Consider the following 261,901-nt stretch of genomic DNA (forward strand, 5'->3'; position numbering starts at 1 on the left):
GTGGGCACTGGGGTACAGAGCAGATACGGCGAGGCTTTTCCCCCCTGCCGCTTCCTGTGCCTGGAGAACAGGATTCTGCCACATTAGTCATTGCTCATGTTCCTCAGCTGCCAGCAACCCTTGACAGCAGCATCAGTAACAGCCTCTAAAGAAAATTGCATCCATCCCATTTCTTCTAAATTCTTATTTTTACCATATTTGCAGGCTCTGAGCAATTGCTCCAGCTACTTTCCTTTTGACAGCTGGAAGTGTCTGGGTACAGATCAGAGAAGTCATCAAGCAACTCTCACCAAAGGGGCTGAGTATTCCCGTTCTTACGTTTCTTTACCTGATGGTTCAGTAGCTTCACTTTCAGACCCAAGTGAGCTGAGTGCTCCCTACAGACAGGTCGTTCTCATTTGCCACCTCCCCCATTTTAAGGCCTTCAATGTCACATTGTTCTTTATTGCAAAACTCGTGACATTTTCGCAAAGTTTCACTGCAGTATCATTCCAAGAAAAGCTGAAAAAATACCTCCCTTTCATGAGATCTTGCCCTGTGCTTTAGCCACTTCTACTCCTCTGCAAGGCACTTCCTTCACCACAATTTTAAAATCTCAGAGCAGGTCTCCTTCTCAACCCACCCCAGTGCTTCCTGTGGAGCAAGATCCACACTCAGCGTCGTATTATCTCAGCTTGATCTTGCACTTCAGTATCAGCCAGAAATAACTCCAGAAACTGCCTGAGACTTCTAACCTTGTGAGAAAGTATCTCACAGCCTGGGTCTTGGCATGCTGGTGTAGTTTAGAAATTCCCTTTCATGCCAAGCAAATGCTGGAGGCTGGATTTTTCCCAGTTGCATTTTGGCAAAGCCAAAACCAGCTTGTAAGCATCAGCAGCAGGATACACAGCCCCATGCAGGGATGTAGGAGACCATCAAGCAGCCTGGGCAAGAGGCTGCTCCCCACACTGCAGCCCAGATAAGGATGCATCTTCTGGCTTTTAAAAGCACAAAGAAGTTAGCAATGCTCCCAGACAGGACAGGTGTTCCCCACAAGCCAGCATCCTTTGCTGGTCAGTAGGAATCCTGGCAGTAATTCAGCTGTGGTTAATTAGGAGAAAACATTAGGATAACTCCTTTGCTCCTGTATACTTTGTTCTCTGCATGATGGTTGTGCACCAGCACCCACCAGGGAAATTTCAGTGCCAATGATTATCTTTGGATGAATCAGAGGTAGAAAGAAAAACTCAGTCCCCGTTCCCACAGCAAAGAGAGCCCACCTCTGGGAGTGGCCAAATCTATCTGGGCTTCCCAGACAGCTCCTGGAGCTCACTCTCTGTAGATCTCTCTGATGGAGACCTCTAAGGTTACATGGAAAAGTTACCACCCTAAATCCCAGAAATTTTAAGGCCAGGCTTTTATGCCTCCTTGGATTTTGAAGTTTTCCACTGACTTGCCAGATCTCTTCAGCTTGCAAAATCCCAGGATGTGAGGTTCTCCTGAAGAACCTGCAAATGGGGGTACAGCCAGCCCCGTCCCCACAGTGTCCCCACAATGCTGACTCCACATCCCTTGAAACCAGGAGGCATTTTTGGGAAGATGTGTGTGGAAGCTCTGCCCCAGCAGTGGCCACTGTGGCCTCTACCACAAGACCTGAGAAGATCCCACAAGGGCAAGGTGAAGGGGCTCTCATGGCTGCAGCCCCATGTGACCACCACCCCTCATTCAGACATCACAAATTCCTGCTGGAGCACCCTCTTGTCAGCCACATCAGCTCCCAGTGTTGGCCAGTCAGTGACACCTGTAAGAAGTGTTTAGCAGAGGCCTGCTGGCAAAATATCACCCCTCCCAACACACATGGGAGCAATTACTTCAGGTTTTTAGTCTGTTTTAAGTAGTCCTCATATTGTCCATAAATTTCATTAGCTGGATTTATGTAGTCACTAAACTGCAGTATTATAGGCACAGCAGGAAATTATTTGCTGTTCTGGTGAAAATGAGTATTTCCTAGTTTTGTCAATGCAGGGAATTACATTATCAGGGAAATAATAACCAGCTGAACTGAAGGAGGGTTTGATTCATGGTAATTACTGATTATATGCAGATTACTTTATGGCTTTAATCCTTTGGTCTCCCACTGTTTGCTTGCAAAACCTTTAAAAAAAAAAAAGGCAGCGAGTATATGAGAGCCTTGTTTGTAAGGCAAATTACAGAACCTAATTTGTTGATTACATGAAAGGAAGCAGAGCTCTGCACAGACCAGGACAGCAGTGGGAAGAAGCCAGCAGAGAGCTGTGCTTGCATCCATCCTCAGCTGCAGCCACTTCTGTGCTGCCTTTCAGCACCCATTTCAGGTTCCCAAGATTGCACCTTAACCTGTGCTTGGGGCTGGTTTCACTGGGGCAACAGCAGGGCTGGAGCTGGTCTGTGCCCTTTGTCTTTCACCCCTGCTCATCAGCTGGAGACAAGGGGATGCATCAATTCATTTGTGCTCAATGCACTTGAAAACATTTCTTCCAATTCAGTGCAACAACCAGGCCCTTGCAAACCTTCAGTTTTAACTAGCACTATATTTTAAGGCATCAGAAGCTGGTGAGGAAACTGCTGCTTTTGACAGAAAGCTATCCAAAAATAGAGCAGAGCATCACCACTGCTTCTCAGACACTCCTGCTTTTCCAAAACAGCTTTCCTCTTACTTCCTACAGCAAACCTTCAGCAGACTTGCAATCCCCAGGGATGAAACTAGCCTTTTGATCTCATATATTATTCTTAGCATTGCTGGAGCAAAATTTCAGACCATGTTCTCACTGCAATGGAGAGATGGGGAGCGAGACCCTGCTCCCACTGCCTCTGGCTGCCTCCCTGACTGGGAAGCTTCTTCACTCCCATTGTGCCCAGGGCAGCATGCTGATTGCATACTGCATTTATTCTTAATATACGTAGCTACGCCCTCTCAAGTGAAAAGCAAGTGCTGGGGTTTGCATCAAAAAATATCCTCCTGTGTCAGAGCAGGCTCAGAAGCATGGCTGGCTGCTCCACAGTGTCGGGGTGCATTTGTCTGCAGCCGCTTCAGCACAAGTGCCAGCTGAGATCTTTCAGCTGCCAGCACTTTAGTTAACAGATGAAAGGGAGAAAGAGGGAAAGCACTGTAATTGCCAGCCCAAAAGACAGCACTCTGTGTCAGGCAGGCCTGCCTGCACCCCTGGGGGTGTCAGTGCGGAGGGGCAGGGGTGAGTAGCAGCTGTTGAATCCATCAAGATTGGATGGCCCTTGCAGCTCTTGTGAGCTCTGTCCTCCTCATGACACGGTGCAGGACCAAATCCAGGCTCTGGGATAAAGGGTTGGCACCACCAACATCCCTTTGGGAGCCTCCAGAACAGCATCCTGTCCCCTTGGTCAGTACCAGCCATGACGGCTCCCTCGGCCCAAATATGGGGCAGTACTGTTACTGCATAGAGTAACAGAACCAGAGTGGGTAGGGTTGGAAGAAACCTTAGAGATCATCCAATCCCTCTGACATGGCAGGGACACCTTCCACTAGACCAGACTGCTCAAGGTCCCATCCAACCTGACCTTGAGCACTGCCAGGGATGGAGCGCCCACAGTGGAGCAATCCTTTGGGCAGTCTGTTCCAGTGTCTCACCACCCCCACAGTGGAGAATTTCTCCCTTATATCTAGTCTACTCTCTTTCATTGTAAAGCCTTAAAAGCCTTTTAGCCTTTGAACTAAATCCACATAACCATTGTCCCTGAGTCTACATTATCCCCCTTCAGTAAAGTGTCCCTTTCTGAATGCAAAAGTGCATCCTTGGCTGTTTCCAAGTGTCCCAGTGGATGAAGCATCCTGACTCTGTGCCCCTCTGTGTTCTGCAAAGCAGACCCCCACTGAAGGGACAGTGTCTTCAGAAGCGGTCCCCATTCCTGCCATAATATCCACAGGTGTATTTCAGCCTCTATGTTTTGGGCAGCTGGATGCACCAGTAGACTTTGATCTGCCTGTGCAGCATGGCCACCCTTTGGAATGCTGAACTTTCCCTTCTCCCTTTGCAGGTCACAGGTCTTTAGAAGAAAGATACATGCCCCTTTATGCTGACCAGTAAGAGCTATTCATCACCACATTTGCCCTCTCATTTATCTTATTTCAGTGCAAGAACAATAATTAAATTGTAATTATAATGAAAGAAATACTATTTAAAGTGAAATATTTTCCTTTTGACTGTTTGCTATGAAAAAGCTGCTTCTTCCTCTGCTGTTTCACTAACACCCACGATCAGATAATATTTGATGAACCCCCACAAATTAGGATGCAGCTGACGTCTCGGTTTTGCTCTGTTTGTGCCTGGAGACGGTGTGTGCGGTTTTGCTTTATCACCGAGCTGTCTGCCCCAGGGCTAACCACAAACCCCTTCAGGCCGTGCTGAGAACCGCCTGGATGTCGGCGTTCCAGCGCACGGAAGAAGCCCCCGGATTCCTGCCGGGAGGAGCGGACCGCGGGGATGCGCATCGGGAGGTGGCAGCATTTCACCGCAGCGCCGAGCCCGGCCGGGGGGAGAACAGCCCCTTGGCTCAGCCACGGTGCCCTGCTCGAGAGAAAATCAGCAGGTTTTAATCCTTTTGGCATATTTTCCAAGTATGCCATACTTTCCATTTGCTGCTTGTTGCTTTTGGGGGTCCCAGCTGTCGGTTTTTCTGGGTCTGGATTGAAGGCACTTGAGACGGTGGTTCATGTTCGGACTCAGGTGTTGATTTTTTCTTATCAGTAAAACAGTCTCACAACTGTGAGTTCGGCAGCTTTTCATTAGAAAGCACAAAATGGCCAACAATCTCTTGTTACAAGGTCTTTTAAGACTAAACTAGCCAATAAACAGCTGACACCTAGATTATTTTCCCTTTTAACCCAATAACTGATCCCAAAGAGCCAGCAGTGCGGACTTTTCTGCCCAGTTACAGAGCGCCACCCAAACCCATGAAGAAGAAGGAAGAAGAAGAAACCCAGGATGACACCCTGTGCCCTCCATCTTGCTTTCATCCACAACATACTAAAAATCCCAAAACCGAAATTTCTCACCAAGTGATACACCTACACTACTCTCCATAATCTATTTCACACTTTTGTGGATTCTAGTCTATCTTGAAGTCAAGGAAACTTTCTCCATGAATGTGGGTCAAAGTCTGTGCTCTCCTGGGGGTCAGGGCACCCCAGAGCAGACAGAGAAATATTCCCAGTGTCCTGAGTTTCCACAGTTGCTTTTATAGCTCTCCTCTTTTCTCTCGTTTTGTTTCCCCCCTCTCCCTGTCCCCCACCCCCCGAATTCCTTCTTTATTTCCTTATTCTAAGAGACGGAAGGAGTTAAAAGAGGCAGCAAAAAGGCAGCAAACCACCTGCAGCACCCTGAGCCACATCCCAGGGTCCCAGGTTGCTTGTCACCCCAGTCCTAGCGAGAACGGCCATCAGAGGGAAGCACTCCCAGGTCACCCGTGTCACCCATGGGAAGTTCACGGCACGACCGGGGCCTCCACCTGCTCAAGGGCATGGTGATACCTCGGGAGTCCCCCCAGCCTCCTGCTCACCGGGGAAAAAGTCCCGCAGAAGCCCTGGGAGAGCCCCCAGAGTGATTGAGCAATCCTCCTCCTCTGGGCACCGCGGGAGGAGGGATGGCACTGCTGCCGCCCGGGGAGCAGCTCCGCACCACGAGGGCCACGGAGCGCGGGGGTCTCCCCTGGGGAGGGACCTGCACTGGGCTCAGCACATCAGCCAGACCCACACCCACCCCTCTGTGCCCCCGGAGGGCCGAGGCAGGGGTGACAGCCCCACAGAGGATGGAGGCAGGGGTGACAACCCCACAAACCTCATCTCCTCAACCAATAGGAAGGCCATAAACCACAGGAAAACAGTAAAGCATGTATCTGGGCTGGTTCTTCAGGGGCTTTGTAGCCCCTCCCTTTAGAGCAGGCAGCAATGCCTGTCTGCTCCTCCCTGATGCAGAGCTGTTGCTGCTCCGGGTGATTTTATCAACCAGCCTATGTCCTGTCAGCTGCACAAAGTGCTCATAAACACCAAAGTACCTCCTTGCTCTCTATGTGCCACGTTTGGGCTCCTGCAGACCACAGATCAATTCAGATCCAAGGGAGTTTGAGAGCTCTCTTGAAAAGAAAAAACACCCAGATGACTTTGGATAAACCCCGAGTTCAGTTTTCCAAAAGAATACAGTCCTTCAGAGCCCAGGCAGTCACTTGGAGTGTGTGTGTAATTTCTGCCAGTGGGACATAGCTGGTTCCACAATATATCCCGTTGTTTGCAGAAAGTTCCTGTAACACCTTCCTTCACAGCAGCCAGCCCAATGCAGGAGCATCCCTGGGCTGCAGCAATCCCCTCCCAATGCACCCCCAGATTTTGGGGGAGCCTGCACAGAAGGGCTCTTTCCACACCTGGGAAGAAGAAGAGGAAGGCAGGGATGATACTAAAACCTCTATATCTCATGTTCACAGCACAAGTCCTGACCTCCATCCAAGGAAAGCTGCTTGTCCATGGAGAATGGCTCACAGAGTTGCTTCTCGGTGTGGAGCCAGCAGAACAAGCATTTCACTAAAAGAAATCAGTGAATCTGTACAACGTGGGGTGGTTTGTGCCTGTCCTGCTCCTCTCAGTGACCCTGGACAAGTGGAGCAGGGCTGAGCTGCGGCATGAGCCAGCACAGCTTCAGCCAAGGGGCCGGACTGCTCAGAAATAGACGTGGTTGGCAAGGCAAACAGCCCCCTGAGTCACTTTAAATGAAGTGACTGATCCCCCTCTCATAAAGGTTTTTGTGCAAACAGTGGGGCTGCACCTTTTTTAGTGACCAGATATAGAGGTGTCGGTGCCTGTGATTTTGGCAGCTTGCTCAAGAGCAGATTTTCCTTTTGCAGGCTGCATTGGATGATGCCAATGATGTTAGCCAAACTATTAGTTTTCTTTTGGCTAGTTATCTGAAGATTAGAGTCTTCCTATTGCTGATAACTGCACCTATTGCTGTGTCACATACCTTCCTAACAGGCAGATTTTTTAATTGTACATAAAGAAAATGCTGTAATGTCTCCCCTTCTCCTCAGGGCAAAATTGACACGAAGAACCAATTATAATATGATATTAACTCTTATTCCAGTCACATGGCTGTGCTAAATGTCTGCATTAACCTGATGTTCACACAAAAGCAAATGCTCTGAGAGGATATCAAGAAGGGTAACATTTTATTTGGCAGTGGATCCCACACGTCTCCTATGTGTTTTGCTACAACCATTTTAAAGGTGGTTACCAGCACCCTGGGTGTGCTCAGTGGAGAGAATAGAGACAGAGTGTTACACGTGTGCACTGCCAAAAATGAAAGATCAATGGGTAGTGAACTTGCTCTGTAACACAGATTTTTGAAGCCATATATAGGTTTTTAGGCAATAATTACTTAGGGTAGTGAAAGAGTAGGTTTCTGCACAAGGTGATCATGGCACTGTACAGATTTGTGGATGTTGGACAGTATCTGGGCTCTGATCCTTATTCTGTCCTGTCAGCATCCCTGAGTGAGTCCAGAAAACTGAATTCTTGTCTTTTTTTTTTTTTTTCTTTTTATCTAACCAAGTTTGTCTAATTGAACCTCGGCAGCATGATTGCCTGAACAGATTACTTCCCCCAGGTTTTGTACATGGTTCTTTCTACAAAGAGACTGTAACGTAGATAAATGTCCACTGCTGCCACCAAGCCTATAACTTTGACAAAGGCAGCTATTGATTTTGTCTGATGTCATCTGTCCCATATGAACACACGCAGCTTCTCAGTCATCAGCTTATCTGCTATATTATTTCTTATTGATTCCCTTATTTGCTTTTATTTACCAGCTGTAGAAGTTGGTGGAGTTGTTTGGCAATTATGAGGAGTGACTTTCAAGAAGACACTTTGCTTTACTCCAGCTTTCTCAGCAAAACTTGGCTAGAGTTTGTCTGAGGGATGGCACTATTTTCTGCTACTTTCCATAGGTTCCCTGAGCAGCCTGAGCAGGACAGAAACTGATTGAACCTTAAGAACCTTCCTATCCTGACCTTTCTGTCAAAGCCATAAGGTCTGTCCTCTGAGGTTGCAGACACTGACCTATGCACAAATGCATGTGCACACCCACCTTAGTTCTGCTGTCAGACACCTCTAATTCTGTCAGTCACCATTAATTATAATGTCTGTGTCCTAATGGCATGGATGAAAATTTAGCCCCGTTAGTTTACCCACATTTTTATGACTCAGTTTGCAGTCTCCATAGTGCTACAGGGCACATACTGCAGACATGAGGGCCTCAAGGAGATTTTCTTCCATTCCTTGATATTTTGGGTAACACCAACCCCTGCTCACTGCAGACCTTGCACTCTGCCTGGTGAGCAGCTGCTCACACCACAAAAATGAGAAGGGCTCAGATCTGGGGCTGGTAGTCTGGTATTAGGATCTTGCAGTGGTTCAGTAACCCTTCCCTCACATTGTTTGTAGGTAACTTGGAATAAAGAACATTTCCATAAAAAAAGCTTTACCTGAGACATTTTTCCTAGACTGTTATTTTTTTGCCATCAGTTTCCAAACTCAGCTTTAGCTAAGAGGAAAGATGATTTATTCCATAATATTTTTGCATGGTATCTCGATGAAATAGAAGGCTTTGACTAATACCTGCAGGTACAGATGTCCTCAGACTCCAGTTATTTCTCTTTAATCAGCTGGGAGCAGTAATTACAGGAAGTGTACCAAAGCACCTCCTGTGGTGAGGGATGATTTGTAGCACTCATTCCTGGCAATGGGCTTGCACGCAAGTCCAATGAAAGAAAAGCTGATTTAAAAAGATGTGTGTATACACACATACACAGGCAACCTCAGAGCTGCTTGATTCAGTGCTTGATTAATAAGATGCTAACACTGTGCAGGAAACATTTTGGGGGAATGCCTGCCATGTTTATTTATAATAAATTCCGCTTTCTTTGGGTTCCATTCTGCTGTCTTGACATTGTGTGAATTGGAAAGTAATCACAAAGTCTGGGTGAAAGAGAAGGCAGAGAACTGTGGCATTTGCAGCACCTGACTACTGCTACTCAAGCTATAAATTAAAGAAGTACACGTGGCTGTAACAAACTAGAATAGCTCGGGTAGAGACTGCACAGGTTTACTCTCCCTGTCACTCTCTCTGGAGACAGGATCATTCTCTCTGTGCCGTTCCAGGTGGATCTCTGCAACTCACTTTGGGAGATTTCCAGTGAGGAAGAAATAACCTCCCTACCCAAATCATTCCAGTGCTCCTTTGTTTCTGGCCGTTTTCCAGTGTCAAACCTGACTCTTCCTTGCTGCCATTTAATCTCATCATTCACTGTTCTACAAACCATGGATTTTAGATGCACGAGATTTCTTCTCTTTTTTGCAGCAGCTTTCACACACTGGAGGAGTTCCTCTGACCCCTCACAAGTGGTGAGGAGAAGCTGTAGACCAAGCTCAGTTCATGATACTCCTCTGTGTGTTTCCTACATGACTGTTCACTCCTCATCTGGATTTCCACTGCTGATTTCCCGCTGGCTTGCTGTGCTTGCCTCTAACAAAATGTCTTTAGTTTTTTTTTTTCCAGAATCTCTTTCAGACTTGATAAGTTCATCTTGAATACCAAGTCAATCCTTTGGGATAACTGCAGCCCCTCCCTGATGTCTGACAGCTGCCCACTGAGTAAGTATTGTCCCTGCTCCATCACCCAAGTAATTAATGAGAAAATTGAATCACACTTCGGGTGAGACACCTGTGACTCAGTACAGCCTCCCTCTCTGGCAGCACGCCCCCAGTGAGCACTTCCACAGCTCCCCCTTCTCCCAAGGGGCTTTACACAGAAGTTTCACCCAAATGAAGGTCTCCTCCCTCGCTTTTGAGAGGTTGCACAGAGGAAGAGGACGTTGTGTCAGCTTTCTTCCTTCACCGTAGCTGTGAGAGATATTTTCACAAAGCAGCTGTCATATTTGTGGAAAGAAAAATAAACACAAACAAGGCACAAACGATAATAAGGCTCCCAGGCTCTGCAGATCCCTCAGTCATGCCGCCTCTTTCAGCTTCAGGTAAGACCTTAGCAATTAAAGCCAGAAAGAATAAGATAAACCATAGAGGGTTTTGCTCTCTCTACAAAGAAACATTTTCAAAAGTTAGAAACCTCTGCCGTTGGGTCACGGCATAAAGCTTTCTTGCAGAAAGACAACAGCTCTGTGATGGATGGAGTGTGCAAGCAGCCCTTGGGAAGCACAGCTCGATGGGAAAGCAGCAGAGCAACAGCTCTTCCCCCGCCTGCGCTGGGGTGAAGCGGGGGAACGGACCTGGCTCAGCGCAGCACAGCACAGCGAGCACATCGCAGCCAATCGATGGCCCCAAGAGCTGCAGCAGCCGAGAAATTGCTGCCATGGATTTATATAGGGTTATACATTTTAAAGGGAGGCCGCCTGAGAGCAATCTTAAGAGCAGGAACAGCCTCTATGTGGTAGCAAAGAGAGGTGATACCAGGACAGACAAAGTTATAAACATCATATTAAGGCGTTTGGGAATGGAGCAAAAGGCAAGATGATGTAAAAGCTGCCTTAGGTTGTTTAAAAGATATTTTTATTGCCTGTGGATGATATGTTCAAGGACATAAATGTGTATTTCTCAGTCTCAGTTTGTGATTAAAAATGCCAGTTAACTCCAGACCATGTCTGGAGCCTGTCTAAGAGGCAGCAAAGCAGAGTGGGGAGGAAGGTTTCCAAGCAGCCAGCACCATCGCTTGCCCCAGACTTGGGGTTTGTGTGACACAGCTAGGAGAGAAAAGACACCCCCTTCCCTGAGGGAGTCACAGAGGGCCTTGTGGTGGAGCTGGCAGCTGCAGATCCCTGGAGCTTTGTTGCCCTCCCCACCTTGCCTATTTTGATCTCTGCCCTCTGCTTTCTGCTCTCAGGTGTGGCCAGGCTTGCGTGTCCATATCAAATGGGAGGCACCGCCAGAAGCCAGATGAGGTCACCTGCTGCAGGGTGAGTGTTTACCTCCACCAAAAGGTCTGATTGACCTCTCTGATATGTGTAAAAGCAGCTGTGGGGTGTTTTTAGGCCAATTTAAGTGTGCCTGCATATTGGCTGTGCTCTGTCAGTGGGACTATGTTGCTACACCCACATTTACCTGTCCTGGTCCTACCCTGGGGTGATGAAAAAATGAACCACAGGGCATTGCCCTGCCTATTGCACTCCAAAGACAGGACTTGAAGATATCCTTCAGGAAGGCCAACAGCAGGACAGGCCCCTCAGAATTATCCTGGCCATAAAACAGCACATAGTGGTGAGGCAGTCTAAGCCTTCAGTGCTCACTCTGAAGCCCTTAGGAGTGTAATAATTCACTGGGCATCCTGAAAAATACCACTCCCTGTTGTGTCTTTTCACCTCTAGTGGCAAGTGACTTTCAAAAAGCAGGGAATAAACTCCACCAGTCATTTACAGGTGTTTCTAAGGAGCACTGTGAGACAAGGGAGTTGCAGCTCTGGCAGATGCAGTCGTTTTTCTTGCCTCTCTGCCAGACTGGCCCACAGATCTTTATTATTTCCCCAGATGCAGCAAAAGTGGCACAGAAGTAACACTGCTCCCCTTGGAGCAGTCCCCTCTGAGGGAGAGGACTTGTAGAAAGAAAAATAAATAAATAAAATAAATAAAATCCACCCAGCTCCTCGCTTGTGGAACCCCTCTGAGGGAAGCAGCAGCAATGCCATCTGAAAAGAAAAGGAAGGGGAGACCTGTTTGAGGAAAGGCAGCTCATGCCAAGAGCAGGAAACATACCATTGTCACAGGGCCTTCAGGGAAGAGAGAGGGAAAGGTCACCTTCGGGGAAGAAAGGAATGTGAAGGGAGTGTCAGGGGAAGAAGACAGATAAATAGGAATAACATATGGATGTTGTCAAAATGGGAAGAGAAGGCAGGCATCCTACCTGTGCATTGTAAGCAGATACCTTTTCCAGAAGGAAAAATACTTTTCCCATGTTCTTTGGTAGCTCTCAGGCAATTTCACTGCTACCTCATCTTCCCATATCATCATTTTCTGCCCTGCAAAAGAGGAGGATAACAAAGCACAGGTTCCACTGGTGTCCAGCTGTCACCTATGACTACACAGAGCAGTATCAGGCACCTTCCCTGACTTGCTCTATCCTGTGGTGGGCTGTACCCATGAGAGGCTGGGAGCCCCCTCAGCACTGAGTGCTACCAACACACCCCTTGGTTTGTGGCAGGGATAAAATGGGAAGGGGTGTCAGGGGGCTTGTGCCCTGCTCAGCACTGGCTGAGGCATTGGGGAATCACTGGAGAGGTGGGAACAGCCATGTAGCTTGGCAGACAAGTGGGCTAAGTGAATGGTTGGGCAGCAAACCTGTTCTGCTCTCTGCATTGTAGAGAAGCTGGACTGACGTGGCCAGGTCAAGTACCAGACACATCCAAAGTGTTTCTGTCTGCTCAGATAAAGTAACAAGTGCTCACTTCAGACCAAGCATGGCAGGATGGGAGGGTGCTGTTAGGAAGCTTTTATGGGTCTGACCAATACTATAAACACTATTTTTTTGGTGAAAGGTTCGAGTTTTACTGGCAATGAAGGCAGAGACAGAGCCTTTTCCAACTTCTAAAAATGTCTTATGAATGACGAAGGTGGCCTGGTTGACACAATAGGAGCTGTGTGCTGCTAACGTAGCCGTGGGTTCCAGCAGATGAGATAGCAGCAGGGTATTTACCTCAGCGTGGCTGGGAGAGCTGTGGGGCTCTGCAGAGCCTTTATTCCCTCAAACACATCTCATGTGGAACTAACGCTGTGACAGCAAATACAGCAAAGAGCTCTGATCTTCCCAATTTCATTCAAAATAAAAATAATGCAATTAGCTGTTCTTGTTCATGAATAGGCAGTATCTGATTACTCTTAGAGCCCACTGTTCCAGTGTTACAAGTGAGGCCTCATACAATGGGCTGCTCTGCAAATGTCTGTCTCCCACGTGATGGGAGACAGCCATGGGGCGGCTGAGATCCCTGGGATGAAGGAGTCCACCTTCAGCCACGTCCAAGTGAGGGAGCCACTCAAAGTCTTGGGTTTATTCTTGGGGCACAGATCACGCTCCATACCCAAACTTTGCCTGCAAAAGGTTTTCTGATGTGTTCATTTCAGCAGCATGATTCAATACAATGTATTATTTTCTTTGAGACATTTGTAGAGCAGAAAGAGCAGAAAGAGGGAAGCCTTAACTTATTTGTTTCCCATTTTCCTCATTTGTGACTGCAAAATGAAGTTTAAAACAAAATATACCTCTGCTTGGGAAAATCAGATAAACTCTTTAGGAAAACCCAACTTCCTACTTACTAACAAAAATTGGCCACAGTATAAAAAGTCAGACCAATATTGGAATGTAGCATGATCCCTATATTAACTGACACATTTATTTTCCATCAGACCAGATTTCTTTCGACAGCATCATAATATTACCTAGACATACTTCTTTCTATAAAAAGCAGCAACAACTAGGAGTGACAGATTATATCTGTCTTCAGGTATACAATCACATTATCTCTCTGTGATGCAAAGGTGCTGATTAAAAAAAATGATTCAGTCATTCAAGGAGTGTCATAGATCTAATTACATTTCATAGGAAACTAAGCCTTTATTTAGATAATCTACCACTTGTAGAATATTTCCAGAACCACTCCTTCTGCCTTGGTTTTATATATAATTATTACTATGCATGCCAAATTCTGGGTGGTGGTAAAATGAGCGCTGATCCACACAAAGTATGCCTTATCTCAAAAAGGACAGAAGGTTCAAGCTCAATTTTCAAAACTCTTTTCCAGTTCTTTCCTGAAAAATCTCAGTCTTTCAATTAAACTACAAAATGAAACAACTGCATAGCAAGAAGGTTGCTTGGAGAAAATCTTGTCTGGAAAAACAACATGGTTTTAAACTAGTCAGGAGCTAGAGAGTGAGTAGCATGAAAAAAAAAAAAAGAACCTAAACTTCAAAATATTCCCCCAGTTCAGTCAATTTGCCTCCTCCCAACCCCATCCATCTCCTGTGCCTGAAGCATAGCATGCAGTTTGTCCCTGCCAGAGAAGCAAGTGTGCCCAACAGTGCTGATCAACCCCTATTGTACAGAAACACCCCCATCTGCCAGCGTCCCTGCTCAGCCCTTTCCCTGCTGGTGTGAATTAAGTGTGTGGAAGTGTTAGACAGCACAGAGACAGAAAACCCGGATAATTCTTATCCTATGTGGTATTCCTGTGCTTTCCTAGCAAATGAAGCCATGTGGAAAACACAGGTGTACAGACACCTCCATCCCCACCAAGTGTAGTGGGAAAAGGCAGCTTCCAGGCTGCTGGTGTTGTGTTGCTTGGGCAAAGTGTTCTGTGGACGTGCTGCTGCCTGGCTCTACAAGCACAGAGGATGAAGGCAGAGCAGCTGTTTGATTTGGTATTTGCATGTCCACTCAGCAAGCAAGACTGCTGACAGGTCCACCTTTAGGAGTATGGGTGCTTAAATCCTCTTCCTAATTCTTATCCTAAGCATCTTACTCTCACTTTAAAGTGCTGACACATCCTTAAAAAATGTGCTATTGTATGGATATAACTCCAGTCTTGCACAGGTGGAGAGAGAGCCCGTGCCACAGAGGAAAGCACAAGGGACAGTGCAAAGATGTTCTACCCCAGCATCTTGTGTCAGGGGCACAGAGGGCAGTAGGGGATGGAAAAGATGTTGTCTTGTAGGTGACTGCCAAGTCTGGGTTTGGAGCTTGAAGTTTAATTGTGTTCAAAAGCAGGACAAAAGTTGGATCTGGACTACGTTTCTCCCTTCACTGGCTGAATGGTTGCTTGGGCAGTTCAAGAGATCTGCCTGCACTCACAGTTTTCAGTTTAAGAGGTCTTTTCAGTTTAAGAGGATTGAGGATAACCCAAACATTGCTGCAGTGAAGATTTTTGGTCTTTTGTCTTGTGCGTGGCCTCACAGCTGGCAGATGTACTCAAGGTACCTGCTGCAGATGCTGCTCCCATGCCATGAGTCACACTTGTATCTGGTCAGGGAAAGTGTGCAGTGAAGCACTACACACTTTCCCTGACCAGATACAAGCACATTCATCTTTTCTTTTGTTCTCTATCTCCCACCACTTGTATCGTGATGCCAACAAAGTAAACTCATTTAAAAAAAGATTGAGAATCTGCTCTTCACTGTGAGGCTTTGCTGCAACACGTGGAGCCTTCACAGAGACCTGACCATTGTTTCACCTCTGGCTGCCCTCTGTCCTTTCTTTGCAGCAGACAGAGCTGACACGAGCAGACCTGCCTCCGCTGAACCGGCTGCCACCTCTACTGTCAGCACTGAGTCAGCGCTTCTGCCGCTCTCCAGCTGCCCCAGCGGCAGCTGGGTTATTTCCAGGACACTGGAGTTACTGCCCTCAATAAACGGAACTGCCACTGGGGGAATGCTGTCCCTGGGAGAGCTTTCTCTAGTCAGAAGAAAGAGCTTAAGCATCAAGAGGGCAGGGAAAGGCATTGTGGTTTTCTACCCAGGGGATTTTTGTGAGGCACTCCTGAGCAAAAGGAAGCAGCCTGGGAGCTGCTTTCTGTGAGCTTTCAAGGGAGGAGCTCACTCGAGGAGGATCAGGAGATGGGGAGACACCTCACAACACAGACTGTCCCCCAAACAAGCAAACCCAGCTAGCATTAAGGTGAGATCCAGATGTGCTCATCCTCCACACAGAGCTGAATCTCACCGGCTTGGTCACTCCTTCCAAGTCACACATCTCATCATAAAGCAGTAAGAAAGAGAAAACATTTTTGTTTGTTTCCCTTTGTCCTTTATTCTTCTTAATAATGACTGCTACAACAGCTAGCCGAAATGCTGAGGAGCAGCTGCAATATCAGAAATTATTTTTACCTCATTATAGAAAATTATCCTTTTCAAAGAGAGAGAGGCAGAATGGAGATTAGAGGTTCTAGTGCTTCGTCAGGGTTACTTAGTACCTGTGGATCATTACATTGATAAAAATATGCACAGACTCACTTTTCAGGTTCAAAAGTGTTTTGTCCTTTTGTTTGCTTAGCTAAATAAAGAGGGTTTGTTTGACCTGTGATTTTGAATCCAGCTGGCTTTTTAATATACAGTGACTCATACAAAGCAGCCTGCAGAGTCAGTCTCTTTTCCACTGTTTTACTGCGGATTTAGGCAGAAGCCCTACAGAAAATCAAGCAGTGTGTGGGGCTTTCAGCCCCTAGGGGCTCCCAACCAGGTCTTCCTCACCAGAGCTGTGCTCTTCGTTCTGTAATTGCTCCTGCTGAAACAAGGGAGCTCATCACAGTGAGAGGCATTTCAAGCAAGCCAAATAAATGGGATTTGGTCTTGAAAGGCATTGCAAGTCCAGTATGATTTTCAAGGTTGGTAATGAACCATTAGTTTCTAATGAAGATTGGAGCTGAGGCCCATCTCAAAATGGTAACTATTTTTGTTAAGAGATACTGCCATTATCTTGGCTGAAGTGCAATAGAACATCACTGGTTTCAGTGGGAACATGCTGGGAGCTCTTTAGACCAAATCTGCCATTATTGTACCTAGATCAGAATAAGGCAAAGCTTTTTAAGAGTGGTAAAGCAGGAAAACTCATTTCCATTTCCAGAAAAGACTACAAAGAATACACCACAACCAAACACTGGGCCTAATGCTTGCACCTCACTCAGTGTGTGCTTTCTCTCCTCGTAGACTGCACCATTGACATGAGAACATAAAAAACTTTGAGCCCCTGGGCCTGTAGGGACAAGGAAATAGTAATTGTAATTGCCATTGCAGTCCTGGTCTCCATGGATATTTGGAAATAGCAGATGAGATGCAGTCCTCCTTGAGCAGACACATGGGTGTCCCCTGGGCTGGCTTCCCATTGGGGATATGGGGGAGTCACAGCCCTGCCCTGACCAGTGACTGGAAATGGGGCTCCAGGAATTTTTGTCTCCCCAAATAATTTCATTATTAAGGTCAAAGTGCCATCATCTGATAACAGGAGGAGTTTGTGGGTCCAGATACTGCAAATGTAACACCGTTTTCTCAAATAAATGTCTGCTGTTTCAAGAAAAAGCTCAGAAAGGGAAATACAGGTGTCATGTTATGCACAACTCCTGGACTTCCTCCATCATCTGAAATGGGATGTTGTTTGGGGAGAGAAGAGATTAGGTGGCCTCCTTTACGTTGTTCCACTCAGGTGTTCCTGCAGATCTGGATTCACTTTGAAAATGAAAGCTGTTTCACTTTGAAATTTTACTACAAGTGGGTTGATATCAACTCCACTGTCAGGGATAACCAAAATGTATCAAAATAATCTCTCCTCTTTTACCTTAGTTTTTCTTAGAAATTATGAGTCAGCATATCTTTGTGAATGTGGCATATAGAAAAAACTCTTGCATCTCTATTGCCTCAGGAAAATGAATGTCTAAGATCACTGTAATCTGAATTTTCTTCCTGGAAGAGAAGAATGCTTGGGGAAACACTTTGAAAGTGTCACATTTTTAACAGGAGGGATTCAGCTTTATTTTTTAGACACAGTGAATCATTGGGGAAAGTGGTAACTGAAAATGTGATCATATAACAGGTAAAAAAGGAACAAAGTCTCATTTAAAGCAATATGAACAAAAATTGGAAGAGTAATTCACCTAAGTCGTTTACACTCCTCAATTAAGTGGTTTATCACTCAAGTGGGATTCTATTCAGTTATTCTATTCAGTTAAGTTCTTTATCTATTTTTTATACAGAATGTCACTGTGCAATGAATTAATGGTGAAAATCCTCCCATGCCAGACAGGGCTAAAGGAGGGAGGTTACATTACAGGTGACCTGTGGCAGATTCTGCCCCACTAAGGACTAAAAGGATAAGAAGTTTCTCCTAGGGATTTTAGAGCCAATGCTGGTCTTCAGAGCCTCTACAAGGCTTCCAGAAGCTTGCCCAGGTCTTACACAAAATCTCACACCTGGGTGCAGGGTCAGTGCCAGGGTGTGAGGATCTGCACTCAGCAACCTTCTCCCATGGTTTTGTTCCAGTCAACACAGGAATGACAAAGATTTATGGGGCTAAAGTGTAGCAGGTGGCACATGTTCTAGTTTTAACAGAAAGCTTTGCCACATTTGGCTGAGTTTCTGCAGGGTGAGGTCAGAGCACAGTGAGGATGCTCCAGCCAGCAGTTTGATCCCTGGCTTTGCAAGGGGAAGGGAGCTTGAGCACTCTGTGTGCCACCCAGCCACAGGCCCTTTTATTTGCTGGCTTAGACACAGCATATGAGATGTGGCCTTAAAAAGGGGTAAAAACTTCTTTTTTACCAACAACTTGAGAGGTCTTAATTTGAGCAGTATTTTGACCTATAATAAAATCTAGTTTGAATTATATTTGCAACACCTCTGCAACAGTTCCCTGAAGAACTGCATGCCTGAAGGTAGTCATCAATTACAATGTCAGATTTGTGATTATTAGAATTGATAAAAATAGTGGAGCTAGCAGCCTGGAATACCAATTTTTCTTTTAAATGAAATATCTTTGTGTTATCAGTGAAATGATGCTGGGTTTCATAATACTTGCACATAATACAGCATTACTGATTCACAGCCTCTCTGAGGCTTGTTGGATCCTTGTGGACCCAACTGCTCCAACAGGCAGAAGTTTGATCCATTGCCAGTTATAAACTGGGAAAAGCACTAGTCCAAACTTCATATATGGTACCATGCATATATAAGGAATCTGTTTCAGCACTTAAACACAAACAGAAACATAGTGATAAACTATAACATAACCAAGATGTAAGTGTAGCATAATTATAAGTAAATGAACAGCAACACAGCTCCTGAAATCTGCTGCAGGTGCTGTTGCTCTGAATAAATCAGTCACTGGTGGATTTGAACCCGAGTGAAAGAGTGTTCCAAACTGTGAACAACATTGACCTCTGATGGACTCTCTGAAGCCACCAAGCCACGGGATTGTCAGAAGACTGTATACTGCTCTGAGACAGGCAGACAGCAAAGATGCACTTAAATGATTTTCCTACAGCATGCAGTCCAAGAACAAGGAGGCAGAGAAACAATTCAGATTCCCCTCAGAACTGTGGATGATAAAGAAAGTCCATATATTGTGGGATTTTACAGGCTTTCAAGAAAGAATACTGTGCCTTTTTTTTCCTTTTCCTTTTTTCCCTTTTGGCATTAGACTAAAACAGGAAAGAAGAACCCAGCTTAGAGAATGCTTTTCCCCACAGTCTAATAATTTTTAAATGGGTCATTATTGTAAAGGGCTAATTTATAACTTGAAAATTAAAGCCACTGGGAACCTGGTGAATAACTGTAACAAGCAGCCTATTTGACTAGGCTATTTGTTTCCTTGGTTGTTGGAAGTAAAAAAAAAAAAAAAATAGAGTTTGTGCTCTCTGTTACTCTTTTCCAGACTAAAGAAGAGAACAAACAAACAAGCAGGAAGGTGCCTTTCTTGGTCCAGTATTTCATCTCCATAGTGAATGATGATCTCTTTAGGCAGAATTACACAGGGAGCCTTAAAAGTAAACAAAGGGACTTTGCTCAACTGGAAAATTTGCCATCTCTCTTCTTTCTAAATGCATCTAAACACACAGGTTATATTACATTTTAAATATTTTTATTTGTATACAAAATGTTATAATTTATCAATGTTGTGCAGCAAAGTCTAGATAGACACACACATCACATACAGACATCCCCACCCCCTTCCCTCCCCCAGCACACACACTTAGAAATACGACACGAACACAACTTTCTTTCTCTCTGCCCTTCAGAAAGGCAACACTGTTTTGGCAGGTCAGCAGCTAGAAATAAGGTGCTATAGTCAAGCAGTACCGGAATGTCTTCACTTTACAAATGTAATGTGCAAATCTATATACAACCACATTGTTGGTTTTTTTTTCAGGGAAACCGAAACTCCGTACCCTGAACCACTCTCCGAGATACAAATATGTATAAAGTGCTAATACTTAAGCATGTTTCCAACGACTTCACGACGTAGTTTGAAGTTTAGAACAGGCACTGTAATAGTTCACTGGGTAGATTGTCACTGGGTGCAGCTTGACAGAGAAAAGTCACTCAGACATCGCTGGGGGACCGGGAGCGAAAGGACACTTTAGCCTGAAAGCAGCCACAGAAGAGCACCCACATGGACCTCTGGATTTCCTGGTTTCTGTAGGCATAAATGATGGGGTTGATCATGGAGTTGTAGGTAGCAGGCAGGAGCGTGGCGTACGTGTACACAGAAGGGTAGTCAGGATCCCCCACCACACAGTAGATGGCAAAAGGCAGCCAGCTGGCTCCGAAGGTCCCAAGGATGATAGCCAGGGTAGAGACTCCTTTTTTGGTGGTGACATAGTGCGAGGCAGTCAGAAAGTGCTGCTGGAGAGCTATCTGGTGGGCATGCCTGCAGACGATCTTGCAGATCTCGATGTAGAGATGGAGCATGATGAGGAAAATGAGAAAGAAAGAGGCAGACAGCAGCGTCACGTTACTCTTGGTCAAGGGTCTGACGACGCTGCAGGAGGTGCGGTCGTGGAGGCAGTTCCAGCCCAGGACGGGCAGCAGCCCCAGGCAGAGGGAAACCCCCCAGGCACCCGCCAGCATGGTGTGAATGCAGAGCACCGTCCTCTCCGAGTAGTAGGTGAGGGCATTGTAGAGGGAGAGGTAGCGATCGACCGTGATGGCCAGCAAGCTACTCACGGAGGCGGCGAAGGAGGCGACGAGGAAGCCCACCGTCAGCAGGCTGACCGTCTCCGAGGGAATCACGTACTGGAAAACGAAGTTGAGGATGAGGCCGAGGCCGGCCAGGAGGTCAGCCGTGGCCAGGCTGCCCACCAGCACGAACATGGGGGTGCGCAGGGCGGGCGAGTAGCAGATGATGGCAACAACCAGGGCGTTCTCGCAGGCGATGGCGGTGCCGGACACGCAGAGCATCACATCCCAGGGGTTGAGGGCGGCGGGCGCGGGGGGTCGCGACGAGAGCTCCAGCGAGGAGTTGCCGCCGCCGGCGGGCAGCCGCGGGGCCGCCGCTCCGCTCTCGTTCAGGGCTGCCGCCGCCTCCATGGCCGCCGGGGCTGTGCGGGGACCGCGGCGGTGCGGCGACGGGGCGCGGGCAGCTGGGGCGGCGGAGGGGTGGCGGAGGGGCGGCGGGGCGCGCATGCCGGGCGGCGGCACCGCGCCCGCCCTGTCTGTGGTGCTGAAGGCGCAGAAGTTTCCCGCCGGCCCGGCCGCCCCCGCGCCCCGCCCCGCGCTCACGTCAGGGGCGGGCCGGGCCCGGCAGGGGCAGCCCCGGCCGCGGGGAGGGGGCGGCGGGGGCGCCGTGCTGCCCAGGCAGTGGGAGCAGCACCGGCCCGCTCTGCCCGCCCGGCTCCGGGGCACTGGGGGTTTGGTCTTGGGCACCGGGAGGGAGAAGTGGGCACACACACGCACACACACACACACACACACACGGAGCCGGTTCTCCCGCTACTCTTCCCCGCGCTCCGCGGCCGGTTCTCCCTCGGTGGGTACCGTCCGTGCAGCGCTTGCTGTAAGAGCTCCGAGCCCAGCGGGAGCTCCGCGCTCCGGCGGGTGGAAGTGTGCCCGAGTAGCGCTCGAAACAGCTGTGAAAAAGCCCGTTCCACAGCTGCGCTCTCTGAACAGTGTTTGCTCGGGGGCTAACAGTCTGTTCGCCACCGAAAGCATCCGCGCCGTTTTCTGAGCTCCCCAAAATGATAAGGTCAAACCACAAAAGACTCAATCCCACGGGTATAACAGATATCAGCTCTCTCCTTGTCCCACCCTTTTTGTGTCTCGCAACCAAGCAGCAGCCAGCACTTTTCCTCTCTGAAGCATGAACAGATGAAGCAGAATCACAGAATCACGAGGGTTGGAGGGGATCTCTGGAGAGCCCGCAGTGCAACCCCGCTGCCAAGGCAGGGTCAGTACGGAGCCCGTGACACAGGAATGTGTCCACGTGGGTTTTGGATGTCTCCAGAGAGGAAGACTCCACAGCCTCCCCGGGCAGCCTGTTTCAGTGGTCTGCCACCCTCCATGCAAAGAAGTTCTTTCTCAGGTTGAGGAAGAATTTCTTGCATTTTATTGTGCAGCCATTGCTCCTCATCCTGCCACTAGGCACCACCAAAAAGAGCCTGGCACCATCCTCATGACACCTTCCTTTAAAATATTTATACATATTGATATGGTCAAAGGATAATATTATTGTGCTCAGTGCTGGCAAAACTAGTATCAAACAAATGTGGGCAGTGGGTAGCTTCCCTCTGCAGCAACTCAGGTTTCCCAGGGGACAGCCAAAAGGTGTCCCCACCTCAGTCTGGGACACTGCGTTCGTTCTGTGACTGACAATCAAAAGAATGTGGAAATAAAATAACCTCTCAGTTATGAGAACAGCATGTAAACCATCTAGACACAATTTTGAAAAATACATTAGAAGAAAATGTGTTTACTGTCTTGAACAGTCCAAACAAAGGAAGCATGCAGGCTGTGCCACAGTAAAAGGTGGGCACATTCAAAAAGAATTAGTGTCAGCACTCATTATATCCACTCCTGTCAATATCCTCCTGCAGGCTAAACACTATCATCAAGACAAGCTGTGGACACTCTGTACCTCTGTAAAGAACTGAAGCCATTGCTCCCCAGAAATTCTGAAACACAGATCTCAGAAAAGCTTAATTTGGAAGGGACCAGTGGAGTTCAGGTCTGGGGCATCTCTCCTGTCCCACCACCTGCTCAGAGCAGGGACAGCATCAGCTGTGCAAAGAATTTCCTCAGGGTCTCATTCAGTCAAGTCTGATTATCCCCAAGGAAGAAGACTGTACAGCCTCTCTGGGCAACCTGCAGCTCTGCTTCACCCTCAGCTGTAAAGATTTTTCCTTTTTATTTAGTAATTGCCTTCACTACCACTTGTCTCCACGATCCCTGTGGGGTGTCCTGCCATCTTTTTGTATGTTTTCCCTTCCCCATCCAGGCATTACAACAGCATTAGTAACTGCAGTAAAACCAGTTTCAGGCAGAGTTAAAAAGGGTTTGCAAGTCTCCTCAACTCAAACACTTGGTCGAGTACCCCTGCTGTAGTTTAGAACTTAGCAGTTACCCTAAACTCTCTGCCAGCTGCAGAACAGGTATGGCCAATGTAAACTTGGATTAAGATTAATATTGAAATCACAAGAATCCCCATGTGGAAAGAGCTGCTCCAGAGCAAGGCAACAGAAGGCAAGGTAAAATATGAGGTAAAGTAAAATTCTGTATTTGCCCAGAGGAAATCCTCCAGTCTACCTCTCGAACAGAGGTGGTTAATTTCAACATTAATTAAAATGACTGCGACAGAATAAATTATTCCAAACATCTTTCAGAATTGATTAAAAATGCTGCCATTCAAACTCAGCAAGTCAGGTTTGCAAACATGAACCAGCTGGGGTCCAGTATGAAGCTGTAAGATCTGCAGTAATTTTATGGCATCTATAAAGCAGAAAGAGAAATGTAATTTATCTGGTTTTCAGTAATGAGATGTGGTGTGGAAAGTCTTGGTTTGGGGTCAATTTGTCACATCTTGGAGCAACCTATTACCACTGGGAAACAAGTTTGTGGCAGGTCTTGGCTACAATAGTATGTATAGAACAGTGATTCTTTTTATGTTATGGATTTTAAACAGTTTTCCTTAACTGAAAACATTAAGAGCCCATGCTGCCAGGCAGAAGTAATTTCATGCATGGTGGAACCTTGTGAGAGTGCTAGGATCTCAGAGTGAGATGTAGGAAGAGTTTTTATCCTGAGAGTGGACAAGTCTCACACCCCTTGCCTTTAGTCACATATTTCACTATGAGAAAGAGTTGCTCAACCACTGTAGTGTGTCTCTGAATGGGAGATGCACATGGTCCAGCTTGTCTTTGCTCCTTGTGTCAGGTTTTTTCTGAGTTCCTTCAGCTCTTTAGTTCCCTCATTTCCCTGGACTTTTACCCTTTCAAGAGAAGGGTGCTCTTGCAGTCCTTGTCAGGTTCTTACAGAGCCCAGGGAGCAGTGCTGTGCATCTTCCTCATCTCCCTCATGTTGCCAAGTATCAGTTGGCAGGGTTAGGGACCAATTCCATGCTTTTTAATATGGTTACACCTCCTTGAGAGCTGTTGGTATTTCCAGAGATGTCATTAAAGGCCTTTTATCTTCTTAGTAGAGATTCTTGCATCAGTCATTCCAACAAAAGGTGAGCCATCTGGATTGCTCTTAATTTTAACTGGTTGTGGGTAAAAAAGAGGATTCAAAGAGTAGATACAAAGCTGGTGCCTAAAAGCCACCGTTTCCCACATTTCCCACAGCACCATAAGGAGCAGCAGAGAGAAAAGTCTGGTCAGACCTTTTGCATTGTCATCAAGATGTTTTCATCTTACCCTCCTAGCTGAGGCTGGATCTGCAGATCTCACAGGAGAATAAAAATATAAAAAGCTATATTCCAGCAGTGCATACCTAAGCATCGTGTATGATATAACTCAGTAATTATCTTAGCGAGTTTCTGAAAATTAGGCGGCAACAAAATAAAAAAGTTGCTGAAACAAAGCTTTTAAAAACCTCTCTGCTTGAATTCTCCATCTGTTCTGAGAGCTGAGCAGTATTGTTTTATAATTTTAATATGTGATTACTTAATTTCAGTTAACTATGGATTATTTTGCTAGCTGTTATTTTTAATGATTAATAAGTAGGCTGAGTAAATGTTAAGTATTATTAAATGTGCTTTACATAGCAAGAGTTGGAACCAACAAAAATTTCTCGTCAAAATTTATCTTTCCAATAACACGCTGAAAATATTGAAGAGACATTTTTCTTCTGAGAAACATAAAGAAGCGTTAAAATAAAGGCGGGAGGAGGGGGAGAGAGGGGGGATAACGCAGATGGTGAGCTAACCAGCACTGGCATTTCAGAGATGTCTATGCAGCTGGTGTGAAAAGATGTTTTAAGCCCTTAGCAATCCATTTAGGCACTTCAAGTTTATAATTTTCCTGACTTGGTGAACTCAGCTGAGTCACCTGGTGACACCAATTTCTAGATTTTTACTAATGATACCCTCTGCTTGATCCTTCATATTTGGGTAGGTGTCCACCTGCAAACATGCCACATTGCAAAACCTGCTGGTGACATAAACCTCAGAGGGGTTCAAACACCATTTAGGATTTCAATGTCATCCTTCACAGTCCTGTTTCTCCATCACACGTCGTGTCTCCCACATGGACCTTGACTGTTCTTGATGGAGCACTCGTGGTGCTACCACTCCTTTATGAAAAGTTTCCAGCTGCTTGGCTGCTGTGCGCCTCATAAAAAAACATTCCCGAAAAGAGCCTGCATGTCTGTAAAATCTGTTTCACTTGCAGAAAAGGCTACATGGGTCTGCATAAACGCAAGCAAACAACCATCACGCTTTTTCTAGCACATGCTTGGGTTGAAAATCCTGGTTTACTCTGCTACATTTACAAGGCTGCATTTCTCCAATGGATTTTATGGGTGCTTTTAAAAATGATGCTGCATCTTATGTGGTCTCTGAATCACTAGCAGAAAGTACAGGGGCAAACTTCATATAAGCAGGTGAAAATCTGCTTTCAATAATGCAACAAATACCAGTCATCAGGAAGGGACTCAGGCTGAACCTTAGGTTGAAATTTTGGTTTTGAGGTAGAATTCCCACCCAACCTCCCCTGGCCCTGCCCCACTCACAGTTATCAGTGGCTGCTGGTTGTGCCCTTGGCTGACAGTGGCAAGGTTCCAGACTTTGATTCCTCCTCCTTCTCCCAGCCCACCACAGACAGGATGAGTTTTGGATGCAGCTTTGACCTCTTAAGCTTAGTCAGACAGAGACGCCTTTTCTGAGTGCTCACCACCCAGAGCTGTTTATTTTTCGAGAAGCTTTTTTGAAAGCTTGAGCTTTCATATCATCCTTTAGAAAGGGCACAGGTACTGTGAGAGCTATCAACACATGTGTAGCAATCTCCACATCTATCAGCCCACTGCCAGCAGCCAGCCAGGCTGAGGCAGAGGACCTGGCTTAGCTTCCAAAGGAGGAACTTAGGCCAGCAACTTTGGATGTGGAAAGAGCTGCACGTGGTTTTGTATGCTAACTGCTTACCCTTACTGGAACAGTTAGCCTCTGGTCCACTCTATTTATTTCTAGAGATTAGTGATGAATCAGCTGAAGCTAAATACACATATTTTGCAACCTTTCCTTCCTTGCCCTGCTTGTTCTGTTGATGGAAAGAAAGCAGCAGCAACAAAGGTCATTCATCACTTGATGTGTCATCAAGCGCAACGAAACAAGGTCTTTTATTGTTCTTTTTCTTTTAAACTTTTTCAAAACCTTTTTGCCAAAGTTTTTGAAAGGCTTCAAACTGGCCTTTAAATTGCACATCTAAGAGAGGGAGTCCAGAGTTCACCTAACAAATGTTGTTTTGCAGCTTTGTAAAAAGAAACTGTAAATTTATTTCGCTAAAATAACTAAAAACACTGGTTGTTCCATGTGATCCTCTGAGTTGATGAACAGTGGCTACACAGAAGGGTGTAGATAGATATTTTTTCATTAAAGTTAATAGTGAATTCGAGAACAATTTTTCCCGATGTTAGAATGCCAGCTAAAAATAAATTTCATTGTGGAAAAAGCACTATGCCCATCTTCCTCTCTGAAATAGCTTTATTAGAAATTGCAAGGAGACAGCCCCATCATCACCCCTGGGTAATTTCCCTGCCTGCAGCTCAGATGTGGCTCTGTGGAACAATAGGGGAACAAAATGGGAAAAGATCTATTTCTAAGCCAGGAATCCCAGTACTGAGGATCTGTTGAGCAGGTAGAGCTCAGAATAGGGTCTAAGTGGAAAATAGAATAAGCCTAACCATGGGTCTGACCAGAGGGATAGGCTGAGATAGCAGTTCCGCACTTCTGCCCAAGAAGGATCTGCTCTAGAATGCTTTCCCAAAAATTGGTACTCATGTCTTTGTTTGTAGAGACCCAAGCAGGGCATTTTTATAAGATCTAGGAGAAAACATTTGCCCAAACACAGCCCCTTAGATACTCATGTAATGACTGAACAAGTCCCTGTGGAAATGGTAGGGGAAGTCTGATTCTCTGCCCCACATCTCCCACAGGAATGAATGATGCCCCACCTACAATTTGTGCCAATGCCATATCAAGCAGCCACTGCATGTAATACAGGAACATTGGTTTGGAGGCAGGAGCAAATCTCCAGCTTCATTCACCTTGTGAGGCTGTAGGCTTTCTTTCCTGGGCTCACTCTGGTACATCTCCACACAGCTTCAGTACAAAATGAACTGTACTCAAGCTATCCCCTGCAGCCGGTTTTCCAATTTGCCCTCAAAAAAAAAAAAAAAAAAAAAAACAACCCTTAAAATTGTCCTTAAAATTTCAATGATGGAGTTGGTCTGATCTCCATAGGCAATTTCTTCTAGGGCTCAACTAATTTCCCTAAATTACAAGGTGGAAGCCAAGAAACACTGGGTGGCCTTGAGTCACTAAACTACAAGAAATCCCAGGCATCTGAGAAGATTGCATCCTAAAAAGGCATAGTAAAACAGGTGGGATCTGTTCTGTTAATGGCAGGAAAGTGGGCAAAGAGCTGCTGCTTTCAGCATTCTTCAGAGAGGAAGGCTGTACCTTCAGCAGTGGGGCATGTTATGGGGAGAAAGCTAAGTCCCTGCCTGCCAGTGGGAATGCTGTCCTGGGGTGCTTGGCCTGCAAATTTGAAATCACAGGTACAAATCCATACATCCCAGCCAAATATATTATATATCAAATTAGATATTACCCAGAGACACTAATAACTCAGGTGTAAACCAATAGCATCTACATATGTATACCCTTGTTATTTTAAAGTTTTGTTCTTTACATATTTTATATGAGTCTTCCAGATACAAATATAGTTTCATATTTCTTTACTTATCAGCTTGGCAAACCTTAGAGAAGACATTTCCTCTAAGAGAACAAATTAAAGCAAGTCTGAAACAAGCCAGTTACTGCTCAACAGCCTGGGTGCCTGCCAGCAAGAAACAAATTGATGAATATTTAGCTGTGTCAGTAACAGAGGATTGCAAATTCTCAGGAAACTATTTTTGTAGGTTTTTTTTCCCCCTGGTGATGTCAGCTTTACAATAGTAAAACCAAAGGTAGAGCTGGCAAGGCTGAAGTTTTTAGCATTGCAGGGTGCTTACAGGGCAGAGCATAGGGGCAGGGATGATTACATCTCCCAAGGCTGGGAAAAATCCACAGACAAAGAAATATATCCAACTTGCTCTCCTCCTCCTCTTCCCATAGGGGAACCCATGCTCAGCTTGGCAGCACCAAATGCAGGGACCCAGTGGTGTGATGTCCATGGCTCTGGAGTCTTCCATAAAAATGCTCATGCTGATGTAGATCACAGATGATAGTTTTCCAGGCAGAAGGATGATTGTTTCACCTCTGTAATTCCTGCATAAGGGCCTGCTTCTTGACATGAGCACTAGAAGGACCTTCTAATATGTCAGGTTTCTCTCTATTATTTCCAAAAAGGCTTGTGTGATAGAAATATGGATTTGAAATACAGTGCTAGGATATGGAGAGCTTTAAATTCAAAATTATGGGTTGGGTCACTAGCTGGAAGTAAATGAAGAAACGAGGGTTTTTGAAGAGCTGAAGGTAGCAATGTGCTCTGCGTAGGGAGGGAAAGAGCAAAGCCCAAGCTGAGCGTCAGTATTTACACTGTTGATATATTAGTGGCATCCACTTTTTATCTAATCAAGAAAGTGTGTATATTTGCCATGGAAAATAAAAATGTATTGCTCCCTTCTATGGCCACAAACACTGCATCATGGTGTGCAGTGGCTGAGCTCTGCCTTCGTTTCCTCTTCTTGGGAATACTGGAGTAGGGGTCACTGTCCCTAGGAGACTGCTCCTCTCATGAACATCTGTATTTGGAAAAGGAGAAAATGCAGCAAATGTTACTTGCCACCATTAATACAGGCTCTCAGTGTCTTAAAATAGCAAGAAGACCTTTTTTAATCCAGAAATGCTATATTCAGCTGGAGATAATTTGATGGTAAATTACACTCTGACAAAGAAGAGTTAATCACTGACCTCAAAATTAGCTGTTGCCTAGGTACCCCTGGTCAGGCTGTGTTGACATTTATGTTGTGCAAACAGAATGCAGTACCAAGCACTCAGATGTATATTCAGGGCTTTAAAAGTGGCCAGTTTTCCAAAGTGTGATGTGGTGCCTGAGGCTGTGAGTTTAATGGTGGAAATGTTGATGCCAACTGGATATCATTCAGATCATTCTATGGGAGCTCCTGCAGATGCATTTTCAGAAACATTGGTAAAACTCAAAAAAAAAAAAAAAAACCAAACAAAAAACCCAACAAACAACTAAACTAAAAGCCCAAACCCAAAAAGAACCCTCTACAGCATGTTTTGTTGGGGGGAAGCCATCCTGGTTAAAAAAAGATGTGCAGATAGCTTTAGCAGCTAAGAATCATGCACTGGAAACCTAAGTAATGTCATTAGCATGGCTTCTCAGAAGGCTTCTCAGAAGACACACCACTCTAGATAAATTTCTTTCCCTCTGTTATGGGATCAGACACCTCTATGGGATGGAACCAACACCTCTGTGCAGAAAAATACACTTGGATTTCTCCAAAGTGTGTGATTTGGTACTGTGTGACACTAGGAACTTCTGTGACGTGGCATTAACAAGGCGTACGGGGTCAAAAACAGACTGGCTGTCAGATTGCAGCAAGTGGCTGTCGAGGGAAACAAAGCTTGTGCCTTCACTGACATCTCTTAACTATTATCACTGTTGTTGTTGCTATTTTCTAGTAACCTGGCAGGCAGTGGTGGTGGTCCAAGCAGAGGGTTCCTCACCACCAGGCCTTTGGTACCGTGACACCTTTGGAATCCTGCCCATTGGCTTTGTGCCCCATTGCCGTCCAGTGAGGGGACTCCGATTTGAAAGCACAGCCAGTTCAAGAGAAAACCCTGCCTGTCATGGGGGAGTGTGATTTTGGGATACTTGGCTGCCCTGCAAGCCTTTGCTCCTCGGGTGGGTCTGATTTTTCTCCCTCAGGCCAATGGATCACTGGGAGGTGTTGAAGGAGCCAATGCCCAGATGCTCAGCACTGCCTGCTCCTGCCACCCTGCCAGCCCAATGCTCATCTCCTTGGGAACCAGCCCCAGGCATCAGGCACAGGCTGCTGTGCCAGGTGGGGCTTGCTGATATTAGGTGTGAAGATTGGCTCATTTGCGAGCTGGGAAAAATCGACAGTTCCTAATTTGCACTTCCCAGCCTCAGGAGCTCCAGCCAAATTTTTTCGCAGTCTGCTTTAGGAAAAAACCCCAAAGTTTTAGAGGATAAATCCAAAGGTCTGCTCTGATATTAGCCATAACACCTACTTCTGCTGCACACTCCTCAGTCAATGGTGTGTGTTCCCTTAGCAACAGGAGGAATTAATTTAATGACATTATTAGGCTTTATTTACATGCATGCACACACACCTGCGTGCCATGCATACAGAGAGAAAGAGAATGAGAGAGTCCTGCTCTTCAGGAAGATCCCCATGAGAAGTCAATCCACTATGTGACGTCCAGAGTGATTGCAAGATCCTGATTTTTCACTTTACAGGCACAAACCCAAAAACTGACTGACCAGCCAAAAAAAAAATTCAGCAGCACAGCCCCACAACAACAGGGTCCAACCTCATAGCAGTGATACAGCTGGGAGTGGGAATGCTACCAGGGGAGGCTGGAAGACCCCTCTTTTGTTCTCCACCCCTCAGAGCCACCTCTCACCAGGCAGGTGATACCAGAAGGGAGGCAGAGCCCCTCTCCCTGTGTTCTCCCTGCAGAGGAGTGGATTTGTGGCAACATTTCTGTCCCATCCACGTTTCCTTTGCACTGTGGGAGGATGCTGCACGCTGAACTTCATGTGTTTTGCCTGCTTCATCCCAGACCCAGGGGCTTTTGGGCAACCTCTGTATCATCAAACATGAGTCAGTGATTTCCGTAAGCCCTGAAGCTCTTCTTGTTTATTGACCTTCTGCTATTTGCAGTTACACATTAGCCAAATAAACTTCAGAGAGAGCATCACTCCTCTTTGCATTTCAAAACACTGGCACTTTACATTAAGGTATCTCACAAAAATCTATTAATTGAGGGAAAGGACAACACCATTTATGCTCAAATACCATTCTCAAATGTTTAGTAACTTTGGTATTTAAACTAAGTATTTCAGAAAACCTTGTTGTGAATTCCTCATGGGAGTCAAAGGATGTAAAAATCCAGTTACTTCGTAAGAGCTCTCCAAAAATTATGCTTGCTATCTTTTTGACATTTAAAATGCTAATATGTCTTTTGTTGTGTTTATTATCTAAAGGCATAGAAATATTTATTTTCAAATGCCCAAAGGGTTAGGGTTATCTCTAGTTAAAGATATTTTGTAGATCATCAAGATCAGACAACACTCTAAATTAATTTGGATTCTCAAGGTGAAAAAAAAATTAATCTTTGTCAATTTATTTGAAAGTATCCAATGTAACTTAAGAGAGGAGACAGTTCTGTGTTCCCACACATCCCCATGGCATGACCAGCAGCTGCCTTTCTCTGTGAGTGGGGGAAGATTCCAGGTCTGGGTTGAAAAAGACAGGAAGCTGATTTCCAGGGAAGCATCACTTAGTGGATTTGTAATGACTTTTTGCTGGTTTTGAGTTTGCATGCAGTGTCAAAAGTAAGCACAAGCCCTTTTTTTATGCACTGATAACCTTCTAATGGTGTTTTCTTTGTCGGTTGTATCTCACCTTCCTCTAACAATACTCACTGTTAAGCCACAATTTTGTTACTCTAACCAGCAAGCAATCTAATTGATCTAATCTGTGAGATCTAATTGTGAGGATACCTGCCTCTAGTATGGGCCTGGACATTATCAGTGTGGCCAGTCCAGTGAGGCTCTCCTGGGTTGCATTAGATGCCTCCATTTCTAATACACAACTTCATTTTTATTCCTTTCCTGGGCAGCACCATGGGCTTTTAAAAAATGCTGGAAGTGAACAGCTGGGTGACTGTAGAGGATAGTTGATGAGCAAGGGGAGGAATGTGATGCAAAGGTGCCTGGCACAGAAAACCTTCTGTTTGCTGGGGCCTTGGCTTTTTACCCCATTGGACTCTCCAAATGCAGGAGCTGCTTCTCAACAGCCTATTGCAGATGGACAACCAGTGCACCCCTGGGCAGGGATTTAGTCCTTCCCTCATAACCCTCATTGCCCCTATTCTTATCAGAGGAGTGAAAGAGTGACAGGAGGCACTGGTTCTCCCCCACCACCCCACTGTGGTGACAGGGGAACCTGTGCTGTGCTGCCCCTGCACTTTCAAGGCATTGCCTGAAATTGTGGCATGGGGATAACTTGATTTCCACCTGGGCAGTAGATGTCAAGAGACAGCAAACCTCCATACATTCTCTCCCACTGCCTGCTCCCAGCCCTCCCCTGGCTCCTTTGTGCCATCAAGTTCCCACAGATCACACTTCAGCCATTTGCAAAGCTCGGCAGAGCATCAAGATATGAAAGTTTTGCTGCTTAAGAAATCAAAGTTATTTCAGATCATATTGTGGGGAAGGAAGCAGAGATGTGGAATTTGTTTGGACACTGAAGGAACTTCATAAAATAACTCTGTTGTACCAGGGGCCACCACCTTAATTACACTGTGAAGTTGTGGACTCCAAACTTCTAAACCACTTATGGTTTTAAAACTTCAAGGCCCAGATTGCAGACTCAGAAGGGTTCACAAACTATTTGCTTGTTCTGGGTGAGTGGAAAAAATGGCCTTATGTATATATTTAAACACAGAAGCAGGCACAAACTCATCAGGTTTGCAGGTCAGCACCATGGATGCCACCCATCCAAGCAGCTTCACAGAGGTACCAGAGGTGGAACAGAGCTTTTGGGTCGTGGCTATCCCAGGGCAGGTTTTTCAGTGGGTTTTAGTCCTGCTGCATGACATGGTCAGAGTAGTGCAGCACTGGCTGCACCAGGAGGGGAGCTGCAAATCCTCACTCCAGAGCACGTGTGTAAAACCAGCCTGACCCAGCTATGGCTGCAACACCCTCATCTCCTGAGGGCAGGGAGTCAAGATACTGAGGCAGAAAAGAAGGAACCCTCTTCATCAAAGCAGTGGATATAAATTTGCCTTTGTTTTGGTCGCTTCCCCCACCTGCTGTTATGCTTTTTGTCCTGTCTAAATTGAGATTTCATACTTGAATTCATCCATGCTCCAAAAATATCCAGATACAGAGTGAAAGGCACTGGGTGAGTCACCAAAAATCCAAGCTAAAGAATTCAGGAATGCATTTTAATTACTGTTAGCATTAATTTAATGCTAAATGCAATGCCTTTCATTACACAGTCATTTATTTTTAGCACCAAAAAACACAAAATACTCTTTTGGAGTACTTGACTGCTAGCATATACAAAATTCAAAAGGAAGATTGAACTGCAACCAACATGATATAGTTTATGATATTATCAATTCCTAAATATGTTTGAGTCTCACAAAGTCACAGGCAGGCCACCTGAAAAACCCAGAAAATTAAGTTGCTGAACATCAAGAATTGAGGACATCAGTACTCAGAAATAAACTCAGTTCCTGGTGAATATGAGGCAGCATACTGTGAAAAGGCAAAGCTGCTGAGTTTTAAAAAGCTGTTTGCAGGTCACTTTTAAAAAACAGCTCTGGTCATGCCTATTTCCAAAAAAATCTTCTTTTGAACCTGATGGCTTAGCAAATAATCATCTCATATCAAATATCCCTTTCAATGCCTTATTGCTGGAACATGCAGTGCTGATATGGCTCAATATAAGCACTTAAATAAAGGCTATTTTTTCCAAGTCCATGATATTAAAAAAAAAAAAAGCATCAATATGGCAGCTGAGTTCAATAGGGCAGCTGAGTTCAAAAGATGCTGAGTAGACTTATTAAAGTCTGATCCTGGACATCTTTTCCCTTCTATTAGATAGGTGCAAGCCTGTTAGTCCCTCCCTGCTGTAACAGGGCTGACAGCACCTCCCTCAACAGCCCTTCAGTGGCAACCCTGCCTCATTTCCAGGGATGCCAGTGCCCCCCCTTCTCTTACAGTGCCAGGGCAGTGCTTTAAGAACTGGGCTTCAAAATCAATTCACACAGTCAGCTTGGAAAAATATCAGTCTTTTGTGGTCTAGTCCATCACTTCAATGCAGGTAAAATTTTGATCAGTTGCTTGATACTCTGTTAAGAAATAAAAAATAAGGAGAAGCCTTGTCATATTGTCCTTTCATCTATTTGCTGCAGTCAGCAGCAGCTGCAGAAGTTTTTCTTTGATGCTTCCATCCTTTGAAGCTCACACTGCACACTGTGCATTGCATTAAGTGCCTTTGAGGTCTGCACCTGGCAGTGCTCCTGCCTCTTTATGTGGAAAATCACCCCCAGAAATACATGCATGGTGTTCAGGGAACCCAACCCATGCCAAATGCAGCTGTTGTGTGGCCTGGACATTTCTTCTAATGGTCAAAATAGTCAAATTCCCTTCTTCCATTTGAACAGGATTTGAAGCAGTATATGAAGAAAAGGATATACTCACTGGCCTGGCCATCAGGACCATGGTGTGGATCTTTGGAGTTCAGATGGATTTTGGCCTTCTCTGTAGTCATCTTCAAGTTACTTTCAGTCAGTTTGTGAGCATGTACACTGATTTCAGTCATGGCCCCCGTCTGCTGGATTTAGGTCAAGGAGCAGCCTATTATACTGAAATCAGTATAATTGCTAGGACATGAAGGTGGTCAGAGGAGCATAAAGGAGACTGGAGTCCCCCTTTAAGGTGTTCCCATTGCTGGTTTGGTTTCCTTCTCTCCCCTCTCTTGAATATTTTAAAATACTTGTGACTGAAGGACATAGCTGAGTTCTTTCTGTGCCTTGCAGGAAAGGCAGAAGAGGGAGAGAGCTCAGCTCAGGAGGCTGCCAAGTGCTCTGGCCTCCCATCAACAGAGCACTTAAGGGCATTCTCGTTTGTAGATATTTAGGCAGCACCATTGACAGAAATATCCATAGTACAGAGCCCTCAGGATCCAAATCAAGGCTACATGACACGAGGGAGATCTTAAAATGGCTTTTCTTTCCTTTTCCAGCAATGATGCAGGACTCGCCCAAATGAACAAACAGAACTCTCCCATTGAAAGGCTGCCCATCTGGCTCCTCTCCTAAAGTGCTAGGGCAAACAAAGGTTTATCTAGTTTGGATTATAATTATATAAACACATTAAAAAACTTATTCTATTACAGCATAGTGTATTGTAGTACAGCATAAATACAATATCTAATATGTGTATGATATCATATATCTAATATATATATAAAGGGTGGACGCTGTCTTCCTCCTGGCAGACAGTAACACATGTTGAAGGAGCAACATGAAAACAACAGCAACTCTTGAATTTCTTGCTGTCCTGCCATAAAAAATTTCAGCCCAAAGAGTGAAATTCAGCAAAGGCATAGCAACCAAAATCAGGATTCTGGAAATGGTCAGGGAAGAATAATGGATGTCCCTGCCACCTACAATGCTGCTGAGAAGACAGCTGGAAACACAACCACAGCCTCAGATTCATGTTCCTCTGAGTGTTTCATAAATCTGCACAATCCTGGGATACATTTCAGAGGAAGATGCACAGGGACTGTGACAGGTTCTATGCTCTGGTAATTTAATGCCTATGTGCACTGTGTACAATGGATGATGGATAAAGTGTCACAGATTCTGCAGGATAAATACTCTAAAATAAGCACATTTTCAGCTCAAAATAAGTGAAAAGTAAGCCAAACCACTTCAAATTCAAACCAAATGCAGGTCAGTATTTTCCTATTGTGTAATCTTAAAAATAGATGCAATTTCTGTCATTAAGTCTTGATGATTCATCCTTAACCTGGGCTACTTCTCCTGGGTTCTACTGACATTTCCCCCATAGTGGTGGGTTGACTCTGCCTGGACACCAGTTGCCCACCAAAGGCCACTCCATCACCCCCCTCCTAAGGTGGACAGGGGAGAGAGAATATAGCAAAGAGCTCATGAGTTAAGGACAGGGACACTTCAGTGTGCCTCAGAAAAATCTGCCTTCCCCAGCAGCACATCCCATCGAGGCCAGCACTGCTTGAAAGGGAGATAGAGAACAGCAGGGAGATGTTGGGACAAAAGAGTGTAAATATGTGAGTGAAAGCAAGGGAGTTGTTAACACTAGGCAGATGAGAAGAAGCCATGGCCGTGGACCACCTGAACAGACTCTCAAAATTACAGTCTGAAAGTCAACAAAATTGTCAATTGTCAATTGAGGGAGAAGATGAGGCTTTCTTTCACCCTGCCATGAAAGGTAGTGCCCACAGACACAGCACCAGGACTCTGGGTAATTGCTTTTGCTTCCTTCTGGTTCCCACATGGACTTTCTTCTCTGCCTACATCCCCACCTAGGAATGGAGGCTTTGGTGTCTAGCCACTGTACTCTGCCAGATGAGCACAGAAAATAAATAATTTTCAGATGGCAAGGTAGGAAGAGAAGAAGAACAAAGTGGGAAAGGCAAAGTGCACAGAAAGCAATGACTGGAGAGCTGTGAGTTTGGCCAGGGAAGAGGCCACTTCTTCTAAAAATACTTTTCTGATGGAAATTGATTTTATTGGTTGCATTTCCTAGGAAACTAAGTAAATGAAAGATAGGCTTTGTAATGTATTATTTCAGTTATTCTTGCCTAATATAGGTTGAAAACAATACTTTTACTGCCAGCAAAAGACATCTATAGTCTGCAGAATTTTCATGGTGTCACTGGAATGATGCCCCTGGTTAAACTGTAACCTTGCTGCTGTTAAATGTGGTGCTGCTGTACAACGTGAGGAAAATACTGTGCATATACACTATGGCCTAATTCTACCCACGTATCACAGGTTTTAGAACATTTTTATGCTTAAGTTTTAGAAATGTTTTTACATTTTAAGCCCAATGCTTTTCCCACTGTATTCAAAGCAGTATTCCCACAAAGCTCCATGTGAGAAAGACTTGCTTCTAGATATCAGTATCCTTACAAGTGAGTTTTTCCTGATGAGACAGAGACCAAGCTATGTCTGCACTTTCCTTCTGCTATCGGGTTTCCAGAGTTAAAACTCCATCATAGCCTTTGTAGCTGCAACCTCCCTTTGTGTTGGTGTCCTTTGAAATGAAGAATGTTCTGCCCAGCCTGAAGAGAGAGCAACCAACAGTTTTTAGGCACGTTAAAGCAAGTAGCAAGTCTCCAAACCCCCCTGGAGGTTATTGGAAGACTATCTGAAAGGGAGACCATGGAGCGTAGCATTCCAGTATAAACTACAAAGCAGAGGAGGGAAAGGGGAATGAGGGAGTGAAGAAGGGAGCATGAGTGTGAGGAAGCTTAACAACCATGTTGGCAAGAAGCAGACTGTCAGCAAAGAGGATGTTTACACTCTTGGAGTCAGGATTCAAAGAGCAAGTGGCTGGCATGAGTCTGCACTACAGCTCCTTGAGGCAGGGTAAGGCTGAGAATACAGAACACCAGGAGCAGTTCTCAGCATAGATGAGAACTGGAAACTTCCTGCTCATGCTCCTGCTCATGCAGTTGATGAGTTACAAACAGGACAATGTGCAAAATGACCCTAAGCTGAGTGCAAATGAATGTTCTAAAATCACAGCACTGAAAGGCATTGGCAATTCTTTTTTTTAGTCAGTAACAAAAAAGGAACTGAGAAATAGAGAAATATTAATTACATACAAATATCAAAGCCATTAATTTCCTTATAGGGGTGTTGTGATTGCTCCATAATTAGAAGCTGAAAAACATGTTATACTTATGAGGAGAGCAACTGTATCCTTCCCTGAGTTACAGCACTTACACTGACGATAAATATTTTTCAGGGGATTTACAGACTGAGCTAATAACCAGCTCAATGTAAACAGTTCCTTTGAAAAAATTCATACTGTACCAAACACTTTCTAACACTGACAGTGCTTTAATGATATTTTTATTTTACACTGGAAAACTTATGCTGTAACAGAAAATAAAACAGTTCAGCTTCAGGGAATTCTGTGGGAAAAGTGATGCTCTTTCAAAATGCCTCCCCTTTCCTGCTGTGACCAAACACAAGCTGGCCCATCTCTGTTGCCTGTCCCTGTGTGCTGACACACAGCTGTGCAGAGATGCTCAGCCTGGAACACGCTCCTATCCTTGAGAATACAGGCGGGGTCTGGGAATGTTTCCCTGTCTGCAGCTCCCTGCGTGAGCACGGCGGTGAAGAGCTGTTGGAGATTTCAGGGGACAACAGGAGAGAACCGAGACAATTGTGAGAGGCAAGCCTTTGATAAAGGCGGGGGGAAAGAGACGCTTTGTGCTTATGTCTCCTCAGGGTTTTTCTGAATAGCCGCTCCTCTTATAAGGAAGTGATGAAGTGGCCCTAGAAGGGTATTTTGGGATTGCACCCTCAGCACTTGGACCTTGCTGCAGTTTCAGTCAGTGACAAACTGTTGAAAGCATGGAAAGGATTTTAGCTGCCTTTATGAACTGCAACCTCTATTTATACAAGCACAGCTAATAGCCAAATCTCTGAAAATGAAAAAAAAAAAAAAAAAAAAGAAGGAAAATATCAGGGGATATAATCAGAGACATCTAGTCCTGAATCAGCCCAAACGCAGAGTCCATAAAAAACAATGAAGTCACAAACTAACACCTAGAAGAAGAATTAGCAGGAAACACATCCTTGACTAAACTTTTCAACTTCACATTTGCAACTGTAGACCTGGAAGGTGAAGAGATGTTTTGTGATTGCTCAGAGCAGGAATTGTGACCCTGTGGTCAGACCCATACTACCGAAGATGTGCAGAAGGATCAGTAAAATCAACAATGGCAACAATATACAGATTGAAAACAGGCAAAACCCCATGTATCTAAGTTTTAAGAAAAAAAAAATCTAAAGGGGACATCTGCAAAAACAGCTAACTAATGCAGTATTTGTGCTACCACTGTATGCTCTGCATTTAATAAGTGGGAGATTAAAACAGACCAACAGATTCAGTGATCTGGGGTCTTAGTACTGAACATCCAAAGACTTAATACTGAACATCCAAAAGCAGAATACATGAGGTAGATGAGGGCCAGGTAGTATTCATATGGCAGATGAGTGAAGATTCCAAATTGTGACCAATTACTTCTGACCAAAAAGGCAGGTAACTCATCTTCAGGTGAATGACACTTTCCTGAGCTTCAGGCAGAGTAAAGCTCTCTCAGAAACTTCCCCATATGGCTTTTGCTCAGCAGGCTGCAGTGCAAACACTATCCAAAACCAGGATTTGAAAGGAAAGCATTTATTGAGTGGGAAGTGGATAATTCTGTGGAGTCCCTAATGGTGTAAATGTTACTGGAGAAGACATTCCACAACATAATGCTCGTCAGAGATTCAAGCCAAGGCAGCAGATGGAGAACATGCTGTCAGCAGGCAGAGGAGAAGCAGAGTTAAGCTTTGTGAGTCCCAGGGGAGTTGAGGAGAGCTGGTCCCTGCATGAGGCTCCTGACATAGGCAGAGAGGTCACCATGACCCATCAGCAATGGAGACAGACAAAATCCTCTTTTGTTCAAAGCCAGTGATGATTGACAAGCTTCTCTAACCCTGAGCAGCCTGTTCTCTGGCCTGGCTGGTGAGTCAGAAGTCCTGTCTACCCCTGACAACACACGGTAGCCCTGAGGTGGCACACACATCTTATTTTAGAGAAGCACTATACCAGAGGAGTACCTAGCTGTGTCTGGAGTAGATGAGACAGAGGCTAAAGCCATCGAATCCTTTTGTAAGGGACCCTATAATGTAGCTGTTTACTTATCTCACAGCTCTGCCAGGTTTTATAAAGGCTACTAAGGGGCACATCTAATTTTCGTTTTTTAAGTGCAGGTGTTTTGGCTAAGCCATTTGCGTATGTACCTCCAAGGAGGCACAATAGGGAGGAATAAACTCCTGCAGAGTGGTAACTTCTTGTCCCCCAGGAGAGGTGGTCTGAGTGGAAGGCCTCCTCTCTGTTTATAGCCTTCCTGGCTTTGATGCCACTGCCACCAGGTAAGGGGGAATTCAATCAGATGGTGCTACAAACCAACCTACACCTCCAGGGAGCTACTCCATAGGTTCAGTGCAACACTTAGCAGGACCTGCCTGCTAGGTCTAAATCTGATCCCTTACGTGGTGTGTCCAGGACACAGCCCCCTCTCCTACGACCCCCCAGAAGTGGAAAGTAGTGAGATGAGACTGAAGCCTTGGGGGAAGCCCTGTGTGCACGACTTGGTGACAACAGCATGTCCTGAGAACACTGCACAGGGCCAGCTGGGGACACTCGTTAATGAGAATCCCGGTGCACAGAGAATGAGAAATGTGACCTTTGGAAATTCAAATCAGGCTTGGCACATGTGTCTTCCAAATGACTGCTGTGATTCCCGTCAGGGCTCATGTGGATATGGGGTATGTCTCAATGGCAGGCTCGCCGCTTGTTTTCCACGTGCTGTGACCCAGCCTCCTCCCTGCCACAGCAGCACAAGCCCCCTGCTCCACGTGTCCCTGGGCATGTTGGGCTGTGCTCACACACTGAGCTGGGCTCTGCGACTCCGGGAGCTCCGGCTCTGCACCCTCACCCTGCCCACCCGGCCGGCAACGTGAGAGCGAGCGCTCTGCCTGTGCCCAGGTGTGTGCACAGCTCTTCTGCACTTCCTAGCAACTAAATTGCAGCCTCGCTGCCAATCTACTCTTCCCTGTGCATCAGCTTGCTTATTCAAATATACCTCACTGGCGTCCAACCCTCTCTTTTCACCCAAACGGCCCCAGCTCTTCCCTTGTCTGCCCTTTTCCTTTCCCCTTGCCTCACTGAGATACATTTCAGCTCTTGCTCACTCCTGGTATCAAGCCCACTGTAAAAGACTGTGATTTATGTGCAAAGAAGGGAGACCAGAAGGACAAATACCTAAAAACCTCCTGTAGGACTTACTGCAGAAAGATTATCAGAGCATCTGGGGAAAAGGATTTTCTATCAGGTAACTGGTCTCTTTCTTAAAATCCTGGCTCTCTTAGGAAAGGTTTTATTGAGTGATCCCTCTCTGGCTAAGAAGGGAGTTCATGAGCCTACAAAACACCTTTGCAAGCTGTGGAGGAGAAAAATTTAAAAATCCCTCAAAATGTAGTGTAGAACCTTAAACCCAGCACAAGGTTTCATAGCTTAGACTTGTGAGCATCTGAGTCAATTATCCAATAGCCTGATCTGGGGAAAACCCAGGAAGAGGGTGGCACAGGGTATTTAATTTTATTGTGGGAGAAGTTATTATGGAAGTTCTGGCCTGTGGAGAATGTCTCCATGCAAGGTTTAAGTTTGATTGAGAGTCAAAATCCTACCACTTTCTTTAGTTTCTCCTTTTATTTTCTCCTCTTTACATAATCCACATTGTATTTCCAGGGAAGCAGGTAGAAAATCAAACATGTTAAGAAAAGTTACATTGTCTCATTGATGGCAACTCGGAACACATCAGTAATAAAACATGCAAGACAGTGTACTACAACTACAGAGTTTTGCTTCAAGAAGTGAAAACTCCAAAAGGAGGAGATGGAGGATATAGTGGGAAAACTACAAGCTGTGGCACAGTCACATGTGAGAAAATCTGAACCACAGATGCTGAAAAAAATCAAACACACTACCAAAAATCAGAAGAAAAAGAAGGGAAATAAACAAAAGATAACATCTATGGCAAAAATAAAAAAAAAAAAAACCCCAAAAAAACTACCTGAGCTGTCAGGGAATACAAAATAACAGACCTATTAATCTCTCTGGAAATGAGGGGTGGCTATTGCAATGACTGAAAACCACACTGGGCTTTAGTGCTGGCAGCACAACTCACCTAGAATGGGGAAATGCAAATGGTGCATCAGAAATGGCTCATACCATGTTGTTGGCTGTCCTACCCTGACTACACTATCTCTCTAAGCTACAAAGATGAATGTATTTCAAAAAAAGGAATATAAATGTTCTAGTCAAACGTTGGGTCATGTAAAGAGCATGTCTTTCTGGCGAAGCAATACATAAGTTATTATGTAACCAAACATTATTTAATATATTATACTAAACATAATTTTTCATGCCTTTTCTCAGCACTCTCTTGCTTGGTTCCAGTGGACAGATCAGCAGCTGTAATGTTTTGTTTTGTAGCAGGTAGATTAAGGAACTCCACAAGGGGACTACTGATTAGCAATTTTTGCAAGGGCTGTAATTTCAATGTATGATTTTTTATTATTAATATTTTGTAACTTTACGCACTAGTTTCATATTACTTCTGAATCACCACCAAAAGTGACAACTTTAATTAGGTTTTTAAATATAGAGGGAGGTATCTGGAAGCCAAGCACATTGTATTTCTCCCTATCAGCCTCTAGGCAATCACTTGGATTGAAACTACACCAGCAAATAGAACACTCCTGTGTACATACCTCAATTTTACCCTCAGTGAACTGGACTTGTTTATGTAATTACTGATAGGGTAAAACCACTATGGAGAATGAAATTATCTCCTGAGTGAAGTTGGTATTTCCTCAGACTGTAAAATACGACTATTTGACAGGACATATGCTTTGGAGTTTATACAAGTGAAGTCTGTAAAAGCCAAGAGAACCTTCCTGGATGATGCAGAAAAATCTCAGAAAGCCAGTAACATAACAAAGAGCTGCCACAAACATCACCCTAGAATTATAGCCAGCTCTTTTGCTTCTTCCTCCTGGCAGCTGTGTGATCAATGAAAGGTCCTGTTTCAGGACCACAGATGAGTCCCTATGGAAAATGAGAGGAAGAGAACAAAAAGTCAGTGGGTTTTGCAAGTGGACACAGGACTCACAAAGAGGGGAAACTACCAATGAAAATTGTGGAAAAGAACTGCTCCTGCAGTCACAGCACAAAGCTTAAGCTATTGGATTGGCATCAAAATCCATTGGCACAGAAGTGGCACATAAATTACCACATCAGTCCTAATTTGATATCTGTGTTTCCTGATTCCACAGGAAAAGAACCAAAAGTCATTATTTTCCAGGTGTACATCTTGGGATGGTATTGCAATGTAACCTTTAAACACACTGAAACAAACTAAACATATCATGGAGGAAAAATCAACATATTCCTCAAATATTTCTTTTGTCCATATGGTTTAAAAGTGAAGAAGAACACCATGTTACTCTTCAGAGCCAACACAGCCCACTCTTTTCATGTTTATTCTTATTTTGCACACTTTTTCTTCTGCTTCTGAAAGGGAAAATATCTCAATTCTATTGAGAACTTCTAACACTCTTGCAAACTGAACCTTATTATCACAAGAATGGGATAAAGTAGGTGGATGCAGAGGCGGCACCTTGGGAGTCCTTTATCCAGCTGAACTTGTTAGATGGGTGATTGAGTGCATTTCTATTTTAAATAATCATTTTTATGTGCATTAGGCAGCAAGTCCACTCAGACTGTTGAGTTTACTCAGGGCTAAGCTGGGAGTCTTGCTTTGTGCATTGGACTCTTTTTTCTTTAAACAATCCCATTGAAAATGGACATTGGCACTTGGAAGCATTCTGAACAGCTGCTAAGAGTACATTGATGGTAGATCACACAAGCCATCACTGAGGTGTCATTCAGCTCTCAGAACCAATATCCTTTAATCCTCTTCTTTGGGGAGTGTCTCGATTGCTGAGGGCTGAACATATTTTCTCCTAGAGCTGCAGAATCATTACTATCCCTAAATTTTCCAACAGCATCATTGGTTGCTGAAAAGTGAGTTTCATCTTCTGAGTTATCTGTGGGTAAGTGGTGCACTTTCAATGGTAACTTTTATGAATTACCAGTATCTATCAACAACAAAAGTAAGGTCTGTGATAGTCTAGAAAACATTCCTTGCAATAGTTTAAGTGCAGTAAGGAAAGTGTGCATGTGTCTCACTAAGAGATGAACTCCAGCTCTACTTTTTTTCAAAGCAAGCATTTATTCCTTCGAATTATTTTCATATTGGGCAAAAGAATTCAGTATATTTTATTTTTCCAGAGGAAAAAAACATTGACAATTGCAATGAAGTATTATCTAAAGTGACAATTCATTCTTGCATCTCCTAAAACACAACCATTTGGCTCAAAACAAGTAACAAAAGAGAATGGACACTAAAATGCTCTGGTAACTCAAGGTACCATGCTCTCATTTACTGCATGCAGATCGTTCCCTGAGACACACAAACTTGTATCACAAGAAACCTTTTTTCCCTTTACCCATGGCATCTTTTCTTAAATTGAATTACTGACAGAGGTGCAACTTACTGCATAAAATATTCAAAGATATGCAAACATGTTTGCAGCAAGCAGCCACAAATCTACAGTAGCTGCCTGAAAAGCAATTTACTGTGAACACAAACATGTTCTCTACATCTGTTACATGCAGTTGGCTGCATCCCTAAAGCAGTTATTCTGCTTTTCCAGAAAATTCTGAAACATGGTCTGTACAAGCCTGTGGAACAAAATGTTCTGTCAAGAATGCTGCTGATACTGTCAGTATTCTTCAAGGCAAAGGGCTACAAAGTATTGGGAATTTTAGCTTGCAATTACAAATAGCATGCTTCCTCCCTTCTTTTTTATTTTAATTTGAAAAATGTTTCACTCACAAGCCCAAAAGAACCTATTTAGCCATCTGCTGCCTCTTTACCTCTTACCCAGCACGGGACATGATGTTCAGTCTTGCCTAACCCAACTTCTGCTTCCTCTTGCATGATCTCCCTAGCTGAGCTGGTCACTCACCAGCACCACTTTCCCTGGAGGCTCCGGGCTTGAACCCAAAGGCATCTCACAGGAGCACAAACACAGGGATGGGGAAGGGTATGCTTCAAAAGGATAATGCCTGTCATAAATGACAGGATGGTTTGGCACTCTCCAGGTGTCCAAACCCAATAATGTGAAGAGCATTCCCTCATTTGCTGATGCAATCATTATGGGGTTCTCCTCAGACTTGTACTAGAAACCTGTGATAATTAGTCACAAGCCATCTTCACCCTGCAGCACGTGACACAGATTCTGTAGCTACCAGCACCAGTGACATTAATTTTGACAAGTATTAGGGTTACAAAGTTTAATGGTGTTGATGCAAATCTTGATTTTGACATAAGCCACATATTTTTCACTTTTGCTTAAGAAAGCAGAAAATGGCAAGCAGTCATTCTAGCACTTACTTTGCTAAAAACCTCAAGAAATATCAGAAAATGTTCTGCTGTAAAAGAAGACTGCTTTCTGTCAGGGAAGAAAGAGGAAGAAAACTATTCTCTTCTAATTCTTGTATACAAATCACTTCAGTTTTATTAGCAAACCTAACGATGTAAGAAATTATTATAAAAAAGCTAAAGATGCCATATTTTCTTTGCCACAAATTGCTACATACTCTACAGTGACTCTGGGTGCTCTGATTATTCACTTAGTGTCTTAGGACTCACTTTCAGCTAAAAAGCTGTTAAATAACCTTTTAAATCAGATATTAACCCACCTTTTCCCCTAAAGCACAATACAATAAATGTATAACAGTAAAGAACAATAAATAGAAAAGTTAGTAACAAATTCATTACTGCAAAAGAACAAAACTAGATTTCCTTCTAAAATTATTTTTGTGACTTATCAGTCCAGTGGATTTGGCAGGAGAATCCGGCTTGGATTTACATGTATCTGTTCCGAATGTACTCTCTGTACATGAGGAAGTCATCTCTTCCCAGGGGCTGCATGTTTCCTCTTCCAGCCTGAATATGTGCTTGGAAAATCTCTATTGATTTCCTATCAACTCTTGGAGGCTGGACTTCGTAAATATTGTCTTGAGAAAAGGAGGAGATGGGTATTCTGGAAAAAAACAAACATGCAGAATATTTGGAGCTTTAGGCAAAAATTTTCCACAGAGAGAGAGGTGTATTTATTTTCCTTGAAATATACAGAAGAGTCAATGAGAGGGCAAGTTCCCAGTAGATAATTCATTTACCTACATTTTTATCCCTACTGCAGACCTGGTAAGACCCAGCTTTCCAAGTAGGGTAATTAGGTAAGTTGTCATTAATCCCATTACAGAATACTTTCTCACTTCCCTTTGCCCTGCCCTCATTTCTTCATCCTTCCTCAGATCTGCTACGGTCAGTAAGTACCCCAGCTAAAGTAGATCTGTGCCATGCATTATAGCAGACAAAAGAAAGACTTCATTGAGCTTCCACTTAGTAGCAAATATAACAAGTGATTATACTCTGAGCCAACACTGAGAAAGGATTAATTAGGTAAGAAATTTCTATTTAATTATCAGGAAGCAGACAATTTATTATAAGCAACAGCACTCAGATATTTTATGAAAATATTTTTAAAATCTTCTTCATCCAACAAATAACATATTTGAATCTTAACAGACACATATTTTTGTGCTCAGAGCTTCTCAGGTAAAAAAGTAAAGTGGCAATTTACTGTCAAAGCTCACTATTTCATAAAGCAAACATCAACCAGCCCAAATGCAATGAAGATTCAGATATTAGCATCGTTGCCATATTCTACAGAAGCCACAGTCATGACTCACTACCTGTGTGCTTTTTCAGGAGACAAGAAAGTTATTTTTATGCATAGAATCTCTTCTTTTGAAGGTGAAAAAACAAGTAAGAACTAGAACACTTAAGCAAAGGGAAAGCCCTTCTATAAATAAAATGCCCTAATAAACTCCTACTTGCATTATGGGCACAAACTTATGTTTGACACTGTTTCTAAATGAGGATCTCCATTAAAATCGTCAAAAAACTCTTGCTTCCTCATTTTGCAGCCTTTTATTTTAGTAAAATATATTGTATTTTGAATGTTTCATCACGTGACAGTTCATTAGTCTTAAAAGATTACTGCAGCATGTCATGTAGGACATACTGTGCCTATATTCCAGTACAACTGGGATATGGTATATAAAGCAAAAAGGTTTCCAGATTAAAGTAATATTTTCAATTTTATATTTCAACTTTGCATAGCCATACATTCATTTGATTACTCTTTGATTGCAATGACAGAATTACTTATACAAGTATACTGTTGAACTTGAGACAATAAAATCACTGGTCCCCCACAGAGTTTGGCTGCATACTCTAAAACATAATTTTTTTTTCTCAACAATGTGATAGTTTCTTCTCATTATCACTTCTAATTTATTTAAAGTGAGTGTTTTCAGAACTGGTAAAAAACCTTAGTCTACATGCTTTAAAAGTAGATTGTTTTTCAAAGCATCCATAGTTTCTGCAGTACTTACTCAACCTGTGTAAAGCATCCAAGCTGAGACTCTAGCAATGGCATTTGACACTAGCACACTGTACTAACTTATCAATGTCACTATCTAACAGCAAAGGTGTCACTTAATAAATATAACTGGTCTGTCTGGTCCACTAGCAAGTGGGCAATTACGTAAAATGCAAAACAGAGCAATTACACTAAACTGATGCCTTCTCTATTTATTGACTGGTTTCTAAAGATATGACATTTCTGAAGCACTAATGACTAAAAAATCCTTTCCTTAGGTACAATGGAAGCTGGGCAGCAAAGTGCATTTAATTTTGAACATTTAATAGCCAAATCTCAATTTTCCTCCTACTGGCATCAACATGATAAAAATATATTGAAAGAACCACATGTTCATGAGTGCCAGCTTTGATTAATAACCCTGTATTAAGCTGTAACTATTTGTAGAGTGCTTATATTATCCAGTTATTTAATTAAAAGTTATTTCTCTAACATATTCATGTAAAAATCTATTTTACTTAATAAGTTTAATATCTTACAATAGTCATGAAGGAGGGCACAATATTTATGACTTGGCTATCAGGTTTCCCTAGAGACCTGTAGCTTTATGGCTTTTATGGTGAAAATTATGTAGACAGGAACATTAGCTTTATGTCATGAAGGACAGCACCCTTGACACGCAAATTTCAATTATTTTCATCCCACTTACGAGCAGGCTTCCTGGTGTTATGGTTTCACCAAGAGTATCACTGTCTCTACAGTAAAAGATATGCTTAAAACCTTCAGTTATAATGAGGATGTTCCATACTTCCAAGGAAAAGTTCATGGTGATGTAGATTAGCTCTCAGACATATAGCAGTCACCAGAAAGCCACTGCATTTGTTTCAACACTGCATTTGTTCTCCTCAAGTCTCTGAAGTACATCTAAAAAGTAATCAAAATCTATTTTTTCACCTTGTTTGAACCCCAAGCAAATACCCATGAAGATGATCAGAGGGCTAGAGTACCTCTCCTACGAAGACAGGCTGACAGAGTTGGGGTTGTTCAGCATAGAGATGAGGAGGCTCCAGGGAGACCTTATAGCACCTTCCAGTGCCTAAAGGGGGCTGCAAGAGAGCTGCAGAGGGACTTTTTTAAAGGGCACGAAGAGATGAGCCAAGGGGAAATGGCTTTAAACTGAGAGAAGACAGGTTTAACTTAGGCAGTAAGAGGAAATCCTTCACTGGAACAGGTCACCCAGAGAAGTTGTGTTTGCCCCATCCTTGGCAGTGTTCAAAGCCAGGCTGGATGGGGCTTTGAGCAACCTGGTCTAGTGGAAAGTGTCCCTGCCTATGGCAGGGGGTTGGAGAACTGGATGGTCTTTAAGAATCCTTCCCACCCAAAGCATTCTGTGACCTGACCTGAAGCACAGCTTGGACCCTGATGTATGCACCTGCCACTCTTTGGTAGGAGGATGTTTAAGCAGGCCCACACTCTTGTGCTACAGGGAATCAAAACACTCAATTCCATTTTCAGGAGGGAATAAAGTTTCTTGTACTCCTAGATAAATGTATGAAGTACATTTGAAAAGGTTTTGAGAATGCATTTTTACAACAGTATTATTTATATCGTACCAGAATGAATACTAGGGAATTAGGAACAGGTGCACTGTGTCAGCCAACAGTAATTACACTAGAGTACTTAAGAGTCTGCCTTCACACACATGATAAAGGGGTGTGCTAAAAGTAGTCCAGCTCTGTTTAGCTCTATTTAGCTCTAAGTAAAATTCCATCATTGTTTCTTTCATGGGATTTCTAAGAACAAAAAGAAGAACTACCACATCCTCCACTCAACTTCAGTATTATTTCACTGCATCACTTTGGTCTCTGCTCAAGTCCCTATTTTTTATTTCTAGTCTATACTTAACAGTTTCTAAATTCAAGACAGAGCCTTCTCTTCAATATTTATACAGTTCATTTTTGAATTCAGAAATAGCACAGCAGCAACATTATAAAAATAAGAAATATTTCTTCTTTTGTAATGGCTTCATGTATTTAATAAAAATGGTTAAGCATTTAAAATTGTGAAATGTGGGGTTATTAAAAGAGATTTTTCTTGAGAGTGTGGAAAAGACAACTAATATAAACTTAAATTTTATCTCACTGCTGATATGAACCCAAAGTTTTAGACTGAGTACCTAATTTTACTATGAAAAGAACTAGGGTTTGATTGCATTTGTATCATACATGAAGCAACCACTTGAGAATTAAATTTGTCAGATTTTTTTTTGCAATTTAAAAGGCATCTAATATCAAATTAATAAAAGTTAGTATAATTTTTAAATTTCTTCAAGAGCTCCTTGAGAAATAAGAGCAGCTGTGCCTCTGCTGCTCTTACTGAAAACCCTCCCTCTCTCCCTAATCTTGAGTACACTTTTGTTCTTTCTATTATATTTCTCAAAATTTAGTATTCTCCAAGGAAATTCCTGATTTGGAGCAGCAATTCAAACTCAGTAAGAGAAAGCTTCCTTGTTTCACAGTTGAACAACATGCCTTTTAAGAATGGCTACATCTGTGACTTTAACTAAAAGAACAGTCTGTCACCATTCTAACAGTATTTAAACACTTTTAAAAAGTTACAGAACAAAACCCAAAGAAAATTTTTAAGCAGTCTAGGGATATACTGTAATAAAAAAGAAATCACCAACTCCAAGATATTCTATTTCCTGTCTCATCTGCACAGAGGAACATGTTTGATAGAACTGGCAAGGAGAGATGATCTACATGACTTCGAGAGAAGGAGTGACAGGAGTCATGGATTTGTGTGCCCTATGACTTTTACACTTCTACTATTCAGAAATACATGGAAATTACACTTGGGAAAAGAGAAAAATTAACATCTAACTATCCCAAAGCCACCAGAATTCTGTGCAGAGACTTTCTTTAATGTGTTCATTTTACAGCAGCTCATCATTAGGAAAAAAAAAATTACATTTAAAGGGGTAAGAAAGGAATGATTATCTCCTACACTGTCTTACATGCTGGAAGATTTTGCAATTATGAAAAAGATATTGCCTTAATTCATAGCAAAATTATTCTTCTTACAAATGATTTTCTTAATAAACACATCCATTTAAAACATTCAGGCTTGCTCTCTCATATTGAAAAACAGTTTTACAGTTTGCCAATCTAATTTGCTACTTTAATACCCATTATGCATGTTTTATTATAAAACTACAGGCTCATTTACCTACAAATGAGGTATCATCACTTTAAATGTAGGTAATACCAAGTGACTAAACACTGCCATTAGACAGTATTGTCTCATACACAGCATTACATCAGTTTCATGTCATTCTTCCTCAGCCCAGTTGAGACTCACCCAGTCTCTCTCCCTACGTAGGTATAAATGCTGTGTTTAAGGTTTCCTCACTTCACCAGCACAGAGGAGTGAACAAAGGGCAGTGCAGGAAACAAAGCTGAGGCTTCTGTAAACCAGTGGATTGCAGAAAAGCTCTTGCAGTTCCAAGAAGTGGCTGTGCTGTTGGATAAAGGATCATGTACCCCAGGGACAGAAGTAAATTAAATTCTGCCTTGCCTTGGTGAAACTTTAAGCTGCCTACACTACAGCCTTGCCTTGGTGAAACTTTAAGATACCTACACTACGGGAAGATATCAGCTGGGAAGGTAGTACTTGATCATCTAAATTTTAAGACCTGGTTCAACATTAGTATGACATTTGGATAATACCATGACCCTTTTTATACACCACTACTAAGAAGATTTAAATGCAACTTGAATGTTTTCTAGTGGAGAGTAAGCAAGAAAAAAATTGCCCTCAAAACTCAGTATATTCAGCACTTTCTGTTAATTCAGGATTGCTAAGACTTTTAAATAGAAACCCCTTGATACTACAAAAGCTAAAAAGGAAAACAAAAAACAAGACTCTCCAAAAGAACACAAACAAAAATCAAACCCCCAAAAAACTCAAACCCTCAAAAAACCAAAAACCAGTTCTTCATGCTATGCATTGAAACCCCTTATGCAGTAAGGAAAATGGAAGTGTGAGTCTGAAGCAATTTAACATCAAATTTACCTGATCACTTTTCATATCTAATGACAAAAGCAAAACCAGGCTAGATGGAAAAAGGAAAAGAATACTTACAAATTTATGACCTTATCCAAGGGGCGTTTTGAACAAAATTGCTGGCTGCCCTTGTCTTGTTTATGCTGACTCTGTCCCAGCTGAACAAACCTGTGAAAAGCAGTAGATTGAAGAATAAATCAAAGAAATAAAAGAACTATCCCCCAAAAATCATCAAACAAGGAAAATGACACTAAGAAATGAGATTTTGAGTCATACTATGTAAGTCATTGATCATGATGTACTTCTCTGGTGAACAAAAGAGATTTTTAAAAGTTCAGAGAGGGTGCATGCATGAACTCAGAACCTCCTTTGAAATAAAATTTGCTTATCAACTGGTGTCACTTGGTATGTCACAGGAAGAAGCAGGCCTCCCCTAAGAAATAGGCAGCCCTCTGCAGTCAACTTCCTATGTCTTTCTCAAAGCAATCAGTCAGAGGAATAGCCTATGGAAAAATCAGCAAAAGACACAAAGCCTCTCAAGTTTCAGATTTAAGTCAGTCCTCTGCTGAATTCAATCTAGTTAATTAATCTGAAATGCTATTAGTCCAGATCCCTTATTTAAAACCACAAACTTTTGGAACAATTTCTCCATCTCCAAATATTTGCTGGAAGACACTGCCAATAGAAAAATACTGTCTTTTTTTTTTTTTTTTTTCTTGGCAACGAAGTGGAACAAAATCTTCTGAAAAGTAGTTTATCACTAATCTTAGTCACTCAGAATAGGAGGAAAAGTCAGACAGTTTCAAATGTAAATATATGTAGCTATCTTGCACTCAGTTTGTTCACTCTCCAACACAGCTGTGACACTGAAAAGACAAGAAAATGTCAGTTGTGATTTACTAGTTTAATTTTCTGAGGCAGAGAGTTTTTCTTAACAGTGAGCTTCCATTTAGCTTAAGAAGTCTTACTGATCTACTTCAGGAATATTTACTACATTTTAACAAGCAACTACTACCAGTGCAAAACCAATAACATGAAAGAGTGTACAGAAGACAAAGGAACAACAGGTACCTAAGAAACTTATTGCAGCTTTTCTTTCTGCTCCATTCAGATTCTATACTGTAGAAACAAATGCCTCAGAGACAGCAACATCACTTTGACTGTTAAAGGAATAAATACTTACATCATTAAATAAGAGAATTTTAAGTGCAAATCAAGATAATTAAGATCTTCTACTGCAAGAGCCTACTATTAAAACCAACTTTAAAAAAACCACCAAAGGCAAACCAACTGCATAAGTATTTTAATTAATTGCTTCAAATTATTCAATATTTTAAAAGTTACAAGACCTAAATGCACACAAGCAAGTTTCCTGACATCAGGAAGATACCACACACAGCTGATCTGCAGCATACCACCTCAAATTATTGGAGGGACTTCCTGTCCCTTCCTAATTGAACTAATCTGGGTTTCTGTGATTTCTGTTTTGATGAGAATTATCTCAGCCATCAGCAAAAACAGGCTGAATAGATCCAAATTACTTTAAATTTGCATTTGCAAATAGGCTTAATACAAATCAGTTGACATAAAGCAACTTAACCTGAATTACTTTGAATCTGTGAGACCCTAATCCTCATAATAAAAAAATATGTAACATGTCCAGTGATGTCACATGAAGTCAGGATCTTACATCCCCATTTCCCTTATTACAGTAACAGAAAAAGGCTTGATGTGAGAACTGTCACCATACTGTGAAAGAAATTGCTGCTATTTTCAAGTGATGTACATTTTGCAAAGTATAGATTTTACTGACATCCTTTATTATATAAATCAGCACACCAGACCAGAAATAGCACCATGCCTTGGTAGCTGAAAGAGATAAAGAATTTTTAATTTTTTCTATTTTTAAAACCTGCATTGCTCAAAGGAAATGAAATAAATGCAAGGTTTGTTTTATTTTTTTCTTAAAAAGGATATAAATAGGGAGCTTCAAAGCCTCCAAGGGGTTTACAGTTTTACATTAACAACAGATTGAACATTAGTCCAGCCTGAAGAAATTATAAAATTGGAAGTAGCTGCAATTCCAGATGTTAACACAGAGTTGTTCATCTGCACAGAGAGACTCACAGTAGATACCAGCTTACACTGGGCCATTTTCTGAACCACAAAAACTACCTGCTGTATCAAAGGACAGTTGTCAAATTTGCATCCATCTTCTAGGGTTAAAATAAAGAAGAAACAAAGGTAGAGGCATAGATGAAGGTAAAAATTTCAGATATAACGAGAAACATCCTCCTTAACCCTATTCAAATGTAGGATCTTCAAATGACTCAGCTTGTAGGAAATTGGTAGAAATGGGAATTTCAAAGATCAAAAGAGTGCAAGAGAAATAGCTACACCTAAAGAGAAAGTATGAGAAAAATAATTTTAAATATAAAGAAAAAATGCTTTGAGTGGATTAAGGAACTAAGTCAGGAAGAAACACCATGTATTACCGCTTTAGATATCACAGTGAATTAAAATTTCCCTTAAAAATTGAAAAGGTTTCAAATATAACGAGGTAGCTACTGCTATTACACATTAGAAAATAAAAACAAATGCACACAAGGCCATGTTAATTCATGTCTCACAAGTATTCACTTCAATACATACACAGTGCTTTCCTGAGATGAAATGTAGATTTCTTATATGGCATCGCGTTAAATAAAAAGACAACTTTTATTGGTTTTTTTTGCATTCTTACAGAAAGCTATTTCACTATGACTGATTTGAACTGGAGTAATTCAACACTTGAAAAATGCAAACCCCACAGATTACAAAGCTTACAACCATGGAACCATTCTTGGTTCCACTCTTGGTTCCATTGAGAAGTAAATTCTGTGGAATTTACTTATCAGTGGAATATGGAATTCCTATGAATTTACTTATGAATTTCTAGGATTATATTAAGTGACAGGTATTTCTTTTGAAGCATCTTTCATTTGATGTAAGCTCCAAATTTTGCTTTCAGAGACATCTGCAGAGCTTCCACTGAAATCAGAATTGACACAGACAGCTGAAAACAGTTTGATTTTGAAAGAGTTAGCATATATAGGCAAATTTCTCATTTAAGTAAGTTTAATCAAAGGCAGCACTTTGACAAACTGCACTTAACTAGCTCAAATTATCCTTTACCAATTACCACTGGAAATTTTTCTCACCTTGCATATATTGCAAGATCATCTTCTGAAAGGATATCTGAAAGATTGACTCCATACACATCTTTTGTTGCTTGCACTACATTCTGTAATATAAGAAAGATTCAGACTAAGAATACTGTAACAATACCCAAAGAAAGATTGCTCTTAAAAAAGAACTTCCTTACAAGCCAAAATATCATTTCAGAAGTGCAGACAAAAACAAACAGGTTTCTCACATCCACAGCAATCATAGCTTATACATATTTTTTAAAGAAAATTATTTATTAAAAATATTAATCAACGCATTTATTCAACAAGTAAAGAATTCTTGAAAGACATCATCAGCTAAAACAACATATTAGGAGACTAAATTATATTAATAGAACATAATAGTGTAGTTATTAAATTCTGTTCTGTATTGAAACTTAATATAGAATAAAACATACTCGTTCAGAACATGCTCCCACATTTGCTTTCACATTTTCTGCTGTCAATTCTGCAATAATTAGAAACCTCAGGTTGAACAGAACTATTTTTATTTTATACATTATGCAATCATGTCAGTCAACTACAACAAGGAATCAGTGCATATGCAATAGCTCACTAACTGTGTCTACTGATTCAGTGCTAAACTGAGGGGAGTTTTCTGACAAGACACGTGAGTCAAATATAAAGACAATTTTCTCTTAGTTCAAAATGATTCAAAGTCAAAGAACTTCAGAAAGGTATGTGCTGACCATAAAAATAAATGCATTTTTTTTTTACTTCTCAGAGACGTGAACAGAAAGGTACCAGCTTTTTGAGTTCCCCAGATAACAAGGAATTGCATGAATTAACAATGTAAATTATGACTAAAATTCAATGCATGAAAAGGTGCTAATCAGTTGGAATATATTTCTTCATATCATTACTAAAAAGTCAGAATAGCTCACCCAATTTTTAAGCCATTGAAATTCAATATTTCAAATCACACTTTGTGTTTACATGCACCTTTCATTTAGGCATCCTAAAAATCTAAAAAAGGTATCTTAGGTCTGAGTGCCTAAATGTGTTCAAAACAGAGGGAAAAAATGATGTGAGATAAATTATGCAATAGTAGGAATCAAGAATAAAATTTCAACTTGGATTTTTGCTAAAAAAAACTAGAAACAATCTGATTTGCTGGAGAAGAGGTACTCTGTTAATCAGAGAAAATGGAAAACTTTTAGATAAAATAACTTGTATAAATACAAATAAATAAATGTCCTTGTACTGGCTTTGGAAGAAGACACTATTGCACTATTGAAGGCTGAAAATCTATTATCTGAGAACACCCAACTCTAGGCTAAAATCTGAACAGAATCAAAATTTGAATCGAGGCAAAAAAAAAAAAAAAGGCAGTGTAATTGTCTGTTGCCTATCAGGCACTACATTTTATGCTAAGGTCATAAATACTCAATTTTCTTCAGAAGTGATAACATGCACAATCCTATAACCATTTAAATTAGCTGTGGCTTTAAAAAAAACCCACCCTGTCAGACAACATAAGTATTTATAAGTATTTTCCAAATTTCTATGGTATACATTAGCATAACCTTTTGCTAAGATACTTTCAATGGTATCCAAAATGGATATCTACAAAAAAGAATTTGAAGAACTATTACATGAACTAATAAAATAGACAATTCCATAATCCTTTATACAACTCAGTATTTTCATTAAATTAGCACCCAAGGGATTCCAACAAAATGGGTGTTATGCTAGCAAAAAAAGATTAATAGCCCACAACTGCAAATATACATTCTTTCCACCTGACTGGGCAAATGCAATTTATTTCACAAATGCAATTTTATTCATTGCCATTATCTGCAGCCTTAGTAGAAGTAATAGCATAGGACCTGTGTGGTAACATTATCATGCACATTTTTGAAGTTAGTTAATTTTTTTTTTTTTAATGCCAGACCACATAATTATGGGACAGCAATTTCAAAGTGTTCACATAAATCAGGTTGAAATTTAGACAGAATGAACATTAATTTACAGTTAATCGACCTAAGCAAGTGGCATTGTCCAAAAGGAATTGCCTTGTAATTCCAAGAGGTGGTTCTCAGGACCTCAGTTCATACTACATGTCTTTCAGGGGGGGTTGCTCCAGATTAATTCCCATGGACTAAATATTGATTAAGTATGTAGATCAAGTACATTCCTGGAGAAAAGGAATCATGTGCATGCTCCAAGGCCACCTAATGATGTGTGCCAGAGCACAGTAACAGACAATAATCAGATGTGCACTACTGCTCTGAATTAACACACCAATACAGGTGCATCTTAAACTATTTAATGACCTGAATACCTTCCAAATGCCATAGGTTTCTGACAGTAGTTTTCTTTTTTTAAATGTTATTTTCCTTTGTGTTTCACTATTACAAGACAAGAAGAACAGAAAAGGTTAACAAATAGTTGTGCTGCAGTTATGCTAATATCTACATTAAAAAATTACACTGGAGACCTTTGTCACTAAATTTCTCAGTGCTCTACTTCTGACTGTTTTATAATGCTTTTTTAAGAGAATGTGAATTTTAAGCTTTCTCGCCTAACACAGTAATTTCTTACCTCTGTGATTTTTGTATTGTCTCCTGTATCAGTCACCTTTACTGGAGTTGAACGTTGAGAAACAGCACCTTCATCTTCTTTATCTGTCCCAGAATCATCTTCAGAACTACTTGACACTGCTTCCTCACTTGGGGGTGGAGGAGCACTAGCAGCTGTTTTGCGCTGCAGCACAGTTTCATCTCTATTATTTTTGTTCCTATTAGGAAAGGCGGTGTGTATTTATGAAATCAGTAAGATATTAGCAATGAATATTTAAAATTCCTAATCTTAGTTACAATCTTTCCAGGGAAATAAGTTTTAACTTCTGGGGCAACTTTTTACTCATCTTTTAAAATCCCTGACTGATTTGTCTTCAATCTCTTTGTATTCCAGAGGATTTAAAGAAAGCCCAAAGGATTCTGTCAGCTTTTCTCCACCAATTCTCTGATTCTTTACTTAAATCCCTCCCCACAACTGAATAAATAAAAAGGAATAAAAATTATTTGAGACATAACATCTTTAGTTTTGATCTTGGAAAAAGTTTCACTTTCTGATTAATAACAATGTCCACTCCAATAGTTTCCTTAACCTTGGTTCCAAATCTTAATGGTAATGTCCCTTTTTTTCCTTTATTCTCCATACCTCTCCCCTCAATTTGATTCTTTAATCAGCAACATTTCTTGATACAGTATGTATCTCACTCAAGAAATTCTAGTGATTATAAAGAAGTGCCTTATTTATAAGAAGCCTTCAAGATACAGCATCTCTGTGTAAGCAGGCTAACACTGGATTTAACTGTATGCACTCTGAAAGGTGCACATTACTTTGCCCATCAAAAATCATATCAGACTTATGTGCTCTGCATCCTCTCCTACTGGCCACAGAAGAGTATGTAGTTACAACTTCCTCTGAGACACTGTCACAATCTTTCAGGGAAGGCAGTTAATGAATAGACATTAACTAATGGATAGATAGTTTATAGACAAATCCCTGGAAATAGGGAAGGAACATCTCTTCCTTGCTGAAGTGACTGTTCCATGTATCACTGGCAGACAGCGTGTCTCATTCTAAAGGAAGACAGCACCATGCTAAAGGCTGGGAAAAGAGCTCATAGATTGATGCAAATGCTATTTGGAGATGCAGGTCTAGTGCCCTTCATCAGCATCACTTGAGCCCTAGTGGAGCACACCATGACTGTTACAGATGCTGCCTCTTGAAGTGAAACTCACATAGCAGTTTAACCCTGTACTGAATTAGCTACACTTCATATGATCAAGGAACATGTATAAACAAGTAAAGAGTCCTTCAAAGGTTCTGATCTGAGAGCATACCCCACCCTCAAGGACATTATTATATCAGAAAAAATATTAGAGCTGGAACAAATGCCTTGGGGAAAATAGCACCATGGGTGAATTTGATTTCTGACTCAGCAGAACCTGACATTTTCTGGACTGAAATTTACAGAAAGTTGTGAAGACATAAGCATTCTTTTTAGGGAAAACAAAGGGATTTTTCCCTACTTTTCTAGATGAGGTGAAGGTCACAAGAAAAACAGTTCTTTCTGAAAGCTGAGAAATGGAGCAAGTAGCCAAACTTGTAAGAGTGTTATCCTCACCCCACTCCCAGCACGTACCCAGCCAAGATCTAAGCATCCTTGTGACCTGAACACCTACAGACAAAAAGAGACCACCAAATTTCCCTCAGAAATGTCTTAGATTAAAAGATGATGACAAATGAGCAAGGCAAAGGTACCGCCTTTTGCTAGGCTAAATATGGGTGAGTTGCAGGAGTGAAGCCATGTTTTACCCCATGACACAGTCAGTGAAGCGGAAGTCTTATACATTATACACAGGGAGTCCTGGAATGCGGTTTTGATGGAGCTGATTCTCTGTCCCACATCAACCCCTAAAAATCACAGCAAAGAGCTTGAAGAGAAGTGCCTGAGAAAATTATATAATGGTCAACTATTTAATGGAGTACCTGGAGACAAATTAGTCCAAAATCTGACATTCTACCAAAGTGGAAGAATAAAGCTTATCCTCAAAATACTCATAAACTCAAATTCTTAGCAGAGACAAACTGTGTAACATTGAACAGTCTTCCTGTTTATTCCCAGGGAATCAGTAGCATGAAATGAGGTTCTACTGGTGATAAGCATACTCTACTCTCAACATTTATTGACAATGAGACCCTCAGGACAAGAGCACATGAGAGTCAAATGTTCTAGTGTTTAACAAAACAGCAAGTTTTCAGAGGAACTTATAATGCTGTGACAGCACAGTAACTACTGACAAAAGGTTTCCTTAATATGAACTACCAAAGAGAGAATGAATTCAGGAAGATTCTGCACAGCCCTTGTGGGACACAGCAGTGGAACAAAGAGAGTAACAAAGCAGGTCCAGGATGCAAAAGCAGCTAAATGAAGCATTGCATTTGTCCCAGCAACTGTTGCTGGATTGTTTTATATAATTCTATCAATAAATATTTAAATAACATATTTTATCAAAGACTATGCTGAAATTGGCATTTATTGCTGTTTCAGAATATGCACTATTTATGAAAAATTAATCATTTTTTTAAAGACAACAAGAAAATATGCACCACTGTCAACTCCAATCGAGAATAGAGTTGATACTATGATGAAGAGATGATCAAATTTTAATAACTTCTGTATATTATTGATAAAATCTTTTCCTGAATTTCACTTTGAGGAATCAGAGAAGACAGAAAATATTAAACAAGTCGAATTAAGAATTCCTAGTGTCAAATAAAAATCTCAAATTAGATGTGATTTTCAAAGTGTACAATTTTGCAGTATAACACCAACGAATTTTTTATTTCCCACGTAACATAGAATATTCTTCACATAAGAGTGACATACACATAAGAGTTTATATATTTTCATTACAATTTCACTACTATTAAACCAGAACGAAATTTCTGATTGCAGACTTACCCCAACACGGATTTTCCAGTTTCATCAGGTTTACGAACAGTGAATGGACTTGGATCAATTCCCACATTCTTAGGCATAAAATCTCTGCCAAAAGAGAAAAAGTGTTTATGAACAAAGTGCAACACATAAAATTTTTTAATTTTCTGGAAGAACCACCTCTAACATCTACCTGGGAACTAAAGAATCATCATAAAGATGATGATTCAAGTTCTAACTTTATAATTTCAAGTTGACGTACATATAACCTAGGTATTTAAAAAGCTTTCAGCTGCATTATTTAGTTCCATAAAACATCTGCAAAGATGCTAAAGCATTGTGCTTCATCCCTGTGCTGAAGAGGCCTGATAACTTGGGGCTTCATACATTGTTTTCAAAATGCTGCCAACACACAAATTGGGTCAAACAGCTACATGAAAAATAATCTGCCTGGAAATCTTTAGCCAAACCGTGATTCAGATTATGCTCCGAATAGCCAGCTGACTGCTGCCAACAAAAATTCCCCAAAAATATCTGACCAGCTGTGAGAACCAGATGAACTGAAGAAAACATCTGCAAAACGAGAGCAGAACAATGAGAAAACAATTGTTTTGAAAGTAGCTTCTGTGATCTGAATCAACAGAGAAAAGTTCATCTCTCAGGCATCTTGTGCCCAGACACTAGGTACTCCATAACAAAAAATAATTGGAAATCTAATTGCTACTTTTACAGATTTTTTAAAAGTAACATTTCCATGCAGCATTGTGATTCAGTTTCAAGAACTTTGCTAAATTTGAAATGACACATATTTAACCTAATAAATCAAATGCATATTTAGTTTACACTAAATCAACTTCCATTCAAGGATTTAGAGTCACAAACCATCCCAATATACCGTGTAGAATTGGTCATTGCCAAGCAGAAGGTTTCATCAAAACTGCTCAACTCATAAGGCCTAAAAAACTCATTGTGGATATCAATTTCCTCTTCATATTTGTGGAATTTCTTCACTGTCAACTTGCGTCTGTTTTCAGCACATGTCACTGAGGGGGAAAAAATAAAATCTTTTTACTAGCAATTACTGACTCTTGCAAAAATCTAATCAAACAGTAGCCTGCTCACCTAGCCACCTTACCAGGCAATTTTTTCCTACAGTCATAACCCCTCTGAGACAAGGAAATATGACATGAAGAAGATGCATTGCACATCTTTAATAAATGTGCATTATCAACCACTGTAATTTGATTTCATTTTATGATGACAATTCCTAATAAAACATGCTCCACAGCACCCCAGAGAAATAAGGCACACCAGCTATATTGTGTCAACTGTGACAGGAACAGTATCACCAGCACAGGCTATAAATATATGCTAATAGACAAGAAAAAAAGAAAAAAAAATAATTAAGTATGCCCCAACATGAAGGTCAAGTTTTAGCCACTTTGGTAGCTCTTGCAACCTGCAATTGAAAAATCAAATCTCCTTGGAGGGGGGAGGGGTGGAGAAGTATTTAAGAAATCATTATGGAAACACTCTTTTTTTCAGATTTGGGATCTAAATTAAAAAACATTTGTGACTAAAACTTCTTTTTCAAGATACTCTGCAAGGCAAGGAGTAAATATAGGTCCTACCTTCATCAAAAGGAAGAGGTAAATGTTTTAGCACACCTGTGGTCCACCAGTAAGTATAGCTGTACAGGAAAAACAAAGCACAATTGATACAGGAGATTGGATCTTGTACCCAGCCTATCCATCACCCATCCATACAGTGTCACTTTAGCAAACATTGCTGAATTGGAGGTAGGATTTCAACAGGCCCCTGTCCAACTACTTTGCTCTTAAATCAAGAAATTTAAACACACAAAACTCAATACAGGTATGGACAGAAGAGTGGTTTTCTTTCATTAAAAAATTCATTTCAGGTGCCTACCTCTACAGCACTGAAAATTAATGTATTAATGTTTTTGTACATATCAAAAGTATTTATGTATTTCTCTTGTCCTGGTCCTTGGAGTGTGGGAGGAACGGGGGGAAAGCATCCCCTCCCAGATGTTATTCAGATCCCAAAATTTAGGAAAAATGTATGAAGAAGTGAAGGTCAAGGATAATTAAATCGGATGACTGTCAAAGCAGCTGACTTCTACACAAAGAAATACATTTTGGTGTAACAGCTGCCCTAAGTCTGAGAGCCGTTGGCATATCTAAGAGCAAAATTCAAGCCCTGCTGGAAGCTTATTCAGGATTTCTGTAAAACAACAAAGGAAGTCAAGCAACATTTATAAAACAAAGTACGTTTTAGCTTTCATTCATGTTTACACATTTTTATTGTCTCTTCTCAAATATACTTTAATTTCTTCTCTGATTTATTCTGACAGTTTCTTCTACTTCATTACATGGAATGAAAACACAATTGTCTTCATTGATTTTTATTTCAAATACTTGTGTAGTCACAATACTGCGAGGGCTGTAATCAGCATTAATGTGGTTATCTCCTACTCCTGTCAATGTAGCCATCTGCAGCAGACACAATGGGTGTATTCCCATGGCCAGGGATAGGCTTGTTACTGGGATTTAGGAGATGGTACAGGACAGGCAGGAAAACACACTTCAGTTCCAAGAACTGTGTATTCCTTATTGCCTAAACAATTCCAAGAACTGTGTAGACAATAAGGAATGAGTTATGCCTGATGGCCCTGCCTCATCTTCAAGTACCATGCTAGTAAGCAATTTTCTCCTGTGCCTGCAGAAATGATGCAGACACACCCAGTTTTGTTGCCTGTATAAATGATAAGTAACATTGCAACACAAAGTCTCCTTTTCCATATTCACTGTCCTTTCACATGAATCATTAATTATATAGAAGTAAGATATGAACCTTATTAAATATCTTCCTCCTGATGAGGAAGCAATTACAATATAGGAAAAGCACAGATAGTCAAAGAAATTTCAGTGATAGGAAACATCTTCCTTCTCCTATATCCTTGATTTCATTACAAGTGTCATTATTTCTTTTGCTGCTGTGCCCAAGGAATCTAAAAGAGGCACTACACAGGCAGGGAAAAGCTACACAAAGAACTTGTCAAAATGTTTGGTAGAAACAAAAAATTACTTAGAGGAGTTTTTTTCACATATTTATTTCACCTAGTTATTACAGGAAGGTGTCATTTTATTCACATAATGAAACATCTTGATTGTATATTATAACTGCTCAGAAGAAATTCTGGTTAGAATGAAAGGTAAAAATAATGAACAAGGAAATTAAGAGCACCAATATTTCTTTTTAATAGTCCACCTCATTTGAGAGCAGTATGTGTGACAAATAAGAGATGGCCTGTTTGAACAGAGTAACAGATGAAAGGGAGACAAGAACATTTGCATATTTGCAATATATCAGCTGAATTAATTTTAGACATACAATAATGTTCAAAATGGGTAGTTAAGAAAATTAATATTCCATGTTTAATGTATGCCTGAAATAGCACTTGGTTTTATGGCTCATATAAGCTACCTTTAAGAGAAGCCTCAGGAGACAATACAAGAGGACTGAAATTCAGAAAGAGCCACATTATGTGCCAGCTGCTGTGACAGGCTAACAGAATAAGCAACCAACAGGGACTGATCACACTGGTTAAACACTTGCAGATTTGGCCAGACAAAAATCTAAATGCAGATATTCAGGTCTGCCATTTGTACTAAAGGGCTTTACAGCTCACAAAATGAATAAAGATAAAACCAGCAAAAATCCCAAGAGATTGTTTAGTTGACAAGTTAAGAACTGTCCATTTTGTTAAAATTGATTTTTTTTAAAAGCATAGTATTCACAGTCTTCAAAAAATCATTTCCCTCTCTGAAGCAATTGGATTACTTTAAAATTGTATACTTTATCACTTCTGTATATTACTATGCAACTACGGTGGAATGCAAATACAGAAAAATGGTCTTCAAAAGTGGCTAAACACAGGCTGAAAGGAAGATAGAAAATCATGGGTTTCTTGGTACGCACAGCTGCAGACTAAGCGCAGTACATAGAAAAAAAATGTTATCCTTATCACATAATTTCAAATTCAACCATTAATAAATCTGATTATGAAGAATGCACCTATATATTGCTTAATGAAATTGTAATAAGTGTACTTCAGTAAAACACTGAAGCATTTTACACTGAAGGATAGAATTTCATATGAAATTAAACTTCTTTTTAAGTACCACAGGAAAACAACTGACTGTACACCAACATTCAGCATTTTTTGGTAATCTCTTGAAGGTGTTTTTTTTTAAGCTTTTGTATAAACATAAAAAACAGTAAGTAAGTTTTTGACAGGCTGACCTAATTATTTGATTAACAATGTGTATTTTTTACAATCTATTAGAGCAATACCACATAAAACAAAAAATAAAACAGCAAAATACCTTTGCCTGGTCTGTGACAGACTGAGGGTGTTCTTGTGATGCAAATAAAAATCAGTGGGAAGTTCCCAGAGATGTGGCTTTCCTTCCGCAGGCTTGAACACTCCCAGAAAGAGATTGATAGAATCCTGCCTGTCCGCATCTGTTGGACAAGAAGAACACTTAACACCAGGAGCACTGCACAGCTCAAGTCCATTCAGACACTGCTTCTCTTTGCTCCTCAGAGTGTCTGTGTCCTATGACTGCTGCAGGGCCCTCTGGGCTTCAAGGAGCGCCATGGAACTTCATTTACAGCAGAGCTGCTACACTGCAGGGCCTGTGGGGCTGGTACCAATGCTGCCTCTTCCCTTGGCTTCTCACTCAGGAGCCCAGGCTTGGCACAAGTCAGACCTCACACTGCAACTCTGTCTCCCACGTGTGCATGGATTAAGGTATGTTTGAGGAAATCTGACCCACCTTAGTGAATGTACTGCACTAAATAACTGAAAATAACTGAAAAATGACCTGATGAAATTATACAATATCCATACAACACAAGTTTCCAACAAAACCTACAAATGATGAATTCTTTGGGATTTTCTTGCCAATGCATAGTAAAATGATTAAATTTCACAAACACCTTTTAGTAATTTGGACTTGTTTCCTGTTGGTTTAAATAATCAATTTAGTTTGTCATATTCTAAGCTCCACCAAATTATGACTTGATACGTGTCTCACTTTTTCTCATCTGTACAGCTTAATTAGTAGTAATTATCCTAAGAGTATTGAGGTCAAGAGATGAAAACACTTTCTTATAAGACTAGATTATTTTTAGATTCATGTATTTTGAATGATAGATGAGCAGTAATGTGTGGCTAAGAGATTTATTTAGGAAGCAGTGATAGTAGGCCTCTTTCAACCCTGCTCTGAATCTTATATATGGTATGACCCCAAGCAAATCACTAAAATTTTCTGTGTCTGTTTAAGTCAGGTACATAAAATACACAAGCATTAAAAAAATGTTTCTCAGATCAGAAACACAAGAAAATGCTGATTCATGAACTAGCTAGCCCTCAGATTTTTATTTGCATTTTAAAGGATTAATAGCAACAATAATAAATGCAGTACACCAAATCAGCACCTTGTTCAAAAACTGTTTCCTTTTTCTGTTTTCTTAGAAAACCTAAAAAATAAAATGATCTTTCTTAATGTGCTACATTAACAAGCAAGCTGCTGTCATCTAAACAGGCAGTGTTGGACAATGAACCTTTAAATTTCATTGAAACAAATATTTTAAAAATGCATACTAAAAATGCAAGAAAGTAAATACGACTTTGAATGCTACATCCCAACAATGCCATCTTCAAACACAAGGAATGCATACAGCACCAAAAATATATGCCTCAAATGGGATCAAATATCAAAATCATAAGTAAATTGGGGAAAGTGTGCAGCACCTTTAACAAAATTTCATTCTAAGACTGTATTGACTTCAGTAAAGATTAATGTCTGCTTGTGTACTTTCCTACAAGTTCATTGAGATGACAAGATGGACTTTATTTATTTCTGAATTTTTTCTTCTTTGTGTAACATCTTTTTTAGAACAAATTCTTTTATTACTAGAAGACATGTATATTATGACTGTACTTGCAAGCAGACCACAACTACAAATGTGGACCTAGAACATTGCTCAGGCTTCTACCAAACCATTTCAGTGGCTGGCATAAACAGCTCAGAGATTTGTTCCATCTTCTATGTCACAGTACAGGTGACACTGCAAGTGTGCTACCTTTGACTCAAAAGAATTGATGAAGCCAGACTTTATTGCCAATGCTAACAATAAGAGACCACATCACTGAAATAAACATTCTCCATTTCCCACTTAGTTTGGACAAATATGATAAACAAATTACATTCAGAAAAGTTACTCTGAATGGTACGCTCTCAACATTGTTATATACACAAAAGCAATAATTTCATCCAAAGAAATCAGAGATTACTGAAGTATTTCTAGCCATTGTCCAACTCACTGCTTTAAAGTTCACAGTCTCTAAAAAATTGCAATCTACTAGGAGAAAGGAAAAAAAGGTACTTCCACCCCGGCTATGAAATTTTTGTAAAAAACAGTAATAAAGGACTGACAGAATATTTATAACACAGTAGCACTCAGTGTTTGCCCTTCTCATATGTCTTAGACTGTCCTTTGATCTTTCTTTTAGATGCTTTGCAAAACTTCTAAACACACCAAAGTTTTTTTTTTTATTTTTCATAAGATAAGGCTCAGCATTTTTCAAAGTTTTCCCTTAGCAGTGCTGTCCAGAAGAAAATAGAACACTCAGTGTTCAACTAATGAGTGATACAGGCTAATAAAGGAATAAATTAATATTTTACAGCTTATTTAACTGAAAAAAACTAGTTTTTTAACTTGGCTTTTGAACTTAATTTTGTATTTTCTACCACAGATTTAACAGTTTGTAGCTCCTATTTATACAAAACAATTAGACGCATTACATCTTGCTTTGTTTTGAGCTTTTAGAAACAACACAAGAAATACTCCACATGAAGCCTTCTACCCATGTTTAGATTTCCCAGTTTCCTTATATTTGCTGAAGACGTTCTGTCCAACATTTTAAAACTCTCTAACATCTACCCGCTCCTCTACTGATCTACAAATGTCACTGACAGAGGCAGTGCTACATCTGTACATTTTCTAGATATAGGGCTGCATGCTTCTACATAGGATAAATAAACACACCATCAAATCAGAATGCCCATTTGAGATGTTACTGAATTATTTGGAAATTATAGTACAGAGGAACTCTGTCATAAGCTCATAGTGTAGATTACTGAAACATCATAAGTAAGATGTTTTGTAATCAATGGCTTGAAAGAAAGCACTTAAATTTACCTGAGAAAGCATTACTGTAGTATCTTGAGAGTGTTTGCATAATATCTTTGGAATGCTGAGTCCATGGAGCGATCTTTCTGTAAGTTTTTACTCTGTGGACAAGCTGAGAGCCTCCGTACTGCAGAGAAAGTGTGTCCCCATGATCTTCATATAATTCTTCAAATAATCTGAAGGAAAAGCAAAATGTGTCATCTATGAAACTTCTGAATATAATTTTTTAAGAGAAGATATAATAGAGTCGTTCTGCAAATGCAATACAATTTCTTCAGATAAATACGTGAAAATTTTATTCGGACATAATAATTACTGAGAAGGTTTAGACTTTGAGATTTTCATTACTTTTTATATAAAAGAAGGGGTTCACACAGAGTATGCAGTTCTGTAGATTCAGGAAGATTACCATGTCCTACTACTTAATGGGGAGTAAATAAACAATATATCTTCACTAAACAAGGCATGTTTACTGCAATAAAAGGGACAGAACACATCAATATCTCAAGGCTATATTTTCTTTTAAGTACATCAGGAATGAAGTCAGCATAACCTTCCAAAAAATCTCTGTAGTTACAATAATGATGACTCAAAGATACAAAATGAATAAACATGACTTGTAAGAAAAGTGTATGGCAGTCAGGTAACATTTGCTGGAGCTGGAAAATCTTGATGTAAGCAGAAAGGAAAAAGAATTGGCTATGAATTGACTTGAACAAGGAGAGCCGGCTAAAAAGTCCACTGGCATCAAGAAGCTGACACTATCCAAACTGGGACTAGTTCAAAGAGCAAAAATTAAACAAGCTTCCTATCAGAGACAAAAACAAGACAAAAAGAGGCTATCTTAAGGAGATGGTGCTTAGTCTAAAAGCTAACAGACTGGAAAGTGCTTCTCAGAAAAGGAGACTATGACCTTGCTTGAGCAAGACAATGACAAGGATGATATTTTGCTAAAAAAGACTGGCAGTTCAGTTAAGAGGCAAAAAAACCCCCAAACCAGAACAAAACAAGCCCCAACCCCTCCCCAAAACAAAAAAGCAAACCCAGTCATTAAACCTGTTGGAATGTGTTTCACATCAGTATAGGAAGACAAGTAACTCAGGCATCTACATGTAATACCTGCAGAGCAAAGAATTCCTTGAGGAGTGAAAAGGAAGATAGAAACAAAAAACCATTTTTTTTTTTTTTTAAAGCACCAAAACAAGACAACAAAAGCATTCCCCAAATAAAGTTTCCAACAAAAGGGACAGTGTTGCATATGTAACCTAGCAACCATCTGACTAAAGTTCTCCTGGAAAGGAGCTGGATGAAGAACACTTATCTGAGCAGCAAATCCATTTCTGTAAAAACTTAATAGCTGTCCAGCAAATCTTCTGTCAAGGTCAAGTACAATAATATCAATTAGGAGAAAACATCTGCTAAGTAACTTTAAAAAAACAAAAGAAAACCCCCAAAACAACAAAAAAAAAAACCCCAAAGAAATAACCCCAAACTCACTCGCCTCCACACAAATTGTTCAGAGATCATGACACCATGTATGAGAATCTCATTCGTTTCTTAGAGTTTGGTGGGTTGGTTTGGTTTTTTTGACTAGTAGCTCCAGGAGGCTGCACAGCAACTGGTATTGGCAGCAGGAATTTTTAATTCCCAGAGGTAAAGATGCAGCTCCCAGAAGGTAGGACATGGTGGATCAGAGGCACTTGCTAGCACACCCAGGAAGCCACCAGTGGGTGCTCTCCCTGGCCACCAGGCAGAGGCCAGGAGGCACCTACCTGCACAGTGACCCAACATGCTGCAGGTGAGGTGGTTTCTGCAGCACATACCAGCTCCAGGCAAGTGCTGGAAACTGATGGGGATAAAGAGGAGGAGCTGAAGATATATCCCAAATGAAGGGGACTGAAGCCCAACTACTTGTGGTTTCTGAATACAAGTTAGGTCTCCACGCTCTAAAACTATCAAACATTTAGTTAAAATCAGCAATGAAGCCATAAGTTTCACAGTCACAACAATAGCTTAAAGGAATAAAAGCGCAGCACCTTAAAAACTCCTACATTAATTTCTGAAGCATGTGTACAAGTTAAGCAGCTTTGTTTGCCCTTAAGCCCAAAGCATTTCAATACAAATGCTGGGCTTTCATAAAGAGTTTGAGGATGCTTGTATAAGTACCATTGACACTTGATCTGAAAGAACAATTTTGCTAAAAAACTTTTCTTCAATAAATCAAAAACCATGAAATCTTCCCAAAGAAAAAATAGGAAACAGCAAGGTAAGATGTACTTATATACAATTACCAGTTTGGCATTTTCCATGAAAGTATGCCTTTACTTAAGTTTTCACTCTCAGTCAGCATTTTGCCTCAAGCAATTGAAACAAGTGTAAAAGAATGGGGCAGAGGTTTCTTAAATTTATTTCAAGGGAAAACACATCTCTGTAAGTTTAGGCATATAAAAAGAATGAAGTCAAGCAGTTATAGCATAAGACTGATTAACACACTCTTCCAGAAGACTGAACTTTCAGCATGACAGGATTTTCTCATGACTTCAAGTATGAAAGATGTCTTAAATGCAGACAAATAAACATTAAATCATTCCAGCAGAAATAACTGTATGCTTCTTCTACATGGACATTATTCTCCATAATCTCTTAACTCAAAATTAAAAATTAAAACCATGAGGGACTTTTTAAATCTATCTATCTTACCTTACAGCATCTGTATCAAATTGTAAATTTGGTTTATCAATCAATCCCAATGAATACAATTGGTAGGCCAAAGCACATTTCCCCACCATGAACTGGGCTGTGTTAGTGCGATCTAAGCAGTCCACACAGTTGGTTCGGAGGACTCCAGTCTGGTGAAGCAATCCAAATAAAAGATTTATCTTAATCAACAAATTACTACACTCATGATTATTACTTTTTTGCTACTAGCTAAGTCTTATCAAATCTCAAATTATGTCAAAATTTATCTGCTCTGCTGTTTATCCACCCTCAACAAACATATCCCAGTGATCAGCTAGTACAGGAATGGTCACATGCTCTCTAACTTACAAGAAACACTAAATTATGAGTGGCAAGTCAAATCAACAAATGCTTCTTAAGAACATGCCCTGTGTTCAGAGTATGTAAGCCTAACATTCAGGTATAAATTTGATATTGCATGCTTTGCAGTTTAGTCAGTTCTCTTCTGACCTTAAAGGAAGACATGTCTTTAGTTTTATTTTCCTCTAGTGCTGGAAACTGTAACAATGTACAGAATATTCAGCACTGGTGAAAATGTCAGTAACCCATGTTCATTTGTATGAATATGTTATCAGGGTTAAGTATGTGCTTATTCCTCACTTCTGTAGAACATTTTATGACACAGTTTGCTAAAATGCTGCTGGTTTAACTTTCACTGCACTGGTAACATTACAGATTAAACAGTAATGGAAACTAATTTAAAATACAAGCATTTCGCAGACAAAGTCCAGCAAAGATACAATTCCAACACCACAAGGTTTTGGGGTACCATGCAAGAACTTAAGGTCCTAATTCCCAATTAGATTTCTAGGAATAACAGCCATAAAAATATGTACTATAAATATTAATTTAGTAGCAGTCTCTGAGTCACAAATCAGGCATTTAAGTGAAATGATTCACTGTTCTTTGGGAGTGCTGACCTACATCACTATGAACAAAAAAGCACATTTTAGTACCTGCAAGCGACCAGTGGAAACAACACAACCTCCCAGTTCATTCCACCTGAAAAAGAAACAAAACAGAATGACTTTCAAATGATTTCATAGATCATATCATGTATTGATCTACTCAGTGACAAATAGTTACTTCTGGATTTTCAGTGACTCGAGAGACTTCATCTGCAGCAGTCTAAGCAAATACAGTTTCTATTTTTAAAAAAGTTTTAAATTTTGTATTTATAAAACCATAAAATCCACTGGTTAACAACAGATTCAGTAACATTTAGATGACAATTATCTTATTAGTATGCCTCAAAAGAAGTCATTTAGTAATTTCCAAATTAGACAGTCTTAAAATAACAAATAATTTAATTAACATAGAAATTCCAAACAGCTTTCAAAGGAATAGGTGCTATTCATTATGTATCAAATAAATTATAGGTACTTTTCATCTGGACGCAAGATACTGCAGTAGGAATCAGGTCGATTTACAAAAAATCCAGTCTTCTTCACTACACTTTCTGCAATCACATTCAGTCTGTCAAGGACATTGCAAAGTTTGCTGAGGAAAGGGAAAAAAAAAAGGAGACAGTCAAGATACATTAATACTAAAAAAATCTCACTATATAAAAAGTTTTTCCATAATAAAAATGATTTAAAAACAGGCCCATATCACAGCTTTATTCATTCAACTGTAATTATGCTTATAGTTCACTTGGATTCTACAGGAGAGAAAGACTGACTGTACCTAAGCAATTTTGCTTCTTTTTGATAAAAACGTTATATAAATTAGAAGCAGAAGACATAAAAAACCTAAAACTCCTTGATTTTTACATCACACAGATTTTTTTCTACCAAACTTTCTGTGATTCAAAAATATTAAGGAGGCACAAAAGGATGTATGATCATCCTAAATCACACTTCCTTGTTTTATTTGGAAGTTGTAGTTTTGATCAGTAACATTTGCTTTACGTTCAGTAACATTTGCTAATATGTGCATTTCAGCTACAAGCAGTAGTACAGAAAAGAATTTTTCTACCTTTTAGTGTATTTGGCCATATCCCAGGGTATATATATAATTGCATGCTCTGGGGGTAAGAACTGGTTGAGGTATGTCACAGCAGCAACAAGTTCTTCACTGAGAATCCTTTCGTGCTTTCTTTTTTCACGTTCCTTTACCAAAAAGAAAAGGAATTTAACATCAAAATTTTCATTAACAAACATATATAACCCATACACATATACAGGTATGCATATATAATGGAAATCAAAAGTGGAAGCTGTAACAACAGCAGGCAGTTCTTCATAAACAGTACAATTAAAATAAGAACAGAAAAGATAGAAAAATCTGAATAGTCTAGGTTTTTAACAATCATTTTGTATTAGTAGTAAAAGCCACCTGTTTCAACTGTGCATAATCATTGGCTGAAAATGGTATGCTGTAAGTGTAAAGAAGAAAACGCAGAAATAAAAGTGGCAATGTAGATGAAATGGAGAACCACAAAAGAGAAGCAAAAACACAGAAGGGAAAAATCCCATTCAGTTGTGGAATATAGGAGGACAAAGGGAAATTCCTCTCCATTACTGGCAGGAGATGGCAAACAACAGCTCCCATTCTCCCAGTCTTGCAATAATTTTTGAAAATTAGAACTGTGTTGCCATTTCCTGAATATAACATTTGTTTTCATAGAACCACAGAACGGTTTGGGTTAGAAAGACCTTAAGGTCATCTAGTTCCAACCTTGCTTTAAATGGAACCATATTATTTCAGTAGTTTTTAGTACTAAATTTAGTGATAAATTTATTTGGACTTAAATCTAAAGGGTAATAGCAAACACCTGAAAAGAACAATGAAAGATTACTGTAAGAAATCTCTAAACAAGGGAAATTTTGTTTTTGAAGAGCTGTAGTGGAAGCAAAGTTATGTACTATATCCTGTAGGATGAGATTTATGAAGAAAATATTTTCCTTGTAAGCTAATATTAGTTTAAGAACATAACCAAAATTACGCAGTGACTCTACAGAAAGAAACATTAAAAATGTTAAAGTATTAAAATGTACAGAAAGAAATATTAAAAATCAAACACATAGAACATATCCAAAATATTGTACCTTCACAAGATTCAATATAATAATGGGAGAGCCAAATCTCTGAAGCATTTGGTCAAAGTGAAGAGCAGCAACATGTGCATAAGGATCTGCTTGGTCCACTGAAAAAAACATAAATTGAAGATGATAATAAGTGAGCTGTAGAATTTTCCCTTAATAGTACTCTACACAAAAGATGCATTAATTCTCTGGTAGTAATGACACAGTTAAATACTTTCCCCCCTTTTCATGCAAAAGCTGTTAAAAAAAATATTCCCTTTGCCAAATTGCAGGCAATTTCTTAAATTTTCATAAAATGGTTAAACAGAACAATTATTCTGGCCCCATTAATCTCAGCCCAGACATTTTCAACAGGTTTAATATTTTATCCACAATACTAAGATAAATGTAGCTACCTTCACACACAAAATAATACAAAGAAAGCTCACATCTTCAAACAGAAACATTTCCTATTTAATTTCTGAATGTAAAGTCTAAGATGGAGATTTTTTCCATAATTTTTTACTTTGAATTATGGCTTCACAAAGCACAAGTAAACATACAATTTGCTCATTTCTGCAAATTCAGTTTTCACTCATTCTCTCAGATGTTCCTTTAGGACACAACACTAACCATAATCTATCACAAAGAATAATTTGTACACACGTGTTATGGGTGGCTTAGGCATCATGGTTGAAATATCTTGAGACCAGTACAGAGGGACAGACCCTCGAACCTGAACATAGGAAGAATAACTCCCCGCAGAAAATGACATAACTGAAGCATCATAAAGTATTTGTTCAGTTTCCACTTCATTAGCAACATCTCCCTAAACCAAACAGAAATACACATATGATGTAGACATGACATTCAAAGCTGCATGCAGTACAGAGAATTGATCATTACAAACAGAGCACAATTAAACTGTGAGACACTGAAAAACAGTAGTGAGAACAACACTGAAGATTAAATTCCCATTTGTTCCTAATGAATATTACCATTTTTAAACTTTGTTATTTGGGAAATAACATTATCTCTAAGTGCAAAAAACCAAAACAATTTAGAAGTATTAAATTTATTATTTTAGGAACGCCCACAAAAAATGTAATGATACCTGTGATAATATCATCTAATAGCATAATTTACAGGCAAACCCTTTACAACCCTCCAAACCATTTCAGCTCTTCAGTCAGTCAAGTTTAAGCTTTCATACTGGGGAGGGGCAGGAGGAAACAACCCCTAAAATCATATTTGATTTACCTCACAGTTTGCTCCTCGTTTCAGAAAACGTGTTCCAGCAAATTTGCTTGATCTTCTGGCTATCAGAGTGACATATATAGGGCGGCCATATATTAAAAGTTCTTGAAAGAGAAGTTAAGGTTGACAGGTCACATGCAATTTTTTGTTCACTTACTTTATGCACACAAAAATAAGGTCTATCAAAAGTGTATGAAACTGATAGATCTGATTTACTAAAATCACCTTAACAGTGGTGAGTATCACTTCCAGACTTATTTTGCAACTGGTAGAGAACATTCCCTTCCCAACAATCTGTTTTAAGAACTCTGAAAAGCGAATCTACATTGCAATACATCACCCACTTTTCAGAACCTACATAAGAGAAGCAACATTTCTATTTTATGAAATGACAATGGAGGTAAAATAGATACAAGATACACCTAGCACTGCAAATGCTGCTTTTGTGAATACTGGGATTGAAATTTGGGAGATTAATTTTCAGGTGAAGTATATTAGTTACCCTCTAATTATTTGATTGGAAAAACATACAAATTTACAACCACTTGAGTAACAATAACTGAAAGCCAGAGGCAAATATGCTATGGATGCAGTGGTGGCTTTTTTGCAGTCTTTTTCCATTTTACTAAAACTAAACAGAATCAGAGCCTAGTGTGACTACCATTGCTTCCTCAGTGTTAGGGAGGCACAAGAAAGTGTTAAGAAGATATTTACTCACTCCTGCAGCTACAGGCATAATGCTGGTGGTCAGATCCAGCTTTGATTAAATTGGATCACAAATGAAATAGTGGTATATAAAAACAGATCTAGCTTTTTGTCTGAGGACTAAGCCAATGACCAACAGTCTTACAATCATAAAAAAGCAAAATTAAATTTTGCAGACACCGCTAATGTTAACATCATGATTGTTTTTGCTTCCCCAGAAATTTTAAGCTAACATGATAGTGTTGGTGAATAAAACAGAGTGTCTTTGTAATACACTAAATTCTTAACACATAACCTGACATTTCTTTGGACTTTGATATGCATTTGGACTTTTGCTTCTCCTGCTACAATGTACATAGATCCTTTGAACCATTTAAAATAGTATATAGTCAAGAAAAGAGACTTTCACACGTCCTAGTGCTCTTCACACAGCAGGGCTGAAATTCCATCATCGTCTTCAACAGAAAGACAGTAAATACAAGAATTTCTGTAAATCTCAGTAACTAAAAAATGTTTTAGAGAAGATTAGTAAGAGAGCATCTCTATGGCAATGTCATGGTTTAAACACAGCTGAAACCAGACCAGTCAGCAATTCGGTTCTGCTTAGCTTTTGAGCTCTTTTTCCTCAAACATCTGTGAAAAAATACAGCTGAGCCTAAAAATCCTCTCAAGTTCTTTACTACTAAACCCCACACTTATAAACAGAGCCTCACTGAAAATGTTGTCTACCTGTGTTAGGGTCCTCTCACAATAACTATAATTCTTACTTAGAAAGTCATGAAAATAAAAGCTAAACAATAAGTATAAAATTGAATGGTATTTACATGACAAAGAAAGGATTCAATGTTCAAACTGGGTTTTTTCAAAATTAATAAACCAAAATTCATTACAACAGTAGAAGGATACTTGATTGCCCACAGAATCCATGAATAATATACAGCAGCCAGTCACGATGAACAGCACCTCTTACTGCTTCCAGAAGCTTGGCATTCCACACGTACTTTTTGTAAGGCTTACTGCAAATCCCAAATACACCTAGGAAGTGTTACAGTGAAAATGCATTAGCAATTAAGAAACAAGCACCCCTGCTTTAAAATCCAGGACATTGGATCTTTGTTTTCATTTTCCCTTGACATGCAACTCATGTTTACTTGCATCCTTGAGGTTTGCCGAACACAGATAATTCCAGGCACATGCTGAAATTTTATCCAGCCTTTTATGAGGATTTGCAGTTTTTTTAGAGTTGGAGTCACTGTTGTGATTGAGTGCCTTCATGTAGAAGTTACTGATATACTTCAGTATTGAAAAGACATCTCTACAGAGTAGCATCAAAGGATTTGATAACAAGGAAAATAAAGTTGTGAATTCCAGTTGAATTCCTCCATACAGAAGGACTTCATAAGCTGCTCAATTCTGGTTCACCTCTAACTACCTACTAGGTTCTGGAAGATCATGAACATCAATCCTTTTTCACACCATTCAACACAGCTTTCCTAATTTGCACTAAAACCAAGAAACACAAATTAAAGGACTACAAATTAAAATTCTGTTTCTGATATATCTGGAATCAGAGTCTTCTTCTGTTTCGAATATCAAGACCAAGATGCCAACTGTCATTGAAAAGTGGTAGAGGGAATTGAATGAATCTGAATCTTAGAAGAAAGAGGACAAGAATTCTATAGCCTGTATTTTTTCACACTTTTAAAAAATGAAGTTTCTGACAAGACAAATTATATTGTAGCAGTGTGGATGCCAATTATAGCAGACAACTACAGCAGTCAAATGTTTTGCTGGAGGAATAAGGAGTTCTTCTTACAGATTGCAGGTGAAAATGCAGCTGTTGGACAAACTATTGCCACCTAGACCCAACTTACTCTAAGCCCAGGGAAAACTGATGTAACCAAAATATTTCATGAACGAGTTCAGACAGTCAGCAGAAGCTGGTCACAAGCACTTAGCCAGCAATTTTTCCTCTTTCTTACTACTAGCAGCATTACTTTGGTGAGAATTAATTCTTAAATGACAGGTGGTTATTTGTTACACATATTCTATTATTAGCTGGATGAGTAGCACAGAGTGCTGATGGGGTCAAGGTTAGGGCATCTTAATTTCTGATTGTTTTTACAATGACATAAAAGAGATGATGCCTTTGTAAGGATTCCTGAGGGATCCTCCAGATTAGAGTCTTTGCAGAAGAGGAATTATTGCTCTCTTCATTCCTTATGATCCTTTCTGATATTGTAGTATTTGATAACCAGTTGCTGGTATCTTGATATATATGAGCATGTTACTAACATCTTTTTCTTGGGGGCACAGGGGTTTCATTCAACAGAATAAAATCCAATACTAAGAATTTCAGGAGAAACTTTCTCTCTGTGTGTGCATGAAGAAAAAGGGAGAGAAAATAGTTTTTCTCTCTGGCTGCTCGTCTTTATACTCTTATGAATACATTAGGTCCAAACTGAAGGCTGAACTTTCCAACCGAAATGAGTAATTTTTCTTACATTTCTTGACAGGGGTTACTACAGTAAGATGATGCTAACTTCATACAGTTCCTCTGTTGTCAGTGTTCTCTAATATAAAACAAAAAAAATGTATTGGTACTAAATCAGTTATTGCTTTCCACTTTCCTTGTAACTAATTCCTGTTGAGAAACTCAGAAGTCAGTTGAGTAATCAACTGCTGGAAAATGTCAGCATGCTCAGTCATCTTCCCCAATTGCAATGTAACTTAAAACAATGACTACACTCCTCTAGAAATCACATTGTTCACAGTGAAATGTATTTGGCACTTCACAAAATCTTTATTAACTGACAATTGTTAGGACACTACTGACCAACAACAGAAGACATGAATGTTTCTCAAAAGTAAACCTAAGTGGAACATAGATTAAATGCACTCATGACCAACAACATCAGTTTAATTAGATGTGTTTTCTTACCACTTCCCCCCTGTGTTGAAAGTCCTTCATCTTCAAATATATCAAAACTCTCTTGTCGAGTCTGGGTTGTTTCCGTTTTTAATGTCTCAAGTGGCATTCTCAGGATAGTGAGATTATACTGAAGGGAGTGAGACAGATCATAGCTGTAACTGATAGACAGTTAACATTTATTAATAATTGTAGATGCAGAGGATTTTTCTGAAAGCCCTTACTTTCCATCTGTACTTATATTTAAGACAGTACTATTTTATAGAAAAGACTTCTGAACAAGAAACATAGATTCTGATTCTATAATGGCAAATGATACAAATGATTTCCAAAAGAAGCTTTACAAACACAGAAACTGTTTACAGTTTACAAAACTGAAAAATTGTTTATATTCTTCTTTTAACTGAAAACTAAACACATCTTTTGAACAAAGCATATCAAGAAATGTAATTCACCATGTCCCAAGAAGCATTCCAGAAGTTTTAAAAAAGCTATTCCATCAGAAATATCTATATACATTGACAACCTCATTTTTCTGAGATTTAAGTGCTGCTACTTTCTAACTGCTACCTGAACTCAAAACAGCCAAAAACCTGGTCCACAAAAATGGTATCTGTCCCCAAATTTATGATTGCAGCACAGATGCATGTTAAGGTACTGGCTGCTGAATAAAAAAAAAAAGGGGTTTTTTAAATTAGTTCCATAATAGTTGCAAATTTTCCACCTCCTGTCTCTTCTACTAACACTCTATACTAATTTTTTTAAGCTAAAAAGCTAAAAAAAGCTTTTTAATTTTAAGCTAAATTTTTTAAGCTACTAGGCTTCTTCCATAGGAGAAACCAAAGGTACACTACAGTTAAAATCACAAATACTCATGTACTGCCATTTTAGTCTAAGACAAATCAGTGATTACTGGTCCTCACGTAAGTTCTAGATGTTCATTAAAGATCTAAAGAATTATTTAAACATTAGATATTTAGATTTATATCTAAGGATAACAAAGTGTAACTGATGCATCCACATATTTCCATAATAAGGTCCTGACCCATCTGCTAGGGAAAAAATTTCAGTAATATGCTCTGTTTGCATATAACAAAACCTTTAAACAGTATCCCAGTAAGAGACATGTTCAGGCTGTTTCCCCCACTCTCCCCTTAGACCAAATGTTTTCTTATAATTGATTTCTAATTTTCTTCAGGATTTATATAAAAATCATGCAGAAAAATGTGTTATGCTTTCAGCAAAGAACAATTTAAATAAAGTTGAAAGATTAAAAAATATTCTAAACAATAAGAAAGAATACTAGTATTATCCTATGTTTCTCCTTTTGAAAGTGAAAATCAGACTAAATGTGCAGTTTAAACACAGAGCACAAAAACATTTTATGAAAAAATTATTTTAATGAGAAATAATACATAAACAGTAAATTATCTGCCAGTAGGAAAATTTTCATTATGTCACACAGGATTTGTACCAAAAATATACTTTTGTAAAAGCCATTCATTTACTCATATTCTCTACAAGAAATTTTATATATGCAAACTACATATATATCTTAATTCTACAGTTTCAGCTTGGAGAAAGTAAGTCTTCAGGAAGACCTCTCTATGGCCTTCCAGTACTTTTAGAGGGCTTATAAAAAAGGAGGAAGAGCAACTTTTTACATGGGCAGATGGTGATTAGACAAGGGGGAAGGGTTTTAAGCTAAAACTAGAGAGATTTAGGAGGAAATTCTGTACTATGAGTGCAGTAGGGTTGAAACTGGATGATCTGTAAGGTCAGTTCCAGCCCAAAACATTCTATGATTCACTTTATGATAAATGTGTTCATTAGAGTTGCATAAGAATATTCTCCTTTCCCATCTATGTAAAACCACAGAAAAAGTACAAATTTGTCATCTCTAAGCAAAGGAGGTAGTGGGGGGAAGTTGTATAGAATTAGGGCTGGGAGACAATGCATGGAAGAAAAACTCAGGTTTTACACTGAAAAAAATCTTTCACATGCCAAAGCATGAAACACACATAAAACTTGGGTAGGTTTTATCTTCACAGATCCAGCTGTGAAAGCCTTCATTTTCCAAGAGGAAGCATCTTCTAGACTGATACACCGTTTGGTAATTGCAAGGGGGATGTTTTTGAGTTTTTTTGGTGGTTTTTTTTTTTGTTTGTGTTTGTTTGTTTGTTTGTTTTTGGGGTTTTTTTAAGTCTTCAAGTCTTCTTCCACTACTGCCAGGTTTACCACCACATTTCTCTCATTTTTGTGCTGTCCCAAAATAATAATCACTTGATAGTCGCTGGGACACAGAAATTTGTCTTAAGTACGGCATTCATGAAACAATAAACAAGAGAACTGCAATGCCTAGAAAGCTCTATGAAAGACATACCCCACAGAGGATGTATCTTAAATGAGGACCTATTTCTCCACCTTTGCTCCTGAATCAAGGCAAAGCTTTATTTATGGAAAATGAGATCAATAAAGAATAAATAACAAGACAAGCAATCCCTCTGAAACATAATACTTTTCCAAAGAGAGAGCTTCTGCATAATCTGGCAAGGCTGAACAGTCAGTGGAAACAGTAGTTTCAGTGTCTACTTTTGTTCATGCCATTAATAGTTCTGGTTTTTTTAACCTAATAGAGATTAAATTCCTAGCCAATTGATTAAAGGAGAAAGCAGGTTCAAAATACACAGACGAAAATGGACGAGCAGCATGATTGTGTGTCCAGAATATCAACCTAAACGTCTTGGGTATCAAAAACAAAACCTATAATCTTCTAGCAAGTGTAAGTGCAAATTTTTTTAAAGAAATAGTGACTAATACCTACCTAAAATAGAAGTTGCTAGAAAGGTCCACATTTTGAAAGATTCTCAGATACCTAGCAAAATAATTCAAGTTGGAGGAAAAATTATTATTTTAACAAGACAGACTATAAGATGTCATTCAAAGGATCACAGAAAAGAAATTACACTTAAATACTGAATCTTGCCCCATGTTCCCTTCCTATCTTACTGTAATTGTTTTGACAGGTAATTAGAATGTCAGTACATGGAATAAATAAATCAAATACCCTTTAAAAAAAAACACCAAAAAACAAAACTAATGTCTACTCATATACATACTCTGTTTCTCTACGCAGCTGTAAAGTTGTGATTCTATTTTCCACTTATGCACATCAAATTTTTCAGGACATAAAAAAGAAAACTCTCAAAAATACTACAAAACAAATAAAACTTTTCCATTACTCTCAAATAAATGAACAAGAAAAGAAATATCTAGTAAAATTTGTTGCAGCCTTGCAAATTCCCAGAAGAAACCATTACATTGTCTGTGAATAATACAATGGCAGACACCATAACTATGTAGGTTAGATAACATGGTCTGCTGCACTCTAAGAGGAGAGACTGAGGTCTGGGATCAATCCCATCTTAAAGAAGAAACTTTTTAAATATTTAATACTAGCTTGGTTCTTTACCTGACATCAATTTATCATAAATCATCACTTTTTGACTATTCACACTTAGTACAGACTGTTTACAGTCTACTGATACCAGTTGCCTCCTATTTCATGGAAGCAAAGTCACCCAACCCTGATAAAAACATAAAGGCTTAAACTTCTCTCTTAATAAAAAAGTCCCTGAAAAGAAAAAGCTGTTAAACTTACCAGTGAATCTTTTCACCACCCTTTACAACTGCAACAGTCACAAGATTCTGACAGCACAGAATCATTTAATAATCTATTCAGCACCTCTTGAAGGGCACAAAAGATCTCTTCTGGTGAGATTAACATCATGCAAAAGCTACTAAATAAAGAACAGTGCCCCAAATTGTACAAACCAATATTAGCATTACTTTGCCCTTGCAGGAACAATGCTTATATTTGACACTTGGTGCAGATTTGCTAAACTTAGCTGTGACATGGAGATGTGGATAATAAACTCTAGAAGACTATAACAGCTGTATTTACTCTCCAGGCTAGATGCCATGGAACTTGTAGTCTATTTTCCAACCAACAAGATAAAATGGCTTGAATGACATAGTAATACAAAAAACCCCATGACTGAAGTTCCCAGGTGCAGTTCAACATTGTTTAGAAAATATTCAAGAACACACTAATTACCAGCATTATTTACCTGGCCTCATCTGGATGACTGACTCTTACAGAGTCATTTGGAATGTAGATCATATTTGTATCTTCTATTTTATATATTGCATGACCTCCAATATCTGCCATTTTTCTTCTTTTTGTTATTAACACAATGTAATAGCCTTCTAAAAACCTGACAAAACCTGTTAAAACAGTATTACAATGCTTTTAGTTGCATATTTGTGTTTATTTGATAAAACATATTTAGCAAAACAGTATCAGGATTGTCTCAAGACTTTAAAGAATTTTTAATTTGTTCTGAATGTTATATGCATATACATATATACGTACAGAGTCTTAAAATTCACTCCCATTAATCAATAAAATACATTGTTTTTTCTTATTTCCCCTCCCACTGTGGGTATTTTTAATACTAGGTAGCAGAGTTAGGACACTGAAAATTTGGACTATGTTTCTGTCTACTTAACATACTTATATTTGCTTTTGACAAGTCTCTCATTGTTCAGAGTGAGGCACACTATTTACTTCAGATACTAAAGGTTAATTTTCCAGTGTAAGGAAGAATCCCAGACTCCAATTTTCTTTTCAGGTTCATGTACTCTCTGCTGGGGAAGGACACAGAACAGCAAAAGAAGTTGTGGGTAAAACAACACCTTTCTGCTCTCTCTCCTTAACTGAATTCCTGGAACTGAATTTGACTAGAGCAGCATCTCCCCCAAATCAGCCACTCAGAGTATCAGGGGTACTCCTTTTTTTCCTGTTTCTTCTCTCAGATATCAACACTTGACCCTGCTGAAACACAGAAGGCTATGAAGGTAGAACAGATAGTGTCTGGTTTTATTGCCTATAAAAAGATGGCTTCTGAAGCCTCCATCCTCATTCCCTGCAGGGCATAGCCATGCTTCTTCATGGAGTGCCTCCTTTGGATACTTCTATTATATATGACTGGGAAAAAATGTAACAAACCTTTAAATACAACACAAACATAGAAATTCAAAAGAAAAATAGAAATACATAAAAACCCCTGAACTCAAATGTGGTACAAATACAATATAATACAGTAGTAATATGGTTTAATAAGTAATAAATTACATTAATTAGCTATTGGAGGTAGCTGCTCTGATAGGTTACTGAGAGCTTGAAACTCACTCACTACTGTACTATAAACAAATAAATTAAATTGGGGAGGGAGATGATGATGATGATGATGATGACATGATACAAATGGACCCTCACAATTAATAGTTTTACTTGTATTTACACTCAGTTCTTTTAGCTTTGCAGTACAAAGTAAAGAAGAAGGATGAGGAGAGTACACATTTTCCTCCCTGTCTCTGCTGGAGGCTGCAACGTGATCGAATGAACTGCAGTCTTTTCTTCCACCTTATTAGCCCCCCTTGGAAAAATGCTCTCACCTGAACAAAGACAGGAGGCCCTGCTGACAATAAGAAACAAACCTTCCATTTGAAGCAGACTATCGAATTTCAGTTTGTTAAATAGTAGTCACAGTTCTTCCTGTATCCTCCAGGTACTAAAATCACTTATGTGAACAGTCTCTGTTCTTTGAATTTCACCAGACATTACAGAAAAGTCTGACAAGGAACTGAGCCTTTCTCTCTGGCCTGGTTCCCTCCCTTTAAAAGCAATTTCCACTTTTAAACACTACACAGTAAACCAGAACTCAGTCTATCAGCACCCCCATTCTGAGTGCACTGAATGTACTGCATCTGGTTAATGAAATAACTAGAGGACAGAACAAGGCTGTTCTTTACAATTTTAGGAAAAATAGCCCTGTTCTTCTGACCTGAGCCAGGAGGCAGAAATAAACAACCAGTTGCATTCCTTCAAATTACATGTTTATACGGAAATGGTCTAAATCATGTAATTTGAAAGTATATAATCTGATAAGAGAGTCTGTTACTTCTAAAGAGTCATCTAGAAATACATATACCATATCTGTTAACCAATACATTTGTGCAGCTACAGAAACTCTCCTGTTACGAACAGTATGTATAAACAGGCATACAATTGGGATGCAAAATTTTAACTGACTGCAACCACTTTTCAACCAAATATTTATCACATATTTAGACAGTAAGCACTGATGGCTTATGCAAAAAACCCAAAAACTCAGTGCTGCAAGGCTGTTAGAAGCTCCTTTAGGTTTATCCATATTATGAATACCCTTAAATCAGTAAGAAACATAAACAACATCTGAGGAATTTCTGAAAAGCTGGATGTACTGATGAGTTCCAAAATGCTTCAAAGACAAAAGGAATGAAGAATAAAGTTTGCTTAATTTGCCACTTTGGATTAGAATAGTATTTTATTGTGTTTTGATAGTTATGCAAAATTCAGAAGCATCCTTTAAAGTAACTGCATTCTCCACTTTCTCTGCAGCTTTGGCTTCAGATGTCCAGGTGTATAATGACTCTAATAAACCACAAATATTCTTGAGAGCTGTCACAGCACATATTAACATTTACTTTAGAGACATCAGTCATCTGACCTCAGTATCAGATATTAGGCAGGAAAGCAGTGCCCTTCAGATGAAGTTAGAAGTTATTAAATCCTTGAAGCAATGCTTGAGGATTATGGACAGCTGAGCAACATTTTAAAATTCAGCTGACATACCAGTCAGTTATACTTGTTCAAACATGAAAAAAAAAATATTTAAATATGTCACTGCAAAAAGTTAACCAAACTGAAAAGTAATCTTTCTGAATAGTATGTGATAAAGAAATATAACCTAATAAAGAATGTTGACTTTCATTTTCTTTTTAAAAAGCATTCTGTGAACTCTGGAATTCAGGAGCCAGGTTCCACATGATTTGTATTCAAGATCAGCTGAGCTTGGTAAGATCGTCAACCAAGTTTCTAGAGTTTGGCTACTTCCTAGATCTGTCCCTTACTGACAAAGAAAAGACTGGCTACAGCATAACTTTCACTCCTGTATTGGCCACCTGTTTTCAAAAAATACACAGAAACTTACTTATCTTTGAGCATGAAAAATTTCTAAATCTTCTTTAGTTTCATAAATAAATAAAATCAGGAGAGACAGAAAGATACACAACATGACACAATAAGCCTCACCTCCCAGGAAAACAAAAGTTTTTATAAAATCAATCAAAACACTTACCTACTATACCAAAAGCAGAGACAGCTCGAGATAACCCAGAAGAGCCCTTCTGCCCCATCTTGGTTCTGTTCCCCAGGTCTAAACGACCAAGAAGTTCCCTCACCTCTTGTTGGGTATAAACATGCTTTAAAAGAAAAAGCCACAGAAGTTACTGTTTTGGTAGTTAATTATTATTTCATGTCAGAGAATAAAAAATTTGCTTAATCTGCGAAATATACAATAAACCAAAGGCCTACTCTACATTCTTTATTTCCCATTTCAGTGCTTCCAACAAGTAACTGGTATTATTGGACTGGGACAAAAGCTCAGCAACAAAATACAGAGGCACTTACCTTATCATCAATTATAACCAAATCCTTTGGTTCAGTGCGATCTATTTTCAAAACACGGTATTTGGTTTCTGCAGGATTACTTCCAACCAGAAAATATCTCTACACAAAAGAAAACCAAGAAAATAAGTCAGAATATTATACAAGATAAAGCAACAAAACCCAGTGTAACTTAGGACATCAGCAATGCCATTTACATTTTGCCTAGACTAGATCCACTACTACTAACATCAAATATGCAGTATTACATATGGATTGTTAATGAACTGTTTTAGACACCAGCATCTTAGGAGGTATATTTGTATACAACCAACCTCTACAATTTAAAAGACCTCTTTCTCTCCTTTTTACAAGCAGGAAAGAAAATTTAAAATCAAAGCTTAAACCCTGTTTAGAGAAGATAAACTTTAACTTACACCAGGTACAACCCTACCCCAGCCATTACTGTGTTTTCACTTGCTCTGTAAAATTTAGCAGAAGCTTATACATGAGTTTTACAGTTTTCATGATCTAAAACTTCTGTTGCTATATCGTACACCTTTGTTATTTCTGTCAACTAGTCTTTCCTGATCCATACTAAACACTGCAAAATTGTAAGTACCTCCGTAATGCAAGTTTTCTTCTATTTTTATTTATATTTGCTATTATATTCTTCTCCACAATGATCTTTTACAAAACTGAAATTTTATGATTAACAATACTACTGTTTAAAAAAATTAGATTTAATTCACATTTAAAATATGAAAGAATGACCACAGGTAAACATATAATCTGTCAATTTTTTATGTAAGGAGATCAAACCATAAATTAATTTCTACTTTTAGAGGAATTAACAATAAGCACAGGTTGCAGGACTGACTTGCTAAAAGTAGCTCTCATTTTTTCTAATTCACTTAATCAGTGTGGTGCTATCACAGCAAGGTGGAACTCATTAATTCCTGGTAGGAAAGCATGGCAAATTCATGTGCATCTATGCAGTCAGCCCTTAACTCTAAGAGTCACATGGATTTAAGACGTGGGAAAAGAAATCAATAATTATATTCATACAAACCTCACAATTTCATAATTTATACCAATTAGATGTTAAGAAACATCTTTACTCTCAAAATATTTAAGGTGAAAAAAGAACTTAAAGACCTCTTCAACTTCCTTGAATTCACAAAAGCATATAGATATTCAGTAAGCTCTAAACAGGAAAAAAATTACTTAACTTTAAAAGCCATAAAAGGAAACACCACCAACTTCTGGCTCCACCTTGTACACTAACATTACTGTGGTAACTGAGTGGTAAGTTTTGTTTTTTACTCCCAAATGAGAGTAAGAAGGCCCTCCAAATTCATATACCATCACAACACTCCCTCACTGAAGCCTTTGAGGCAGCGCTTTGGCACAGGAAAGTGTTTGCTACAGGGTTTTTTCCAGCACTGATGTCCTGCAGTGCACAGCCCAGGCTCCCAGTCTGGCCTCCTCAGAGCAGCCTCTGCAGGGGATCCCTTAGTGCCAAGCTCTTGCTTCCCAGGAGGGAAATCACAAGGACAGTGCACGGCACCAAATGGTACAGATCTTCTGCTGCTATCACCCACCATCAGCAAGAAACACCAAACCACCAAGACACACACTTGCTTTGACCATGCCATTAGCCCATCTTTTTCTTTTGCAGCAAAAGTGAATGGGCAGAGGGAAATATACTCATTTGTAATACTCAGATGATAAGTTAGTATGCATTTCAGGAGTGCAGCTTCTTTATTTGTAGAAAACTGTTAGTTAATTAAAGGTAAACAATTTTAAGCATTGCATAATACTGCAATACAGCACAGCGATGCCCCACTATGTCCAGCTCACTAAATGAGTGCAATTTCTTCCCAAAGTGACACCTATGGTTACCAACAAATAATACTGATTAAAAATAGAAGAGCAAAACTCTAAGATGCTTTCCTAATGGCAATTTGGACCATAGAGCACATTTAAAATTGTAACACACATGACACACGGGGAGGGAGGGAGGGAGGGAGGGAGGGAGAGATGGATATAGAGTTGCAAATCCCATTTCTAAGGAAGTTCAGCTGGATACTTCTTCATTATCATGTTAATTAACTAATAAAACAAAGAAGTGCTATGAGGAATGCATCACTCACATCACCTTGGCAGCTGCAACAGAGGGCTGTGCACTGCTACAGGGCCAGCATTAGGTGCTGCTGCTGCTGCTTAGAACAGCAGCAGCAGAGTTAGATTAGATGAGAAGTAATTGTACCTGCAGACCATGGAAGCAACCACCACAATGAATGGTACTTACCAGGCTCTCTGAAGTCATTTAAAGACTAATTTAAGGGGTTTAAGGTGGAGAACCAGGCTGTGTAATGTATTAAGGAAGGTCACTTGAGAGCAGCATCAAACCTGAGCATCAATAGACCTAAAGTAAGGCAGGCAATGAGAAATCTATCTTTAGCAAATGGGCATGTTACCCACTGCATGTCAGAGGATATTGATATTCTTGTGGAAGTAATAAAGGAAACATCTGCAAAAACTTTTGAATTGGGTTAGTGTTCAAAACTAGGAACCCAAAATTAGACCTCTGCTCGGGAAGTTTTCAGGACTCGCTAACAACGCCAGAATTACTTGAAAAATTTGATTGAATATGAGTGGGCCTGATATGCCTACTCATATTCAATCTCCAAGATCTGAAAGAAAAACAAAGATAGCATGAAAACTAATGACTAAAAAAAAAAATACACAAAAAGACACTTCAGCATTAGCTGTTTCTGCTACCTAATTTATGCATCTAATGAATACATAAGTCTGTCTTACTGGATGGCACAGCTCAAATAAAACAGTATCAGTGATATGTGCTGCAATTATATTTCCCATCACATGAATACTAAGAAATTATAAAGAAAAATACCAAATCAACACAACACAGAGCATGCAACAGCAAATAAATTTCTATGGTTGTAATATAATTGTAAAATTAATCAAAGCTAAAATGTGCTGTAGTGTTTACAACTCTTTTGATTAACAGAAATTGTTACAATAAAAAAAAGAGTAAAAGCTACGGAAACCTTTCTGAAGTATTTATCCTTATTACTTCATTCTGTTTATTACTAAGTTGAACTGAATAATTTGAAGCATTTCCCAAGTGTCTCAAACAATTCCACTCCACAGCACAGCCAGTGCATTTAGATAAACAGGCAACTTTGACCAACAAAGTTACTTTTTCCAGAGAACAGAAACGCAGCAGAAACTGCTGGCTCCCTCACCCTGCTCTGGCCAGAGCCCTCCAACCACACCTGAGGTGACCCTTGCTGCTTCCAGGTTTACTGTGCCTCTGGCCTTTGCTGAAATTTGTTAACAAGCACATTTTACCAACTATGGCAACACACCAGGCAGCTACAAGAGCTGGACTGAAGCTTAATTTATTGCACAATTATCACTAAGCAACCACAAGATAGAACAGCATTAGTCATTTCCACCTGGGACTGAGTTTTAACCAAAGCAATCTAATTGAAAGGCTTTACACCATCTTTTATCAATCTTTTGATTCAGCCAAAGCAAGCAAAACAGCTTCTTCTAAAAGGAGTTGAAAAAAAACCAAAAAGACTTACTGAAATTTTTTGGTTTTTAATGGTAGGATAATAGTTTTGAAATCAAACATTCTGCTTACTTATATTTTTTTCTTTTCTTCTTTAAGATTACTTCTTAGAACTCTGAGTCTATTACTATGATTTATTTCTTTGTATCGACTAATTATGATTAAGAAATGCTAGCACAGCAAAAAAATTTTCAATCCTCAGTTAAAAAGCTTCAAAGAGCTTAATCCGCAGGGAAAAAAAGCACAAAAATACACTACAAGTTGAAAAATAGGCAGTGCACTAATACAGCCAAGTTTCAAATCTTCAAATAGCATTAAGAAAACACTTATGATTTTTCACAAAAACCTTGCAAACAATACCTGTTGAGACCATGGATGTGTCTAAAAACATGAAGCCCAGAAGAAGTGGGTTCGCCATGGCCATCTTCCAGATGCTCTCTCACTCCCCCTCCTCAACAGAACAGGCACAGAAAATAAGATGGAAAAGGTGATGGGTCAGGACAGAAAGATTGCCTAACATTTACCATTACAGGCAAAACTGTCTTGACCTGGGGAGAAGGTATGTAATTTACTGACAGTTAAAACGGAATCATAGTATAAATACACCTCAATGTAAAAACTCCACTCTGCTCCTTCTTTGTACAGGACCTAGGGTAATTCTGGAAGTGCCTGTCTTTCATGTCTCATGGAAACTGGCAGAATGACACGAAGAAAGGAGGACATGATAAGGCACAAAGAGAGGTACCTGGAAAAGCAGAGTGGTCTGCATCCCATAATCTGTTGAAACTCTTCAAAAGAAGCTCCTTCAACAGGAGAAATTTTAACAACTTTTGCTGCCAAGCACCACCACCTGGGCATGTAGGAACAGGTACCCATGCTGCATCGTACAAACCACAGAATTTTGTGAATCGCTTTTGTCCCAAGACAACCAATGCTTTTTGGCCCCAAACAGGACTTTTGTCTTGCTAATCCATTGAAGGATACCTCCAGATTCTCCCTTCTAATTCTCAGCTAAATCTATTAATTATCTATCTATACATTTTTCTTTAGACAAATACCTATTTGCTCTTTAGCATCTATTCTGCTGGAATGCTTTCAGAAAAATAAGTAACTGGGTGCCTTTCCAGCACTCACTTCAATAGACTAAAGAAGTCTTGCTGTCCCTTTACTCCTCTCAAGACATTGCTAGCACGTATGTTACCTCACCAGACCTTCAATGGACCTATTCCTGGGTGAATTCTTGTTTCTTAGATGAATATGGACTGTGAATCTACACAATATACCATACAAGATTTTATTCTAGAGATACATTAGTATTTTTCATTAATGACCATATCACAAATAACCACATCTCTCTTCTGCAGAGCTGTAATTCATCAGCAGCTCAACCCTACCTCTCTTTCAGAATAAAACACCCAGATCCTCCTCCTTCTCCTCTACTGCTTCTGAATTTATAAACTCTCAGTAAACTTTCATTGGTGTGTAATCTATTGTAAGGTACATGAACTTTATAGTACACCATTATACTTCAAATTATTTCTTTTATCTACTCCTGAGGATCATCATAATTTCTTGCTTTATTGTGCTCTGATTATCCTAATTATTTACAATACCTTAAAAGACTAATCAGATCTGGTCCCCGTTTTGAGCTAACAACATCAATGAAAATTCTTAAGTACATCACTCCTTAAAACATTACTTGAAAAAAATCATCCCATCAGATGATTCCTCATTCACTCCACACTAATTTATCTACTAATTTCTCTGCTAAGCTTCATCCCTCCATAATAGAGATTTTCCCTGTGGCACTGCATCTCCATAGAGGATTTGATTTAAATACATAAGGCCATCTAATTTTTAGATTAAAATGTGCAATACAACCAGTATTGCACATTTTCTCTAAGTCTAGACAATGTTTTATGTCATTTGCCTGAATTTGCAATTACTTTCCTATATGCAGGACTTCAGAATGGATTAAATATTCCATTTGTCATAGTCCAGTCACAGCACTACCCTTGACTTGAGCAACTTGAAAATATTCAGAGTCATTTCACTGGTTAGTATATTTATTTTTACCTCAACACTGATTGATCCCTTTTTCATAACCTTATTCTTGTTACTCACTTTCTCTTCAACCCTTGTTCAGTACATTCATCCTCAAAGTAAATTTCTACTTTAAACAGAGGATAACATTTATTTAGTTTTTAGGGCCATAACAAACTCAGTTTTAGTAATAAAAATCTGTAATAGAAAGTGCCTATTTTTATTCGTCCTTTGCTACATTAAAATAAATACCTTTTTTTTTTCCATTAAATCATTACCTTTAAATACACCAATTTGTGATCATTTATCCACAAGCCTCCCATCCAGAAGGGTGGATTCATACCAAAACCAAATCTGTATGTGTATCTCTCTCCTGTTGCTCTAGTGATCATATAATGAAACCCAGGACAACATGGAACAAAAGAAATAAAACCCATGCTGCCAGAACTTAGGCAGACATTTGTAGCTACATCTTTCACATCAAGTGAGATGCATCCACCTTTGAACTTTAGTTTTGCTCTGCCTGAATAGCACATATCCTTCAAAACTTGTGTTCTCATCACTGCTATGGCACCATCTACCTGCCCTGTTCATAAATACCCTCAGAGCCCACATACATGAGTAGATCAACCTTCTCTATTTTATAGCCAAAAATCCAGCAGTATGGCAAAACAGTTAAGACAGAAAGTGTCTTCTTGAGTTGCCCAAAATTCCTCCTCTCGTCCCAGTTCCACGCTCTGCTACGCCATATCACCATCACTGCTAGAATGCCAATAGACAGAGAAGAGTCAGCTGAAAGGAGCTGTTTTCTGCTAATGAAACTGTTCCAGAGAGAACACATTTCACTGCCACCTCTAGCTAGAAAATTATGATAGCTAATAGTTACCCAGGAGGCTGTTCACTACTTTCAACATTTTTTGAATGTGTCAGATACCCATCTATATAAATCAGTGCACTTCATAATTCAGTAAAAATTCTATAGCTTTTTCTGGGAAATCATATTCTATATTGAAGTTTCTCCAAATTGACCACAGATTAACTTCAACATTAAACATGCAAGTGCTGGAATTTTTAATACAAAAATCTTCATACTGTTATTATTAGAATAAACAACATTTAAAATAAAACAAATGCCCATAATTTTCTCTGATGAATAAAGGGCAGAAATATCTACAAGTAATTATGCCAGTCACTTTACTTAATAAGCTTGTGCAAGTCATTTGGATATTGTGGAGATGAAGACTGTAAAAGAACCTGACTAGAATAAAATACTATTAATTAAGCCTCATAATATCCTGAAAGATAGGCAAGCGATATGACTTAATAGAGACAACACAAATTGTCTTGTTCAATGTCACATTGCCTCAGGGGAATGATAATTTCCACTGAACTAACCTACAGCTTTCAGGTGGGCTTCATCTGGGGGAAACACAAAAGTTCCATCTTCTCCTGAAGAAGAGAGGAAAATAGCTTTTGTTTTTTATTAGTCATAGAGCTCAAATATCTTTAGTGCCCTCTGGTGTGCATTTCAGTGATCAATACATGTATAAAAGGAAAGATAATTGGCATTGATCTGAATAAAACCTTCAGTTCATCTTTCTGACTACTTCTAAACAAGCTTTCAACTTCTAGGACAAGCAGGAGCTACAGTTAACATCTCCATGGCATTTATTGACCCAAAGCATCAGCTGGAAAGGTAGGTTTCAGCAACTACCCTAAATGTAAACATTAATAGAAAATATAGAATTTTTCTCTCTGTTAATTCAATTGATGTCGTGAATTCAGTTCTCCTCACCTCTTGCAGTCTCTCATTTGACTCCAATAACACTACCAGAGCCTATCCTCTTGGACTTCAATATTATTATTGTATTTTTATCTAAAAAGAAACCCAAACAAAGAAACCCTCTATAAACCATTTCCACTTTTTCCACTTCCTCATCCATTTCATCTCTTCCTGCTTTAACACTGAGAGATTTTACAGGAATAGGCTCCGTGAACACTGTAAACATCATTGTTTCTCCCACTGCTGACAACTTAAATAATTCCTTCTTTGCACTGTAACTGACACAACTCCAAACCCCACATGCTGGATCTAGCAAGTCTATGGCCTTAGGGAAATCAGAAAAGCACCTGAAACTGGAGAAAGCTGTTAATTTTTATATTTGGATGATGCTTATGCTGTACAAGTGTCTGTCACAGCAGGTAACTCCATGATTGTGAGATCTTATGCAAAGGAGATGGCATGAGGGATATCTCAGGGAGAAGTTTGTCAGCAGCACAACATGACACTGAATGAGCTGCAACAGTGACTGATCAAACCAGAAGTTCAATTTTGGGTTCCCCAGTACAAGATAGACATTGATATACCAGAGTGATTCCAGCAGAGAACTCTCCAGATGATCTACGTGACAGAGCACATGGTGTGCTGGTAGAGGTTTGAGAGAACTGGGTTTAGGTTTGTTCAGCCTTCAGAAAGCTTTGGCAGCATCTTGCTGCCATGTAACAGGAAAGTGTAGGTAAGAGAGACTCTTGCAAGTGGTCTTCAGAGGCTGTAAAATCAATATATTTGACGGTATTCAAAACTCAGCTGCACACAACCCTGAGCAAGATACTTGCTGAAGCTGCTTTGAGCAGAGGGCTCGACTTGGTGTTCTCCGTAAGTCCCTTCTAACATCCCTTAGTCCAGGCATTTAGTAAGTGCAGCAATACTTTTCAAATGATCATAACAAAATGATTCCTACTGAATTTTTTCTTTTGAAAAAATCACTAGAATTTGAATATCAAACCACAAAGTGCTTCAATTTGTACTTTTTTAAAGTAAGAACAAAACCTTACTCAGGCAAAAAAAATCCATTTTCATCACTCACAAGAAGTGACTGAAGTAACAGCTTTGAGATGCCCTTGCTCAGCTGAGACATTTCAAACAGCACATGCTCATCCACAAACCATTGCCTTTCACAGCTGATGAAAACCATCTTGCCTCCTGGAGTGATCAGGACTGCTGGATCTGCCCCTCACTGAATTGTGAACAAAGCACAGCATGGACAAACCCATCCATTCAGGCAGAGCTACCACTGGCCAGATGTGGCTCCTGAAATAACAGCGTCAGCTGGAGAGGCCCAGAAAACAGCACATAGCTGACAGAACTCCAAAGCACAATATTTGCCCCGCACACAGCACGGTGTCTCTCAGCAACAGAGAGAAGCAGGCCAGGTATCCACACATGCCAGTCACTAGAAGCCAAATCTCAGCTAAGTGACATGTAGCATGAGTTGTGAGCCAAGAACAACTAAGCTGAGCAATACAGGACTTGATTCAGAAATCATATTTGCCCACTGCCCTACTCACACATAACAAGAATTTAGCTAAAAATAGAACAAAAAATAGCCTTTACCAGCAACAATGAGAAAGATAAATAAGGCAGCTTTCAAAATTCATTTAGGAGTAGGTAAAAAGTAACACTTTGGAATGACTTTCTGGAGTGTAACCTTTATTTTTAAAATTTACTTGTAAAAATAACTCTGCATACTTTAATTTGTCTCTCTTTCATAGGCTATTCAGTGGAGAATTACGACAAAAGCACAAATATGCTTCTGACAGAAGCAAAGCTGGAAGCATCTGTGACATTTTGGGAAGTTTCCAAGGGGCTTCAGTGTATAAATTATCTTTCTGTTATCAGTACAGGTAACATCCGAACTTGAAACTAGACCTAACTTGCATTTAGAGCCATGGTACATAAACCTTTTAAAAACTACCTTAAGTGAAGAAACGAACATACTAAGAAACACAAAGAAATTTGATTGGGAGCTAAGGAATGGTAAACACACGTGGTATTTACACCAAGAATTGGCTTCTGACTCACACTGTGCTCATCACATGGCTAAAGCAGCAATTAACACTCCAACCTCCAACCCACTTTGCCCGTGACAAAAAAGTACTCTGAATAACAAAAATGCCTATAGTTTCTGCAACAGGACGTAAGGAATGCTGAAAATCTTTATGAGCTTACTTCCAGAGGTCAGACTGAAAACTTTGGAAACTGTCACCAGTCATTCAGACAATGAGGACTGAAGTGTGTCATAAACAGCAAGCAGGTCGGTGCAGGTGGTAACTAATTCAGCCATTCTTAATTCAAATATTAATTCCGGACACCTTCAGCTGTTCAGTTTTAACTCTCCCTGGCACGGGGGAGCCCTGTTCTCCTGGCAGTGTGACAGCAGCCAAAGGACACAAAAAGCAGGGGCCCAACCTTCGTTCCCACCGTGGCAGCACCCCCACCGCAGGGCCCTGCGCTGACCTTCCCCTCAGAGGCCACTGCTCTGCTTAAGGCATGAGGCAGAGACACAGCGAAAACAAGAACTTCAAAACCTTCTTTTTCTCAGTTCTTGGGATGCTTTGAGTGTGTGACAAAAAGAAAAAGACCCCAACACCAGAAGAGAAAGGTAAGGCGTAGTTTTTGACAAGCTGCAACCCAGCCCAGGCAGCAGCTCCGCGCAGGGCCGAGCCAACACGCCAGGGGGGTGGGACATCCCCCCGCGCTGTGCGGTGGCCGCAGCCCAGGGAGCTGCGGCGGCGGCGGTGGCGGGGGGGACGCTACTTACAGCCCTGGTCTCGTACAGCACCAGCTTCTGCACGGAGCTGATCAGGGGGGCGGCGGCCGCCACCGGCATGGCGGGGGCTGCCCGGGAACACGCCGGCAACAGCCGGAGCCGGGGGAGGAACACTCCGGGGCTGAGCGGGGAACCACCGCCGGCACCGAGGGAACCCGGAAGTGCCCGCGCGCCAACGCGCAGGCGCGTCCACGGGGGGCCGCGAGAGCGCGCCTGCGTCGCGGAGCCGCGTCACGCGCAGCCTCTCGGCAACGGCGGCCACGGGTGCGGCGGCAGCGGCGGCTGCGGTGGGGCACCGGGGCAGGCGAGGCGGCATCATCGCATCCGCAATCGCTGCTCCCGCCGGGAACCTCTCCCCGCGGGGTGAGCACGGTCAGCACCACGAACAGCTCCGCAGCCCCGCCCACGCCCCTGCGTGGGGCGGGGCCTCTGCCGCTCCCTCCCGCAGGGGGCGGGGCGCGGCCGTTGCCCGGGCAGCGGGGGCGCGCACAACCGGGCTCCCACCAGGACGGGGGCTCCCACCGGGTTATCGTCCTGGGTGTGCGTAGAGCGGGGGTCTGGTTTAATTCTTTGCTTTGATTATGGTGGGTTTTGTCAATTAGGAAGTTGGCCCTTGTGAAGTTTTGTGAGGGAGCGAGACTACTGGGAACGGCAGGTAAAGCTCAGCCGGTGAGTTTCTGTGAGGGGCAATGGGGAGTTGGTTCACATGTGTGGCTTTTTTCTTTTTTTAATATTAAAATGTTTAATGCAAGAGTGTCTGAACATTTGGGTTTGATGTTTCAAGGCAAACTTTTTCAGATTTTCATCCTGAAGTAGATTTTTTTAGCTGAATTTTTAAATTTAGTTTAAAAGTGACAGAGAGTTGTGTTGGGCTGTGCTGGGTTGGGTGGTTGCATATGGGTTTTGCTGGGGTTGTGACACTGAAGTGGCTCTCTAAAGACAGTGGGGTTTTGTTTTGCCTTTTGCAAACAAACTTCAGCAAGCTCCTCAGGTTTTGGCCTCCATTTTTGTTTGAAAGGTCCATGCAAATTTTCCTCCAACTTATCTTAATTAGAAATTTGTTTAGGTTTTAGTTTGTTGTGCAGCACTGGACTTGCTACTGCCTGCATTCCTGGAGGAGCTGGGATTTGTGAAGAGAATGGTGGAAGAGATCAAGAACTGTGATTTAATTCTGCAGAGTGTTATTTGTGTACCTGCCTGTGTGGACACAGAGGGTAGTTCCATTGACCATGAGAGGGCCTTTCTGTGTCTGAAGGACAAAACCAAAGGTCTTTGCAGGCCCATGGCCCATTTCAGGGACCAGAGGGAAGTCACATTTGTGTGGTAATTGGAGCAGGAAAGAAAAATCAACAACTAAAAAAGAGCAACAACCAATATGAGACTCATGAAGAAGTCATCAACAGCTGGTGATCAGGGGTTGTTGCAACAGTCCTTTGTTTTTCATAAGTGGATTTTCTCTCATTTGATGAGTGCATTGTTGGTGTTCTGTAAATGCTTTTTCTTCTTATAAAAGCTTTTTTTTTACAAATCCATTTACCTTGTAATTCACTTCCTTGTAATTTTACACACAAGTATGTACTGTACTTTATAACAAATTCTTTTTTTTCCTTCTAGCCTTAGAAAACACATGGCTTCGCAAGAGGAAAAGCAAGCTCAGTCCTTTACAGACATCTTTGATGAAGATGAAGCTGAAAGATCATTTCTGTTGTCCAAGCCCACTTGCTTCATTGTCTTTGGAAAGCCAGTAAGATGTCTGATAGAAGGGTTTTTGTCAGATATTCTGCTAACAATTTTACTTTTCCTTTCAAAACATTAGTTTACCAGTACCGCCAGAAGGGTTAAATACCTGCTTTTTGGATTTTCCCCACTCTTCAAATCCTGCAGAGGATGGTAAAAATTCTGGTCTCATTTAATGAGACAAATTTTTGCCTTCAGTAAATTGTGGTTAAAAATGCTATTACTGTACTTAAAAGTTACACATTGCTCAAAATGTTTCTTCTCTTTTGACATTGGCAACCGGATTATTTTTATTTTTGTGGTGGCTTAACCCCAGCCATCAATCAAACCCCACACATCCTTTTGCTCACTCACTCACCCTGGTGGGGTGGGACAGAGAATCAGAAGGGCAAAAGGGATAAAATACATGGGTTGACAAAAGCCATGTAGATGAGCAACGCAAAACAAGGAATTAATTCACCACTTCCTAGGGGCGGGCAGATGATCAGCCAATCCCAGAAGCCAGGGCTCCATCATGCTTTATGGTGACTTGGGAAGACAAATGCTATCACTCCAAAAGTACTTCCCTTTCCTTCTCTTTCCCAGCTTTAAATCCTGAGCATGACACCATGTGCTTTGGGATATCCTTGTGTGTCAGTCAGAGTCATCTGTTCCAGCTGTGTTCCCTCCCAGCTTCCATCCACTCTCATTTTCCTAATTTCCTCATTTTCCATACTAGTGGAGCCATATGGAAAGCAGGAAAGGCTTTGTCTCTGTGTAAGCTCTGCTCAGCAGTAACAGAAACATCTCTGTACTACCAACACTTTTTTTCAGCACAAATCCAAAACACAGCCCCACACTAGCTGCTTTGAAGAAAGTTAAATCTACCCCAGCCAAAACCAGAACAATGCTATTAAAATGTTTTATTTTTTAATAAAATTGATAAAATAAAGACATAAATTAGTGTAAAAGAACCTTCAGGTTAATGTACTGACTTACAGACATGCAATGAGATATTACAGATCTTAATATTAAAACTTTGACAAAATTCTATCTGATATATTTGGAAACATTCAAAATCCACCAAGCTGTCCTGATAAAAGGATCTGTACTACCTTCTAACTATAATTCAAGGTCTCTCTTTCTCTCAACTAATTTGTGCCTCCTTAACTTAGAAAAATTTGATGTTTTTAAACCTAAACTTTTCAGATTTCTTTTTTTCCCCCAAATGTGAGTTTGCATTATTGCCTCAGTTTGCTGAAGAGAGTTCTTTTTTATTTTGATATAAGTTTGCCTTATAACATGTTTTATGCACTTGTAAGAGTGCACTCAGCTCAACAGAAACTACAGTGAACTAACTCATCTAGTTTTAAATGAACTTCAAAATTTTAACCGTGCATGAGAAAGGTAACTTTATGTTTCATAGACCAAACCACCATAAAATGTTCATTGGAAAATAGTACAAAAAATTCTCATATTCTCAACCAGTGCCTTCAGTAACACGCTTGACATCAATATAACAAGGTATTGAAATTGTACAGACCTTACCAGGAAAGCAGGGAACTAAATATTTTATTTTTATGGTAATATCTTTTATATATCTGACTGATGTGCAGAGTACCTATCCTATTTAAGATAAATCTTTTAAATTAAAAACATGGTGCCATTAAAGCAAAGCCAAATACATATATTCTCATCACACCTATAAGATGTAAGGTATGAGTACGTTGCAGTGTTTGTTGATGCACTCTTAACTGGGAATGTAATTTATTTGTTGGGTTTTGCTATTTTTTATCACAAAATTTATCAAGGAAAAAAAATTGTCCTGTCAAAACAGGTCTTCTTATATGCCCTTCTGAAAAAAGGGCACCATCCTAAGGGTGGAAGATGGTGAGTTTTGCAAAATCCCATTTAGTTAATCACTCTTGGAAGCCTTATAGCTCTCAGTTTTGTTGGTTTTCCTCTGGATTCATGTAAGTAATAAAGATTTTGCCAGTATCTAACCAGATTTGTGGACTAACAAGGGCAGTTTTTAAGCATTTGTTGTTTTAGTAAAAAAATACTATCCCAGTGTATCCTACTCAGAAAGGGTTGATGGGTTTTCGTCATAATTTGCTTTGAGGCTGAAGATAATACATCTTAGTCCTAAGGAGTTTCTCATAGGAATTTGTGGTCAAATCATAGCTGAGTTTTAGTCAGAGTTACTCAGAAACAAACTGAGAATAATGACTTTGGAGGTAATAAGCTACAAGTAGCAGCATATTAGCAATGCTAGGCAATATGAAGTAGAGGATGGTGTTTAAAAGAGTGTTTTATGTTTGCCCAATGCGTAACTCAGAGGCCCTCATCCCAATGATAGATTTTCATTGTTTTTATCATGTGAAAATATATTCTTCATTGTGTTACATGTTTGGTTTTGTTCTGTCTTTCTTTTAAAAGTGCATTTTTCATTTTAAGGGTTCTGGTAAGAATACGTTAGCCAGCAAACTAGCACAGAGATGGAACTGCATTTTCATAGAAGGTAAACACATGCTATATTTGGAACTTTGCTTTGGCTCCACAATAGCTTTTGGGTTAGAATGCCCTCACTGTTCCCTGTAATTCAAAGGACATGTTTCTGATTGCCGCAGACACTTCTGATACGACCAAGTAATCATTTTACCAGAAATAAAATTGCTGATCACAGTTTTTCATTTATTGAAAGGCTTAGAAAAATCACTGTGGTTTTTTTTTTTTAAATCATAAATTCTATTTCCAATCCTGTAAGGGGCTTCCTGTGACCCTTTTTGTTCACACAGAGGCAACTCATTCAACTCCAAAGAGTACAGACGTTTTCCAGTGCATACCATGAAAAAATAGGAGGCTCTTTCCTTTCTGTTTGTGCAGTGTCCAATACAAGGGGATGTACTCCAGGAAACAGAGTTATTATATTTACAAAATAAGTAAAGTACCTTTACTTCTTTTGAAGATTTAGAATTGTAACATTCTAACATGGTAAAAATCACTTGTAATAAAGTACTTTTTTGACTTAGGTATATATAGAATTTTTATACCATAGTATTGTATAACAAGGAAAAAAATTAATACCTGGTCCAGAACATGGATCAGGCCAAAATCAGAAGGGACTTCAGAAATGTACTTGACCCAGTCCATTCTGTTGGAATGCATTTAAATCAGTACTGACAAATGTTAATCAAATTTGTTTTAAAAAATTTCTAGGCAGTCTTTCTCTGTAACACTCTCTGCTATTAGAAGGTTTTTCTTAGCAACTAATCTAAATCTCAGTTACTGTGCTTTTAAGCCTTATTTCTAATTCAGGAAATTACTCTTTTCTTATTTTGTTCATGATATTTCTTTTAATCTTCTTTTAGCTAGTGAATGCACACATGTGTGTACACACTTATTTTTACTTATGCAAATAATTTTTTTTCATTTTCTACATCAAAAAAGGAAGAAACAAAGAAATTCAGCATACATAAACATGAATAATTTTGTTCAGAAAGGACCTCCAGAGGTGACTGAGTCAAACATTCCTCTCAAAGCAGCGTCAACTAGAAAGAGCAGCTCAGTTCAGTCTGGAATATCTCCAAGGATGGAGACTCTGCCTACTCCCAGAGAAATACTTTGCAATGTTTGACGTCCTTCTTGATGAAAAATTGCTTCCTATTTACCCCATTCAAATTTCTCATGTTCCTATTCGTGTCTGCTGCCTCCTGTCCTAACTGCGCTCTGTGGTGACTGTGGGTCTGTCCTTGTGACCTCCCAATAAGTAGTTTTAGATAGCTGTAAAAGCTGTCTGTTTTCCTCCAGGCTGGACAAGGTCAGTTCTTTTGGCTTCTCCTAGGCTGTTCATTCTTCTGATGGTTTTTGTGTCCTCTGCTGAACTTGCTCTGGAGTATCAACATCTGTCCTGTGCTGGCTTAAAAATAAATCAAGACAGAAAATTATTGAATGGGAAAGATGTTTGCAACCTTTTTAATGACACAATACTTTCTATTCATTTATCCAGTGAATTGGTCAATACTCATAAATAAAACAGGGCCAGGGTGCACACAGATTGCTGATTTTCAGTTGCCTGTATTGTTAATTAGTGCACTCCCTGCCTCAGTTTTGGCCTATGGCAAATATTGTTCTCCCAAAAACCTATCCATAGTATGAAAGGCAGGATGTGCAACCTAGTCATCATTCCTAGTAGGAGCAGTTGAAAAACAGCCACTGTGTTTTGAGAAGAAAGATTAGGGCTGTATAGGATTGGGTCACCTGGCTTCAGGACCTTTCCCTGGCCTGGCTTATTAGTAATATAAATGTAGCTGTAAGAGTAATTGAAAACTTTTATAAAATCTCTTATTATATAATTCATACAGAAGTGTGAAAGACTTCCAGGGTCATTCTAATATGATATCACTGTTTACAGAGACATAGGACAGTCTTTTAATTTGATGGATGCCACTTTTCTTAAAATAGATGATTTTGTGTGTCTAAACAGTTCTTCTTAATCTTGGTTTTTAAATTTAAAAAGTTATAGAGCTCAAATACTCATCTCTGTATTACAAGACTGTAATGCTGATTGAATTTAAATAAGTAGTTCAGATAATCCTGCAAAACTGCTGTTGTGCATTTTTGTGTAGTATATACAGCGTTAAACTGTAGGAAGAGACACCTCAGGTTCTGGATGGGCAAAGTATAATAATGGCCCTAAGTATAATAGCTTTTCATTCAAAATAGTCTGGTTGCTTGGAGCACACATACATCCTCCTTGTGTGTATGTGTCTGTACATATGTATCTGCAGGTACAAGTCTGTTTAGAAAATATTTTGTATTAATTACTTTTCTTATGTTTGATATGCTTCCTTAGCCTCAGAAGTAATTAAAACGAATATTCAACGAAGATCAGAATATGGACTTAAGGTAAAGTTCTAATCTTCTAGTAGGTTTTGTCACATTTTTAAGAAACACTTACTAAAAGACTATGTTTTGCATTTTACCCTAGTGTCAAAAATTGCTTTGTGATGGGCAAAGTATTCCTGAGGAACTGGTGACAAAAATGATTCTGCAAATGATTGAGTCACCAGAAGTTGCTCATTATGGTGAGTATATTTATAGCCTAAACTTCTTAGAATGTGCTACTTATAATTTTACATCCATTTTACATCAAATATAATTCTAGCTTTTTCTCACGCTCTTCAGCTTGTGGAATATCAATAAAATGAAAGTGTGTTTGGGGATTAATTTACTAGTATGGGAGATCAGAAAGTGTCATACTGATCCTGTGTTGTGTTGATTTTGGGAAAATAATTTTCCCAAAATTTTAAGTGTTGATATGACTCTTATTTGACAGTATTATTTGTTAGGATAGGGTTTAAAATACAGATATTTTATTCTTCAATACTTCTGTAACAACAACATAACAATAGTCCATCAGTAAAAACATTTTAAGCATTTTAAACCATGTAAAAGAAGGAAAACAGATTACTGAAAATGCAAAGTATTATGGGCTTTTTTTTTCCTCTTACAGAATTGTTTATTCCCTTTGCATTTTGTCACACAGAGTAGGGTGGATGAGAATAGTAATCCTAGAGGCTATAATTCTTTTATTTGAGGAAAGATTTTGTTAATTGAGGCTGTCAGGACAAGTGCTGCAGATCTTGCTAGTGTCTGAATCTGCTTCCCTGATGAGGAAATAGAAGTACTGCCAAGAGCAAAGGAGGTAAAAAGGAAATGTAGTTTCTTTTTCTTGTTTTGACTTTTATTTGAAATTTCCATTTTAGGAGAGAGACAGGTGTAGCGCCAATGTTAGTTTCTACTGCTCTAAAAACTAGCCTGCTTTTTAAGCTTTCAGTTGCAATGGGTTTTCTTTTCTAGTACATGACTCAACAGTTTTGCAAAATACGCAGTCTTGCCTAGTGAAACCAGGCTTTTGAAACAGTAAAAAAAGAGAAATAGGGAAGAAATTTTTTAAAAAGGACGCAAAAAACTGCATGAAGAGGTAGCAGCAGAAATGCCAGTCTCTTAAAATGTATGGGAGGACTTTGGTAAAGGCATGAAGAGGCTTCTGTGTTATTGGAGTTCCCCTCCTTGAGTCAGTCTGAAGATGTTTGTTTCACAGAGGAGCACAGCGGTCCTGGAGACTGTAAAGACAACTGTTAAGTTGAATAAAGTTTGGTTCTTGTAGCCATGACACTTTCTGTATTACACATGCCCCAAAGTAGCAAGGAATAGAATAACCAACATCCTCAGTATTTTTCCTACCAACTAGAACTGACCTCCAAAACCAATTTTTGTTTTAGTATTTCTAGTAACTTCTTGTTTATCAGCTACTATTTTAATGCATTCTTGGGAAGCTTCAGTAGGTTTTCAGCAGGAACTAATCAGTCAATTCACTTTAAATTATTCATTCAAGATTTTAGAAACTGTTGTATGAAAGATTGGGATTTTTACCTTTGGTGTTTGTAAAATTCAAGTTTTTAAACATTATACACAATAAGTGTGTCTCAAAAGCTTGGTAATCCCCTGGTTACTTTTTAATCTAGTTGATAGTTGTCTTAGGTATACTTAATGACTTTTAGCTTCCTCACAATATTGATTTGGGGGCAAACACTCTCTCCAAGAATGGTTTTCCACGTTACACTTCCATTTCCCTCACATTAGCTGTTGTTATCTGGGATGTGTGGATAAGCAGAGGCTGTGCATGTTCTTCACACCTCACTGTCAGTTAGAATTCTCTAAAGGTATCAACAGTTTAGAATCCAAGATTTTAATTTCCTAGAGGAATAACTATATATTTTGCTATCCCTTGCTTATCTTCTTCTTCTCTTGCATCTTTGGATAGTAGCTTCCATAGAAGTAGGAGTCTTCACTCCTAACACCTCCTGCAAAGACGGCTACCACATTTTTGTGCTGTCCAGACTTGCATTTAAATGTTATCACGCAAAATTTTTAGCATGCACCATTTCTCTAAGGGAATATTCTCATTATTTGGCTAAAAACATCCACCTGATTTTTGTTTAGTCTCTCATCCTGGCCTAATGAATACAGATTTTGTTACTGCACACATACAGCCATCAGCAATTACAGTACTTTCCTAGGAACTTGAAACCACAAGTTCATCTGTGGGGCTGAGCACTGTAATATTAGGAAAACATATTATTACCACTCTTTGTCATGTCGAGGCAACATCTGTTTGCCAAACAGGACTGAGCATTGGGAGTCCTGAGTGAACAGATGCTTGCCAAATGATCCATGTGCATACTGTGTGCATAGTGCCTCTGTTTGAGAGGCAGGAGAGTGGTTCAGACTCCCTTCATTAGAAGGCAGAACATTCAAAGGTTGTGTAAAAAGCTTAGACTCCTAGTTTAATTGCTTTAAATTGTAGAGTGGCTACTCTTTGCAGTGCCTTTTATATGTAGTTGGGTTATTTGGGGAGTTTTTGAGGGTTTTTTTCAGAAAGCTGAACACTCACTTTATTAAAACTATACTATATTACATTACAACTATATTAAAGAGAGATACTATACTATATCATACTTACTATATTCCACAAGTGCAAAGCAACAGGAGAAGCAAGCAGAGATAAAAATTGTTTTCCTTCTATGCTTCTCCAGGAAAAACCTGAGAGAGAGAATTATCTCTCTCTGTTCAGAGAATGTGAATTCCACATCTATAAAGCCTTTTAGTGGCAAAACTGGTCACTGAAAGCTTGTTAATTTTTAGGCACTAAAATGTCTGAGCTAGACACATAAAGCAGGTGGTCTGAGTATAGTTTTTAATTTTGTTTGAGTTAACATATGTTGAGAGTACTCCGTAAAGCTGTAAACAATACACTTTTTTTGTCTGTATTTCATCTGCAGCAGACATGGGTGCAGTTTTTTTAGCAGTGTTGTGTCATGTATGTGGTTTAAAATTGTACCACTACATGTATTGTTTAAAAGAGATGAGTATAAATAGCTCTATAATTGACAGACCCTCTTAAAATATGTTCAATTAAATGTATTTGGCAGGTTATATTCTTACTGGATTTCCTTCTCTCTCGGAGGAATATATGACTGTTCCACAACAAATAGAGAAAATAAGGAATCTAAAATTAAAACCGGATTTCCTGATTAACATTAAGGTAATGTCATCTTCAGTAACTTCCTAGTATTTTTCCTCATTATTAGTATACTCATATGCTATACATGCCAAATATATTTTCCTCTGTATACTTGAGTACATAATTTATTGAGGAATGATAAATTCTTCTCTTCATATTGGAATAGAGTTTCACTGGTTTGTTCCATTATAAACTGTGATGAGGTAATGAACATGTCCTAGAACTTCAGCAGCAGTTACAGTTTTGTACCTCCACCAATTAGAAGATAGAGGTTTTCAAGAAAGGGAAGCTTTGAATTACATGATTATGATGGGATTTTGGACACATGTACATCTGCCACTTGTGTAATGCAGGAAAAAACTTCTCACATATGGATGTTAGAAAGTAGTTAGAAAATAGTTTTATTTTTCAGTCACTAATTGTGAAACTGCTTAATTATTAATTAATCTTGTTTACAAATCTCAATTTCTTCATGAGCAGTGATGTGACATACCAGATATTTTACAAAATGACTCTGATATAACCAGAGAAACATAAACCATTGTTAGTGTGGGATTTAGAGAACTTTCTCAATGTAACCTAAAAGAATGGATTTGCTTGCTATGTCCACATTAGTAAGCAAAACAAGGCAAGAGGATCTCTTCAGACATCGGGCCAGCTGCTTTGGCCAAACACTTCTAAGCTGTTTTGTTAGTCAGAATGGGGTTGCAGTGCCCAAACTGCCCACAGGGAAAGGCCCAAGGCCTGTGCCATTCTCCAGATTGCGCCCAGCTGTTCACTGGGGAGGGTTCTAGCTGGCCCACACTGAACTGTGCCAGACTCCATCTAAAAAAATAACCATATGTATAGTCATGAATACACTTTCAGGCCCTTCCTCTAGCAGCGTTTTATTTATAATCAACTAGGTAAGTTTTGTCTTCTACTTTGAATGGGTTCTGAATAGTAAGCCTCTGGTGGTGTGCTCCATTCTTACTGGGATTTTGATTCTAGTTGGCCATCTATGTGTTTTTCCAGATGCTAAGTCTCTGGGTATGGACCTGCTCTATCACTTTGCAGATTTAACTCAGTGTTTGTTTTAATCCCATACTCTTAAGACTTAATTTGCTTGAACATGCATAATGAAAGTTGGTGAATGCCTACTTCAAACCTTTTTTCTGTTGTCTCAGAAAGATCCTAAAACATCAACAAACATATTTTTTTCCTGCTTTTTGGGCAGATTTGATTATTTCATAAAGTCAGTCTTTGTTTTAATGCTATGTAGTCAGAAATCCCTTTTGTGGAGAATGTGTTGTATAGATTCACGTGCAACAATACAAATAGAAGAGTGATACTAACTAAACCAGAAAGAAAAATTTAATTCTTGACTTCATGTAGTAACGCTATGTCCTTTGAGAAAAGGACTGAAACTAAATACACATTAAAAATCCTTGCCCCAAGGTCAAAGAAATAACTTTGCTTTTGATTTCAGGGAATTGAAACTGTTTTCACAGATATGTCAGAATTGTAACTATTTTCATTAGATCAAAAACAAAGGAGGAAAGGAGATTCTAGATAACTGTGGCAATAATAAAATACTGTAGTATTTCATTACTGCAGTATTTCATTTCAGAATTAGTAGACCAATTTAGAGAAATTTTGTCTCTCCAAGAAAAGGATCTTATAGCAGTACAATAATTAAAATTTCCTTTTAATTTTTCCTTGCTAGTGTCCGGATCATGAGTTATGCCAAAGAATATCAGGACAAAGGCAAAACCCTGATTCAGGGGTGATATATCAGAGGAGCCAGTGGGATCCTAAAGTTACTGACAAGCGTAAGAAAGAGAAAGATCTGGATGAAGAAGAGGAGGAAGAAGAAGAGGAAGAGCAGGATCAAGAAGAAGAAGAAGAAGAAGAAGAAGAAGAAGAAGACGAGGTAAATATTGCTAATTTCTAAGCAGTGCAAAATATTACAGTGTGCTTTAGACAAGGCAGAAAAAATTCTGATCTAAAATATCACTACTATGTTATAAATTTATTTTGCTCAAAATAATTATATTTCTGTCCTGCTTTAAGAGATGTGGGGTAACACTTAAATAGTAGCTTTAAGTGACAGTAAATATTGATCATTGTATAGCTCAGTCTGGGCTCCGTCTTTGACTCAAAATTCACTGATCTGTTTCTTGCCATAAGGTGAAAGTGTATCAGGAGGAGAAGGATGGCTCTACACTGCCTTTTTCTCAATCTATACAAATAAAAAAATTCTTAATTTTTGTTTATTGTAGCAACTTTTTACTAATATTTGCAGGACACTAACTTGTTTTCTGGTTTTGGTGTTACACTACTACAAATGGATTTTCTTTTTTGTCAGAAAGGTATTAGATTTGAATTCAGGTTAAATTTTTATAAAAGGGACCAACGACTTACCAATGCAAGTTCTAGGCACACTGCTCTCCATTAAATAACACTTCATCAGAATAGGATCATGGTCAGCAGTCACTGGACTAATACTCATTGCAATACTCTCCAAATCTACTTTTTTAAAATTTGAGTGAAAACAAAAATTATTTTAATACATTATTTCTGTGTCTTGAAATTTTGTTTTGCAGGCTAGAAAAGGTCCACGTAAGAAATTAGAGCCTTTTCATCAACTAGTGCAGCGGCCTGAAGATTTTCTTGAAAATGCAGAGAAAAGAATTGGAATATACAAGGATATAATACTTCCTCATTTAGAAGTAAGCAAAATAATATAATTATGCATAACAAAAGATTTTTAAAATATCTTGCACTGTTTTCATTGTTTTTTTAGTTTGAGATTTGTTGTATTGAGGTGGTCATGCTACAACATATCCCCAAATTCTGAAATTTATTCTGAAATCAGTGATACAAAGTTATCATCTGTAGGTGTTGTTTCTACTCTGCAGTCAAGATAATCAACTTTGACTTCTAAAAGTGAAACCATACCTGCCACCACAAATGCTTTCTAAATATAGTAAGTGAAGTATTTGAAGACTCCATTGTTTCATCGCCATTACCAGAGTCCATTCCAGAATGCAATACCATAAATAATCTGCATCCATTGTCTTCCACTCCAATAGATTCCTTTTCTCACCTGCTTCATTGCCTGCAGATTTATATACACAGTAATTAGCCCATTAGTTTGTTTTATCACTTACTTAATTTCTGAAGCTATGATATTGTTTTTCCCTGTTGTGTTCAGGAAAGTGGAATTACTCTATGTTGTTTGTTTTGTTTTGTTGGGGTTTTTTTTTTTTGTTTTTTTAAATTTTTTTTATTTTAATCTCTTAGTACAAGCAACTGCAAAATCTTCATGTTTGATGCCCACTTGACAATTACTGTTTATACCTTTCAATTTGCTATTGATTAGTTAAACCTATAGATAAAATTGTGTAAAAGTGGTATAATGGTGTTTGCTAGAGTAACAAACTTGTTACTGCTGTGAAGGGGAAAACAAAAATATATGGTATCTTTAATCATTACACAATCTCATGTGGATTTCTTATAAGTGAGAAATGGAATGGAAAGTTGCTTAGATTAAATTACTTTAGGATGTATACCACACTTCAGCAGTTTCAACACATTCCCACTAGTTGGTAGGGTTCACTTAGGGTTCACTAGTGATGAATATATTGGTGAAGATGCTTAGTGGTCCATTAATACATTAAAAGGACACAGGGTTTTATCAACTGGCCCAGGCAAAGTTTGAGATGATGAAATTGAAATTGAAACAAAAAGCTTATAAGGTGTGCAGTTTGCACTGATTGGAAGATAGGTAGAACGAAATTTGGAGAACACACTTGGATGTCTTGATAAATCGTTGGGATTAAAATGACCTGAAATAAATGTGAAATACTGCAGTGAGGAAGGAAACCTATGGAACAACTGCAACATGTGAAATAATTGGCTAGACCTCAGTACTTCAGACAATCTGCCATCTCTGGGGATTTAGTTAGTCAAAACTAAGTCAATAAATGAAATGCTATTGTTTAAACTCAAATACTATGAATGTACTAGTAAGACTGTAAGACCATTGTATTTAAGAGAAATACAATCTATTATTCTCTCTTTAGAGGAGTATTAGAAAGAATTAATTAGTTATTATCTATTTTGACCAAAAATAGAGCAGATGATTTAATTTACAGTATAGAAGACAGACTAGATGAAATGAGCCAGGAAATGAGCTCTGACCATAAATGTAGTGAAGAGCTGGAACAGATTACCTGCAAAGGTGTAAAGTCACCTTCAATAGGACATTTTAGGCTTGAGGTTAGACCATCATTTGTCAGGAATGGAGTGAGTGTTCTCAGTCCTCAGAGAGGGGCATTAACAACCGACATGGGCTAGTTTTTTAGTCTAAGAGATTATTTATAGTGTGAAAATTTCAAACAAGAAAAGTCAAATATATGGTCCAAATTTTAAAGGAATTGGGAGTCAGGACCAAAATTAAAACATTGGACTCTTGACTGGCATTTCTGAGAAATGTATTAATTGAGATTGTCTTCATTTTCCAGCAAAGAAATTAAAGTGGTTAGACAATTAAAAGTTGAATTCATACACAAAATGTTACTGTATCTTGATATATTTTAGCTCTTTTGCATTTGAGCTAAGATATCTAAGCTATCTTCTGAAGCCATTGTAACTCCAGTTTTGGAATTATCTCTGTATTTATCTGTCATCACATAAAAGTTAGTCTCCAGAAGATTTTATAAACCATTAATACAATGAATCTTGATTTTGCTGGAGTGCCCAGTAGTCCAACCTTTGATATGTATAGGAAGAGAATGAGCCTCAGTGTCATTATCTGGGTAACTATACTCAATTGACTGGCATGTTCTTTATCAGGGATTGTTGGCTTACCAGGATTGTCGGTATCTTATTGAAGTGGATGGAAGTCAGGAACCAGATTGTGTCTTGGAGGTAAGTAAACTATGCACCAGCTAAGTTAACCTCCACTAGAAAATGATTTCTCAATTCTGTGGATTGTTCTCCTGATGGCAAAATTTTAAGTTGTGTTTAAAGCGCATTCATTTACTATTAGAAAACATGATTTTTGAAATACTTGCTTTCCTTCCTCTATTGTAAGATTCACTGCTCTGCCTCCAGGCTAACATATATGTGGCATGAGAATATTTTCAGGCAGGCTACAAACTTTTGTATTATGTCCATCTGGTTTCAGTGCTTTTTCTGATCTGTATTAATGTAAATTATAATGAGAAATTAAAACATTTTTGGTATGATATATTTACAAAACTGGTTTATTTGATACTTGTGTCTAAAATATATTTTGCATAATGGAATATAATTTTTATAAATTTTGAAGTTGTTTTGCAATGTAATAGAAGATCTTTGATTCTTGTAAGAATTCTGCTGAGTGCTTGTGTCTAGATTTTTAGCTTGTAACAGAGCAACTTGTTCTTCCTGTTAAAAACCTACAATGATAAATTTTGAAGATAAATAGTATTATGCTCTGCCTCATAACTAGAAGTTGCTTCAAATCAGAACCTAGAGTATGGGGTTGAAAATTAAGTAGGAGATTGTTTTTGACAAGGTAGGAAGTAAACTTCTCCTGCATTTTCTCCTCTGTTTAAAATAAATTGTATTATTTTAATTCTCTAAGTTAATTATTTCAGTGGATGCTTAACTCTACCAAGAATGGCCCTATAGGAAAAAAAACCAGTCATTTTGCAACATTAGAACATACAATTTCCTCATTTATGATCCATTTGTGAATGTTGCAACACAAAATTTATAGTAAATGTAATCAAGTTATGTTGTGATTCCAAGCATTTTACCTACAAGTAAGGCAAAGGCCTATAATAAAACTAGCCCGAACATGACAGAATTTGCTTTTTATTTCAGGAATATTTGCATTCAATCAATATTACAGTCAGAAAACTCTTCTAATAAACTTAAATATCATCTGATTCTCATTGGTAAATATTTGGTTTAAATACCTTTCATAATAAACTACCCAAAATTTGTATTGCTTCTGAATGTGCCTAATCTGATTTCCCAAAGAGATTTGCCCCTTTTTCCAATTGGAGCTCCTCTGAGTACTTGCCCTGCCTTGGGGGAACCTTCACAGTCTTGTCCTTTAGTAGGCTTGGGATTCACAACATAATGAGGAGACAGGAGGGCTGTGATTTGGCCTGTGTCTACTAAATAGCTTCTTAAAACTCAGCTCAGTAACTAGCACGAGTCTGAGTAAAAAAGTGGGCCTTGGTTTTTACGTAGCCATTATATAAATAATAAGTTACAATTTAAAATAGATTTTTAGGGGCCCTTCTGAAGACAAAAGCAGTTCTGATTTATCACTGTTGCTGCTAGAAATGAAGGGATGGGACTGTTTTCAAGCTAATAACAATTTATTGCTCAGATAAACATCAATCTCAGAGGCCATGAGATTTTAGAGGAGCAAGCATTTGGCCATAGCTCAAGAGTAGTCACAAGTTTCTTTGTTATAAGGCAATATATAATTTTTAAACCAATAGACAGTTGCCACAGGATTTATTTTGCTTTTCTAACCTATCACCTTTACTTACTTCTACTGCACTGGGGAGACTTGTATCCAATGGACTTCTAATTTACAGGCACACATATGCTTCTATTATAACTTCTAAACTCTTAGCTTACTCTGTACAACCACACCATTACATTATAAACCCTTCACCATCTTTTCAGTAAAGTTTCTCACTTACTTAAGGCATATTCTCACCTACAACTATAGAAATATAAGTTTATGATTTTTCTGCTTAATATCTGTGTGTTGTATTTTTACATCAATCTTAGCTTCTTCTAAGGCTGCAGATCAAATCCTTCGGTGTCTGTGGAAGTTTCTGTTTTTCCAGAATGGTACTAAATCAAGACTTATTTTATTTCCAGACAGTGGTAGGCCGACTTGAGTCTATGGAAGTTCAAAATGCAGCTCCTGTAATCAGACTCCAAAGTGAACTAGAAGAAGAAACGCTGGAGGGAAAGCAAAACGTAAGTGTGCTTTTTTAAAGTGTGACTGACTAATAACTAGAATTACTTTTCTGCTGTAAGCTTATATTACAGCATCTTTGTTTCACAGCAACCAGCTTGTTTTACCATGCAGTAAGAGCATTTTGTAAGCATTGACCTTTCAGAAATGAGAATTTAAAGTCATTCTGGGACTGAAGTCCACTTAAAAAGTATGAAAATAAAAAAACCCCTGTGATTCCCAAAAAACCATGTAATAATTATAATAAAACTTTGAACAAAATGTTTGTTTTAGTAATAGAGGAAAAAATAATTCCTTCCAATGAAATAAAGAAACTTTAGCCGAAGGATAACAATCTCAGCAACTGACTCTTAGCTCAGTCTACTCTTTTCCTGAATAAGAGCCAACATGCTAATCCAAATACAGCAACTTTCTGCCTGAGATTACATTTGTTCTATTTCCCTGTAATTAATTAGAAACATGACAAGTTACTGCTGAATTTTGCTGAATCATGGCAATTATAATTTGTGTCAATTATAATTTCAATTAACTTCCAAATAAACCTGAAAGCCAGAAGTTTGGCATGAATGTCATCACCTATTTTAAGTTCTGATCATTTTTCCTATTTCTGAAACAAAACTGAATATATGAATAGAAGTGTAATGGGGAGACCCCACATTTTCAGGGAAATATCCCTCCTTTTACTTCTTTGTTTTCTCAGTTCTTAACAAATTCACAAATGAAAGACTTTCTGTGACAGGAGTCATCTGTATTTATTATTTAGTTAGTTTGTATGTTTTAGCTTGTGTGTAAGCTTTGAGTAACCACAGCATTCAGGGCAAAGAGTTCTGCATCATGACTGAACATTATGCACAGAATTGCTTCTCTTTGTGTTGAACCTGCCTTTTAGCTCAGTGTCCTTCAGTATGCCAAAGTCAGTGAATAGTTTGGTTTTCTACATCTGCCTTCTACTAACCCATGAGTTCAGATTACTGTCCTGCTGTTACATAGCTATACTGAAGAATTCCAGTCTGTAAAATTTTATTCCTTCTTACACAACAAGCTTGTTGTGGGATTGATCAATTATATTACCTTTTTCTGAAACTTATCCAATTTTGCTGTGTCCTTTTTGAGATTAGGGCAGCAGGAGGTACATTTAAATATTACCCTTGTAAAGACAAGGGTAATATTTAAACAATTTAAACATGAGCCTTCTCTTTGTGCTCAACATTCCTGACATTCAAGTTGGTGTTCTGACTGCTCTTGGGCATTGAAAAATGCTTTCACAGAGAGTTCTATTTCTGAGTAGTGACAGTCAGTGAAAATTCATAGTTTTCTGTGTAAAAGTGCTATTTTAATCCCTGCCTTTGTTGGTTCTTAAAGTTCTTCTGCAGCTCCTCACAGCCAGCACTTGTCAATACTATTCTGAATTTAGAGTCACCATGACTTCAGGATTCACTCACTATTCACATTCTGTAAAAAGGCTATTAAACTTATTCCTATAATATTATATTTCTGCATGGCTAAAATAGATATTTTAATATTGCTATTCCTGACACATATAATTGTCCTTTTTTCAAACCCTTTAGAAGAAATCTTAGCCATTTTCTTTTGTCTTCAATAAATGGCTCTTTACCATTTTAAACTTCTAAAAAAAATAAATAAAGCCTGCAGGAACTATTTTAAGTACTATTTCTTTTAAACAGACCTGAAAAATGAAGTAATTTCTCTTTAAAACTGTCCTACAATTTTGAAATAAATATTTTTTATTTAACAGTTAAAAAAACCTTAATGTGTTTTTCTTTTTAATTTTGTTTATTTTCCATCAAAAGGTTTCAAAAAAGTCTAATAAAAAGGCACATGAAGACAAAAATTACACTTGCAATTATTGCTATTTTAATAAACAGGATGAACTTCTCCGGGCTCTGTCATCTTACAAGCTGATAGCACCCAGATACCGATGGCGTAGGAGCAGGTGGGGACAAGTGTGTCCCGTGGCTCTAAAGGAAGGGGACATTGTAATGGGAAACCCAGAGTTTGCTGTCAGGTTAGTGGAATTTGACACTCTTAATTTTCTTATCTGTTTTATGAGATGTTTATATTTGCTAGCTTCTCTTCTGTTTTAAGTTTTCTAGGTAAAATGTATGTACTGTCATGCCAAGAGGCATTGAACAAATTTGTATTGAATCCACGACCTTACCTCTTACCTCCAATGCCAGTTTCTCCTTGTAAAGTATTCGTATTTGGTCCTCCATTCTCTGGAAGAACAACTATTTGTAATGAAATTGCACACAATTATAAAGGAAAGGTAGGTTCATAAATGTCTTACATAGCAGAGTATCAGCTGGGGCTTGTCAATCAGTTAAGCACATTCTTGTCATGTTGTTAATATTCACATTATAAATATAGGGATTACAGAGGAAACACAGATTTTAGTGAAATTTGTTTTTTTATAAAAGTAGCTACAGATCAAGAATATTTTTATATACCCTCTTATATTGCCGTTGTCTTAGTATTAGAATACTGCAAAATAACTTTTGTATCTAAGATAATTAAATACAAATGCAAATTGAAAGCAATTACTTTTTCAAAAAGACCCCAACCCTGCACTTGAATTACATGTAAATTTTTCTGAAATCTGCAGAACTTTTCTAAATCCATTTTATTTTATAAACATTGTATCAGATGCTATATTTGTCTTCTGTGATATTTGTATTTTTTCAAATCCTTTCACTAGGTTCTTGATATGGACATACTCTTTCAACAATATAAAGAATCGAGAGAAAAAAATGCTGAGGAAATGCGAAAGGATGCACTAGAAAAGGCTATAGCAGAAGTGAAGAATAGATTGGAATCAGAAGAAGAATCAGAAGAATCAGGTGAATAAGCTGTTCTGTGGTCTTTGAAGCTGTCTTATTTGCTTTACATTATTTAACTGAAGCAGTTGCTGTCACTTTGACTTGAAAAAGTTGCAGAAGTTGTTATGATTGCTGGGCATTAAATATGAACTAAAAGAACATGCAGTGAAGGGAATAGCTTAGTAAAATTCAGTGTTTATTACGTATATATATTTAAATCCTTTGAATTTGAGGGCCATGTGAAAAAGAGTTTTCTGAACTCTGAGCTGAAAGAAGAAATTTGTTCTGACTGACACTGGTTGAAAACATTCAATTTTAATGACTTTCTGACAAGTTAAATCTCTGCAAAAATGAAAGTCTCATCCAGAAAGCAGCTTGTCAACTGGACTAATGTGAATCCACAATATCCAGATTTTTCACTTTGGAGCAGCCTTCCAATGATGCTGCCACAGATGGCACATTCATAAGTCGCTCCAGCTCTGGTCACATTTAGACTTCTTAAGCTGCCTAGTTTTCTGCATAACAAATTCAATAAATATATTGCAAAGGTGAAAAATAATATGTTATTTTAGTCTCTTTTAAGCAAAGTTTGTATTTTTTTCAAGGAAGTTCAGTGGAGCCTTTTCAAAATTATTTCTTTTGAAATGAAAATACTCCATTGAATTAGAATTGCCTTTTTATAGTTAGCTCTAGTTATGGTTCTAATGGACAATGGGGCAATTTTGCCTTATTCATCTAAGCAAAGAATTGTGTTTGACTTTCACATGGGTAGATACATCTAACAAGAGGTCAGTGTATTCCTCTAGTGCTGCAAAACTGGTGCTGACAGTGATAAAAAATCATTGGCATTGCAGTAAGAGTAATGATGAGCCATGACACCAAAATTGAAACAGTTAAACAGTGTTACATTCCAGGTTCCTGACTATGTAAATACTTTTGAGGACAGGGATGTTAATCCTATTAGAATTAATGAGAAATTAATCCTAATTAAAAATTTTATTGCCAAACTGAAGTACAAACAGAGGATGTATATTCCCTTACATATCTTTTTGTAGCATAAAATTGTTTCAGAATTTTTTAGTAGATAAGGAGATGCTTGAGTTTGGGCTGCATTGAGTATTTTTGCAGAATGGAAATTGTTGTATTGCACTAAAATGACATTATTAAGATGCTGCCCCTTTTCTAGGCACCTTGTAACTTGGCAAAAATAACCTTATAAATGTGTACATTTGTGCGTGTAGAAAGTATCAATACAATCATTGAAATATCTTGATATAAAGACTAAATAAGGCATTTTTTCCAAATTACACTAATGGTAGATACTGCAGTTGGCTAAAACAATTCTTCACCTAAATTCTAAAATTCTTCAAATTTTATCAAATTAATTGTGAGTTAACTGTGAGTATTCCTTATAAAGCTTTAAAATAATTATAGTTGTTGTGCCAGCAATTAATAAGAAAATGTGGAAAAATAATAATGTTTTGCTCATCATAGGGAATGCAGGCAACTTTATTGTTTAAAATACACTGCCTTGATCTAAAATTCGTATTGATTGAAAAATTAGTTTGGTAAACCTTTTGATTTAGGAACCAAAGGGAAATAAAATAAATGGAAATTCTAGTGTGCTGTAAGTGCCTGATTATTCTGGTACAGAAATGTCATTCTGTTCATATTGAAACAATATTTAGCTTAGAGGTGGAAAATACTGTACAGTTAAAAAGGTTGTGTTTTTTATACTGAGAGAGTAAACAAAGATCTTAGTTTATGAGACACACTCTACATCTGCATTCAAAACTGGTGTTTGTTTCTTTCTCAGAGCAATTGTGTATTGCTTAAAAATGTATCCTGTGCTGAAGTTATGATATAATGCTTTATTTAAGTCTTAATTTCAAATTTCTTTGTGAAGTTAATTTAAAAAATCTGTGATGTTAGAAATACCAGAGATAACTGCTGACCACCCAGAAGTTCAAGATATGGTAGAAAGAGCCATGAAAAGTGTGTCATTCTCTGAAGATACAATGTCATCTCAAATGTACGCTGAAGCACTGGAGGGAGCTATTGCAGGGGTGAGACTACAAGTACTATGTAGCAAAGCACTTTTTTCCTAAGAGGAACTTCTACCAGTTTATGCATTATCCATATATGTTCTTAGTTTTTCCATTTGAGAGATCAGTTTCATTTATATCACATAGCCCAAAAGCTTACATTGATTGAGGAGACACTGAGGAAGATCATGAAAGACAAATCTAATGAAGACTATTCTATAGTTCCTTTATATAAAATAAGAATATATGTGTGCATGTGTGTATATATATTCACATACTTTTACAGAAATTATTTCTGTCTTGCAAATTGCCTGAGCTACAAATTGTTAACGGCTGGGAGAATTATCTGACAGATCATTGTCTGCTTGCTCTATTCTTATATTTGTAGTCACTATTAAAGAACTGAACACCAGATGTAAGAGTTTGAAAAGAATTGTTTATGAAGATCTATCCAAGTATCTTTAAATGTTTTGAATTTGTTCAATGGTATGTAACTATTGAAACTGGAGTGTAAATTCTTTATAGGCAAGCTTAAAAAATCACTATTCCATTAGTCTCTTCTTGTTTAAAATGTTTTTCATTTCATTCAGACATATAAAGTTATAAATGTCTTGCTTTTTATTGACCTGAAATGGCAATAAGGAAAAATTATAGCATTTAGAAAGTAATTTTGTATTGTGCTGTCTTTTTTGTACAGCTCATTAAGTCTTTTTATATTCCTGAATGTGACATTTTCTAACAGCTTATGAAGACGAACAAAGACAGGTTTCCTGGTGCTTCAGAAAGAGGAGGGTGGGTAGTGGATAACTACCCTCTGTCAGAAGACCATTGGTCAGCCTTATTAGAGAAAGGACTTCTACCTGACACTGTTGTCTGTCTGAAGGATACACAAAAAGATGGTTAGTAAATGCACCATAATGCAACTTTATAATTTCTTTCTTTATTTGCTGTGTTGATATCTGTATATAAAACAACTTGTGAGAAAACTAGTAGTTATGTCCTATTTATAAAAGCTTCAGGGTCTGGAGAATTAATCATCCAGTGAATCAACAAGAGTACCACAATTTCTTACAATCTGGAGTTAGGGAATTGCTGGAATTTAAACCAGAAATACTTTGCTATAACAGCAAAGAAGATTCCTCCCATTTTAAATCAGTTTTCATTTTTCTCCTATTTACAGCCAGAAGGAAATACCAGTAGACTCTTGTAGCATCAGATTTTTGTATTCTTTGGCTGCTGGCTGTCCACTACCTTGTGATGTGGCTGTTGGTCAAATTTCTCCGCCTTGGTTTTCCCATTTGCAAAATCAGATTAGAGGTATGAAATTTCTCAGCTTGAGAGAAGAGGCAAGGGGGGAAATACTTGTATGCAGGGGTATCCTGTTCTCCATTCTGGGATCAAAAATAAACCCCAGTAACTTCCTACCCAGATGGATACAATGGCTTCATATCCATGAATTCAGAGTAAGGGATTTTTACTTTATTCTTTCCAGCCAAAAGGAAGATTGGCACCAAGCATCAATAACTGAACACGTTCATGTACTGTTCAAAGTTTGTCTGTCAAATGGTGTCTTCATAGTTCCTATTTGCTTGATTCATACCACATCACAAGTTTAATTGATCATTGGCAATGTTTGATCATTACCTGTTCAACCCAGTCTATTCTCAAAAAATCTTTCAGTGGCAGAAACTTCCATTGAAGAAAGGCATGATGGGTCTATTCACATATTGTTCAAGAAAACTCTTTAGGTGCCCAGCATTGGAATCAGTCCAGAGATCTTTTCAAGCCCTTGTCCCTGAATATAAAAATCAACCTGAGAAAATCAAGGTTACACAGTTTACTCAGAACAGATTTCTTATTTTAAAAAACCCCAGCTTTTCAGAAGTATGTCACCTGATGAGCAAATCATCCTCACAACTCAGGAATAGTACCTAAACAACTTAGTCACACGGCTTTGTGAAATTTTGTAACTAAAAGTGTTTCAGTGTGACCAGAGCTCACACACAGACTAAATAGTAGCTGAACATTGCTATGAGAAAGTTCTAGATCCGTATTTGCAGAATCTGTCATTCAAGACTTCATCTCAGACACTTTTGGAAAGAACATAGGGGCAAACTGCATCTCCATGCCTCATCTTTGCTTCCCAGCCATTCCAAGCTTCTTGAAATGTTCATGAACATAGTTTCTGGGACACAGTGCATAGTCCTTTCATACAACCACAAAAAGCATCTCCTTCCTGTAGTTGATACATGGTAATGAAGTGTCAATACTGTGTGCTAGATAATAAACATCAGGAGTCTACCTCTAGCCTGTACTGCAGGGAGAGCACTGAGGTGGGAGAGATGCTTTCAGAATTATATTAAATTTCTCTTCGCTTCTCAGAATGTTGCAATTTAGTGAATTAGTTGGATAGAAGAAAAGGTTGACTCTTTTCTGGTCAGTAACTACTCCTTTTTTTATTTAAATATATTTTCTTTTTTATTTTTTATCTTTTGAAGGGAAGAATTTGGGAATTCATAGCAGAGGCTTTCAAATTAAGGCCTCTCTAAGAACCTTCCTATTATGTGCTTCCTTCCTGCAGTATACACCTCTCTGCCATTTGCACTAGTTCTCAAAACCTAGCTCTGAACTACTTGCTGTAATCTGAACAACCTATTTTATACTCTTGTTAGTATAAAAATTTGGCCAAAAAAATGTAGCTTTTTGCTTATGGATACATTTCCTTGAATTTAGCTATTTTGTTTCACTTTATTCTTTTTATTTGCACAATTGTGTTGACTCTTTACTTGATTCCCACTCATTTCTGTCATTTAAATAGTCATGTAGTTGTGAAGTTCACATTTTCACAGCATTTGAGTCATTACTTTGTAATCTGTTCCCTGACTTGTCTAAGCTCCCATAAGTCCACTGATGAAAAAAGGTTTCAGCACACAGCCATATAGAAATCTATTTGTCAAAGTAAATAAATCAGTAGAGTTCCTAGTAGGAACAGCCTACTCTTAATTTCTACCAAACAGCTGCGTAGTAGAGGTATCCACATTATTTATATTTTTACTTGAATGTTTTTCATTTTTTTATTCATAGCATTCTTTGTACACTTGAAAATAAAATAAATATCAGAGTAATACATGGTATATGAAAGTATAAGATAAATCATTTCAGTTTTTTTTCCCTTTATAGCCTTCATAACCTTCCAATATTCAAGATTCAGTTTTTTAGGTGCTTTAAATTTAAAAAAAGCTCTAAAATTGTATAAATCTACAGCGTCATAACATTTCAGTGGTATATATACTTTTTGTTGACTTTAGAAGAAAGTTGTCAACTATTTATTAATTGACATTCCTAACACAATGACTTTAGTTTTATACAGATGCATTAAAGTCATTATTGTCATGCAATTGTGCTGCAGGAGCCTGTATACTACGCAGAGCATACCTAGCAAGTAGGAATGAAAATAATTCTAAGATTTTGGAAAGACCAACACATGAAGCATTAGAAAAGAAAGAAGATGATGCAAGGTAAAATATTCCAAATATCTGACTGTATAAAATGAGCACAAGAAAATTCCAGCCTCACTTTGTGTTAAAGGAATTAGTGCATTTATCACACAAATTATAAGACTAGTTATCATATGTAGGAAATAATCCAATATCTGTTGTCTTTGGGGAATATTACATTTATATCAGTACATATGGTGGCAGTAAAATCTCTTTCTAAATGCTTTTTCATTAGCCTTTCATTAGTCCAACCTTCTAATGCAATGAGACAAGAAAATTTTAGATAATAAAATACATATGATTTTTATTTTTACAACCAAAATTATATTTCCACATCTTTACATTTAATATATCTGCAACTTGCTTTAGTGAAGTATTTGTAATGGTCTTAAGATAAATAAACTTTTATTTACAGCGAAGAAATGGAAGAAACACTGACATCAGAGGAAGATCAGTCTCCAGCTGCTGCTGAGGAGAAAGGTGTGTATCATTTGACTTCTGATCTATTTATTTGCTTCAATCAATTAGTGGTTTGATTTTCCAGTTTTTATTTCCTTTTTAACATTCAGCATCTAGAAAAATGACTTTAGTTCCTCTCTTCACTGGTACTCTCTTCACACATTTCTTTGTGTCATTTCTCATGGATGTTACAGAATAAAGATGATTTCCATTAAATCAGTCAGCACTGTTGCAGTTTTCAATAAATCCAAAGGATGGGATTCTGTCTCTTCTAGTAACTTTTTCAAGTGGGTTATTAACTGTCTTGAAACTACTCATCAAAAAATCTCTAGCTCTTTAAAAGTTACAAAGCATTGCTGGAACATAGTCAATAGTTAATGAGAAAATCACAAAGTTGTCTGATTTTCTGGTCTTCCTCCAGTAAGTTCAACCTAAGTAATTAAAAGGGAATGGAAATCAGTTCAGCAGTGTCTCTCTTAAGATGAATTGGGAATTGCTCAATCTGATACCAACACACATTATGAATTGCTGAATCCAGAAGCCCAGCAGAGGTGAGGCTGCAGCAGCTCTGTGTCCCCAGGACCATGCAATGAGTTTGAGCATGTATTCCCATTTCACTTTCATCCTCTTCTTACTCTATAATCCATGCTAGTGGATCCAATCCACTTTGATCTTTCCTTCTCCTTGCCTTCTCAGAAAAGCTTCCTAATGTTGTAAATCTCCCACAATCCCAAACTGCTTTTCCCTAGACATCCCCTAGTGAATCTCATGCCCTGTAGGCAGTAATACACCTCAGCCAGAGAGCTTCTCGGGGTGACCCATCTCAGTAGATTTCACACCCAGACAATGCCTTCATCATCATCTTCTAATGGCCCTGAGGGCTATCAAGTCAAGGTTATATTTGTTGTGACTAAGTTTTGGGGGTTCACCTATCTGTTATTGTTTCTCATCTCCTTTGTGCTTATGGAGATTAGTCTTTAACAACATAACACCATAAAAACTAATGGAATTCTGTGTATTACACAAGGTTCCCCCTCTGGTAACAACATAAATAAAACATTTTGGATAAAGATGTTCTTACTTTGTTGCTTTCTAAATTGACAGAGCCACATATTTTTTTGTTTCCTGTAAAGATCCTACTTTTTATCAGAATTGTATTTTCCTTAGTTTCCAACAGAGAAAATATAATTGTCCTGGGCAGAAGTGAATAATCTGTAAGGAGTAAGCTTTTGGCAGCAGACCAGCTGTCACAAATAGGCTGGATTTTTGCAACTCAGATTCTGTCAGTTGGATTGAGGCTTATAGTTCCATATAGTTTCAATGGTTTGAACCTCATTAGTCCAAAAAGCTGCAGAGTTTTACTTCCCTCTTAACCTTCTTTAATCACTGCCTAGCTTCTTAGAAGAATGTTTCTGTCTGATTTGGATCAGCTGTCATGATGAATTACTGTGCATAAATATCTGTCTCTATATTAAGAACTAGGCTGGGGACTTTGGAGTATTTTCTTTCTCTACTATACAGTCTCAAGATTTCCCATTCATAGCCTAAATTATCACCCAAGGCCTGGAGAGGAATTCCCACTTTCATTTTTCCTCATCAAGAATCTAGACTGCTATTGCCATTTTTCTTTCAAACACAACATACTGGTTTCTTTACAAAATTACTATGGTCAAGCTTAAGTTCTGTATTACCAGTATGTCTCACATACGTTCTCTTTCCTGACCTAGTCTGGCATTTATTTTACATATATATTTAACAAGGCCTAAGTTGTAAAGGTAGTATAAGATAGACTGAATAAGATAGAGTGCTTTTAAATTTTACTGAGGTAACCTACTCAGTGAAAAAAAAATACTGTAGCTTTCTAGGGTTCTTTAAATTGCATGTAAGGTTTTTAAAAAATCCACATTATACTTTTTTATAGTTTCTAATAAAGCACATAGCTTTTCTCCAAAGTGAATAAATCCTATAGTATTAAATATAAAGGCTTCTACAAAGATACTTTGTCATCCTAATCTCAAATAACAAAGTTATTTCATAGTAGTTTGGAATATCTAACTAACGTTGATCTGAGTACATCAAAACAACATTTAATGATTATAGAAGTAATAATGTCATGTGGTCTTAAGACATGTTAAGTCCTTGTTCAGAGAAAATCATGTTTTCCTACACCTACATTTTATTTCAATAATCAAACACTGACTCACCAAAACACTTCAGTCATGCTGCTCTTAGCCTGCATCGTTTTATTTCACATGTAGTGCCATCAGCACATTGACTGCAGCTTTTCTCACATGTGACATGTCTTTACAGCAATATAGATAAATGTTCACGGTTCACGTTCCCAGTTTGTTGGGTTTTTGTAATATATAGCAATTATAATATTTAAAAAATATCTCAGAAAAAATACTCCAGAGCCCAAATCATACTCTTTTGGTCTCTCATATATGGTATCCTATGGGAATGGCTCAAAGCTGCACCAGGAGAGGCTTGGCTTGGGCATCAGGAAGTGTTTCTTTACTGAGAAGGTGGTAAAACACCAGAACAGGATTTCTAGAGGTGTGACTGATGCCCCAAACCATTTAAGAAACATTTAGGAAATGCCACTAATAACACACTTAAACTTTTGGTTGGCCCTGAATTGCTCAGTTGATGAGCACTGGATGATTGTAGGTCCCTTCCAACTGAAACAGTTCTATATAAATAGATGCACATTTTAATAATCACAGTTTTTATAATGTCAGTGGAATCTGGGTTTGCTTCAGCACTGAACATATTCAAGTTTATAATATTGTCTGTGTTTAAAAGGAAAAAATGGTTCCAGTGATGAACAAGGTACTTCCACATGTCTTAATGAGAGTAAAAGTAACTGGAGAAGGAGACTTCATATAAATCTAACAAATGTATTTAAGTGAGTTAAGAAGCTAAGTTCAATGCTGAAATGTCTGCTAAAGATATAAAAATCAATTTATGTGGTAACTCTTGCTTGTAATGTCTCGCTGAAAAGTATAGCCTCATATATTTTTTTCATGTCCTTTGACACAATTATTCTGAGAGGTTTTTTTGGGGAATTTCTTTATTTAAGCATTTTTGCAGAAGCTTTGCATGTATGACTGTATTTATACTAGGAGAGAGCTATATCAATTCATGAGACTATATGAGACTTTCAGCTGTTGTAGAGGAGTTCTCATCTTGAGGCAGATCTGTGGGTTTTCTCCAATCTTCCTGAAGTAATACTTGGCATATTCTTTTCCTGCCACATTTCTGCCAGAGATTACTTCCTTTCTATAGCAAACTCAACTGGAGCACACATGCTTATGTCTCAGTAGCTCAGGCTGGTGTGTTTGTAGAACCCAATTTTCATTGATGTCTCTTCTGCTGCTCTTGCTATTTGGGCAGAAGTTCTTGGCAAAAATAAATTGGCAGCTGGGCTCATAATTCACCTCTCATGCTTGTGCTTTCACAGCTTTTAATATCATTATTAGTTATATACTCTTTAATATGAATCCCAACTCTTTAATATTGATCTTCTTTCTCATTACAGATGGTGGAGAGTTGAATCAATACCCTTGTCTTGGGCTTTTATTCTATTTTCATGCTTTTTATATTTTTATCGTCATGTTAAATTCAGTAAGATATTTGAAACAACAACAGCAAAAAATAATGAAACCTGTTCATGTTAGTGCATTTCCTATTTAGTCTTTGAAGATAAATACTTTTTGGAATCAATTATAATTATAACATTTACCAGGCAGACAATGTGTGCTCAGTCCTACAGCCTCTAAATATATTTCTTTTGTTTTTCTTGACTGACTTGCATCTTGATTTGTGCTTTCCCCTACCTTTAACTGGAGGCTTTTCAGAGAGAGAGTTTGGACAAGGACAGTTTATTAAACTGGAGATGAGAGATTGCAAATTACTTGCAAACTTCAAAGCAAGCTCTAGTGATATTACCTTCACAGTTTGTTCAATGTTTAAGCAAAGCTGCATGATCTTTAAAGCCACTTTCTGCTGTCATTTATAAATCAGATGTGATAATTGCATTTTAATACCTGTAATCCCACCATTTTAGGCAGAGAAATTTCAAAATTTGAAAACCAGAAAGTTTAGGAAGAACTTCCTCAATTAAATGCCAAATACCTTCAGTTCTTAAATTTTTTTAGCCTCTCATTCAGATAAATAAAGACTAAGGAATATTGGTGGAGAACAACTATGCAATGTTTTGCAGAAGAAAAAAGAACAAAAGCCTATGATTAGAGCTATCAGTCTTTCTGGAAGCTCTTGTCACTTTCTGAACATAAAAAGAGAAAGGACATCTTCTTAATTTACTTCACTTAATGTCTGTCCATCTGTCCTCTTTGACCCTATCCAGTACCAGTCTTGTAAATTAAATAGAACTATAATCTAATGAAAAGATATATGAAATCTTGTAACAGCTTTCTTTCAACACTTTGAAGGCAACTCATCTTTAGTGGAGATGGTTGGCTTTAGTTTTTAAAATATACATTTTAGCTTTTATCTGCTAGAATTTTTAGAATATTTTAAAGAACAAACCAGAAATAAATCAAATAGCAACCATTTTATTTTAATAGAAGGTTGTTTAAATATACATATTTTTATGCATTAGAAAGAATCGACTTTGTTTGTAAACCAAAGTTATCTTTCCAATTAAAAAAATCAGTACATACAATATAAGTTTGTCTATTGAGCATATTTCACTGTAACATGCTGGAGATTATTTAGCAGTGTATATTTATAAGTAAGAAATGAAAAGCCTGTATAAACAAACTACAGTCTGTTTCAAAAAGGCAATTGAAGATACATTCTTAATGAAATACAGATCAGTTCCAAGAAATGAAATGTGTCACTGTTATGGTATATTTTGCCTTTCTGTTTATTTTGCTAGTTAAGCTCTAATGAAGAAGACATGCTGGCTTCTGGTGTGTCTGCGTCAGCTTTGGCAGTGTTTCAATGAGAAGAAAAGAAGGACTTTTTCCTCTTTTTTAGTGTTGCATATGGACCAAGGGAAGAAAAAGTCACAGATACTAAGATACTAAAGGCTCTCTTTCCCCAGCAATTCACTTAGAGAATGTGGGGGCAGGAAGCCTTCAAGGATTGTTTGTCTCTATGGTAACGATGCTCAGTAAAAGCACAGAACATGCAGAGCAAAAGAATATGAGAAATTGGCATATAGACATTCCCTACAAAAGTCCAAGATTTAAGGCTGGGGAAGATTGTTTCCTATCACCACTGTGATGAGAAAATTAAATTAAGAACAGTACTGTTAGGTAGAAAGCCACCTCCTTAGAGAGAAAGTTGTTTGCATTTTTATAGAATTTATTTTCAAACCACTGCTGTCTTTTCAGGTATTTTTCTTGACTATGTTTTTAATTTTTTAAAAAATACCTCCTCACTGTGAATAACCTCACCAAGCAGAGTTACTATAATTTATATCTAATGGCAAAGGTACAGCTGCCTTACTTGGTCCCTGGTGAGACAAGCTAAATGTCAGGGAGACAACATTTTTGTCATAAGGTTCAAATACCTGAAACAAAACCAAATGAGGTTTGGGTTGTCTGATTTTTGGTCTGTCTGTTTTCACTGGGAATGTAAACCTTTTTTCTTTTGTTACTTCTCCCCTCTTTCCATGGGAAAGTTTCTCCAGTTCACTTAGACCTGGGTAAGCTATTTAAGAGTTCTATAAGTGTGCAATAATAGCTGCTGGATATGTTTCCTTAAGCAACAAAACCTTCTGGATACAGGTATTCTGTTGGAATTATGTGTCAAAAGTGGCAAAACAAAGCTGGAACACATGCTGGTCCATCCTTTCCTATTATATGGCCTGTCAGGAGAGGTAACATGAATTGTAAGTGCATCTGAGATAAAGATCATGGGAACTACTCTTAAGTAGTTTCATTGCCGTGTTCAATATTGTGTCTCAGATGATGCCAGATATTCATTTCAATCTCTTGTTCTGCTTGTATATTTCCAAAGTGTCATGACCTGCTGAGAAATGAGAGGTTTTTAAAGGGCTGGACTATTAAGATGATCTGTTGAAAGCCAGATCCAGCCAGCCCTCATCCCATCTTCCATGTGTTACTGCTGTGGATAGGGCTGTGGTTCACAAGGCAGCACATGTGATTTTTGCAGTGTGACTGTTCCAGGGGTAACATGTGCAAGCAGCAGTTAGTGTAATCCAGTTATTAATGTATCCTTTCCTTCTCTTCTTAAAATCTGTGTTCCTGAGGGAGTCATCATTACATACTGCATTAGAGCTGCCCAAATGTGAGCAGGTTTTACCTGGCTAAATCTCTGTCTCATTTGGAATATATCACTGCAGAATGCAATATAATTAATGGCACCATTTGCACAACATATTTTAATGTACATAAAAAGGTATATTTATGTTCCTATTTAGAATCATGGTAAGAGGCAAAAATGTCATTGCAGGGTATATAAAATGACATATATAGAATGAATGTCTAGTTTAGTAAAATGCAAATGTTTGCAGGCCTTTTCAAGGGAATCCATTATTTCTAATTCAAGATCAAACTATTTGAAATTTGCAAGGTGTTTCTCCTTGCTGATATTCCCTTTTGCACTTCGATTTATGTTTAGACTAATAATCAAATAAGAGGAAGGTTAGCTACTAAGATGTCAGTCTAATAGCTGTGTTGTTTAAAACCAAAAAAATGGGGGGGAGATGTATTAAGTAATGGTCATTATAAAAGATCACAAAAATACTTCTTAAAATGCTTATTTGCTAATAAATTTGCAGTATATCTTGGCTGTGCAGTGATATTGCTGGAGCAGGGGCTGACAGCCTTGAGGGCTGACAAGGGGCTGTGGGCAGGTGTGGGGAGCCCAGGGGGGGCAGGGACAGCCAGGCCCAGGGGTGCCCTCAGGTCACTGAGCCAGCACATGAATTGCTATAGAGAGCCCAACTTACTTCAAACCTCAGTTAGTCAAGGATATAGTTCAGGTAAATGGTGGTGTTGAGAGAATAAAAGTTTCAATGTCAAAAGTAGAAGAATATAAGTATTTAGAAATGTAGCCTATTTCTAGGGAGCTACATATTGTGACACAGACCCTTAAGAAGATGTAGACATTGCAGTGCCCAAAACTCCCATACTACCTCTAAAGTGCTGATTTCATGTAGGGACTAAAGGGTTGTAGAAATAGGCACAAGTAGCAAACTAGCAAGGCACCAACCTTAGTGGGGCATGAAGGAATTTCAAAAGAAGGGGTGTGATGTGGTCCTTGTTCTGAGGGAACTTGCATATCCCAGCAATATTGGCACTTTGAGGTGATGCTTTAGTTGGTAGAATATTACACCAAAATTAGGCAGCATCTTTACTCTGACCATTAAGTTTCAAACTGTTTCCTGCCAAATCTTACTGGTACCTAATCACTGAAACCCAGCTACATTATACACTTTTTGTCTTTTGGCTCTAATTTGGAAAATTAAATGTTTCATTTGCAAATTTCTTTAACAGTTCACAAGAGGAAATTGAGAGGTACTTGGTTCTGGGAGGAAATATGTTTTCTTAATGAAGAATATTGTAACAGGGCAATCTAACCCTTCATAAGCCAGAAAATTTGTTTGGATTTTTCAGATTGGGACAAACTCAAAATGAATGTTACAGTGCTGCAATTTGACAGAGTGAGCATTGGCCTGCTTAATGCCAGAGAGTGACCATAAAGCATTGGGGTTTTAATGTTTTGAGGTTATGTATTTTTGAGAAAGTAGTCAAACCTTTTTACATACAAAGCATTACAAAAGACTTTCATTTTAGTAATACCTCTGCTTTGTTCATGTAGGAAGTTACATAAGGAAGAACAGTAGTAATGGTCCTTTTTATGCAAAAAATCAGTTGAAGTTCATTGGAATAGGCTGATAATGTTGTTACTTGTGTCAAAATCTGTTCATGCTCTTTCTAAAAACAAGACAGGAGCAACAAGAGAAGGGGAAAATTTTGGTGAAATAGAAAATCATTCCATTCACTGATAAAATTTTTTCTTGTATCTTCATTTCTGGCAAGAAAAAAACACAGCATATGCTGTAAGTCTCAGCAAACTTAGAGTAATATCAGATCATTGAACTCACTGCTCTCAACTGCTTTTCTGTCTGTTGGCTGACATCACTTATTAAGAGAACACAAAAGAAAAATGACAAGAAAAAAAGACAATCAGAGTTGAAAATGAGAATAGGAACAGCAGCAACAACAGCACATTGCTGCTGCCAGTGACTAAGTCTTTATGGTGTCATATAGGCACTTGGGTATCATCTTCTAGCTGAGATAGGACTTTGTCTCAGGACTTTCAGGGTCTAACAATGTCTGAATGGATAGTAATTGCAGCCCTATCTAGCTCCTAATTGGAACCTTTTTTAATGTGTCAATATTAAATTTTTGATTCCAAATCTGTTGTCAATATCAAGTTTTTAATTCAACATCAACTGTCAATATCAAGTTCTTAATTCCATCTGTCTTCTTCAGCAAGAAATTGTGGTGGAAGGAACTAACCCCTTGTTTATTTGCTCACAGAGTATGACAACACATTTGGTGTGGTTTTGTCATGTTTACAATGTGTAGTACCTGTGATTTTCTTATTTATATTAATGCATCCTTTTAGTCTCTAACTTCTGTCAGCTTTCTGTGAGACAGTGTTAGGAAACATGCTTGGACTGATCTTAAACAACAGACACTACAAATTTCTGCATGTTCCTTAACAGATTAAAGTATTCTCTCTCTCTCTCTTAATTACTAAACAAGCGATTGTATGAAGACGTGGCTTCCTTAAAGCCAGAATTCCCTGTGAGAGTTTCCCAGTTCTGGTATTTACAAAGGGAAGTCATGATAATATTTTTTTACTTTATTTTCATTTATTTGTTCATTCAAATTTTTCCCATACTGGCATGAGGCATGACTATATGGAGAGTCTGTCAAAAGCTGATCATTGAATCATAATTTTTAGATTAATGTATTCTGTTTTGTATATCTTTGCAGAAAGAGTCATACTTATTTTGAGTGCTGATTTAAATAACCATATGCAAATATAGTTCAGCAATTTGACCTCATTTATTTTCCTGGAGAAGCCTCAGTGTATAGTGTATCAACATAATTAAACAATGAAGTGTCTTTGTAAACTATTAATATAATAATTCATAATTATGGGGAGGAAGAATCATTAAAAAGTATACCATGATTTGATTTGAGCAATATAAAAATAGTCCTAAAGAAGAATGATGGTTTTTAAATGTAAAACATTTTAGAGGAGCATTGCCTATTTTACATTATTTGATTTTCAGAAATCATACAACCTGAGTTTGCAGAGGATGGTTTTCCAGATACAGAAGAAATGAAAACAATTAAAATGAAGATTGACCTTTTCATGAATGATTGGGAAAATGTGGAATCAGAAATCAGGACGTCATCTCAAGTTCAGGTGGTTGTTTTAGAGATTGCTGAGCAAACTCCAGAAAGTCTGCTTAATCAAACTGTGCAGGTTATGGAAAGTAAGTAATACTGTTTATGTGATTATTATCACTTCAACTATCAAGAGAGATTTTGGGTAGCTCAAGCAACAAGCAGGTTAGGGAGTAGGTTATACTCAGTTTGATATTGCTAATATGAAGAGGGTCATACTGTGTTCTCTGAGTCAGCTAAAAAGCATAATAGCAGCCTTCCAGACATCTAAGAGTGGGCGAAATATATATATTTGAAAAATATATATAATTTGGCTATGCAAATAGGTGCATAATAGCTTGCTAAACATTCTGAAAGCACATTTCCACAGTTACTTGTTATATCTGTGTATGCCAGGATACTGGTTTGAGAAATGGACAGATAGTGAAGGTTCACTAATGTGTAATATTCATTGGGTTAATGAGTCTTTCAGGGTGTGTAATAATCTAACCTAACCACCTGCATAGACTGGATTTCAAAACTGAATTTTACATTACATTAATTATTTTAAATTAATATTTCTTTGGCAAATCACATTTCTTCATTTGTGTGGCTTTGGTAAATTTTGAGCACTGAATAAATAATACTTCATTTTTCCTAATATCACTACAAATCAAGTGTTTTATTAAACAAAACATCTATTGTTCTGGCTCTATAATAAACTTGAAATTTGAGTGATGATTCTTCCCAACAAGTAACAGGAAAACTGTTGCAAACAGTAATGGTACTATCTGCATGTGTTTGTATAATACTTTTGCAATACAAGTTCCCATTGAAAATACCATTTACTTCAACCAAAAACAACCTGTAGAATTTCCATTTTTGGAGGAAGCAATATACTAATTTCCACATCTGGGGAGAACATTTTATTCTGTGAGTAGAAGAAATGCAAGATGCAGTTGGCAATATTTTCTTCCATGTATGTGCTTACTTTCATGGACAAAGATAATATATTCTGATATAGCCAAAGGATAATTATTGAAACAGAAATAAAAACCCTAACCTTTTCAGAACCTTTTAAATATTATGGCTGGGAATTATCTGATGAAGACTTTGGGGAGGAAGAACAAGATCTGGCTGCTGAAGCGGAAAATGAGGAAGAGGAAGAGGAAGGTGAAGAGGAAGAGGAAGAGGAAGAAGGGGAAGAAGAGGAAGAAGTAAGCATGCCAGTTTTTATCTATTTATGCTTTTATTATAACTCCTTTATTTTGTGTTTGAACCTAAGCTCAGAGAAGACAGATTTTGCTTGATCCTGATTTTTTTTTTGATCCAATTGAAGCCTTCGTACAGAATAAATATTAGTATGTGCTTTCACTACATTTCTGTGTTGTAGCTGATAGTTTTACTACAGCAAGAAGCTCAAATACCACCATGCTAATAGAGAGAATGACTGTACCTAGTTTTGCCAGATGGCAAGGAGGGATTTTATTAAAGAAACAAATGTGAACTTTGATTTCTGTCAGCTAACAATGATTCCATGAGCCACCATGTAAACATCAGAAGATGCCGAGTCCTGTTCCATTTCAGCTATTAATAATTTTCACACACCCACTTTAATGAAATTAGAGGTCTAGCTTTGCCTTTCTATTTTCATCCTGTATTGGAAGATTTCCATCCCCGAATTTAACAGTACAGGATATCCACCGACTGAGAGAGCAGTATTGAATATATTTTTTTTAGAAATTAACTTTACTGGATAAGTAATCTGACTTCATAACACCAGCTCTCACTGTATTTTGTGAAGAGGTCTACATTTAAACAGATCAGTTTCAAGGACACAGTAGGAAAAGATCTTATCATAGATACTTCTACCCTAATTTTGGTCCTCAGTGGCTAACTATGGTATTCATCATATTTTTAATTTAATTATTTTCTCAGTAATTCTCCTGGACAATTTGTTTTCTGACTCATAATCAAAAAAGTGTTATTTTCATGGATTTATTTTCAGCATGCAAACTGTTTTGAGAATATCATCCTAACTCAATTGTCACTTAATATATTTGACATTATTTAATCTGATCTACTTAATCTAAGTAAACTCCTGAATTCTAAGAGTTCTTTAAAATTTTCATATTTTCAGGATGAAGAAAAAATTAAGCAAAAGAAAAGGCATATGGGAGACACAAAACACTTTTGTCCAGTCAGCCTGAAAGAGAACTTTGTCCTCTACCCTGGACTCCAGGAAAATGGAGCTAAATATAAAGAAAAGATTTATTACTTTTCAACTTCCGACTACAGAGATAAATTTTTGAACAACCCCGAGGAGTATGTGGCTCACAATGAACCACTACAAGTGAGAATCTTAAAATTTAAAGCAGTTAATAGCAGATTAAAATAACTACTTTACATTCCCATTTAGATTTATTATGGCTGGTTTTTTTCAAAGTAACAATATATTAGGCAAGTCCTTGAAGCAAATAAAATCCATGGCTTCCCTAGTGATTTTTAATATAAGTTTGAATTAGCACATTTAATTAATGATGCAAATACAGCAGAAAAGAGAGGAAGATTATAAAGGCTTGCAATAATATTAAAATGTGTTTAAAAAATGACACATATTGGGGGTTTTGTGGGTTTTTTGTAACTTGAAAAAAGGAAAAAGAACAGAAGATTTACCAGACTTGTCTAGTGAAGTTTCATTTCTACCTACTGATAGTAGGGTTGTAGATTTGTTTGGTGTTTCAAGAGAGCAGGTAGTTTAGTTGGAACAGTAACAGAAAATCTGGGAACATTAAAATAGAAAAGTATGTAACTGTTTTTGATGGATTCTTTCATAATGATATTTTTGAAGTGAAAAACAGTAGGGGGTGGGTGCAGTGTAAACTCCAAGATGTTACAGAATATTCTGTTTTTTTCCTATAGGCTCCTCCTTTACGGGTGTGTTTACTTGGGATTCATGGAGCTGGTAAAACTACTTGTGCACGAGAGATAACAGATAAATTAGGCATTTTCCATATTCAATTCGAAGAATATCTACAGGAATTGATTTTACCCAAAACTAAAAGGAAAGTTGGGCCCCCTTTTGATGAAGACCATGAAGATGACAATAAAATACCAGAGGAACTGGAAGACCTCTCTCAGACCATAACTAAAACTGAAACAGAAAAAACCAAACAGGTAATAATAATATTTTATACATCCATGCGCAAAATAACCATTTTCTGGCCAGAATAGGAATTTCCTATAAAATTGTAAAAATTGTAAAATTATGTTAAATTAAATACTTGATGAAATTTGGAAATAAAATTTCATTATAATGTTTTAAATATCACAAGCATTCCTCAAAACATTTTCAAGAGTTATACACAGGTTTTTTCTAAATATTAGAGATAGATGCTAAATGCCTAATGGAAGACCAACTGAGGGGGAAAAAAAGGTCAAGGTCAGAATAATAATGGGAAGACATGGTTTCCTTTAAGTGTTTAGTGCATGTGTTCCAACTGCATAGGACTTAAAAAATGTTCCCCAGCTGTGCTCTTTGCATTCTCTTGGAGCAAAAGAATAGAATGCCCCTACCAACCCTTTGATTTGATCATCCTTCATTAAAAAAATCAGAAATATTCATCATTAGTAACAGGGTAAGCTAGTATTTTTTTAACGCAATAGGTTTCTTAACTTGGATTTTAGTGTTTCATTGCCTATTGGCAGCAGTTTCAAACCAGAAAAGTAAAGCAACTCTTGGGTAGCATAAAATATGCCTTGTAGCTTAACTAAAAAACTGTTTCTAATAGCTCATGATAGTTCATGATACTGGTAGAATAATAATTAATAATAATAATAATATTATAATTAATGAATTATAATTTTCAGAAAATGAGTGCTTTTTCTTTATCAGATTGACTACTGGCTTAAAATCCTTATAAATGCTCATTCTAAACCCTGTCTCTTACAGAGAGGTTTTTTTTTTATTAGGCAGTGATCTGCTGGGAGAAAAAAAATCCACAAAGTTTTAAGGCAAATGAATTCTTTAGATAGCTATGGATATGATAAAAGCCATTCATTATGTGGAGAAGTCTCACCACAGGTACACAGCATCTGAATACTTCAGAAATGTGTCGTAAAAAACTGAAAATCTATCTCTCACCCAACAGAAATAAGGATTTATCCAACACTCAAAGATTCAGGAAGAAATGTGTTACTGCAACACATTTTAAGAACCTTTTTTTTAGTGTGTGCTCCTGATATCTGCCAAGTTCCCTCAAGTTACTAGTCCTCAAAGATCTTCAAACACTTCCTACTGCAGGATTTAAGGAAGGAGGCAGGAGAGGCAGCAGGCTACAGAGCAGGAGGCATACAGAAACAACACTCAGGCACAGTATTAGGAAGATAAGCACCCAATGGAAGTGGAAAGTAATGAGGGCTCTGAATTTAATTTTATTTCTGCTCTTTTACAGCAGTAAAAAAATCTAGAAAATGTGAGTCTGACACTGAAACATGGTCTTTGCAAGTACACTTTAATCTGTTGCCTAGAGGGTTCTGTGTCTAACAGGAAAGCCTGGGTAAAAAATAGTGCTACTCAAAAACAGAATAGGATCAAATTTGGGATCATTTAGGTAAACTGGACATACAGGTCAATGGGGTGCACTTGCAGGTGCTGAAAGAGCTGCCAAAGGTACATTAAAGGCCACTCCACTATCTTGAGAAGTGGAGCAGTTCCCTGATAACTTGGAAGGTAGTGTTCTGATGAAATAATACAGGAGTAGTTAATATTGGGAGCAAATGCTTAAGCACAGATAGAGTACAGATCAAAATCATGGATGTCAGAACAAAAATCCAGGTTTTCATCAAAATCAAAGAGGGGGTTCTTTTGAAAAGTCAGTTTACAACTTGGTCATCACAGCCAAAAATATGGCAAGTTCCTGGCACTGATGGTTATGGCTGGCTCTCACTCAATTTGATTTTTTTGGGATAAATACATGTCTTACACCAAGGCATTTCTGTTATTATTTTTTCTTTTTCATCTTTATATCTCCTGGGAAGCAATCTTCAAATTAGTATTTTTTTTCTCATACTTCTTTTAAAGTACTTAATCTGATGCTGTGACCTAAGCACAGCTCTTACAATTTCAGTTCAGTATAGAAACCTATTCATTGGTCCCTGCACAAACTCTAGAGGATAATTTCCAAGGTTGTAGAGTTCCCAGGTATTTCTCTGAATATGAATACCACTGGACTGTCTTGGACATCTTGTGCCAAAGTGAAAGAGAATGATACAACAGAATTTAATGAATTTTTTCAGAATTGGAGGGTCAGTGAAAAATAGGATAGTCAGACAGTCCAGTAGAAGTTTATCTGTCAAAGCTTAAGGTCAGCTATAATGTTCAAAGCAAAACCACTAAAGGCAAACAAAAATATACCATGCAATCTGGGAAGTTCAGCAAAAAGATATCATCCTGGTTGTTTTAGTGCCACATCATTGACAGGTCTGGGGGGAAACCTTGTCCTTCAAATCACTGCTCTGTGGGGTGTTCTCTTTATTCTACCAGGAATATACATCTCACGCTTCCTCTCTTTTATTTCATACAAACACCATTCCTACCTCTCTCTAGCAGTGGTAATGTCAGTGATACATTTTTATATGTTTTAATGTTTCCTCCCACTTCACACATTTCTTTCAAGATGCCTCTGTGTTGCAAATCTGGCTACCACTTTGTCTACTTAGGCATCTTCTGTCATACAGACATCTTTAAATATATGCACTGTGTCAGGCACTAGAGAAAATATTATTCATACACACTACATTAGAGCTGTGACTTCCAGCATATTCCCAAGTTCTTTTGGCCTCATTATCAGAACAGTTGTCAGGCATAGGAATTCTTATTCACCTATGGCCATTTGATATCAGACACATTTTGATTCTTGATATATGAATTGTGTAAACTAATCCAGAATCATCAACATATACCATCTTTTCAATGTTTTTTACCACAGTTTGTGTCAGGAAACCATTCTATGAGAAATGCCTCCTCAACCATATTGATCTCACAGAGTTATATATTCTTGGAAAAAACCCGAATAGTTTTCCACAATAATTTAGTAGTTTGATTTGGCATTTGAATACTCTGCATTTGACTAGTCATTAATACTATTACTGTTGTATAGAACAATGCTATCTGTCTGGTATCTGTTCTTTTGCCTATACTCAGTAACCTTATATATCCTTCTTCAACATTTTTTTTTAATCCATCCAAATATAATAGTTGCTTCCAAAAAGTGAAAAAACATTCTGATGTAGTACAGGTAGTCTTCCAGCATGGAAACACGTATAGCCAAGTGGAAAACTGCTTGTAGGCAATTAGGAGAATCTATGTTCGTTTCAGTTTCTATTCCTCTTAATTGAGCATGTGTATAATGAAATACTTAACAGTTGTGCTTGATTTTAGGTTTCATTAAAACTCATCAGCAGCAATTGCCCTAATTTTAGGGGATTGCCTAAAATGTATAATGTACTATGATTCACTGAGTTTTTTTCTGCTGGTTTAAGCAAATGAAGACAGTACCTACTTAGCAAAAAACAATAAATGTGTCCAGTAGATACTTTTTTCTGGTTTTGGTTGGTTGGTGGTTGATTTTGGTTTTTGGTTTTTTTTTTTTTCATTTTTGGTGGATTTTCTTTACTTAAAGGAAATGGAATTAACTGATGAGGAACAGGCAATCAAAGCAAATCTAACGAATAATACAGAGCTGCCTCCAGAAGTCCTGGATAAGATTGTTCCTGACTGGTGGAATAAAGAGCCATTCCGGTAACTGTAATTAGATTCTCTCTTTCTTTAATTAATTTTAGGAAGTATATCATCCATTGTGTCCACAATTGTAAATAACTATCATGGAGATTATTTCAGTGCTTTTGTACTTTTTATGAGTAATGACCTACCTGTCAGTCTTGGTTTTGTTGTACTATTTTAATTGATATTTTGACAGTAATAGCATGTTTCATATGCTGCACACAGGATTGGACAAAAGTACTTGGCACACCTGAATTGGATTAAATCTCCTAAATGGCAGGGTAGTTTTCATGGTCTTACAGGATAGATACGAAAACAAGTCTTGTATATTTTTATATCATTTTTATCCTGACTACAGATAGGGGGCAATTGTTCTCTACACAGTGTAAAAACAGGGAGATCAGTTCTAGGAAAAAAGGAATGCACCAAGACAAAAAATTACCCAGCATTATGCATAATGTTGTAATATTATATTGTATTAAATTATATTGTATTGTATTATATCACATCACAATATATTATACTACTAAACTATACTGTGTTGTACTCTTCTTCCCCACAGCATCCAGGGCTACCTGTTCTTTCCTCCACTTCCATTTCTTCTAGCTTCTTTGGTTTTCTGCAATTTTACAATATATCCTGTTAAAGCCTAAAGTAATAGAAGTGAATATTAGCTTCTTACCAACACAACATTCATCCTTACCTAACTACTCATCTAATCCAAAATTGTAAGAGCTCCAATAAGCCATAGAGCTTTCCAGGTATAACTGACTTGTTTTTACCATATGCAGGAGGAGAAATATAAATCATGCTGAATGGCAAATTTCTCATCCTATACTACAGAAGAAACATAAATTTTCAGGCACAAGCTTTCTTTGAGAGTTGTTACCAGAAGAATGTTTGGGGCACCTTCTCTTTTTGAGACCAGTGCCTAAGATGTTTTGTTTTTAGAGTCACACAAGCAAATCTGAGGACACAATTAGTTTTGGATTTTAAAGTTCTTTTAAAATATTTAAGCGTTGCAAATTAAAATCTCAGAAGAAATTAATTTGTAAGTACACTAATTAAAATACACAGCAAAATATCAGTTTTACATTGTCAAAAGATACTAGCTGATAGTATTTTTAAAATTTTGCTGCTAATATATGCATTTAATATGAGAGGGTTTGTGGGTTTTTTTTCAAAATAATTACGTGTTCATTGTGTTGCACTTCAAACTACAATGCGTAATAATAAATATCTTATTTTTCAATTAGGTCCACAGGCTTTATACTGGATGGCTTCCCTCGTACTTTAGAAGAAGCCAGCTATTTGTCAGAACGAGGACTCTGTCCTGATGTTGCAATTTATATTCAAGTAGAAGAAGGGGATATTCTTAATCGTCTTTTTCCTCCACGTCTGAAAAAATGGAAAGAGAAACGGCTTAAAAAAAAGGAATATAAAAAGAAGCTGAAGGAACTAAAAGTAAAAAAAAGGGTAAGTTTTCAGCCCTATGTTATTTTTTTTGGTTTTGTTGTTTCTACAGGAGAGGTCTGAAAACAGATTCTGAAACTCCCAAAGAGTGAAGAGCACACAGAGCAACAGGTATTGGAGCCAGGAGAAACAGTGCTACACATTCACAGCATTCCCAGGCTTACTCTAGGAACCAAAAATGACTTAGGGCTCTTTTCCTCATCCATGCAATTAATGCATGCAGAGTTTGGACATCTTGAAGCCCAAAAAAAGCAGCTGTGCTGCCAGATAAATGGCAGTCCTGGAATGTCCAGGAAAAAAGGCAAGTCAATGGAGGGAGTGAATATGGCAATAAAAAAATCAGACAGTTCATGCACTGTAGTATTGCTGCATCCCAGATTCCCTGAGCATGTGCTGTTATCAGCATCTCCCATAGGCTGACTTCACTACCATATGGGGAGTGTCTGTGTTCCCAACTCTGATGCTCTGCACAGGAATGCAGTAACTCTAAGCCACATTCTCAGTGCTGTTGCAGCTGCTCTGTGTCCCATTCTAATGAAGCTGTGCCTACTGTTGAACAGGTTACAAATTGGTTGAGGTAACCTGAAGCCTCTATGCAGACATTTACAATTGGCACATGTAATATTTTCAAGGTTCCTCACTTTGTGTAAAAGTGAGAAAGTACTTCACATATAATATCAAAAAAGGTCCGAGCATAATTACTACAGAGCAGCTGACACACAGGAAGTTAGGACAACAGAATTTGGGACAAGACTTCTACAATACCATTAATATCTCTAAACAGTGAAAGGAGAACACCACACATTTACCACCATGCTCAGTCACCCCTTTGCCAAATGGATGAAAACCACCTATAGAAACCACCTATAAATTTAGAAACTCTGTAGCTTACCAATAAACTATTACTATATTTTCAGCGTGAAAAGAATCACAGTCTTTTTTTCCCCTCTAATATCAATCTCAGAAATTGCCAAATTAGTTTTTCTAAAATATGCTTACTTGTTCACCCAGTAGAGAGTTATATCTGGTCTGCAACATTTCAGACTCTAGGTAGTATTTTTTAACATTAGAACCAACTGGAACAGAATTTCAGGTGGAAAGAGAAGTGTTAATTATAGGTTACATTACCAATTTTCAGAGGGGAGTTTTTATTAGGAAGTATCATCAGTCTTTTTACATTTTTTTTCACTAACAGAATGAGCAGATTGCCAGAAGAAGGGAAGAACTTTTAGCAGAGCGACAAAAAAAGAAGCAGGAGGTAAGAAAACCTAATAGGACAGTTTTTAAATAAAAGCATTTGCATTCATACCATAGAATTTTCTAGAGCTTTTAGTCACAGACTTCAGGACAATGTAGAAAAGTAAAATTATGACAGACTGCCAAAAACTTCAACTTTCAAAAATAATTTTATATTACATTTGAATTGCTTTAGAAACTATGGATTCATGAAGACTAAAAACTATTTTAAAAGAATTCTCCATATATGCTTCAATTCAGGAAAATACTTATGAATGTGTTTAAAGTATCTCATTTGTAAGCATGAGTAGCCCCACTAATTGAAATGAGGCCATGTGCCTTTAAGTACACTGTCAAATCCATGGTTAATCCAGAATAGGACTATACCAGGATTTCTGCTCAAAGTGAACTACATAATATATTTATAAATGCATTCATGTATTACTTGACTGCTCATGATATTCTGTCAGCTACACTTTCATCAAACATGCTTGTTTATAACAAAGTCCTGTCAAACTACAATACCATGTATGAAAAAACACTCATCAAAACTGCAGCGTAGCTCTTCAGGTTTTTAAAGTACTCTTGGAACTGGTATGATGCTTCATTGTATGCACTATGCATTACTGCTGTATTTTCTTCTGAAATAAGATTATAGAATTACAAGATTTTTTGCTTATTATAAAGGATATCCCAAAATGAGGTTTTGTTAAATCAATGGCTTTTTAATTTAAAAAGAGACAAGAATACCATATGTTCCTTCAAAATATCTGTATCATAGATATGAACAACAAAATATTTTCTCTTTATAGGCTTTAGCAGATAAGGGTAAGGATGAATCTACTGTGGAGGAGGAGGAGGAAGATATTGAAGCTATACTTGCAGAAGAGTTTTTAGAAGAAGAAGAAGAAGAAGAGGAAGAACCAGAAGAAGAAGAAAATGAAGAAGAAGCTGTTGAGCGCATGCAAAATGAAATTTCAGAGAAGTTTGAATCAGAAGTAGAAAGTTTACAAAGCGTGCAGGTACTGATACCACTGTTTATTTTGTTAAATTATATGATCACATGAAGAAGTATTTCCATAATAATTTTTCACATTTAAAAACTATAGTGCCTAAATAACTGTGCTGCTGTACTCATGATCTAAGTATGTGAACCAGATAAAGACTGTACTGAGAAGGTGTAAACTTTAAAGAGTATATAATTTATATGACCAATATAGTAGAGGAAAAAAAAGGAAGCTTTTGGGTAGACCTATTCAGTCTTGGTGTCATTTCATTTTTGATAGGCCAGTTGACACAGGCAACCAACCTAGAGAGTTGTGAATGTATGAGCAGTATTTCAAATTAAGTTTTGAGGCAAAATTCTTATTAGACACCTCTATTTTTTAATGCCGATCCTAATTGTTGATGATGAAACCAAATGTAAATGTAAATTAATCTCAGTTAAGATGATAGGTGTTTGGCACCATTCCCACACCTAGTGACATAATTTTCTTGAAATCAGTGCAATTGCCTATGGCAAGGTAACCTGATCTAACACCAGATATCTGCAATACTAATGCCACACCTAAGGCAGTAGATAGATCAGTAATGTTTGTTTATTATCTACGAAGTGCTTCACTTCAGAAAGACACTAATCATGATTTAGAAGAAGCTCTATCCACTGACCAGACAGTGGAAGGTTTTTAAAACCAGATAATAATACAATATTGTAGCAGTGTGACACCTAATACAGAAATTTAATCTTCAGTGGGCAGGAAGACCAATTCCCACCAAACTTTGCTGATTTATGTTGACTGAGAACATGCTGGAAATCCTTGCTAGTTGACAGAAAATCTTGCCATCTGTCTTTATTAAAAATCTGATTGCATTTATGATTCTTGTATTTCATTATGTTTTCTTAACCAGGAAGAACTTGAAAAGTTACAAATACCACCAGTTGAGATCAATGGAGGACGGAAGCCTCGAGTTGTGTGCTACCAAATATACAAAAAGCTGAAATCCCTAGTGGAAAACCGCAGGAGCATTTTTGAGAAATGTTACCCAATAAGTTTGCCACTTGCTCAGAAGATGCTAGTTTACTCATATAAATTACGAAGTTCTTTTGGTCAGTGGGATCCAGTCAAGGTAATGTTCTTAAATGGCTGAAGAATGTTTTCAAGAGTTGACACTCTTTGAAAATTAACATTAACAAGATGTTATCAGACAGTAGCAACTAACACCAGAAACATTTAATGAAAATTACATTACTGAATCAAAATTACATGACTGAATATACACAAAATACAGCAAACATTAATAATAAAAGGTGTTGGTCTTTTCAGTGTTGCAGCTAATTTAAGGCTGAGAAGCATTTAGTAAAATTTGTTATACTGTCATTGGTGACATGATTAAAGATGGCATTGAATCAGAAAGAAATTTCTAACTTAACAATACACAAACACAGGACAACATAGAAGGTCTTAAAACCTTCCAATAGCAGTGAGAACAAACTGAAAGGATTTGGAATATGAATTTGTAAGAAGCCACACAACTGACCACCAAACTTGGTAATGGCAAAAAATGTAAGATGTACTTAATTCATTAGCAATAATTCTTTCTTGTCAAAATTTAAAATTTTTGAAGAGCAACAAATCTGTTTCTGTGGTATTTTACTAGAGATCTGGAAAACTGAGGTCAGAAAGTACTCATCACTATCCCCAAGGTAGGAAATTAAATGTTCTCAGGTAATTCTTTCGGTTTAATGCTAGAAATAAAAGCTGATTGGATTGTGATTTAATAAAAATTAAAAAGGAAGATCAGTTGAAAAAAAAGTCCAGTGAACAACATAAAGCAAAAAGCCCCTGAAGGAAATATACTTTGGTCTTCATTTTGCTATGCCAATTAATCGAACCATTTTATTCCCATTTGTATAGCATCATGTTGGGTTTTCACCTGTTCCAGATCACATTTGTCTAACTTTAGGATCAGAATCTTCGTTCTATTTCATGGCTGCATCTAATAACCTAGGTACATATGAATAGAAGTAGATATGTCTACATTTACATCATTTCCCACTACTGAACCACAGTTTATGTGTTTAATTGCAATTAGTCTCTACGCCCTGCTCCTTGCACTTTGTTCTGTCACATTTCACCAGATTTTTGTATTCCATTTATCCACTTCATTCCTTTGTTCTATACAGTGTTTTTTACAAACCAAAAAGTACAATTCAGTTAGAAGAAAGAAGTCATAGGAAGTTATTGGTTAAAATAAGAGTGGTGTGCTGACAGTGAAGTTGTACAAACTGATAAAAATGAAAGGGAAGTAGGATCATTTTGAGAGCATTTTAGGATAATAATAGAAATTTTAAAATTGATTACAGACTGGAAGTTTTGGAGTAGAATGGCAGATTGAGTATATTCCAGTTACTTTGAGATTAAATTTGGGGGGGAGGAAAAGTAGTTATGCAACTGATTAGATAAGCAGAGAATAAATATTATGAGCTGAGTGAGGAATGGAAGCAGATATGCAGTAGAACAGACTCATGAAATCCCATAAATTGAGAGCAAGCACCCAGAAATTACTTGATCCAGGAATAGGAACCTAAGGGTATGAGAAGAGTCTGGCAGGACAATGCTACGCAGTAGAACAGCCCTAGCTCCAGCAGTAATAACCAGACCAACTTTACTGATGCCTTCAGAGAATAGTAATGGATTTGTGATGTATGATTTTCCTTGACAAGAAGCTGAGTTGGCTCTTCCCCATTATTTGATATGCATGCATGTAACTTCTGGGGTTTTTTCCTTAGTGTATTTCAGATTGCTCAATACAGAGTCAGATTTACCGGACTATTTTTGCCAGGTTGTACGCTCGAGGAAAAAACTTTTTTAAAAATGCTAATTTTTCCCACTTCCTTCTTTTGTTGAAGAAAGGTCAGTGTTACACATTACTCAGAATTACACTTCTGAGTCCCCTTAGAATAGTAAGGTGAATGCCATCTGGTCTGGGCAATTTTTTCTACATACTGCTTTTCTGCATGTTGTTTTAAAACATCTTTTTTGACACCTTAAGACAGTTCTTCTAAGAAGGGCTGCAACAGGGACATGTGTAAGTTTTTCCATAGAGAAGAGTAGTGCAAGGAATTAATCTGGTATTACTTCAATGACTATTTCTGCCAATTGCATCTCTTACATGTCAATGATCCATCAACACTGCAGACTTTTTAGTGGGCTATCTGTTGTGTTTGAAAAAATTTCATCAGCAGTGCATGTATTTTTCCAAGAACTTTTTCAGCTTATCTTGTGATTTTTCACTTGACCATAATGTAAGTATTGATATCTTTTTATATTTTCTTCATTTGTATATGAATTCTGGTGAATACAATATTCTCAGTGTATTTTCTATTGGCAGGCAGGTGAGTTTAATTCACTGAGGAATAAAATTATTTTCTTTGTTCTTTGAAAATTAAAAAAACTATTATGTTGATCTTTGACTACACTATCTTGAGAGACATAAAGTGTTACGGTTCCACCTACTGGAAATAGCAAGAATTCTTTCTGTCTTCAATGTTTTTTTCATCTTTTTTAACAAGAAGTGTAGGTACAGAAGTTTCTCAGATTTGAGCAAAATATTATGTCCATATGTGTGAATTTTAGAATGCTTTGATGGTTTTTTTCATATGTTTGATACTCCTTTATCTGCCTATAAAGCCACTTCTCTGGGATGGAGGAAGAAAAGGCTTTGTCAAACCTAATTAACTGATTCTCATTTTGTATATTACACAGTTAAGCCAAGGAGATGTGATCAAGCCACAGCAAAGGGATGAAAGCACAGTCTTTCCAGTAATCCATCGACAATATATTTATTTCTTTTCAAGTAAAGAAAATAAAGAAATATTTATGACAAATCCCATCAAATATATTTGTCAGCCAAAACCTAAGCAATCTGTGCCAGTAAAGATTGCAATTGTGGGACTTCCAAAATCTGGCAAGACTACAGGTATGAGCAGTTATCTATTTTAAAACCCCATTTTTTAATGATTGAAGCTGTATCTGTCTTTACTTTTATTAAAAAATCTTAAATCATTAGTGTGGTTGGTCTTCCTGCTTTTCTTGCTGGGCACAGATTCTTTTAGTAACATTCTCTGGTGTCTCATTGACAGTCTGATACTTATGCATTGTCCATCTGAATTTTATCACAGATCCTTAAGACATCAGTGACCTGGACTTGCATTTAGAAAAACTGGACTTACACTCTTTATACCTTTTATATTATTTATTATTATTTTATAATTGTTTCTTACTTTTTTGAGTCAATATAAGCTAATGGAAAATGGAAAAATAGTCCTAGGATCAAGGATGAGGACCCCAAACTCCCCACTCCCCGGTCTGCTTAGAAATTTCTAGATTAAAAAGCACCCAAAATTTCTGTCCCTCTCCCCTCCCTTTCCTCCTCCATGACTCTGTCAATCCACACGTTTTTGTCTTTTACTGGAGGAGGAGGAAATTAATTTTAAACTATAGTTATTGATAAGAATAGGATGCTAGGAAGAAAGGAGACAGGTTCAAATGATCTCATATTTAGGGTAAAATTTTAGCATGTTTCCCATTTCCTGGATAAATGAGGAAGCTAATGGGCTGTTCTGTAAGAGGAACAGCAATGAAGGCATATTTTCTAACACACTCTAATAACATTGACTATATCTGCTGAGGTGTGTGCTAAATTGAATAGTGTTAGCATGCACTGTGCATATGCCAGATGGTGATACTTACCTTAAAAGTTGTGACTTGAAATTGTAATATTTTGCAGTTGCCCAGAGACTTGCGAGTGTTTATGGGTTCCTGCGCCTGTCCCTAGGAGATGCCATCCGGTTTGTGATGAACAGCCGGCCAGAGAGCGAGCTGGCACTTAAGATACAGTCACACCTTCTCCAAGGACTCACCGTGCCTGATGAATTGGCCATCCAGGCTCTAAATGTGGCTCTGCTAAATCACATGGATAATCCCACTGGGTAAGAGTTTTCTTGAGGTTTTGGGGGTTTCTCCAAGACATGTCAGTCACTTCATAGGCATGGATTCCCATGTTACTGCTGTAGAACAATTTCACTAAAACACATCAGTGGCTTCTGCATTAAAAAAAAAATCTGTACAAAAGGAGATTTTTTTTTACAATTGCTCTGAGAAATGAGACTGCAGCACAATTTTCTGCAATTTCCAAGCAACTATATCTCAGTACATCGAAGTAATATACTTTATGACAGTTACTTTTTTTCAGTCAATAAGCCAGTATCTTCTACTATACCTTGAGAACTACCATTTGGTCTCTCTTATACCATCTCTAGAACCAACTTGGACACACCTGACTTTCTTTGATCATGCAAACTGTTTCAGTACTCAGGGGGTTTTTTTGTTTGTTTTCTTAACAACTGAAGTTGTTAAGGAGGAACTGAAACCAGTGAGTCTTTTCACCTCATTCATATGTAATCCTAGGTTCTTTCTCCCCCACTGAAACACCTTTGAAATTGGGCAGACTTAAAAAGCTTTATCATCAGTATTTCATGAAATACAACTTTTCTCCTCAAAAAGGAGAACTTACAGAGAAAGGCAATTCTACAATAATCTCTGAAAATTATTTGTGCTTGAGATCAGAATTCTTTCAGCTTGTCTTTGACGTTAAATCCTGAAATGTTGTTTCAGTATATTTTGTTCCAGTATTTTCTAATATGTGAAAAGCATTTCATCTTCAATATGATTATAAAAACTCTTCAAACACTGTAGTAAATAATTTTACTTACCACTTTAAAAACTGCTCCTCCCAGTCCACATGGAGACTTCTCATAGTTAAAATGATGTGTCTGAATGATTGATGTGTCAGAATATTAAAGTACACCATTTTTATAAGTCCCAGCCATCCACTTACCTTTTGCCCTTTGTATATTTCCTTTTCTCATTACTATTTCTTCTTCTGCCTACTTGATTTTTTTAAATTTGGTCGTAAATTCTTAGGAGTGAAGAATGTGCCTGTCAAGCGAGAGCAGTGATAACTTCATGGCATGGGTGTAGACTTTTGTCTCCATGGAAAATGTACTAGAAATATGCATAGACTTACTGGTTGATTGGAAACTCACTTATTAGTGAGTTTCTTCAAAACTATTTTTCTGTTTCTGTTTGTGTGCAGAGTTGTAATGGATGGATATCCTCTAACAAGAGCACACGTAAATCTCTTGGAATCAACTAGGATAATTCCAGTGAAAATCTTTGAATTAGATATGAATACAAAGGAAGTGTTCAGAAGAGCACTGCTGGATAAGGAAAGATCAAGCCGGTAGTAATACTCCCTGATAGTATTTTTTTTATTTTCTACACAATATTGTAATATCTCTATTTATGTGCCTCGGTGCTATACCCAGAGGTTGTGTCTAACCTGGAGCATAACTCAGCTGTCTTTTAACTACACATATGAAAAACATGGGAACCAGTCCCTCTCCTTTCTAATGCTTTGATTTCCATAGACCAGAAATAGTAAGGATGTAAGGTGTTTGGGGCATGCTCTGGCCAGATCCTTCAATTGCACGACTGAGATTACAAATGTGCAATGCTGTGCACCCACCTCTTAGTTTAAGTGGTTTAATGCAACTGTACATCAGAAATGTTACCTCTTCTCTCTGCTGCTGAAATTTATTTTTCATCAATTATTATTACAAAATATATTGGTACTTCATCTAATAATCTCTCTTTTAAAAATTTAATCAGAGTTCTTTTAAAAATATGAAAATAATGCATTTTTAGTAGTGTATAGAATTCAGGACTTCTAAGCCTTTAAATTCAGTTCATTCCCTTCTTTGTTCTTCTGAGAAGATAAATATTCTGTTTAAAGAGCCTTTGGTTGTTTTTGAGGAAGAACAGTAAGTAGTTTATAAGCAGACAGAGCTTGAAAAAGAACAGAACATTCACCTTAAAATTAAATTGTGTAAGAACCTGTTTCTCATTAGAGGAAGTGTTTCTAAGAAGTTCCAGATAGCTTGGAGCATTATTGCATGCCTCTTTCATTTTGTCCTTTTCTTTTTGTCTCTTTCTTTTTATCAAGTAATCAGTACAATGTTAAATTGTTTACTAAAAGACTAAAGACAATTTGCATTGCAAAAAAATTAAATCAATGATGTGTTTTTGAAAGTATTTACTTTAAACTTAATTTTAAATACCAAACTAATTATATTTCATAGGCTTAAGTACAAATCAAGTGTGCAATATCAGGGTACCATTTAATGGTGTATTTGTAGTGTATGTCAGGTAATATGTGTTGATACCTTCCAAATCCTTTGCAAAGTAATTATTGAGTTGTATTTGGGACATAAATAGAAGAAGTTTTGTTCTTTGTATTTGAACAGGACTGTCTGATCATAAGTACACTGCTTTTCAATGTAGCTGGTAGTATTCTTAAAAAGAAATTTGTATTTCTCAAATATGTTCTACAATGTCAAATAAGCAAAATTTTGTAAAAAGAAATTACAGTGAATTCTAGAATTTACACCTGAAATTCAATGAAATTATCTAATCCTTAGATTTAAATCACTGTTATTTTTCATTGTCTTTAGACCTCCTTATCCTGAACATGACAGCCCACAGATTCTAGCTATTAAAAATTCCTGCTACAAACAGCACATTGATGATATTAGAACTTACTATACGAAGGAACATCAGAACTGGTGTGTGATTGATGCCAGTCATAGCAGATGGAGGGTCTGGAAGACCGTTCTGCAGAAAGTTCAGGTGGTTGTTAAACAAATCCAGATATACCTGGAAAGAAGAAAAGAAGGTAAAAAAGAAAAACAAAGTTTCCCAGAATATTTATTTCTTTAAAAAGCTGCAGTGTACTATGTACATGACAACTTTCTGTGGATGAGGCTGATTCTTGGCCACATACATACCCTTAAATTCTTCAATCTCATCTACAGAGATCTTGAAGAGATCTCTTGAAAAGAGTGAGGGCAAAGCCAACTACAGGGCAGTCTGAAGTCATCCTCCCAAGAACAGGGTAACAGAAGTCTGCTAAAGGAAGTCAGAGTCCTTGGTCCATGGTAGATCTGGCATCGCTGGGTGGTAAATTACAGAGTACCCCAAAGGTACAAGGGGAACTCTTAACTTGCACCTTCACTTTGATGTTAGTGAAGGAAGAGGAAGGTATAGGGAAGATGTTAATTTAAAATCTAGAAATAAGCTTAAATATGCCATCTGGGTTAATTTCTGTGCTTTGGGAAGAAGACCACTTTATTCTAAAATGGTACATTTCCCACTTGACTTTTTGTCTGTAGCACTGGTCAGGATTAAACATGCCTTTTAAACATGTCTGTACTATTTAACTAGAATTCCTCTGAAGGGCAAATATACTTCCTTATCTTTATCCACCTTTTGGGTTTAATTTTTACAGTTCTGTGGCTGCACCCATCTTAAAAATTGAAGTCATAATCAAAAATATTAAAATACACTTAACTTTTACACATCAAGCTTGAAAAAGCTCGATTTTTATGTAATTTGGTTTTGAGATGACATTTTATTAAAGATTTTGAATGTATTTCTTCCAGATAGACTGTAGGATTTGCAAGATATGGATGAATAAAGGGGAGGCTTTCATCATACCTTGTACTCATTTTCACCAATGTAAAGACATAAAATAATAGTTGAAATGTCCCTTAGTAACACAAAGGAGTGAAACAATAAATCATAAAAAAGATCAGGCTAATAAGCAGAGCATGCAGACTATGCCACACCATTAATAATTATTAATTTCTCACATGCTAAAAATGTTATTAAAATTAATTGGTAAAATGAGTTACAACTTCATTTTATTATCAAATTGCTGCTTTAGTTCTCATTATCTCATATAATTTTCAAATTAATACCTTCTAGACTGTAGTGTTCCTGAGTAAAATTGTTTTATGTTTCTATGTCTCTCATAAATTAAAGGTTATCATTAATTGCTTTCATTAACAGGAAAAGCAGCCAGCATTACTGGTTTATGTATCACTCCCAAGGAACTGCAGGGGCAGCTGGGGGAGTGTGGACAGTACTGTCCTGTCAGCCTTGCAGAGAAAGGTGAACTGGTTGACTGCTCTGTGACCCCCTCACTGGAGTTTGCTGCAGAATTTCAGGGGCGCTATTACACAATGGCTTCACAGGAAGAACTGGAAGTGCGTATCAAAAAAGCAGGTCAAAAAGGAAGGGATTATGGGAAGAAGGAACATTGTTGCTTAGATTATTTGATTCCATACAGAAATAGGTAATATGCAACTTGAATTAGACCACTGTTGTTAGTATTCAAGCTTTTATTCTGCATACTCCTGCTATCGAATGTCTAGGCAGACAAAATACAGCACAGACACCATTAAACTAAAGCTCATCTTACAAATTGTCATAGATCAAACATTCATTTGAAAACAGTAACTTTCTCCTTTCTTTATTTGTTGTGGAGAGACTGGGTTAGAAAGTGGCTTATGACAGCAGTAGGTGGTGATGGATGGTGGGTGAATAGTGACTACTTCAGCTGAGAGTAGGTTGGAAAAGAAATTACCCAAGAGCAACAGCAATGCCAACACACTGTTGCATTGTAGAAGAAATAGGTATCTAAACTGTGTGAGCCAGTCCTCTGGAGTTTGACTAACAGTCCTACAGTGCTTCTTTCATTAAAAAAAAACTTTTTTCCTACAGAAATTCTTGAGCAAACCTGAGGTTTATGTATCATCACTGGCATCTCACCCTCTGCCACCCCCACATAAGCTACCAAAGAAATTGACTGCAGAAGAAGTGAAGGCCTTATTCCCTGTAAAGCCTGAAATGCAGGGATACTGCCCAGTCACTTACCTAGATGGAAAACAGAGGTATGTCACTAGAGTTTTCATAAAATGAATTATAAGAATATGTGTCCTATATTAATGCATTAATGAGGAAATATTTTCAAAGTACTTTTTAATGCTGTTCAGGGATTGGACAGGAAAAGCAATTACAATTCTCTACATTGCACGTGTGGCTTTGGAAATCAAGATAAAATCACCTTTTAAAACTTACATGGCTACAGGTTCTACAAGAATCTGTGTTGGCTTGGTGTCTTTCGTGATGAAGATGGACAGATATAGTTTGAATTCTCTCTATCATAAGCCTTCAAAGGTTAAAAGAAATCTCATAAATCTCTAGTAGATGCAAAACTACCTATTATGATTTTTGTAGAGATCCATAAAGCTCTACCATAAAGTGACACAGATTTCCTCAGTGTGCAAGAATTTATCATGAGAGGAGAGCCACAATAGCCAATTCTATGTTATCCATTTTTAATCTCCTGAACAAATATGATTGGCATTTTAAATGGAGGAGCTCTAAAGAAGCACTATAAAAGTTCCTTAATAGCAGATTTTGAGGCAGAGACTCTATGAGATTTTTAACCTTGTAACTGTCCATCATGTAGTGGAAACTTGGGTAATCCATTTGTTTGTTTTTTTTTTTGTAGTTGCTACACTTGCTAAATTACCAGAAGGTTAGCAGTAGCTCATGAATTTACTCCACACAAATTATGTTTTATGTTTTCTGTGAATGAATTATTCTTTCTCCATCTCTTCAGATATGAAGCTTTGGTGCCTGGCAACATCGAGTACGCAGTAAAATATCAAGACAAGGTATATATTTTTGAAAGTGAAGAAAAACTTCAGAAGTTTATGAGGTAAATACACTAACTGCATTTTAATCTTCAATCATGTCACTGTTCATACATCTTAAAAGTGCTTACTTTATATCTGGTTAGGTTACCAGAGAAGTATGGGAATCTGAAGCTTCCCCATAAACTCCCTCCAAAAAAAGAGCCAATGCTACTAACTACACTTCCTTTGCCTGGATACCTTGAACAGGCCAGTTTTTGTTTTTCTATTTTAAAACATGATTTTGTGATATATAGCATATCCCACTCAGTTGGTTTTGTTGTTTTTTTTTTATTTTTAATGCTTTTGAGTCCTTTATTTATTAATGAGATTATATTAAATGGAAAATGTTTTAGTTACAATTGAGAATAATTTTTTTTAAGCTTTAAAATAAAGATGCTTGTAGTTTTAATGGAAAAAATACAAGACCATCAGAGAGGGATAATAAGCTGCAGTATTATATGATAGATTTTCTTAGTTGTTTATCATATCTTGTAAGAGCACATTTTGGTTTGACTTTTAACACCAGCATAGACACAAGCTTACTTGGAAAAATTTAAGAGTAGTTTGATACACTTTGACACATTAATAAATAAAAAAATGATTTATGGTCAAAGCCCTCCCTATTTTATGCTAATTTGTTGTCTTCTACTATTCACCAACTTAGGATATCATCCTGTATTGTTAGATCTGTATTGTTAGATCTGCATTCCAACAGGATAAGGCATTGCTCAAGATTTCTGTAATGGTGTTTTAAACCTATTTTCTTTCTTTAGGGAGTTGCAACTTCTCTAATAAAAGCTCTGCATGAAGTTGGCAGCCTTAAGCCAAAGTTTCCATTCCTAAGTGTGAAAGAAACTGCTCTGCTTTTTGTCTCCTTCCATCTAAAAGGTAGTGTATAAAATAGCATGCTATAAAAATTACTAATTGTATAAATGACATAAGTCCTCTGATACAATAGAGAAAGCCAAGTAGTGTTGATATTTGCTTTTTTTTTTAGAATTTCTTTTTGGGTTTTTTTCAGCCAGAGATATCAGTTGCACATAATGATCTTTAATAGTTTGCAGTCAGCTTAACTATTGCCAGCTTTCTCAATTTCAATGTCCTTGTTTGCAGCTCTGCTATAGCTTTGGGCTGTTTTCTAGTACTGCTGGAGATTTCTGGAGCAAGACTGACATTTCTTTCAACCCACCACTTTTGTCATTTATAAGCCAACCTGTTCACTGGGTGAACTTCGCCTGGCCTTTTGCATTTTACATTTTTACTTATTCTTTTAGATAATACCAATCTTAATTATTTTTTCAAAGCTCTTCACATTCTGTGTTCCCTCATGTAGTTTCCAGAGCCCTCCAGAATTTTCTTGAATTGTCATAGATTTTTTTTTTTTTTTTTTTTTTTTGCTAGCACAGCTTTTTGAAGGAAGACCATTGAACAGGGCAGGCACATGGTTAAGCCCCTGCATAAATGTACATTTCCTAAGCCACCAAACTGCTTTTATACTGTAGTTGGCTTCATTCACAAAAGCTGTTTTCCCTCTATTGTTAGCATGGCTTTGCTAACATAAGGATGCCCATGCTAGGAGTGTTTTGCTCATATATTCCTACATTAAATCATTAGTAGTAGTGGATGATGAACCAGAAGGGTTATGCAAGTGCAGAAATCTCTTCTTCTCATGCAGTGCCAAACAGTTTGACCATAGGAATCCAGGAAAACAAGTTATCTTCTTCTAACACTGCGTAGGACTGCTTCCAGCTTTAAGATATAGCATTCCTGTACACTGACAAATCACTTGAATGTCAGGAAGAACTTCTTTTTGCTAGTGACCAAACACTGGAACAGATTTCCCAGGAGAAGTTGTGGAGTCTTCATCAGTGGAAATAATCAAGAGCCATCTGAACACAATCCTGTGCCATGTGTTCTGGGATGACCCTGCTTGAGCAGGGAGGTTGTCCCAGATGACCCAAAGTGGTCCCTTCCAGCCTGACCCATCCTGTGATTTTGTGATTAGTTGCAAATACAGAATTATTTATTATTGTGCATCTCTTCAGAGTAGTCACGCCATTCTTGATAAAAAAATTTGATCAAAGTGCCTTAATTTGTGGTCCCCTGGAAATTTATTTCATCCTATTTCTATGTGAAGTTAGACACATCTTCAATTAACATCATTCTCTCATCTCACATTTAAGTAGGAGAAGACAAGAAGCAGGAGTTTAGTTCCTGCTAACTAACTAAAGCTCCTTCAGCTTCTCTCCCAACACTGGATTGCTTTCAATAGCTGAGAAGGTACAGGTGATCAACCAAAAATGCAGATGGATTTATTTACTCCTGGAAAGAGAGTAGTAAACCCTATATCACTGGAGAGATTAAGTGTCCTTCAGACTGGACTCCTGTAAGGGCTGTATTCAGAGCTATACTTAAAAAATCTCTCAGAAACTTAAATGTAGCTGTCTACAGTTTAAAGCTAGTGGGCTGAAGTGTCTTATAGCATAGTTCTTTATGCTGTCCAGTTTTTATAATGAGATATAAAATACTGTCCATAAGAAAAAAAATGGTTATGATTTGGCTCACTCCTTCCCCTTTGCCTTGGGGTAACAATTAAAATAATAAACTGTACTCTGAGGACTGGCACTCAGTACTAATATATGCCAAAATAGGGCTTAGGGCAGAAAGAAACCTTCCTTCCTCCTCCAAACTACTGATCAGCTCTTCACAGACTCATGGAATCACAGAATATGTTGAGTTGGAAGAGACCACAGTGATCATTGAATCCAACTCCTGGCACTGCACAAGACCATCCCCAAGATCCAATGTTCTGAAGAGCATTGTCCAAGTGCTTCTTGAATGCTGTCAGGCTTGGTACTGTGACCATTTTCCTGGGGAGTCTGTGCCAGTACCAAACCACTCAACCCAGAGAAGAACCCTTTCCTGATATCCAACCTAACCCTCCCCTGGCACAACTTCAGGCTATTCCCTCAGGCCCTGTCACTGGGCACCATAGAGAAGAGATCAGTGTCTGCTGTTCCTCTTCCCCTCATGAGTATGTTGAAGACTGCAAGGAGGTCTCCTCTCAGTCTCCTCCAAGCTGAACAGACCAAGTGACCTCAGCTGTTCCTCATACAGCTTCCCCTCAAGGCCTTTCACCATCTCTGTTGGCCTCCTTTGGACACTCTGATAGTTTAATGCCTTTCTTATATTGTGGCACCCAAAACTGCCCCCAGCACTGGAGGTGAGGCCCCCCCAGTGCAGAGCAGAGCAGGACAATCCCCTCCCTCGCCCAGCTGGCCATGCTGAGCCTGGTGCCCCCCAGGACACCACTGGCCCTCCTGGCTGCCAGGGCACTGCTGACTCATGTTCCACTTGCCATCGACCAGGACCCCCCAGGTCCCTTTTCACAGCACTGCTTTCCAGCATCTCATTGCCCAATCTGTCCATGTAGCCATCCCAGGTGCAGAATCCAACACTTTCCCTTGTTGGAATTCATATGGTTGGTGATTGCTCAGTCCTCTGATTTGTCAAGGTCTCTCTGCTGGGCCTCCCTGCCCTCAAGGACTTCAATAGCTCTTCCCAGTTTTGTATCATCTGTGACCTCACTTAGTATCCCTTCCAGTCCTGCATCCAAGTCATTTATGAAGATGTTGAAGAGCACAGGGCTGAGGATGGAGCGCTGTGGGAAACCCATCAGTGACAGGTCACCAATCCGATGTCACTCCATTCCCTATAACTCTTTGTGCCTGACTGGTGAGCCAGTTGCTCACCCCATGGCATGATGTGTTTATCCAGCTGTGTGCCTGACATTTTGTCCAGAAGGATACTGTGAAAGAAAGCATTTAAGGCTTTACTGAAATGAAAAAAGATTACGTCAACTGGTGTCCCTTGTTCAACGAGATGGATTATTACCTTGTCATACAAGGAAATCAGGTTTGATAAGCAGGACTTTTCTCTCATGAAGCCTGCTTATCAAACCTGACTTCCTTGTATGACAAGGTAGCCCACCTTATAGGCAAAGCATTTAGGTCATAGAACACCTGTGCCAAGGACACAGTGACCCATGGTGAGCCATACCAGACCTGGGCTATCCCCAGGATGTGCCACTTTGGATTGTGTGGCACACTACCCAAATTTGTCACTGCCTGGAGTTTCACCAGTATCTCACAGTCTGAGAAATGAGAAGTTGACAGCAACTGGGCATGTTTGTTGTGTCTTCTTTTAGAAAAGCCTGATCCTTTTGATTGTCATGACTATTGGGAGTCAGGAAGTTTCTGAAATACCAGACTTGATCTTTTTGGCTTGGCACCAACAGTCAAGGTGTTTATCTGTACCGCTGGTCCCTTTGAAAACTTCTTAATGTAATTCCACAAAGTTTATAGGAGACACTAACATGCTGCTTAAATTCTTGCAGCACACAACCCCCGGAGCTCAGAGCCAGTGCGGCAGATGTACAGGAAGAGGCTGTTGCAGTTCGTGGAGCACTGCCAACTCATCCCCTACCTGGGGACTGCCATGACAGGCCCGTATAAGGAACCAGGAGATCGGCCCCGTGGCTTTGATGACAGACTGCAGACTTTTTTTTCCCTGAAAGGCACCCGCCCCACTTTTGTTTGAACCCTGTATTTCCACTGATTAACACATGGAGTGTTGCCATGAGGCACCAGCATGGCTGCAACATGGCCTGCGAACATCACATGTTCTTGGGCCAGTTTTTTAACCATGAAATCTTATAAATAAAATCTTTTATCTGAAGTTGAGAGATATCAAACTACTAGAGAGCGTCCAAAGGAAGGCTATGACAATAGTGAAGGCCCTTGAGGCGAAGCCATATGATGAGCAGCTGAGGTCACTTGGTCTGTTCAGCCTGGAGGAGACTGAGGGTACACTTCATTGCAGTCTACAACTCCCTTGTGAGTGGAGGAGGAGGGGTAGATACTGATCTCTTCTCTGTGGTGCCCAGTGGCAGGACGCGAGGGAATGGCCTGAAGTTGTGCCAGGGGAGGATTAGTTTAAATATTAGAAAAATGTTTTTCACCCAAAGGGTGGTTGGGCACTGGAACAGGCTCCCCATGGAAGTGGTCACAGCACCAAGCCTGACAGAGTTCGAGAAAAGCATTTGGCCACGCTCTCTGGTACACGGTGTGTTTTTGGGGGCTGTCCTGGGCAGGGCCGGGAGCTGGAACCTGACGATCCGAGCGGGCCCCTTGCAACCCCGGCTGCTCTGCGATTCTGTGCCCCAGTCCCGCCCGCGTTGCGCTCGTTGCGGCAGCGCAGGCGCGGTGCCAGCCCCGGCCCGGAAGTGCAGCGGCGGCGGCGGCGGCGAGCGGTGAGTGCCGGGCAGGGCGGGCGGCAGCCGGGCCGGGTGCTCCGGGCCCGCGGGGCAGCGCCCGCTCCCTGCTCCTGCCCCTCGAGGGACCAGCGGCCTTCTCGTGAGGGGCGGCCCGAAGGGATCATCACACGGTGCGGGGGGGCGGCGACCCGCACGGTGCCCTTGGCCGTGGCCGTGCCGAGGCCCAGCCCCGGGCTGTGCGCTGCCCCCGGGGTCACCTCCTGAGTCCTTCCACGGCTGGACCGGAGTGTGTATCAGAACGCACTGCCGGCAGCGTGGGGCCTTCTGCCGGAGTACAGCCTCACTCTGTGATGGTGAAGGGGGTTTAGGGAAGTGGCGTGGTTTGGATTTTGCAGTCAAAATACTAATGCTGTCACCTCCTGGTTAAACATCGAAGTCCTTCATGCGATCACGATTCACAAAACACCCACTACCTTGTCTGGAACACGTGTGGATGTTAGGGGATGCCTGCAGGCAGAGTTGGCAGCAGCCGTCTAGGAATTGTTATATTGCACGATAAAGTAGGTTGGGTCACACCTGCAGCTGTGCTTTAAGCTGCTCCAGCAACAAACATCAGGCTTGCATGCTTTGGAAATTAAAGCTCCCAAATAAAACAATTTGACTCTGCCGAGAACTATTTAGTAGCTGATTAGGGCTAAAGAATCCCCTTTTCACCATCTCAGTAGCATTTAGGTATCATCTGTAGGTAGTGTCTGCTGTTTCATGGAGCATTTGTTTAGGTCATTGAAACTGTTGCACTAACTAAATCCAAATACGTAAATTTATATGTGTTTAATGTGATACTTATATTATCTTTGGTTTAGCTGAGCTTTGTAAATAGGACATCTTGGGCATATCTCTTCCATAATATTTGGTGGATTCTTTTGAAATTGATGGATTTTTTATTATTAAGTTTTGCAAATTTACTATTGAAGAAGCCTAGCAAGTCAAACTGATTGTTAATAAATACCTTAATGAGCCCTATATTAGAAGAACCCTTCAAAACACTGCTGTTTCTGTGTTTGTATTGCCTACCTTCTTAGGCTGAGGCTTAGTAAAGTTAAAAGTGTTGAAGTGTTAAAAAAGTAAAAGTGCTAAAAAACAGAAATTCTAAGAAGTATAGATGGAGGGTAAAAGAGGTCATGAAGTCCTTCCATATTGATACCAGTGAAGTTTTATCACAAAATCACTAGGTTGGAAGAGACCTTTAAGATCATCTAGTCTAACCCATGCCCTAATACCTCAAATAAACCTTGGCATCATTTATTACAGGATTTCCTAGCTTCTCCCTGAGTAAACTGCACTGATCAAACTGAAGCTGACCTTTTTGTTTCCAGTGTGGTGGGCTGATGCTGGCTGGACACCAGTGCCCACCAGAGCTGCTCCATCACTCCCCTCCTCAGGGGAATGGGGAACAAAGGATATAATAGAAGCTCATGAGTTGAGATAAGACTAGAGAGAGATCACTCAGTTTCCAGCACAGGCAAAACAGACTTGACTTGAGGAAATTACTTTATTGTCAATGAGATCACTGTCAGATAATGAGAAATAAACCCAAATCTTTAAACCACTCACCCCACCTCTCCTTTTTTTCCAGGCTCAGCTTTAGTCCCAGTTTTCTCTACCTCCTCCCACCAGCAGTGCAGGGGGATGGAGAATGGGGGCTGCAGTCACTTAATCGCGCATTATCTTTGATTCTCCTTTGACTCCTCACACTCTTCACCTGCTCCAGTGTGGGGTCTCTCCCACAGGAGACAGTCCTTCTTCCATGAACTACTTTAGCCTGAGTCCTCCACAAGTGCACTCCTTCAGGAACAGTCTGCTTCAGCCTGGGTTTTCCATGGGGTCACAAGTTCTGCCAGCAAATCCATTTCAGTGTGGGCTTCTCTCTCCCTCTCTCCTCTCTGCCAGGAGCCTGCTCCAGCACAGGCTTCCCACAGGCTTCCAGCCTCTTTCAGGCATCAGCCTGCTCTGTTGTGGGTTCCTCCAGGGGCTGCAGGTGGATTTGTGCTCCACCATGGACCTCCACGGGCTGCAGGGGCACAGCTGCCTCCCCATGGTCTGCACCAGGAGCTGTGGAGGAATCTCTGCTCTGGCACCTGAAGCACCTCCTCTCCCTTCTTCTCCACTGACCTTGGTGTCCGCAGGGTTGCTGTTCCCACATATTCTCACTCCTCTCTCCAGCTGCAGCTGTGCATGTTTCTTTCCCCCCTATTAAATCTTTTATCCCAGAGTTGATACCACCATCATCTGATGGGCTTAGCCTTGGCCAGCAGTGGGTCCATCTTGAGCCAGCTGGTGTTGGCTCTGTAAGACATTGGGGAAGCTTCTGACAGCTTCTCACAGAAGCCACCCCTGTAACTGCCCCACTATCAAAGCCTTGCCATGCAAAGCCAGTGCAGTACTAAGGAGCTGTGACCAAGGAATTGTTTCTGTCTGATTGTTTTAGTTTCAGAAGCTAGGGTAGCAATTTTTTTTTAGATAATACAGGGTTCACAGTACACCAGGGATAAAAAAAATGATAGGCAGTCATTCTGATCTGAAAAACTATCTGTAGCCTTTTCACAGGATTTTAAAATATGGATGTAACAAATGATACTTGGGACTCATAATGCCGGCTGTTAAAATAATTCTTTACTAAAGCTATTCTATTTTTCTAGGCACCTCCTGTAATATTCTTAATTAAAATGGCAAAAACAACTGATCCTTCTGAGAAACTGATCATCCATTCCAAAGCTCACAAAGATACCATTCTAGCTAATTTTGAAGAACAAAGGAAAAAGGATTTTCTTTGTGACATTACTCTGATAGTGGAGAATGTGCAATTCAGAGCCCATAAAGCTTTGCTGGCTGCCAGCAGTGAATACTTCTCAATGATGTTTGTAAATGAGGGTGAAATAGGGCAGTCAATTTACATGTTGGAGGGAATGGTTGCAGACACCTTTGGAGTTCTGCTAGAATTTATTTACACTGGTTGCCTCTGTGCCAGTGAGAAAAGCACAGAACAAATCCTGGCTACTGCACAGCTGCTGAAAGTGACTGACTTGGTATGGGCCTGTACAGACTACCTGGAAAGCCGCAGCCCAGGTAGTGCATTTCCAGCTCCAGCTGAAAGTGTAGTCTCTGTTGTTGCAAGTGATAGGAGAAATGATGATCCACCAAAGCGAAAACGGGGGCGACCAAGGAAAATCAAGATTGTCCAAGAAGAAGAAGAAGAATCAGGAGCAAATTCTGCTGAAGATGGGCAGCTGAGAGAGAACAACTCCATGCAAAATGAGCAAAATTATATGAAAAAAGATACTGAAGTAGAAGAAACAGTTGCCAGTGAAGAGCCTTCAGTGAGGAAAGAAGGAGAAGAAACAGAACCTGCTTGTGGCTCAGAGGCTGCTGTTGATCTTTCAGCTGAGAAAGATGAAAACTATGATCCCAAATCTGAAGGAATACAGAGCACTCAGAGCCGTTACAGCAAACGTAGAATAATGAGATCAATCAAACTGAAAGATTATAAACTTCTTGGGGATGACGATGAGAAAGGACTGGCAAAGAGAACTGATGGAAAAAGAAAGCGTGTGGGTTCTGAAGCTCGCTGTAAAGACTGTGGGAAAGTATTTAAGTACAATCACTTCTTGGCTATTCACCAGAGAAGTCATACAGGTAGGCCTTCACAGACTGCTGCTTTGGTTAGGTTAAGGAATGTTGCCAAATGCAAGTGACTCTTGAAGTGTTGGTTGTTGGCTACAGCAAGAATATCCAAAATAGCGTGCTAGTCCAAATTACAGTGTGTTCTGTGTTTGCTGCTTTATTCTTGTCAGCAGATCTCAGAACCTTTGTCTCACCTAGATTTCAGTGTAATTAATAATTTCATAGTTTAAGCACTTAATAATATGGCAATAGCTAAAGAATTATTTTATTCGTATGTGAAGCTTGTCTCTTTACCACAAATTGAGACTAATTTTGTCAGTAGATACAACATTGCAGTGCATCTCACTATCAGCTTAGAATGTCTAGTGAGAAATTATGCATCTATGTCTAAAAATGTCATCTTTTGCTTTCAGGGGAGCGCCCTTTTAAATGCAGTGAGTGTGGCAAAGGCTTTTCCCAGAAGCATTCTCTTCAAGTCCATGAGCGAATGCACACTGGGGAACGGCCATACACGTGCACTATTTGCAGTAAGGCTCTGACAACAAAGCATTCTCTTCTGGAGCACATGAGCCTACATTCAGGTAAATATTTCAAGGCAAATGTAGCTCTCTGCTGCAAGAATTTGCCTTTCTGAAAAAAGGTACTTCTGATTCATCCTGTGTGTGCTGGTGTCACATTCCACTAAGGGAAACTGCAAGGAGTTCTTTAAAAATTGATAGTTAGGAACAAAATAATGTCAAACGGGACAAACTTTGTATCTGAGAACCTTTTATTGGTAAAGAAAAAACAAAATGAAAAGAAGTTATCTTTTCATATCTTTCAAAAGAGGTTATCTACTAAAGAGAGCTAGAAAAGACAGAGCAAGAGGAAGAAAAATGGGAAAGGGATGGGATGAAAGAGAGAGGAGACAGAGAGAAAAAGAGGGCTTTACCACCAGAGGTTGGGGAGTGCCATCGAGGTGGGGGATGTGCACGCAGCCTGCCTGGGCGCGGCTCCTGTGGTGACATGAAGCCAGACACAAGGTGAGGGGTGCTCAGGCAGGAGGTCCAGAGCCCTGGACCAGTACCCTGGACATGGTTGTGGTGAGGATCACAGCAGTGGGTCGGCTTGGAGGTGAGCGGGGTTGGACGCAGGGACACTGGGACAAAGCAGGCAGGGCATTGGTCAGAGACACAGGGAGGCAGGATAGATACGAGGGCGAGCAAGAGCCACTGAGGGCCGGAGAGCCAAAAGGCAGACTGGGGCCAGAGCAAAAAGCATAAGACTAAAAAAGCCCTGACTCAAAACCAAGTTGCAAAAAGCCCCTCCAATCACCAAGCCTCAAAAGCAAAAGCATAGTCTCAAAAAAGCCCCAAGCCAAAAGCCCAACTCAAAAAGCAAGTTCGAAAAGCCCTGGGGCTTGTGACACAGCCCTGGCTCCCCCCAAAGTCCACCTGCTGACAGGAGACCATTGGCCCAGTCCAATGTCCCAGTGCAGTCCATTGGCAGAGACCTTTTGCCATCTGACTGGAGAGTGTCTCTGGGGTACAGTGTCTTTGGTGTTCCCCTCCTGACTGCCTGTCCCATGCCAGACATGAACTGGTTGCCAGGAAAAGTCTCCCCAGAGGCAAGGCTTTCCTCCATCCTTTCCCAGGTGCCTCCTGGATGTGGGACATGTGCAACCCCTCTCCCATGTGTCTCTGACAACCATTGTTGAGGCAAATCAAAACTGAATTGGCTCCTCACAGCTGACTTTTGTATTTTATTTATTTCCTTACACTTGCTTTGGATGTGGCTTACATTTTAATAAGTGATTTTCTCTACAGGGCAGAAGGCTTTCACCTGTGATCAGTGTGGGAAATACTTCAGCCAAAAGAGACAGCTCAAGAGCCACTATCGACTACATACAGGTATAGCAAGTTTGGGTTGAGGACCTGGCTTACAGTCCATGCTGATTTGTCCTCCTAAAGATTGACTCAGGCTGAAAGTTCTTCCTCAGTGATGTATTTAGTCTCTGCTACCTTGATGTGTCCTGTGTTGGTTAGATGTAACAGTAAATAGGGTGAAAAAGACATAATGGTGTATAGTAAATGAAATGTGTAGGAAAGTGTTTAGTTGAGAAGGGCTCTTATGATGATTAAAAATTAGTTGCACTGTATTTGACATACAACTTGATTATTTTAGCTCTGCTGTACATGCTATATAGAAGCTGCAAATTGTATAAACAATTGTGTCTGCTGCCTGGTGTGCAAATTGCGTTGTGGTTGCCCACTACTTTGGACTAGTAAAGGCATACAAGCTTTAGGAAGTGTTCTTCTCACTTCTGGAGTGGGATGGAGCTACACGCAGAGGAAGTGGTGGAGAAAATCAGGATTTACAAAGCTTCAAGTGAAAGTGGTTTTGGGCAGGAGCAGGTGGCAGTCCCCTCTTTTCCTGTGGTAATGCTAAATTGAGAGATAGGAGTGTGACAGTTAAGATAGGGAGGAGGCAGTGAATCACCTTTTGTTTTATCTCTATATTATAGCAAAGTGGTTATTTTACAGGAAAGTGCTTTAACAAAGATCACTGAAGAGATACAGGGGATCACTTATGCACTGACACTTTTTTTGTTATTGCGACAAGGCCGTTCACTGCCGGAATGTAACCAGTGTCGTCGCAAATTCATGGATGCAGCTCAGCTAAAGAAACATCTAAGAACACATACAGGTAATGTTGTACCTTGGGTTTTGCAGGGTTTGTGGTTGTTTTTTTCCTGAAGTTACATGGACAAAAAGATGTTAAGCAAATTACACTTGTCTCTGTGGCATGAACTTCTGCTCTACTTGTACATAATGATGCCTGTATTGCTAATGAAGAGATTTGACATCAAGAATGCAGGAGCACAAAAAAGCTTGTGTTACAGCAGCACAGAAGCAGTGCCTATTACAGGAAAAGGGTTTTTTCCCCAGTTTTTTAAAACCTGCTGCAGAAAATGCCAGTTAGCTTTCCCGTGATAGAATCCTGGACTGTGAATTCAGTTTGTTGGGAGAGTTGTATCCAGCATATATCGGGCTTGCAGTGAGCTGACAAGCAACAGAAAGTGTGTGTTCTAAATGAGTTGGACACCCCTGTCTGTGAGGGATGGGTGCTTATGAATAAGTGCTGTGACCAGGAGAAAAATTATTTCCATTTAGCTTTTACTGTGCCATGATAAACCAGATGTTGAGAGGAGATGGGCTGGGAGGGATGATTTAATGCAAGTGCGTCAGAGGATGTTTTAAGAGATTTAGAGGGCAGGCTGGTGATGAATCACTGGATAACAGAGATAAAAATGTTGATCTATCTTCTCATAATAACAAGGCATGAACTTCATAAAATACTTCCCTTTGAAGAGTAAGTCATAAGGTGATATGTGAATAATTTTGTCTTTTAAAGTAACTAGAAAAAGTGGCAATTGTTTCCTCACAAAATCAAATTATTCTTAAGTCTGTTGCTTGCAGCTGTAATACATAACTCATTCTCAAGCATACTTTATCTCATTCATTTCCTTCTCTTTTCTAAGTGAAAAAGATTTAAATTTTCTGGGATATGCTGAGGTCAAAACTTGTGCTTCTGGAAGCTTTTGCTCATCCAGAATAGTGCTAGCATGTCATACTTACATAATTTTGTATTGAGAACTCAAGTGTTGACACATGCAAGAGTTTTGTATCTGAAGCTGATACAGTTCTCTAAATGTAGTGGGAAATTAGTTTGGGGTGGTAAATGAGAGGAGGAAGCTTACTAGCTAGGTAAGTTGCAGAAATATATGAGCTAGCCTGATTTTTAGCGGAAACTGGCTTGCAATATATTTTGCTACTAGAAGAGACAGGCAAGATACTAATAATAATTCATCTGTCCCATCCGAAAAGCAACGTAAAACTCCAAGGCGTTTGGGGGAAAAGTGTTAACATAGATACAACTGTTGTCCTTTGGCAGCAGTTTGGTAACACTGTGTCATAATAATACTGTCTACTTGGGAAGTTACTCCTGTTTTCAGTAGCAAGCTGGGACTGGGTGATCGGAGGTCCCTTCTGACAAATGTTTCTTGTTCTCTCATCCTTTATCCATGCCCTCCAAAGCCACATGAATGCTGGTAAGCATTGCAGTTCTATGCTAAATGGGAAGCTTCCTTGGAAACTGGCTGCTGCCCAATCCCTGGGTTTGGTGTGCTTTGATGGTGTGAATTACCACAGTGGTGATCTGGATTCTTGTGTCTGGTGCCTTAAAGAACCTCAGTGCTACAAGGATTTGTTACAGTGTGAATTAGGATTTGCTTTGGTTGGGTAGTATCTGTTTCTTGTGAACCTTCTTAGAATTTAATTTGGCCTTTCTGCTTCTACTCAATTATACATCAGAATTCCAAATGCACTAAAAAAAACCCCAACAAATAAACAAATCCCCAAACAAACTCACATTTTGTTTAACTCACGATAATTTAATTTTTTTCTAACTGGTGTTCCCAGAATATCATAGGCCTAGTGTGATGGAGCGTTATAGAAAACCAGGCAAGTTAAGATAATGGATTCATTTTCCAGCTTTGGAAGTTTGGGCTTACTCACCTGGATGGTGCTGCATGTGAATGAGGCATTAATGCCAGGGTTCAGGGACAGCCTTTTTCAAAGTGTTTCTGTTCCATGTGGAACACCCACATCTGTGCCATAGGTACAGCTTTTTGTTGCTTTGGGGGCTTGGATTACCTAATTCTTCATCTTCAAAGGGGAGAAATGCTAGAGGTGTACATTTAAAATGTTATACCCTCATTTTGACTAGTGAGTTCATTCAGTTTTGGATATCTGCTGAACCGTGGCAGAAGTGTGAGGAGCCATCAGTGCACACTTGATACTGTATGTGGTAAAATACAAAATGTTTTTAATGAATTGATGAAAAGTGCTATTTCAAAAGGGAAGTCACATTTCTTTTCGATAGGTGAGAAGCCCTTCACTTGTGAGATTTGTGGCAAATCATTTACAGCTAAAAGTTCACTTCAGACTCACATTAGAATTCACAGGTAAAGTATGTCTTATTTTCATTACATTCTTTTAAAAGGTAACTTCTAGTCTTATAACTAGAAGTAGTGCTTGTTTAACTATAGAATGGTCAGGACTTGTTTGCATTTTGAATGATTGTTAAAAACGTAACATTTTTGCTTAATCTACGTAAGGAAAAAAATGGTAGTGGAAAGTATTGAAGTCCTAAATACTCATGTGCCAAGATATTGTAAGAGTCTTCTTTGGTGTTTTGTATCTGCTCACTGACAATGTACTTACTGCTATATTATTTTTGTGAAAATTTTACTGTAGGTTTTGTTTGAGAGCAGAACAGTAGCCATGGTGTATCAAGGTTATCGGAGCATTGCCTTGTTGCCCTGTGAGCTTTAACAGCATTAGTTGTCTTTTACCCCTGTCAGTGCAGTGCATTGCATAAAGACATGTTAGATTTTAAATCACTGGAGAACTGTTGTCTAAGAAAACATTTCCAGTAAAATTTCTTGTCCTTTTGACACAGGCAGCAGGTTAGGATTTGGACACTTCTTTTTGTTTTTAAGCCCACACTGTTAATAAGTGTTCTTAAAATGGTCAGTGCTTAGAATTGTGCAGAGTTGTTGCATTCTTGTCAAGGTCTAGCAGCATGGAGCTTGTACCCCTGTTTTTATGAGAGAAAGGAAGTTATCTCTGTAGCTCTGGAGTATATAACAGTTTGTGAAGTCAAATAGAGATAATCAGGAGATCAGACAGAGGATGTTTTTAACACTACCCTTTAAGTACTTACAATTTAGAAAAACAATGTAATCATTTAAGTATTTTATTACAGAGTAAGTTTCAGAAAGCAGCATTGTCCAAGTGAGTATTTTAATGAGATCAAGTTCTTTCCTTTTGCAGAGGAGAAAAGCCATATTCTTGTGATATATGTGGAAAATCCTTCTCTGATTCGAGTGCTAAGAGAAGACATTGTATCTTACACACAGGCAAAAAGCCTTTTGCCTGCCCAGAATGTAGTTTGCAGTTTGCTCGTCTGGACAACCTGAAGTCCCATTTGAAAATTCACAGCAAGGAGAAGCAGTTGCAGGAAGGCAGCGCCGCCCCGAGCACCAACGCTCATCCGGAAGAAGTGAGAAACATTCTCCAGCTGCAGCAGTACCAACTTGCCACCTCGGGAGGGCAGGAAATTCAGCTGCTGGTTACGGATGCAGTACACAACATCAACTTCATGCCCAGCCACAATCAAGGCATCAGTATTGTGACTGCAGAAAATGCCCCCAGCATGACCACAGACCAGGCTGCGAACCTGGCGCTCCTGGCGCAGCCACCTCAGCAGCTGCAAAACTTGTTGCTTTCAGCTCAGCAGGAGCAAGCAGAACAAATTCAAAGTATCAATGTGATTGCAAACCAAATAGAGGCTGCCCAACCTGAACAAATGCATGTCATCACTCTTTCCAAGGAAGCGCTAGAACATCTCCATGCTCATCAAGGACAAAATGAACAAATCCACTTGGCAGGATCTTCACATCCAGCTCAGCACGTGCACCTGGCTCAGGAATCAAGTCAGCAGTCTCACTCTAGCCACGATACGGTTCCTTCCCATCAAGTCAGTGAGGAACAGAATCAAAGTGTACTTGTTTCTGAATCGCGTCAGCAGCCTCTGTCAGTAAATGAGTCATCTCATGAGCATCCTATCCAGGGACAGGCTTTCTGAAATGCTTGTTTGTCAGCAGAGGCCAGAGAATGCTTCTCATCCCAGTAGGGATTACACGTGTCACACATGGTTTTTTTGCAACATAAGCTACCCAAAGATGCATTTCTTGGTGATTTTGGATGAGTGACTCAATTTCCTTAACCATATTTATTTTAGACTACTTTTTTTTTCTAGATTGGTATTTCTTTACCATCCTTAGTCCTCACAAGTATCTCACAAGCAATTAATGTGGGGTTTTGTGCCTCATACACATCTCTGCCTCCTGAGGAGATATTTAGCCCTTATTTGCATTTCTGAGTGACTCTCCAGAGAAGTTCACCTGGCTGGTAGGAGAACAATGTTTAGGACATCTGCGGATCACAAAGTACCACTTCTCTGACAAACTTAACGTTATACCTGAGCTACTGTCAAGCTTAAGACAACCAGTACTTTTTGCAAAGCTAACACCATATTTCTTATGTTTAATGAGCTTTCTCTCTGCAGGTTAATGTATAATTCTCTATGTAATCATTCCCTGAAGTGCATTATGAGTTACTGACTACCAAATTCATTTGGTTTGGGTTGAAACTGTTTGCAGCCTTTAACTAGCCCTGAATCTTCCCTCCTGTTTACTGTGTGCTGTACACATCTTGCTCCTCAGAAACATTTAAGCCATTGCACTTGAATAGTGGCAATGAGATGTGATGGTTACACTGGAGAACTGAAACCCCACAGATTCTGCTCTGTTATTTCTGCCACTCACTGTCTGTGTGACTGTGGGCAAGGTAGTTGACCTCTGTGCCTTATTTCATCATCTAGTACGTGGGGATAGTGTTCACACACTCTGCCAAGCACTTTGAAGAGCTCTTGATGTTGAAAGCACTGTCTCTTGAAGTGCAAAACCCTCATCCTGACAGAATTCTGATTAAGCTTAGGAGCCACTGTATATTTAAAGTGTTATTTTTTGTACTTTTGCGAGAAGAACATAATCTTACTTTAATATATGTTAAGACTGGTAATTGTTTATGTGAGGATTCAAACAATGAAGAGCATCACTTCAGAGCTTAACAAGTTACATAAATGGGGCATATCACTTAAAGTTGTACAGCTATTTTTGTTGACTAAATTAGATGTGTACAGATTGTTTTCAATGACTGACTGCTAACAAAAAAGATTTAACATCGGAATAAAATGCCTTGCCAAAATACATGCTTTCTGTTTTCAGGTTTGACTACTGGTAACACCTTTGCACTGGAGTGTTAAAATCCAGATAAAATGCCACTGGTGTGTTAAAATCCAGATAAAATGCCACTGTTACTTAAAAGAACATGCTCAATTGTCACTTCAGCTTTAAAATGTCATACTTGTGATTTACATGGATGTTCTATGTTACAACAAACAAAATATTCTAAAAGACATGGTGAATTTAAAAGCAAAATTTTCTACATTTTTTATAAAATCTTTTGTTCCAAGTCCAGACTACTTGGCCTGCTCCTGACTGCATGCTGCAGAAGTTTGGCTTAGTATCTCCATGTCATCAAAGTACTGGATCACTTTTATATAAATGGATCATAAGGGTAGACAGTGGGAATAAATCAGTGCAAAGGTATTTAGGCTTTTCACCTTTCCTCTCAGAATGGAAAAATAAAATTGGCATCCATTCTGCCACCAAAGTGAGCCAGCATACTCTGCAGTTCTGCCTGAGAAGCCTGAAGTCTAGGTGTTGTAAGAGCAGATAAATAAATACAGTAAAGCCTGTTACTTATAAGTAACAGGCTGGTTATAATTGTTATAAGCTGGTTAATTGTATAAGCTTACAGTAAATATTCTGGCAGTTTAATCCCAAAACTTCTGCTTTTATCTAAAACATTGTACAGTGCAGCCAGACTACTATCTGATCATAAGTTTACAGGAACCTGCACAGAATTCATTGTCTGCCTTATATTTATGAGTCCTGAAATGGTTACAAGCTAAATTCTGAGGCTACCAGTGAAGGAACTGTTCAATACTTTTCTTCTTCTTTGAACTTTGTTTTGTTCATTATGCAGTTATCCTTGCAGGGTTCAGTTCCAGGCTGCAGTTAAACACGGGACACTTCCACATACTGATTTCTCAGTGCTTTCCCTGTAACCAAAAAATCTGAAGTTTGATGTTTGGAATTCTGTTTTGCTTTTCTGCAGATTACCAGTGAAGAAACAAGCTGCTGTGAATAGCAGGGCAATCACTAATCTTGCACCCTGCATTGCTTAAGCTGTCACCACATATTGTAGCTTGCACTCAAGAAGCTGGCGTGGTTTCTCATATCAACAAATGTTGCTTTTTGGACACCATTTGCTTTCTTACTAGTGAATGCCTCTCTGTTAAAACATGAAAATTAATCCTTTTTCTGTGTATGCATTTTTAAGGCTTCAGCTGAAATCTAGGATTGCTTTGAATTAGAAAGGAAACCACTTCAGCTTTGTTTTTCAGTCCAGCTGCCACTAATAACAATTTAGGAAAAAAATGCATCCCTTAGAAACTATGTTTCAGAACAGCTCTCTTACTCCTCAGCCAGTAAACACCTTAACTTCTCTTTTTCTCACATAGACTAATCCTAACAAATCCATCTTGCTGCTTTCTATGTTAAAATAAGATTAAGGTTTTAGACATAAATGCAGGGCAGTAAGGACTACAGAAAGATCTGGGTTTGTAAGCATTTAACACCATTGTGTGTTACCTCTGCTCAATTTGTAAGTTACCCAGCATAGTTAAACTGTAATAGGATCTCAATTTTTTTCTTTTTTTTTTTCCTAATGCAAGTTTATCAGACTTTGGCTTTTTCTGAAGATTTTAGTTGGTTCTCCAGGTGCAAGTTGAAACAAATCCCCGAGACGTAAAGCAAACACACTCTAGAGCCTGCATTTGCCCATTGTGTGTGTAATTCCCCTGCTTGGCTTTCCAGTCCAGCATCTTGGGTTTTGATAAATGAATGTCAGAGTATTTATTTCATATGGGCTGTAAAAGCAAATTACCCTGCCAATAGGAAAAGAAAGCGCTACTAAGGATTGTACAGCAATTTTCTCTTAGCATCTAAGAGGAAAAGGAGAGGACTCTACCTCATCACAAACTCCTTCCAACTGAATGCCTATTCACTGGTTAAAATTAAGGATATTGAGCCTGGCATTGATCTTGGCAAGTTGTTGAGGAAAAAGTTTTGCTTGCATTTCTTTGTGAAAGACTCAGTGTTGTAGCTGGTTAGTCATCATGGTGAAGGTCATGGTTGGTGTTTGCTGATACCTATCCTGGTGTGCTTGGATGTGGGGTTTTTCAGTCTTTTCCCACTTCACCTTAACTGTGGAAGCTAGTATGGGATTCATTCCTAATCACCAACCCTGTGCCTGTGTAAGCACAGCAGCTGGGTACGTTTCCTGTCTCCCCATGTCTTCCAACCCTGCAGCAGACTGTGTCCCTGCCAGTATCCTGTGTAAGTATGGTTATCCCAGAGAAGCTGAGTCTGAGCTGGGAGTGCCTGGGAGGAGGCTGGTTTGCACAGCAGGCGTGCCCCAGCGTGCGGGAGCAGCCAAGGCTCCTTCCTGGGCATGCTTATCTTCACATGGGCAGAAGTCCATCCGTGCAGGCTCAATCCTTCTGCACTACAGGTTCTTGCTACGAGCAGGGAAGGAAGAAGTAATGCCTACTCTCCAGAGCTATGATTTCAGGACCTCTTTTACTTAGTCATTAGAGACTAATTAAAGAATCTGCTTCTTGCAGACTTGCAGTCTCATGAGCTAAAGCAGCTCTCTATGTTCTATCCCTACAGATCCTCTGTAAAACATGGTGAACAATAAATGGTTTTCCACAACAGAGGGACTACTGATCATATCTGTCCCAAGCAATATGGCAATTCTTCCAAATGGAAAAACCCTTCCAGGCATATTCTCAGCATCTCACTGTAGTACACTTACTGGTCATTTCTGGCTAATATTTTAATCCTACCTAATTGAAAGTATCTTTGGAATAGCATGAAGCAGACTTTTGCTTTAGTTAGCAAACTCCCTACCCTGTCCTGCAAATTTTTCTGACATAAGGAAGAATTTTCCTGTGTGAGTAACTGAATGTACTGCAACACATTGCCCAGAGAAGTTGTGGAGTCTCCCTCACTGGAGGGAGAACTGCCTGGACACAAATCCTGTGCTCTGGGATGACCCTGCTTGAGCAGGGAGGTTGGACCAGATGACCACTGTGGCCCTTTCCAGCCTGACCCATTCTGTGATTTGTGATTTTACTTACCCTTCACCAAGATGTCTCTTGGTGATCCCTAGCAGTTCTGCTTTAATACCATCATGTAGGGGTCTCTCTCAAATACATGTGTGTGTGCATATGTATAATTTTTTTTAAATTAATTTTGTCTGCTTTCTCTTCTGTTTCTCAGTTATTTTCAGATGCTATTTTGGACTGGAAGGAACTGAAACAGCTGCAGCTGCACCAGGTGGAGAAGTTTGGACCAAGAAAACCCTCTAAGAATCACACAGAAGCAAAACTCATGGGTCTTGTGTCAGGGTATGTGTGCATTCTTCAAAGGACTTCAAGTTTCCAAGAGCGTTGCTGCACAACCTTTAAAAGGCCTTCAGGACCATTGTTTAAAAGGTGCTGCACATCCTCGCGTGCTTTCCATATTTTCCTTTGTGGTAATTGTTTTCCTCTCTGAACTGAATGCAGCACAGCATATCTGCCACAGCTGGCAAGCAGAACAGCACCCGCTAATTCACATCTAACTATTGCCATCCACAGAACATTTATCCTCATCCGAGTACCACAAACAGGCCTGCAGAACAATCTCATGTTGTCATAAAGAGGTAATAAATAGAGTCTAAAATTAATATTAGTCACCCAATTCAGGATTTTAATATATGTCATTTTCATAATTGGCAACCTGATGAAAAGACATTAATGCACCTGAATCACCAAGTGATGAGGAAAGAAGTGGAGAAATAAAAAGCAGAGTAGATTGAGACAACAAGTAATTGGTGGTTCTTGGCATTCTCTTTTTGTAAAAGAAACCCAACATAAATTTTCAGAAAAATAGTCCTGTTACACTTGTTAGGCTAATCATTGCTTTTCTTTTTGACTTTGACTGCCAGGTGACTATTACATTTATAGTAAATTCCCTTTCTTGCCCACAATGACAGTAAGAATGTCGAGAAATTATCAGTTTAAAAAAAAGTAATTTTTTTCAAAGAAAAAGGATTAATGGGAGCCAGTCCTATGTATGTGTAGAATTAAATTTCAATAACAGAATTTGTGTGTAAATTCAAGTACATTGACAAAATGAAGACATCAATCTGAGGATTTTTTAAAAATTATATATAGTGGATTGCTCTGGGTTTAATCCTTAAATGTTGTGGTGCAAAAACGAGAAAAGAGATGTTTCAAAAAGCCCAATAAACTTCAGTTGTATTAATCTGTATCAAGCTAAAAATATGGATGTAGGGAAAAATAGACAGCCAAGACAGTATTTTCTGAAGCTGATTTTATATTTGACTCTGGGTATGCTGCTTCTGCTCTGGACTTTACATAAGGCTGCTATAGACTTTTTTTGGCTATAGCAAAAGCCATATGGTCTGGCTACCAAAATTAGATTCTGCTTAGCTTACAGCCTACAGAGGCTCCAGCAGCTGTGCTGCCGACCTTTGAGAGAAGGAAGGAAAGGGCTTTCCTTTGCATCACTCAGTCACAGCCCACAAAACATCCCTGTATTTGCATGTGCTGCTTTCAGTTACCTACTGTCACACCTCAACATATCTGCTGCCACCCAGGACCTGGCTGTGAATTAAAGCTTCCATTTTAACATGTCTCCTTGTCCAAACTGTTTTGTCTGCCTCGTTTTTCTGCATCTTTTCAGCAGGAGAACATCATCACATGAAATGATAATACCTTGTGCATGGATCTTTCAGGCAAGGGAGCAGCTGTGGTAGCTAAACATTGAGAAACTGATCTTCTTCATAGTCTCTGGTATTGTGAGGATACAGCTCTTCAAATTCAGCACTGCTGCAAATCCCAACAAAATTCTTAAAAATGCATTGCCCTAATGAATCACTGTAGGAAACTACCACTGAGCCAGACCAGAGAGACTTCAGGACTACCTGGAGGAAGCCCATCTGCAACCTGTGATTTCTTTCTCAGTCTGGGTTTTTTATAGACACTGTAATTCAGCAACATTTAGCTCATAGGCATTTTGGTTCTCACTGTGTGGTTATATAAAAATGTATCACTTTCTAAAGCCAGTGGGATATACAGTTGGGGGAAAAGTGCACATTGTTATTAAAATGAGAAATCAGTTGGTTTGGGTTTTTTTAATTTAACATAGGTTTGTTCTGCATGTAAATCACAACTGTCTCATCTGCAACAGGACTCTGACGCGTGAAAGTTCACGGTGCTCAGAAATGAAAAGTGGCCTGACCCCGCTGTGCTGACAGAAGCCCTAGCTGAACCTGCAGCTGTCCCACAAAGCAGCTTTTGCACATGCTGCATGAGCCAGAAGAGAGCAAAGCTGCCGCGGTGGCACAAAGCTTTGCTGTGAGAGCCGCGACCCCTCTGGAACGGCTCCGTGCACGCGCTGCCGGCGGGAATGATGTCTCAGCAGTGCCCAGCAAATACAGCTGTGGGTAGGAGTTTCTGCGTCAAAAGGAGGCACACACTTTACACAGGGTGTAATTAAGCTGTAAATCTCATTGCCACAGAAATTTGTGGATGCCAGACTTTCACATTTCCCTGAAAAGCAAAGAAATTCAAATGGAAAAGAGCTGCCAGGGGGAATTAAACACAGAGATACCAGGAAATCCTTGAGCAGAGGCTCACTGGAGGCTGGGAGTGGAGTGAGGAAGCAGTTCTCTCATGTTTCCTTTTACTTACCACTTTTTGCTGGGCAATTGCTATTAGCAAGAGTCTCTTCATCCTTTAAGTATTACTGACAGCATCCATCAAGAGCTCTGGAAAGAGCTGGCTTCAGTCCTCTGCTCTGCCACATGTTTCTGTGTAACCTGGTTTTCCTTCCTTCAGGGGAAAACAGAAATTGGAGCATTTTCTAACCTCCCACAGAGTTGAAAACTGCTTGCATTAGGCTTGGGAAGTGCTTAGAAATGCAGGGTAGGGTGTGGGCTGGTGTCTGGGGTTGCCATGGAACTGGGCCCTGTTGACAAACTCAGACTCATGGTGGCTAGACTGCCACGGGCCCATGGTGGATGCCTGTGGCAGTGATGGTGGTGGGGCTGCTCCAGTACCTGGTTTTCCATGTGATCAAGTTTATGGCAGGGGTGACCCCTTGGGCTTCAGCCCCAGCACAAGTTTGGAAGCCGCAAGGAGTGTGTGGGCTTGAAGCAAATGAATAATATCTATGTAGTCCATAAAAGCAATCTAATATTATGTTTGCTACTGTAGATGACTACTGATAACTGGACAATGTCTAAACAATGTAACAAAACCAGACTTTTTAAAAAAACAAAAAGATCAGTTTTCCTTAGTGCCTCATTCAGCTGAACAGGAATTTCACTCTTATCAATTTTCCTTTCTTAGACAAGTTAGTGGCCTAAACTTAGCATAAAATCACAGGTGCATTTTCATCCTACTTTCTTCTAACCTGACTCCCTCTGACAGATGTCCTTTGGGGCACTGCTTCCGTGGCTCAGCGCTGCCACTGCCATAGCTCTCCCAACAGGAGATGCTAGACCTTCTCAGAGCAGCAGCAATTAAACACACTGCAGTATAATTAATAGACTGTCTTCTGGAATGGAAGCAGGGCTCTGCCCAAAGGTCTGTCAAAATTTCAGTAGTGAAACAGAGATGGAAGTGGTTGTTCCCTCAGGCTGAAGGGCAACCCACATCTCTGACCCCAGCTGAGCTGCTCACTGACAACCCTGTGACAAATGCCTGTGATAACCATGGTCTCTGATGATTACTTTTATCTACCCTGCAGATACCGTAACTGGAAAGGAAGATGAAGGAGAGTGAGTTTACGGTCCTACTTTTGAAGATATGTCTCCCCAGGTATAGTACTGTGCAAGTGGTGAATTTCCACAAAAATCAAGTTGTTGATCTGATCTTATTCACATAACAACCTGGGAACTGCTTTTCATCTCCCTAAAGCAAAAAGGTTTGGTTTTCAGTCAGTATTATAATCTGCTTGTATTAGCAAGATTGCTTTAGTGAAAACACTTTTTGATCTGTAACCTTGTCTCTGTCCTCTTATGTTCCCTGCCTGAGGCTCAGCTCCACCAGCCCCTTGTCCTTGCCTAAATGACAGCTGATGGTCACCCACTGCCTATTTCAAACTTCAAATACTCACCTTAGTGGACAGGACCCTAGAAGTGCAGAAGCAGATTAGCTACAGATCTCCAGGCACACCTACCACCTGTTTAAATGCCTTTAAAGGAACTGAAGTACGTCAACTTTAGATTTCCTGGACCTCAGGCAGCTTCTCAGGCTTGGGCAAGCATTAGGCATTGCTGCCAGCAGCCTCAACTCTGTGGGTGGAAGGGGAGTTCTGAATCTCATATAAAACCCTGAAAGTAGAGGAATTACAAACATGACCTAAATTTATCAGAAAATGTTCCCTCATACTGGCATGAAGTAATAAAATGTAAATAAAAAAAAGAACATTCTAACTTCTGATATTTAAGAAGAATAACCAATATAATTGACATAGGCATTTGGGATTTTCTGTTTAGATTAAATGCTACCCATTAAGACACTTTATGACAGTTAAAGCACATTTGAAAATTATTTATGTTCCCTTATATAAAAGCTTTCCCATTGGCAATGGTGCAAACCATTTGAGCAGGCTGGGCAGCAGCCAATGCTGAGATCAGAAATGCTAAGTGCAGCTGAAAAGTTTCCTTCCCAAGATGCTGAAGAGTCTGCCTGTGAGGAGAATCTGCTCTCACCTCAAGGTCCCAGGTTGGATGGAGCAAAATGTAGTAGCACTGGCAAGCAGGAAAGCTGCTGGAGGTCGAAGCCTGGTGTGTGGGATTTAAGGCACTAAATGCTATGAACTACCTGGAGTGGAAAGAAAAAGGCAAAAGTCACTTCTTTGATGCTGGAGTTCCCAGAACAGGAGCACGCCCAGGCTCCCAGGGCCTACATATCTCTGAGAACATAACATAAGCTGGTATTGGAAAAAACCAGGACTGGCTGTTGAATTGTTTCCAAGGTGGATGTCACCAAGGACTTAAAGTTTTACAAGTTCTCTTTTCCAGCAATGTTATCCAAAGTATTTGTGCTAGAGCCCATCTTGCACCTTTTGCACCTTCTGTTTGGGTAGAAATTGTCATTTTTTATGACCCATAGATTTACTTGATTTACACATCAGGTAGAAACAAGTTTGCATGTACCCAGGCACCTCTGCACATGGAGCTGTGGTAGCTCGCATGTACTGATTGACTCCAGCTCCATCATCCTCCCCCAGCAGAGCTTGTGTTTTCCCTGTGCTACTCAGGAAAGAAGCTGCCATGTCATGAGGGAAAAACTGCTTCAGTAATTTTAAGGTGGATTTCATTTGGAATTGGTCAGCCTTGAATGTGTCCCTGCAAGAGTTTTGTTACCCATATTGCACATAGTCCATGTATTGATGCATTAAAGGAGGAGATTGCTACTTCTTGTTCTCCCCCTCTCTAATTAAAAGTTGCTTTCCACCCTTAAGAAAGGTGTTCCCTTGGGTATGCCTTTCTATTTTTTTAGGTTGCTTTCCCGATACTTCCCACAAACCTACTTTACCCAGAGGGCAGAGGACAAAAAACTTGGATATCTGAAAAGGGTGAGCGATGCCTCTGTCAGCCGGTAATGTTCTGGGAGACTCCGTGCTTGGCACGTGTCCGGGCAACCAGCAACCAGCCCCTGCTGGAATTAATGGGACACAACCTCCTTTCACTGTAATGAGATGAGAGGACTGAGGCAATTACACAGACGCGCTCGAACGGTAGCATCATGTCAAAGGACAAAACATCCCACTCCAAAATTAGTCTGCTGAAGTAATTTTGCAAGCCATAATGCAGAGTAACTGTTCAGTTAAAACTTAACTACCATTTTTATGAATCAGTTTCTGAGAAAGGATCTCAAGCAAAGCAACAAGAACAAAAAAAATCAGAGAAAAATAAAATCTAAATATGATTTTTTTTTCACTTTCTTTCAAGCTTGTTGAGAGCTTGATGGGGCTCTTGACTGCTCAGTGTGATCAGGTCAGATGGTGATGGAAGATGACAGGATCAGTGGACCCCCTGCTCCCCACCCCAAAGCCAGGCTCCTCTCCACAGAAAAGGAAGTCAAGTCCTTGCCATAATCCCCCAAACCCAAGCACACCTAATGCTTTTCTCCCCAGTCATCACTCTTGAGAGTAACTTCTCTCTCTCACAAATCCTTTCCCAGCCAGAGTGGAGGATCCTCTTCACCTCCTCACAGCTCTCACTCCCATCGCCTGCCTCCTCTCCTCACCCTGGAAAAAAATCTTTTACTCTAGGAGCACCCTGGCCTTCTTAACTCAGTACCTGCTCTCCATTTATTCAGCTCTGTCATCTTATTTAGATAAGGAAGTATCCTGTTCGCTCTCCTGTGCAAGTTGCCAAGGGCTGGGAGCAGCTGTGTATCCCACCCCAGCCAGCCATGTCCCGCCCTCACAGCCCTGACTGTGCTCATAGCAGCCTTGTCCTCTACCACTGGCAGTGGCATGAGGGGAGGCAGAGCTGAGCGTGTGCTTGGAGCACCCCCTCTGCCTCCTACCTTCCCATCTGTACAGTGGCAATAATCACAGCAGCCATGGGGAATTGCTATGATCAGTATCTTGAGCTACTCCAGTGAGAGTCATTACAGACCAACAACAGGGATCCAGAGTGCTTTTTTATGGGTACATTTTCATTAGCTTCCTTACTGGCTAAAAGATGGATTTAAACCAGACTTTGCTGGCATAAGACTCAGTGAAACCTCTGAGGGAAAGGAAAAAGGTGAGAGTGAAAGAAGGAAAGAGAGCTTGAGGGAGCTGGTAAAAGGGACTTGTACAGTGAATAGCAGCAAAGGGAGCACCACAGCTGCAGCCCTTCATCCCCCAACTCTTTCTCTGGATGAAAGCTTCTCCATCCACCACAAAGGAAGAGGAATCTTCAGGATGGCCAACAAGAGTCACTACAGGAACAGCTCACAGTTCCACATCACCTTCCAGCCAGCACTCCATCTGGACAAGAAATCTGTTACTCAAGCTAGAAAACCCTATGGCAAAACTAAGGAAGATTCCAGGGCATCTCCAGGACCAAAGGTTACAAACGCATGGCTGCAGAGCTCAGTGTCAGCTCAAGGTGGGCCCTGACAGACAGGGAGGCATTTCACAAAACCTTCAAGCTCTTCTCTGCCCTCACAAGCTAAAAAACATTGTTTTAGCAAATGCATACTAGTTGTACTCAGTAGATTAACATAAAGGACTAGCCTGATAAAATTTTTAGATTTTTCAGGAATGTAATAAACAAGACTATTGCTTTGAGCAGTTTGCTTGATGGAAGAGAACAAAATATTTCAGTATTACCACAGAGAGAACAATTCACAGTGTAGTTTCCATGTTACCACACCACGCAGAAAGACAGCATCTTTAACAGTAGCAAAATAGCACAACTTTCAAACCTACAGAGAACAAACCAAAAGCTGGATATGTTCATAACATTCACTTCAAGTTGCTGCCTTGCCACCAGCTCTGTGCAATCTGAAAGGTGTAGGATCCATTGTCTTATAGCCCGGCCCTCCTAAACCTGAGGAAGCAAAATGAAGCCACAGTGTACAACAAGGACAGCCAGGTACTTTCCAGGCTCTGCTCTGTTCAGATTTTCTGATGTCCCCACTTGGACAAGGGATGCCTGCAGCATCCTCCTTGCTTGGTACCACTCTTCTGGATGTGGTGGGGTGGGTTGGTATACAGTACAAAGCTTTATGGAGCTCTGCTGGCATCCATCGCCGTGCCGGCGCCTGCAGGAGGCACAGCTTGTCCTCGCACAGCGTGGGAGAAGGACAGGCTGAAAATCACAGAGACTGCAAAATGTTGGACTGTTTTCAGGATTCAGATTAGTGCTGTGAAGGAAGGAAATGAAGGATATTTCACAGGGAGTCACTTCTAATACTGTCACTTCTCACAGTGTCTCCTGACTTCATCTCAAAAGTACTGCCATTTGTAGCTGGGGCACATGGAACAGCACCTGCTTCTTTAAATAAATGTAGCTGCATAAAGCCATAGGATTTTCACCTCTCCTAAAATGCCAACTGGAGGCTACTTAATCAAAAACTGACAGCACTCGTGAAGAAAAACCTTCTAAAGAGTGTAGTGAGTGTAGCCAGTCAATAGGAAACAGGTGTCTGGGTTTTAATGGCCCCACACAAAACAGAGGCTGCAGAGCTTGGCTTTGGATGGAGATGGATCCCATGGCCACTTTCGCCCTCCTGTAGGCAAGCGATCAAGGACATGGAGATCTGGAGGCTGTACCTACTTATAACTAAAGGCCTACAGTAGCCTGCAATGTAATTAACTGTGGGACCTTCAATTCATGATTCCCAGATGATTTTCTTGCCTGATGTAAGGCAGAGCATTATTTCCCACTCAGCTTTTTACAGACCATGATTACTTTCACTTACAGCAAAAATAAAACCATGTCATCTTGCACATGTAAATTGCTTGGAAACTTTTTTTTTGGCTTAAAAAGAGATGTTCACAAGGTATCAAAAAGTATTTTTACAGGAGAAGAGAAAAAGACCTATGAACATATCTCAGCACACCTAAAATTTATGGGAAATAGTATTAATATGATTATATAGTTACAAGCACTGACATGATAAAATGACATCTTAGACAAAAAGGAAGAAGAAATATGTTTGTAGGACTGTGGCCTCAGTGAAGGCCAAACATTTGATCCTGCTCTGACTACTGTAAACTAAAAGTAATGTCCTTGAAATCAGGTTGGCTGCATGAGGCTAAAACCAGGAAATGCTAAAGCAGGCAGAAGATTTAAGTAATTATTTATAGCAGATGGTCTCAATTAAAAAGAAAGTGACTACCGCCACTGAAACAGAGGAAAATATTGTTTATACAGTTATTGCAATACTGTTAAGGTTATGTTCTGATGTAAATATAGAATCCAAAATGACTGCCAGTGTCAATGATTTCTTGCATGCAAGATCTCTCTGACACACAGTGCAGAGCTGGTGCATGCATGGCTCCAGGGGAGAAGGTGTATCAAAGATCAAATGCAGGCTGGAAAGAGAGGCCATAACTGAGTGCACTTGCGGGTTCAAAGGAAAGAGCTGGGATGCAAACACAAGGATAAACCAGCCCTGCTGTGCCAGGGCAACCCAGACACCATCAGAGTGCAGCTCTCCCACCCCTACTCCCAGCTCTGCCAAGAGTACTGTGCTGAGTGACCTTTGCTCCTTTGCATGAGCTGCTAAATCTCACAGAACAGCACCAGGCTAAGACGGGGAAGGCTGAATTAGGGAAGTATTTGGAGAGACCTGATTTTGTCCAAGTTTAAGTCCATGATTTCATGAAAAGTAATGACCTTTACTTGCTAAAAGGGAACAAATTTAACAAATCAGCAAATGTTTAACTGAATGCCTTAAGAGGGCATAGACCCAGAGTGATCTCTGAGGATGAAGATCATGTTAATTTTAGCAAAGGAATTTAGGGGTTTTTTTAGTGATGATACAAAACAAGATTATTTAACCTAAAATACCTTTGTATATCTGCAGCTAGCTAAGAAGCCTGTAACACATTTCAGCCTTCCATTTTCTAAAGCATTCTGCAATCTATACACAGACAATTATATAGGAATTAAATCTTCTGTAGGAACATTTCAAATCAATCTGCCTTGAGTAATTTTTTTTCACTTCATAGTTCTGGGTTAAATATTAAAATAGACTGTGATATTTTCTTCATAAAACCCCACATTTCCTGACAAATTACTTTTTGTAAGTAACAGAGACTACTGCTATGAAAAGATATGGTTTTGCATACTCAGTATTAAGACAGAGGTTAGTGGTTCTTATTTCTTGCAAAGATTTTAAATGATATTCAGATGTTTAAAGTCAGGAAAGCAATTTTAGTACTGAAAACTATCAAGGACAATGTTAGGAGGCCAGTTAATTGATTTTTTTTTTTTTTTTGCTGTTGGTTTGGTCACCCAAGGCAGGTCTGCTCTGTGGCTGCCACCCCAGTGTCTCCAGTGTTCCACAAGAGATGAAAGCAGAACACAGCATGTGATTTGAGTCTAAATGACCTGATCTGAGCATATGTCAGAGCCCAGAAACTCATTCTCTGGCAGTGGGCAATGTTCAGGGACTCTGAGGGCAGGCAAATGCCTCATCACATCAAGTACCAGAAAGCTGATGCTGTGCCAAAAGTCACAGACCTGGTGACAAGGATGATGGCTGGATGTACAGCTGGATGTCATACAGACAGGATCTAGGACAACAATGCATGGGAACTGGGCAGGGGACAACTGGCTGAAATTACACTACATTAAAAAAGTTATAACTAGAAGAGAAGGCTAAAACCAGGCAATATTTTGAATTTCAGACATAACAATTCTTCAGGCAAACCATAATTACTGTATTTGCATTGGTCATGGCAGGACACTCTGCCAGAAAAAAGCATGGTAAAATCTTTCATCCAGGATTAAGAGGTCACCTAAAGAAACAAGTGTGTCTTTCAAGCCTGGTTCCCCAGTGCCTGCAAGTTGGAGTCCAAGGCTATGAACAATGAAACAGAAATGGAATATTCATCTTAATCCAAAATGATGATTTGTGACATATTTTCTCCTACAACTTACATCTCTGTTCAAGCCACTAGGAATACAGTGCTGCCTCTCAGAGTGCCATACCAGACAAACAGCACACACAAGCATCCAGAGGACATGCAAGTCCAGAGGCAAGCCATAGGGTCTCCACAAAGTCAGGAAATTCAGGGGCAGTTGGCAAATAGGGAGGTAAAGACTTTCATTGTCAGCTGCTGGGTTTGGAGAAGTTCCCTTCCCAGCAACCATATTTTAAAAACTCCCTTCTACAAGAACAGCTGGCAGCAACGTGCATTCTGAGAAAACCATTATCTTACTGGATTACACAGCGTTTCATTTATGTAATGTGTCACCGCTGTAAGAAAAACTGGTATCTTTCAAGTTGTGCTTTATTGGGTTTTCTTTTAAGTTTGTGAGCTTCTTACTCCAGCAAAACACTCTCCTAGACACTGCTTTAAATGAAAAGTGATGAAAGAAGCCCACAGACTACACACCAGTTTTCTTTACACAGGCGTTTGTGTTAAAAGCACAAGGACATTGTGTTAATACAGCACAGACAGTCAGCTCCAATCATTCCCCCCTACTTATTCAAGCACTGATGAGACAAAAGTTGGAGGCCAAAGTCATTATCTACAAGGTAGTTTACCTAATCTGAGGCCAGATGGTTTCTGAATCTGATCCAGGAGGGCTGCTAAAGCCAGCAGAAATTGTTAGTGTGGCTCCTCAGCTGTGTGGGTATTCCACATGGCTCTGGGGAAGCCCTGGGATCTCTGAAGTATATGCTCATTTTCATGGTATCAGACAGACCTCTGACAACATACTTCACCTTCCTACAGACCAACCTCACCTTCCTTTTTAGACTATCACAGCTACAGCTTTGTGTTATTGCCCTTCATATACTTTATTGCTTGGGATACCCTTCACTAATTCACTGTGAAGTGGATTAGTGACCCCCATCTATAAGTCAGACAAAAAATTCTGGGGAATTTTCTGGCCACCAGTTCCAGGGAGGAAAAAAAGGTACTCGGAGGGACTGGCTTTGACAGAACTTTACTGATAGTATCAACTATGCAGCACATCAAACGGATCAGAATGATGTAGTACAGCTATTGCACAAAGAAAATGCGTTAAGTGGAATGATTTTACAAACTTCATAGAAAAAAAATCTTGATACTGTAATTCTGATAAGATTTAGGATGTTAAGAGGCAGTAATGGGTGGCCAGATCAACAGAGCTCAATTGTGCCTGTACCTCAGTTACTGTGTGGGAAGAAGCACTGGTCCAGGCTATCAGGGAACAGCAAGAGCACAGGGGAGTAGGACCCAAGGCCAGGCACAGGCAGCCCACAGGTGTTACATCTCAGGCAGGGGCCAGATGCAAGACCCTCAGAACAAAAACATCTACTGAGAAAAAGTTGTGGAGACCCTCCTGAAGTTTCTTCACTTGAAAACCTCCCAGGCTGACCAAGGCATTTTTATCAGCCAGCCTTGAGGACACAGCTAAACTCCTGGGGAATATGCTCCTGCCCTGACACAGGCCAAAGCCCACAACAGTATTACACTATCACCAACTAAAAAATGCACATTAAAAATACAGTACTGTTGCAAGAACTCCATCTAAACATTAGCCTTATTTTCCTTTGGTCACCTAAATCAGCCTGTCCTCATTCTCTAGTTGGCTGCAGCTGCACAAGTGAGAGGTTTATTCTTTCCACTCCATCTTACCCCTACCTGTTGCCTTATATTCTTTCTCTCAAGACATCTCTGGCTTGCCTTAGGCTAAAAGCATCAGCTTGTATCTCTATCTCTAAAAGAGTTTAAAAAATATTTTTAACATTATTTTATTATCACTAACCACTCTCTCTATTATTTTATTTGTTCCTTATGTCAAAAGCAGCCTTTCCACCCCACCTGGTGGGGCTGAGTGAGTGCCTGTAACAGAGAATTCTTGTGTACCAAACACAGCTCCACCTTGCCTGCCTCAGGCAAGCAGCCAGTACAGTGCAGGTGCCAATGTCCTCACCCAGAATTCCTGCTGGGAACAGACACACAGACATCTAAATACACCCCTGATATCATGCAGCATGGCATGCACCACCCTGGATGTGCCTGGGGCCATATCCAGCCCTGGCTGGACACACCCTTACAGCGGACCTGCCTCAGGATGCAAGGACAAACAAAGGTTACAAAGCTCTGGGCACAGGAGTCCATGCATCATTTCTGAACAATTAACCACTCTGGTGAACAGCACCAGGATACAATAATGCATCATTATGTAATGGTAACAAAGACCTCAAAACCTCCTTGGATGCTCTGTTTCTTCTGCTAAAACAACCACCACGTATTTACATTTCACATGCACTTCTCTTTCCATGCACTTGAATGACAGTATGGAAATGAGAACCAATGTTTACAAAATGAAGAAAATATATATTCCCTTCAGTTTATCTACTAAATTTTGTTTTTCATTTACTGCTGTCATCCCAAGCTACTATACATTTCTGTGCAATCTCTTCAAACCATTATCACATCTTGCCAAACACCAGTTGATACAACACAATCTGCTCCAAATCCTGGGCATTTGCTATGTTTCAAACGTGCTTCCCTAAAATAGCCATCTTCAGACTCTTAGTTTTGCCCATTTTGTCAAGCATTTTACATAATTTTCCAGTAATGAAGTGCTTGGAATTCCTTATGGATTCAAAACAGAGGTAAATGCCTTACTAACCACTAAGTGTGTAACAGTGCCATGAGAACTGAATCCAGTGATGAATGTGGTGTTTTAAATCCAACAACAACAACCCAGACTGCCATGATCCTGCTGACTGTATGCTGCAACAAAGTCCCAAGATGCTGACTATAAGAAAAAACAGACAAACCACATTTATCTTTTCCCTGGATTCCCACCAGCCCCCAGAATGATAAACATGTTTTCACTCACTTGTGGAGATATTCTTGCCCCTGCTAGTAGTCTTAGTTCTATTTTTTTATGTACTTCATTTTCTCCCACTTTTTCCATACACATAAATGTGGATTAGAGCCTTGTCTTTTATCTTATTTAACTTAACTGTCCTATTACTTTCACAAAAGAAGAGATTTTTAGTATGCACTCCTGATGAAATGCAGATTGCAGCAACCATTACACTTCACGTGTCCTGCACATCAACAGAACTGCCACTGCAATCCCTCATAAAACACTGATAACTGCTGAAGATATAGTTAACATTGTAACCCACAAGACCTGCAAAAGAGAAAATCTGAGTTCAAATAATACCATGTGTTTAGTGAAATCTCAGTAGACCCTCTGAATCAAGCTCTGATCCGAGCAGAAGACCCTTGTCCCAGAAGGACATAAAAATCTCTGCAGGTATGGCCAGGAGGGATGAGTGGAATTATTCCATGCTCCCTGCAATTTTGGTTACATTGCAATTTTTACTTATGCTGCTCCTCAGCTTATGCTGTTTATTCAAAGTAGAACAGAAATATCATATTTAATAATCTAAAATTTCATATTTTAATGTGTGAAAAGTATTTCTTATTAAAAGGCCAGAAACTTTTATCATACTGTAGAAATAACTAAATTATTTTACACTACCACTCCAGTAAAAATGAAGAATGAGAGATAACTAAAGTCAGCACACGACTTCTGTTTCCTGATCACTTTTCAGAACTTAATTCTGATGTTACTGACATTTACATACAACAGAACATGTTTGGTCATTTTAATGTAGCTGTTACAAGCTTCCAGTTCGTATCACAAAATTGATTCTCTTTTGTTTCTTTGCAAACTTTTTTTTTTTTAATGTTTTCTCCCTGAGGTTTCTTTGCAGGAAGGCAAAGCATTAGCCATCCTGCCTGCTAGCAGAAAGCACCACAATATATCACAGCACAGAAGCCTGTCAGAAAGCTCTGTACCCAAATTATGTATTACCAGCAGCCCTACAGGCCTCTCCATAGCTAACACAGTAACCATGATAGGTAGCTTGACTTAAAACTTCTGCATCTGTATTGGTCTCACGGCAATAGAACACCTTCAAGAAAGTAAAATGGGAAGATTAAGCTAGGAATTTATTTGGCAGTTTCCTCTTTACTGCCGAAGTCCAGCTCACACTTAGGAGAACCAAGGAGGAATTGTCCTGATTATAGCTCTTTTCTTCCGTTTGTCCTTTGACCTAGACCATAATAAAATTTGCTTTATAGCTCTAGCTTAGATCTCTTTGAATACAAGCATGAATGTTTGCCTTGGTTTCCCAACATTCACCTGCGTTGGCACTGCATAAAGTGCTAAGGCAGATTTACACAAATAAACTTTTATTTGCAGAGAGTCCACTGATGATGATATATATTGACTCAAGCTGCCTTAGGGAGAAACAAAGGACAGAGAAAATGTGATGGGCATAGGGGGAACTCTACCCAGTGTTTTGGGGGGAATCACTGATTCTTAAAATCACTTAGGTTGGATACATCCTTCGAGTCCAACTGCAAACCTGACACTGCCAAGTTCACAAAAAGAAGTGGTGGGATGACCAAGGAGCCTTCTCCAGGTTCTCTCTACAGCGCAGCTGTCAAGATATGGGTTAGTTTGTGCCACTTCCCTTCTAATATTGCAACCATTTCATCCTGGACCTACACAAACTCCCACTTTGCAGCTTCCACGTGTGATGGCACCAGTGCTGCTGGGAGACAACACTTGGCATGTGCTGCACGCGGATTGCTACGGTTCAGGCACGATTCATTTTCACTACCATTTATGCACAATTTAAGTACAGTTCGCTGTTTTGTCACGGCAGAAATGGGGGAGCAGTATGGGAACGGGGCCACGGCTGTGGCCCGTGGCCACGGGAAGCTGGTATGGGCCAGTGGGAACATCGCTCTCCCCACCGCCCAGTGCGACCCCCGCAAGCGGCACAGCCGACCCAGCGCGACTCCCTGGGACCAGCACAGCCCCGCCGCCCGCGCGCGGGAAACGCGAGCCCGCGCGCCTCTGTCCCACCCCCCGCCTCGCCCCCAGCCAATGAGCGGACCCAGCGGGGAGGGGGCGGGACCCCCATGGTGACGTAAGGCACGTGACAAGCGGGAAAGGCTCCCTCCCGGGGGCGCGGCGGGGTCACGTGGGGGAGAAGCGCCGCGCTGCCGCGCCGCGGACCGTTCCATTACCCGCCGTATGGGGGGGGGGCAGAAGGAAGCCGAGCGGAACTACAGCGTCGCTGCGGGCGGGGGGCGGGGCCAGCCCGGGGCGCTCCCGTGACGTGACGCGGCGCGGGGCGGCAGCGGGAGCGGCGCGGGGCAGGGAAGGGAAGGGAAGTGCCGAGCAGGAGCGGGAGCCGCAGCCCCCTCGTTTCACCGCATCGCCACCATGGGCCGGACACTTACGACATTTACGTTCCCGATCGCCATCGTTTCCGTGGCGTGCTGCCTCTGCGGGCTGGCCGCGATCGCAACGGCGACCGAGAGTGAGTGATCCGCGCCCTCCCCCCTCCTTTCCTCGGGAGCTGCTGACGGGGCAGCCCCGCCCCGTGCTCGGCGCTGTGGGGGGCGAGGCGGGCTCCGCGCACCGAGCCCGGCGGGGCTGTCCGTCGGTTTGCGCTTGCTGCCGGACCCTCCGAAGGCGGGAGCGCCGCGGAGCCCCGGGACCCGCCGGGAGCCGCCCTGCGCTCCCCCGGCGCTCGCTCGGCCGCCGCCGCCGCTTCCTCGGCGCAGCGGCCGCAGCCCGCCGAGCTTTTGAGCCGCTCTCCTGCTCGTGCCGCTCTGGCACCCGTTATCCTGTGTTATTCCCCCTTGGAGGAGGGAGCCGGTGCCAGAGAGCCGTGCGCGGCTGCTTCGCGCACCCTTGGAACGGGTCTGGGAGCGGGGGTGCCTTGGTGCAGCCGAGTCGTTCTGGCCCTGCTGCCGCGTGTTCCTCCTCATCCCGGTGTGAGCCCCGTTACTCGTCCCGCGGGTTTGCCCACAGCTCGGGCCCCGTGGGCTGTTTGCCAAAGTGTTTGGGGGGCCGAGCCGCGAAATGTGACGCGAGCCCCAAAACGCGGAGACAACAAAAAAAGACAAAAAGTTGACTGGAGGCGCTTCAGTATTCCCTGACCGCGTTCCGTAGTGGCGCTGGCTGCAGCCGAGGGTGCCCGGCCACCGCTGCTCCAGCCCGTAGGGATCTCCTGCAGCCCGTAGGGATCTCCTGCAGCCCTGCCCCGCCGGCGGGATGCAGGACACCCTGCGGGAGCGACATCCTGGGCTGCTCCGGGACTGCTCCGCCGGGGATTAGCACAAAATTGCTAGCAAAATCGCTCCGCTGCGACGGGAGAGGGCACTGTTGGGTCGGCAGGCCAAACTCCTCCCGTGGCTCCTCGTTTCCTCCTCCAGAGTAAGGGAAGTATCCGAATTTACCCTGTGCGAGAGCCAGTACAGCGGGTTTATCTTGGGAGCAAACGTCATCTTGGCTAGGCTGAAAAGCTGAGTTCGTGGTATCAGAGTTTTTTTTGTTTTCCTTCAGTGAAGAGCAGGCGTCTGCTGATGGGCAGAGTTGGGGAACTTGCTGTTATCCCATGTAAAAGACCCCACAGAGCCCTTCACAGCGGGAGGTGTCATTGAGGCAATGTCTGAGACCCTGCCACAGATTCTGAAGTTAACAGCTCATTGATAAAAACATCCTCATCCTTGACTATTGCAGTCTGATCCTTCCCTGTGTTAATCCGGGAATGCTGTTCTTGAAACTAAATTAGAAGTCCTAGTGTACCTGGTATAAGTGGGCTCTACCAGCTGTCTTCCTGTCTTTACAGATGTGGTGTGCTAAATTTTCCGCATACCAGTGAGGAATCTACAAAAGTGAAGGTTATTCACTTGTCAGAGGCTGTTGTGTGTGCTGTGATTGTTCCTCAGATATACATCCATCATAATTGACTGATTTTTTTTTTCCCCCCTGAAATCTGTTATTGAGAAACAGTCATAAAGCTCTTGAAGTGCTTTGACTGCTGCCTTCCTGAAGGGAATGGGGCAGCTCTTGCACACCTCATTGATGCAAACCCACAAAGGCCTTTTCATATCTTCTTATGTGAAAGGAAATGTGCCAGCCTTTCTGACCTGATAGTAGAGCCATAACCAAGAGAAAGGCCTTGTGGATTCAGGCTTACTTCAGATAGTCAGAATGCTGAAGTTAGTTTTGTAGTTGTTATTTGAGAGGTAAATGAGCATGCTGCCTGCCAAAGATCTGTGGATAGCAGCATTCCTTTCATGGAGAAAAGTGAAAGGTCACCCCTAGGTGCCTGGAGTGGGTGGATATGATGTGAAATGTGTTGGAGAGCATGCAACAGAAGGAGTTGTGGGTTGTATGTGGGTTTGCTGAGTATGATGGCTGGATGAGTAACTCTCAATTAAAACTAATGTGGTAAAACTGTAGATTATGAGAAGATCTTACTTGATCCAGTTAATGGATGTTTTGTTGTGTTTTTAAGGTAACAGTGTTTGACCTGAGGTTGACGTGAAAAAGCAGCTGGACTGGTTAGGTTGCTGGCTTCTGCTGTGATCAAAATACAAATAGATTGACTTTTTTTCTGCTCTCCTTTTTATGCATGTGTACCTGCATTTCTCCAGGTTCTTGTCTTTGTTTCCCACACTTTGATTGCTTTCTACTGTATTTATGGCTGGCTGCTTTACCTAAAGCTCAGGTTCAGTCTGAGTTGCAGTGAGGCTGGGAAGCAGTGCTCTATACCTAATGCTCTCCTGTGTAAAGCATTCACAGTTTCTGCTTGGACAGTAGGGTTCTTCTCACTCCAGTTTGCTTTGAGGAATCTTGAGCTGCCAGTTGAATGCAGGCTTGATGGGGCTGCCTGTGACAAGATTTTTCACGTATTCACTCATGCAACTTTTGATGTTAGTGTGGTGGATTCAAAAGCTCTGTAATTTCAAACTCAAACTGCAGTAGAACTCAGTGCTGTATGAAATTCTTAAAGCTATGCCTGCTGATGTTGTTTTGTTGGGTTGGATTTTAGTTCAATGCTGTCATTAATCTCTCTAATGTAACTTTATTTTTTCATAGCTTCCACAGTTTCTCCTCCTACCAGTGTTACTGTGCCCAATGTCACTGTAACACCTTCTTCCAATGCCACTGTAACACCCACCAATGCGACCACAGCGTCTTCCAATGCCACCACAGCATCTTCCAATGTGACCACGGCATCTTCCAATGCTACCACAGCCAGTCCTGCCACCACACCTCATACTCCTATAGGTAATATAGAAGCACTGAACTCAGAATGGCAGGAAACTAGGAACTGGTGAATAACACAAAAAATGGGCTTCTTCCAAAGTTCACTGTAGTAGCTTGGCTGCTAAAAATCTGATATGCAGAACGCGTGAAAGGTTACAAGGTTTGAAAGAAGTGGATTTTAGAAAACTCTTAGTTATGTTGGCAGGAAGCATTTTCTGTGTTAAAAATTGGCTCTCTGGTAATTGAATTAGTAATTGCCACTAATTGTGAATTCTTAGGAGTTTGGGGTTTTTTTGGTTGTTTTTTTTTTTCCTCAAAAATTTCTCTGCCATCTCTACAGGGAAATTCTTTTTTAAAAAGTCACCTACTCTTTAAAAACTTGCTGATCAAAGGAGCTGGGAGGTAACAAGTTGGTACTTGATTAGGCTCAGAACAGCCTAATGTGTGGTACGGTGATTAGCTTTGAGTAAACCCACAGATGTTGACACTTGTCCCAGGCACCTAGTGGAATACTGATTAATTTTTAGTAATACTAATCTTTAGGGGAGGGGGAGAGGTCAGAGACCCAGCTGACATGGTTTGATTATGAAAGTTTTTAGGAGACAGTTTTCTTTTAGGTGAGTGGTTTTATTCCAGTGATGGCATTCACACTTAGTGTTTTGAGGACAGAAGAAAGATTGTATATCTCCTGTCTAGAGGTATTAGATTAGATACTTTTTAGTACAATTAATACTAACTGATTCTAATGAAAGTTTAATGAAAGTCCTTTGCCTTGATACAATTTCTCAGTTGTCTTGAAGCTGATCTCTTGATTCTTGTTCAAATACCAGCATTTATATGAGTGCTTGGGAAAAAAGTTGTTTTGTCTGAACACAGAATCACTGATCTGTGGAGAACCTTGAAGTATTTGGGTAACAGTAGTAAGCAAGTTTGAAAATAATCCTTGTTGCAGAACCTTGGCTTAATGCCATGCAGTTCACCACTTTAATTGTGTGGGATACAGACTGAGGGCAAAGGTTATCCTTTTTAAAGCAAAACAGGAAAAATCATTTGTATAGGAACGTCAATGCTTGCAAACTTTGCTTTGGAGTTCATGGTGTGTATGTACTGTCTTCTCTCCAACAGCCAACGTCACCAATGCAACTACTCATGCTCCTCAGCCTAAAACTACTGTGACTTCAGCCACCACAACAGCCACTGCTGCAGGTAATGCTACAACTGCCATAATTTAAGCATTAGTTACTCAGAAATCAGGGTTGCTTTCCAGGTGTTATCTTGAAAGACTCACCAAGTGACACCACTAAAGTAGTATTGGTGTGTCTGGTGTTGTCACTTCTAACTTTATGGCAAGTCTAATTTTGTTAAGGTGATGTATGCAAGTAGCAAGGTTATAAAGCCTGAGAAATAGAGCTAATTGGTGAGATACAAAAAGTCAGAAACATGTTGGTTAGATGAGATCAGCTGGATGATTTTAATAGTGTGGTTGGAAGTCCCTTGTTAACTCCCCTGTCATTGGGAGGTCATACTTTGTTTTTGCAGCATAATAATAATGGGATGGGTTTTGGTGGTTTTTTTGTTTTTAAGTGAAATTGTGCTACAGTGATGGGAGTAAGCTGAAGTATTTTATTTCCAAGTCAGTCCTAAGTATGCCATTTCATGAACAGGTCTCACAAAGCAGAGCTCTTTAAAACTACCCATCACCAGATGGCTGTTATTTCCAGCTTTGTATTTGTGACTTCAGCTGGTTTTTGAAGCCTAACTCTTGGGGTTAAGTACAGTAGATGGAAGATAACAATTTGTGTTACATTTAAGCAAAAAAAGAAAAAAAAAAAAAAAACAAACTGGAGGAAGGAGCAGCGACTGGAGAAAGGCTTTGGCTTTTTGAAGTACAAATAAAGTCCAGCTGGGTATTGCTCTGTTTTGAGGTCCAGAGCAGTTTGTCTATAAATAGCTCTAGCCTTGTACAAACAGCATTCAATCAGAATTTCACTACCAGTAATCTAAATTCAGATGCTGGCATGGCTTCACTTTCAATTATTTTTTGTTTTCTTGTTGGTATTTTGATTATTTTGAGTAATCCTAATACAAGGAATCCAGCACTAAAATCTGTAGAACTGTTGTGAGCACTGTGCACTTACATTTTCTAATTTGGTGTTTAACAGGTTCAAATACTACTGTTCCTACTGTGGCTCCTGTACCTGTTCCACGCAAATCTACGTTTGATGCTGCGAGTTTCATAGGTGGAATTGTCCTTGTTCTGGGTCTGCAGGCTGTTATTTTCTTCCTGTACAAATTCTGCAGATCTAAAGACCGAAATTACCACACGCTTTAGGACCTGCCCCTTGGTAATGGACTAGTAGCCCAACACCTGTAGTTCAATGAACCAAAATATTTTCTGTTGCTCGTGGAAGACAGCAGTTCATAATATCCTTTAAATCTCTAAAAGAAGACTTCAAATGAATATTTTTGCAACATTATACTTGGCAAGAAGTGATATGAATCTCTTCAACAGAATTACTTGCAATATGCTGCATGGGTTCTAATGGCTGTTTTATTTTCCTTTAGTGGCTGCTGATGTGGGACTTTTCTTGATATGCCAAATGTAGAATGTTCAGAGATTCTTATTCAGTGGCAACACTGTCCAGTAGACAATCTTAAAATTACTTATTCTGAAGGCTAATATAAACAACACCTGATACAATATCCCTTCAGTTTTATCAAGATGTGAATTATTGGTGACTGTTTTCAGGGAGTGAAATAGCATTTGTAGTAGCTTATGGCTCTTACAGTGTGTTGCTAGAAAGATGGACAAAAATGTAGAATTAGATAATGTCTTAACAGAATAGCATAACCCTTTTTTTTTTTTTACACAAGAATAAGAGTTGCCTCTTAAAATACTTCATTCCAAACAGAATTCCTATGCCATTTCCAATTAATGTTGAGGGTGGATATAGGAATAATCCTTCTAATGGGGGAAATAAATATTAGTGCCTTAAAAGACTAAATTTCAGTATAGCATGTCCCAGCTATATCAAAGATAAATAAAACTTTTAAGTATTTACTTTACATAGGAATACAGAATACATGTGACTTGAGCATTCCAGTTTAAAAAAAATGTCCCTAGAATCACTGTCCCTTAGTGATTTTGTTTTAGAGTAAGGAGTACGGTACAGCAATGTTCAGCCACAAACTGAAGCTTTAGCTTGTTTACCTTTTGTTCTGGCCTGCAAAGACCAACCATAAAACTAGTGACATAATTCAGTTCACTCCCTGTATAAAAAGGCAACAGCTCACATTGATACTTGAAATACTGATGTTTGGGAAATCCTGATGTTTTTATTATTCAAACGGTTCTTAAAACTCGTTGCAATTAATTTCAGGAGCTTGGGTTGTTGTTCTTTTTCTTTATTACCCTCCTGTATGTTTGCTTGCTGAGGGAGCAGTTAAGGGTCGTTCAGAGGATCTACTGATTTGATCCTAGTCAGGATTGCTGTAATCCTGGGACCACAGGCTACAGCTTTTTTCTGTCCCTTATCTCCTTTCTGGCTTCAGGTTCGTGTCACCTTGCAGTGAACTGTTTAAGGAAATCTATTCAGCCAAATAGTTCAGGGTTTGTTTTTTTTCTCTCTTGGCTGGGTCAGCCATGTGATCTGAGTATCAAAGGTACGTCATCTCCAATGCAGACTGACTTGAACACCTGTGAAAATAAACCCACAGGAAAAATGGAAGTAGAGATAAAAATCAAGTAGTGGAGGTAGCGCACAATGCGTAGCTTCTGATTGTATCCCCTGATCATCAGTTTTGGGATAATCTGTAGTACTGTCTTACTAGCTCTGACTCGACTGGAATTTGGCACCCAATACAAAAATAGCATTGATAGCAGATTATAGTCATGGCAGTGGGACTTGAATTTTGAAGCAAATTAAGTGCATTTCAGTTGGAAACTTGAGATGTACAGTGTTGCTTTCTTTTGTTCTTGTAGTTTGAATGGCATTGCTTCTATTGTGCTGCATAGAAAACTCAAATTGCTACAAAGTGCAGAGGTTACTCACCAGTACTGTATCTTTGAGTTCATTAGCTTTTGGTTTTCTAGACAAAAATAAGACAATCAGCTCAGGTTTATGAAAACAGCAGTGAGCAGCCAGTTTTCAGCAACAGTATGTGTGTGAGCTAGATGGTATATCCTTGGCCTTACTATGAAATCACTTAAATCTGTCCTTTCCCTATCTAAGACCTATCTTACTACATTTATTTGTTTAAAAAAAAAAAAATCCATGAGCTTGTATTCTGTGCTTTGAAGTGAACAAGATACTCTTTTGAAATATGACAGTTTGCCTTCAGCACAGCAAACTACATCTAGTATACAACTTTTGGCCTCAAAGGGCTCTTTTGGAAAACTTGCAGAAAAGTCCTACTGAACACTTCATAGCGTGGAAAACATTGCCACAAAGAGGTTGCTCTGTAAAATGTTGCTGAAATGCTTATTCATGAGCTTTGCTAATCCTGATTTAGGTTGCTGATAAAGTATGCTGGTAAAGCAAACTAAAAATAATGTTTAAAGTGCCTTAAAATTGCTTACTTGTTTGCCTCAAATTTTGTTTTAAAGGGTAGAAGGGATACCTTGCCTTAGTTACTAAATTTGTTGTGGTGCCAGCAATTGCTATTTTCCAAGACTTTAGGAAACCCAGGATCTCTGGCGTATACAAATGCCTATCTGAAAAACTCAAGTTTGTGCTGTATCAATTTAGTAACCTTCTGGAAGGCCTGCACTACACACCTCTTGCTCATTAGCCTTGCCTGCAAGGTGTAATTCCACAGTTCAGAGTTGTGGCTTGAATTGTTTCCCTTTTAGTTGTTTGGGGGGAGGGGAGGCTGGGTTATACATCTTCACCATGTGCTTGGCTGCCTCACTGTTGAAAGTAATTACTCCTCTGTGAAATGCAGTATCAGCTGATGTGTGCTGTGTACTAGCAAAAAACCTGAAGTAACAACTTGCAGTTTTTCTTGGCCTTGTGTTTTGAAGTGGAAGGTAGCTCATAGATTTGTAGTTGTACTTGCCCCTAAATCAGTTTTAGGCACTGAATCGTAGTGACTCTTCAAGTTACCTGGCTTTTTCTTGAAGCCAGCTTGTGCAAATATCAAGCTGTTACCTTAAGAATGTTCTCTGCAAGTGTTGCTGTAAAAGTTTGTATCTTGTCTTCAGTGGAAGAAAACTGAAGCAGTTGTAATCGCAAAACCAAATTGATAAATAAAATCTGTTGAATGGAATTTTACCTGTGAACTTCCTTTAATGTGAGCAATCCCCAAGAGGAATGTCTGCTTGGTGACTGGGAGATGAGCTGTTTCCCATGGGAATTGAGAAGTACTAAGGAAAAGAGGAAGAATGCAAGGTTTGAAGAGTTAGTTCCCCTAAAAACAATATTAACTTTGTGTTTTTAACAGTACTGATTCAGATTTAGAGTTATCTCAAAAATAATTTTCATTCAGGTCATGTTTTTCCATGTTAGCTTAATTCTTGTTTTCTGCTTAAAGCCAAAGAGGAGCAATGTATGCATTAAGTGTTAGGCTAGTAACAATCTGTGAGACTTAATACTCCTCCTTCTAAGCAAAGTTTGTGATACTGGATGTCAGGTGGGAGAGGGGCTGCTGTGTTAGCACAGAGGCTGTTAGAACTTTAATGAAAAAGCTACTGCTCTGAGCCTTATTTCTTTCTGATTGCATAGATCCATGGAATGGTTCCCTGCTATTGGCAGGGAATTTGGGGATCATCTAGTTTCGACTCCCCTGCCCTGGGCAGAAGCACCTTCCACTAGACCAGGTTGCTCCAAGGCCAGGTTGGATGGACCTTTAACATATCCAGGGATGGGGTATCCACAGCTGCTCTGGGCAACCTCTAGACTCACTCCTGCAGGTCTGAGGGATGCAGTACTTGAGGTGGGTTCTCACAGGAGCAGGGTGGAGAGCAAGAATCACCTTCCATGACCTGCTGATCCCTCTTCCCTTGATGCATCCCAGGACACAGTTGTTCAGGGATGTGAGTGCACATTGCCAGCTCAGGTTGGGCTTCTCATTGACCAAAATGTCCAAGTCCTTCTGCTCAGGGCTGCTCTCAGTCCATTCACTGCCCAGCCTGTATTTCTGGGATTGTACTGACCCAGATGCAGGACCTTACACTTGGCCTTGTTAAATTTCATGAGGTTTGCACAGTCCCACCTCTTGAGCCTGCCAAAGTCCCTCTGGATGACATCCCTCCAGTGTGTCCACTGCACCACACAGCCTGGTGTCATTGGCAAACTTGCTGAGGGTGCCCTTGATCCCAAAGTCTGTCCCTGACAAAGATGCTAAACAAAGCACTGGTCCCAGTACCAAGCCCTAAGGACCCCTCCTTGGACGTGGAGCCATTGACTGCAGCTCTGAGCGTGACCATCCAGCCAATTCCTGATCCACCCAGTGGTCTGTCTGTCAAATCCATGTCTCTCCAGTTCAGAGACAAGGGTGTCATGCAGGACAATGTCAAATACTTTGCGCAGGTCAAGGTAAGTGGTGTCTGTCACTCTTCCTTCACCCACCAATGCTGTAAACCCCATTGTGGAAACCCGCATGTTGGTTTGGCATGATTTGCCCTTAATGAGGCTGTGTTGACTGTCACCAATTGCCTCTTTATTTTCCATGTGCCTTAGCACAGATTCCAGGAGGATGTGCTCCATCTTCTTGCCAGGCACCAAGGTGACACTCTCCAGCCTGTAGTTCCTTGGGCCTTCATTTTTTATTTTGGGGGGGTTACATTTCCCCTTTTCCAGTCTGTGGGAACTAAACCTGACTACCCTGACTTCTCAGATATGATGGACAGCAGCTTCATCTGCCAGTTCTCTCAGTCCCCACATGCCAGGGAATTTATCAGTATGCTTGAGCAAGAGAACAGAGGGTGTGCAGTTCTGTGGTTGCTGACTGACCGAAATGGTAACCAGCTCTGGAGGAAGAAACCTCAATTTCACATCATGACCTTGATGCTTATGTGGGTAGTGTATCAAGCAGGAATGTATATTGACATGACTCAGTTGTTTATGATGAGAAATTGCAAAAAATATAGCTGTAGTTCTGGAAAGGCTGTATGGGAATGAAGAAAACCTAGAGCTTCCTGATGCTATTAAAATTGCTATGCCTTCTGGAAAATCATCCATCTGCTGCACACAGTTAAGGACTGAATTCAGTTTTTGTTACAATGCACCACTGAAAGTCTGTGTACAGTGGTTCATCCCTGTAGTACCAGTCTGTGTTACTGCTGCTCTTTGAAGACTATCTCCTGTAGGTATAATATTTTTCCTAAAATAATTTTTGAATTTTGCTATATTGAGTAATACTTCAGGCGTTTTAACAAGAAACTGTGATTACTGGAGACAGCCCTTCCCTTTTTGCTACTGCAGTGGCACGTAAGTGCTTCATACTGATGCTATTGCTCTACTTCCAAATTGGCATTTGGTTTCTGGAGTGTGCAAAAATCACATTTGATGGCTTCTCTAGTGACAACTGACCTTGGGTAGTTATCACTCACCTCGTCCTTCATTTATTGCTTACCTTAAAAAGAACTGATGTTATTTGATAGCTGGTTCCACAGCATTCTGGCAATAAAGTTGCTTGTTTCAATGTAGTAGCAAGCCTGCATGAATTAAAACTTGCTTGAGTAATGGTGAAGGATGTCAGCCCTGTTCTAGGAATCTTGTATCTCTACATACTGCAGCATTTCTAATGCCACTTTGAGCTCTTTTAATCAGTGTTTAACCAATGCAATGCTGTTAAGTTTTGCCTGAATTTAATTCTAGGTCTTAGTTACTTATAAAAATAATGCTTAAGTGTTTGATTGTTTGTGTTCACAAGCATCCAGGCATGTGGATGATGCCAAAAGACACAAAGATTAGTATTGTCACTGATCAAAAGCTTCAATACAGTTTGATGCATCTCCAGAAATACTCTGACACCTTTATTGGCTAGGCTATAAAAGCAAGTTTTTTTCAATGCATGATAAATGCAGATATTATTATGAACAATTTCTGGTTTCTTTTAGGTAGTGTAGCATTGTGAAAGGAGCTGCACTTCTTCCCCTTTCTAGGTGGAGAGCAGAGAAGGTTCTGGGGCAGGTCAAGACAGCACTTTTGATGAGTCATCTTTAAGCAGACTTGAAAGGTTTAGTGTGCAGGCAGCAGCCTCTGGGGATGAGAGCACTGCATTGGGCAGGATGTGGTAGGCAAGGGCTGCAATAGGAAAGCAGTTAAAAGAAACCCAACAAAACACCAGACATCAATGTTTTTCTGTAAGTACCTAGCTGTGTTTTGTACCACCATGTTCCGAGGCTACCACAATCAAAGGAATTATGTCCTTGCCTCTCTGTACAGTGCTGCACTGTCTGTGAAGGGAGGACATGAAGTGCTGCTCCTGCTCAGGAGGGAATTCTGTGCCACCCAGTACCTAAAATGGATTAGCAGATTGAATGACTATAGCTGGTATTGAACACTGCATCCAGATGCATTGAAGTACATGTGCACAGCACTGGAGTATTACTGCCTCTCTTTGATTTATGTGTGAGTTTTTCTTCTCTTACTTGAATGTTGTCAGTTCAGTGGCATTTTCTAAAATGACCTGGAATGATTATAAAATACATTTAGGTTTTCTTCTGGACCAGCCTTTGTTGCTGTAGCTACATGATGACAGTAGGAAGAGACTTTTCATTTAGGTGTAGTAATATCCTATGTGCTGTTCTCTCCTCCCATTTGCTAGGCACCTGGAAGCATAAGTAACATATAAAAACTTCCATTAATCATGGTACAGTACTCAAAAAAAAAAAAAACCTCTTAGACCATTGCTAACTAAATATCTCCTTCCTGCTCCCTTTCCTTAGTCCGTTTTTGGAACTTTTTTCCCCATTTACTAATGATTTATATCATACTTTGCTCTTGAAGATAAATCTTCAAAGGGCTTTGATTTACTGTCCACATGAAACCTGCCTGGGTCTGTATACAAATCACAGCTTGCAGACTGGCAAAAAATCTGCTCATTCTGCAGCCATATCAGCTGATTATCAATGCCATCATTACTTACTGTCTTTGGTCTTAGAGTGTTTCCTCTTTTGTCATTGCTGCTCCTTGGGTCAAAATTAAAAGGATATTGCTGATAATGCTGACAGCTTGTACCTGAGCTGCAAAACCTGAAGAGTTACTAATACAGAGTTAAAGTAGAGCTCAAGTAAATGCAAAACCTGTTGTTTCTGACCTCTAAGAAAAGTGTTCGGGCAGAGGGAAACAAAACAAAAGAAAGAACCCCAAGCTGTGAACATTCAGCAGAGTGTACTTGAATAACATATTGCTTAGTCTGCAAAAACCAATTAATGGATGATCTTGGCAGAAGGTAAGAAAAAACAAATTGCAAATAGTTGCAGCTACTCACAAAACCTGAAATTTTCTGCAATTTTTACAGCTCACCACATGCCCTTTCAATTCATAGTAATGAATGTATAAGCATTCATTGCTGCAGCAAGAGACATCTCAGTGGAGCAGAAGATTCCTGCTGTCACAAATCTACTTTATTATATGAGACTGTTTTCCCCACAACTGTGTCTTTTCTGGTCCTTTTGAAAGCCAAAAGATTAAAAGGTATGGAGACGTGTTAAGAAGTGGAGATCCATTCCCAGTGAGAAAAAATTCCCTAGTGAATTCCAGTCTTCAATTTAATTTCTGAAAAACAGAGATGCAGCCCCTTAGTACCAACCCTTCAGCTACCAAGAAAAATCCCCACTGACTCAAAGGCTTTCCTTGCTGTCAGCTTGGGTGTGATTTAGCCCTGATTAATACCTGTGTGCAAAGTGATGTGATTGTACTGCTCCTCACCCTGTGTTAGCATCTCCCACTAACTTTAGCTAAAAAGATGAGGGTGTTTTTGCATTGTATCTGTAATCCTGCACTTAATATGTTAATTGAGACACTTCTCAGATATGCTCCAGGATGTTAGCTGTTTCTGGCAGCATTTCAGGGTGCAGGCCCAAGGGACTCTGGCCTTCTGCTGAAGCAGTGGGAGAGCAGCTGGCCAGAGTGCACAAGGACCCAGTCTGGCCAGATGTGTCAGGTGTCCACATTGTGCAGCAGGGGCTTGAGAGGGCTGATTACACAAACATCACATGAACCCAGGAAGAAGAGCAGCAACACAAGAGGACAACAAGAGGAAGATGTGAAAGTGAAAGGAAGAGTTCTGGAGAAAATACCTAGAGAACACAGCTCAGACTCTAATCTGTAGTTTATGCATGCAAACTGGCTGAAGTCTTTGTCCACCTGGGCAATTCCTGAAGTTTATATGATCTGTTTCAAAAACACTTTTGCCTTTACAGTCACGACACAGCTATTGCACGTAAGAGTTGCCCCCCCATATAGATAGATCTGGCCAAGTACTATAGCTCTGAAGTCAGGTCAGCAGCACAGTGCACTCAATTTAACAGTAAAGACAAACCTTTACATGATGCAAGCCTGGATTGCCTTATCAGAAGTACTAGTGTTAATGCTTAAAAAAATTTGCCATTCAATATTGACTTATTATCTGGAAAATTACTTCTTATACTGTTTTTACTGTGGGACAGCAGCTGGGCAAACTTCCTTCTACCTTTTTGAAATGGAAAGAAATCAAAACTTCACTATATCCGCTAAATATGAGACATAGGAATAAAAATATCACAGGTGAAAAGGTAGCTACAATGCATTGCAGGGTTCTGATGAATTTCAGGCTATGTGTCTAGAGTTTGATGGCACTCCTGTGTTGAGCACAGAGTTCCAAGCTCCTCAGATAATTTTTCCAGCTTTGCATCATCTTTAACAATAGTAACTAACTGCAGAAGAAAAAATCTCCTATCACAGCTGCTCTTCTTGTGCTTAGTGGCATCAATGTGACTTACGAGTCTTGCAGCAACTTTTCCCCTGAGCTTGATTGGCTTAAAGCCAGAGAAGTGAAGTATATTTGTGCATTAAGTAAAGAGATCTCCCATTTCTTGATTTTTCCAGATTTGCTTTGTGTCTTGTCTTCAGCAGTGTGCTAATGAGCATTTCTCAGTTTCCTGCAGTAGGAACAGCTAACGTTTTCCTGCAGGAGGAAGCTATAATTAAATTTGTTGCACTTTATACTCTATAGCCTAGAAATGGACCTTGAAAGATTATTGGACTGTTTTTCTGTGTACTTAACTTACTAGGAATTTGGGTATTGCCCATCAATTTTTCTGCCTGCATTTGTCAGACTGACAGTAGGATTTCAATAACACAGAAAAAAAGCAGAAACTTCAGACAGGTAGGGGTAGAAATCCCTAAACAAGCTTTAAAAACTACATGAATTACATAAGCATTACCCTTAAAAGATACATAATAAGCAGCTGAGAAGAAAGATTTCTGTTAAAAGGTATAAATTCCAGGTTAATTCAATTAAGGCCTAGAGTACTCTCACTGCTGTCTTGAAAGCCTCTTAAAAACTCCCAAAAAAACAGTCATAGGCATATATCTAACTGAATTACAAGGATGCAGTCTTGTTTGACTGCCCCACATGGTTTCTAAGTAAGCTGTTCCAAGAACAGCACCACTACTGAAGCCTGATTTCCTACCACTTGGGATCCTTCGCCTCCCAATTGCCTCCCCCTCTAAATGCAGCTGTCCTTTTATTTCCCATGATATCCCTGCAAAGCAAAGGACAACACAAATTATGGTTTAAAGTTATTAACTGGGTGTATTGTGCTGCTCCAGCAGCTGTGGTGTCAGAAAGCATAGATATGGCTCTTGAGTTATCTGACTGTTCCTAAAGGTTGGGTTTGGTCTTGCTCCTCTACCTAAATGCTTTCATTACAGAGCAGGTTGTCTCTTCTTCTATGTTTGGCTTAAGTTGCCTATTCCTTCAAAGGTTAAAGAGGTGTTCATGGACATGGACACATAACTCACAACCTGTCTTTACCTGCAGTCACATTCCTCTGGGAAACTGCAGCTTCCAGATCATCAACTTGACACTACAGTTAATGAACCTGTATCCTGTTTTAAACTGCACTCTTGGGTTAACTGACTTTGTATCTTAAAGGTGGTAAAAGGATTAATGGCAGCAACAAAAATTCATCATCTGGTAGCTCTGCCTCAAAGCAGGGACTAGATTGAAAGGGAAAGATGTTGCCTTGTGCACTCAAGTGAATGAGTTCTCTCTGGTCGAAATAATCCATAATTACAGCTTTGCTAAACATACCTATAATCCCTCTGAATGCAAAGTACAGCATGAATAGTGCAAATTGGCATTCTTGTTGTTTAATAGGACATCTGGGTTTCAGGCATTGCTGGAGGAAGATAAGAACAATAAAGAGGCCTTTTTCTCACTGTTCTCTGCAGATAACCCTAATTAGACAAGGCCCTACATCCATTTGCAGGGCAAAGGCCTGTGGAAAAAACCAGCACCTCTTCCCTCACCTCTCACACAGACTGTAATTTGCTAACTAAATTTATATTTGAGGTTTGTTGGTGTTAATGACCACATAGGTGCTGGGACTGTTGTGTGGCAATAAAAGCATGAGCACTGCAGTTACCCTTTTCTGTTCTGCTCTCCTCAAAGGCTGATGCAGCTGTTGACATCTCTGATCTCTTAAAAGGTTATTTTTTAAACAAAGCAAAACAGTTCAGGGCCCCATCAAAGGCAGACACCTACAAAATCAGTGGCCTCATGTCTGCACCAACTGCTGTGGCTGTGTAAAAGTCTCTCATATGATTTTGTTTAGAAAACATGCCAGAAGCCTGAGAAATTATATCCAGCAGAATGGCATTTGTCATCCTCACTCCGGAAAACAAACAATTCATGCTTTCACCTTGATGCTGGAAAAGATTGAAGACAGATTATATCTTGCTCAGTTTAGGGGAGAGACATTCAGATACACTTAGAAAGGTTTTTTCTCAATAGACCAAGAAAGCAAGGGTAAGGAGGCTTTTGAGGCAGCAAAATTGTCGTAGATGGATTCATCTAGTTAAAGTGTAATCAAGTAGTTTCCAAACAGTGGTTTTTTTTCTGCAGGCTGTACTACAAAAGAAGCACTCCACATTTCACTGCCAAGAGCCTACTCTACCAACTGTGCTAAACACAGAGATTGTGCTAAACACAGAGATTGTATTTACTTGGCCAAAACAGTTTTTAAATTGAAGCTGTTAAAGCTCTCCAGCACCTTTCACATGGAGACAATCTTAAGAGTGGATCTGATTTCAGTTACACTAAATCAATTATTGGCAAATATGCACTAAGATTTAGACTCAATGCATCAGTTCAGTACAATGGCATCAGTTTAATGAAAACTAATGCCATTTTTGAGGTCTGGCTGCATTAAAGCAGTTCCCTTCCCAGTACATTCATTGGGTAGTCCAGAGTTTGGGGAACAGTGTTGTAATGTGTGACAATGTGAAACAATGTGAAGCAGAGGTAAGGGCAGAGAGTTCATGTCCAGTGCGGCGTAGATAAAGTCAAAGGACAGCAGTTTGTCAGCTCTGCAGCACTGGTGTCAAAGCCCTGCCTGGAAAATGTCACAGGCACTGCAGACCCAGGAACATGGCCCCAGCAGGGGGGCATTGTCCAAGTGAGGCTCCAAAGTTCCTTGTTTAGCCTGGTGATGAGAATGACCATTATGGCAGAGGGCTGGGGCACATCCAAATCCCTCAGATCCACCAAACCAGCCAGCTGCTGCTTTAGCTACACCACCCTCAGTCTCCCCAGGGCTGCCAGCATGTTCTGTCTGACATTGCACACCCGTTCCCTCTGCACCAGCATCTCACACAAATTCTTAGGCAGTTTACCTCTTAAATATGGAGAAAACTGCTCACTTTCTAGAGCAAGGATGCTGACCCAGGGTCAACAGGATGGTCCTCAGAAGCAGCAGAAAGACATAGAATCATAAAAAATTGATTAGCAGAGTTGGAAGCGACACACCAGTTTCCTTGAGTCCAGCTTCTGTCTCTGCACAGCATCTGTGCCTGAGAGCATTGTCCAAACATTTCTTGAACTCTGTCAGGCTGGTGCTATATGGCCACTTCCCTGGGCAGCCTGTGCCAGTGCCCAACCACCCTCTGGGTGAACAGCTTTTCCTGAAACCCAACCTGAACCTCCTCTGACACGACTTCAGGCCATTCCTTCAAGACCTGTCACTGGTCACCAGAAAGAAGAGGTCAGTGCCTGCTGCTCTTCTTCCCCTCATGAGGAAGTTGTAGACTTCAATGAGGTCTCCTCTCAGTCTCTTCTCCAGGCTGAACAGACCAAGTGACCTCAGCTGCTCCTCCTTCATCTTTGTAGCTTCCTTTGGACACTCTCTAACAGCTCAACATCTTTCTTACATTGTGGTGCCCAAAACTGCCCCCAGCACTCGAGGTGAGGCTGCCCCAGTGCAGAGCAAAGCAGAGAAGAACAATCGCCTCCCTCGCCCGGCTGGCCATGCTGAGCCTGGTGCACAAGATGCCACCAGAAGTGGACCATGACCCTAAAGCCCCCAGCAGGCAGGGGCTAGCACAGTGCCAAGGCTCCTTCTGCAAGATGTATCCAGCACACTTGGATGGCTCTGAAGTTCAGGCACTTGAAGGGATACACTCAGATATATGGTCAGTGTTCAAACTTGAGACATCTCCTCAGAAATGCTAAGATTTCCTTTTTTCAGCTCAGCAGTAAGAGTGTATCTGTTGCATTTCTTTCTTCTCCCCTTTTTTGTTGAATACAGTATGTTTTAGAAGGCTTTTCAGCTTGCCTCAAAGAGGCATTTCACTCTCTGCTCTTTTTCTTTCTTCTCTTCAAACAGCTTCTCCATGTTTTTGACTTTCATTGCACAAATTACTTGTCTCTTGGAAGTCCTTGGTTGTTTGTAACTTCCTCTATACTACTTCCAACAGCTTTTGTTTCTAAAACATGCAATTAGAAACACTTCAGAGTTAATTACTTTATCCCAGTTCCCACACCCATCTTTTTGATTTCCTTTTAAACCCTGATGATCAATCCTCAGATGTCATGCCCAGCTGAGCTGAATGAAGAGAGACCCAGTCCCACACTGTCTTCATTGGTACTGTAGATAATGAATTGTTGGTAAACAAATCTGAATTATCCTAATATCTAAAAAAACCCCACTCAGACCTAAACCCAAAATAAAATCTGGCTTGTGAAAACGGGGAGCACAAGGGAAGGGTAGGGTGAGTTAGAAACAGAATGCTCTGTTTATATCATTGCTTGTTGGAGAGAGAAGCCTCAAAACAACATTCCTGTGGAGAACTCATTCAGTTGCAAATAAAAAGTTCAGTTGCTTCCAGTTTCCTCATTCTGTTGTAATTTGCTTTCTGCAACCAGCCTCAGTTCTGCATGAGAAACTTGTTTTTAAAACTATGTATAAAAAAGGAAAGAGGGGGGAAATGAGCTCAGCTTTTTAAAACATTGCTGTTTGTGCATAGTTTGTAGACAGTATGGCTACATGTTAGAATCTGCACTTCAAATGCAGTGGTGTCACAAGCCACCCATATCAGGACTTACTCTCCTGTACAGGCAAGGTTGGAAGCTTGCTGTTGGTAAATTCCATCATCATAATGGTAAGAAAGGAATTAGAAAGAAAGGAAAGAACCAGAAGCTGATGTTAAGAAACCAAAAGAAAACAAAACCAACAAAAACTGCTGCTAGAAAGATGATGGATGCAGTGGGTCTTCTGGAAGTAAATTGACAGCTTGTCAGTGAAGAAAACCAATTTATTAACTCCACTCTGCTGAAAAATCTGAGCATGTAAAATTTAAAACAGTCACAGCCCAAACATTTTTCACTGGGGAGCTCTCTCAGCCTTACTAAGGTTGGAGTTTCATAGACTGATAAGCTCAGAATGGTGCAATCGATCTGCCAGATGTGAATTTTCAATATCACTTTTACCTTCATTGCCCTTGTACTGGAATGAGTAAGTTGGTTTGGCTAATCCATGTTTCCCAAAAAGGCATTTGTTTTTGATGATACTCCGTTAGTCATATTGTCATTGCTTAATCACATTTTGAAAACATGGTTTCTAATTTCCCCTTTTTCAATTTTTCTGGCCGCAACTTTGAAGCTTCACCTTTCGCTAAGTACTTTTTAATGTCTGGTCTTCTCTCTCAACATTATCTGTAGATTGTAGGCATGTCACTTTTCTTTCAGATAAGCTAAACAGATTGAGCCCACTGCTAGAAAGCATTTCCTGCAGCCCTCAAATAATTTTTGGAACTCTTCGCTGTACTCCCTCATTTTTTTTCTCATCTGTTTTGTGTTGTACACTCTGGAGCTGACAGCAGTATTTCTGTGTTGTACAGAGAGCTACAAACTCTTTTTCACTATATCTGCACAGCTCCCCTTTTTATAAACTAAGGGGCTGCAGCATCCATCTTTTCCAGTCCCACACTATGCAGCCAGTCATCTGTCTGTTAAATTCCCTGTCCTGTCCAGGGATGCAGTCACCCAGCTCTGCACAAGTCCTGCCTTCTTTTCATTCTTCATCTAAGCAGGCACTGAAATTCCTCTCAGAGGGAGAACCAAGTTACTGAGTTTACCTGTGTGATTCCGTCCTCCTGCTCTGCCCACATCATTATTCACTGTATGTGCCTTATCAAATTCACTAACATTCCTCCCCAAATATGTCATTGGTTATTTTTATAATCTATAATTTTATATTTATTTCCAAGCCGCTGACAAAAATGTATACTGATAGCTCTGCTACCAACCCTTGTAGAAACCCATCAGAAACCAACTAAATTTAATGAAAATGCTGAATTTTTATATGTCAAAAAGAATCTAGCTCTCAATCCATTTAGCATTTTTATTGATATGGTGAAATACTGAAATTCAAAATACAAAATTTATGTGCAGCTAACCCACACAGCCCTTCCAAATGTATATTACATCTCCAGCATAATGTTTATCTTTCTAACTGGTAATTTTATCAGTGGAATGAAATGAGCTTGGTTTGACAAGACTGATTTTCCATGCAGCAATGTTGCCTGGCATGAAGTATATTGCAAGTGAAGGGTGTGCTTTTCAGTCTGACTTTGAGGAATGGGGCACTTCAGCATGTGCAGCCATGTGTAGAAGTGAAAGGCAGCTTGCTGGCATAGTGATATATCCATGAAGGTGATCAGATTGAAAAAAACGCAACCAAAAAACCATGTAATTAATTTATCCTGGTTTTAATGGCAACGTTTTGAATGTTCCCTTGAAATTTAATAGTTGGGTAGAAGACTAATAACCTCAAGATCTGTAATTTAATTTTTTAAAAAATCTGTGGAATACAATATTGGTAGTGTGTTTTGCACTACTAAAACATACATCCAGCACTGTTGATGACAGACGTAAATGTAGGTGTCATCTTGGTGTGTGACTCAAACTTCTTCCAAGATGCTATGATTTTTTCCTTAGTTTTCTCTGCCTGGGATGGTGAGAACCCCCAGACAGATGCATTGTTTCAATGCCATAAGATGCACATCCAGCTCCAGTAATTGTATTGTGTAGTTGGTTTTTAATACATTTCTCTCACAGGATAACAGCAGGCAAATTGCTCATTAAAGCAAGTGAGATGGAGAGGAGAATTCAGATACCAGTTTACATAGCCATTTCTTTAGCTTGACAGTGTCTGCTTGAGATTTTGCACAAGTTTCCTTACAGACGTGAGCTGCCTCTCAAACAAAGCAGCATTCAGACACTCTTTTTTGCTTTGAAGAGCTTCCTGTAAATAGAAAGCACATAACAGAACCAATATGAGAGCAGTCATTTTCTCTCTTTTATAGAGAAGTGAGTTTCTGGAAAGGTAAATCTCTCTGAGAGTTTTGAGGAAAGTGGGATTGAATTGTTCCTACTTTCTAACAAAAGCTGGACCTTTTATAAAGCAGAGGTGGGAAGAGGATGGACAAGAGGGGTTCCCTAAAGGGGAAAATGTAGGATGATTTTCCCTATGGGTACAACTGCACGTCTGTAATTATATTTACATTTCAGCAATTGAAATTCTTGTGTGCAAATAAGCTCAGAGAAATGCAAAACTCGATCTCTCAGGCATTAGAAGGACTTGTCCATCTACAAATCTGTTTATCCCTTCATTGTCTCTAAAGCAAAAATGTGTGCGATGAAGCTTGTTTTCCTTCTAGGCAAGGTATTTCTGTTTCTTTTAAACACAAACATAAGTGTGTGTATATATACATCTTACTATGTCAGGCACAGATTCAGCAGCCCTTTCTCCTTTCCCAGCCATTCAAACTGGAAAAAGAAGGGTCCAGGATCCTCTGCACTTGGAGTGGGGGACAGTGGAATACAAATTCTTAGATCTTCGTGACAAGAAAACTCTGCCAGAGTGAGGTGATCTACTTTCTAATTTTAAAAAAGCCAAATTCTCCCAATAATTTTTCTCAGTTTCAGACTTTCCATTTAAATCCTGTGAATATGGCTCTCATTTCTTATTTAAATCCACCAATTTGCATTAATTCAATCAATTTTTGACTAAGATATTTAGTAAAATATTCTGATGACTTAGCATCTCCCTGGTACAGCTGAACTAAGTCTAGCCATTTTATTAGGGTTTAAAATGGCAAGAACACAAAGCCCATTTTTTTCCACCCTTTTAAAGTTAAGAAATATGATGCATTCTGCTTTCCTTAGTTTGACATGTGCAGCTAATTAGCCGCAATTGCAATCAATAGCCTGTTTGTCCCATCCTAATCATCTTCATTTACAGCAGTGATGTGCTTTTCTTTCCATCCATCTTTAGTTTAATTTAGTAATTTTTGTCCTTAATCTTGTATTTCTTTAAATAAATTTATAAACTTAGTGCTGTGTTCTGCTTCATTTAAGCAGATACCAATTAAAAAAAGAAAACAAATGCCACCACTTCCCAAACAACAATCTAGTTCTTTTTCACTTCAGGTCTGCCTGTCTCCCCTTTCATACCTTCAGTCTACCTTTTCATACCATGCAGTGTTATAATTCATCTTCTGAGTCAATGACAGAATTAGGAATACTATAGGCTACACATACTCCCTAAACTCTGGCTTCAAGCAAGCATCAGAGATCCGTTTCACATTTTTCCTGTCTGAGGACCGACTACCATTATACCCATAACACAGTGGGTAAAAAATTTAGAATTTCTACCTAGAATTTTCAGTTACAAAGCACTCCAATAGGCTCACCATTATTCCATGGGCCCCTCCAACCTGACCATGACTTTTGCAAAAAATTAGACATGGTAACAGATGAAATGGTAAGGAAGTATCTTCGCAGCATCTCTGAGCTCATAAGAGAGCTGTGCTTTCTGAGGGTTTTGCTTCCAACAGTTCAGAGCCTTTAGCTCACACACCAGCTTGCTAAGCCTGGCATTTTCACCCTGCAGGAGCTGCAGCTGTTCCTGCTAAGGAAGACATTGTTAAGAGTAGACCCAAAAGTATTATTATCCCAGGAAGCAACATGGTTTGGAAGTAAACACAATTGCAAAAGCATGCAACTCTTTATATCACTTTTTAACTTCCAAATGCTCAAACTCTGCAGTAAAAAGCAGTGCAGCCTTTGGCAATAAATTTCTATTACTGAGTCTCTGGGGAAATGGGAAATGTGAATGGGAAAAAATTGAAGAAATTTAATCCCAAAAAGCAAGCAGTGAAGCCCTCCAAAATGAAGCCCTCTTAATGGTAATGAATACTATTATGCCAAATGGGGATTCAGGTTCACACTATATTCATGTACTTGGTCGACCCTAATTACAGTGTCCTCAGTAAAAACAAAATTAGTGGATTCATGAAAAGTGTAGTCACCAGGTCTTCCTCTTCATTGTTCCAAACAGACTTGCCCAGAGAAGCTGTGGCTGCCCCTGTCAGTGCCCAAGGCTAGGTTGGATAAGGCCTTGAGCAACCTGGTCTAGTGGAAGGTGTCCCTGCCCATGGCAGGGGGGATTGGGGCTAGATTCTAATGAGCTTCCTGCTGAAAACACTTACAGAAGTTCTGGAGGACTGCTGGAGGTTCTGGCCCTCCTGGCAGAAGTGTCTCTGCCGAGCAGGTCTACCATTCAGTGCCCACTTACCTTCTTAGCCTTTGTGCCCCTGATTAATTTTATCTGCAGCTGGGCTTTGGCCTTCCTCATCTCACCACTTTGGGCCTGAACTCCAATCCTCCAGCTCTGTGGCCTTCCCACGTTTCTACTATTTGCAATCTCCCTTTTTGTATTTCAGTTCCTCAAGAAGCTCCTTGCTAAGGCAAGCAAGGCCAAATTTCTGCTAAACTCCCTGGTCTTCTTGCATAACAGGGTAGCTGGTTATGAAATCTTCTCGGTTTTATTTAAAAATCAACCAGTTTTCCTCTGCACTTTTCCTCTCTTGGCAGTCTTTCAGGGAATCTGCCTATCAATTCCCTAAATAAGTCACAGTCCACTCTCCTGAAGTCCCAAGTCCTAAGTCTGCAGTGCAATTTTGCAACCTTTCTCCTGATCCTGAAATAATTTCACAGTCAATACAGCCTCGCATGCTTTTCCTTGTTTGTGAGCACCAGAAGTAGGGATTTACCAGAGTTGGCTCCTCTGGCATTTGCTCTTAAGATATTATCACTAATGCTACCTAGGAACTGCCTCAGCTTTCACAGTGCTGCTTTCCTCTTCCAGTACATTTCCAGATGAACTCCAAGATATCACATCAAAACCACTTTTCCTTATCCCTCTATAGACAAATCCATCTGATTAGTTCTCTTGACCAGGCAGCCTGTCCCAGGTTCCCCACTGCAGTCATTAATCTCCACTAACATTCCTCCCTCCTCTGACCTTGTCTCCTCGGCTGTCAGCAGTGCCTCTCCATGCTGCCTCACAAGCTTTGTGCAGGGAATGAACCCCTTACACAGAACACAATCCTCACTTCTCTTCTTCCCTGCTGATCCTTCTCAAGCACCCTGCAGGCACCCCTGGCCGTGGTGTGCAGCAGCCCATGAGTTCCCATGGCTTCGCTCAAGCACAGCCCTCTGCTGCACGTGAGCTCTCCACTCTTCATGTCCACTGCATCTGCACACTCTCCCTTCCATGCTTGGGGACACCAAGGTCTCCCTGCAGCCTTCTCTTCCCTTTCCACTGATTCCTTGTTTGCTTTTGGCTATGCCACCTCCCAGGTATATTTGGGGTGCTGAAGGCCCTTCTCACACTGATGGCACTGCAGTTATACCCTGCTTTGCAAGCTTCTCTGCTTGGGAGAGCTGCAGACATATTTGCTTTAGACAGAAGTAAATTGTCATTATCCATTTGATCTCATTTGTATTCACTGGCTTGCTACCATAATTTCAGCACAAATTGAACTTTGCTGAGGAGGAATATGTTTGACTATAAAAGAAATTGATCTGGAAGTTGCAGCTTGGAAATGACTTTCCAGGCTTTTGTTCATAATTCCCAGAAGATCAGTTTTGGGGGCTCTTTTTCAAAACAAAAAGCTGAATATATTTTTTATTCTAAATACCCACTAGTGTGAAAAAGGATTCTGCCCCCATTCTTTTATGTGACCAGCCTGCACGAGAAGAAGATAAAACTCCTATCAACACATTTATCAGTGTCACTGAAACACCACAGTCTCTTTCCCCTGCCCAGAAAAGGGACAATGGCAGTACATGAAAACATTGACATTATGAGTGAATGTGTGTTCGCATTTTTACTTCCTCAGATCCAAGTTTAACCTCTCCGATGTTCACCTGTGTAGAAAGCATAGCGGTGGTTTAATTCAGAACAGTTTTAAAGCAGAGTTTTTAAGTTAGGACCCAATCCAATTCAAAAACATGTCGTTATTCAGGTTCTAAGGGCCCAACATTTTCGCACTTGGAGCATAAACACACAAAGATTCGTGACAGGAAGTCATGAATTAACAGAGTCCAGTAATGGATCACCTCCAGCTCTTCACCCAACCCTTGTCCCAGGCAGAATGCAGTTACAGCAGCAGCGAGCTCAACCAGCACATTATCTTTGTCTTTGTTTACTGACACACAGATGTATTTCCTTGCTGTAGAAAAATGCTCTTTCAAGTCACCATTATCTTCAGTGGAGCCAGCCTTTTCCTTCAGATCAGTCATACTGTTGACTCGTCCCTTCTCACTTCACTGCTGATTTCAAGAACTGGTTGCTCCGTGCTAAGGCAGTAGACATCCGACTTTCCCTGCAATTACAAACCTGTAAGAGATGGGATGTGCACATATGGGAAAGCGACGCTCAGAAGATTTCAAAAGTCTCTCAACTACAACCAGATGGTCTTTCTTCTTTACTATTTTCCTAGAATCAATGTATCAGGAAGACGGAGCAATATTCTTCTTGCCTTGAGGCACTAAAAAAGTGGAATTTTAATTGTGTCATTTGCAGGCAATCTGTTGGCAGTCCTGGGATGCATGTATTGAATGGAAGTATCAGCACCAGGATGAAAAATCAGGCTCTCTGGTGAAAACTGGATCCACTCTTAGAACTGCAAAAGTAATCATAACATTCCTTGAGTCACTATTGAAATAAATGGGCTCATGAACCATCAAATCAAAACTGAGGATCTGACACAGGTAGTTGCTGTATGGTCCCAATCAGGCCAGCTTTTATAGACTGCATTGGGGTGTCTTATTTTTGCAAAGTAATAACATATGCAACTACAAAGAAATCAGTGCACTACTTGAAAACAAAGGAATTGTTAGAGTGAGCAACACAATTATGCAGCAGACATAAAGTTTCCAAGAAAAATAATGCAGAATATTACAAGCTGAAGTATATCCAAAATATTCCCTCTGCTATAACTAAAAAGAGCTTCCATCGCTCTCTGTGATGTGGTACCTGTTCCATCGAGAATAGATCTCTCTCAGAGAAAGTACATTATTTTTCCACCAGACATTTTTACAAGATGCTTCTAGCAGCAGGAGACAAATGATTCACACATTCATCCACCTGGTACGCTGCAGCAATCTATTCCTTTGAGTGCTATACTTGTGGTGAGTTATACAGCAGAACAGAAACACTGATTGAGTACCTTTTATTTTGTACTTTTAGATGGACACAAGTCACAAAAAGGTTCTGCACTAGAGATTCATATTCATCCTTTACTTTTCTAAGCTGCATTTTGAGACCAAGATTTTCTTCCTCTCAGTCATTGAGCTGGGCTCTGAGAGCAGTTATTTCCATAATCATCCCATGGCACAGCCCCACAATCTATCACAGCAGGGAAAGTGAATGAGCAAAGCTAGAGATGAGCAAATGCCACAGCCCAGGAGTAAACAATCCAGAGCTCAGAATGTGCTCTATGATACCTGTTTAATTAGAGCGAGAATATTTTCCTAAACGAGTGGCTTGGTGAAAACAATCCTTTGATGATATGAAATAATCCATTTTGGTTTTTTCTGTTTGTTGAATAGAAACATTGACACCCTGGAAACAGTAGGAAGTTCATGACCAATATTTGAAGGTGACAACTACTTGAGCTGGGAGGTTGGATCAGATGACCCACTGTGGTTCTTTCCAACCTTACCTGTTATGTGATTCTGTGATTCTGTGAAATGTGTAAATTTCATACATCATCTTAAAACGTCTGTTTCTGGTCATCAGGAAAGAAAGATCTCCTCACGGGTAGGTATGAGAATCGACAGAAAGAAATGTGTGCCAAAAACCGAGGAGCAGAAAGACTGGAGGCAGGATTAGGGAATCCAATTTTTGGAGAAGATCCTGTACCTGGTTCTGCTGCATCAGTGAGCCTGGCCACCCATAGCATAATGTCCCCTGCCTCCAGAGAGAAAGTCAGAACAACTGTGACCAAGCTTCTTTCAGCACGCTGTGAGGTAATGCATTTACCAGAACAAATATGCTCTTTCTGATAAGCTTGTACATACTGACCATTAAATATATGATAAAAACAATTGTGTGTTCCGTTTGTTGATACTTTGCAATCAAGCTGCCCTCAGAAAGGGCACACAGATTAGCACAAGTAGGAAGGCATGTGACAGAACTAAAACAGATTTAAATGGCAGTATTGAAATTTCACATAGGTAGGTCATTGCTAGGTATAAATGTTTGGTCATTCTCATACCACTGAACAGCACTCTCAAGGAGATGAACACAATGCAGGGAAGCTAGAAGTCATTCCTAGCATATTATGCTCCTCAGATAAGAAAGAGGCACAACTGCAGACTGTGGGCTCAGCCAACAGCACAGTCTGCTTTCAAGGTTGCCTGGCACCTCTGCATGCCAGACCTAAGAAGTAAATGCTAATAACTACACTGGGTTCTTGCTGAAATTTTCTGCAGATTTGTTTGGTTGGTTGGTTGGGGTTTTTTAGTTTGATTTTCTTTAGGTTTTTTGTTTAGTTTTGTTTGTTTGTTGTTTTATATTACAATGAACATTACTAAGAGATTTAGCCCTGCTTAAAAATTCTGGTGATCTTTATTCAGAGCAGCACTACCTTTCCTCTGATTTGGGTTTCTTTTTTCCAAAATCAGCAAAAAGCTTGTTGAATCCTAAGACTCTGCTGGAGATAACAGAACAACCCACAGGGTTCATATATGTTCTTTAGCTACTTTTTAGTTTTTCAAGCTTATCTGCCATCCCATTTTAACTGATCTTGCCTGAGCATTTCTCATGGCTTCTAACAGCTCCTTGGAGCATCTGAACTTGCTCTTCAGACCTGCAGTGGCCTCTGTTGATTGCTTTAGGATAGTGAGAAGTGGAACTGGGAGGGGATGTCTCTTCTGAGGCTGAAGCTCAGCCCAGTGACATTAGGCAGCTGGTGACCATGGACAACTTCCTTTGAGTACAACACAGGTGACACAGTGATTTGGTGGTGGTGGGCTGGCAAAGTGGAAGGAATGGGGGGAGACTCCACTGCCCACAGGCTACAGGAAAGTTCAAATGACTCCTCCTGTATCTTTCCATCCAGCTGAAACCTCACATGCATTTCTCATTTCTCTCTAACTTGAGCCTTTTCAAACATATGGAACAGGACAGTAAATCAGGCAAGAAGGAATGTTGCCAAACAGACAGTCTGCAGAAGAGGATGTAGGAGCAAAAAAAAAAGGAAAAGCGTGAGAAAATGCAGCAAAAAAACCCTGATAAGAATCTCAGAGAAGAACTGAAATCATGTAGTCAGTAATGAGGCCAGACTAGAGTAGGAGCCCAGGAACTAAATTAAAAGTGCAGGTGTTCTAACTCTGCTGTGCAAACATCCTTGAAAACCCAAGCAGTCTCATCCCTACTGCAGGTTTCTGTAGAAGCTGACATGCCTGTAGCAGTGGAGTTTGTGTTAATGGAGCTCTGCCTCCAAGTCAGCTAACAGATTACATGGATGTCACGATTCCACAAGACAGCATTTCTGATTTATTGGCTGGGTTTACTTCTTTTCAAAATTCCACCCACACATAGTAGCTATCCTAAAACACACAACTGAAGCTGCAAATTCCAACTTAGAGCTCCAGAGCAGTTGGTTCTGCAGCCATATTGCAGAATATCTCGTGCTGACCCTGCAGTGCCTGACCCACTTCTATTTTCTGTCTCAGTCAATGCACAGGACTGAACTGCTCTGGGACAACGCCTTGTGAAAAAAGAGACCCAGGAGTAGAAGTTCAAGTTAGAAGGTTACCAGTGGAAAATCCATTGTGCACACGAGCCATGGAGCAGCAGGCCACTATCTCTGCCTTCAGGCTATCTTTGTTTCACCAAAGATGGTGGTAGCTTCAGCGTGTCCTTCTGGCATGACTAAGCCACAGCCCCAGAGCCCCTGTGCCTTCCCTCTCAAAGGCTGTCACCACGTGTCTGTGCAGTGGGACTCTGTCCCAGCTGGGACCACTGAGTGCTGCCACTCAATGGGAGCACCAGCACCAATTTGTGTCAGAGCTGTGTCACCTGGGCTGCCACCTCCTTCCACTGTGTGCAGCTCCTGAAGCAAAGCACGGAGATGCACAGTGACTGTGCTTGTGCAGCCCAGCTCCCCTTCAACAACTTCCCAGCCAGACAGCTTGGCTTTAATTTTTACCTAGCAACTGCCTCCCACCCAGAGAAACCACCTTCTCCTGCTCTCAAATCAACACTCTGCACATACTTCTTAGTTTTGGTAAAGTAAATGATGCTGCTGCTAAAGAATATTTTCCCAAATCATGGAATGGGGCTCAAAGTTGCTGCACTCACTGGCTGTGATGTCACAGCCCAGTACAGTGAAACACTGCTGTAAATGACTTTTTTAAAAATAACCCAGGCAAACAAAATAAGAAATCTTGTGGGTGGCCTGAGTCACAAGGGTTGCTATGTACAACATGCATTAAAATGAAATATGGTCACTTTATTGTAAATAAAGTGCTTCTGCAATACCAAAATGAAGCAAAATCAAATCATTCAATGTAAAAGTTTGTGCCAAACCTCCAATTTCCATGAACTAACAAAAAAATGATTTGTCATTTTTTTGACTAGTCCTAGCTGCAACTGTATAATGTTGTTTTTTCCAATTAAAGTTAAAAGAGAATTTTCAGTAAAGAAATTAAATCACCAGCACAGAAACTGCCTGGATTGCAGCTGGACCCCAACATCCCTTCTCTCACTGAAAAATGTGGTTTGTCTTTTTTACCAGAAGTGGTCTTTTTTTTTTTTTTTTCAGATTTCCCTGAAAGAAATTAATTCTTCTTCCTAACATCATGACTGACCCCTGATTTAGCAATGACTCAGGAAGAAGAGTTCCCACTACTGACTCTCTGAATAAAGTCCAGCAATCCTGCATTGCAGTTGCATATAAGCCTCCAGCCCTAACTCATCTTCACATTATTACAGTCCTGAGAGCTGAAATAAACCTGTCAGAAGGCAGCTGGGCACTGCATAAGTTTGCTGCCAATGCTGCTATTACAAACCAACATAATCTACATCTAAGCTCATAATCTTAAGAAATGTGTTTCTCTTTTAGGTCACTGATTGACAAGAGCTTTAAGAAATAAAGCTGTAAACATGATTTAGCTGTTGCTTAGCTGGAAATGCAGAGTATTTACCTCTGTATCTGATTCTTGGTGGTTATCCATCAACCTTTGAGCAACTGTTTTGACTATCTGTGGGTGTACAACTGAGACATTTTCCTGCTTTACCCTATGTTTCCAGACCTCTGCAGGGACAGAGGGAGAAAACAAAACAAACAAACAAAAAAAAATCCAGAATAAAACCACACATCAGTGGGTATCACTGTTACAAAATATCGATCCTTCAGTAATCCCTAGAATTTGACACTGGGTATGCTTTATAGCTTAGTGCTTCTCAGCTTTCCTAAAATGTTTACAGCAAAAAGTAAATGTCATTGCAAACTGATTGCAAAGCCTCTGTTGAGCAGCAATATCAAATTCATTCTGGTATCAAAGCCAAAATGCAATTTCATTACAGACCAGTTCTGTCAATAATGACCTGGCCCACAGTTGTATATTGGAGTTCTCTGTAAATATTGAGGAAAGAATATGGCTTTTGTTTGGAACTGAGCATTTATGTACACTAATTATTGCTTCCTGCAACCACAAGGAGTGACAGTAGGTCACATTTTTCATACCTTTTGTTTCCTCTTTTTCTTTGTTTTACTATCTGTGTCCATGAATAGTCAAATTGCCCACATCTGTGCAGTAATTGTACTAACATGACATACCTAAAATACTAAAAATTCTGACATTTAAATTGCTCTGCTAGGCCTAACATATTAACACTCCAACACAAAGGAGTGGAGAAGTAATTTCCTATCAGTCCAATTCAGCCTGCCTGCAAACTCCAGTGGGGAGCTAAGAGCAAATGCATTGCCACACAGGACAAGGCTTTGTTGCCTTTATGCAGCAAGGCTACTTTCCCCAAGAAAATTTATTGAGCTCCCATATTCCCCAGAGAGGGTATCTTAATTTTCCTGACCAGAAGGGAGAGCTACTCTAGTCTGGCTCTTTCAGATGTCACTAGAGTCATCTCCTGATTAATTTTCTTCTGCACATAATGGATCATGTGGATTTTGGGGCTTTCCAGAAGCTTTTGAAGCTAGAATCAAGTTTAATACTTAGCTTTTACTTTATCTCTGTGCAGTTAATACAGCAACTTGCTAGCAAAAAGCAGCAGACTAAACCAAAGTAATTCTCTTGCCACGCTTCTCTAAAATACAGAATTTTCCGATAGAATATCAAGGTTAATATTATTTGTGGGTGACTGTATGCCTAGGGCTGTGCCACAAACACTCTGGACAGGGCCAGGTTTCACTGCCTGGTCCCACATGGCAGAGGTGACATTGCAGAGCCTCCGGCGTCACTCACGTCTGCCAGACCTCCCCTCCTGACAGCCCCAAGGGCCCCTGCTGAACTTCACCAATCAAAACCTCCTCTTCATGCCTGTCTGCCTGCGGCTTTCGTGGCTGGGCACAGTACACGTGCACTAGAATCACTGAGATGTGGATATTTCACACATTCTCTCTCAGAATTACTGTGTTTGCATTTACTGACCTTGGACCTTGACTTTCCTTTGTCTCCCCTGTCCCCAGTCCATGCAGAATGTGGTTAATTCTCAGCTCACTGCCTCAGCCCCACTCAACCTTCAAGTGGGTCAGGATGATCTGTCTCTTCTCTGCTGGTCCTGCCTTACCACAGAGCTCAGCCTCTCCAAGTTTATAACAACACACCAAAAAAAAGTGAGGGGAAGAAACAAAGGGGTCAAGCACATAAAACAGGGAAATTTGGTCTCTGGTAAGAACATGTCTGCCACTGTTGATCAAACAGACCAAGAAACTCTGTCCAGCTCCTATCCCTGCTCTCCCTGGTATCTGATGATGGCTTTGCTAAGTGCTTCTGAGAGCCAAGGCAGACAGTCATTGTGCTCTTGGAAACCAAGAAGGCATTAGCAAGCCATATCCCTAGAAGGAAACAGAGGGTTTTTTGGATCCAGTAGATTTAGCAGATTGCCTGCTGTGAAAGAGCATAGCACTGCCCCAACATTGTTCCCTCCACTCCTAGTGCTGGTACTCCTTGGCACCAGCTGTGTAATGACCACCTCGGCCTCAGCAAAAGGCTGCTTTTACTGCTTCACTTAGGGGTAGGGTTACACTTAGGGTTAGGTTTGAAAAAAACACGAAGCCCAGAGCTCCAGGAACACTGGAACTACAAAAGGCATGCCAAGGTCAGCATGGCACTGCCCCAGTGTTGCTCCCTTCACACCTTGCTCCGTGGAACCACCCAGCTGCTGAGCACCTCAGCCTTAGCAAAGGGCTCTGCTTAAGGTTAGGGTTTAAAAACCCATAAAGCTTAGACCTTCAGGGAGACTGGAACTATAAAAGGCACACCAAGGGTAGCATGGCGCTACCCCAACATTTCTCTCTCCTGTCTTGGTTTAAAAGACAGGTGTTTGCCAAGAAAAGTGACAACCGTCCTGAAATGGGACCATATGACCCCCTTTCCTCCAAATTTTTACAATTACGAATTTATGGGGCTTTCAGCTATACAAATAGGAAAAGGAATAAGAGTTTTTAGTAGCGTATACACGTACAACAAGGCAAACACACAGCAACAGCGGCAGCACCACGGACAGAGCCACGCACCCGGCCCCAGCCCTGCGCCGGCCGCAGGCGCTTCCCCCTTTGGTGCAGTTCCGGGCACGGCCAGCAGGGGCGCTGCTGGCTCCCGGCCGGGCAGGGCACTTCCCCCTTTGGTGCAGTTCCAGGCACGGCCAGCAGGGGCGCTGCTGGCTCCCGGCCAGGCAGGGCGCTGTGGTGATTCCTCCACGCCTGCAGGGGGCGCTGTGGGCTGAGCGCAGCTGCCTCATGCCGCACGGTCATGGCGACCCAGTCATGAGGGGGAAAGAGAGTGTGGCTGCCTTTGCAAACTCATGGGGAGCAGGCGGTCTCATTGCCACTCCAGGTGGTTAAAGAGACTGGAGCAAGAACCTCAGAGTGGCGGCTGGAACAGCAGAGGTGAGCAGACCCCTGGGGCTGTGAATTGAATTGTAACACTAACCCCAAATCGGTGGCAGAAGCAGAAGTAGCTGGGGGTCCTGGTGGACACAGAGCATCAGGCTGAAGTGTGGCAAAAACCCCAAAGCAGTGTCAGAGACCAGCAGGGCTGGGCAGGGGATTGCTGCTTTGTGCAGCTCACCACGATGGCTGGTCCTGGTGATGCTGCTTGGGTTTTTTGCTTTTTTTCCTTTTGTATTTTCTCTGTATTCTTTGCACATATATTTGTAGCTTTGTAGCCTACTGTATTAGTGACTAGTTTTCCCAGTAATTTTCCATGGCCTTTCCCTAGGCAGAAAGACAAAACAAATTCCAGAGCTCCAAGTCCCACGGGATACAAGGCCCCAGCACTATTTTGGTTCTTTCTGGGGGCCAAGTCCGAGAACAACTCTTCAAGACACATTTCATGGACAAAGTACAGCTAGTGCCAAAGGGGGGACTCCAGAGAAGGGGCTTGACCTGGGGGGGAATGGCATCAGCACTTGTCCTCCTAACTGGTACTTTTTATCTATTATGTTAATTTCCTACAACCTATAAAAATGTACTCATCCCTACAGGATGGGCTTTTGTTGACATCTCTCCATAAGTGCCCCTGAAGGCATAAAAATAAAGATCTGCTCTTACATTGCCTCCTTACTGAAAGCATCTTGAGTTTCATTTCCAGGTTGAGAAAAAGGCAACACCAGGATCGGGCTGCCACTCAGAGGGAACAAAGGGAGGGACAAAGCTTTGGTCCTCTTGATTTTTAGGTAGAAATGAAAGTAAATGGAAATGAAGGGTCCTTTAGGTTAAATGTCACATTTAACTTTGGTGAGTTAACCAAAACCAAGGCACCCAAATATTTCCTATTTTCCAAATTTTTTCCAGCCCGCCAGTTTGTATAGTATTTTCCCTGTCCCTGTACACACTAAAATTTTCAGCTAGGCCCTTTTTGACCGCTTGACTTATTTCTGCAGAAATATGTAAGGCAGGGAACCAGAGGGATGCGGCACCTGGCGGGCCCTGGCATGTGGGAGCTGGGGGAAAGGACTACGGCTGTGTTGGTTTGAGTAAATGTAAACACTAAAGAAAGCAGTTGTAATAGACACTGGGGGAGCAGTTTCTTAACCAGAAGCTGTGACACTACATGGAATGGTGACAGCGGGGAGTGATTCCCAGGTCCTCAACAAAACCCAGCAGCTGACTTTGCTCTGGGATCCCCAGTGTCATCCCAGCAAGGTCTCTGGGAGCAGCTGTGGCCCAAGAAGCAAAAACATTTGCTACTTTGGGGGGTTTACTTTGGGACAGTCATCTGAAAGGTTTTATTTGTGCCTTTGTCTTGTCTGCAGGCTGCTCTCAGAGTTCCCCACCTAAGCCTAGAAATGGTGGATGCATTTTGCCATGTGGTTTCATATATCCTGGCTTTTGCTCAATTAGGAAATTCCCCAAACTACTTTTGTGTCTTAAATCCAGAGCCTCTGACCCCAGACTGTGGAACGATCTAAAGGATTGAAAAGTGACCCATACTGAGTGTTTAAGCAGATGGTTCCAGGTGCAGAAGAGTGTAAAATGCTGATAGTGAGAAGGGGGAAAAAGGAGGAGATTGATGTCAAGATAAAATTTCATCCTTTTTATTTTATTTTTCCTTCTGCTTTTTACTTGAGGAAGGCTGTTGTGTTTCCACAGCATGTCTACAGCATCACAGATTGTCATGATCTCACAGAAAAGCAATGCAGCCACCAGGCCTGGGAGGTCTGCTCCTGCAGGGAATAGAAAACGTGGTCCAAAAATTGTTCTTCTACCTTTAGCAAGTTCCTGTTAAAGCATCTGATCAGCCTATGATGACTTTCTCTTCACCAGAAGATTTGAAATGGCAGGCTGGGGTTGCTACAGTAAATGTGTCATTTCCTTTCCTTTCCAAAGGGTGAAACAGCTGAGGTGTGTGTCATCCTGCAAGGAGACAGATAGTACTGGTTTCCCTAAGAGCTTTGGCTTGGTTTTCAAGTCAAACAACTGCAGGACTGTGATTTGCCTGCCTTTCCTTTAGCAGTTGACAGGGAGGTGGTGTGTGACTGCCCACATCTCACCACAGGTTTGGTACTCTGCTGTCACTGGACACCTCTGCAGGACACTCTGACAAAGACACTTTTAGCCAAAATGTGTTCATTGTGGGTGAGATGACAATCCCTTTGGAGGTGCCTGAGATTGCAGGAGCCCAATTAAATTTGATGCATGATGATTAGGCAACCAAGGTCACCAGATAATCCTGTCCCAGGTATTGAAGTGCTCTTTTGGCATTTTGCTTTTCAGCCCCTGGAGTATTCTCACAGTATAATGAGCTGGAATTTCAAAACATGGCATTTTATGCATACCATCTTCTCTGTGGGTGTGAGTGCTGTGTGTCTGGACTGTTTTCCTGTCACTAGGAAATGCCCCTCTTCATATATCTGTACACTTAGTGCTGCTCACAGGAGTAAAAAGTTTCTCTGCACAGCTTTCCTTTTGTCCTGGCATCTGTTACAAAATGAAAAATTTATCACAATAATTTGATAAAAACTATAAATTCTTCAATAATTGCTTAAAAATATAAAAGACCAATTTGGTCTTTGAATATCTCCAGATTTTATCCTTTATGTATTTTTCTTTTTACATGAGTTCTGAATTTATCTTCCTGAATTTTCATTTTGGAAGGAAGAAAGGAGTCAGTGAATCATAAATACTTGTTACAGCTTTTATTTTACTAGTGTGCTTATGAGTGTTTGATGTTTGAAGTGGGTTTATTTTCTCAGACAAAAAGCCCTTCCTGTTCTGTGGTGTGTGCTCATTGTGCAATCAAGTGCATATCAGTAACTTCATTTGTGTATGACTGAGAAAGCTCACGTAAATTAGCATGCATAATAAGCTTTGAAACAATCAAAAAGGCTGAGCTCAATGATCGGTGAGAAACCACATAACCAGATGTAGGAGGAATACATCTAATGTGTGCCTAGCTACTACACTTTTAAAACAGAAAATATGGGCAGTGCTCTGCTGTCTCTGTAACATATTTTGTGCAGAGTTTTACTCCCTTGCTCATAACCAAGAGATCTTTCTGGTGGCTGCTGCTGAGGAATAATTTCCCTCTCCTCCAAATCAGACCATTTAACTTCCCTGAATGATGGCAGGCCCTTCAGTCTGACAGAGAGAACATTGGGTTTCTATAACGGGTAGTTCTGAGTTAAATCACCTCTGCCAGGGCTGTCTTGGGAGGCCGTCAAGCCCTGTGTGCACACTTCCTACAAGCACCAAGTAAGAGCAGGTGCTCTTGTAAGGATAATGACTTGCAGAGAACCATTGCTTTGAGAAGTTTTTCCTAAGCTTAGAGGGAATAAAAAACTTTGGAGCCTCAGGAGGAAAATATTCTGCAGCTTGCATGATTGAGCTGAAATAGTATTTAACTTAAAAACTGTTTTAGGTTGTTGGAAATGTTGTCCCTCTCATCCCTAATCAAGTAGTGTCTAGTTTAGGTCTTTGGAGTAAGCAACATGCCATCTCTGGACATGATTCGGCTCGTGTCTGACAAACCTAATCTTAACATGATAATCAGGAGAATTTACCACCATCCCTGCTTGGATTTTATAATGTTTTAACTTTTTAATGCGAAAGGCCAATGAAAGAACCATTCTTTTGAGTTGTGTGCAGCTTTCCATTGCCATGACTTTTCCTCCCTGACTTTACTGCATCTGCATAATTCTCTATCTGCCACAATCTTTGTTCTTAAAGCCTGTTTTTCTAATGTTGAGGGGGTTCTAAACAGATTCTTCTGCATCATAGGGGAGGATGAAAAATTGTGAAAGTCCTGAAGTACAAAACCTCTGGAGGGAAAACAAGTTTACAAAACTGACATATTTTTATGTGCAGTTTCTGACACCTTACCTGATAAATTTACTCTTCTTGAGATTGCAGGGACTGAACTTCAAGACACACAGAAAATTCTTACAGCTTCCAGAATCCACTGGATCTCAGCAGAGTATCCCAGCTGTTAGCCATTCACAGAGAAGTGTTCTTTCCACAGTTTGATGCAGCAACCAGGCATCAATTATGGTAGGAATTACAACTTGTTGGGGATGGGACTGGCACCTTTTTTGATAAGAGGTGCTTTTTTCAGTTGTTCACAAAGAAAGAAAAAAAATGTAGGAAAGAAGAATTTAAAATTTGTCCATGGTGTCTGTTCCAAGATCATGATATGTGCCTTGTAAGTGTAGACATATTCCTTTCTCTTAAAAGCATTAATTTTAATTAACTAAAAGTGCTGAAGATCCTTAAATGCCTCACTGAGGGAAATCTACACATCATATTGAGTACAGCTGTCCTATTACCTGAGCATTATATCACCTTTATGTTCTGATTCATAGTTTATTACATCAAGGAGGTTGGTGGCTGCCACAGAGGCTGACTTATGAGTTAATCTTTTTGTTTTTTCTGTAGGATCTATGTCTAATTTTATAATCTCCTTTATTAAAGTATGCTTAATAAGCAGGTAGAGAACTAACTTACTTATAGCAACTTCAAAATAAGAGACTACATAAAAAGGAGAATACTTGCTCAAAAAAAATCAGAAGGCTCAGCTGGGGGAATTCAGTCCTTGCAGATGGCATGGGGACCTTTTGGGGACATACAGGAAGCATTCAAGAAATGCATATCACATGTAAAGAAAGCCTTAAGAAAGGGTGAGAGGATGCTGGCATTGCTTAACAGCAATTAAGGATTAAACAGATTATTAAAGCAAGAAGGCATACTTCAAAAAGTTGAACCTTCTTTCAAAGGGAGAGTTCAGTGTGTTGGTAAAATGATGCCCCTGGGGGAAAGAAACCAGTCTCAATATATAAAATTACAGCCTCTGACTTAATCACTACATGTCAATGCATTCACTATGCAATACCAAAATCTCAGAATTACAACAGATAATTCTGTCAAAATTTCAGCTCAGTGATGATAAAAAGAAAAGCAAATTGATTCCCTTTAGGCAAAAACAAAAAAATAAGAACACCATCACTGGATAAATCTGTATTGACAAGCCTGCACAGTTCTGTTCCCCACCTGAGGAAGGAGAGAGAGCTCTGAAAGGTTCCCAAAGGAGCCACATGGATGGTGAAATGTTGCTGGGTGGAACAAGAGGTACAACTGGGAGCCTTGTAAAATTGTCAGTCAAGGTGAGGGGATAAACAAGGAGTGTTTGCTCACAGTCTTTTCCAGTCTAAGGTGCAGAGGTGAACAGCAAATAACCAGCTCTCAACAACAACAATAACAAGGTGTTTCTTGCACCTAGCCTGTAATTAGGCTGTGGGATTTCTTGCTGCATTGTGCAGCGGGTGGTAAAAGTTTATAGGACTCAGAGGGAGCCTGCACAGGCTCATGGAAGAAAAATCTACCAAGATTAAACATTCAGCAATCATGTCTGGCTGAGGAAATGCCTGAGGAGGCCGTGAGAACATCAGTGGGAAATACCATCATATGCTTGTTCTGGAGATTTTTGTAATCTTCTCACGAGTCTGCTTTTGATCACTGTGGGAGGCAGGACTCTGAGCTGATAGACCTTTGCTCTGACCCAGTATGATCATGCTTATGGTATCCAGTGGAGTTGTATGTAATTGTAGACTGAGGACTTTTCCGCAGATTTGCATGGAAATAAAACTACCTAGTGCTTTTATTTCTATTTTTCCCTGCTGAAAGTACTACAAAAGCAATTCATGAGGGAAATGTTTTCCTCAAATAAGGAGTTGTGTGTTAATAGGAAGTAAGAAAAAATGCAAATATCAGATAACTCATCTTTCTTGTTCCTTGTTGCCAGTGCAGTTTCCATTTTCCTTACACCAGGGCTTAGTGTGACACTAAATCACATTTAACCTCATTTGAACTTCTCTGCCAAGTTCAATCCCAGAAGCTGTTATTTGCCCCTGTAATTTTCTTGCTAGTCCTGCAACTGGTATAAGATCCAGGTCACTTTTAAAAGCACTTATGTGTGTTTGACAAAAACAAAGAACAAGATCCTTGCCTCAGAATTGCCTTTCAATGTAGGATATGCAGATACAGAAAAAGTTGCAGTGTAAATTGCTTTTTATATTGCAAGAACTGGTCAAACAGGGACTCTTTTTAAAAAGCATGAGAATGAAGTACAGAAGGATTGAGAGTGACAAAGAGGCTGCAGTGAAATCACAGTCATGTCTAAGCTTGGTTGAGTAATATATTTTCAAGATGCATATGGAGTTCAATAAAAGTTTTATGTGTGGCATTGCAGAGCACAGTGCAATCCAAGCATGAGTCAGCTGGGTCTTGGAAATGCTTGTACAACGGTATTGGAAGAGCACTTTAATGGTGTAGCTGGGTGCTGATGTCCCCTGCATTTCTGTGTGAGTCCAGGTCTCATGAAGATCAGTGTAGAGTGCCTCCTGCTAAACCTGGCTCTGCCCTTCAACTCCAAGAGCCCTGTCATTTAGTTTCCAAAGTTTCACAGGCACTTCTGAAAACTTTGGATAGCTTTAGTGGCTCTCCCACTTCATACAGGAAATTAATATCAGGAATAGGAGGCAGTAGAGATTCTGAATTATTATCCAGTCAATCGCTGCAGTAACATTCCTCTCCGTGAGCATTCCTCTCAGACATATGTTTTGCTGTAAATGTCCCCAGTCAGAGGTACATTCAAATATGTATCTAGGTCGCTAATATTTGTGTCTATTTGTTTTAATCAAGTCTGCCACTATCCTTCTTAATTACCACCGTGTTGGGTTAAAATGAAGAGCAGGTAATTTTGTTACAGAGCATTTGGAGAATTTTGAAGTCACCTTACTTCCTTTTTTAATAAAAACATTTTGATTTCTTTTCTGAAAGACATTTTAGTCCTCAGGGTATGTTTCAGCCTACCAGAGTGTTACAGACAGGGAGCACCATGAGCTGCCTTTATTGAGTATCTCTGTGATTCAGAGAGCATTTGCTTCACAGCTATGACTCCCACAGCTCCTGGATGCTCAGAGCTGCAGGGTGACTAAAGCCTACCCTCAGAGGCACTTTTCCTTCCTCCATTTGCCTTGAGATCCTTGGAGAACAATATCCTCTGCATTGCTTACTCCTTCCCTAACATGGGGCAAAGAACCTGACCACTAACTAATTCAAAAAATTCCCATGATCACAGCTTATTAACTCATTTCTCCATCAGGAGTTCTAGAAAGTATTCCCTACTCCTGATGGAGATTATAGAGAGAATAATAAGAATCTCAGACAGAATGTGTGATTACATTCTGATGTCACCAAAATGGAGTTATTCTGCATGACAGATGTTGGCGTTTCTACTAACTTTCAGTTTTGGTTAATTACCCTTCTGAGCTCTCTTACCACCTGGCATTAGTTTTGATTGATCAAGGTGTTTGTCATAGTTGTATACAAGATATCTAAGTGGAGTGGTTTTCTCAGATATAGCATCAAATGGAGTTACATATTGCCAAAATACACACCTATGTGCTTGAAGGCACCTTGAATGACGCTGGCAAAAAAGCTGGTGTCTTGTTAGGGAAAGTAAAGATGAGTTTTGCTGGCAATACTAGTATGTTCCAAGCTAATAGGCAGCTTTAAGTAATCCTTCTCACTTCCTGTTTCTTCATTTTAGTGCCATTCCGCTAAGTATCCAATGCTAGATACTATGATTTCACCTCTAATAATGCCTTTCCCAAGCAATGACTTATAGGAATACAATTTTCTGCCTTGATTTAGGTCTCATGACTCATAGTACCTACTTAGCATAACTGAGAAACAGGATTTATACTGGCATGCAAAATCTGGACAGCTTTGATGAATAAGATGTCCTGATGCCTCTGAGGTAGGACCAACAATAAATGATTGACAGTAGCTAGGTAAAGGCCTGGGAGCTATTCCGTGGAAGCAGTAGTCCAGCATCTTGGTAGGACAAGTATTCTGGAACTAATTTTATTGGGTTTTTTTCCTCGAGGATTGATGACAGATTCTTCTTTCTTTTCTCATACCCGGCCTGCTTTCAAAGTCAGAGCACAGTGTACCACATATCAAATATCAATGTGGCCTCTGAGTTGCCTTTTCCTTGTCATATTAGATGGGACTCCCATAACTAATTGAATTTTGTTCTTATTTACAAAGAATCATCCCTATTTTTTTAGGTACACATGCATTTTCCTTGGAGGATATTCCTAATGGATGGAGGATTTTTTTCCAGTCACTATCAACAATACAATTAATATAAATTGCAACATACAAGTACAGAGAGACAGTTACCTTGTACTTATGTCCAAACACCAAAAGACAAGATGATTCCATGACATAGAAGGAAAGTAAACTAGGACTATCTTTTTTCCTGTCTTTGTTTTTTTAAAGGACAGAAGTGAAAAAAATCTCCCCCCTTTCTGTCCAAAAGCCCTTTTTACCATTTGCATCACATCTGATCTTTCTTCAGGCAGAAAAGAGCATTTTTATTGATAATAAACTTATACCTAGTCTTTTTCTAGTGTGCTAGAGCTAGACAGTTTTTATGCATGGACATATGTGTTTTAGAACCATGGTGCTAAAAACTTGAAACCCATTTGTGTTTGTAACACAGAGGCGCCTGTGCTGTCAGTTATGAGATTTGCTATTACTGGTGAAGCTCTGACAGCAGACCTTCAGAGACCTTGCCTTCCTCCCCAGCTGTGCCTGTGCAGCCTGAAGGGTTGCTCATGCAGAGCTGGTGGTGGTGTACTTTCTCCTGGAGGATGTCCTGCAGCCATAGCCATGCTGTGGAGGAGCACACTGACTGTCAGGCCTTGTTATCTCAGAGCAAGCTGGTATCTCTGACAGGTCAGTTTGTTTGGGACTGCACAAATTCTGTGTGTAGGATTCCTCTTAATATTTGCAACCAAATCTCTGTGAACATAAGTGACCTAGATCTGAGTTGTGCCCTCACTTACTCCTGGCCAGCTGGTAAGAAGCAAAGGGAATAGTGTTGTCTCATAAACCCTGAGTAGTCTCAAGAGAAGCCCTAGTGGCAGATGCCCTTTGAGGACCTGTTGGTATTTCCAGACTTCTGGAGAAAGCAGAGACCTCATACTCCACCAAAAGACCAGCTCTTTCTTGTCAAGAGCTACTCAGCACAAAGGGAACAAGAACAGGCTGGTCACTGTCTAAAACCGAGTGAAGCAGAGGAAAGGTACTTCCAGGCTTTACTTCACCAAGTACTTCCATTCTGGATGTTTGTGAGGAATGGCTCCTAGGAGCACCTAAGTCTACCAGAAACTGCATAAAGATTTGGTTCAAGGAATGGGGAGAGATTAAAACTGTTTGTGATAAAAAACAAATGCTAGGATCAATTTTTAAAGTAAAATGAGTGGAAAGGCAGATTTCTGTAACAGCACTTTTCGCAGTGGCCAAGCAGAGATGCTGTTGATGTGATCCACTTGAGGAAAACAGCAATAAAACAAAGGATTTAACTTCTGTGCAGTTTTATCCCCATCTCTGCTCAGTGTGAGTTCCCACTGCAGTCAAAAAATAGGCCCTTTTTCCCTGTGCCATGCTCTGAACAATCCTGGTGTAAGGCTGCAATTGCACAATAGCCTGTCGCATGTCTTGTCTCATTGCACATCTCATGAGATCATATTAAGCAAAGAAAACATTTCCTTGTGACTTCCAGTAGATTGTGGCAGAAATGCTTGACTCAAGTACTAGCTGGTTGCACCATGGCTAAAAGGCATGCAAACATTTGCTGAGGGTTCATGATCTGGTTATATCACTTAACTTGCTGAGATCTTTTCTGATACTGTGGAAGCAACATTAAAGGCAGAATGAGGCTGGCTAAAGCTGAGGACTGAGTATCAATGTAATTCTTTTCTACAAAGAATTTTGTGAGCCATAAGGATGCAAGAATATTCCAGAGTGACTGAAAAGATGAAAAAAAGTCTCTGCCTTGTCCATGCATTTTCCTCCTGTCCTCCTCTTTTACGTTCCTTTTTTTTTTAATTTCTGCCTTTCTTTATTTTTGCTTATTATTAGCTAAGTACTTCTGCTTTTCTCTAAAGGCTCGAGGGTTACCTTCTGTTTCAATAGAGTTGTTTTTTCCCCTCTTTCAATATCTGTTCAGTCTGTTTGCTGATGCTATATTCCAAGTGCATTCTTCTCTTTCATGTGACCTGCCCCTGTAACTCAGGTTCCATAAACAATGTTAAATACAGTACTTTATTAAATGAAAAATTGGGAAGCCCATTAGATGAATTGTAGCAGAATTCTTCTTAACCCTCCCACTTGGCTCAACTTTGAGCAGTCAAATAGAAATTTGAAAGATTGCCATCAGAGAAGTCCTGAAAGCAGAAAATGGAACATTGCCTGTTAAAAAAGCCTTGTCCCCAGAAACCATGAGAAAGGAAACGAAAGTGCAAGATGACACAGTGAGGATGAAATCTGTGTATGTAGGCACTGAAAAACACTGTTGTCATGCAATGGGTCAGGGAAGAAACAATGGTCAGTGGGTATGTCCCTATCAGGCCAAGGCATTTTAAATTGCCAAGTCTGAATCCATCACAGAAAATTTGTGTGTTTGCGTAAAGAGCTGTATGAGACTTGCTCCATTCTGGTCTCCAAGTGTCTGTATCCCAGGGCCATCTGCCATGCATTACTACCAGAGTGGAAGACACTCAGTACAATCCTGGAAGCCCATGGTCTTTGCCTCTAAGTAATTTATGAGCTCTGTTGAGGGAACAGCTCCAGGACAGAGCAGGACTGAGTTGCAGGAAGGCTGGTAGTCAGGGATGCAATTTCTCTGTGTGGAATGAACAACAGCTTGTGCATCATCCTGGAACTGGACAGTTGTGAGAGAGCCCTGGCCTCAGCATGTCCCAGTCCTACACACAAGAGATTTCTTGTGGTGAGTCCTGAGATTCAGTATGGCAGTTATTGCCTCCTGAGAGAAGATATGAGCTCCGTGTGTCTGCCTTACCTTGTGCTGGCCATTGAGCATGATGAGTATCTGTAGAGGCAACTCCAGCTTTTAAAATTTCAGTATTTCCTGGAGCTCTAGGCTTTGTGGTTTTCTTAAAGCATAAATCAAACCCTTTCACCAAACCTAAGCATAACACTAACCCTAAGTGGAGCAGTAAAAGGAGCATGAGCTGAGGCTGAGGTGGCCAGCACACGGCTGATGCCAAGGAGTGAGGTGTGGATGGAGCAATGCTGGGGCAGTGCCATGCTGCTCTTAGCATGCATTTTGAAGTTCCAGTGTCCCTGAATCTCTAGGCTTTGTGGGTTTCTTAGCCCTAACCCTAAGCATAACCCTAACCCTAATAGAAGCAGTAAAAGCAACCTTTGGTTGAGGCAGGTTCCAAGCAGAGAGATGGGGAGGGAACAATGTTGGGGCAGTGCTGTGCTACCCCTGGCATGCCTTTTGTAGTTGCAGTGTCTCTAGAGCTCTAGGTTCTGCGGGTTTCCTAGCCCTAACCCTTAGTGGAGCAGTAAAAGCAGCCTTTTATTGTGCTTGGTTCCAAGCAGAGAGGTGTGGAGGGAACAATGTTGGGGCAGTGCCGTGCTTCCCTTGGTATGTCTATTGTGGTTCCAGCATCCCTGGAGCTCTAGGCTTTGTGGGTTTCTTAACCCTAACCCTATGCAGATAAATGTAGCCTTTGTTTCAGGTTGAGGTGGCCATGACCTGGCTGGTGCCAGGAGAAAGGTGTGGAGGAAGCCGTGTTAGAGAAATGCTCTGCCTCCTTTGGCATGCCTTTCGTAGCTGCATCAAAACCCTTCATCTGTGGCTCACACTGACTTCATTCAGATTGTCTTTGTAATTGTTTTTTCTCCATGCCCAATTGCAAACCATATTGTAATGCATGTGAAAAGCTGTGGACGGCTTAGTGCCTAGAACAAATTCTCTGTTAGCATTAACAAATGCTGACTTTCTCTTGAAGTGTTTTGTACATGACCAGCACTTTGTTAGCCTGAGTCATTATCCACACGTTCAGGAATGTGTGCCCATACTTAGACAGCAGAGCGTGTTTGAAGTCAGAAGGAGTTACTGCAAGGAGTTAGAAGTGTATAGTGTTTTGAGGCTTCTTTGTGCCTGTCACTTCCCAGAAATCCTGGTTTTTTGGTTTTATTTTAGTTAAACTTTTACTTGAACATAAGATTTGTCTCTCAGATTTGAAGCAAATATATTTTAAACATAATATGATTTACCTATGATGTGTAGAGTACAAGGTAAAGGTTAGATCTTCAAAACCTACCGAATTTGAATGACATTTGGAAGAAACTTTCTTAAAGCATCTAATTTATAAAGCAAGTATGTGTGCTGCTGCACAGAGGGCATTCAGGGTCTCTTCCTCCAGGAAAGTGCTTTTGCTGGCTGGGACAGGAGACAGGCAGGGCAACACAACTGACACACATTAAAAATCTGCATCATTATTTTAAAATATGATGTGCAATTACAAGTAGGCAGCCTGCTCTTTTGCCAAAAGACATGAATAAAAACATTTATTACATGAAAAATGCATTATCCTGTTATATATACAATATGCCATTTCTTGTCTTCATATACATGTAGATGAAGTACAATATGCAGTTAGTACATTCTGAAATAAGAGACATCAGTTAACCTTAGAGATTAAGTTCAGGTCTTTTTGAAGTGAGTTTTCCAAGGTTTTAATGTCTTCCTTTTTTTTTTTTTTTACACTGAAAAAAGAACAAAGTAAAATTGAATGCAAAAAATTAGACCTTTGATTTGGGTGGAAAGGAGTAATGAAAGGTTAAGTACTCTGTGTTGTAAGCACGGAAATTATGATTAGGCAGGGTTTGTTTAACCAGCTGTGACCTACTAACTTTTGCACAAGAATGATAGGCATGATAAGCACAGACCATACCTGAGGAAACCAGATCCTTTTCAGGGTGAGATTGGTATTCACACTCCCCATTTCCTCTGCTTTACATCACAACCCGTAAATGACACCAGCAGAGTGAGAGCAGGCAGGGCAAGCAGGGTTTCCTCCCAGGGCAGAACCACATATAGTGTCCAGATGTGCATCATCTTCACTGATTTTGGTGGTCAAGGACTGTCAGCTGCCTGCCACAGATGCTGTTCTCCACCTCACTGTAGTACACTTCTCTGTAGCCATGTTAGCAGAGGAGTCCCAATACTTTGTCACTTTCCTATGATGTGGCACCTGACTTCTTCAGAGAGAAAAGAAGAACATCCTGCTGCATCTAGATCAGCCCAGAAACAGATTAAAGACTTGCAGTCCCATTTCCCAAGAAACAGCTAAAACAGTTTAATCCCAAATAGAATGGATTTTCCACATTATGTGAAGAAAAAAACCCAAACCCTAGGCCCCCCTCCAACATGCTTTGTCATGCTCACAGAGTGACTAGTATTTCTAAAACATGTATGGCAAAGAGCTTTGACCTACTTTCATATGCCAAATCTTGGAACAGAGGAAAAGTCTGGGGGAAGGGAAAAACAGGATGGCACCACTGCACTAAACTCACAGTTCTACATTGTCCTCTTTCATTCTGCTTCCAACATCTCCTTTAAGACAGCAGTTGCTGTGGGACTCCTTTCCAATCTTCTGTAAGGAAACATTTCTGCTGTACCCAGTGCTTCTGCCTTTCACTCAGAGACACTTGGGGCCTAGGTAAGCCAGTAAGGGTGGAAGCAGACTACTATCCACAGTCTTTCCTTCATCCTGCTGCAGCTCAACTCTACTTAACATGAAGACAGCAAAATCAGGAAAGTAAGAGGATTCACTTGACCAAACGCAGATTTTGGCAATGTCAGCATCTCCCCTGGGTCCCTGGGGAGAGAAAGAGGATCTTACAGGACACAAAACAAGTCATCTCTTTGAAGCACCTCTTGATGATCAGGGGAATCTTCTCAGATACAGGTGACTAGAGTGAGATGGGCTATTCTCAAAGAGTTCCCATTAACGTTAATTAATTTTAGTCTTATGGAAATGCATATATATATTTCCAGAAAGATCTACATTATAACTATCTTCTACTTCTCCCCAGAGTCAGTAGTCGGTAGCTTGTTTGTTCATTCATTCACTCATTTGTTCAGTCCATCCATCTGTCCATCCATCCACCTAGCTGCAGCTCTTTATCAGAGGGAAGAAGGGAGAGAGAGAGACAGGAAAGGCAGGGCCTGCTCACCCCAGAAGCACCTAGCAACCAGAAATGCATGTAGCAAGAATAGTTCAGAAGATAAGAAAGCAATTGAATTAACTCCTGCTGTAGCCCTCCAAATGCAGGCAAGCTGGAAGCTAAATTTCTGCTTTCATGATAACTAATTGGCAGTTGCTGTCTACAAGGTGCTTCTTGACTTCGGTTAAACAAAACCAGAAAATGAAACATTAACTGGTAATAACTGATAAAGCAGGTATGAAGAAATAACAGAAGAGTGGAAAGGGCAGGAGCAATTCTTAATTAAAGCCTTTTCTCCAGCAACTTGCAGCTGCCTTTCTGGCATGAGTGCCAGTTTCTGTGGCAGCCTGTGCAGGGCAGGTGAATGCAGGTGCGAAAATTGTGCTGCTGTGGTCCCCATGCTGCAGGGGTCCCTGAAACCCATACTGAGGCCATCCCAAGTTGCCACACTGCAGCTGTCCCCACATTCACTGCTCTCTGGACACCCTCACATCTGCCTCTCTCCAGTAGGTGAGGTTTTGATCTCAGCTTCCTTTGTATCTGAAGCACAGAAAAGCAGCATATCAAGTGTAAGGAAAGTGAGTGTGGCTGGGCCAGAAGCTGATGGAGAGACACAGGCAAGTGTCAAAGCACTGGAGAAGAACAGGCAATTAAAAAAAAAAAAAAAAAATCAGCGCTATTAAAGAAAAAAAAAGGACATTTATGTGTATACACACATTTTCTAGGATGTGTCCATTTCTTGGATGTTTCATTTTAAAGTGTAACAGGACAACATGTAACATCTCTAAGTTACACCTTAACTTCCTTGAAGAAGTGTGATAGTAGAAATCTACAAAATATTATAAGGTACTGAAATATTTTCTTGCTGCCAACAAGTTACAGGTTCAAGAGGCACAAACCAGTATCTCGTCAGGGTGCACAGCATTAGGACTAGCAGATCTCTGCCTTGATCATCCCAGCAGATGAAGATGCCTTCTTTGCCACAAGATGAATGCTCCTGAAATGCACCACGGCTTGTGACTCCAAGAGTAGCAGGAAGGGCATGGCATGAACTGCAGGTGGATAGGTTCTGCAGCTGAACTCAGCTCCTTGGTACAAATAAATCATGTTTGATTCAGTCCTTGCTGATAAACTAGGATGGCTATCAAGAGTTACTATGACAAGCCACCACTCTTGGTCCTAACTCCCAAATGAGTTCAGGGTAGGAGGACACTGAGACTCTTGAAGCCACAGACTGAAACAATCTGAGGTGAGGGCAGCAGGACCTTGAAACTTAAGTCTACTAAAATAATCTACTCTAGGATTACTATTATCTCTTTTCTTATTGTGCCCAGAGAAAATTCTTTCTAAATCTAAGAGTAAATGTTCTATGAATGGCCTATGTGCAACATTTTATGATAATACATAAAATACTATGAAGTTTAAAAGCTTCTCAGGGCAGTCTGAGACAAAAATACAGCTGCTTAGACAACACCCAGCAAAACCAGGCAGACAAAGGAAGGAAAACAGCTCATACAATAATCCTGTGATGGGGCTACTTTCCAGCAACTACCAGCCAGATAAGAGCTACCTCAAACTGATGTAGCTCCACAGGTCAGCAACTGGTGTGCAGTTAAACAGCAGGAGAGGGCTGACAAGCACCTTCTCAACTTTCATAGCTTGCTGGGCTTGTAACTACAGCTTCCAGTCTCAACACAAACCTCTGCCTGAACCTTAACACGTGTTTTCCTGTGTTTCCTGCTGAGCCTCTCTATTGCTGGGGAGCAAGATGATCAAAAGCAAAACCCGTGCGCTGTGGGGCTGTTTCTAAACCCATCTGTCTGCTGGTGCTAACAGATCACACAGGGAGTCAGCAGAAGGGCACGCCTTGCTAGATACAAGTTTTGAGGAAGGAGATCCTTGTGACATGGTCAAAAAATTGTGCTTTCTCAGAGGAGCAGTTGATACAGGGTCATCTCCTAAGCGGATGTGTGCTTTTTCTCTCCTTTCCTAACATCACGAGTCATTTGTCTGCAGCTTATTAACAGGTTTCATTTAAATCTTAAATAAATAAAATTTAAAGAATAAACAATCCTCACTACCTAAGCTTAATCATTAAAGAAGTGGATTTACATCCTGAAAGTTAGATTATCTGTTTGCTTTTCCCTTACACATTGTGTTGGGATTAGAAGCAGGAACATTTTCAAAATTTTCTTTCTCTGTGTGCTGACTTTTGCAGGAGACTCTGTGCACATTCTCCATCCACCAAAAATTGCCTGAAGACTGTCAAAACACAGAGCTCAAGGCACTTTCAGACTATCACTCCTTTTACAGTCGTGTTTACTTAGCAACATGCACTGACTGAGGACTCTGGGCCCCCAGGAACACTTTTGCAAACAGAATACAAACCTGGCATTAGCTGCAGGGTTTTTCTCTGATGACAGGGAGGTCATCTAAGAGGCTTCTTAGGCTATAGTGGTGCCCAGTGAGCTGACCTCTCAGGGCATGCTGGGACATACGATGACACAGCCTAAGAAAAGTATAATTTAAATATGTAATTTTGTGCAGGGCATCTGATAAGCCCAGATAAGCTCTACCTTTGTAGAACTTCTTTCTGTACAGACATTCTCAGCATCTTCTACAACCAAATTTACAAGCTATGCTTCCTCTGTACTGTGATGACCAGCATGATAAAAATTGTGAAGGTGGCATTGAAGAACTAAGACAAATTTTAGATTTAATGCTTTTCATCTTGCATGTGTCTTTACAGTGCTTTAGAAAAATCCACAGATTAACACGGTAGCCACTTAGTGGTAGCTGCTGATGCTTAAGTTACAATAAGGCAGCAGAAGCAGGAAGGAGGCATGTGAGATGATGAGTTAATTGCAGAACTGAGGATTCAACAGTGTGACCCTGAGTCAGATTTCATTGCATCATCAGCTGAAACTCCACTCCAGCCCCAGGCTGCAAGCTGCCTGGGGTCTCCTCAGTGTGGCCTTACCCAGCGTTACCTGGGATGCAGGCAGTCTGTACCTGCAGCGTGACACAAACCCACACTGTTTGCAAAACACAGCTTCCTGGAGCAGCTGTCCTGCTCACAGCACTCTCCTTGTTGAGGTGTTGCCCAAGGCTGCTCAGATGCACCTTTCCATACCTGAGCATATGAAATGGCACCTGGATGCTGCTCACATGCCGTGTTTTTGCCCAGCCTTTTGATAGAGTGGAACATGCACTTCTATGTGGTTTCATAACTGGCTACACACCCTAGAAAGGACACACATAAACCAGGCTATGGGGTTATGCCAAGTGTGGTCTGTTTCTCTGTGAAAATAGACTAGAAAAAGCCCATTTCTGTTTTTAATTTCTTCTTTATTGCCATTTGTGCTCAATCTCAAGATACTGTGTGCAAGAGAAAGTTCCCAGAAACATAAACTTATCTGGGAATAAAAACAATAAATGCTGAACATTTACATATGAATGCAGAGTTAAAAAAATAAAATCAAGTCCAAGTCTGTTTGAACTTATGTTTTCTCACAAATTGTTTTACAACCTTGTTGAATTCAAAGGATAGCACATCCCACTCATTCATTCTCTGATCTACTGCACATTATTTCCACTACAATTAATCACTCATATCAATGGTGTTTATCTGGTATTTCTGCTGAAGTACCAAAAAAGTGTTGGTGTTGTTGCTTAGCATCCCACCATCAATCCTTTCTCCTCACAAAGAAGCCAAAAGGCATATTTCCTACTCTTCAGCATGGCTTGTACTACCTGTATGTTATCCCACTAAACCACTGAAAATGTTCTTTTCCTCACCTTGCAAAATAGCTAACAGGTGTATTCATAATATTCTGAATAAAGAGTCTGTCAGTTCATACTGTCCACATGAAAAAGATGACCTCAGAACAAGAGTTAGGTTTAAGTTGTGATGCATTTGTATGGAAATGGCTGTACTAGGTCTATATTAAACATTTATTAGACATACAGTAAACATCTATGTCAGATATACTTATGGCAATATTCAACAATAATTCTTCTTTTGAGTTTCGTAACTTTATGCTATAAAGAGACAATATTTTCTTCTTACCAACATGTAGGACTTACATGCACTCTGAATCTAGCAAAACCAAAACACTTGCAATATTTTCTATTAATATAATTTTTAAAACCCCGCTATACTATGTACAGTATTGCAAACATCTGAACTATGAAACTCCAAAATCTTAAGGAGGTTAAACATTAAAAAACATTTCAGCCAGTATACCAGGCCCTGTAGACAGCTAAAATTATTTTATTGAATTCTGGTTCATACAGCTTTGTTCACAAATACTGTAGTATTTCCCCAAAAGAGCCTATGGCATGCAGATATTTCCTTGTACACTTGCAAAGCTTACTGGGATGGCAAGAACCTTAGGAGTACATTAAACTTAATAACTTATGCTGGCTATTTTCAAAACAGAATAAGCATTAGGGAGTTGTGTAAAAGAAGTTTGATTTCACTACCTGGTAAATTCTTAAAGGCTGTGCTTAACCTGTAATGCAGTCAGCACAAGATTCAGAATCACAAGCAGTTTAATTCAGGATCTATGTTCTCACCTTTAGACACTGGATAAGTAAGAATTTGCAAAAGACAAAATCTATAGTCATAACTGTATGTTTACATTTATTATTTTTTAAATAACTATCACATCTTCTTATAAAATTAAAATATTTACAGAAATATTTATTAGAGGAGCCTTTCTCACAAAGTGTCCCTCTCTAGCTAGAACCACTGTTGGACACTTCACATGCAAAAGCCCAGAGCAATTCTGCACCCATCAGCAGAACTACAGCCAGGATTTATGTCCACACCTAGGCTGAAAATAGTTTAGAAGCAATGTTCATTAGCATTCACAGCCTAAATCTGCCCTGTGCCTGTGGACTGCTGCTGTTTTCCATGCCCCTCTCCATCCATCACAAGCCTTGCAGGCATGCCCATGGGAGACCGCGGGGATACTGCAGCAGAAGAAGGAGCCAGGCCACTGTCTAGACACCTGGCCACATTCCAGCCTCCTCCCCTCTGCTGGAGTTTCCACACCTGCCACTGGCTTACCCTTCCCCTTAAAGTAACCACTGAGAAAGTACAAATGCTAACTCAAAGCTGCCCCTTCATCTATGTGCCAAAACCCAACAGTCCCTCTCAAAATCACTTGGGAGCATCCTGATGTACTCAGAGGGCTTTGCAGCCTGCTGCCCAGTGCTTCTCTCTTTTGAGTGAAAGCCTTCAGCATCCTATCTCAGGGTCTGAGGGTAAATGAAAGCCTCTGGAAGCCTAAAGACGAAAGAAAAGCATGGGAGCTGAGAAGAGTCACCTTTTGAAAGGTGAACTGATAATCTTCTACTGAACCGCTCAACTTCTTTAGGTAACTTCTCCATTAAGATGCATTTTACTGATCCCTTATATATCACAGGTATAAATACACACGGCCTTATGTATCAGCTATCAGAGATGAGATGAGTTCTGGAGAAAGTCACACAATTTATGTGTTTTTAATTTCAATGCAAGCATAATACATGGTGAAAGAAATAATGACAAACCAAAAAACCCCCCACAAAACCTCTTCATACTGACATTAAGGTAGTAATAGGAACCACAAGTCTGCCTGGGCCAAACTAGATGCATTGAATGCCCTTTTATTTGTATCTTCAAACCAGGTGGTTCAATTAGCACACAGAGTTCTGTGTTCAATTTCCAGCTAATCAGCACAGAATAATATTAAAAAATATATCTATGTCTTGCCAGTACCTTGTTAGTACACAGAACTCCATGTAAAAGCCAGGAAGTAGTAAGTGGGCATAAACTATTGAGACCAAACTCTGTTCAACAGGAGGAGAAAAATCGTATTTAATGGCCTTATTCTGGCCCACTTATTATTTGTCGAAATTTTCCAATGTTTACAGTTGTAAACTCGATGATGCTTAGAAACTCCTGAGAGGTATCTGGATTTTCTCCTTTAGTTAACGAAAGGTTTTCTCTATGGGTTTTAAAGTGAAACCAGAGTCATATAGAACCATAGAATGGCTTTGATTGGGAAGGCCCTTAGAGATTACACAGACCTGCCGTGGGCAGGAACACTGTTCATTAAACAAGGTTGCCCAAAGCCCATAAAACTGGCCTAGAATGCCATCAAAGCAGCCAATCCTCTATTTCACTCCCAGAATTTCCAAATTTCTTTCATCTGCTGAACTGCTCTGACTTATTAGGCTTAACATGTCATTCCTAAAATATTGTGAACATCAATTCTGTGCTTGCTGTCATAAAGACTGGCAGCTCTTCCTACTAAACCATTTCAGATTTTAAATTCTGTGTGTTTTTGTTTACTCTGGTTTTATGCTATAATAATTCACTGGGATTATTGAAAGTCACAGAAGAAAAACATTTGTCATTGAGGACAGGCACAATGAAACTGTAGCAGCAGCCGACTTAGAGACAGCACCCTATTTATAAATCAAACTACATTCTCAACATTCGATCAGCTGCAAATAAAATATGAATATTTACAGATAGTCACATTTTTCAAATATTTACAAATAATTGTTTTTCTAGATTACTTGTCTGGAAAATCAATTTGCCTCCCCGCAAATGCAAAAAAACTCAGAGAGAAGCCTCAGGAAGTTTTGCATATTTATATAAAAACAATCCTAATTTTCAAATAGGAACAAGTGGTAGTTTTCCAAATAGTTTAAGTCATATCTCAAAAGTGTCACAGGTACTTTGGAGCCCCAGAGTGCTAAAAAACACACTAATTCCACTGCAGATCAATGAGAACTATTGTTGCATGTATAGCAGGAAAGAGAAAGATCAAAGAGGGGAAAAAAAGCCATGTTTTTGAGGATTGACTTCCTTCTCTTAACTATGTGTTAAATTGACTTGGGTTAGTAGCAGCTTACAGATAGGTCTAACAAAGAATGCTTTGGCTCTGTTGTGGAAAATTGATTTATTGCCCAGAGAACAATTCTTCTGAGCACAAAGAATATAAAACATATTAAAAATTAGGGGTTAGCAATTGCCTTAGAAGTAAATGGGCAGACATGAGCAGTGTCTTCCTGAGAAATAGTTCAGCCTATGAACAAAGGCAATATAATAAAGCTGTAAGCACTATAGCTAAAGCTATATAGTAAAGCACTGAAGTTTCAAATACAGGGAATTTCACCATTCTGAAGGTCCTAGACCACTATCAAACAGACTGGTCTGCACGAGGACTTATTGCACAGTGAGTCTGGCCTAGTTAAGCCTGTGCCCTTCATGGCACAGCCCATGTGTTTTGGCTATCAACCAGCCAGGCTCCGGCAGGTGCTGCAGAGCACACAGCTCCCTTGGCATCACACAGGCTGAAGGGAATCACCACAAACCTCACCCTATTTTGGGTGGGCAACCACGCCACTCATGGCACCAGCGGGTGCCTCAGTGCAGACACAACCTGTGACATCCTGAATCCATCTCCTTTTCCTATGTAAGAAAGGTTTTGCAAGATTTGTTCAATTTTTACGTATTACTCGAATAACAGATGCATGACCACCTTATCACTGCCTCTGTTGGTTGTATTGATTCTCTCCTGTATGTGAGTTTGATAAGTCAGCTAATGTCCACTGACAGTAAAGCAGCAAAAACTGATTCAGAATGGATGCAACAGCCACTAAATGATTTACAGAGGTGAGGAGACATCTGAAAATGAAAAAGAGAGTTGCTGCCATTCTGTGGCAAAGAAACTATTCTGTGGCAAAGAAACTATTCTGCATTCGGACAGTGAGTGAGTTCCAAATGTATGGAAGATCAATTCTTTTCAACCAGTTGCTCAGTTCCCCTTGAAGACTTCAGTGCTGCAGGATCTGATTAGAAATGGAGACCTGTCTGCGAGAGGGAATGGAAAGCAGTCTGTTGGATGAAGCAGACCCTGGCCGGCCCAAGGAGGCTGCGCAGCTCATCACAATGCCTGGGTGCCTCCCAAGTGGCTGCAGAGTGCAGCACCCCTCAGGGACATGGGCTGTGTGCTGCCAAAAGCTGCATTACAGTGCTGTGAAGGGTCCTGCTCAGCAGTGAGCAGGCAGCTCTGACTACGCAGCACTAGGCTTTTTTTCTGGGGGAATCATCAGGGTATCAATTTGTTTGGGCCAGTGGATCTCAATCATATAGTGCAGAATCACTGTCCTGGGACAGGATGCAAACCATGTAGTAGAGGAACAAGTCTGTTCTGGCGCAGTTGACAGTCTTTGGATGCAGTACTGACCCTAGAATTTCCTTTACAATCATCTCCAATTTAAGGAAGGACAGTGTGTAGGACACTGCTCTAGAAACAGCAATTCATGCTTAGAAGCTTGCAAGTCACAGCTGCAGTGCATGTGGTGTCTTTCCCTCCCCTCTTTACGCTACAGCTTTGAGTGACCCAAAATGAGATAATGGAGTGTCATGATAACATCTATTTTTCATTTTTAAACTCAGAAAAAAAACTATTGTTGTGTCATAGAGGAAGTGGTTTAGCCTCATTCCCTTAGCTGGTTCATCTCCAACAACTTTTGAACCCTCTGACTAGTTTTAAATACATTTGACATAAGAACAGAGGTCTCGGAGGTAAAAAATTCCTTCCAGTTTTGCAAAATCAGCATTCAGCTAGTGAGGAGAACTCCCTGCTCAGGGAAAAGGCAAGGAGGGTTTGATCCCTGGCTGTTTTTTTGGCTTGCTCAGCTCTCAGGAGGCAGCAGCCAGCTGGGTTCCTGGCGTCACAGCCAGGCAGTCAGCACATGCACAGTTACAAACCTGCTGCAAAACACAGTGTTTCTTGCCTGGCTAGACAGCAAACCATGGGCACTTCCCACACTCAGGAATGGGCTGAGGATACTCCCTGTTGGGGAGGGATTGAGCACAGGGTGCATCAGGGATGCGAGAGGGACCTGAGGGGAGATGGAAGAAGTGTACAAAGGAACATAGAAAGGGATGTCAGTATAAGCTCAGAGAAGGCACAACAAGCCCCAAAGAATCTCTCTTTGCTTATGAATTCTATATTGCACATGAGATCACCACTGTAAGGCAGCTGTCTCCGGAAGAGACACACCAGCTGTGTAAGATAATGCTGCACAGAGCCCTACAAAATCTTGGCGTGTATAAAGCAAGGGCAGCTCCTGGACACCTTGTATTAAATACAGGATGTTAAAAAAAAGGAAAACTATATATGAGGAAGAATAATGTTGGTAACCCTAGAAGGTAGCTTTTGAACCAATATTATGACATCAAGCTGGCATGGAGATTTCCCATTGCAAATAGCATTGATCATACTTTTCTTTTTGGAAGACAGGACAAATGAAAGTAGTGGGAATTCATGGTTTCACTGTGTCAGAAGAATGCATATTTCAAGGTCAGGTTGTGATTGCTAGCCTTTTGCATACCACAGGCTTTAAGATTTCACTGTGCCTTTTGAACACAAATCATCTCCAACCTCCATCAGTCCTCTCTTGTGTATTTTTAGCTATGCTTCATCACTAACCTAACTCATAGACTTTGATAAAACACTGATGTGACACCATTTCTTTTTATGTCATGTGCTAATACACACCCACTACAGTTCCTGCAGTCATCAGTGATGCTGTTCCAAGTATTGGGCAGGACTGCCACCCAACTGATTATAAACAGAATTAACAGATACACTCTGAGGGCTAAGTCTGACAAACTCCATTATTACTAGGGCAGTGTGAGGAAGAAAATGCTGCTAACCTTTTTGTCCAGGATATGGGGAGGCTGGATCCAATAACACAAGGAGGATTGCTGAATGTCTGCCAAAGAGCATTTTTCTGAATGACCTGACAGGCCACGATAAATTACATCTTCCTTATTCCAGATAGACACAAGAGCTAAGGAGAGGGAAAACAACGTGTTAGGCATTTCCTCTGCTGCTCACTTTACATAAACTGCTCTCTGTTTTTAGTACTTCAGCAGCTTAACTAAAGAAAGGAGGAGTAAGGGAGGGCATTCTGTTATATTTGTATGCATTGTTATCATTGAAAAATGACTGAATGTAGAGACCAAGGAAACATTTAATTGGTGTTTAGTGAGTTGTATGCTCTGTTCTACTTGGTAGAGCAGAGTGCTAGAGACTGCAGCCAAGTGCAAACAGGCTGGGAAAGGAATAGATACCAAATAAAACCTATTTCTTTTTCCTTGGTAAATTTTTAATTGCATGCCACCATGCTGCAAAGTACAAGTCATGACTGAATAGATGGCAAGAAAGAAACCTTGTGGAAAACTTTAAAGAAGAAATGTCCCTGCCCTGGCAGTCTGTGATACTGTTTTTATACACCTGTACAAAGAGAAAAGGATTAAGTATGCAAAAAAAATTGAAGACTAAAGTAATTTTCTTTCATAATTATTACACATATTTTTGCTTATTCTGCAAATTAAAACATTCTCCTGCCTTATGATCATTTGTACAGACACAAAACTTTCCAATATGATTGTCAATTTCTTGAATGCTTATTGGTAAGTTACATGGAAAATATCTGCAATAAAAGCAAAACTATTTATCAACATGGGGTATGACAGAAAGATGCCAAACTGAGAATAAAAGGAAAACTGTAACAAATTTAGAAACACTTTTTATTACTTTCTCCCTTTAGATTTAGAACAATAATGGAATTGATCACTCTAGTCCTTAATTTAGTGATATTAGGATGATGCTTTAGTTTTCAAAGGAGTTTTGTAAGAAAAGGAATATGTTCTCATGACGTTTAGTGGTTGACTTTAGAATGATTCATTAATGGACAAATGGAACTCCCCCAAACCTGCTTCCACCGCAAGTGCCTTATATAACCTAAAACCAAAACCACATGGATGCATTTGAAAAATTAACTTTCCTTCTGCTGTAAACAATCCACATCTAGAAATCTGCCTCCATCATATTCACTTCAGTGAGACCCCCTGCATTCAACTTAAAACATTTCTGAGCATCTGAAATGGTGTGATGGATACAAAGCAAACAAGTGTTGTACCCAGATAGCTGATGGTGGCTCAGGATTGCCAGTTCAATTGACACAGACAGCAATCACAAAGGGCAGCCAGTTGAAAGCCTGTAATATCATAAGGGAAAACAAAGGGAAATAGGCTAACTGTTCTTATTTAGAAAGGATAGCCTTTGGCAGACAGAGTAATAACATTATTTCAGACTAAAAACGGGGCAGAGGACTGACTGCCAGAGAGGAAACTTAGACAAGTAGAGCTCATACACATTATTACCATTAAAACAGATATTTCAAAACTTATGAAACATTTATTCTAGATAGCCACAATGTGACACAACCTTAACACAACCTCCCCCATCTAATGAATTATGAGAGCAGTCCATCAGCTGACAGTAAACACATGGTCTGGATGCAACCACTAGCTCAGGAAACTTCTAAAGCACCAAGTGTCAGAAGCTGGGTACTGTTCTGCTTTTAGTATTCCCTCCCTAGAGATCCATCACTGCACTCCTTCAGATGTAAGGCCACAGAAATATCGATCTGGTCTGCGATGCTTCATCTCATATGGTGTAAGAAGATGTCAGAAGAAAAGGCTTTGACTTTTCGGCTCAGAGTGCAAAGGAGTGAGATACTCCCTTGCTTCCTCCTAACTTCATATCAGGTATTTTATCAGTCAAACAATCTGGTCACAGAGAATCTGTGTTGTGAGAATGTGATGAAAACACAGAGGACTTAGAAAACATAGCTCTTAATCTTTTAAAATCAGGTGTCATCCCCTGCCTACGAAGTGAAGGAAAGAAAAGGAGAGGAGACAAAATAATACATGAAAGACACCATGTGCATGAGTAAAGAATCATATGGGCACAGCCAAAATCAACTCTAGCATCTTAAAACAAAGAGCTCTGTGGTAATATTATAAATGCTGCTCTCAATTAACCAGTATAGACATACAAAGAGCCTGTACAGGACAGCCATCAGCACACACATCAGCTTGTTGTTGTTATGTAAAGGAAAAAAATAGAGAATAATAAAATATATTAAAAAGGTGACTGTGTAAAACAAAAGCTGCACTATCTAGCTCTAGTTTTCTACCAATGGATGTCCCTTGTCATCAAATGGTAGAAAAGAAATACTGAGAAACTGAGAACTGGGGAAACACTGAGGAACAAAGAGAAGCTGTGGGGGCTGGAAGGAATGGTACATACAATATAAATGTGTACCTATAACCTGTGAATGACATTCCACACCAGGAGCGGAGAGACAATCAAGTAATGGCAGTAGTTCTGACAGGTCTGACAAAAGCTATTTTATGAGACAGAGGAATCCATAAATTAGCTACATTAAAGACTGCATAACAGGAAAAGAGATCACTAACCTTTCTGGTATTTCAGTCTGAATCTAGGCCTCTACCAGTTCATACTGTAATGAACTGTGAATTTCATCACATCAAAAGAAGATGTAAAAACAGCACCTCCAAGTATCATATTAAATAAGCTGCATAGGTTTAAGTGAATATTTAGACTGGCTTAACCATCTTCTCTAAAATGAAGATAATGTTATGCTTACTGATCTTATATGTGCATCTGAGATCTTACTTTCTGTCATAACTTTCCACTCCGTTCTCATACTGGAAAATGACAATTTACTGCTATTTCTCAGGGATTTGTAAGCCCCTCAGATAAATATGTTCTCTTAGTCCTCTTCCAAAAGAAATGCAGCCAGGCAATGACTGCCCACCTATCTGCTCTATATGACTTCTATAGAAATTGGTGAGTATTAATGAAATCTGATACAGAGACAGAATTTTCACAATACTGAGTTCCTATATGTTTCATTAAAAAAAGGTAAGTGAAAAGTTTCAGTGTAAGCTTACTCCCTATTAGTTACCAGAAAACATTTGTGTTTGTACATATGCATGTGCATAATTGAAGGAAAAGCTCAACCAGCAGTAGCTTAACTAGAATTTCTATTTTATTAGAAAGCTGAGTACCCAAATAAGAAATAAAAACAGCCAAGAAAAGATGTTGTCATCTTATTGCAGGGGTTTCATACCTTCTTGGTGTTTCTTATGCACTCCTCAGAGCACTGACTCTTTCCTCACAAAGTAGCCAAGTGGCTCCAAGTCCCTTCACAACCAGCCAACCCACTCTTTCATGGCACTCTTCTTCTCATTGGTTGCAGCTGTGGTCTGTTAAAGTCAGGCCTGTTCCTAATCTTTGCTAGTTGGCCCAGCTGCAACTCCTTAGGGGTAAGATTACTCTCTACACTATCTTTTTTTTCTTATATTTTATCCCCCTACAAAAAGAAACCTCCTTGCTTCATAGAATTTTTTGGCTGAAGTAGACTAACCTGTTTGTTAGTTTGGTTAAGAAAGTTCCACATGTCAAATTATAGTTCAAGAAATTCTTCTTTCAGTGAAAAAGGGTTGTGACAGAAAATTAGATTTTCCACCAAACTAAGTTGAGTGGTCATGGCTCACATATCTTAAAGATGTCTAGGTTTTCAACTGCTGAAAATAAATGCTGCTGACTTTTTGACACAGACTCTGAATTTTTAAGATGAAAGCTAGAGAAAGGGTTAAGCTAAAAAAATTGTGACTAGAATGTCATCTATCCTACACACCCAACTTTGCTGTTACAAGCAACCACATCCCACAAATCCTTTCCATAAATGAATCAAACCCCACTTTAAAACTGTTAGTTTTCTACTGTTTGCTCTTTTCCTTCCAGAATTTAGTTGTCTGATTCTTAGAAATCCCCTATTAATTTCAAGATTAAATTTATTCATAGTGATTAGATCCATTTGTTCTGCTGCCAAAATTGGCCTTTAGTTTAATAGCTTCCTTTCATTCTCAGAGCTTATCTTTCTGGTGTATTTATGGAGAAAATCTTATCTTCTCTCAGCCTTCATTTTTGCTAGGATAAACAAGCCAATCAATTTCATTTGCTTTTTTAAAATGTGTCCTGTATTTTGCCCCAGCCTGCCAGGATATCGTCTTTGCCCCCATTCCAGGCTGAGTTGTTCTTACATGAACACAAATCTCCAAATTATACATAATAATGCAGGTAAGGCCTTACCAGAACCACATACAGGCATCAATTTCCCCTCTCTCTATAAACTCACTGCCTGACTCACAGGAAGGAATGATGGCTTTCCTGTCCATCAGAGTTGTGATATGCTGGCAGTTTCCAATCATCCTATGGTTAGCTCTACACCCCGTTCTTTCTTCTCTGTTGTTTCCAAGTAATAAGTTCAAAGCCCACTGGAGAATTTTCTATTATTATTCATAACTTTAAGATTTGTGTTATTGATGCTTATCCCCTCTCTACTGCTCTAATCCTTAGAACTGTGAGTTTTTCCTGCATGGTATTTCATTTCTTTTCCATATCAGTTTTATCTGCCAGCACTGCAATGTCCTGGATTTAATAACACTTCCTTATGTTTTCTACTGACACCATTAATAAAAGTGTCAAGCAGTATGGAGCTGAACAAGAAGAATTCTCACCAATAACCTGCCTCCAAGACAGCAGTTCAACATTTCCCTTTGCAGTATCCCCATTACCTCAGTCCTTTTCTTCTTTGTCTTCCTGTACAAATTGTCATCTCCTCCAGCTGATAACTCCATAAATGACACTGACTTCCCTTGCCTATCTTATTTCATTATCACTGTGAAGATCAGCAGAGCTAGAGCAATTTTAATATTTTCCTACCTCTGGTGGCAAACAAAACTTGCACTTCCTGCGTCCCTCTTCTTATATTGCAGTACCTTTCATAAAAAGGCTGTTAAAATATTTAAGTGTGTAAAACCTAGCAGAAGGATGCATCTCCGTGGTTTTTTGATTAGTGAATTCCGTCTCCTCCTTTTGACAGAATTTTGGTATTTTCACTGGGAGAGTTTCTGCTGTCAAGGAGCTCCTCTTTGAGGAGCAGCATGGCCTTAACTTTTGGAGCTAAACCTTTTTCTCCATCTCCACATGCAGCAAAACAGCTCCCACAACAAAAATGCAAGCACTCTCCTTCTCTCTGCATTTTTTTCCAACTATAGTAGGTGGCCTATATAAAAGAAGTCATTTTTTCCCCCTACAAACTGCACCTCTCTGAAATCACCTCAGCTAAAACAGCACTAACCTAGCTAACCATGCCCTCTCTGTTGCCACCTTCATCAGCCAATGGCAGAGTGTGACAAGGTCCAGGAGAGTGGAGAAGGAATCCAGGATAATGAACTGTTTTCATCTGCCTGACTTTTTATCTTCAAATGCTTCCATCTCTAATAGTGACAATTTCTTGCACCAACACAGGGTCTTCTATCAATACCTCAGCAAATACCTGCTAACAAAGGGGAATAATAAAAAAAGGAAACAGAGAAATAATTTACATACAGATACCAAAGGCCTTTAAATACTTTAGAGAATCATTCAAAAATCAATCATGAATTGTGACTAGATTTATTTCTGACTTGCCACCCATGCAAGGCCAGAATTGTGCCCACTCTGACCTATTCTAGCCTCTAAAAATATGCTAACATTTTGTCTTTTGCTTTGAAGGTAAAAGACACTCAATCTATAAACCTGGCTTTGCTCAAAGCTTATTTTATCCATAACAAATGTTATTTTATCTATTTTTTATGTCTAATGCAAGATATTTACCTTTTGAATCAAAATTCAGTAGACTTTCCTCTGTATATACCTCTCTAAAGTATAAATACCTTTATAACCTTGTTCACTTATTACCAGCTGAGGCCATTCCTCCTCCAAAGGCTGCAGATCCCAGCACATGCACCAGTGTACCTGTGGTGCTCTCAAAATGGGGACAGCAAACACCTATGGTCTGCAGAGCTGGAGCCCTTTTTTAGTGATGATGGAAGCCTCCAAAAGAACAGAAACCCCAGAAAATAAAAACACTCAAAACCTGCAGATTGGCCATGAAAAGACAACGATCCATCATCTGTTGTGCTGTCGAAGTGGTGTCAGGAACAGCTCCTGGCTCTGTGCATAGAAAGATGCTCCTTCTCTATGCCTGTCCCAGCCTGTACAGCTGGGCCACCTGGCTCACAGCAGATGGCAGATGTGGCCACTGCTATGGCTGAGTGGCTTCACACTTTGCCACTTGTGACCAATGAGTCACAGTTCATAAGAAAATGCAAACACAGCCATGCAGTTATTAGTAATAAATGCTTTGATTTCAACACCAGCCATTCCCCAAACCTTCACAGCTATACTGAAAAAAAAAGAGTTTGGAAAGACAGCACCCCAAAGTTTAGTGTCAGAAGCTGTTCAGCTTTATTCTATCCCCTCTACCCAGTTCTTTACAATGTGCTTTTGTAACTCTGTGACTCTGGAGGGGTGGGACAGGAAACTCATCTTTGCATACTTCTTCACAGAGCTGCTACAAGGAGAAGAGCATCTTTCCTGTTTCCAGCGAGGACAGGAGAAGTAGCAAGCAACAACTAAGCTGACTAATTAAAAAAAACCCAACCTGCTAGAGACATCCAATGTCAGTAATTTCATTCACAATAATTAGCATTTATCAAAATTATACCCAACCAAATTTGGAGTCCTACACCAGGAAATGGTAGATATTATAGTAATAATTTGCTTCAACTATAACAATATTTGCTTTAATGCCAAGTCTTTTTTTTTTTCTTTGCAGACTGTACACACACACAAACAAAAAATCTGGAGACTTATCCTGACCTCACATCTGTATTAAACATGTGTATTTTCCTTCTCATTAAGCTGACTGTTTCTACTTCCTGCCACTATGAGGTCAAGAGATCTACCTTTCTGTGGTCATTTGCAGGAAAAAAAATCTTGTTTCAAGGGTGGATAGAATGTATATTCACCAATCTCAGGCAACAGATAAATAAATAAAGGATCACATAGCTAGAATTTAACCAGGAAGTGTAATTGAACTAGTAAGATCACACTGGGGCATTCAGCTTGAAAGAGTTATTACTAACAGAAGCAAAATGAAATCCAAGAACTCTAGAAAGTTTCTGGGTTTTCCATGGTTAACCACTTATCAACTATTTGCTGCTGTACTTATTTTTCTGGATTGCCTCTTTTATTGTCTGGTTTTGATCTGTCGATGCTGTGGAATTCCTGGTAGACGCCCTCAAGAGCTTTGGGGATTGGATGAACCAAACTAAGAGAAGGGTGAAACTCCAGCTAAACAAATGTTCCTCAAAGTAGAACTTAAAACCAACAAAAACAAAGAAAGAACAAATAGGTCTCAAAGAAGGCTTTTATTAATTTTCTACATAAGAAACCTTGCAATGGGTTCATTTGCAATAATAAACTGCAATGCTTTAGTGCACATCAGATATCAAACATCAAATATGAAAATTGAACTGAAGCCGTAATAAACATAATTATATTGGAACACATCAAAGCAGTCTCATTTGCTAATGAAAACAGAAAATGTTTAAAATTCTCTTTTGTTAGCTGACATGGTTTATTAGCCACATTGTCACATCTGCTATGATTATGCCTGCCCATTAAAACTGCCTGCACTGGGAAATAAACTCTCAGATAACCAAGAAAAAATCAGAAGGTCTGTGGGGAGAGGAATATGGCAAGGGGCTCAAGACAGAGGCAGGAATCCAGAAGGGACCTGAGGTGTGTATCAGCTGCTCTGGGGCTGCTCTGCATAGCCCACAGTGTTGCACAGCTGTGGGATGGGGAGCGAGGGGCAGGCCTGTCCTGCAGGTGATGTTTGGGTTCCATATGTGAAATCACAGTGCACACACATCCAGCTGGACAGCTGTACTCAGATGGGTAAGGGGCTGTGGCCACAGGGCAGGGAAAGTTGTACCACCCAGTCAAAATGTTGATGCAGCGACCGTGAGGCCAGGCTAACCTCAGTAATTACTTCCATCATTACTGTTTAATATTCTGTACCCATGGGAATACTAATGCCCCAGTGCACTGCAAGATGCAATTACCAAATCCATTGTCATGAAAAAACAGTGTAAAGCTGTAGCAGGTGCAGGGCCGGCTATGGCTCCGTGGAGGGATGTTTAGAGATAGGTATTTGCTGAGTCATAGGAATTGAACCAGGAGTCCTCACTCTGGTCCTCCAGGCCTGCTTATCTCCCTGTGACCCCATAGGCTAGTTTCCCTAACCCTTACAATTGGTCAGTTTTCAATCCTCCCTAGCCCTATAAAAGGGGCTGTCTTGGCCCATTTCTTGAGAAGAGCAGCTTCAAGACTCTTCGCAAGACCCTCAGAATAAACCATCGTGGAACCCTTGGCCGCCTTCTCCTCTCTCTTCGTCTGCCTTCCAGAAGCCACGGCCAGCCACAGCCCCTACGAGCAAGCTAAGAGCTGAAATCATAAAAGAGCTGATTTTCACTAAGAGCTGACAATCACTAAGCTTGCTAGGGGTCACGGCTGTGCCGCAGTCTGGCCTAGGGCACCCCAGCCTCCATAGGGCTGAGGTATCCAGCCTTGAGACTGCTTGCCTGGGGCGCTTACCCTACGAGGGATCAGCTATCCGGCTAAGAAGCTAGCCCCGGTGGCTTCATTTTTATTTTACATAAAGCTGGTGGGGGAGGTGTCACTTTTTCTCATGAGGCTTTTTATCGATTGCTTGATTCAAAATATGACTGCAATTTTTTCAAGCAGTCTTACTTTTGGGTGATGGATCCTAAATTTTTTACAATCAATGTGGTGACTGGATGCCAAGTGCCCATGAAGCTACTCTATCACTCCACTCCTCAGCAGGGCAGGAGGGAGACAATATAACAAAATTCTCATAGGGAGAGATAAGCTCCAGGAGAGATCTCACTAATTACTGTCATAGGCAAAATAGACCTGACTTGGGGAAAATTAATATACTGACATTAAAAATCAGAGTAGGGTAATGAAAAAACCACCAAATCTTAAAACTGCTTCCTCGCGCTCCTTCCTTCTTCCTAGGTTCTACACCACTCCTGATTATCTCTACCTCCCCCTACAAGCAGGGCAAGGGGACAGAGACTGGGAGCTGCAATGAGTTCATCACATGTTGTCTTTGGTGCTCCTTGCTCTTCAGTGGCAGGACTCCTCATGCTCTTCACCTTCATGGGGTCCCTTCCACAGGAGACAATCCTCCACAAACTTCTCCAAGCCAAGTCCTTTCCTCAGGCTGCAGTTCTTCTCAAACTGCTCCAGCATGGGTCCCCCCACAGGGTCGCAAGTCCTGCCAGCAAATCCATTTCAGTGTGAGCTCCTCTCTCCATGAGGCCATAGGTTCTGCCAGGAGCCTGCTCCAGCACAGGCTTCCCACAGGCTTCCAGCCTCTTTCAGGCATCAGCCTGCTCTGGTGTGGGTTCCTCAAGTGGCTGCAGGTGGATTTGTGCTCCACCATGGGCCTCCATGGGCTGCAGGGGCACAGCTGCCTCCCCATGGTCTGTACCAGGGGCTGTGGAGGAATCTCTGCTCTGGCACCTGAAGCACCTCCTCCTCCTCCTTCTCCACTGACCTTGGTGTCTGCAAGGCTGCTTTTTCTTGCTTCTCTCTCTGGCTGTAATTGCTGTTGCACAGGTTTTTTCCTCCCTTCCTAAATCTGTTATTCCAGAGGCACTACCACTGTCACTGAGGGACTCAGCACTAACCAGCAGTGGGTCCATCTTGGAGCTGCTTGACATTGGCTCTGTCAGACAGAGGGAAGGGGGTAGGCTCTGGAAGCAAAAACATCATGTGGATATATCCCCTCTGGGCTTCTGCATAAATCTTACCAATAAACACAGTGATGTTAGCCAGCAAAATTCACATATAGCTAGAAATCAAGGCAAAAATCAACTATTCTTTATTTAAACAGAAGTTAGAAAAAAAAAAAAAAAACGTATAAGTTTTCATGTCAGTTATCTATGTACCCACTCTAGATGAATCATTCATACTAAAATTATTTTGAGTCTTTCATATTGCTTCAGAACAAAATTTGAGATCCATTCATGCTGGCAACATTTTATTTTTATTGCTAGTAATGTGGAAGTACTGGTGGCAACAGGTGCCTCTTGTATCAAACTCCCAACTTCTGTCTGTGGACTAAAAGCCATGTTACAAAAGTTAGCTAATTAAGCTTCCCAACCTGCAGCCTCCAAAATCAAAGCCCAGAGAAAGGAGATACCCTGTGACAGGATACAGCAGAAAGCTGTGGCAGATTTTTAGACCTGAAGAAAAATGTAAGGATTTGAAATGCCGTGCTTTAATTATTAGCACAGGAATTCCCACCTATCTGAAATTTTTCAAAGTGCACAACAAAGTACTGGCTTTGTTTATACTCTCTTTAAAGTCTCTTCTCTCTTACTCTAAACATGACTAGCTCCTTATTCACTTCATTACAAAAAATATTAGATTATAATTTTATTTACCTTCCACATCTCTCAAATACTATTTCTAGTTGTCTCAAACAGTAGCAGATGGGATACGACATATGAAGTTCAGCAATCTTTCCAATGTTTTGTTTTTTATGATGAGGAAATGATAGCTTACTGCTCTTGAGCTTCGGGCCTTTTATTTACAAAGCATCCGTGGATCTAATTTTTAAATTAGTACTGACTCACCTTAACACTGTAAATCCATGCAGGGTTTAATCAAAGTTTCCCATTACGGATTTCATCTACGTGCCCAAGATGGCCATTTTGTAAATTCAACCTACTTGTTTGTTTGCTATGTCCCTCAGCAGTGGGTTGAAGTTGCAAACACATACAATCATCTTTGTAGGTGTTAACATACATTGAAGCTCAAGGTCAAACCCTGGATCGTTGAAGCTCAAGTGCAAACCCCATGCATGATGTCAATCACTGCTCAGGCCAAAGTGAATCTTTCTTCTGCATCCAAAGCATTCTGATAAACTCAAAGTAAACATTAAAAAGCTGAAAAGATACTCAGAAGCACATATAGAAATGTTTATTTGTCCAAATATTCTTTTTTTGGGATGGAGAGATTTCTGAACATGAAGGCTGCTGCCTGTATCAAGCCACCAGTAACCTGGTGTAGCATCTCATTTATGGTACAGGATATCATTGAATGCTTCATCAGAAGGCTCAAGAACAGAACATAGAATAAATCACTCATGGGAGAAATTTCTTCAAAATCTCGCAAAGTTAAATTTTGGTTTTTCTCTAGTGAAACATGAAGATTTTTATGATATGCATTTTTCTTTTAAAAAAGTAACAGGTGGTGTACTGCTTTAAAAACACCTGCTTCTTTTGACAACTGGTTTAAAAACCCCTGCTTCTTTTGACAACTAATCCATTTTCATATATTTGAAGAGCTCCATTTCCCTCAGCCTGAAACCTGTTGACTCTTCCAAGACTTTCCATTACCACATTTGGCAATGACTGTCACTGTTACTTTACATTTTTGGACAAACTCCAAATTAAATGAAGGTGTAATTAAAGATGCACAAAGACTCAAGTCGTCGTTAGGCTCCTCTACCAAGAATAGCCGTTAAGTTCTTTTTAAATAAAAATTTTAATTGCAAATGCCCACAGTTGAGATCAGTAAAACCAATGTTCCAAGAACAACATGTGTGAACTCTTGAGATGACATTGTAATACTTTTTGGTCAAATGGTAATTAGGAGATTGAAAAGATGAACTAGTGCTCTTTCTTCTGGACATGCCAGTAATGTCACTATGCAATGATCTAGATCCAACTCTTTTGCATTACACTTAAGCAGAAAAGCATTCACGTTATTTTCTGTACTGAAACCAAAGGATTCTAGAAAAGGAAGGTGCAGAAAGGCTTAGGAGGTAACCTGGTTGCTGAGAATGCAGCTTTCAGCACTCAGTTTCTCTGATTTAAACCTGCCTGACCTGAACTGTTTTGAGGAAGCTAAGAGAGTGCTTGAGCAATATACCAATGCCAAGTTTTGTATTGACTAAGCTAAGCTGCTGGACAAAGTGCTTTTGTTTCCTTATTCTTCTGCATGAACTCTGTCCCAGATGGAAAGACAGCTAGCTAAAATTTCAGCTACAAGTGAGACCTCCAGCAACAGCACATCTGTACAATTAATCCTGCCTATACTTTTGTTGTGGGAGCAATTCCAGATTATAATCTTTGATGCTTTTGGAAGAGAATTACTGTATTGTTGCTGTAGAGATTTCATTTTTCTCTAGCTGGAGTTTTATCTTTTTAAAATAAATTAAGTTTCCTTGTATAGAAGAGCCATGATTAAAATGAAAGGTTGATTCACAGAGGTAGCATGATCATACTGCAATGGAAAGTGAAGTCTGTTGGGATGAGGGTGGAAGCTTAGTGAACTAGGCAATTAGACAGTCTTTTATATAGCTCTGTAACAACCATGTAAACAGGAGAGTGGCCTTAGGAGATTTCCTAAACTACATACTTTTAGTTTTAAAAGGTTTTCTATTTAAAGCCTCCTCAAGGGTACCCAGGAGATTCCATAACACCCTCTACTATTCCTATTTTGAGAGCTGCCCTGTGTTGTTCCTGGACTGAGAACAAAACAATTCAAGTGTGTGAAGATGACCTCAATTAGTGCCATTTCTCCCTGCTTCTTAAGTGGTTTATCTGCCCCTTTCCATGTCCTGACACTCACATCATTATCCTTGAGACTGCTGAGTCCCCTAGGCAGAAATACCCTTCCAAGTTTCTCGGGGTTCATTCGTCTCAACTTGTCCAATCTTCACCTTTCAACACTGAAGTCTTTGGGCAGAAACCCTTTATGCTTCTGTGGGCCATGGTAAAATACAGCCACATCTCTGGATTTATAGAGAGGAAGGGGAGAGCCCTCAGGATATGCAGCAGCCCTAGTGAATAACAATGCTACACATCTCTTAAAACTCATTTTAGTGTCGGGATTGTTCGTTGTTTTTTGTAACTGCATAATAAAGTGTGGCACTTTTTTCTCTGATTAAATAACAATGAAAAAATAAATTTATAGTAAATATAGAGTGATATTTATAGAATATACATAGTTGATGGCTCTAGCATCCATACACATGCACAACAGGAAACGTTGAAAGGGAATCTTATGCAACCCAAAGCAAACTGATGGCAAATCACTGTTTTCAGACCAAAAATCATCTGTACCTGACTTTTTTTTTTCCCCAAGAGAGCAGTTTCAGAGGTCCAGAGGTCAAGCAGCATAGCACATTGATACACAAAGGCGTGTGCCTCGCCAAGGATTGGCTTGCTGCCACTGAATTTCTCACAAGTTACGTTGCCTAAGACAAACCAAAAAAGGAGAAAACAAGCAGATGTCCGTATCACAGGGATTTCCACATGCCTATGGTCCCAGGGCTTGTGGCAGTTTGGTTTATTTATAGCACAGGGATGTAGGTTTTGCTTGCAGGGATCCCCAGGCCAGGAAAAGATTTCAAGTTCCATAAGCTTTGGCACACCCCAGAGTATTCTACAACGAATGGAGCAAGCTCACCAGCCATTTGGTGTAAACATATCTCTTCCATCATTGTTTAACAAACATTCTTTGTGAGGTTCAGCTTCCAAAGACACACAGCAAGAAACATAAAGACAGAGAAAACGCAAGAAAACTAGGAGACTAAAGTGAAGAGAAGCTTAATTGTTCACATACCAAATCCTGTTGGTATCATCTTCATCCCTTCACCTTCTCACTCAGATCAATGAAAAGCAGCACAGACTGCTCAAAAAAAAATTTTACTAAGAGGTATAGGGACAGAGGGTGGATCAAGGGGGTAGACTTTCTTTTCAGGTAGCTTAGTATCAGAAAGGTCAGTCTTCATAATTTGAAAATTACTGTGAAAGGAGGAAAAAGCAACACTACAAATGTTTCAATGCTATCAGTCCATAAGAAATCATTAAAGAACAGATGCCTTTGTTTTCTTGGTTGTATTGCTATCAAATTAGAGCTATTTTTGACAATCAATTATAAATCAAGTAGAGTAAATCTGAAAGGTTTAGAGCTGCAGAGTTAAAAATCAGCCATGGACTTTCCAAGCTTCTTCCTTCTCACCCTTCTAGAAGTACAGCTGGTCTGATTTAGAAATCTGTAATAGTCTGACTTTACTCAGATCTTACTGTTTAAGAAAAAGGAAGTCTGGAATACCAAATAATTTGTGGATTTTAATTTACAACTGAGAAAAGTTTAAAATGGTAAGAAGTTAAATATAGTTCTGTGGAAAAAGAAATTCAGTACATTAATTAAAGATATTCAGAAAAAAAATTTTTTTTTTTCTTTTCTAACTCCCTGTGCCTAGAAGATGTGCTTGCCCATTATATTACTGAACTACATCAGTAAATGTCCCTTCTCTGTTATTATTCCCTCCAGGGTGACTTTGCTGTCTATGACCCTGAAAAAGTGCAAAACTGTGACATTAACAATATGTGACAACCAATTCCACATGTTCAGTTATGTCTTTGTAGAACATTCATCACCTAACTAACTAGAAGGATAAAGAAAGGCCCCAGAAATACAGTCAACACATAGAAGTACAGCAGAAGTACAGCAAAAATTCAAGTCATGGACCTGGCCAACCTTGAGAAGAGCAAACATAACTCAGGTCTTTTGAGCCTGTGGATATCTATGTTTATCTTTTTTTATATACTGGCTGGTCACAAGCAGCAGCTGTTCCCAATCTCCTTTCAGTCCTCTATATTCACATCATATATTATGTAAAATCCTCACAGGTCCTGTGTGTGAATATATCCATCCTCACCAGTGTGAGAGTTACCATGGTTTTCCACCTCTGCAAACTCCATGAACTGAGTGCTGTGGACCTGTGCCATGAAAAAGAGACACACAGGAAACAGCAGCCAGCTCTACATGGGTTTCAGACCTGTATGATCAACCTAAGAGTGGATCTGGCCTCAGAACATGATGTTTTGTCACCAGCAGAAAACAACTAAATAAAATATCACCAAAATATTACTTTTTTTACGGGTAAGTCCTACACTGTGGCTTTATTTATATTGTCACAGAGTAAGACATATTGTACGAATTTTTTATTGTGCCTAGTTCTTCCTTCAGTCATATAAATTCACAAAAAGCACCAAGAAGGCATTAAAAAGGAAAATATTAGATCTTGAACTAAGGTAGAACTTTTCTTCTTTTTTCTAATTTAGCTAAAGTTTGGAAAAAAGTCTTAAATTCTGATATTCAATGTCAACATATTTTTAAAGTCTTCCTGGCTAAGTTCCACTTGCAAAATTTGAAGATAAGCTCACACAACAGAAGGACTTTAGCACTAATTAAAAGGAACACACCTTGACTGGTGTCCCAAATTGCTGTGACATCAGAACTCGTTCAGTAAATTCGTTTAACAATAACTTTTTTTTCTAAAAAACTCATCAGCATGTTTAAGAGAGAATTGTCTACCTTGGCAGTGAGTCATTAGCTAGGTTGGTAACACCCCAGGCAAGAATCCAGTACTGCAGTCAGCAGAAGTGGTGTTCATTTTCAAAAGATTCTGTTTCTTGACCAGGAACGCCACAGAGAGAATTACATATGTACATCACTGGTGTATAATTACTGAAGTTAATCTTCCAGTATAAACAAGCACTTGGTATAAGGGTATAACCATGGAAATTTTTTAAATGGTTCTCCATGTAAGAATCTAGCAAGCAAATGCAAGGTTCTGGTTTTCCTCTGGTTTTGGTATTTCCTGGTGTGTAAAGCACGTTTATCCTCCCTTCAGTGCCAAATAATGATGCACAATGTACTGCAGACTTTCCACTGTCTGTCCTAACATCTGTCTTGACAGGATCTCCACTGCTCCCCCAGGTGTCTCCAATTCTATTCAAAGAAAGGATAGAGAAAAGGAAGAGCTATTTGCCTTAGTCATTGAAACCTTAGTCAAATTTAAACATGCTGTGAAGAACAACTTGCCAGCTTCACAGGCCTATGCTGAATCAGAGTTTATAAAGTTTATGAGGCACCCCTGAAAAATGTTCACCTGATTTGAACATCGTGTTGGATCAGCCCAGTCAGATTGCCTTCCTTTTTCTGATATAATTCTCTGTACTCTCTTCTTTTCTTGTTCTCCTGAACACACTATCTGTTTCACTGCCCTTAATGATGGTTTGCAGAGTTTGCTAAAGGTTAAATCAAAGCCCTTTATAGAAGAATTAAATGAACTTGATTGTGGTAAATAACTGAGCAAATTCTGGGCTGACTTTACTATAGCAGATAGGAGAGGTTTTTGATTGTGTTTTTAAACAACCTTATGGAGAACATTCATTAAAATATCTCCATTTTCAAAATCTTGACTCTTTTTTTCTGGCGATTCCTGCTCTTAGTCCTAAACATCTCAGTCAAGACTACTGTACTTTGGAAAAGGGGTATGTGACTGATAAAAATGAGAGCGGGCTCATGGAACTAAAGTGATTTCAGCTTTTATTATAAGAAAAAGAAAGGCCTAAAGCAAGGCGGCCCACGGGCCGAGCAGCAGGAGCGTTCCTGTCAAGAATGCTGCAACGCCGGCGCTGGGTCTTCTTTTCAGCAGTGATGTAGCGACGTCCCAGATGGAGTGGCACACATTCAGTGGGTCAGAAGCCCCTTTTTATCCTGCTTTTTGTCCCTTTGGATTGGTTTCTTTTTGGATCCTTCATTTGCATCAAGGTTTAAGGCGCTTGATGGGCCCATTTCAGTTCTGTCCAGGCTGGCTCTGTTTCGCTTGGGGGGTGGTGCAATTTACTTAGGTGTGTTATGGCTCATTGAGTACTGTATTTCTTATAACTAGCCTTTTAACCCCTTTTACCATATAATAACCAAGCTAGCAGTACATGCTTAAAGATATATCAACCATTTTACAACAGTTTCTAACCTATTTTTAACATGGCTACAAAACTAAAGACATTTTACTAAAATAAAAACAAAAGAAGAAATGAAAACTTCTTCCTGTTGTGCTTGTTTTGAGAGTCATATTTTAAAGAGACTACCCAAACCTTCTAAGTACTATTTATGCCTATAAAAAAAATGTTAATACCCAGTTATGTACCTTAGCAGCAAAGCAAGTAACTGGATATTTATGTGATGTTCTTTTGCTGTAGGTATTGGGTGTTCTCCTCTCGTTCTGCTCAGGCTTACTGGGCCCTAATAAATCTTTTTTGGGTTATAAAGCAATACTTACACACCAACATATTTCTTATCTACTTTCTTACAAGCTGAATCTCAGAGTGGAACAGAAAATGGTTTTAAGGTAATGTAATTCAGGTTTGCAGGGCCTTTTGTTAGTGTAAGCCACACCTCTGATCATCCCAGC

At 39.8% G+C, this 261,901-nt stretch overlaps 5 protein-coding genes across 8 annotated transcripts; 3 read left to right on the forward strand and 2 right to left on the reverse strand.

Annotated features, from left to right (window-relative positions):
• Positions 1-19,868: 19,868 nt before the first annotated feature.
• On the reverse strand, positions 19,869-21,099 carry GPR6 (G protein-coupled receptor 6). Its single transcript, XM_059843381.1, has one exon. The coding sequence runs from the start codon at positions 21,097-21,099 to the stop codon at positions 20,113-20,115; it is 987 nt and encodes a 328-aa protein (XP_059699364.1). The 3' UTR covers positions 19,869-20,112.
• A 22,960-nt stretch (positions 21,100-44,059) lies between these two features.
• FIG4 (FIG4 phosphoinositide 5-phosphatase) lies at positions 44,060-96,041 on the reverse strand. Its single transcript, XM_059842310.1, has 23 exons — positions 95,856-96,041; positions 85,629-85,727; positions 85,297-85,420; positions 82,183-82,339; positions 80,877-80,927; positions 78,065-78,213; positions 76,030-76,158; positions 74,422-74,522; positions 73,828-73,990; positions 73,186-73,283; positions 72,113-72,246; positions 71,519-71,635; positions 71,092-71,137; positions 70,097-70,245; positions 67,406-67,572; positions 64,522-64,660; positions 61,744-61,802; positions 61,008-61,155; positions 60,137-60,220; positions 57,202-57,397; positions 54,631-54,713; positions 51,509-51,598; positions 44,060-45,958 (listed from the first exon to the last, which is right to left on the reverse strand). Exons 1-23 carry the CDS (start codon positions 95,922-95,924, stop codon positions 45,781-45,783), a joined length of 2,730 nt encoding a protein of 909 aa, XP_059698293.1. The 5' UTR covers positions 95,925-96,041; the 3' UTR covers positions 44,060-45,780.
• Positions 96,042-97,491: 1,450 nt separating this feature from the next.
• On the forward strand, positions 97,492-156,996 carry AK9 (adenylate kinase 9). Its single transcript, XM_059842311.1, has 35 exons — positions 97,492-97,608; positions 100,038-100,101; positions 102,436-102,488; positions 102,571-102,667; positions 105,578-105,690; positions 107,375-107,581; positions 108,276-108,380; positions 110,509-110,583; positions 112,549-112,650; positions 114,535-114,674; positions 114,755-114,935; positions 115,365-115,506; positions 117,418-117,551; positions 118,273-118,429; positions 120,940-121,048; positions 121,443-121,507; positions 130,794-131,000; positions 131,962-132,107; positions 133,031-133,243; positions 133,813-134,067; positions 137,574-137,692; positions 138,931-139,150; positions 140,343-140,405; positions 141,196-141,405; positions 142,292-142,510; positions 145,150-145,363; positions 146,174-146,375; positions 147,542-147,688; positions 148,959-149,179; positions 150,355-150,551; positions 151,069-151,238; positions 151,973-152,071; positions 152,153-152,255; positions 152,822-152,936; positions 156,445-156,996. The coding sequence occupies exons 1-35, from the start codon at positions 97,492-97,494 to the stop codon at positions 156,645-156,647; spliced, it is 5,184 nt and encodes a 1,727-aa protein (XP_059698294.1). The 3' UTR covers positions 156,648-156,996.
• A 245-nt stretch (positions 156,997-157,241) lies between these two features.
• ZBTB24 (zinc finger and BTB domain containing 24) lies at positions 157,242-180,342 on the forward strand. Of its 4 annotated transcripts, none has more exons than XR_009485856.1 (8): positions 157,242-157,359; positions 160,023-161,016; positions 161,418-161,585; positions 162,810-162,893; positions 163,606-163,689; positions 165,928-166,009; positions 166,881-174,317; positions 175,625-180,342. XR_009485856.1 is itself a non-coding variant. In XM_059842313.1 (7 exons), the coding sequence occupies exons 2-7, from the start codon at positions 160,050-160,052 to the stop codon at positions 167,692-167,694; spliced, it is 2,199 nt and encodes a 732-aa protein (XP_059698296.1). In that variant the 5' UTR covers positions 157,242-157,359; positions 160,023-160,049; the 3' UTR covers positions 167,695-180,342. The 4 variants fall into 4 exon arrangements, 2 of the variants coding, with proteins under 2 accessions (XP_059698296.1, XP_059698297.1); XR_009485857.1 differs by having other exon boundaries at positions 166,881-172,212; positions 174,062-180,342; XM_059842313.1 differs by having other exon boundaries at positions 166,881-180,342.
• Positions 180,343-187,711: 7,369 nt separating this feature from the next.
• On the forward strand, positions 187,712-195,923 carry CD164 (CD164 molecule). The gene is made up of 4 exons (XM_059842315.1): positions 187,712-187,911; positions 190,485-190,676; positions 191,781-191,861; positions 192,818-195,923. Exons 1-4 carry the CDS (start codon positions 187,815-187,817, stop codon positions 192,985-192,987), a joined length of 540 nt encoding a protein of 179 aa, XP_059698298.1. The 5' UTR covers positions 187,712-187,814; the 3' UTR covers positions 192,988-195,923.
• Positions 195,924-261,901: the final 65,978 nt, after the last annotated feature.

The sequence above is a fragment of the Haemorhous mexicanus genome, chromosome 3 (genome assembly GCF_027477595.1).
Source record: "Haemorhous mexicanus isolate bHaeMex1 chromosome 3, bHaeMex1.pri, whole genome shotgun sequence".
In the NCBI taxonomy this organism is placed as follows: Eukaryota; Metazoa; Chordata; class Aves; order Passeriformes; family Fringillidae; genus Haemorhous; species Haemorhous mexicanus.

Bases quoted from the DNA above. Each gene is read 5' to 3' on its own strand.
- AK9 (XM_059842311.1), top strand. From the start codon at position 97,492: ATGGCTTCGCAAGAGGAAAAGCAAGCTCAGTCCTTTACAGACATCTTT. The intron at 114,936-115,364 runs GTAGGTTCATAA...TCCTTTCACTAG, and splicing joins CACACAATTATAAAGGAAAG to GTTCTTGATATGGACATACT. The intron at 146,376-147,541 runs GTAAGAGTTTTC...GTTTGTGTGCAG, and splicing joins CACATGGATAATCCCACTGG to AGTTGTAATGGATGGATATC.
- FIG4 (XM_059842310.1), bottom strand. From the start codon at position 95,924: ATGCCGGTGGCGGCCGCCGCCCCCCTGATCAGCTCCGTGCAGAAGCTG. The intron at 74,523-76,029 runs GTATCCTTCTAC...TTCTCTTTCAAG, and splicing joins TGGATTCTGTGGGCAATCAA to AACTTTTAATATATGGCCGC. The intron at 60,221-61,007 runs GTATATTGGGAT...CTCTTTTGGCAG, and splicing joins GCAATGACCAATTCTACACG to AGATTTTATGCCTAAGAATG.
- GPR6 (XM_059843381.1), bottom strand. From the start codon at position 21,099: ATGGAGGCGGCGGCAGCCCTGAACGAGAGCGGAGCGGCGGCCCCGCGG.
- CD164 (XM_059842315.1), top strand. From the start codon at position 187,815: ATGGGCCGGACACTTACGACATTTACGTTCCCGATCGCCATCGTTTCC. The intron at 190,677-191,780 runs GTAATATAGAAG...TCTCTCCAACAG, and splicing joins CACACCTCATACTCCTATAG to CCAACGTCACCAATGCAACT. The intron at 191,862-192,817 runs GTAATGCTACAA...GGTGTTTAACAG, and splicing joins CACAACAGCCACTGCTGCAG to GTTCAAATACTACTGTTCCT.
- ZBTB24 (XM_059842313.1), top strand. From the start codon at position 160,050: ATGGCAAAAACAACTGATCCTTCTGAGAAACTGATCATCCATTCCAAA. The intron at 161,017-161,417 runs GTAGGCCTTCAC...TTTTGCTTTCAG, and splicing joins TCACCAGAGAAGTCATACAG to GGGAGCGCCCTTTTAAATGC. The intron at 163,690-165,927 runs GTAATGTTGTAC...TCTTTTCGATAG, and splicing joins ACATCTAAGAACACATACAG to GTGAGAAGCCCTTCACTTGT.